The 251,738-nt window shown below is 49.7% G+C and overlaps 14 protein-coding genes and 2 long non-coding RNA genes across 37 annotated transcripts in view; 8 read left to right on the top strand and 8 right to left on the bottom strand.

The window, feature by feature from the left end:
* Positions 1-1,704, top strand: part of TMEM59L (transmembrane protein 59 like) — a 7,435-nt gene extending 5,731 nt beyond the window's left edge. The window contains exons 6-8 of the mRNA XM_061474743.1: positions 196-307; positions 430-547; positions 794-1,704. Of these exons, the coding sequence (XP_061330727.1) occupies positions 196-307; positions 430-547; positions 794-955 (392 nt within the window). The 3' untranslated portion in view covers positions 956-1,704. The remainder of the gene's footprint in view (positions 1-195; positions 308-429; positions 548-793) is intronic.
* An 8,474-nt stretch (positions 1,705-10,178) lies between these two features.
* KLHL26 (kelch like family member 26) lies at positions 10,179-29,531 on the top strand. Of its 6 annotated transcripts, XR_009747088.1 has the most exons (5): positions 10,179-10,292; positions 21,492-21,674; positions 24,764-26,120; positions 28,296-28,435; positions 29,512-29,531. XR_009747088.1 is itself a non-coding variant. In XM_061474699.1 (4 exons), exons 1-4 carry the CDS (start codon positions 10,246-10,248, stop codon positions 28,317-28,319), a joined length of 1,611 nt encoding a protein of 536 aa, XP_061330683.1. In that variant the 5' UTR covers positions 10,179-10,245; the 3' UTR covers positions 28,320-28,925. The 6 variants fall into 6 exon arrangements, 5 of the variants coding, with proteins under 5 accessions (XP_061330683.1, XP_061330681.1, XP_061330678.1 ...); XM_061474699.1 differs by lacking the exon at positions 29,512-29,531 and having other exon boundaries at positions 28,296-28,925; XM_061474697.1 differs by lacking the exon at positions 29,512-29,531 and having other exon boundaries at positions 26,787-28,925.
* Positions 29,532-36,081: 6,550 nt separating this feature from the next.
* Positions 36,082-80,416, top strand: CRTC1 (CREB regulated transcription coactivator 1). Of its 8 annotated transcripts, none has more exons than XM_061474681.1 (15): positions 36,083-36,278; positions 54,644-54,760; positions 56,014-56,061; positions 58,929-59,066; positions 59,749-59,810; positions 60,517-60,611; positions 61,917-62,002; positions 62,384-62,427; positions 62,753-62,973; positions 65,570-65,745; positions 66,328-66,579; positions 68,721-68,822; positions 73,773-73,859; positions 74,682-74,862; positions 75,589-80,416. In XM_061474681.1, exons 1-15 carry the CDS (start codon positions 36,093-36,095, stop codon positions 75,798-75,800), a joined length of 2,007 nt encoding a protein of 668 aa, XP_061330665.1. In that variant the 5' UTR covers positions 36,083-36,092; the 3' UTR covers positions 75,801-80,416. The 8 variants fall into 8 exon arrangements, with proteins under 8 accessions (XP_061330669.1, XP_061330673.1, XP_061330665.1 ...); XM_061474683.1 differs by having other exon boundaries at positions 36,085-36,278; positions 65,612-65,745; XM_061474685.1 differs by lacking the exon at positions 73,773-73,859 and having other exon boundaries at positions 36,082-36,278.
* DDX49 (DEAD-box helicase 49) lies at positions 36,153-175,917 on the top strand. Of its 3 annotated transcripts, XM_061474705.1 has the most exons (14): positions 36,153-36,160; positions 170,446-170,552; positions 170,639-170,762; positions 170,837-170,922; positions 171,667-171,788; positions 171,884-172,071; positions 172,190-172,330; positions 172,885-172,960; positions 173,034-173,110; positions 173,556-173,653; positions 174,003-174,077; positions 174,676-174,764; positions 175,123-175,194; positions 175,458-175,917. In XM_061474705.1, exons 1-14 carry the CDS (start codon positions 36,153-36,155, stop codon positions 175,644-175,646), a joined length of 1,452 nt encoding a protein of 483 aa, XP_061330689.1. In that variant the 3' UTR covers positions 175,647-175,917. The 3 variants fall into 3 exon arrangements, 2 of the variants coding, with proteins under 2 accessions (XP_061330689.1, XP_061330688.1); XR_009747089.1 differs by lacking the exon at positions 36,153-36,160 and having other exon boundaries at positions 170,429-170,552; positions 175,123-175,323; positions 175,458-175,582; XM_061474704.1 differs by lacking the exon at positions 36,153-36,160 and having other exon boundaries at positions 170,429-170,552.
* On the top strand, positions 36,382-38,447 carry LOC133280256 (uncharacterized). The gene is made up of 2 exons (XR_009747104.1): positions 36,382-36,451; positions 37,361-38,447. It is a non-coding gene; the product is annotated as an uncharacterized LOC133280256 (long non-coding RNA).
* Positions 85,648-103,888, bottom strand: COMP (cartilage oligomeric matrix protein). 2 transcript variants are annotated; one of them, XM_061474668.1, is made up of 21 exons: positions 103,766-103,888; positions 102,399-102,520; positions 100,432-100,679; positions 98,267-98,352; positions 96,156-96,207; positions 93,841-94,013; positions 92,493-92,630; positions 91,682-91,759; positions 91,384-91,542; positions 90,721-90,825; positions 90,474-90,581; positions 90,150-90,309; positions 88,850-88,968; positions 88,610-88,662; positions 88,053-88,246; positions 87,462-87,640; positions 87,200-87,248; positions 86,776-86,972; positions 86,471-86,643; positions 86,162-86,301; positions 85,648-85,985 (listed from the first exon to the last, which is right to left on the bottom strand). In XM_061474668.1, the coding sequence occupies exons 3-21, from the start codon at positions 100,505-100,507 to the stop codon at positions 85,939-85,941; spliced, it is 2,286 nt and encodes a 761-aa protein (XP_061330652.1). In that variant the 5' UTR covers positions 100,508-100,679; positions 102,399-102,520; positions 103,766-103,888; the 3' UTR covers positions 85,648-85,938. The 2 variants fall into 2 exon arrangements, with proteins under 2 accessions (XP_061330652.1, XP_061330653.1); XM_061474669.1 differs by having other exon boundaries at positions 100,432-100,675.
* Positions 114,132-120,764, bottom strand: LOC133280254 (uncharacterized). 2 transcript variants are annotated; one of them, XR_009747102.1, is made up of 5 exons: positions 120,680-120,764; positions 119,065-119,654; positions 118,329-118,407; positions 115,953-116,069; positions 114,132-114,523 (listed from the first exon to the last, which is right to left on the bottom strand). It is a non-coding gene; the product is annotated as an uncharacterized LOC133280254 (long non-coding RNA). The 2 variants fall into 2 exon arrangements; XR_009747101.1 differs by lacking the exon at positions 114,132-114,523 and having other exon boundaries at positions 114,543-116,069.
* UPF1 (UPF1 RNA helicase and ATPase) lies at positions 120,706-145,707 on the top strand. Of its 2 annotated transcripts, none has more exons than XM_061474657.1 (24): positions 120,706-121,316; positions 127,122-127,264; positions 127,700-127,789; positions 128,298-128,465; positions 129,358-129,538; positions 130,122-130,283; positions 130,947-131,031; positions 131,207-131,305; positions 131,501-131,618; positions 132,432-132,591; positions 132,689-132,807; positions 133,082-133,246; positions 133,462-133,576; positions 133,768-133,911; positions 135,437-135,650; positions 135,865-135,982; positions 138,197-138,353; positions 139,340-139,482; positions 140,176-140,350; positions 141,037-141,118; positions 141,677-141,838; positions 142,462-142,679; positions 143,092-143,214; positions 143,325-145,707. In XM_061474657.1, the coding sequence occupies exons 1-23, from the start codon at positions 121,092-121,094 to the stop codon at positions 143,209-143,211; spliced, it is 3,363 nt and encodes a 1,120-aa protein (XP_061330641.1). In that variant the 5' UTR covers positions 120,706-121,091; the 3' UTR covers positions 143,212-143,214; positions 143,325-145,707. The 2 variants fall into 2 exon arrangements, with proteins under 2 accessions (XP_061330641.1, XP_061330642.1); XM_061474658.1 differs by having other exon boundaries at positions 120,707-121,316; positions 131,510-131,618.
* On the bottom strand, positions 147,545-149,863 carry GDF1 (growth differentiation factor 1). Its single transcript, XM_061474738.1, has 2 exons — positions 149,308-149,863; positions 147,545-148,409 (listed from the first exon to the last, which is right to left on the bottom strand). The coding sequence occupies exons 1-2, from the start codon at positions 149,582-149,584 to the stop codon at positions 147,616-147,618; spliced, it is 1,071 nt and encodes a 356-aa protein (XP_061330722.1). The 5' UTR covers positions 149,585-149,863; the 3' UTR covers positions 147,545-147,615.
* On the bottom strand, positions 151,096-163,253 carry CERS1 (ceramide synthase 1). The gene is made up of 7 exons (XM_061474739.1): positions 162,971-163,253; positions 155,114-155,273; positions 154,332-154,512; positions 153,903-154,064; positions 152,925-153,072; positions 152,236-152,384; positions 151,096-151,382 (listed from the first exon to the last, which is right to left on the bottom strand). Exons 1-7 carry the CDS (start codon positions 163,190-163,192, stop codon positions 151,340-151,342), a joined length of 1,065 nt encoding a protein of 354 aa, XP_061330723.1. The 5' UTR covers positions 163,193-163,253; the 3' UTR covers positions 151,096-151,339.
* On the bottom strand, positions 165,276-170,245 carry COPE (COPI coat complex subunit epsilon). The gene is made up of 10 exons (XM_061474745.1): positions 170,103-170,245; positions 169,904-169,966; positions 169,459-169,559; positions 169,118-169,270; positions 168,680-168,733; positions 168,204-168,285; positions 167,006-167,161; positions 166,669-166,737; positions 166,113-166,187; positions 165,276-165,637 (listed from the first exon to the last, which is right to left on the bottom strand). Exons 1-10 carry the CDS (start codon positions 170,217-170,219, stop codon positions 165,590-165,592), a joined length of 918 nt encoding a protein of 305 aa, XP_061330729.1. The 5' UTR covers positions 170,220-170,245; the 3' UTR covers positions 165,276-165,589.
* Positions 175,918-183,076: 7,159 nt separating the features above from the next.
* On the bottom strand, positions 183,077-194,768 carry HOMER3 (homer scaffold protein 3). Its single transcript, XM_061474737.1, has 9 exons — positions 194,397-194,768; positions 192,234-192,390; positions 191,237-191,368; positions 190,701-190,808; positions 187,685-187,806; positions 186,630-186,786; positions 185,204-185,314; positions 184,944-185,024; positions 183,077-184,089 (listed from the first exon to the last, which is right to left on the bottom strand). Exons 1-9 carry the CDS (start codon positions 194,408-194,410, stop codon positions 183,901-183,903), a joined length of 1,071 nt encoding a protein of 356 aa, XP_061330721.1. The 5' UTR covers positions 194,411-194,768; the 3' UTR covers positions 183,077-183,900.
* Positions 194,769-206,060: 11,292 nt separating this feature from the next.
* LOC133280198 (semaphorin-4E-like) lies at positions 206,061-215,191 on the bottom strand. 2 transcript variants are annotated; one of them, XM_061474670.1, is made up of 15 exons: positions 215,086-215,191; positions 213,528-213,820; positions 213,005-213,150; positions 212,619-212,678; positions 212,343-212,441; positions 212,076-212,175; positions 211,790-211,900; positions 211,289-211,440; positions 210,793-210,968; positions 209,281-209,437; positions 208,780-209,002; positions 208,207-208,322; positions 207,624-207,790; positions 207,377-207,429; positions 206,061-206,970 (listed from the first exon to the last, which is right to left on the bottom strand). In XM_061474670.1, the coding sequence occupies exons 2-15, from the start codon at positions 213,628-213,630 to the stop codon at positions 206,351-206,353; spliced, it is 2,283 nt and encodes a 760-aa protein (XP_061330654.1). In that variant the 5' UTR covers positions 213,631-213,820; positions 215,086-215,191; the 3' UTR covers positions 206,061-206,350. The 2 variants fall into 2 exon arrangements, with proteins under 2 accessions (XP_061330654.1, XP_061330655.1); XM_061474671.1 differs by having other exon boundaries at positions 215,047-215,183.
* Positions 215,192-216,466: 1,275 nt separating this feature from the next.
* On the bottom strand, positions 216,467-232,899 carry SUGP2 (SURP and G-patch domain containing 2). Of its 4 annotated transcripts, none has more exons than XM_061474661.1 (10): positions 232,688-232,899; positions 229,916-231,571; positions 228,972-229,089; positions 227,790-228,298; positions 227,498-227,609; positions 226,201-226,721; positions 225,269-225,333; positions 224,446-224,582; positions 221,111-221,231; positions 216,467-220,919 (listed from the first exon to the last, which is right to left on the bottom strand). In XM_061474661.1, exons 1-9 carry the CDS (start codon positions 232,800-232,802, stop codon positions 221,111-221,113), a joined length of 3,354 nt encoding a protein of 1,117 aa, XP_061330645.1. In that variant the 5' UTR covers positions 232,803-232,899; the 3' UTR covers positions 216,467-220,919. The 4 variants fall into 4 exon arrangements, with proteins under 4 accessions (XP_061330645.1, XP_061330643.1, XP_061330646.1 ...); XM_061474659.1 differs by having other exon boundaries at positions 216,467-218,091; XM_061474662.1 differs by lacking the exon at positions 221,111-221,231 and having other exon boundaries at positions 216,467-218,091.
* Positions 232,900-233,289: 390 nt separating this feature from the next.
* Positions 233,290-238,870, top strand: ARMC6 (armadillo repeat containing 6). The gene is made up of 8 exons (XM_061474707.1): positions 233,290-233,387; positions 234,262-234,414; positions 234,864-234,946; positions 235,438-236,008; positions 236,481-236,626; positions 236,985-237,116; positions 237,616-237,753; positions 238,294-238,870. The coding sequence occupies exons 2-8, from the start codon at positions 234,294-234,296 to the stop codon at positions 238,504-238,506; spliced, it is 1,404 nt and encodes a 467-aa protein (XP_061330691.1). The 5' UTR covers positions 233,290-233,387; positions 234,262-234,293; the 3' UTR covers positions 238,507-238,870.
* Positions 238,871-248,873: 10,003 nt separating this feature from the next.
* SLC25A42 (solute carrier family 25 member 42) overlaps positions 248,874-251,738 on the top strand; it is an 8,311-nt gene continuing 5,446 nt past the window's right edge. The window contains exons 1-2 of the mRNA XM_061474781.1: positions 248,874-248,979; positions 250,079-250,190. Of these exons, the coding sequence (XP_061330765.1) occupies positions 248,902-248,979; positions 250,079-250,190 (190 nt within the window). The 5' untranslated portion in view covers positions 248,874-248,901. The remainder of the gene's footprint in view (positions 248,980-250,078; positions 250,191-251,738) is intronic.

Raw genomic sequence — 251,738 nt, 5'->3', positions numbered from 1 at the left:
CTGGTTACATTCCCATGCCCATGCAGGGGGGTGAGCCTGGACATGGGACCCTCTCCAAGAAGCTGCTGGGATCCTCCGTGGGCAGAGGGTTCCCGGGGGGAGAGGGGAGCACTGGCACCCCTGCATCACACCATGGGGAACAGGGCAGGGTGCCCACAGTGGGTGCCAAGCTCAGCATCACCTCTGCCCCTCCAGGCCCCCGGGTGAAGGGGGAGAAGCCCCCGGGGAAGGAGCCAAGGGGTAAAGCCAAGGGGCAGCACCCAGAGCCGCCGCCGCCGGAGCACGACTTCCTGGGCTGCATGTCCAAGTAAGTGCAGCGGGGCTGCGCGGGGCTGTGCTGCAACAGGGCCCCCCCCGCCCCAATTCCCACCCCGTGCCCTGCCATAAACCGGTCTCTTCTCTTTGGCGGGGGGTGGTGGGGTGCTACAGGCGCTCGGGCCTTCCTCGCTGGATCCTGGCCGCCTGCCTCTTCCTCTCCATCATGGTGATGCTGTGGCTGAGCTGTGCCAGTCTGGTGACTGCCCCCGAGCAGCACGTCAAGACACAGGTACATGGGGTGAGGGGTGCTCAGCGCAGCTGGGTGGGACCCTATGGGGATCCCCAACACCCCAGGTCTCCCCATCGTGGCTGGGTGAGCCTTTTGGGGCTGAGATGTGGCCATACAGAGTGTGTGGTCCCCAGCCATTGTGCTGAGCTCACTGGCACGTCCATGCCGTGTGGTACTTCTCCAACCAGCCCCATGGTGTCCCTGGGCTGCTCCAGGGCTGCACAATCCCCTCTTCCTCTCTTCCAGCCTCTGAGCATCAATGGGGACAAGGAGTACCTGGAGGACCTGGATGGCCCCAGCGCCTTCCCCCTGCCGCCCGTCATCGCTGTCACCCTCTGCCCCGAACACGGTGGCGAGGACGCGGGGCCGCTGCCCCTCAAAGTCGACCTGGACAAGACCATCCTGTAGCGCTCCCACCCCTTCCCGTCCCCTCTGTCACCATCCCCATGGCATCATCCCAGGTCCTGCTCCGCTGCCCCATGTCCCAGCTCCTGGAGGAGCATCTCTGGCTCTGGCACGGGGAGAGCCTGGCTCGGTCCCACTCTCATCCCCAGGGATGGCCACTGGGAGCCAGGCGGTGGCTTTGCCTGCTCCGGAGATGTGCTGCTTGCTGGGATCCTGGTTTCCAGCACTCGGGAGCCAAGAGCGGAGCTGCCAGAGCGGGGAGGCCGGGGGAGCCCGCTCTCGTGGTGGGGAGGTCCCACCCCTCCCGACCGGAGCCCCCCGGGCCCCGCAGCCCTCCGGGCACGGGTCCAGCGCTGGGCAGGAGGGAGCCGGCTGCGGTGGGGGATGGAGAGCGTCTGCAGCGCTCTGGGCCTTGGCTCCGCACATCCCCGGCCTCCCACCTTGGGCTGAGCCTCCAAGGCGCCGTCTCTGAGCCCTGGGAACTCCCTTCCGCCGGCCGGAGCCGATTGCCTCGGGGAGCCGAAACGTGGCGAATGGATTTGGCGTTGGCAGCCGGCGAGGGGAGCGGATCCCGCTGCACCCGTGCCCACGCGAGGACCCAGCCGGCCCCTTCCCGGCGCTGCGGAGGGGCCCTGCGATGGCTCCTTCCCCTCCCTGCCCCGTGATGTCTTTGGGGCGCCTGGTCCCAGGGCCCAAGGGTTGATGGTGGGACCAAGCAGGGGACCAGGCGGCGTTTCCCTGCCTCGTGCTGCTCGGGCAGGAGGTGGGAGCTGCTGGGATGCCTCTGCCTGGGCTCCCCATCCCTGCTTGGTGCGGAGCTGTAGCTGACGGCAGGACCTAGCAGCAGCCGGCCTCCAGGCTCACAGCCCTGGAAGCGAGGGCCCATCCCTAGGGTCTCCCAGCCAAGTGTGAGCCAGGGCATCTCCCCATCTCCCCACCATTCTCCATCACTTGACTTTGTGCATCATTTCATGGCTTGATCTGCGCCAGCATGTGGTTCACTGGCCCCTGGTGCTCTGTGCCCGGCGGTGGCAGTCCCTGACATCCCCGTATCACCTAACACATCTGTACAGATTAACTTATTGTGACCCCCTCCCTGAGTTTTTAGGCTCTTTCCATGTGCTGGCTGCTCCCTGCGGTCTCGGGGGGCTGTGGTGTAGTGGGGCAGGGGACTCTTGTCCCCATCCCACCACTGTTGTGCTGCTCCGTGTCACTTATACGCATGTGACATATCCGGCTTTGGGGAGTGGGGCTGGGGGGCGAAGGGGGTCTCGTGTCTGTTTTGGGGTACACTTCTCGTTGTCACTTGGCTCAGTGTAAAGCTCATGGAGTCTGTGGTGTTGTCCGGGCCACGGCGGCTCTCCCCATCCCTGGGGTGCAACCACATGGGGCCGTGGGCTTCCCAAGGGCAAACCCAGCCCCAGGCTGGGCAGCGTGGGCAGAGGTGGAATAAAAGGTTTGTACCAGACCTGGATGAGTTGTTGGCTTCACTGGTGCCCATCACCAGCAGGTTCGAGCCCTTGTGTGGGTCTGTTCCCAGCTCATGTCCCAAAGCTGAGCCAGGATGAAACCTCCAGCAAACTGGAGAGAAATCCCCTGCTTGGGCTGTTTTGCACTGACATGGAGTGAGGGACATGGAGTGATGGACATGGAACGATGGACATGGAGCAATGGACATGGAGCAACAGATGTGGAGCAATGGACATGGAGCGATGGACATGAAGCAATGGACATGGAGCAACGGATGTGGAGCAATGGACATGGAGCAATGGACATGGAAAGATGGACATGAAGCAATGGACATGGAGCCATGGACATGGAGCGATGGACATGGAGCAATGGACATGGAGCAATGGACATGGAACAATGGACATGGAGCAACAGATGTGGAGCAATGAACATGGAATGATGGACATGGAGCAATGGACATGGAATGATGGATGTGGAGTAGTGGACATCGAGCGATGGACATGGAGCGATGCTCCTCTGTGCTGCAGGGCTGTCAGGTCCCATGCATCAAGAGAGCCAGCATCGTGTACAAGGGGATGCTGTGCTCCGTGGGGAGCTGGTGTGGGGTGGGTGTGCTCGGTGGGTGCTGGGAAGGTGTGGGGTGAGCAGGGATCTCCGCTGCGAGGAGGAGGAGGAGGATGCTGACCACCGTGGGGATGATGCTCTCAGGCGCACACAGAGAGAAGGGCTGGGGGACGAGGGCTTTTCCCACTGACATCACCCACCGGAGACATCCCGGTGCCCGTTCCCAGGAGGAAAACCACAGCCGGGGCCATGCCCCCGTGAGCCTGGCGAGGGCCGGGACACGCTCCCCCACGCTCCCACCTTTCGCCCGCACGTGGAGCGGGTTTGTCCTGGCACTGCTCCCACGTCCACGCCGCAGTGGAGCTCTCCCCATGCCAAGCACGACACAAAAGCTCACGCAAGGGCCTCCAGGCTCGTTTTTAGCACTTCAGTAGCTCAGCAGGGTCCCGTGCTCGAGCCAGCAGCAGCACGGGGCCCCCGAGGAGCTGGGGCTGGGAGCTGGCCTCGGCTGCTTGTTTAAGCTGGGATGCGGAGCCGGGAATGAGGAGGTGCTGCCCGACCCCCGCGGGGCTGCGGATGGATGCTGGGGTGCTTGTTACGAGTCACAGCCAAAGAAAGAGCTCCAAAGAGCTGCCAGAGCACGGCCTCTGCTATCCCTGCATCGGGATTTAGGCAATGCCGGGGGGATGCCGAGCTCTGTGCCTGGGATCAGCTCCCTAAACAGAGGGCACAGGGATGGGGTTTGCAGCCCACTGCCTGCCCTGCCCATGTGGAGGATGCTCTGATGCAGCAGGCAGCGTGTGCCATGGCCATGTTGCAGGAATGCTGGGGTGTGGGGCTTGCACGGGGTCCCCAGCAGGCTGCAGGGTGCCTCCGGGTCCCAGGGGTGCCTCGGGGTGTCAGGGTGTGCAGAGGGGGGTCGGGGGCTGGCAGGACAAGAGGGAAGGGCTGAGAGATGGGAGCCTAGTGCTGAGCAGCCTTTGGGGCAGGGACAAACTGGTGATGCAGGGGCAAGAGTCCCCGGGCCACAACCAAGCCCGGCTGCCCCCAGATGGCGTGTCAGGAGGTGTCTTTCTCCAGCACCTTCCACACATAGCACAAGGTATTGGTGCTGAGCCCCATCGCGGGCTGCGTGAGGGTGCTGGCAGCCCCCAGACCCCCTGCAGTGATGGAGCAGCGGTTGGGTGCCAGAAGGAGCAGGCAGGAGTGAGACCCCCACACAGGGCTCGCTCTGCATCCCTGGCCAGGGACTGGTGGGAAGGTGCAGGATGGGTGCAGACAGCTGGAGACCCAGCTCAGAGCACGTCCCCTCCTGGGGTGGGATCCCTGGACAAGCTCCTTGCCTTTGAGCTGGAGTCAGATTCCTCGCTGCTGGCCCGGGGTGCAGGAACCATGCCCAGGAGCAGGTGAGGAGGAACCCCACTCTAACGAGAAGGAGACGCATGAAATCAGCTGGTTCCACTCCCCGCAGCAGGCAGCCGGGGCTTCCATCCGATGCTTTTTTCCTTCTCGCTCCCCCTTTTTCTCGCAGGAGAAGCAGGATTCATGGTGTGTGGCCCCGTCAGCCACGGGCCAGCCAGCCCACGGCGGAATTGCACCCTCCAGCCCGTGGCAACCGTGAGTCCATGGTGGGTCACATCCTTGCAGTGAGCATCCTTGTGCCCAGCCACAGGAACCGCAGCTGGTTGGGGTTGGCAGCCCCCCGGCTGCTCTCTCTGTGCTGCTTTGGGCTGTTCTCACCTCCAGAACAAGACCCTTCCTTTCTAACCCCCCCCAAGTCTCCGCTGTCAGGCTCTGTCCTGGCTCCACTGTCCAGAGGAGCCAGGCCATGCAGTGAATGCATTCCCACATGGATTTCCCTCCTCTCTTGCCATCTGCTCCCAGTGGTGTTGTTCAGCCTATTTCTCATCACCTCACCTGTGCTGAGGAGGACTTGAGGAGCACTCACAGCTCCTTGTCCCACTGCTGGGTGTCCAGAGCCCTGTGCTGTGTCCCAGTGGGATGTCTCTGCTTGGGAAAAGCATGGTCCATGGATGCTGCACAAGACAGAAAGCCCAGGACTGGGGCAGCAAGGTGGGGAAGGGCTCAGAGAAGCCCCTGCCTTGCACATACACATCTGCCAACCCCCATCTTCATGGTTTGCGACTGATTCTCCCAGTTCAGAGTGGACACGGTGTTGGTTCATTTGGGTCTGCACCCATTGCTCCCCTTCCCACTCACATCCCAGGGAGATGCTGCTGGACACAAAGCAGCCATTGGGAGGTTTCTTATTCTTGCTTCATGTTGGAGGAATGAGGGTCTTTCATGAGAAAGCCCAATCTGGGTAAAACAGCAGCTCTGGGCCCTGCCAGAGCAGAGCTTTTGAAGATGGAGAAAGAGCCAGGGCTCCTCTCTCAGCTGGGGAAGGATGTTTTCGAGCTGCTCCAGCTGCCTCTCGCTGCCCCTGGCCCAGCTCCTGCTTGCACATGGCTGCAATCCTGCGCTGTCCTGACCGACACAGAGCTGTAAACTCAGCTTTAACTCCAGTGCTCGTCAGTCTCCATGCAGGGATGGAGTGCGGGTGAGGATGCGGGTGAGGATGCAGGGGTTCAAAGTGAGCTCTGGCAGCACCGCTGCCTTGCAGCGTCTTCCTGACCCTGCGCATGGGAGCTGAGCCCTTGCCCTTATCCATGCTCCTTCAAACCTTCCCCGGCACCACCCCGGAGCTGGCAGCAAGGCTCTCGTGGCCTTCAGAGATGGAAACCTCGTGGTGCTGCCAAAACCAGGCATCCAGGCTGGCAGGGGAGCCCCGAGCCGTGGACAGCAGCCACCTGGGCGAAACACCACCCATGGGTGCCCTCTCCCCATCCTCCTGCCTCTGACCTACCCCAAAGACTCGGAGCCACGGGTGATTCAACAGCAACAAACCCAAACGAAAAACAATCTCCTCGTGCTAATGGGATTGGTTCTGTCCCTACCACGCACATTCCAGCCCGGCTCGAGGGACCGCTCGGGGGGAAGAGGGGGAATAATGAAGCCAAATTATTCTGCATCTCCAAATGTCAGAGTTCAGCACGGTGCCGCTGGCGGGGCCTGGCGCAGCTGCTGTGCCGTGGCCATGCCGTGTGGAAGCCAAGCACCCTCTCGGCAGCCGGCGCGGACGCCTGCGCGCATCCAGCCCGCCGCCAAGTGACATGCATTTTCCATTCCCTGGGCTTCATTACTTCTTGGAACGCAGACCTCGCTCGCCGGGCCATGAGGGGCTTCGCTTCCCTCCGTGTTTATTTTCGCTGCCGTGTGTTCTCCTGCCAGGTGAGGAGCGCAGCCAAGCTGGTCAGGGGAAGCAGGGATGTATGGTTGTGGTTTGGCCGGGTGGATGGGAACCAGGCTCTCTCAAGTGCTGCAGTGGCGACATGGCGAAGCCCCTGGTCACCTCTCCAGGCGCCGGAGCCGTGCCGTTGCCTTCTCGGGGCTGACACGTGTGGGTAATGCTGCAGCATGTGTGGAGGGGCTCCGCTGGACCTCGCCGTGGGGAGTGGACGGAGCGCAGGTCTCATGGAGGAAGGTGCTCAGCCGCTCCCGAGCAGCACCCACGTTGCTGCTCCTGCTCACCCTCAGTGCAGGGCGCAGCAATAGCCACGTTACCAGTGCAGGCATGTGCACACGTGTGTGTTGTCTGTCAGCATCACCGCTCCACGGGGTGGGAAACGCTGCCTGGCCAAAGAGCCAAGTTGTCTCCATCCCAGCAGGAAGGGGACGCTGCTCAGCTGGTATGTTGTGCCAGACCCTTGGCAGTGGCTCTGCAGCAGGAGACTGGGGACCTGCAGCGCTGCTCTGCACCCCAGGACGGGTGGGAGACCTCATCCTCCTTGGGTACCACCACAGGGCTGGGGTCCCACGTTCCCTGGGGCTGGTGGTGGTGTCTCATGGAGTTGCCTGTGATGGCGGCAAGTGGTAGAGATGGTGCTCGAGGGGAGAAGGAGAGGGTCCCACATTCACCAGCCTCCCAGAAGACACTAATGCCTCAGGGAGCTAAAACATCTCCAAAGCTGAACACAACCGTGGGCAGATGCAGGCAGGGGATCCTGATGGAGAAAAACAAAGGGGAGAAGGAGCAGCTCACGCGATGCCCCGGCTCCAGCAGCACACGCAGACGCACCCAGCTCGCATGCTCGACCCCTCCCCGGGCTCACACACTGGCCAGGATTACACAGGGATTAGCAGGGAGCAGCCCAGCAGAAATGAGAGGGGATAACACCAGCCAGAAGCAGGGCACCGAGCAAGCCCACAGCACCTCCAGAACGCGTGATGGGCGGGAGATGGGGCAGCGTTCCTCACTGATGCTGTGCAGGGAGCAAGAGGCAGGTCAACCCTCCATAACGACAGCAAATAATGAATGGAGAGGCTTTGTGCTGGGGGAAATCTAACAAGAACTGGGCAAAAATCCCCTCGTCGCCTGTCCACCTCCTCCTCACGCAAACCGCGTGAACCCACAGTGCTGTGAGGAATTCCTGCTCCTGAGGATGGATCATGAAGGTTGGAGGAAAAGGCAGCACTGCCAGCTCATGATTTTGTCATTAGTCTCACAGTGTTGGACGCAGATTTGAAAGCCCCAGCTGTGGGAGCTGTGGGATATGCGAGAGATTAGCTTGCAGTGAAAGGTACATTGCTAGTCCTCGTGGTTTTCTTTTGGGGGGGAGAAGGTGAAAATATGACTCAAATACATCCCGATGGCTTCAAATGAAGACCAGAAAGAATGCAAATAGTTTGTAGTTTACTATTATTTTGTTTTTTTAACCCAGTAAGTTAGATTGGGATTGTAGGGGCAGCCCATAGCTCTCCACAGTAGGAATACCAGGACTGCCTCGATATGCTGTGTGCGGGATGAATGTATTAAAGTTGTGTGAGTTGCTCAGATGCTGTGCTAACACTGGTCGTAAAAATCACCTTAGATATAAGGCAGGCTTCTTGGGGAAGGGGCTAAGAGCACTCAACAAATAATGAACAGAAATAAAACCAAATATCAAATGACTCATAAAATCAAATAATAATGGTAACTAAAAAGTTCCTGGATTTGCTGCCAGAGATAAAATCCCATCAGCGGTATGAAATAACAAGAAATACCCCCTTTTGGTTCCTTCCCCACATGACACAAGTCAGCACGCCTGGTCACCAGAGTAGTTACGGAATACATCTTCCTTCCAGCGTCTTATAAATGCATTTTTCATGCTTTGAGAGACCTTCTGGGGTTCAATTTAACTGGGATCTGGGGAACATGTGAAAGGCATTTACAGCATGCAGCACAGCCTGGCTTTTCCTGCAGGGGAAGCAGAGGTGTAACGTTCACAGCTCCCATCGCCGACCCACCTGGGACGGAGAGGTCGGCAGCGAGTGGGCAGCCGGGCCGGGGTAGCTGTCAGCAGGGCTGCTTTATGGCTGTGCACTTATTGAGCTGAAATGGATGCACTTAAAATATCTGTGTGGACCTAAAAATAATAAAGGGAAAGCATTTATTCTAAACCTTTCTAAGAGCGGGGCGTGCTGCGAGGCCAAAGCAGCCCCAGGAGGAAGCAGAAGGTATCAAATGAAGCAGAGCCGGTGTCTGAGGAAGCAGGATGAGCGCGAGGCAGTGGTAAGGAGGAGCAGGAGCCTCCGAACACCAGTAAAAGGCACGGTGCAACTGGTGAGGTGCTGGGAGGACTGGGGTGGGAGCCACGGCAACAGCAGGAAGGGCACGGTGCTGAAACGCCGATGACTTACGGCATCGGAGCTCATCCGCCACCTCTCCCGCGTGTCCTCGCGCTCTCCCCGCGCCTCGGCGTGCTGACATCTCCTCTTCTGTGTAGGTCAGGTCTAAAATAACAGGGCCCCGAGGTCCTGGCTGGGGTCTTCATGCACTGCAGCAATACAAATAGCAAATTAATAAGTCCTTGCTTCCCCTTCTCCCAAAGGTTTCATGAGGCTTAATTAATGAATGTCTGTGAAACGCATTTGGAGCTGGGAATGAAATGTGCTGTGGAAATGCCAAATATTTTTAATGCTCCAGCAGATTTAGAAGGTTTAAATAAGAAAAATACACAGCTTTGCCTCTGAAACAGATTGCTCTCCTTGAAGCAGAGGGCTCCAGAACATGAAGTTTTCATCAGGCTGACTTGAAAGAGTATTTTCACGGCTTTCCAAGCGCGTTTATTCTCATGTACGAACTCCCCCTTCCCCTCATACAGATGTGGACACGGAGGCATGGGAAATCAAAGACATTTAGCCCCGGTCATTGGCAGAGCGACGAACAATTTCCTGATTTCTGGATGCCCTCAGCTCCATCCGCTCCCCAGATGCGTGCCAGCTTTCGGAATTACACGGGTCCCGCGATGCTTGGCCTCGTCCGCGCCAGGCGCTTTGGGAGCGCCGCTGATGCCGACCATGTGTGGGGACGTGGGGTGGCGAAGGCAGCTTTGGCACCGAGGCGGCAGAGCCGGAGCGCGGGGCTCGCCGGTGACCGGACTGCACCCTCTGGAGGGTACTGCTGCTCCTGCACGGAGCACTCGCGGCAGTAAAACCCGGTCCAGAATGGGGCCGTTGGAGGCTTCGTCCCAGCAGCCCAGGGCTGGTTGCGCACACGATGGCTCCTGCGGGACACGACGAGTCCCACGGGAGATGCCGAGGGAACGGGTGGGGTACGGCCATCGCCCGTGTTGGGTAACGCCAGCTGGGAGGCTCTGCCATGGGGAGGCCCATGGGGGCCTGTGGAGCGGGTCACGCAGCAGTGACACCCCCACAGTTCCTCAGCCGTGGGGCGATGGCAGACACCCCCCAAGTCCCATCAGCCGTGGGGAGGGGACCCCCTCAGCGACCCCACGGCCATCGGGTGGTGACAGACCCCGGGACCCCGCAGTCGTGCGGGGGGTGACGGACCCCCAGGCCCCTTCAGCCATGGGGCGACGACAGAAACCCCCCGAGTCCCTTCAGCCGCGGGGAGGCCACAGCCACGGGAGCCCTCAGCTGAGGGATGGGGCCAGACCCCCAAGTCCTCCCAGCCATGGGGCAGCAAAGACCCCTCTGGGCCCCCCCAGGCATGAGGGGGGCGCCGGACCCGCAGCCCCCGTGGCCGTGGGGCAGCGGCAGCCGCGGGGCGGTGACAGGCCGCGGTGGCGGCGGGGCGGCGCCAGGCCCGGCGGGCGCGGAGCGGAGCCGCTCATCCCCGGTGCCGGTGCCGGGCCCCGCCGCGGGCCTCTCTCGCTCCTGCGCCTTTAACGCGGCGGCTCCCGCAGCCCGCAGCGAACATGGCGGAGTCCGGCGGGGCCGAGTTCGCCGCGGAGCCGCCGAGCAGGTGAGTGCGGCCCGGGCGCGGCCTGTATCGGGGGTCCGAGCGCCGGGCGGCGGCGGGGCGGGGCCGGGTGGGCCCGGGGCGGCCGCGGCGCTTCTCCGCCTTCCTCCGGCGCCCACAAGCGCCGCTGGGTTCAGTTGTGTGGCCTCTGTGGGAGCCGAGGCCGCTCGCCCGGGGTCGTGCGGGGCGGGGAGCCGGGGAGGGAGTTGTCCTGAGCGCGGCCCGGCGGCTGAGGGCCTCTGAGAGAGCCACGGAACAACGGCATGGGTTGTGTTGAGGGGACCGTAAAGCTCCTCCAGCTCCAACCCCTGCCACGGGGACCCCTTCCACTGAGCAGCTTGCTCCAAGCCCTGTGTCCAACCTGGCCTTGAACACTGCCAGGGATGGGGCAGGCACTGAACGGTGACAAAACCAGCTTCCCATGAGGGAATTCATGCAGAGGAAGGCTGAGGTTTGGGGGGGTTTACTGGGAGTTGCACAGACCCCAGCTGCGTTGGGTTTGTAGAGGCAGCGGGTTTGTAGATTCACAGAAACACGGCGGTTTTGGTGGTTTGGGCCCGTTCTGTTCCACCCCAGCCCCTCACCATCAACCCCCTCCCTGGGCTGGGTTTGGTTCCTGGAGGGCCGCTCGCCCCTTGGGTACCCGGGCGGGTGCTGTAGGTGGTACCTGTTGGCAGTGGAGGTTCTGCTCCAGGGCTGGCCTCATCCAGGAGTTCTGCGTTGGGCAGTGTTCAGCTGTGTTGTGTGCGCCGGGATGCTGTGCTGTCAGCCTGGCCCTGCTCTTTGGAGCATCATCTAGCCTCAGTTTAACTCTGTGTTTGCTCCTGGGTGTCACGCTGTGGAGAGGGAAGCTCTTACAGTCATTGTTGAGCACTGGGGAAGCCTGTCTGAGTTCTCACCTTCTCCATGTGTATATATATATTTATATATACGTTTTATTTCCTTTTTCCTAATGACCTCCTGTGTAAACTATGCTGTTGCCTGGGGCGTTTTAATTTTATCTCTCTGCAGCTCCTTTCCCTCCTGCTCAGCATAGGAGCAGCAGCACAGGAACAGCAGCACTCCCTTTACATGGGTGCAGGGCCACTCGCTCTGGAGCTCCTAGGTACTGGATATGTAGCACTGAGAAATAGAAGTAATTTGTTTGAGGGCTGTGATAAATCACTCGGCGTGGAGCTGCAGCAGCAATGCTCCCCGAGCTGCAGCTCCGTTGCCTTCCCTATCGCTGCGTGTTTGTTTTCTTTGTTAGTTTTAAAGTAAAGCTTGCTGCAGTTTGGATGCTGCTGCTTGCTGGTTGTTAGTCTGTTGTAAAGGATGGATGTCTTGGGGACAAACCTGATGGTGGATGTTGGAGACACTGCATCAGCTGTGTAGGGCAAGAGGGGAATTGCAAGGGTCAGCAGTGATTCCTTGTTAGGTGCTTCCACTTGTGGCCTTTTTGCACTTAATGAGTGTTTGCTCTCTATGGCAAAAGGACAAAGTCCTCTCCTGCTGTTACACACATGCCATTTTGGTGGTGCACTCAGCACGGGCAGAATTTCCATCTTTGGAATTGCTACTGCATAGCTGATGCTGGTTCCTGTGTGTGTGCTGCCTTCCAGAGCAGGGACAGCCGCGTGTCTGCCGGGCATCCCGCGCTCTCCTGCGATAAGGAGTGGACGAGGGTACGCTCAAAAGGCCCTTGACACACTGCTGGCATGAGATAAGGCCATTGCTGTGCGCTGGAAAGCAAGCGGCCTAAATCTTCTCATTTGGAATAAACTTGCCTTCCCTCCTGTCCCCCCTTTTTTCCTTTATGGGCAGAACTTCCTGAGTTGCAGATGGGTTTCATGTTTTACTCCCAGCTCTCCATATCATGGAGAGGGAGAGTTTCAGGCTGCAGAATGCACTGTGTAATACAGTGCTGCTCCTGGAGACAGGCTTTGAGATTGGTGAGTGAGTTACAGAGGAAACGGGCAGGTCCATGGGTGCCCCCAGTGAGGAAGGCCCTCAGTGCTTTAGGCAAGGTGTGCGAGCTCTGCTGCGATGCTGGGGAGGAGCGTTGTACAAAGCAGGGTAACAGAGATCTAGGAAAACCATCTCAGGTGCTGGAGAGGATGTTACCGTGCCAGCCTCTAAGCAGGAATTAATCAGGGTTGTCCAGACAAGCTGCTGAGGAGAGCTGCACGTCTCCACTAATCCCTTAAAGATGGGCAGGAAGGCAGCCAGGGTGTGTAAACGCATTTCGGAACCTCTCTAGTACTGTTACACGCTGGTGTGTTGGTTGAAAGCAGTTCCAACTGTCAAACCCAGGATGAATGGTCGAGGGAGACCTGCAGGTCTGCCTTATCTAGAAGTACATATGTCTGGGTTCGCAGCAAGGGAAAGTTGAGCTGAACTCCCTGACCTTATTCCTTCCAAAGCAAGCAGTGGGAGAGCAGCAATGTACAGGAGGATGGAGTAAAACCATTGGGGGAAGATAATGATAAGGGCTGTGAGTCTGCTTTGCTTTTGTGCTCCTGTGATCTTGCATAGCTTCACTCTTCAATTAGAGTTCTTTTCTTCCTTCTGAAACCGCTTGGAGTTCAGTGTTGTGCGGTTTCTACGTTCCACCCTCTGCCACATGGCAATTTAAAACCAGATTTAGTTGTTGGAGCTGGTAGACGTGGTGTAGATGTTTACGCTGTAAAAATAACTTCTGAGCTGGAGGTTTCATTTAGACCAGAAGTAAACGTTGGTGATTCTTTAAAGGCCTTACCTTCAAGTGTTGTGTAGCGTTCACTGCTTTGGAAGGAAGAGTCCTGCATCACGGGGTGATGGCTCAGGTGTCTTTTCCAGTTTCTCATTTATGTGGAAGAGAAGTGCTGAACTTGCACAGAAATTACTGCCCTTAACAAAAGCTTTTGCTGCACTTCTGGGGGTCTTGGTTAATTCTGTTCAGGTGAGGCGACATGGAGCTGCTGCAGAACTGAACTGCCCAAGGAGCTGGGAACCGTAGTGATGCTGCAAGCCTGTTGGAAGGGAAGTGCAGAGGATTTAGGTAAGGGCTAAAACCAGCTGTGGTGGTGAGAAGGTTTCATCCTGGAGCTGAATTAGAGCTGGTGTGCTGATGCCAAGTGCTGGGCAGCTGCTTGCATCTGCTAGAAAACACGATTCCTTTAGTCTGCAGTGATGGCAGAGTGGTGTTGTCTTGTTTCTGCTGTTTCATCACTTCATGTTGTTTGTGCTCGACATCCCTCGCTGCTCCGAGGCACCAATCTGGAGGGTGGAGGTGCAGGGAGAGGAGAGGCATGTGCGGTGCGCTGCACGCTGGAGTCCCTACTCTGCATGTAACTACTCCTGTCGTTTTTATTGCGACACTGCCCAGGCGATGCAGGCGGCTGCCACAGACCCAGGCTGGGACAAACGCTGCACCGAGCACCTCGTCCTCTGAGTGGGAAGTTGTTCCAAGGTGCAGAGCGAAGGGTATGGTGGTGTGGGACAAGGTCCCAGAGGGATTTGCTTGGTGGGGGGAACTCTGCCGTGCTAGAAGCTGCTGGCAGGGCTGGAATGGGCCATCCCAAGCGGGAACGTGTCACAGTGGCAAGACAGATCCTGGTGGATTTTGGGGTGAAAGCGGTGGTAGCTGTGCTGTGGATCAGCTTTGTTTCTGAAGGTGAAAACGTGATGGTGGAGGGAAGCGCAGGGTGGGACCTGGAAGGCTAGCAGCGCTTGGGGCTGGCCCCAGTGTCACTTGGGGTGGCCTTGGTGGCTCTGCTGTGCTTCCCGGCACCACTAGGTGCCTCTCGGCCTTTGCTCAGCGGCTCTGCCACGGGTGCTGCTGCGGGAGCACCCGCGAAGCCACTGCTCCGCCTGGAAAAGGCTGGTTCTGCTTTTTACACAGACGGCTTTGGGCCAGCGTCACCGTAACTGCCTGCTTCCCAGAGCCGGGGTTGGCGGGTGGCACTGTAAGGTGGGAGACACGTGAAGCTGCTGAAGGCAGCGCTGCCAGCAGGAGCATCCAGTGTGTAAAGAGCTTGTACTGTGGATACACAGGGAAATTTTACATGGTGTAAACCCCACCGGCCTTTCAGAGGTCCTCTGTGGCTGGGAGCAGCACCGAGCAGCTGAACTCCTCACTGCTGTGATGCTCCCTGTGGCTGCCACAGTCTTTTATATGGTCAGAGTGATCTTTCCATCTGCTCAGTTTGTTCCAGCCACAGCGGCTTTAGGTTTGGGGCTGACAAGAACATAACCACAGTAAGTTTGAGGGGTGGGTAGCATCTTCTCCTCCTCAGTCATTTTAAAGGCTGAGGCTGTGGCAGGGCAGGATGTTGTTAGTGATGGGTGATGTGTGTTGCCTGCTGCACTCTCTGCTGCTGGAGGAGGTTTGGGGCAGGACTGAGAGTGCACCAGGAAAACCCCTCTACAGGACAAGATCCTCCATGGTAGCTCTGGGTGTGAATAGAGAGAAATGGCAGTTCCTGGTAAAGGATGTGCTCAGCCTGACGCTTTGTGCCCCTCCAAAACCCTAATGCTGGTAGCAGTGTGCACATCGGGGCTCACAGAGCCCGTAATTCAGAGCTGCTGAATGAAAAGGACCAGACTGCTCTTGCCCTTGTCCTGGCACCAGCACCATGATGGCTCTGGCTCTGCAATAGGAACATTGTTAAGAATCCTAAAATCATAGAATAGTTAGGGTTGGAAAGGACCTTAAGATCCAAGTCCCCTGCCATGCTTTTTCCCTTTTCCCCCTAATTTGCCCCAGGTACAGCACGTACTGACCAGTCCCTCATGTGAAACTCCATGAAGTAGCACAGAGCTTAATGTGTGCAGATATTTCACCTTCCACGTTTTTGCTGCTCCAGTGCTCTGTTTGACAAGGCCAGCTTCTGACACACATCCAGCTTCATTAGTGCTTTTAGCAGAAACCAAATTCCTACCTCCTTTGGCTTGCAAACAACCTCCCATTGAAGCCTGGGAGCAGAATGTGTTTGTGTGTGTGTCTGCTGAGCCCTGTGTGAGTCCAGCTCAGAGAAAGGAAAACAGGGATTTGGAAACGTTTCGGGGACTTCTGTGGGGGCCAGGAAATAATATTTAAAGAAAAACTCAATTGAAGAGCCTCTTGCTTCACCTCACTCTCTTACCTTTGACTACAGGGTTGCCTTGGTGCCAGCCTGGGAGAAGTAGGAGGCAGATAAGCAAATAGCGGGATTAGTAGGACCTGATTCAGAAAGCACTTAAACCCAAAGCATTAAGGTACCTCCTGGCTTCTGTGAAACGTGGCTTTCATTGCTGGTTCACTAAGGCAAGGCTGAATCAGGCAGCGAGGGTGTGGGAGCCCTGTGGAGCCCAGTCCCATCCCAGTCCATCTTCTGAGACCTCAGTTCCTTCTTTGTGAGAGGAGCAGACCTGTAATAGAGATACAAAGGACTGGTTTGTTGGGCACGTAACTCTCCTGAAGTTCTGAGACTCAAAGTGTTAAAGACAAAAGCGGAGACTTTTCAAACCTCACTGTTCCGCTTCAGGCGTTTTATAGACCACTTTTTCCCCCACAAAGTGTTGCTCCTTCTAAAACTCAGGCCCATTTATAATCTCTTCATTTGAGCACTCCAAATTGCTTTAGTCACTTTTAGATAGAGATATTAGTCTCAGGCTTTTTACTTGTATTTATTGCCTTGGATGAAAGAGAGGGTGTCAAGAGAGGAAAATGAGAGGAGGCAGAGGAGAGAAAAAGGAGAAATTAAGGGAAGGAGGTGGAAGAGGGAACAAAGAACTCGATTACATGGTTTTGCTCACGTCTTCCCTCAGGATGATGATGTTTCTCTGGAAAACATCCCCTTCACTCCATGTGTTAATATTTAATTAGCTGCTCAGCATTAAGGGCTTATTGTTGGTGCTAATTTGGATGGGGAAGCGATGGTAAATGTTTCTGAGGGGGTGCTGGTGCCAGTCGTGCTGCTGGGCTGTAAGTAGGTTACGAGGGCAGGTATTTTAAGTCTCATTGCCTGGCAGCATCTGCTCTTCCTTGCACCCAGACTTCAGGGAAACGTCCTAAGGGGGTGCAAAGGCCACAGGACCATGTCTGGAGCTCCTGGGAAGAGGTTGTGAAGCAGCAGATCTGCAGCAAAGAGCTTGGCCTTTTCCAACTCCCGTAATGTTCGTTAGTGTGAGGTGCTGGGAACTCATTTTCATCATTTGGGCATGTGATATAAAGCCTCAGGATCTGAAATATTACAGTAACCATGGCTACCAGTGACTTATCTGAGGGAGTTTGACTTTTGTTTTGATTTTAAGTGTCTTGATTGTAGTTTAAAAATCAGAATCTGAATGTGTTTTTTACTTAGGCATGAAACTAAAGGCATTAAATGATTTGCATTATTAAAATATCTATAATGCTGCCTTTCAAGGTTCTTAAAGAAGGCCTTTAATATTCATACCCTATGTACTAAATAAAGTTACTCTTCAGCTTTACGTTAGTTCTGCAGCTCTCACCATAGGAAATCTCCTGCAGGCTCGAGCGCTCCAGAGGTGCCTTGCTGGCTGTTTTGCAATCCCAAATCCTTTGTTTCTCCCCAGAAAAGCTGTGGCAGTCCGTGCTCCGTGCATGTGAACACACACACGCTGCTGCTTTTCCTCCCTCCTCTTCTGCACCCCAGCCATGCCTCGTGGGGTCCTACCTTTAGAGCCTGTGTTTACTGCAGAGGCTGCTGCTGGAAGTTTGCCCTGTTGGAAACCCTGCTAGCCCCTGAGCCTCTCCTGTGTGAGAAATCACCGAGCACCACCTGTCTGGAGAGTGGGAACACGTGGCTGGATGCTGGCAGGGATGCTGAGCTGGGATGGAGAGCCAGCCCTGCTAGCACTGACCCATCCCTCCCTCCGAGGAGGACCATGTTATGCCAGGAGGAAGAGGACAGGCAGTTGTCTAGCAAAGGATTCAATCACTGAAAGGTTCTCGTCTGGCCTGGTGTAATTCTCTCCATTTGTGCTTGTGCAGTAGTTGCAAACATGCTGAAATATGAACTTATGCTTGGTAAGCCTTTAATTCCAGCTTTGATGTTTTTAATCATCGGGACAGATTTGGTAAAAATGATTCATTAGCTTGAAACACATCTGGGATGACACGTGATGCTGTGGGGGATCCAGGAGGCAGAGGCAGGGGATGGTTGTTCTTTGGGATGTTCTTTGTGCTTCATCTGGACTGACTCTTGTAGTGTGGCCCTTCAACACCTCTCAGCCCATCAGCTTTAGAGGCCTCTCGGGCATTCAGCCCTGCCTTCAGGTGCCTCCTCTCTGCATCTGTTTCTGGTCAGAGCTCAAGCAGCCCTGGCTCAGAACATGCCAGCTAAGGATGTGGTCAGCGTGCTCGGGGCAAGGATGAGCGGATGGCCAAGCTGCTGCAATAGGTGAGCAGCAGAAGGAGAATTTCTGGCCTTGTTTGCCTCCCCTGCCTGCTGTCTGCCACTCCTTTAACCCTTGCTTTAACATTTGCACAAGCCTGCAGTGTGTGTATGGATTTGGGTTGGTTTTCCTCAAGCTAAGGTCACATACACCACGCTGAATGAACTCTTACCCTGCAGCGACTGGAGAGGATTGAAAGCAATCTGGCTTCAGAGCAGCAGCTTGGAGACAAATCCCCAATCCCATTACTTGATTCCTGGTAGTCCCCTTTTGAAAATCAGGTAACAGTGATGCTACCGGTCTTTGAAGCTGCTGCCCAAAACGCATCACCCTTTGGAATCCTGTTGAATTCCAGCTGCCCTCGCCATTCATGTGATGGGTGCAGTGAATATAAAGACACCTTTCACTGCTACAGTGATTTCCATGTGGGAAGTGGGATTTCTGTTCCTGTAAAGTCACCTTTATACCAGTATGTTCATGTTAGAGGCCCTGATCATGTAAACATTTTCAGATCCCCTTCCCCTGTGAATCCTATGGGATGTGCAGTGGAAATGCAGCTTGATGTGAATGATTTTTATGCTTTACACTTTCCGAAGGGTAGATTTGCCTGGATGCAGGCAGACACACTGGACCCTGCTCCAAGCTGGCGTGCTCAGTCCCTGCCAAAGGATGCTCCAGCCACAGAAAACTCCACACAGCATCGCCGCCCGGGAGGGGCTCCTCTCAGTGCTGTCCTTCTGACGACAAAGACCAACTCCCAAGGAAAATTCCAGAAGCTCTCCATCAGAAAGGGAAGGAGCGGAATAAACACTTTGCCACTATTGTGCGATAGAAGGCTTTTATCTTGAACTGCTGAGGAGTCCATGCGACTCTTCCCAAAGTTTGTCGGCTGGAACAGATTGTTAAGCAGCGAGTACACGGCATATCCAGATCCCGAGTGAGATAGGGACAGCCACACAAAGGCGCTTTCACATGTTCAAGGCTTCCCTTTGTGCTTTATTTCTGTGAAGTCTCTGAATCCAACTGCTGCTGCTCTTCTTCCTCCCTTCCCAAAGGAGCGGGAAGCGAAGCCGTGCAGCAGAGCGCATGTACCCTGTGGCACAGAGCCCGGCCGGAGCCAAGCCTGCTTTTCTCACAAGCCCCTTTATACCAGCCACGCTCCACACAGCGCTTGCTGCTGGTTTCTCACCTCTCCTTCTCCCACATTGTTTCTTGCAAAGTTTCCTCTTTGGTTTCTAAGCTTTGTGTGGATTTTATTTGCCTTTTGTGTTTCTTCTAAAAATTCTTTTTGTTTTCCAGACTGAAGACTGGACATTATTAATGCTTTGCTTCTTGGGCTTTTTCCCCCCTGGAGGATTCTGTAATCCTTGGATCCTTTTATTTTATACCTGTAAACAGACAAAGGAACTAGTGCAGGGAGTTTTTCTGGGGTAGCTGTTCACAATTACCTATTGAAATGAATCACACATGCAAACATGTTTATTCCAGCACAGAAATATCCACCCGGCCACATTTAGCCCTCCATCTATTTTAAACTTACACTATGGTTCTTAACAATGCTTGTAAAACTTAATGGGAAAAAGCTCAACAGAGGACTACTTGTTCAGGTCAAGTTGTCTGAAGAGGAACCTGTGCTGGGAGGGTCTGGTGGAAGCAATCCTATACGGGTAAAGCCTTGCGTTGGGAACAGGAATATTTCAAATGGGTATGCGAAAAGTGCTGAAGAAAATTCCCATGAGAAGAATCCTGTGGGAGATGGAGTCTGATGCTGTTATGGTGAACTCAGGAGTCACCATCTCCCAGTGAGCTCCGGAGCTGCCTGTGTCCAGCCTGCAGCAGAATGGGTTTGCTCAGTGAATGATGCTGTGCTCAGAGGCAAGATCTTTTCCACACTCAGGCTCCGTGTTTCTTCCTCTCACTCCAGCGAATCAAAGCCATTGTTCCAGTGAGGAGAGTAAAATGAGTTTGACATGATGAATATTCATGCGCTCACTCCTTCCAATCCCTTTCCTCTTTCGCCATGGAAGATCAGGAGTGGATAGTCACTTCTTGGCTCGCGGAGTCATGGATAAAGGTCTTGTCAGCAACTGACTTTTTGCTAATCCTTTTCATTATAGGAAGGATGTTACAGCTGGGCTCCAATTTCTGAACTAAGACTTGTTAGTATGCTTTGACTTGAAGGCAGGAGTTTCAGATCTGTGCTACAAGAAGCACAGTGCCTGGTACCAGGCATCCCAGTATGAATTTTGAGGCACGTCCTCAAGCCTGAGTTTTGAAACAGGCTGCAGAGATTCACTATCTGCATCCTGCAGCATCCCAGAGAGCTCTGAAGCTGCTCACACAAAGCGCCTGCCCTCTGGGTGCTCTGATGAACATCACAGATTTCCCCTAACCCCCCTCTTCTTAAAGCTTGCAGGAAATGACAATCCGATAAGTTGGGCAAGCGGCAAGTCCTGTCCATTGTTCCTTATTGTTTGAGGATTGTTTACATCCCCTTTTTTTGTTATCCCATCTCCCTGACTCTTCTCTGACCTCGCCTACTTGTGTTGTCCATTGTGTGTAGCTTTTGTTGTTTAGGTGGTGAACTTTTAGGGACAGTTTGTAGCAGGTGATGGGATCATACAGCCCCGAGCACGTGGGGACTCAGGCTCTGTGCTATTTTATTTGGGTTTGTTGCTATAGTCTACCTATAATAATAATAATAATAGTAATAATAATAACACCCTTTAAGTGCAGCACTAAGCTCACTCTCTCACTGTGGACTTGGGATCAAGTAATGCAGCTTTCCAGACTTGGAATGATCTGTTTGGGATTATTTATGTCATGCTTCCATAACATATTTCCTAAAATGCAGCAAGCAAATAGCAGGATGCATCCAAAACCATCAACCCCATTCTGAATACTGGTGCTTGTGTGTGTTTTCTTCCTTGGATCTTTATCCTGAAAAGTAGTTCAGAGTTGGACCAAATTTGCCAGTGAATTTTGGATTTCATGCTTCTGTGGGTGTGAATGGGCCCTGCTTGGTGGGATGCCCGTTTTGGGCAGGGCAAGTTGAGCCATTATTCCCTTGCTTGGGAAATCTGCAGCATAACTGTTGTTATTTTCAGAGGAGCACAGAGCATCCACTTGTGCAGAGATGCTACTGACATTCACCTCCGAAGGCAGCCTTCTCACTGACAAGTGCATCTGAGGCCAAGTGGATCCAAGAATGATGCTCTGCCCTGGGGAACATGTGCAAGAGGCTTTGGGAAAACCAAGGAAATATTTACTCTGGGAGGGGACTGTTTACAGTGCAGTTCAAACAGCTGACGTTATTTAGAGCCGCCAGTGCTATGTAATACTTTGCTTTTGCTCTTCTCATGAGGGTCCAGCATAAGGCCAGAACCCAGTAGGGCCAACAGGGCTGTCCTTGGACAGCACAGAGTATCCAACAGCTGCAGGCAGGAGAGGTGCTGAGAAGAATAAGCAACTGTGACTCAGTCCGGTGGTTGAAGTCAGGGCCAGGGTGGGCTCTGGGGTAGTTGTAGAGTGGGGACACCGATGTCCGTTGGAGGTTTTGGCCTCGCTGGCTGGTGTCTGGATGGTCTCTGAAGGCCACGTGTGCTGCAAGTGTGATGGGTTGTCACTGATGGGAAAGGGTATTGTAAAAACTTGGAAGTCTCTTTTGTGCTGGGAGAAGGGAATACAACTGAGGTACTGATGTCATGATGTTCTGTGTGGCTGTTGAGCTGGGAATTTGTGTTCAAACTGCTTCACGTTACAGAGCTTCCCCAGCGTGCTTTGTAGGTATACCACATATTGTTTTAATTTAAAACCAGCCTGTCTCTCTTGTTCTGTTTTTAGCATGGCTGACAAGAACAGCACCCTGAAATGCACGTTCTCTGCTCCTGGCCACAGCACCACTCTACTGCAGGGACTGGCCTCGCTCCGAGCTCAGGCTCAGCTGCTTGATGTCATCCTCACTATAAATAATGAAGTGTTTCAGGTTCATAAAGTTGTCTTGGCTGCCTGCAGTGACTATTTCAGGTGAGAATCTGACAGGGAAGCAGGCATTTCTACCTTTCCCATTGGTTTTCTGTTTCCCCATCCTCCCCCACCCCAACCCTTCCCACCACACCCCAGAATCACCCCCATGCACAACCCTTTGGGGGTCTGCTTTGCCCCACGGAGGTCGGTGGGATTACCTGCAGGCATGTGGAGCCAGTTCCTCTGCATGCAGAGGAGGTGTGTTCTGCTGCAGCCGCTGGGCCAAGATGCAAGTTCAAGCCCGGGTCCTGAACCCTCCTGGTAGGTGCTGCTGAAGAAAGGAGCGTTTGCCTCGAAGCTACCTGAGGTGATTTCCAAGAGGCCTCTGAAATGACTCATCCCATTGAATGGTGGTGCCCGCTGTAAATACACTCCTGTTGTCTTTAAATACCACTGACCTGTCCACAGTGATTACTGTTTACAGGCTGAAGAGTGTGAAACGTTTTGGGTGTGCATTCTCCAGAGCCCCAGGAGATAGAGGAGAGTTGTCCTATCTTGTGTGGGTAGAAAACTGAAGCACAGAGATGAGTGTTCTCAGCAATTAATGCAGAGTGAGACAATGGCAGAGCAGGAACTTTGGTCTTAAGCAAAAAATACATATTCATCCATCTTGTCTCTGTCAAGCTCTTTGGCATTGAATGACTTCTCTGTTGAATTAGGGACCTTTCCTGGCAGCACCAGGAGCAGTGTCAAGTGAGGGGCATGCTGGAGGCAAAGGGTATTGGGAAGGTTCAGAACAGCAGAGCGCTCAACCTGAGGGTTGTTTGGGACTGCAGGTCATAGCAGGTACGGCTGGAGAAGGGCTGTTCAACAGGGTTTGCAGTCCCTCACCGTGTAGGTTCCTTCCTGACCTGAGCAGAAAGTGTGTGCTGAGCAGGTAACCACAAGCAAGGGACTCCAGTGTCCCTTGGTGTATCTCATGCATCCCTCGGTCCGCTTCTTCAGCTGCTCTGATGATGTCTGTCTCCTGTACACACATATTTTCTAGGCTGTTCCCTTCTCTCTTGCTTTGGTAACATAAACCCTCCAAGCTTATCACTCTCCCCACCAGGCATGCAATTAACCATGGAGCTGATCTCCCACCAAATGCTAATAGCACTATTTGTATTCATAAATGCTGTATGCAGTGCCACTGCTAGTGTGTTTTCCCTGTCAAAATGTAATTGCTGAGTAGGTTTCTTGTTATAACTTCTGTGGTGCTAAGGAAGGTTGTCCTGGGGAACAATGGGAGAATAATCTAGCTTTTGAAAATACTCTGGTTCTATGCAGAGAGGGAGGGGAGAAAAAGAGTGAAATTGAGGCCTTTATATAATAATCAGCATTTTAGAACCGTAACGCTTCTTAAAGGAATTGCATTCCACTTTGTCTTCATCGTGGCAACTATAATGCTTCTCTTTCTGCATGCTCAGCTCTGTGTAGCTAATGCACGAGCACACATGTGTCTGCACACCCTTTGGGGCAAGGGATCAGGGCAGCGTGCTGTTCTGGGACATGGGATACACAGAGGGATTTTAGCAGAACGCTCTCATCTGCTGTATGGACAAATAATTGTGAACAGGACTGCTGGTCACCCGGTTACGGGGAGCTTATTTCATATGCAGGTATTTCCTCATTTAGGTCATTTAGGATTTCTTGGGTTTATGCTGGATGGCGGCAGGTTTGGACAGGAAACTTGGAACTCCTATCTTGTGACAGTGTTCCCAAGATACTCCTTTATTCCTGTATCAATGCAGAAGGGAGGGTCCATTCAGCATTTTTTCTGCCTAACTTGCACCTTAGAGTCACTACAGCTTCCTAAAGCAGCAGTAACGACACTGCCCTCAGAATGGATTTACCTTTCTGATGTGAGAGAGTGGGCTATCAATGGAAAACCCAGTTCCAAATGTGCAGGCAGCTGCCAGCAATTCAGAAGGTCTTTGTGTGACAGCCTGCAGCCTTGCTGTGGTGTGTGTACGATGGCAGTGGCTGCTGCAGCTCCCTGGAGCCGGTCTTCCAGCAGCCTGCTTTAACTTCAGCTTCCCCCAGAACTGCTCTGCTACTGCTTGTCCAATGCTACCCAGAGCACAACCATTGCCCCTGAGCTACCCATCTGTAACAAAATCTGCTGAAATTGAATGTCACTGTATTAAATCTCGATGTGCAGTTGTGTCCCCGTCCCGCCCGCAGGCCCCGGTGCTGGGAAACGCAGCACTGCTCCAGCAGCATGGTTTATGAGATGTCTGCGTCAGGCCCTGGCGTGGTATGTGCTTCCTGTGGAATTTAGAAGCCTCCCAAGGAGGTGATCTCGGGCCTAATCTCTGCGTGGCCTGGTCAACTGATGTGCTTGCAGCTGTGCTCGAACAGAATCTTGTTTTTCTCCTTGTTTTCTAATTGCCTGCTAGCCCCCTGCCGTCGTGCTGCAACATGACAGAGGATTCTGAAGTGGCTGCGACTCCGATTTCCCTATTTACTTAAGGCGCTGGGGTTGAACCCTGGAGGGGAGGTTCTCTTGTGATTATCATTAGATTGTTGCATCTGCAGTGTTGCATCTGCAATAGCTGGATTTCATAGCCAGCCTAGGATAGAACAGGCTAAGTGATGGCAGTGCCGCAGGCAGGCTCAGAGTGTCGCGGACCTCCTAAACACAGGTTATTCCTTCTTTGTGCTCACACTTCCTGAACACTGGAACTCTTTAGGGTTTGGTTACCAACCTCTGCTGGTGCAGATCCCGTGGTCTCCTTTGGTTGTTGAGTATTATGGATCCCTTGGTGTCCAGTGTATTGCAGTCCCTGCTCTGGTAGCTCTACCCACTTCTTGAAGCTTTGTCCTGTGGTCCACTCTTAATTATGCTGCCACAGTATTGAAAACCGTAACTTTCTGATAGCTGAATATTACTTCTCAGTGCAGTGTTTATGCAAGCTTTATGTAAGAAACTGCATACTCTTAATTTCTCCTGCCTTTTAGAGATTTAGCCTTGATTTATTCCCCTCCCTCCCCATCCTCCCTGAGGGAATCAGTATGGTTTAAAAGAATAAAATACCATTCTGAAGTGATGCATCATTTTATCTGTATTTAAAAGGGGGTGAAATCTTTGTGTTCTTGACCCCCAGGGCAATGTTTGCAGGCGGGATGAGAGAAGCCAGCCAAGATGTGATTGAACTGAAAGGTCTATCTGCAAAAGGACTGAAGCACATTATAGACTTTGCATACAGTGCCGAAGTGACTCTTGATCTTGACTGCATTCAGGATGTGCTGGGAGCTGCTGTCTTCCTCCAGATGGTGCCTGTCGTGGAGCTCTGCGAAGAATTCCTGAAGTCTGCCATGAGCGTAGAAACGTGTCTCAATATCGGGCAGATGGCCACCACCTTCAGCCTCGCATCCTTGAAGGAATCAGTAGATGCATTCACTTTTAGGCATTTCCTCCAGATCTCTGAGGAAGAGGATTTCCTCCACCTGCCCCTGGAGCGCCTTGTTTTCTTCTTGCAGAGCAATAAGCTGAAAAGCTGCAGTGAAATAGATCTCTTCCGTGCCGCCGTCCGGTGGCTGCAGTATGACCCAACCCGCCGTGCCAACGCCAGCCAGGTCCTCTGCCATATCCGCTTCCCGCTGATGAAGTCCTCGGAGCTGGTGGACAGCGTCCAGACCTTGGACATCATGGTGGAAGATGTCTTGTGCCGGCAGTATCTGCTGGAGGCATTCAACTACCAGATCCTGCCCTTCCGGCAGCACGAGATGCAGTCCCCTCGCACCACCATCCGCTCGGATGTCCTGTCCCTCATCACCTTCGGTGGCACTCCCTACACTGATAACGACCGCACTGTGAGCTGCAAGGTCTACTACCTGCCGGATGCCAGCGTACGACAGTTCAAGGAGCTGACAGAGATGGAGGTGGGCAGCAGCCACTCCTGCGTGGCCGTGCTCGACAACTTCGTCTACATCGTTGGAGGGCAGCACCTGCAGTACCGGAGCGGGGAGGGAGCTGTGGACATCTGCTACCGCTACGATCCGCACCTGAACCAGTGGCTGCGCATCCAGGCCATGCAGGAGAGCAGGATCCAGTTCCAGCTCAACGTCCTGCACGGTATGGTGTATGCCACCGGTGGGAGGAACCGCTCGGGGAGCCTGGCCTCTGTGGAGAAGTATTGCCCCCAGAATAATGAGTGGACCTACGTGTGCTCCCTGAAACGCAGGACGTGGGGGCACGCGGGAGCCACGGTAGGAGGCAAGCTGTACATCTCAGGTGGGTACGGCATCTCGGTGGAAGACAAGAAAGCCCTGCACTGCTACGACCCCACCATGGATCAGTGGGAGTTTAAAACCCCGATGAATGAGCCCAGAGTTCTGCATGCCATGGTCAGTGCAAATAGCAGGATTTATGCTTTGGGAGGTCGCATGGACCATGTTGACCGTTGTTTTGATGTTTTGGCTGTGGAGTATTATGTGCCTGAAACAGACCAATGGACCACGGTGAGCCCAATGCGTGCAGGGCAGTCGGAAGCAGGCTGTTGTTTACTAGAAAAAAAGATTTATATTGTAGGAGGGTACAATTGGCATCTGAACAATGTCACCAGCATTGTGCAGGTGTATAACACTGAAACTGATGAATGGGAAAGGGACCTACATTTCCCAGAGTCTTTTGCTGGGATAGCATGTGCTCCCGTTATCCTGCCGCAGGGAATGACCCAGAGATAACTCCGTGCGACGGCATCAGCCCGTGAAATCGCCTCGTGTTGCATGTGATCAGATGCTGTGGTGTTCCTTTGTTGTTTGCAAATGGTATTGTGCATTTTGTGGGTGAGGGAAGGAGAAAAATAGCTTGTGTTCCCTCCTCCATAAAGTCCCTCCTCCTCTTCTGTAGTGTTCTGGCAAGCGTGTTCCATCAGAAGCACTTGTCAGCTAGTTAGACTTAACAGATGTTACAGCTGGAAAAAGCTTTTCTCTTCCTTTTTTTTTTTTTTTCTGGTTGGATGGGGGGTGCATTTTGCCAACATTTCATATTTGTAACAATATTCCACATAGCAAACCATGGCCAGCTCAGGGGGCACTGGGGACTGGGGGATGTTCAACAGAGTTCAGGTGTGATTTTTGTATTAATAGCTCCAAACATGGATGTCGCTTCTTTGTTTTTTTTAGCAAACAAACAAACCAAAAGCTGTAAAACACACTGACCTCCAGAAGCAATAACGGGACAGTGGGAGCTCCAGGAGCTCAGGTGCTTGGATCAGGAAAGCAGATTCTTGCTTTTCAAAGGTGACTTTTTGGGTTTCTTTCCCCTTTTCAAAGGGGAATACTTAGCCTTGCACACCTCTGGTCTCTGTTGGTTCTTCACTGCTTGGATCACACTGCGATTCCAGATCCCTTCCTCACCCCCTCCAGACAGCAGCATGATCCTCTAGTCCAGAAGTTCTCCCTTACCTGGGGCATTCAGCATTTGCCATACTAAAGCCATGTCAATAGCTGGATTATGTACAAATGAGCAGGATTCTTTTCCTTATAAGTGCCAAGAATTTGGCTGCCCTGGCAATAAGAGCTGTGGCTGCTCGGCTGGGCTGAGCCCCAGGGAGCACCCAGAGGCTCTGGTTTGGGTCCTGCTGCCTTTGCCTTGCCACCAATACGTGCTCATCCAAACTCCTTTTGTACAGGAAAAGGGGTGGGTGCTACTTCCTCAGAAGCTTGAAGGTTTTCTCCCTTGACCTGTCAATAAGCTACTCGGCATCATAACATGATGGAAGTCAAAGTGGAATGGGGTTTGTTGTTCTTGTTGCCAGTGGGTATTTTAACTGAAGAGATTAATTTGAAGATGACTCTGTCATTTTTGTGACATCTGTGTTTGCTGCACAGAGTTCGGTTCCTTCCTGAACTTCCTGTAAGCCATTTTTTCTAATTCATTTGACCAATTAATAAATAGAAGGTTTCTCCTTTTATGAGGTTTTCTGTTCCAAGGGCTGTGTTTGTACCCGAACAAGTTTGATTTCGATGTATGCAGCCTTCTTTTTAACAAACTTGCATTCTGCTGTTGAATAAATACTGTGCTGTAACCCTTTAGAGACAATTATGTAATGTCTGTTTTGCTTGAGCAGGCCTGTGTAAAGCATGAGCTCCATACCTCAGATTCACACAAAGACATTTAATAATGAAATCAAAGCACCTTTGGCTATGGTGCAGGGAGGAGACATCTCTCCATTTAGAGTCTAAATTTAGGATAAACCAGTGCATAGTTTCATCTGCTCCTATCTGTCTGCTGGTTTGCAATAATAAATCCATGGAAGGTGCTCGTGGTTGTATGCTGGAGGCTGTGCTCCAGCTCCCAGGCAGTTAATTCACTCCATTCTCTGTTCGGTCGGTCTGGCACAGAAGCGAGAAACGCTGCACAACAGCCTTGGCAGATGAAGCAAGTTTTGAAGGGATGAAATGTAACTCGATACAAGCCTCAAAGTTACAAAATAACGCATTTTCCTTTGTTTTAATGCTTCCATATGTTTATTAAAAGGGTATTTTCTTAAGGTAGTAACAAATGGGAGGTTACACGCTTTCCTGTTTGTCAAATATGATTAATCCTCTTCTGAGTGTGTCATTCCTTCATCATTGCCTTCCTGAAATCCTTGAGTATTCTTCTCTATTTCATTTAATTTTTCTTATCAGAAGGATTCCTGTGGCAGCAGTTGATTCTTTGGGGGTTCTCTCATAGAACGGACAGCCGTAGTGCTCATGAACCACATCAGAAATGGAGAACCCCGTGGTGACCGGAGGGGGCATCTCTTCACAAGGAAACTGCTTCTGAGGTACGTGTGTGTGTGTCGGGGGGTAAAGGGAGGAAAAGGAAAGGTCCTTGAGAACGACGAAGCAGCGTGTTTGGGCTCAATGTTAAGGTCAGCCTTGCAAAACAAAACCTAACCTCTGTATCATTCCTATCGGAATGGTGGCTCTGGAGATGGGAGGATTCCCAAAGCTGTTCTGGAACTGTACTGAATAAACAGACCAACTGTCACCTGCTGTGCAGCAAACCAGCCTGGAACGAGCATTCCCAGTCCCTGGCACTGCGGAGCAGGAGCTGGGAAAGGCTTCCAGATTCCTTCACCGTTGTGGCAGAGCACTGCTGCTCACCACCTCTCCCTGCTACTGGAATGTTCTTTTTATAGCAGTATAAATAATTATTTTTCATAATGTTAGCTGGAAATATTCTAGCTGTTCTAAATTTAGCAGAGACTGACTAAAATACTCGTGGCAGTGTGTATCATCCCCATTGATAATAAAGTTTGTTTTGCCCTCTGAGGTACGTGGCTCTGGGCTGGTCTGTGCAGAACCTCTCTGTTAGTTGGAGAGCAACTGGGTTTGATTCTTTAGCTCTGCGGCAAGAGGGGTTTCACATAAATACCTCCAGCTCCGTGGCTGGGTTGGAGAGAACCCTTCAGAGGATGCCCCACATGACAAGGGGACTGGGCTTCTCTCTTCAGAGTGAGCAAAGGCAGATAAATGTCTGATTGCAATCAGAGTCAGTCAGAAGTCTCAGGGCAGCAATAAATGTTATTGGGGTAAACCTGATTTGGTACATTTTAAAATACCCTTGAACAGATGGGGAGCAGGAAAAGCTCAGCATCACTAGTTCTAGGTATGTGCAGAGTATGCATGTCCCATTAGGGACTCCTGTCATGGCCAGGATAATAGCTTCTGTCTTCTCTGATGTTTTATGGACCTGAAATTGTACTTAAAACTATAAAGCAAGCAAGCACTGGAGCTTTTGGCAGGGCGCAGACTAGCCGGAGATTGGGAATGTCTGCATCCTATTAATGGTGTCATTGACCCTCTTCCAGAGGGTCTGTCGGCTCGGCAGTCCGACTGTCATTCCTCCCTATCCTAGAACCGTGCTAATTCCCGCAGACGTGTCCTTGCGCTCACACCGGGGTCTGGGAAGTTGAACAGCAGCGGAAAATCCCTTTGATTTACAGGGAACACAGGCGCTGCCTCCAGCTCCTTGTGCCCTGGTGCTGCTGGAAAGTGATGCTGTGCAGGAGAAGTGCTCGGGACCACTCGCAAGCCACATCAAACCTTGTCAGACATTTCCACTTCCATGGCTGTGATAAGGTCTTTAGTTGCCGAAACTCCGCAAACTTTTGGGCCATTTATCCTGCTGGGCTTATTGAAGCCAGACTGCTGTCAGAAGAAATAAAACATGTTCCCCAGTGCAACTCTAATTATGATTTTTAGCCAGTTGTGTAATGTGCAGAACTTTATTTACAATAAATCTTCCAGTTGCTTGCATAAATGAATGAGATTTCATCGCTTGTGACTCGAGCACCAGGAAAAGTGAATGTGGCTGAATAAATCCAGAGTCTGTCCTGGGTGTGTTGGCATGTCAGGTCAGCCTTGCCTTCCGCAGAGGGCTCAGCTATCTTGAGTTTCACCTGGGAGCATCTATATATCACACAGGCATCTCTCCCTTGGAGTTAGTTTTTTACAGAGACAGCCTAGATTCTCCTCTGCATTTTAATGGTGAGTAGGCACAGGAGCATCCCACAGACTCCTGAACTTTTGTTTCTCTTTCCAAACTGAGCTCCAGTAACACAACTTTGGCACTTTTCAGTTGAATATTTCAACTTTAGGTAGAGTTTCACAGAGGAGTTTTAGAATTCATTTGTGGGGCAGGTACAATTTCATCTGCTCCGGCACTGAACGTTCCATAAAGTGAACACAGAATGTGCTTTCTGCTTGGAAACAGCTGCTGGTTCAGCTGCACAACCTGAAATCAGCCTCTGATTGTGAGACAAAGGGTAAAGCTGGAGCAGGGAGCAAGGGGAGGGGGGGGGCTGCAGGAGGGCAGCACCAGAGCAGTGTCTGCAGTTTGCAATGGAAAACAGAAAATTTGCTCGAGGAAAAACTTTCCAGAGGTTTTATAAAGGAAATCAAAGGTTCTGGGCTGGGTCCCGAGGGCGCTGCCGTTGCTGTTTCACACCCAGGCCCCTGTCAAACAATTAGCCAGAAACTGGTTTATGGCTTCTGATAAAACGACCTCTTTCCTGGCTGTTTGTGCAGGCCCCCAGCCAGTCCGCGCCTGGCTCCACTGCTCGGGGGCTGCAGCCTTCCTCTGCAGCCACTGGAGCCGTGCTGCGTTAACACTGCAGGACCTCGAGCAGGATTTACCCTTTTAGCTGAGGTGGATAGTTTGGATGTGTATCTTCCATTCATAATGCTTTAAAAATGCACTACAAAGTGTGTTACATCTGCTTGCTGATGTTTGTAATCAGATGTGTCTCAAAGTTTGCTTTAACTACATCCTTCTCTCCCCCCCCCCCCCCCAATGTGGCCTGGGGTTATGCATAAACATGTGATACTCTTTCAGTTGCAGTTTTACTCTTTGGCAGTATCAATACTTGCATTCAGTATTAGTGCCTTAAGGACAGTGGTTTACAACTGGATTTAGAAGGAATGTATGAATTTCCCTGAGGTTTGGAAGAGGAAAGCTTGCCCTGCAGTGCAGTTAGTATGTCTGGACCTGAATTTTGCATGTTTTGGGGTTCTCAGATGGTGAAAGCTTATGCCAAAAGTGTCTACTTGCTATTTCTTAGGAAAATCAGGGCATATATCATGGAAGGGGTTCAGGTTTGGTCCTTGGATGTGCAGAGATTCTCTCCACATGCAAGCCCTTGGGTTGAGCAGGCTGGGGCAGCCATCCCATGCTGCTTGCAGCAGCCTTCCTCTGCTTTGTGTGGGGCTGCATAGAGGAGGAGGGATCCTCTCCTTCCCGCTTCTGTTGGTAGCATTAACCTAGAAACGTGCCCATGAACAGCCAGCACAGCACCGTCCATTCCAGGCCAGATGCTCAGCTGGTTTTCAGCTGGTTTGACTGTATGTTGGGTTTTTGTGCAACCACAACTGTACCTGCAACACACCCCCCCCCCCCCCCCCGAATTCTCCTTCACCCTTAGAGTTTTCTTATTATCTTTGGTATGAACATCGAGCCTTTAACTTGCAAGTAGACAACTGTCCTAAGGTGTGGAAATAGCAGAGGGTTGGTTTTGCACTGGGATGTGAAGAGGAGGAGTAGGCAGGTGGTTGACTCTGGGAAGCCTCCTAGGAAAACCATATGGAATTCTCCTTCACCCTTAGAGCCTTCTCTTCTTTTTAACTACTTTCAGCATGAAAATCTGCTGCTTTGTGTTTCTGCAGTAGGAGGAGAGAGCAGGACAAGGCCTGGGCGTCGTGCCATTTCACACCAGGTATTGTTGCCTTCCCTGTAGCTGTTTGTTATACATGAACGTTAAGGAAATGTCTACAAACCTGTTTGGATGGGGTTTGTGTGGATGTAAATCTGTTCCTTCTGACCCTTCCAGCACATCTCTGAAGCTGAACCACAAGATCTTGAAAGAAAACTTTTTCCTGCTACTTTATGTATAGAATGTCACTAAATTCTCTGCAGTTGGATTTGACAGGCGGCTGTGGAAGGAAACATCCTGCTCTCAGCCATGCTTCTCTCTCTGCTCTACAATTCGATTTGCAATGGTGTAATCTCTTAGTAGTAAAAACTCTTTTCCAGCTTCCTGCTTGTTTCACTGAAGCACACGATTCCTCCTGGTGCCTCCCTTTTAGTGCAGACTCTGAATGTACCCATGTAGAACACTTTGCCTGCCTTCCAAGTGCTATCTTTGGAAAGACATAAAGTGCCTACTGCCTCACCAGCTCACCACATCACCTCAGGATCATGGGAATACTTCTTGCATTAGTGTGGCGTGAAGCCGAGCTCAATTCTGGGAAAAAAAGATCAGTAACAGAATCCTCTGTGTGGCTGCCAAGTATTTCAGAGCACCGGGAGATGTGACTTGTAGAAATGAGAGTAGTACCTTTGAGTAGTCAATGTTGGTTTACTCGCTGTAAGTTTAGGTTTTACAGGGGATGGTAAAGAAACTAAACCGGAAGGATGACAAGGGAATGTTGGTAACAACAGAGCAGAACCAAGCCACATGTGTGACTGCCACTTGATTTGCTTGGACTGCTCATCAGATTCAATGAGTAGTGTAGAAAGTAATTCAGGTGCTTTTATCTGCCCTCCGGAAACAAGGACAGCTTAAAGTAAAGAAATGGTCACAAATCCCAAGTGAAACAAGAGCATTTTCTCCTACTGAAAGTACAATTCAGAGCTCAGTTCAGAAGTGTTGGAAGTAGGGATTCTGTGGTCTTCACACAGGATATTCTTCTCTGAGGATAATGGGAATGTCAACAGGAGCAACAGTTTGAAGTGGGAGATCAAAACCTTTGTAGGCAAAAAGAAGTCGTCTTCTTTGTGGATGAGGGCACAGCCTCCTGCTGTCTGCTGTTGTGTAAATTGTTCAACCTCACACCCTCCTCTGAAGCCTCCAAGGGAGAATACGGAAGTAGCTGGATCTCATCTGCCAGAGCAATTCCGAAGGACCTGGAGGATAACAAACAAGCACTGAGTAAACACCAGCTCCTCCCTGCAAGCCTCTTGCTCTGGGTGCAGGTTGCTCAGTAAGGAGTTGTTTGTAACAAAAGCAGATGTGAACACAACAGCCCGGTCCTCCAACGCCTCTTTGTTTGCTTCAGAGCAAAGCTCCGGTTCTCAGTTACAAGAAATTTCTTCATAACGTGTCTGGAAGGCTGGAGGAGACAGAACTGCTGTCTCAGGGGATCCCATCGCAGCTTTCTAGTGAGATCAAGTTGTTCTCACATGGCCCCATATGTGCTCAAGGTGAAGACGGCAGGAGACATAAATAATAGTTAAGGGTATGAGCTCATCATTCTGTTAGATGCATGGCATATCTCCTTCAGTGGAGGAAGGAGGAAACCTGGCACCCGCCTGAAACGTCTCCTTGCCAATGCCTTAATGCAGTCAAGATTTACATTGTCTGCTGGGTCATGCACTTAGCAGCCACTCAGATCCACCCACAGCCCAAAACGTGGAGCTGCGAGTGGGTGAGAAATTCCAGAGGCAACTCTGTGAACACAAATGTTGTATTGAAGAGAAGTTTGTTACGCAAACGGCTTTCAAACGGGAGAGTTTAAGAACAGGAGCGGGGCCAGGTTGCACACTGGAATTCCATCTGATAACGCTGCACAGGCGAAACAATAAGAAAAGGGAGTCTTCTTAAGGGAGGAAGTCGTCACCCCCCCCCCCCCCCCGCCCCCATGGCCATCTGCGTTCCTTCCCTGCAAACCAGGAGCCATCAGATGGGAGATTTCACCCTCTTCAATCTCCAGGAGATCCAAGAGGGGAAAGTTTATCAAGTTTCATCTTAGGCACTTCACCATTTGGTGCTAGACAAGAGGCAGAGTGCCAGCTGGGTCTCTAGATGTTTGCTATTACCACCTATGGTATTCAATCCAGGATAACTCAACAAATTATTTATAATCATCTCACTTCTCGAGCAAAACCAATGTGGATAATGGGTATCTTAGTGCTAAATCTTTGTGATTTATATGCTCTTAGCGTGACATGCCAACTCTGCAGGTCATACGCTGTTCATGTACACAGCTCGAGGGTATTTAACTGAATATGCATTCCAGTTGTTTATTCCCAGTGGAAAATGCAAGAAGTGGTTAGACTAACATCTGTCAGGAATGACAGAGGAAGGGTTGAGCCTGCCAGGGCCTGGATGAGCTTTCAGGCCCAGCTCTGCATTGTGCGATGGTATCTCATACCACATTATAAACTTGGAAGTGCAAGTTGGCAACGAGAATTTAGGGTAGGACGTGACTTTGTGGCTAATGCTAATCCTGGCTGTTGAAGCGAGTCTCACCCATCCATCTCCAACAGCCTTGCAGCACAAGATAATTATAATCTCTTATTTTATGGGGGCAGGAAATACTTCTAAATGCCTGGTAAACTGAGAGAACCAAGGCCCCGGAGTGATCAGCAATGGAAGTGAGCATGGAGCTTCATTTCTTTGCTCTCGCCATGACAGGGTTTGGTTACTGGAGTGAGCACTGCTCAGGGCCAGAGCGATGCACGAAAACCCAGAGCGTCCACTTGATTTAGTGGTGCTTTGTAAAAAGGAAAGTGTAAAGGGCACCATGTGGGTGTTGGGAAACAGGATTTATTACTGCCTAATGCGTGCGTCCTGCACATCACAGCGCTCTGCACCCACCTGATGTTAGCACAGCTGGAATCAATGGCTTAGCAGCCTAAGCCTGTGTTCCAACCCGGCGGTCCTCCCTGGAACTGCTGCTCCCCTAGCAGCAGGGTCGTGCCTGCACCGGAACGTGGCTCCAGTTTGTTCTGGTAGCTTAGAACACAGCCGCAGGCTCAGCTGCTGCTTCGCTGGACAACACACCTGAGCAGCAGGGAAACAGGAGGGTGCCGGGCTCCTGAACCTCTTCCAGGAATCAGGACTTGATTTGGGACCTTAGTACCAGATTCCTGCTGTGCGGGTATGGGCTCTGCTTATCTTGCAGGAGGAATGCCCCATCCCTGGCAGTGTTCAAGGCCAGGCTGGACACAGGCTTGGAGCAAGCTGCTCTAGTGGAAAGTGTCCCTGCCTGTGGCAGGGGTTGGAACTGGATGGTCCCTTCCAAGCCAAACCAGGCTGGATTCTATGATTCTAAGAGGCAGCATAGGAACTGCTGCTCGTTCTAAAAGCCTTGCTAATGAATGCATAGCTTGTTTTCTCCTCCCTTTCTTTCCCTGTTGCACACACTGCTCCATCCAGAGGGAAAACCCCCTCTAAGCCAAGGCAGCAAACCTGAGGGAGCTTAGACAGAAGACCAAGATGTAGAACTGAGAGTTTAGATGTGCTGGTTGAAGAATACCTGGCTTTTTAGAGATTTGGAACTTGCCTCATGCCTTGGGAGGAGTTTGGTGTCTGAGCACCCAGTGGGGACACACAAACACCCTTGTTTTGCCTTGGCAAAGAACGACAGACCGGTCTGTGTTGGAAGGGACCTTAAAGCTCCTCCAGCTCCAACCCCTGCCACGGGCAGGGACCCCTTCCCCTCGAGCAGCTTGCTCCAAGCCCCTGTGTCCAACCTGGCCTTGAGCACTGCCAGGGATGGGGCAGCCACAGCTTCTCTGGGCACCCTGTGCCAGCGCCTCAGCACCCTCCCAGGGAAGAGCTCCTGCCTAAGAGCTCATCTCAGACTCCCCTCGGGCAGGTTAAAGCCACTCCCCTTGGCCTGTCCCTACATCCCTTGTCCCAAGCCCTTCTCCAGGTTTCCTGCAGCCCCTTCAGGCACTGGAGCTGCCCTAAGGTCTCCCCTTAAGGAGCCTTCTCTTCTCCAGCCCATCTCTCTCAGCCTGTCCCCATGGCAGAGCGGCTCCAGCCCCGGCTCAGGGGGACACCAGGACCCAGTGGGGGCGGCGGCGACACACAGCCGCCGCCATCGCCTCAGCGCTCCCGCCCGGCGCCGCGCATGCGCCCGCGCGCCCCCTCACCGCCCCCTCCCTTCGCGCACGCGCGCTGCGGTCCCTCCCGGCGGGGCCGTGCGCGGCGCATGCGCGTCGCCCGCCTCCCCCCCCCTCCGGCGCGGGGAGGGGGATGCGGACGGGGGAAGATGGCGGCCTCGAACAACCCGCGGAAATTCAGCGAGAAGATCGCGCTGCACAACCAGAAGCAGGCGGAGGAGACGGCGGCCTTCGAGGAGGTCATGAAGGACCTCAGCCTGACCCGCGCGCACCGGGTGAGGACGGCGCCGCGCCCCGCCGCCCGCCCGCGCGCCCCCGCCGCGGCGGCTCCGGAGGGGTGGGGGGGGGGGGAGGGGCGGCGCCCCCCGCGGCTCCCCTCAGCCCGGGGGCAGCGGCGGCGGGCGGGGCGGCGGGCAGCGCCCCCTGCTGGGGGCGGGCGGTGCCCCCGGTGCTGGCCCCCCCCCGGTACCCCGTTAACACCCACCCCCCCCCCCCCCATCTGCCTCCCGGGTACCGGGCCCCGGCCCGGAGCATCCTCCGGAGAGCGGCACCTGCCGCCGGGCTGGCGCGGCCGGGCAGGGCCTGGCGCGCACTGGGAGGGGGAGTCCCCCGTTCTCGAGGCGGAGGGGGGGCTCTGCCCCGTGGCAGGGTCGGGACAGCTCCGTCATGGCTCCGCCGGAGCGGGCCCGGCTGCGCGGGGGTTCCTGTGGGGTGGGGGGGGAGACAGCTCTGCCCTGGGATGGGGCTGAGGACGGCTCCGGTTCCTTCACCGGGATCGAAGGGAGGTCCCGGTTCCTTCGTCAGGCTCTGAGCGGGGGTCCCCGGTTCCTCAAGACAGGCTCTGAGGGGGGGGGCTCGGTTCCTCACCCGTATCTCAGAGGGGGTCTCCCGGTTCTTCGGCCCAGATTGGGGCGGGGGGGGGGGTCCCAGCCTTGCTCCTGCCTACCTAAGGAGCGCTTGCTTCCCGCAGGGCCCTGCGGAGCATCCCTCCAGTGCGGGCAGGTAAAGCCCTGGTTCCCTTGCTGTGGAGCACCCATGGGTGTGCAGAGCCTGGGTGGGTGCTGCTGGGCTCGGTGTCGTTAATGTCGTTCCTGTTACACTCCAGTTGTCGTAGGTGCAAATTGCTGCACTTCCAAACCCTCCTTGGCTTGTGATGCCTCTGCAAAGCCCATCAGCAGAAATTACCTGCATAACAAATGTGCTTTCCAAACATCAGATGCCTCTTCTGGTTTAGACATAGGGATGTCAGAGCTTTTCTGCAGGGATTTTGCCTCACTTGCTTGTGTCAACGTTTTGGGTTTTCTTTTAACTGTTTAAAGGAAAATTTCTGAAGTTGTTTGTGCCTGAACCTTCACAGGAATGCGAGAACAGGAGAACATACCCTTGGATTTACAGGAACGTGTTTCCTCTTATTCCTTCGTGTCAGGATAGGGGGAATCCTTGTTTGGAATTGGTGCTGCTGCTGGTCAGATATCAAAGAAAGGCCACAGTGCTTCTGACAGCTCCTGCTTGGGAAGGCGCGAGGCCAAAGCTTTGTTGGTGATGCCTCTTAGAGGATGCTGGTGGAGTTCTTGATGGAGTTAGTTGAGAGAAGAGCCAGGATGCTTTAGGGATGTTTGCAGTCGATGGAGCCTTCTTGATTCTTGCATCTCTGCCTGAGTAGCTCAGTACCCAGGATTTTGCCTTTTGGTGGTTGGTCTTTGCAGCCACTCGAGAGCTGAGTGTTCTGGAGAGTCTGTAATTGCAGGTTAACTCTTAGGTTTAGCAGTCACCTTCCGCAAGATAAGTCCGAATCCTGATTCAGTTCTTCCTGAATCTGAGGGTTCCTGACCCTGGTTTTGCAGATGGAAGTCCATCTTATTTTCAAGAACCTGGTATTGAGGAAAGGACCCAAGATGAATAAGTTTTCTGAGGATTCTGGGTACTGAAGTGATGGAAACACTGACCAAATAGCTGAATAAAATGTCTTCTTTGTAGACTTTTTCTTCTAAATTCCATGATTTCATCTGTGTTTAAAATGCAGCATAAAAGCAAAAAGGGGTTAAGCACAAGTTTGCCGTTTGCTCTCATTTCATTTGGCAAAACACACTTTGCTGCTGTCACTGTGCAGATGCGTTACTCAGTTTGTGGAAGCAGCCCAGAATTTCGGTTGCCTTTTCATTATTAGTAATTGTCTTTTTGCAGTGTTTGCAGTGTTACCATCCTGGCTGCTTTCGTGTTTGGGGCTGGTCATAGCAGACCGGGGAACTGCTGTTCCACACGTGCTGTTTCTGAGGTTCCTTTCTGACCTGGTCGTCTTCTGCCTATTCCTGCTGGTTGCTCCAGCTGAGATTTTGAAGTTATGATGCCTCTTTCTTGCCCAGGACAAACTAGAACATGATGTCAACTCCTCCTTTCTCTGTTGCCCTCACCATTCACTTGAATAAGAGAATTCCTTTGAAAAATGAATCCCTTTGGTTTCAGGAGCATTCCCCCTGTTCTCGGGAGCAGCCAGGGCCTGGTTGGAGCTGACACATTGCAGAACGTGTATTGGGTTTGCTGGCAGACACAGACCTTGGGGAGAGTCGTGGTGGTGGGTGGGTGGCCGATAGAATCTCTGGAGCTGCTTAATTGTCTTGTGAGTGGGACCTTCGTGTTTATAATCCAGAGATTTCTGCGAGTCCCATAGTAACAAAGTGGGTGAGAAGAGGGGGAGGCTTTTTTTCCCTGTGTGACATTGACTCCTTTATTCTGCTGCTGTTTCTGCTGCTTTTTTTATGTGAGACATGGAATTTCAGAACTGCATTGGTTGCTCAAGGAGAGGCTGTTTACCAGGGCCTGCTCTCCATTTCTGCTGTAACACAGCCCAGTTGGATTCACTGTTCAAGGCTGTTGCTGCCCTTGCAAATTAGAATTAACCAGACATGAACATGCAGGATACCACAGGTAGTGCTGAGCTGTTCCATGTATGGCTCTTCAGATGATGGAGAATGTAAGATTATTAAAGAAAATTTGGGTGCAGCTATGACGTACATTTTAAAGGTGGTTCTCATTCAGCTGAAGATGCTCTCAGGATTCCACAATTGGTTTTTTTTTTTTGTAACCTACATTGTTAAAACCCCTTAGTTTTGAGGGCTTCCAGCCGGAGCTGTGTTTGAGCTCCCTCTTACGGACCTTGCAGTCTTACTTTGAGAGAAAGGCCCCCCCTGAAACCCCCTAACTCCCCAGAAGCCCCACGTGGGGAGCTTGTGCTGGTGTGGATGTTACTGGTGTGAAAACGGGGGAGAAAAACCAGGTTAATGGTGATGTTTGGAAACATTCAGCAAAATCCCAGTGCCTCCAGACAGGCTTTTCCTGCAGGCAGAGTGGGCTTTGCGTGCAGGCCACTTGCAGAAGGTGTCTTGGTGAGCTGCTGCTAACACATCTCAGCAGTCTCTAGTGATGACCTTAGTGACACAAACCTGATTCTCTGTGTCCCCAAGTATGCAGTTCAGTGCTTTATCAGCCTGTGTGCTAGTGCTGTGAAAGGGTTTGCTTGTGCATTTGTAGGTGTTACCAAAAGCTGCGTGTGCCTGTGCTGGTCAAAAGCACAGGGAGTAAAAAGTTGGTGGCTTTATTTTCAACCTGAATATTTTGAACCCAAAGCTCCTGGTTGAGTTTAATTTCTTCAAGCAGGATGTATTGTAATGGTGTAGCTATCCATAGGTGGCCATTTGACTGAAGGGGAATGAAATAAAAATCACGTAAAAACCCCATAGTTTGTGTATAAAACATGTCCACAGGCACACACATCCCTGTAGCTGGATTGTACTTTCACATGAGACAGTCACTCATGTACTTGCTCCTACTGGCTGTGGAGGAGATCAGAATGTCTTTGTACATGGTTTGCTGTAGACAGTATGCAAACCAGCATGTAAAAGCTTAGTTAAAGCAGGAATGCTAATCTGTGGGTTTAAAACTGAGAAGCACTAATGATGATGGCGCAGTGTCGCAATGTTTCCTAATGTCTTCAGCATGTTTTTATTAAATAATTTGATAGAAAAGAAATTCCTAACTACATAATAGTATTTGGAATGTCTGAAAGATATTAAAGAAATGCATCACAATCAGGACTGAGGCCTCCAAGCACGGAGATGAATGCCTTCAGCTGCAAGTAGTTTAGTTCAAGGTAATGGTATCATGAGGTTCCCTCAAAACAGCAATGTTGATTTTTCAAGCTCTAGATGGTGTTTTTCTTCTTTGTTACTCTCCTGGATCCAGGGTTTGGACCCTGAATTTGCACACTTACAAGAAAGAGGTGGCTTAGGCTTCCTCTGTGATCTCCCTCTCATTTCCCTGCTGGAGCAGGACACAGAGCCAAGTGTGTAGGGTTCTATGTGGCCAGATGTGCTCCCCACGTCGCAGCAGCTGTGCCACCAGCTGTGGACATCCTCAGACACAGGCTGAGCGACAGAATGCTGCAGTGTGGTGAGTTCTTTGAAAGAATCATTGTAAGTCGGGGGAGTGAGGTGCAGAGGTGAGGTCCCCGCAGGGGCACAAAGAATCTCTGTTCTTGTGCAACCCTGCGCTGCCCTGAGCTGCTCTGAGCTGTCCAAGGTAAACAGCGAGCGACTCCTGATGTGCCCTGCTGGGGAGCTCACGCTCCGGCCCCAGTGTGAGCTTTCTCCTGGTGACCCCAGGCAGGGTTTGTTGTGCTGTTTTAAAGGAGACCGTGACTTTTAAAATGATTATTCCATCATTACGCTGCGTTAAGCTGCTTGCTTCAGCTCCCAAAGTCTCTTTTTCTGTGCAGTGGCCAAGTCTGCCTGTGTTTATGCTGCAGCAAAGCTGGGGAGGATCTGTAGGCACGAGAAACTACGATTGTACAACCGCTGCGGGGTGAATGTATGGAACCAGTGTGCTGCATTTCGGTTTTCTTTGGCTTCAGTGGTGGAGAGCATTCGCAGTAATTTGCATTTATAGGAGCTACTCATTTAGTAAGAGAATAATAAGGTTATGTACAGTCAGCTCCTCCAACTCTTCGAGGGGGATGTGGGGGTTTCCCTGCAAAGCCATTCTTTGAATAGCTGAGCTTGGCCTGTAGTTAAGATCCTGGAAACTTGTATGTCTGGATAGTGATTTTCTTGGTCTTGTATTTACAAATGGAAGTGTGTAATTCTGATGATGACTTTGGGTTAGAGTTGCCGATACAGGAGCTGCAAACCTGCAGTGGAAGTTACAGACACGGCAAAAGCATCAGTGAGCAGGAGTTGATGCTGTGTTAATCTGAATTATGTGCTGGCAGCAGCAGCAGGGCAGAGGTGAGTGAGTGTTCTCTGCCTGAGTAAAGCATCAGGCCGCAGAGCGCTGCAACAGGAGTTGTTCCTTTAAGCAGTTTTCAAGAAGATGTTGTACTGAAAAATGATTTTAGTAGCAATGTGGCCAAGGCACAGACCTTCTTCAGCAACTGTTAAATGCAGCGGAAAAGAGCTGTTTGACACAGCGCAAAAAAAAGGAGGGGGGAAACCCCGAAGCCCTTAACGTGGTTGTGTAAGGGCTGGTGTTGAAAACCAGTTTTTAACTGTAGCTCTGTTTCTCAATCAGATGACTCCTTGAATTATTTTTTAGCATGTAAACTGCATTTCTGTTTTGTGTGTACATCTTGGATTACCTCTGCTGATGAGGAACCAGTGTGCATTTTAATCTGCTGTTCATCAGACCTCTCCTTCTGGCACTAACCATTTGGTTTGGATTTTATAATCAATTTATGGGTGCTGGTGATTTTAGTTACAAAGCATTTACTGAACCTTACCAGGATCAAGCTGAGGCAGCAGCATCGGGCCTGTTTAAGCTCGTGGAAGCTTTGACTCCTGTGGTTGCCCAGCACTGCGCTGGTGTGAGTTCCAGCACAGTGAGTTGCATCAGGAGTTGACCATGCAAAATCAAACTGGTGGGCTTGGGGTTTTTTGAGGTGAGCTTTAGCCAAGGCAGTTTCCTGCTCTGACTAGATGCATAAGTTGTTCTGTGAGAAATTATTGTTTCTAGACACTTCCACTGTAGTGGTAATAAAATCCTAATTTGGCAAAAAGTAGACATCATCTCAGAGATGATCAATAGGGATTTAAACAGAATGTCTTAAAGGCTGAATATCTGTCTCTGATTTCTATTACCTCTCTCTAATTGCAAAGGAGTGTTTTCTTGGGCTGTGTTACAGCAGCTTTGTCACTCTCCCTGACAACATCGATCCGTCTCTAATGGTATGTTCCATGCTGGCATCAATACTTTTGTACCTAATGCGGGATCTGAAGCTCAAGTAGACTTCAGGGCACCATTCAGCAAATGTCATACTGGATCTTAAAAAAACAAACAGAAAACAAGGCTTTTCTTTTTTAAAATACTAATTCTGGTTATGATGGCTGGAATTTTACCCCAGTGTTCTTGTAGATGTGTGCAGTAGCTATTGCTGTGGCATCGAGGGTATATGGTAGCTGACAGGATTGGAGTAAGTTGGTGAAAAGAAGGAAACTGTCAAAATGTGGTAGATTTTTTGTGACCATAAGCTTGCAGCAGTGTTCACATTGTGCCAGTGACCTCAGTGCTGCTTCCCTATCTCCTTGTGGTCTGAATTGCTGGCATTTTGGTAAAAAAGTGTGTTCCCAGAGGTCTGGGGGCTGGCCAGCCTTGGGGGTCTGTTAACTCATCGGCTATGGTTGGTGTATGTGATAGTGCATAGGAGTTAGTATTGAGCATGTGGCTTGGATTTGTTGTAGCTGTTTTGTGTGGCGTGTTCAGTGCTGTGCAAGTGATGTTCAGGAGGAAGATCCCTGTCAGCATCTCCAGTGGCGTTTTTGGAGCCAGCTGAGTGTTGCAAAGCGCGTGTTTGTCAACCAGGGATGTTTCGAATGAGCTCATTGGTACTTTATAAATTACAAAGTTGTAACAGAGTGTTGAGAAGAGTCTTGTTTTGCAGATTATTTCTTGGGAACTGGAAATGCTTCCCCTTGAAGCAGAACAAGCATTTGTAATAAACCAACAACAACAACACACACCCACAGAAAATGGGTCTTAAATAATGAAGTAGAGGAGAATGAACTGATGCATTCTGGCATTAGGCTTCAGTAATGATTCTACAGCACTTCATGATCCTTGTCTAAGAGTTTGTGTTTGTGTTTGTGTCTAAGAGTTTGTGTTTGTGTCTAAGAGTTTGTGTACAGGCGGGTTTGCTCAAGGTGGATTTTACTCCTCTGCCTGCTTGGTCTATCATTTTTCTTGACTACTGGGAAAAATATCCTCTATGATATCTCTGTTGGGCTGCTCACTTGTGGTTTTTAGCATGGTTACTGATCACTGCGTAGTAGTAAGATGTGTAAATGGCAGACTGCAGTTCTGTTAGATGAGTTTTCAATTAATTTTGATACCCAGCAATTACTGCACAACTGAGGTCTCAAAGAGAAGGGAATCTGAGCTGGTTTTCCAAAAGATAAGTATTTTCAGGCACATGCTGATAGTTCTGAAGTCAGAAAGCATATCAGTTGTTTTTTGACCTTTCTTTCTGTACACTGATGCCTCTTCAGACCTGTCGTAGAAGCAGCATCTGGTAGTGATGTGAAGTTGTGCAGCAGATTTCTGTAGCTCCAGAGTCCTTAGGTGGTGTTTTGACATCAAAAAACTGGATTAAGGGAAAAAACCCTCAGTTTTGGAAGGAAAAGACAGTGATTGTTTCATACAGTGATTGTTTCATGCGCTGGCTTCTCACCTTTCTTCTCCTTACAAAGTCTTGATGTAGATCCTATTCATGGCATCTGTTCAGCAGCCACTAATTAATTGTTGGAGTGGTGTAACTGGGTTTCTCCTTGATCCGTCTGTACATGCAATGGGTGAAGATTGTTCTTGTTGCAGTCTTTTAATTACAATTCCACAAGCCCCTGTTCATCTCTTCCTCCTCAGTGGCATTGCTCCACTAGTGAGGGAAGAGCAAAAGTTCTGTCTCCAATATTGCAGAGGTTTCCACCAGCCTGCTCAGATTCACGTCTTATTGACCTTCTCTTTGTAATTAGATTTGTCTCCTGTGCAGTAAAACGATCACCTTGTAGCAGCATTTTGCATTCGAAGAACTTGGACTCTAATGGCAGATATTTTTCATACCCAGAGAATTGTCTGATGCCTCATTTTAAGAGCTGCAAACAGTTTCTTGAGCTGTAACAGGAGGGTTTAAGGATGAGCTGCAGCGGGAGGAATGGTTGGAGGGAAGAACACGCTGTGGAGGCCACGGTGGTTCTGGGGACTGCTGAAGTGGTACCTCGGCATCAGAGACTGAAGGTCAGTGGAGTGGTTTTCTCTGGTGTGAACCAACGTGAGCTGCAGCAGCAGGTAATTCACCTTTTCTTCTGTAGCACCAGGCTTTGAAGTGATGCTGCTGTGCTGGTGGGTGCTGTCAGGGCAGAGCTGGGTGCTGCTGTACCCCAAAGGGTGCAGACGTGCCCCACTCGGCTCCTTATTTCCCAAACTTGTGGGGTTACATAACTGAATTTCCATTCTTTAGCTAAAAATACAAAAATGGAGCATAAAAGCTATTTTTATCGTACTTAATGAGGGCATCTCTGCTTTTATTTCATCTTTTCAGAGGCATTTCAATAGGAGGAATTGGGATGGTTGAACTTTTTTTTGTAGAGTGGACATAAAGATATGTTGGGCTGCTCAGAATGAGTATGTTCTTTAAAAGTATACTGTTAGCTAATAATGATCGTGACAATAAAGAGATTTTGAGAGTGTTGTGCTAGATTTAAACATAGCAAAAAGAATTTTTTGCCTTTCAGATAGCAAATAATCACTGAGCTTCAAGTGCTGAGTCCTCTCCGGTGTGTTATATTGAATTATCAGCCACATCCAGGCCTTTCTCTTTTTGGAAACCCTTCCAGGGAAGCAGGGTGGCATTTGCAGAGCTGACACGAGATCTGGTTTGTTTTTCAAAGCAGTGCAAATCAGGTTTGGTTCATATTGGAGCTTAGCTTGGCTCTCTGCCCGGTGATAGAGCACAACTCCGAAGAATAGTCACTATTTTAAGTCTGTAGTTGTGCTGTATCCTGTTTTTACTTGCTACTCAGTTGTGACTGTTAAGTTTTAAACACTAAACCTTTGTTCACCAGAAATAGCAAAGTGTTTTTAAGCACAAGTGGCAGCCTGGGTATTAAATGGTATTATTTATTGTTATGACTTTCTTTATTCAAGCTCTTCCACGTGTGTTCTTACCGATTCTTTGCCCGTAAGCCCCAAACCTGCAAATAGATAACTTTTTGAAGAAAGTTAAATGCACTTAATGCTTAAAGAAGTTCTGCTGGTGCAAACCAGAAATCAAGAGTTAACAAATAATACCAATTGCAGAGTTAAATGCTGCTGCTTGCTTCCCTCTCCCTCCCTCTTTCACACAAGTTAAACTTTCTGGTTTGTTCTTTGGGTTCACAAGAAAAGGGTTTGTGATTTGAGTGCAGTGTAGGGGGGGTTAGGAATAATAAGTGTACGTTGCGGTGTGAGAGTTCTTCACTTTCACATGAATTCTAGAGGACACCTGGGGGATTGGTCCGAGGCCGTGTGGAGTTTTTATAACCCCGTTTCCTCACGGTTTTATAGCTGAGGCAATCTGGGGAGTTGGTTGCAGCTCCTGAAGGAGAATCTAATGGTGCCTTGGAATTTGTAGATGACTCATAACAGGACAAAACAATCCAGTTAAGTGATTTGAGGTCTTAAATAATCTCTTCAATAGGAAGGTGAAGAAAACATGAACTCATGAGTAATAATTGGCTCTCTTGGAGTGCTAAAAGTGCAGTGATCGCTAGTGGGCAGGGATTCAGATGATTCCCCTTGAAGCTTTGCTGATCAATATATAATATCTCAGCTCGTGTGAATGAAATGTGTTTGCCTGGACTATAAGGGTTTTAGCAAAGCTCTATTACAGGTTGGGAGTTTATTTGAAGTTGGTTTCTAGTAGTGACACTTCATACCTCAGCTCCATGGGCTAGGGCTGCCTCTCAGCTTTTTGGCTTTGCTTTTTCTCCTGTTCTCTGCCCTGGTCACCAGGGTGGGTTTCTGATGAGGAAGAACCCATCATAATGGCTGCACCTTGAAACAGAGGCAGTTCTTTGCTTTGTGAATAAGCTAGCTGCAAAAATATGGTGGTTTTAGATAGTCCGCAACTGAACTGCTAGGAATACCTTCCTCAGGTGCTAGCATTGGCATAGAACTGCAGATCCTTGTCTCCTTTTTCCTTTTCAAAGCACAGAATCATTCAGGACTGCCTTAAGTTTGAAGAGGCTTCTACGCAGCTTCAAGGGACCTGCGCTGGCGTTCGGTAGTGCTCACCCTTTGAGACCTCGTGGTTGTACTGGTAAGCAACTGGGACTGCAGCACGTGTGTGACACTATCAGATAACCTTTAAGCTTAATGAGGTTTGTAAAACCTCAAGTTAGCTATTGTGTTGTCGCCTTTCCTCTGACGAGCAGTTTTCATTACTCTGATGATGAAAACCCCTTCTTCTGATTCCCAGTTTGTTTCTTCATGGCGTCTGGAGAGAGCTCCTGTTTCATTTCAAGCTCTGGCTCCGTGAGATGGAGGGGGAGGATTCTGCTTCTCTTTCCCTCCCTGCAGATCCTGGTACTCAGTTCCTGTGAGCAGGGACAGGCTGGTTCTGGTCCTTGAATGTCTCACCTCCTGATTTATTAGTCATTTCTGAAGTCTTTGAGAAAATTTGGGTATTTTAGTGCATGGGGAAACCCCTCAGACCTTGAGCTGTATATTGAGTAGGGTACTATAGCTATCCACTGGTTAAAGTGAAGTGCAGTGCTGACCTTGTGTGTGCAGCTCTGCTTTGAGTCAAGACGTGGTTGTGAAGTGCTTCAGTGTGGCAGAGACAAAGCTGTTGCTCTTCTGTGGCTGCTAAATTCCGACAGATTCCAACAGATTCCTTCCCTAAGAGAAAAAAAACAACAAAAATGCATTTTTTTTCCTTCTCTTTCCTGAAATCTCTGTTTTTAATGGCTATGTTTGGCCGCGCTGCAGAGTCTGTGTCCTGACACGTCCATGTGATAATGGAACAAATACTTGAAAGTGACTTAAATGACAGTTATGGTGATGGAAGAGTAAACAATGATGTAGCAGTTCTAAGAGCAGGGGTTCAAATCCAGTTCATACCATATGGCTGGAGTTTCTCGTGGTAATTCTCACTTAGTTTGTAGTAGACACTTGGCTTCCTGTCCTGGCCTGGGAGGATGCTCCCTGCAGTACCTATTGCGCGAGGGTGCTGATAGCATGAGAAGGCCAAATGTGATTGGCAGAGGCAACAAGGGAAACTTCTGCTCTGCTTGTCCACACTTCTCTGTTTCCAGCCAGTGCTAAAAACTTCACTTTTATGAAAATAAAAACATCCTAAAGTTAAAAAAAAAACCCAACAACCCATTGCAAAACATTTTGTTACAGAGCTGCTGATGGAATGCTTGCAGTCCCAAGTGACCCAGACGGAGCAGCTGCTATCACTGCGGATTATACCTTTCCTCTAAACTTCAGACTTCATTTCCTTTAGCAGTCTTCCTGGAGGAACAGCTGTGCATTTGGATCCACTGCTGCTGTTGGATCAGTATTTGAAACTGCAGGAAATAAGTTACTTGAGAAATCTGGCTTGATGGCGTTTCTTCCTGATTGTGACAGCCCGAATGAGAGAAATGCAAGGGATTCTCTTCTCTTTTCCTTTGATAAATGAGTCTGTGCAGTCTGTCTCCATTAGGCAGGAAGAGTTGTGAAGCACCTAACTAAGCTCCTTCTACTCCAGCATTACTCCCTGTGCTGCGTTTGCGTCGTTGCCATGAGGGGTTGATCACACAGAAATAAAAGCACAGTGTTGCTTGCTTTGCAGAAGGCACGTTTGCATGTGTTCTGATTTGGAGAGGAGCACACGTTTGGAAAACAGGTTTGGGAGTTCCCTTTTCATATCTGCAGTGTGGATTAACTCTGAGGGGCTATAGACTGCATCCCTCTGTGTAATTCCAGCTAGTTTTCAGCTCTGTGGTCAAGCCTTTTCCTAGAGAATCAGTGTCTTCTATCAAAGGAGCTACACCTTTTCCTTTATACTAGGCAGAGTAGCTTTAGTGCTCTGAAAGACATGGGTTGACATTGTCAAGTTTATGTCCCTGTCTTACCAGGACATTCTTTGGGTTGAAGAGGAATGTCTGCCACAAACCCACTGCAGGTGCTCAGATGAGAGGGCAAGTGTTGATGTCATTGCAATTCCTTGGAAAGTGAAAGATAAAGGCTACAATTGCAAATAGACACCCATCTCTTCTTCAGGCACCTATTCAGAGAGTGGTGGCTGGTGGGAGGCTGTGGAATGTCTGGATTTAACCACGTTGTGTGTTGCTCTGGGCTTTGGGGTGCACCAGTCAAACTCTGCTTTGCTGGTAGGATAATGAAACCCCTGGGGAAGCACTCCACACCTCACTCTGTGAGGGATCTGAGGCCTTCAAAACCACCGGAATCTTTACAATGTTGTGATGAAGCCTCACTTTATAGAAGGATCACTAAGATGCAAGCAGGAAAATAGAAGTGGATGCTTTGCATGTCCAGTTTGTGGTTGTGGGGTGAGCAAGTTAAGAGAAACCAAGCTAACCTCCAGATATGTTTTTCTGCAAGCTCAGCTGCTTCAACCAGAGTTCTTTCAGGTCATAAGAGCCCTGGTTCAAGGAGAGGGGCAAGGCTGTAGCTTGTCCCTGGGGAAGAGGAGGCAGGCAGAGCCCTGGGACCATTCTGCGCGGTGCGATCTGCTCGGTTGTGTTACAAAACTGCATCCTCCATTGCTCATGGAACTCTTCTCTGCTAATAATTTTCTGTGTCTTCTCATTATTGATATTAATTTTAGGATCTTGGCTTTAATGAGTTTGTTTCTGGGTCTGGTGATGGAGAGAGGGACTGGCACCTGAATACCTGCTATCATTAACCAAATGGTGGCTCACATTTAGGTTTTCTTTTCCTTGGCTTACCAGGATTCTCCTCTTATTGATCTGTGAGTCCTTTCTCATTTAGTGAGATAAATCTAGACAGCTTTCATGGAGTGTGGGTTTAGTAAATGAGCAGTTATTTTGATATAGATGATGTTAGGAAGTGGCTGGGTAGCAAGCTCAGAGTTTTCAAATTCAAACTCTAATCCAGTGTTGGGTATTAACAGAAGAGGGTTCGTGTGAGGGGAAGGGAGGAGCCAAGCTCTTTGGTGGTCAAAGCAGTTATTTAATGGATGGATAGTTTTTGGCAACTTGGACACAAATGTAAAGAGCTCTTTACATGTAATAGTTGATGGGTAATAAGGCGAGTTTTAGCTGGCAGCTCTGTTGCCGCTAAATCTAAATGCAATAGCTGTGAATCATTAAACTGATGTTAACTTATCTTTCTTTTTAAGTCTCTATTTGCTTTACTTATCAACATGAGGATTGTGAATGGGAAGAAATCTCCCTTTGAAGAAACCACTTCCACAGGGATTCCGCTGAGTAACTGACTTGTCTCAGGGTTTGTTTGACGTGGTGTTTAACATCACACTGGAGAAACAAGCCAGATGAGTGGTTTGGGATGAGTGGTTGGGAGCCTCCCAGCCTCCTGCTTGCTCAGGGAGGCAGCAGAGTGGATGCTTGACCTGGAAAGTTTCTCTCTCGCTGCCCTACCTGCGTAACTTAGGAAGTCCAGTTCTGAGGATAAAAGGGCACTTGGTCCCTACTGTCTGTCGTTGGCTTTACTGTAGAGGCCAAAAATAGTGATATCAGTGCCTTTTCAGAGACCTTGCTACCAGGAGCTGGGTGGTGAGTTCATTCCTAGGGGGAGATCACAAAATAGCAGCGACGTGTTCCTGAGGATGCCGGATGAATCCCACTCAGTTTAAGACCTCTGGACAACTGTCTGTCCTTTCCTGTGGTGGGTCCTGCCTCTGGGTGCTTCAGGAGAAAGGCTTCCTGAGAAACTTCAGACGTGACCAACGGGAGGCTTTGAACTGATTTGAACCAACAGGATTTAACTAATGCAGCCTCTAAAACTTCCAGTTAATCCTTTAAACAGAATTTAATTTGCAATTAAGCTTTAATACTGCATTTTTCATTTTAATCTACACTTGTTTTTGTGCTGATCGGCCTGAGCATGCAGGAGAGAGCTTTCTGAAGTGCAAAGCTGCAATTCATAAGAAGGCTTGAGATGAAAACTGCAAGCGGCAGCAGAGCACTTATCGTGAAATCTTACTTCCTGTATTCATCAGATCTCTCGGGGGTTTTATCAAACGGACACTCCACCCTTTTATTAGTTATGGGAATCAGATTCTTCTGTATTAAAAAAGGGCATTTTGACAGGAAGGATTCTGGGGGATTGGGGCTGAATTCCGGTGTCGGGTTTGCCGCTCGGTTGCAGTGAAGCGCTGTCCAGAAGTTTGTAATTGCCCCGGATTTTTGGGGGGAAGAATTTAGAGAAGTTGAAATGTTGGATTTTAATAAATGCTTCCTTTGATTCCCATCTGCATGCTCTGGACACTTGGGATGTCTGTAGGAAAGCTGGATGTCCTTTTAGGGCTATGTTTCTCTCCTTTAATATTACCATTTTTAATTGTATAACTTGACTCTCTCCTTACAAACACAACTTTATCCAGCAAACTTTAACCCTAATCTAAATAGAATGGTTCAGGTCGTTCATATAAATGCTTGTGGTAGATCTGATAGTGTTGATTCTCAACCAGCTGTGTGCCCAGTTCCGTTCACCCCAGTAAGGTGCTGTCGTGTCACTCCGCTGTGAGCTGAGGTTAGGATGTAATTGCTTGCAAAATTCCTGATTGCTACATGGGAAGGTGATGAGTCCCTTCCTGCTGCTGTGAAGATGCTGCTGCTGTTTGCATATTGTTGCTCCTGCACCTTTGCAGAGATCTCTTGGTTTTATTGTGACGCCAAATCTGGTGAGCCGACAGTGTGTCAGCCTTTCAATAGGAGAACATTTCCAGCTATTCCAGACAACTGCTTGTGCAGAACGATGTGCCTTTTAATGCTTACATTGGACTTCAGCTTAAGATATCTTGTTTAAGTAGCAGAAGAGACGTGCTGGTGGAGGGGAAATTACCGATTCAGTTAGGATCTGTCATTTGGGAAACACATCTGAACAAGAATGCCAAGCAGGAACTAAATGGTTTAAGAAGCAAAAGCTTTTCCTTTATCAAAAGCTTTCTCAGGAAAGACCTGGGATATTTACCAGTATTTTCAGCTGTCAAGGAGCTGTTATCTTGGCCACATAATACATAAGTGGAGAAGCTGTAATGTGGAGTCACTAAGTTCTCGTGGTTCAAGAAATTAATGTATCTGATGAGCACTAAGTAATTCATTATCATACTTCACTCTCTGAATTCATATAGAAAGCAAGTTGCCACTAATTGAGTGTAAGCCCAGGAGATGAAGCTGGAGTTGTCATGAGACTTGTTAACATTTGAAGAGTAATCTGAATTTTTTCTATTAAGAAAAGGCTTCTTCCTTTTTATTTCTTCTAAAATAAAACCCCACAATCCCCCTCTTCAAACCCAACCCCAAGCCCCAGATTGTGCAGTGTACTTCATGCACCTCACAAGGTACAGGAAGAAGCAGAAGTGTTCATTTTAGTCACAACTAATGTCTCATTTTCAGTGCTGCCTTTCTTTGTGCATAGGTCTCCTTAGTAAGACTCGAGACTCCTGAGTTACCTCAAAGCATGACAGTGGAATTTGCAGGTTGTTTTTGCTGATCCTCCGCATTGAAAAACATGAGCTGATTTTCCTTGGAAGGACAGTAGTATCTTAACATCACAGTATTTCCAAATGCTTTCTTGCTGGCTGCAGAGGTGGAGATGTGAGGTCCTCCCAAGCTGGGCTGCTCTGCTTGCACTTGATCTTCACAGATTGCAAGTGGCAGTTGCTGATGGTCTCCAATAAACTGTGTAGTCTGGGGGCCACTCACTGTTCAAAGGCTGAAGAGAGGAGCAAATACAGATCTACATGCTGGTGTCATGATACATGAGAGCAGTAACAAGCAATCAGTTTTGTTCTTTTTGGCGCGGGTCTCCAGAAGTGTTTATCGAAGGTAATGTTCCTAAAATTGATGATGGAGCGAAGGCGCTCAGTGAGCCCGGTTCTGAGAAGTGCTGTAGTTCTCAATCTCATGCGTTTCCTCATTCCCATGGTTTAACTGCAGTGGAAAGACAAATGGTCGTGACCTCCCTTGTTACTTTATGCTTTGAGGTAGGTATAGGCTGGGGAAGGCCAAAGCATTAAAAAACCATAAAGCAACACCCCCTCCCGGGTGCCTTATAGTAGGTTCTTTAAAAGAACCCAACACCTGTTGAAATAGTTACTTCAAGGTTTGGCACAAATCCCAAGCAAGCCTTTTTTTAACAACAAAACCATATGTAGGGGCCAGGCGAAAAGCACAGCTAGTTCTGATGTTGTGCTTTTGAGGATCTGCAGCTCAGAGTTCGAGGGGCTGTGACTCACGCAGTGACACCAGCACGGAGCCTTTCCCTCGTCCCATCTATTGCTGGGTTGTGATTGCGTGTCAAAAGATGGCACAAGCAAAGCAGGGGGAGTTCCTGCTTTCCAGGTGGAGTCTCTGAAGCGTTTTGTACAGCACACTGTGAATGGTTTCTGTCTTTGGGCCCTTTTGTTAAGACAAAACCCCATGAGCCACTTTGTGAGTGGGATCTTGCCTGAATAGCTGAGGCTCCTGAGCGCGCCCCTTCCCCTGAGAGGTGTCATCTCCAAGAGTTGTGTTGTGAGTTTTGGCTTCATTCGGTCCCTCAGCTGTGTGTATGTTTGGAAATTGGTGGCTTCCAGGGGAGGTTCTGTGAATGAAAGGTATTTGAGTTGCTTTCCTAGGGATAGCTTTTAAAGAATATTCAGGGTGATCTTGTTTTCTCCTCCTCTCTTCAAGGACTGTCTTAATCCTAAGTGTTGGCATGATCTAGGCAAACCAGTCCCTTTTCTCCGTGCTGTCTCGGTGCTATCAGTGTGCAGTGTGGTATCTTCACTGTCAGCACTGCTCAGCATCTCTGCGTGGCTTATCAGAGGACTCATTGTCAACACGGAAAGCACCAGCTCTTCCTTCCCTTCGCTACAAACATCCTCACTCAACCTCAGGGCCTTTGTGGTAAAGCTGTAGAGGCAGGGCCACTCCTTTCCATCCTGCCATTTCCTTTGCTTGAAGAAAGTGTGAAGAAAAGAAACCCCAGCTATGTAAATAGACACCCATTTGGGGGGATCCTGCTTTTTCTAGTGCTTTTCCCAACTTTGCTCTTCAAAATCCTGGCATTGCGAGGGAAAGGCTTCGCGTCGACTTGAATGAAACTAAAGCAGATTTGTTGATGTACACACAACAGTACCTTAGCAACCAACCTGCAGCTAGTCCAAGATCTGAACATTTAGTCTTTAAACAATTCTTTGCTACCAATCTAGGAATGTTCTTGTATTTCAGAGTGCAAAAACAGCCAGTTGACATCTAGTGAGGAACAACATACATTATAAAATACGTACTCCTCCACAGTGGGAGGAGAGGGCCTTATGTAAGCTTGTTTCTTTGCTACTTTAAGTGTAGTCTCCTGAGTCCTTGAAAATGCATCCTTGGGAGCAGGGCTCTTGGGTTCAGATGGTTGCAAGTTCTGCTTTATCAGTAGGGCTTTGGTGCCAACATGGTGTTAAATCTAGATGTGATGAGTGAGAACAACAGACCTGAATGAGAAATGGTTTTAAATATTGGTGCTACTAAACTAAAAACCAGAGAGAGGCCACTGACAAGAGATGAATCAAAACCTGCAGCTCACTAAAGAGCTGTTGAGCTCTGCAGCCTTCCGAAAGAAGTGACAAGGAAAATGAGTTGACATTGGAGTAGAAACAGCAGCTCTCTCTTGCATACCTTGGACACCAGCAACGTGTACAACTATGGGATCGCTTACTGGAATATTCTAGTGGCGAGGTTCATTCAGCACTGAAGAGTGATCCCTGGCACTAACAGAACCTTTGCAGTGTCACTTTTAGTTTCCTGTACACCTGGTCAGTAAGGAATTCTTTGCTGATTTTCTTTGGTTGGTTGGGTTGTCTTTGAAATCCTGTGTCTCTGCCCTTCCTCCAGGGCTTTTCCTGGTGCAAGAAGCCAGAACTCTTACCTAATGGTGGAAAGCTGCAACTTGCTGTAACATCTCCATCACCTGGATTGCTAGAAGGTTGAGTGTTTCATTGAACAGTATCCTCAATACCCTAAATGAAGATGACTTTGATTTGTGTCTCACACACATCAGCAGCTGGTTCCCTTTGATGTTAGAGCCATGATCAGACTGAGACGGTTTCTTACACCCTGGCTTTCAGGAGGGCAGGTGACACACAACCATGTGGTTTCCCGTGGTGGTTATTTGTTGGAAATGAAATATGATTGCTGACTATGAAGTTGCTTTATCACCCATCTCTTCACACTATCACACAAGACCTGAGGTGGCAGTTTGCCAGCTGGGCTTTGCAGAGGAGGTTGACATTCACTCGCTGAAGCTGAGTTCATGCTGTTTATAGATGGTGTCCGCTCTCGGTGGTAACGGACATGCTGTCGAGTTGAGTCACTTAAACCAGCTGAAAAATAAATTGAGTTCCCCTTACACTTTCCTTCTCTTCTTTTAGTTACAGCTGCAGAAAACCCAGTATTTGCAACTGGGACAGAGTCGTGGCCAGTACTATGGTGGGTCACTGCCAAATGTGAATCAGATTGGGAACAGTGCCATGGATCTCCCCTTCCAGGTGAGTTGCTTTCTTTGCATAGGGTGTTTCTTTCTTTGTGTTGGTTAGTGCTGTGTCTGGATCTATTTTTGCCTCACCTAGGAGACGGAAGCAAATAATGCCAGGTGATGTGGAAAGCACAGTAGGGGCGTGGAAGAAGGTGCCCCCCAGGTGGGGTGCATGTTCCATGGAAGCAATGCATGGATTTTGGGAGAGGAGAATGGGAATGGGACACTGGCAGGTATCAGAATAGTCCGTTTTCTTTGGGCTGGCTGAAAAGTAGATGCAGGGAAGTACTGGCTTTACTTTCCCCTGCTGTTGTGACTCCAGAGGTAATGCACCACAGAGAGAACGTCAGTGTTTCCTGTGAATGCTTTGCTGTTAGTAAGCATGTTTGGACAGAAGATGATGTAGAGGGGTTAGGATTAGGTGATGGATGCTTTTGGGACTCCTGATTTCTATAGTCATTTGATTTCGAGTACTCATAATAATTAAAGTTTCTGCATTAGTTCTCTTTTTTTGAGTAGTAACATTTACATTTCCCCTGATAAGGATGTGGCAGGAATAAAGCGTTGCAGTTTGTGGGTTTCTGCTGAAGACTGTATTAATAAATACAGAGAAATAGATGACGTCCTCTAACTGCCTTTTGAAATCCATGTAGGCAGCTGAATTGGTGGAGGTTAAAAGCTGGAGTCTTGTGCAGGAGGAGAACCAAATGGCTATTTTAATCTGGTTGCCTTCAGGGAGCACAGTGCAGGGTTTGTAATGTCACAGAGTCCTGGGTCTGACTCCACAAGGGGCTGAGCTCTTCAAGGTTTTGTCTTTAGTTTCTTGGGAAGGAGGTTCATGGTTCCTGTTCTTTTCAAGCAACAGCATTTCAGTATTCCTGTGCCTGATGGGTGTTAATGACAGTTGTTCTATAGATTCCTTTAGCCCTGGAACTAACAGGGGGCTTGGGAGTGAATATTTAAACACTTACGAAGTGACTGAAGGACGAGACGGAAGCAGCTTGTCCTTAAACTCCAGGGTTTGCACAGTTTTCATGCACATCCCCCAGAGAATACCCAGAGGTGATCCTGTTACAGGTAACAGTGGTGACAAGTGAAAACATGAACCCATGTCGCTGAATGAGGGCCGAATCTGGCCAGGTTTTTCAGTTTCAAGCTGAAATAGGATGAAATTGCCAGCAGATACTTGTTGGAGCAGGGGAAGCCTGTCTGGTTGCCTCTGGTGGAGTGTTAGTGTCTGAGAATGTTGGTTCTTTGCATTTACAGCACAACGGAGCTGTGGCAGAAGCCTTTGGAGCAGTTCCTGTCTCTTTGGTAAACAAGCACTTAGGTTTGTGCAGATACGTATCTGGGACTGGAGTGCTTTTGCCCAGGCAGATACGTATTGGAGCACCCGTTACACTTTGCTATGCACAGTATTTATTTGATTCACCCTCCCAGCTCCAAAGGAGGCCTGGTCTGTCACATAAATACAGGTTTTGCCATGCATCCCAGTTTGGAACATGCATAAGAAGCTCTGTACAGATTCCCTGGACTTGCTGTGGTCTGTCATGTGGTTACTTCTGGTGTATGGGGGATTCATTTGATGCAGACGGTGGTTTATTTGCACTGTCTTGGCCTGTGGTTTAAGCAATCTCCAAGCATGTGCTCTTAGCCTGCATGCTGAGCTCCATTGGGAAAGGCAGAATGATGACCCAATGCTGCTTGTCACCAGGAGGCACTGAGATGTGAACTGGCAGCAGGTACCACTCCCCTCCTTCCCCCTCAGCCACCTCACTCGTTTTTACTTCAGAAGTAAATGTCTTGATAAATCTTAAAGGGACACTGTTGCTTCAGAGCTTTTTCCTTCCTGTCTCTCTTTTTCTCTTTATTTTTCAGTGTTTTGTGGAGTTTTAGTTGTGATCTCAAATCCTTGAATGTCTCTCAGGGATGTGACACAGTTCAAATTCTTAATTTTCCAAATGAAGACTCTGAGCATCCAAATCCATGCTCAGATCTGCTCTGCTTTCAAAATCACAGCTTTTTACTCTAATGAAGTACCAGGTGCCCTGTGGGGATGGGGATTGCAGTGAAGGTGCCTTGCCTGGTCTCTGCTCCAGAGGAGGTTTCCGGGGATGGTTGCTGGAGGTGATTGCCGTTGTCTCAAGTGTTTGTTCTTTTCTGATTTCCATAAGCAAGTCAGGGATTCACTTGGGATCTTTGTTCCTGGGAAGCCAGAGAACAGCATTACCCCCAGATTCCTTGCTCTGGAAGTTGTTGCCCTGTGATGGGGCTTGGTCCCTGTTTACTTGTGCCCCTGTTGCACTCACATTGGATTTTTGTTGTGGCTTTAATACAGAAATTGTACCAAAAAGGTGAAAACTTAAGAAATAACTGTTTGCGTTCAGCTCTTTGTCTGTACACTCACATGCATTGCCTTCCTTTGAAATTCCAGGTGAGCTCTGCATTCTCTATGCTCCAGACTGGCTTCTCCCTTTTTAGCAGCGCTGTGGTTGAGACCACTGGCAGAGGAAATTGCTTTTCCTGTTGACCTTCCAAGCACGCATGTGTTTGCAGATTTTGCTGCCTTTTGGGGTAGAATTGATGCAACAGCAGGACAAGGAAGAGTTTGAGACCTTTTGTTGTTGCTTTGGAGCTACGAATATGCCCAGTTCTGTGTGGTGCCAGTTAGGTAAAACCAGATTGTTGTTCAGTGTTTGCAGCAGAGATTAAACCAAGATGTTCTAATTTAAATGACTTAAAATTGAGATGCTGCGACTTGAGGTTTCTAAGTCAGCAGACAAGGAAGTCAGACTTGCTAAGGAACTGGAGCAAAACACCGTGATCTTAATGGCTGAGAGAACAGTAAAAAGTCACTGCGCTCCCTTCCTAGCCCCATGTTGACTTAAGCAGTATTCTGCTGCATATAAAGTTTTGGCCCTGAAACGAGCAAATAAACACCGCAGCCTCTTTGCATCCGTTGGTATTAACCCAGGCTGTGTGTGCCTAGAGGGAGAGGAGACTAATATTTGCTGACTAGAGAAGAGTTTTAAATAGTAGAAGGACTTTAGAAAGTTCTTACAAACCAAACATTGAAAAAGAACTGTGAAACTTGTTAGAAATCCTCAGTGAAACAGCCCAAACCGGACACTTGGGAGAGAAGAAAAGCAGCAGAGACAAAAGCTTGACATGGGAGCCAGATGGTTCTGTGGCTTGGCAGACAGGACAGTGCATTTGCCACGTGCAGCACCTGAATGGAGGAGGAAAATTTGGATTTCCAAACAGATGGTGTTGAGGGACTCAGCAAAGCTGTTCACATTGGCAAGCACTGGAAGGCTGTGGAGCCTTTTTTCCCCCGGAGACCCATATATTGCTGTTGGAGTGGGACCATTTGGTACTTCCTTTCCTGCCCCACAGGTATTCACTGGGAAGGGCTTTTGAAAACACAGGAGTTTTCCAGTTTTGTCTGGGAATTCATCTTCCCTGTCCCTCCTCTGCTGTCCTCATGCTCTGCATTCACTTACTGACAAGTGAGTGCTCTCCAGATAATGGCAGTGACAGGGCTCAAAGTGGAATCAACCCACCCAGGTGCAGCCTGAGCAAGATGAAAATCACTTACTGGATGCTCTAAGTTTTTCTAGACAGAGGAGGAAGGAAACTGCTTTTCTTTTAATTCTATCAGTGTCCCCTTAAAATAATCACACTGAGAGGAGGGGTGAAAGGAGGCTCTGAGAGAACGTGGCGTGTTCTGGTGAACGTTAGGCTCACTGTGCATCTCCTTCCTGCATCTCCTGCCCTTGTAGTTGAAGCTCTGGTTGTCAGCATGTTCCTTCTGGATGCATGCTGCATGCTGCACCAAGGGAATGGACCCAGCAGTTGTCAGGAGGCTCCTGCCACGCTCACGGTGGTATTGCAGAGCTACAAAGGCTGGAGAGCAGCGCTGATGTATGCCAGGGCAGGTCTAGCATGGTCTGCCTCCACTTGTCTCTGATCTCTGTCTGGAAGAGAGAGCCTTAGTAATTGCTTTCCATGGCTATTATGAAAGTGATAGTGAAGGAAACATGTACATGGTTACACTTGCCCATATCCTTTTTGAGTTTCATTCCTTAGAATAACACAGCCTTGCATACAAATGGCTGGGGGCTGGGGCAGACTGCTCCTGCCTGTGGTTTTCTGCTTCTAATTTCATTTGTGTCTCTCAGACTCCTTTTCAGTCCTCGGGGCTGGACACAAGCAGAACAACTCGGCACCACGGGCTGGTGGACAGAGTGTATCGTGACAGAAACCGCCTCGGCTCCCCGCATCGCCGCCCGCTCTCCGTGGATAAACATGGAAGACAAATATCCTTTGGCTCAGGAGCTGGCGGGGACGCCCGCCCTTTCCACAGCATCACTTCCCAGTTCTTACAGTTCCCTTCTTCCTCCCTCCTCACCTGTCAGCAGAGTTGCTTCCCATCTCAGTTAATGTCACCTGCTTTTGCTGAGCTGTGATCTAGCCTATAAATACATGCTGCTCTGTGAAGTAAGCATTTACCTGTCTCAGTTTCCTCAGCTCTGAGTGGGGATACACACAAAGCTGAGGGGGACTGAGATCCTTGGGGTGATTGGTGACAGCCAACATGGCTTCACTAAGGGCAAATTGTGCCTGACAAATTTAGTGGCTTTCTACAGCAGGGTTAGAAGGTTTTGCCAAGGGCCTGTAGGGACAGGACAAGGGGGAATGGCTTTAATCTGCCAGAAGAGAGGCTGAGATGAGATCTTAGGCAGAAGTTCTTTCCTGTGAGGGTGCTGAGGTGCTGGCACAGGTTGACCTGTGGCTCAGGCATTACGGCAATCCAGATAATGCTTTGTTTTGAGTGTCCTTTTAAAGTCAGGTTGCTCCCCATAAGGAGGCTGCTTGCCTTTCCCATGGGAGCGCAGTGGTTCTGACAGGGTCATTTGAATTATTCCTTAGGGAAAGATCTCAAATAGGCTTCCTTCTTGAGTGAGCAAGTGCTGTTCTTCCCTTAACTGCTGGAGTCACGTGGACAGCTGTCCGTATGGCACTGTGTATCTGTCACCTCCCTCAGACACAAGCTGGAGAAGGTTGGTAGCACAATTGTCTGTGTTCTCTGATCCCACAACACTACCACGTCCAACAGAAGCCTTGGTTGCTCCCCACAGCATTTTGCCATCTGAATTTGCCTTCCTGAATTTAGAATTTGTTTTTTTCTTCTATTATGCTTAATGTTTTAGATGCCCTGCCTTTCAAATGAAGGTGTTTCAGCTAATGGCATCTTTGCAAAGGCAAATCTTGCTGGGTGTTCCAGGGCATACCCCAAAACTGAGCTGTCAAAGACCTGGGTGTTTCTCCCTGCGCAGAAGCTGGGTTAGTCTGCCCTTGCAAGCCTTTGAGTTTGAGTCATTTCCCCTCCCTGTGAAACAGGGATGTTTTCAAAGACTGGCATAACCAAAGTATTTCTAAGCAGTTTTCAGCTTCAAAATTGCATTATTTGATCGTGCATTATCCTAACAAAGGTTATCAAATAATTCTGTAGTGACTGCCACCACTTTATCCTATGGTGGATAATCTCCATCCCATTGTTGAAGCAATTGCTCTTCAAACCTGAATGAATTTGTTCTGTGAATTGATGGTTTCATGGGGAGATTGTGCTTGGTGTGTGCCATGTATAGAGTAGGGTTTTTTTAATGCAGAGTGTTCAGGTTTTCCTGAGTTGGTTACATTTATCTGAATTGAAGCCTCCTTTTCTCTAGAGACAATAAAAATTCATTTTTGTGGCCTTCTTTCCAGGACAAATTCCGATTCTGCCTTGCACCAGAGCACGATGACTCCAGCTCAGCAAGAGTCCTTCACAGGAGGGTCCCAGGACATACAGCAGAAAAGAGGTAAAGAGAGGAAATAGCTGTAGCTTGCACAGTGTTGTACTTCAGATTTTATGCGCATGTGTTGCTGTTCACCTGTTTCTGTCAAGACACGTATGTGTAACGCCTGCTGGATTCAGATACACAAGAACTGGAGCAAAGAGCCACATTTACTTTTCTGGGTACTGAGATCCAGAAAAGATCATGCAAAGCTAAGGCAGAACATTTTCCTGAACCCTGTATTCTGTGATTCCAAGACCTTGCCCTGTGGGGATAAGTAATGTGAGCTGTGGGACCCTGGAGGTGAGGCTGCTGTCAGCAGTACTAGAGGTTTGCAGTTTGGAGTCACTTCTTGACAAAGTGTAGAGGTCACAGGCGTTTCGTGGTCAGGGGTAAATATCATGAAGTAGCAAGACTTCATCTAGTTGTTATTCTGGGATTGTGATCAGTGAATACACCCTCAGAGGCAATGCTTGCAGCCAGTCCTCTGACTCCCTTTGGAGTTAGGAGCTGGAGCAGCGTAACCCTCCAGCACTAACAATTCGGGTGCCCTCTGCTGGCCCTTGTTCCTGCTGTCAGCGCAAGAAAAACATGCAAAGCTCTTAAATCTGCCCAGAGAAATTTAATCCTTAAACAATCACCCAGAGCTGGGTGAACACCCAACACTCAGGTGTGTATGAGCTGTACTGCAGCTCTTCCTTGTGCTTCCAGAGCTGTAAAACATTAAATAGTGATCACCTTAAGCAGTCTTGTGTAAATATGGATTTAGAATCATCACTCTTAAAGGCTTCTGGTGATGCATCTCTCTGACTGGGCTTGCTTTTGCTGTTTCTGTGTCACCTTGCTATTAGCATGATGAAACAGTTGCTTGCTCTGAACAAACCCATGTTCTGTCAATATGGAGAAGGAACAGCCTTATAGCATTTCTCTATCCTAGGGAAGATGGTCCAGATTTTTCCCCATTGGAATTTGTCCTGTTGGCCACCCATTAAACATCAGGTGTACATCACTTGGCAAAATGCAAAAGACAGGAAAAACTAGGTCCCGAGACGCACTCTTCCATTTAGAGACTAAATTGGAGGCCAACATTTTTGAAGTGTGATTTGCTTTGTTGTATTTTGAAGCCTGTGATGTCTCCTTGCTGGTTAAATACAACTTTAGTCTCTTCTGGTGTTCATATTTTCAGTTCTGGTCTCCCAGCAGTGCCACTCTTTCACATTCAGTGCTAATAACTTACTTCAGAGTTCTCAAATGGTTAAAACTTCCAACCTGAACATTTCCTACTGAGAAGCTTAATATGATAGAATCCCTGTTGGTCTTATTTTTTAGTTTTATTACTGACTGTCCCTGGAATGGAGGAGACCCCCTCTGAGGCAGACAAAACCCTCTCTAAGCAAGGATGGGACACTAAAAAGGTAGGAATCTCCCACACCAAAGTGTACCCATTTTGTTTTCTGACTGTATTAATTCAATGAATGCTCTAAATATTGTCAACTGAAATGAAGTACTTACAGAGATTAGAGATTAAATGCTGTATTTAGAAATAAATCACTAAACATTAGCTCAGAAAGGCACTTCATATGTATGTGTGTGTGCACATGTTTGATGATACCAGGAGAAACTCTACATTTGAGCCTTGTTGGGCCAGTAAAGCAGAAAAGGTGACAAGGCTCCTCCAAGAGTTTCACAGAGCTCGTGTAGAAATGTATTAAATAAAACTTCCTAATTGGAGTATATCCTAAGCAGTGATTTCCAGCAGGATCTTTGCCTTTAAACATGTCTTCCTTCTGTTTTAGACTGGGTCATCGAGACCTAAATCATGTGAAGTTCCAGGAATCAAGTAAGTTTTGAGCAATTATTTTTTTTCTAAAGAGCATTGAAATCTCTAAGGAAGGATGTTGCGTATGGAATGTCCTCCTGCTTCTGAGCTTTCTGAAAAGCCCTTGGATGGTGCAAACGCAATAGATGCGAGACAAGCCAGAACCTCTATGAGTGACCCCTTGGATCCTAAATCTCTGGCTATGCACTACAATAGATAATACAACAGATAGTGCAATATACAGTTTGTGTGTGCCACCTTCCTTTTTCAAAACAGACTGTACAAGATTTGTCCAGGCTGACTTGTAATCAGAGACCTGTTTTCTTTTTCTCTCTCCCTTATTTAGCATCTTTCCATCAGCTGACCAGGAAAACACTACAACACTGATTCCTGCTACGCATAACACAGGTGGCTCCCTGCCAGACCTGACAAACATCCATTTCCCTTCCCCTCTCCCAACACCGTTAGATCCTGAGGAATCCACATTCCCAGCCCTGAGTAGCTCCAATAGCACCGGAAATCTTGCTGCCAATCTGACTCACTTGGGCATCAGCACGGCCAGTCAGGGTAAGAGCGGAACTCTGGGGCACTTCTGCACATTGTCCGTAATCATAGAATCGTGGATTGCTTTGGGCTGGAGAGGACCTTAAAGCTCCTCCAGCTCCAACCCCTGCCACAGGCAGGGACCCCTTCCACTGGAGCAGCTTGCTCCAAGCCCCTGTGTCCAACCTGGCCTTGAGCACTGCCAGGGATGGGGCAGCCACAGCTTCTCTGGGCACCCTGTGCCAGCGCCTCAGCACCCTCGCAGGGAAGAGCTTCTGCCTAAGAGCTCATCTCAGTCTCCCCTCGGGCAGGTTAAAGCCATTCCCCTTATCTTGTCCCTACATCCATTGTCCAAAGCCCCTCTCCAGGTTTCTTGTGGCCCCTTCAGGCACTGGGAGCTGCTCTAAGGTTAGTGCAAAAGCTGCGTTTTGATTATGTGACTTAAAAGTTGTCTTTGATTTTTCTCATGTTCTTGGTGCCCAAGTCTGCTTTTTTGTTTGGGTTTTGTCTATTTTATGTATAAGACTTAGAGGAGAGACTAGAACCCAAAGCAGCCTCTCTTGTAATTCACTGCCCTTAACCCCAGCAGCCTTCATCTTTTGGCAGTATCTTGAGTAGACCTTTTGTTTTCATCCCTGTGTGAGGATGCTTTTAGAGAGAGAGCGTTGCTGGCTTCAGTTGACTCCAGTTTCCTCTTCTGAGCAATCAGGAGTACCGTGGAGCCTTCACAAGGTGTGCTAGTTTTTATAAGCTTGACTGCTTAAGTTTGGAAAAGACCCTGAATATTCAGGCTGCATAATACAGGGGGGCTTTGGGAAGTAATGCCAAGTGCACCCCTTGACCTCTCACAGCTCTCAGTGAGGAGCCTCTGTGTTAGAACTGAAATCTATCAAGTTCAGCCTGATCTCCTGATCGTTTCAGGACTTTACATGCAAATACCCTCCGCTGGGGATTGTGATTTCTTAAAGGATTGCACTGGATCTTGAGGGCTGTGGATTGTTATTGTCAGTGGCAGTTGCATCATTCCTAGATTAGAAATGAGGCGTTGTATCCAAAAATACAAGTGGATTTCCTGTGTTAGGCAGGATTCCCTTACCCACTTATAAACCCTCTCATATGTTGGGAAGAGGAAATAATTCTCATTAGGTTCTGACTGAGCAGTTGCACTTGAGCACGAAGCAAGAGGATGGTTTAACCATTTGAGTACGGAGCCAGACAGCAGCTCTAAGCATCCCTTACCAAGTGTTCTGGGCTCAAAAGAGACGCTCGGGCAGAGCTATAGTGTGTGTAAAAAGAAACAAGCTACTTGCATGGAGTCAGGCCAGGGTGGGTTGCTGAATGTTTTGCCATGCCCATAATTAGCAGAGTAAATGGTTCAAACCCGACCTGGGAAGTGTATAATTGCCTTGAAAACATTGCCACATCTATCAAAGACATCACAAATGAAAAAGCTCCACTCATTGATGATTTTCCTGTGCCTCTTTGGAGACCATCCCATAGTTTAATCATTGGCATAGTCAGTGTTGGGGGCTTTTCAAACTGATTTTTTCAAACCTTCCTCACCTCTCTTATTTCTAGCTCTTGAGCAGAGAACACAAAGGCTTTGGGACCTTCAGCAGCTAGGTGCATTGCCCAGACCTGCCCCAGGAGGAGTTGGGGAACCAAACTCCTGTGAGGTTACCAAGACCTTTGGGAGCACATTTGTGCCTTTGAGCTTGTGAGTTCACTGCCATGTTCCGTGGGGCCAGGTTGGGTTTGGAAACATGGCAGGGAGGCAGCCTGCCGGATCCGCGCCGCTCGAGCCAGTTTGCCTGCTGGCTCCTTGGCAGCCCGGGCTTCCTGGCTCCCTGGCAGCCTGCCTGGAAGCCCAGAACGTTTGCCAAGTGCCTGGGAGCTCACAGGCTCCTGTGAATTGCTGCTTCCTGGCAGCTCCAGAGGAGCAGCTCGCTCACTAGATTGGCCTGAAATCCCTTTGCAGGTGTCTCAGTTCCTTCAGGGTGAGGCAGAAAAGAGGGGAGGTTTCAAAACTTGCACGTTTTGGTCTGGAATTTAAACGTTACACCACTTGAGTTGATCCCTACCTCCTGCCAGGTCGTGGCTCTTTGGGGTGTGAAGGATATTTCCTGCCTTCCTGTGTGCTGAGGATGGAGTACTTCCTGTGTAACCAGTTTTTCTGCTGCTTTTTCCATTAAATAGGTGTTTGCTTTTAGAATCTCTCAAGTGCCCTCTGATTAGTCTTGTTATGCGATCTGTTACCTTCTTCCTGAAGTTGGAGCCCTTACAAATAGAGCAGAGGGTGCTTTTCCTGGGATCAGTGCCTGCAGCCCGGGAGGCGTGGGAGAGCAATCCCGATGGATTCTGTAAACCACTGAAGCTGCTTTGTCTGTTGCCATTTCAAGCCTGTGTCTGTGCATGAACCTGAAGAACAGTGACTGGTTTGGGTCCAGGGTAAACCACAGGGATCTTCCTCTCATCCTGATGCTCTTCACCCTGACAGAATCAATTGCAATGAGCTAATGTGTTCCAGCCCCATTGGCTGAGGTGCATCCAGTGCTTTGCGTTAAGCTGGTGTCTGCTCAGGCCGTTCACTTCTGGTCACTTTGGGATTACCTCCACGCAGGTGTCAATAAACCCTTGCTCTGTTCCTGTCCCTTCCTGGCAGGAATGTCACCGCCGGCTCCGGCCCCGCAGCACCGCCCGGCCGCTGTCAGCCCCCTCTCCCTGAGCGCCGACTCCCGGCGGCCGCAGTCGCAGCAGATGTCTCCTACACTGTCCCCTCTGTCACCCATCACTCAGGTAGGAACTTACTTGGAGAATTCCATGTTTCCAAGCACAGGTTGATTGTGTTTCTGTACCCAGGGGGAAGCTGGCTCTGAGGCTGGAACTTCCTCCCTCTTCTGTTGTTTTCTTCTGTGTTCATAAATTCAGAGCCTTATAAAGGGGGAGGTTTGGAGAGGGGACAGATTTTACTTCTGCTTTCGAGAACTGTGGCAGAAACCATCTCTGGGGACACTTTAATGCGACTGTCCCAAAGTTAGTGGTGAGATTTTGATAGACATTTCTCTTAATTCATGAGTGAAGCTCAAATGGCTTTTGAAACTGATTTCCTGAGTGTGACTCTGTGACTGATGGGATTATCAGATTCTGACCTGGACGTTCAGCTGGGCTTTAAGCCTAGTTGAATTTGTTTATTGTACACTGGAGGTGATCTGAAGTCTTTTGAAACATGTTCTGGACTGTTTCTGAACCTTTAGGTAACATTTTTTAAATGCAAGGTGAGATTGATTTAGTGCATTTCTCTTAGAGTGAAAGTTGATGTGCGGGAAAGTGAAGGGGAATCATGTGTCAGCGTGAATTACTTTGGTTCTTCTTTTCAAGGCCGTGGCTATGGATGCATTGTCTCTGGAGCAGCAGCTTCCCCCATATCCATTTTTTACCCAGACAACTTCCCAGCAACAGCAGCAGACGCAGGTGGCAAGTACCCTGCCTCAGAACACTCCTTTAATGCAGACCTCTGGCTTACAGCGAGGAGCACAGCTCCCCCCGCTCTCTGTCACGGTACCTTCTACCATCCCACAGTCACCTCCGGGTAGCCAGACCCAGCCATCCATGGGAATAGACATCAACTCGGTAAGCTTGGCTGCATCCCAGAACGCTTCATCCAGCACAGCTTTCTTGTGGAAAACCCAACAGTGTACAGCCTAAAGCCAGAGATCTGGCTGGGCAGACCCTTCTGTAACTGTCCTTTGAGGCAGAGAATGAAGTAGACTTAAAATGGGTTTGGTGGAATCCACATTTTAATGTTTTACAGAGAAAAACTCGGGTTTAATGTGTGCTTAAGGTGGCCAGGTGTTCATAAAATGGTGTCCGTGTTTGATTAGAGCAGATTAAATAGATCAGGATTGGTTTCATACCTTCCTGCTGCTGCTGCCTTGATACGTTCCAGGGTGTTAAACGTAATGTGCGCCCAGCATCTTGTAGGCTCCACAGTGTGCAGTAGGCTGAAGGAGTTAGAGCTAAGAGTAAAGAAAGCAAAGTGCTAACAAGCATTTTTCCAGAGTTGGAGAGAACCAGATATTTTCTCTATTTTCTACGTTTAGAACTCTATTTTTAAGGAATTTTAGAGCATACATTATTATCCAAAACCTGAGTATGTGCCTGCCTTCAGATGCGCAGGAGAACTGGAGTGTGTGTATACACCCCCTGGGGATTTATGGGCACATTTCTTGCTTGTTTTAACATGGTCTATTATGGAATGTTCTGTTTCAGCATCTGCAGATCCAAACTGCAGAGACCTGGGGAGCAAGGGAAGGGTTTCACAGCTTGTTCTCTGCTCATTCCACCCCACTAGGTAGGATCTCAGTGGTCTGACCTGTTGTGTCCTCCTGCCAGTGTCATAGTGACAGTAACTGGCTTGAGGATGGGAAGAAATCATTGTCTATTGATATTGATAGCACTTGATCGGGGATTTCATTTGTGGCTGAGTGCTGATAAGTGGTTCTTGAATGAAGCTGCTTCCCTTTCAGGACTGAAAGGGGAAGAGGGAAGGACGAATCCAGCACTGGAAAGGATACCAGCCTGCTCAGAATGTGCCCCAGTGCTTTGATTCTAATACTCACGTAGCTAGAGATGATTCTGATTTTCATTCTTTGCTTTCTGTGTTGCTTTCCTCATCCTAAACTTCTTTATGGCCTTAACTTTTAGGGTGCTGTGCTTATCTTTCCAAGCAACTGAAATCATTTGTAAATAAGCTGAATTTTGAAGCTAGTTTATCCAGAAAGCTGTTGGAGCTGTGCTATGGTCTCGCTGACAACTTCAGTGCAGTTTTTGTGGAGTGGTATTGAAGTTCCTTTTGCTGTAGTTTGGTTACTCACTGTTTAAAGAGTGTGAGTAGCAACACGTAACAGAAAGGGTCAGATGTATTTTCATGAGCTTCACAGAATTCGGTGTCAGGAAGCATCAGTAGTACAGTGTTCTCGTGGTTAAAGTACTTTGCTTACAGCTACTGGGTTGCAGGTTCTCCTCAATCATCTGTTAATTTCTGAAGGAGGTATGATGAGAAGAGCTGCACTTACTCTTTAATTACTGCGACTTCCTATTTAAATGCCATGAAGATGATTAATTTGTTCAAACCTGGGTTCTTTATGACCCCAAAAAAGGTAAATCCTTGCAGATGTCTTCTCAGAATGACAGGGAACAATGTAAATGTCACTAATACAAAGCTGCAGAATGGAGTGGAGATTCTCAGACAGTGTCTGCTCTGTGTCCTGGGGTAAAAGGCAGCTTTGAGGATTCCAGTCTGCATGGATGTAACTTTCATTTTGATGAGGCTCTTTGAGAGCAGGCAGAGGAATAGCAGAAGGGCTTCCCGAGATCTAAGCACAGGTCAGGGACGTGTGGTTATGGCAGATTGAATTGGAGAATAAATGATGGGATTTTTGAGTTATTCCCAGCTTTCAGGGCTTCTTTTCCCTGAATTTCCTTAAATTGGCTGCCCAGATTGGGATTTTTTAAAAATTAAGGATGACTGAGGCCAGGGAGGAAATACTCCATCAGTTCTGCTCATGCAGCAGCACTCCCTGCTCCAGCCAGGCCCTGCCACGCTGATCCCCTGCCTCTGCATCGCTCACAGTAATCCTGTCTTCACACATAGCCAAGAACTCCTCCAGAGGATGGTTTCTCCCGGCTTCCTCGGGCTCTCTACGCCAAAAGTTGTTAATTTTCCCAGCTTCCATCAATCCCATGGTCTTTAATTCTGTGTTGTTCTGTAGGCTTCACTCCAGCAGTACCGCAGTAATGCTGGATCCCCAGCCAACCAGTCTCCCACCTCTCCTGTCTCCAATCAAGGCTTCTCTCCTGGCAGCTCCCCTCAAGTAAGGGACTCTGTGCTTCCACAGGCCTTGCTTCTTGTGTTTGTTTGAGTTGAGTCTCTCCATTACTGACCCATAGTTGTCTCACTGTACCTGTGTGTGCCTCATGCATTACCAATGTCTCATCTTGTTTGCAGTTTCATTCAGTTCAGAGTTTTTCAATAGCTGGTGAATTGCCTTTTGACTGATCAAAGCTGCGATTTGAACACTCTTTAACTCGGTTCTTTCTCTGGGGTGTACCATAGACAGAGCCTCCAGGTAGAGCCCTTCAGTCAGCAGTACCAGGTAGAGCTGGGGGACAAGGCAAGGGGGGAGAGAGGGAAATACAAGTGCTTCCTGCAGCAGGGAAACTCCTGTGGCTGAGTATCCCCTGTGTGGCCACACGTGTTTCCATCAGGACCTTTTTTTTTTACATGGGAACATACACTCGGAAAGAAACCACTGGAGAAAATGCTTTTAAGATTAGCAGCTGTGTTGTGGCTTGTAAGGAATGGGTTCTGAACACGCTCTTTTGCATGCTGGCTGGTTTTTCCCCCTCTGAATGTATATATTCTTCTACATCCATGTGTCCTATATGCAAGTCACAGCTTGGGGCGTGTGGAAGGGGAATTTTTACCTGCCAGCAGCAAGGCAGTTGAGCAAGTCTTCGGGGGTGCCCCAGTGTGAGGAAGTGAGGGTATTTCAGCATAGAAATAAGCTGGTGCTGCTCCAGTAGCTCCATAGGGGTGCCTTCTCCCTAGATCCCTCCTGTAGAAAGAAGATGGAGGAAGTTCTTTCAGAGCATCACAGCAGAGTCTGAAAATGCGTTTTCTGTTTCATTATTTAACATTTAAGGCTGCAAGGAGGATCCTGTCTAAATAAGTGCTGCCCCTTCATGGTTCCAAAGCAGAAGCTTTGTCTCTCCTTGCCATTAGCCAGAGGCAGGTCACTGGTAAGCTCAGCAACAGAGCCGAGTGCCAGGACAGTCTGGATTTTCTTAATCCCTGCTGAATTGCTTCTTAACTTCTCTCTCTTCTGCTGCTTCTCTGAGTTCTGCTGTTCTGGCTGTGCCCCAGAGGAAACAAGCAAACTCGCTCCTCGAGGCTGTCCCATAGAGCAGAGCTGTTGCCACTCCTGCTGCAGGTTCTCAGGCAGTGCCCCCGCTGTTGATTTTTGTGTTGATTTTCTTCCCCCCCTTGGCTTCTCAATAAAATGCTCTTGGTTTTGTCCACAGACTTGTTGCCGCTGGCCAGGCCAAAGTGCAGCCAGCACTCCCCAGTGGAGCACACAGTGACTCTAGTTCATCCTGTCAGCTCCTGCTTAGGAGGTGTTTCCAGCAGGGCATGGTAGCTCTTAGTGAAAGGAAGAGGGTTTATCAATACCACTTACTTTAGTATTGGCCTTTTCAAAACAACCACACAATCCTTCATGTTTGCTGAATTAAAAGCGATGCCTCCATCAGTGACCCAAGAGCTGCCTCTGGTGGTTGTTGCAAAAATGAAGCTTGGAGAGAAGCAATGGGGGAACTGAAAAACCAGTTCTGGAGAACAGTTTGGGTTGGTTGAGGTGGTGGGGGCAGCTCCCAGACAGCAGCATCCCTCAGCTGTAGGGTGATCTGTAGAGGAAAGGGAGAGTGGTTCCGACCACAGAATGTTCCCACTGTGGAACAGCGTGGTCCTGGCTGATGAGAGTGGGTTGAAGGAGGTGTGACCAGGTGGGCATCCCCACTCGCTTCTCTGCCTGGATTAACTCTAGGTGAAACCATTCTGAGCCTGTCAGTGACATGAGTGACACGCTCTGAAAACAGCAACCTGTGGTTTGGTTTTCTTCTCGCCTCTGGTTCATTCACCACAAGTGAATTTCCCGTTTTTCCACATCTCCAGATGGATTGGCTTGTGTCCCCCATGTGTGTGTATTCTCCAGGGGCTCCCTGTTCAAACATGGATTGAAAAGCTCTGCTTGTAGCTCCCAGCTCTGTGTTTGCATGGCTTTCCATTGACAATGCCTCGTTTCTTGCTACGTTGTTCCTCTCTAACACCTAGCAGACTGTTCCAATTAGCTGGAATCTGCTTTGTTTAGTAGGATGGCTGCATACTGGATATTATGGTATGTATTTTTAGATTAATAGGGGGTTTGCGATTTGGGGTTTGTTTCTTTCCCTTGCAGTCACCACATCATTAACCCAAGAAGATGTACTGTTGACAAAACAGACCTCACCCAGCGTGTCTGGAGGAGCTGGTGGTAGCAAGATGTTTTTCACAGGGTTGTCGATAAATTATTCCGGGACTCCGAAGTGTTGAAGTAATGACATTTCCAGTTGATTTCCTCTGGGAGGTTTAGTGCTTGCAGATGTAATACCCGGTGTACTTCAGAGCTGGGGAGTGAACCAGAGCTTGAGTGTTTTGGTAGGAGTTGCTAACGTGGACTTGCACAAAGAGATTTTGGTCTCCTGTTTATTATTTTTTGGACTTTCTGGTTTGGAAATGGTGCTCAGTGGGGTGCAGGGAGAAATAAAACCCCTTGATGCTCTTTGTTGCTCTTGACCAGAATTGTGTTTCTAGTGCTGGTCCAAACTGGCTTTGGTTCACGTTGAGTACGTGACATCCCAAAGTACACATTGACTAGGAATTCGTTATAAAGCAAGACACAGCTCTGGAGCCACATCTGCCACATGAGACAGGGGTGGTTTTCCCATGATAGAGTTCAGCTTGGTTCATCCTCATCTTGAGGTTGCCCCAGGCTCTGACTCCATTTTCCTTGGAAGGCAGGAGCGCTTGTAGCAGATGTCAAATTTGAACAGCGAGGAAGCTGTGGCTGCCCCATCCCTGGCAGTGCTCAAGGCCAGCTTGGACACAGGGGCTTGGAGCAAGCTGCTCCAGTGGAAGGGGTCCCTGCCCATGCCAGGGGCTTGGAGCTGGAGGAGCTTTAAGGTTCTTTCCAACACAAAGCACTCTGTGGCTCAGTGTGGTTCTTTGTTTTGTTAATGTAAGTAGTGCTTTGCATTTTCTCTCATGAGGTCCAATGTGGCTCTTGCTTGTGATGTTTGTAGCTTCCTGGTAGCCTTGTCTCACACAAGGGATAGAGCAGCTACCACAGCTTTGAGGCCCAGGTGCTAAAAGGGAAGACTGGCCCCAGTTAGAACCATTTTTACCTGCTTCTAAGGAGGGCATGGGGTGGGGTGTAAAGCTGCAAAGACACTGTAGTCGTTCTGTGCTCACAGCTGTGACAGATCACAAATGCACAGGAAAGGCAATCAAAAGCTTATTTTTGTCCATAAAACCCTATTCTTGGCTTTAACCAGTCTTAAGGATGAGCTGGCTTCATGTAGTTAAACCATTTCTTACTGAGAAGCTGCCAATGAGCTCTGATGGAGACTTGGAGGCAGTTGTCTGCTGCTGTTGCTGGCTTTGCCAATGGCTAACCAGGAATCGCAGCACCATGGATGTCTGTGAGGCTCCTGTTTCTCCTCTTCTGGTGGGTTGGTTTGCTTTGAAAGAAGGTATTGTTGCTCCTTTCCTGAGAGTCACAACAAGGTTGTGAACGACTCGGGGGGTTTATTCCATCTTTTTCCTTGCATGCAACCTGCAAATCTGCTGCACTGAGACACGTTGCTGATGGAGGAGGGAGGAGGTTTCAGGTGGGATGTTGGCTCAGATTTACATGTCCACTGTTGTGGGCATTGTCCAGTGGGGTTTTGGGTAGCTTTGGCTGCGTTCAGCTTTAACTGTGGTGGCTGGTCTGGTTGTTCTTATATTTCCTAGGCTTTTGCTTAATTTCCTAGGCTGCTTAGGTTTTTAAGGAGAAAGTTTGGAGCCTTTCTCTTCCCATGTAGATAAAGCAGCTGGAAGATGCTGTGCAAGGGGTTGATTTTATTTTTTCAAGATAGATACAAGCTCTCCATGAAAATGGTCTTTCAGACACCACCTGATACAGGTGCTCTTTGTCAGTAAGTTCTAAGTAAGAAGGGCTCTCTTTGTGATTGGGGCCTACAAGGATGCTGGAGAGGGACCTTCATCAGGGACTGTAGTGATAGGACAAGGGTGATGGGTTTAAACTGAAACAGGGGAAGTCCAGGATAGATCTAAGGCAGAAGCTCTTCCCTGTGAGGGTGCTGAGGTGCTGGCACAGGGTGCCCAGAGAAGCTGTGGCTGCCCCATCCCTGGCAGTGTTCAAGGCCAGGTTGGACACAGGGGCTTGGAGCAAGCTGCTCAGTGGAAGGGGTCCCTGCCCGTGGCAGGGATTGGGATTGGATGAGCTTTAAAGTCCCTTCCAGCCCAAACCAGGCTGGGATTCTGTGGTGGAGAATAACTGATAGATGGAATAGCTGATAGATGCTCATAGTGCTAGAGGGGACAGTCAAATTAGCAATGCTGAGGAATTCCTCCCAAGATCCCTGCCTTCCCTCTGCTGACAACATCCTTCACTGGGCTTTCTCCTTCGCTCCTCTGACTGCAGCTGGGGTGCAGAGACTTTAAAGTGACTGGTCAGGTTTGGTGCATTGTCTCCTTGGTGAAGCTGTGAGCATGAGGCTGCTGAAGAGGCAGCGAGTTGGGGAGCAGCTTGGCTTCACACTGTGTTCCAACATGCACTTGAATTCTGTGTGGGGGTTTGTCTTGCACCCAGAAAGCCAGGGATTCCCACAAAAGCTGATGTTGGAGTGATGTTTTTAATTCCTCGTGTTGGCGCACTCGTCTGTTTCCATAAACCCGAAGTTCTCTGTGTTCTGTGTCCTCCGTGAGGAAGTTTGTTTGGTTTCCTTGACTGTATCTTTGTGCTTTACCAAGTGTGACACGGAAGGGTTTGCCTGTCAGAGGGCACCTCTGACTGTTGCAGGGCTGCTGGGCAGTGGTGGTTACACCAACACAGGGTGCTGCTGACTGACTTGGAGCAGAACCGGTCGGACGGCTCGAGCCACTCCATGGGGACGCCTGTTTGTGAGAGTTTTGCACCATAAAGACTCTGTTTTGTTTTCAGCATTCTTCCATTCTGGGGAGTGTATTTGGTGACTCCTATTATGATCAGCAGATGACAGCTAGGCAGGCTAATGCCCTATCCCACCAGGTGAGCAAATTCATCTCGGCTTTTCAGCTATATTTCGGCCACTTTCAGCTTAAAATAAATATAGATCAACTTCTTTTCTGTGAGATCCCATTTTGGCCATAGAGTTTTACTTCCCTTCCTTTTAGTTTGCAATACTCAGGGATTTCTTTCCTTCTATTGCGTTCTTTTCCTCCCCACACTCTTTCCTCCCCCTTGTCCCTCTTCACCATCATAGCAGGTGTTTTTTAAGGGTGTTCTGCCGGGTTTACTGGATTAAACATAATGAAAATAAACCTGAAAAAAAAGCCACGTTTTTGGCCATGGTTGCATTTGGGAAGGATGCACTTGTAGGCAGTAACAATATTTACTCCTGAATTTGGCAAACAGCTCGTGCCTGGTGCCAAAACCGGGCACACAGCCTGATGCCTCCAGTCATTTGGTTGACCAGTGCCTTGATTCATTCAACTCTGAAATCTATTAGCAGGAAGAAACAAGTTGGCCTCTGAGAGGCAGCACTTGATGGGCAGATACCTGAGTTAGGAGCATGAATTCTGGGTTTTTTCCTTTATTTTCAAGCTACCTTTTCTTTTGTTCTTCTGATATCAAAAGCAACAGTTTTGGTTTTGCATCCACCCTCTCCTCATTCCCCTGCACTCTGAATTTGGCAGTAAACTACTCTGGAAAGTTCAGTGACAATAGACCATATTTTGATGAAGGAAACCTAAAGATGAATTTGTTTGCCTGCCTCTTTCAATGTTACTTCCCTTTCTTGAGCTTTGTATGTAGTTTTGTTGTATTTCTTGCTGGTTACAAGTAATAATTCCATTGTGCCTTGGTCTTCAGCTTGAACAGTTTAATATGATCGAAAACGCCATTAGTTCCAACAGCCTGTACAGCCCCTGCTCCACCCTCAACTACTCCCAAGCAGCTATGATGGGGCTCACCGGCAGCCACGGCAGCCTGCAGGACTCGCAGCAGCTCAATTACTCCAGCCATGGAAACATCCCCAACATCATTCTTACAGGCAAGGAAATCACAGCCTTACTGACATCTAAACCACCCAGTGCTGGTGCTTCTCTTCTTGCTTCAAGCCAAGAAAGCAAAAGGGCGTTGGTGCCTTCGAAGGTTGTTTCACCTTGTGTTACCAGTCTGGCTATCCCCCGAGTGCCAGGTGGCTCATGTTTGATCCCTGCAATCAGGGCTTGTTGTCCTGCAGACATTCCCTGCCTCTGAATTTACTGGCTCCTCCACCACAGTGAGGGAGAAGCTGGGAAAGCCAAACTTCTCCCTGTGCTGCTCCGGCCGCGCGCCAGCAGAGGCTTTGTCAGTGGCACATATGGGAGCGGATCTGGTCACCGTTGGACGTTTGGAAACAGTTTCTGCACAGCCCACTGAGAAAACGGCACTGCAGCCCAGATTGCAGCCTCTTGCTGATTAGAATCATGTCAGTTAAGGTTATTCCTCTTAAAACCTCAGGGGGAGGAAAGAGACTCAAGTGACACCGTGTTGTGGCCCCCAGATATATGTACAGGGATTTGGCTTTGTGTTAAGTAGTTACAGGGGTTCTGAGCTGCTCTGACCAATCTGTGCTTCATCTGGCTGGCAGTGAGGAGAGCCGTTTCTGGTCTTAAACACAGCCTTAAGTTTGATAAATTGCTCCAGAATCACTGCAAGCTGCTTTATGACTCCTGCCTGGCCAGTGTGTGTTTGCTGAGTCCTCCTAACACCTTTCTCTTCCTCTTCCCTGCAGTGACAGGAGAATCCCCTCCCAGCTTATCAAAAGAACTGACCAGCTCGTTGGCAGGAGTGGGAGACGTCAGCTTTGACACGGATTCCCAGTTCCCTCTGGATGAACTCAAAATTGACCCTTTAACCTTGGATGGACTGCACATGCTGAACGACCCAGACATGGTCCTCACCGACCCCGCCACAGAGGACACGTTCAGGATGGACCGGCTGTGAAGCGCGGACACCAGGAGCGTGGGAATGACGCTTGTTCCTGGAGCCCAGCCGAACTGGAGAGGCCAGCGGGTCAGTCGTGTGGGAACAGGAGCTGCTGAGAGCAGCAGCTCTGTCCTGTGCACCATGTACAATGAGTAAAGCTTGTCGTTCTAAGCTTGCAGCGCTGCAGACCCCTACTCCCTGTCGCGCCGTATTTCACCCCTTACCCGCTCATTGCTGTGAATGAGTAAGGAGTTTCCATCAGCAGTTTCCTCTCCAGAGCCCCCCCTCCTTTTCCCCCACCGGAGCTCCAGCGTTATGTTGTCCATTTATCCTTTGCACTAGAAAAGGGGCGGTTGGGGGCAGGCGAGGAAGGCTCAGAGCCAGGGGTAAAGCGATTCCTCCTAACGTACCAAGCTGTTGGGAGGGGGAGAAGCGCCGCTGTGTGCCCCCTCCCTCTCCCCACACTGATCCCGTGCTGCCACCCTCTGCGAGGGGCCGGGGGAGCTGCGGGAGGGGGGGATTTGGCTCTGCTTTGTGCCACCCGCTTGGTTGAGTGGAACGCTTCTCCCCTCGTGGCCAGGGTGCCCGCGGGTGCAGGTTGGTCCCTGGCTGTCACCCTCCTCCTCTCCTCATGCCCCGAGCAGGACCGAGCCCGGCAGCCCCACGGCCATTTGCCACTCAGCAGGCAACTGTCAACACTATTTTCAAAGCTTTCTTTGATTTTAATATATATGTAATATATATATTTATATATATGTATGCATATATAAGGAGCATTTCTGAGCACACACAAAAGTACTATAATTCGTTACTTGATTAGCATGAAGGAAGGATCAGAACATTTTAAAGCAGCTAAAAGAATCTAGGAGACTAACTTGCAGAGCATGTTCCTAACATTACTTTGTGAGAGATTCCTGGGCAACAGGAAGGGCATTTCTGTAGCGATGCCTGGCTCAAATCACGACTATTTCTTACGGTTTATTTTTTATTCTCATTCATTACTTATTCTGTTACCATTATTTATGATCTTTTTGTTTTGTTTTGTTTTATTTAAGTATTTGGATATTAGGAAAGTAGCTAAACTACATACAGCCAACTGAAGCACTCTACAGCATCCTTGTACAGTCCATCTTTTTGTGTTTTTATTCCAGAAATATATTATATATATTATATATATAGGTATTTTTAACTAACTGGAATTTTAAACAGATGTTGAGCAGAAGTAAGGGAGCCTACGGCGAGTCTGGATGTTTTCCTGTTGTATAGTCAAAACAGGGTGGCAGGAACCTGGCTATTCCTTCTCTCACCCTGGAGAAGAACTGGCTTGCTCCGCAGCGCTGTGTCCTCGAGCAGGTGGAGAGTCTGTTGGGCTCATAACAGATTATTTCTGTTAGTCCTTGTTCATCCTCTGGGCTGCAGTGTCATGACAGAGTAAAAACCCCACCCCCAACCCACCCCTGGGCGCTGCAGCAGGGGTGTCACCTTGGTGGGGGGCGTGAATTGATGGCGAGTCCCAGGTGTGGTTCCCAATTGGAAAAACGCCTTTAAAGACTCATGAGGGTTCCAATGGGCTCAACGCTGATTGCCAGGGGCCTGTGCAAGCATTGGCTTGGTTACACTGTGACCTGTGCAGGGCCAGAATCTGTAGGCACAGGGCCCTCCTCTTGACAGAAGTGAGGGATTAGTGTTGCTTTGAGTCTAACTAACAAATTGAAGCTCACGTGGCATCTCACACCCTGCCCTTGAGGTGAGGGGATACCTGCTAGAGCACGGCACTCCTGCACGGGAGGGGGCCAACCCTCTCAGCAGTCTGGGTTACATACACCCCAAAGAGAAGGGCCCGAGGAGTTTCCCTCTCCAGACGAGCTGGGGGTTTAGTTCCCCCCTGGCGCTGGAGTTCCGCACCCGCTCGGGGTCTGGATTTGCTGTTTGGCCCAAAGCCGTGTCCGTTCTTTCTTGTAAGCAGGACCCATCCCCTCATTGCAGCAATCCCACCCGTCCCCTTCCCCGCGAGCAGGGGTCTCCTCGCTGTAGGCACTGAGCAGTGGTGAAGGTCTGCGGAGGGGCTGGGCTGCTCCTAATGAGTTGTATTGGGTTTCTGTGTGCTTCCAGAAAGGGTGGGACACTGTCCTGAGCGCCAGGCAAAGGCTCTGAGCAGCGGCGCTGCCGGGGTCTAACCTGGGTGCGGGTTTGCTCATGTCCGTGCCATCAGTTGACCATTTGCACTAAAAAAAGATGGGTTTATTTCCCCTCAAGCTCTTTCCTTACGTGTGTCTCTTCTGTTCCCTCCCACCCGACTGGAAGGTTTTCCTGCATCCCTGTTGGAAACGTTTGGGGTTGCTATGTCAGGATTTAAGCCCGGTAGTACATGTTAACTCCTGGTGTCTGCTTATTTCAGATTGCTCATGCTTTCTTAATTTAAGGAGGAGAAAGAAAAAGGTAGCTTTGAACAGGAGGATCCCCTAAAAGACCGGGAGAACTGGGGCACGGGTGACTCGGAGTCCTCGGCTGTGGAGCAGCCGAAAGCGCAGCGCGAGTTGGATCCGCTTCCCGCAGTCCCCGTCGCTCCTCGGCGGCGTTCCCGCGTCGCGCTCGCGTTCCAATGGCTCTCCTGCATGGAAATTCTCGTTCGTGATCTGTTTGTGTTTTTATTTTGAAACCCAGAGGCACTTCAGAGTGAAGCAGCCGAGTAGGAGGCGAGATTCCTCACTGGAGACTTTGACAGGGAGCTGTTGCTAAACGCTACCTTCCCATTGGTTTGTAAACTACGCGTGTACATAAGAGATCTTGTTTATTAGACTTGTAAGTAGACATTTAAAATGGCCTTAATTTAAAAACTAACACGTCTGGATGCAACTGTCGAAATTAGGGACCATCGGGTTGAGAGGAATCCAGGTTTTGTTCCTGCCGCGCGGGGCGGAGGGCGCTGGGAGCGGGACGGGCTGAGCCCTGGGAAGTGTGCTCCATCCACCTCGGAGCAGGCACAGGCTGCTCCTAGGAGCAACCCTTTGAGAACCGGCGCAGTTACTTCAACACCTCTTGGGTTTTGCCTCCCCGAAAGCCGGGTTCCAGACGGCGTCGGGGAGGAGCTGCACTTGGAGAGGAGGTTTTCTCTCCCTCTCCCATTAAAATGTGGCTTTTTCAATGTGTGTACACACAAGGCTGGTTTGGAAGCAAACCTGAGCTGTGAGGCTGTGGCACCTCGTGGCTGCGGAAGCGTGGAGCGGATCCAAGTGCTTTTGGAACAAGTAATCTGATTTGGACAACTCAGTAGCTCTGGTTCCATTTTCATCGTGCAGGTGGAGCCGTGTGGAGCGGCTGCCCCTTCCCGTCCCGGGACAGAGGAGAGCAGAAACAGAAAGATCACTTAGCAAAAAAGAAATAGATATATATATATAAAAAGGAGTAGTATTTATAACTTTTTGAGTTAAGTGATGTTGAAGCTGTCTGGTGTCTCAAAGGGTTACTGCCCAAACGTACCTGCTGAGTGAACCCTGCCCCCTCCCAACACGTGTTTTTATAGCTATAGATAGAAATATATATTACAAAGCTCCCAAGCTAGACTGTTGCATTTGCCAATACAATGGGGAAATAACAGGAATAAACCTTCAGTGCATCAAATACTGTGATTCCCAAGTGGAAAGCCAAGCTTGTGCTGCTTGCAGGGGGCTCTGCCCTTGTACATACGGTTGTGCCGCGCTTGGCGCCGGCTCGCTATGGCTCCTGCATGGCAGCGAGCGCCGGCCCTGCAGCCCCTGCACACAGAGGTGGGGGTTTCCTTTTCAAGAGGGGAAAAGCTTTCCAGAAAGAAGGAATTGTTCATTCTTTGTACATTTTATGACCTGATTTTGAACTGAATTGGTTTTTGTTTCTTTAAATAAAAAGAAGTGTGCCTGAGGCCCGGGGGTGAAGCCAGAACAGTGCTCGTGGGTGAACCTGCAGCTAGAGAAGGAGCTGCCCTCCGAGTTTGCCTAAAATCAGCATCCCAAAACTTAGAGAATCCTTGAAACTTCCCTCAAACCCAAGCTCTGGACTGCGCTTGTTTGTTATAAGCTTGGATTTCTGTGGAAACACCTCTTGAGGCTGGAGGTCCATCCCGGTCTGAGCCCGACGCTGCCCCTGGGAACCCCCTCTGTGCATGAAGGAAGCGGGAAGCTCCCGTCCCGTCGGGATTTCGGGATTCCAACAGCGTTTATTCCTCTGCCAAGCGGCCCCCCCGTCACTGTGATGGCAATGTGAAAGCGCAGGTAGCGTTCGTTCTGTGTCCTTTGTAAAAAACAAAACCCACAAAAGCCCTTGAAAAAAAAAAGACAGAATCGATTTGTAGTTGTTCCTGTTCTTTGTATTTTTAGTTGCATCTTCTTTCTACGGCGCAGTGTAGGCATGGATTGCATGTCGGTTTTCTATGCGGGCACCATGACATTCTAACTGTGTATTATAAATCATTTTTACCTTTTTAAACGGAATCATTGTGTGGAATTTCTATACTGCAAACCAAAACACTACATTACGTACTCATTTGTGTTATTTATTTTGCTAGGGGGGGGCGGGGGGTGGTTTTGACTGTGGTGTTATCTCGCCTTCTGTGGGCTTGACCAATTTTATCAAAATAAAGGCCTAAAGGGGTAAAATAACGTTGGCTGTTTTCTTCAGTGGCTTGCCTGCGTTGTAGGAAGCATCAAGGGAAGCAGCTCCGTAGCGTAGAGAATGCGTGCAGCGAGGAAAGGCAGCTCTGTGGTGGAGCAGCTCCGCGTAGCAAGGGCTGAGGAGTGATCTGAGGCTCAGGTGTCGAGGCGATGCTGGTAACCGCATAGCGAGGCTGGAGACCTGCGTCCGAGCCTCCCCGCCCGTCCCTCCGTGCCCTGAGTTCTTCTGGAGACCCTGGAGGGGGTCGTCCCTTGGCCCAGCCCCACGGGGCTCCTCTCACAGGATCCAAACCCAAGCTCGTTCGTGGTTCTGTGGGTCTGACGTGTTCTGTAGATGCCGCTGCTCCGGAGCTGCGCCGGGCCTTCCGCTGTGTCTGAGCACAGGTAACGAGAGCAAAGAGAGCAGAGCAAGAGCAGGGGCCTGCCCCCCTTCTCTCTGCAGGTGCCAGCGAGGCTGGGACGTGGCCCCAGCCTGGCGCTCCCGCTTGTCCCCAGTGGGTTGCATCCCTGGGGCAGCCGCAGCTCCGTCACTGCTCCGTTTTGAAGGTGGTTTTGGGAGCTGGGAGGGGGTGAGGCGCTTTGCACATCAACGTGGTCTGAGGGTCCGCGTGGCAGGGGGAGGCTGGAGGTGGTGGTGCCGTTGTGGTGGCAGCTTTTCCCTGCTCATCCCGACCCTGGCTGTCTCCTCCAAACCAGCTTGACCTCTTGCTTCAAGGTTCTCTCACCTTGTCACTGAATGGGAGGCAGGGAAATGCCTGGACAGCGTTTGGTTTGCTTTATCTTGGTTCTTTCCACTTTACCTATTGCCCTTCAGTAGTGACAGGGCCATGGAGCACCCGCGGCGCGTTGGGTACCTGCTGTACATCGCCTGCCCGCTGGAGGCTCGTGGTGCTCGGTGTTGGTGTTTGCTGGGCACGAGGGTCTTGTTCTGCTGATTGTGCTTCAGTTCACTCCTAGGTCCAGCTTTAGGGTGGTGCAGTTTGGGACAGAACCCACATGCAAGAGACACGTCCTTTGTTTCTTCTGCCTTTGCAGTGTGTCCCTGTGGTGGCTGCTGGTGTGCACAGGCAGGAGCGATGATCTAATGACAGTAGTTGTGGGAGCCCTGGGGGTCACGTTTTCCTGCTGTCTTCCTCTCTCCGGGTTTTAGGAAGCTGGGATCTGCAGGCACACGTTAACGTGGCCGTCTTGGTGTTCAAGTTGTTGCTGGTTCCAGTCTCGTTTGCTTGGGCTCCGAGGTACAGATAGGAAGTTGAGCCATTGCTGTGCTCGATGGGAGCAGGAGGCAGCCCTTTCCCATCATCCTGACAGCTCTGTGTGCAGAAGGGATGGCGTTTTGACCGGGTGTAAGGGTTCCTCCTCCTCATTTGATAACAGTGGCAGCTTTGGGGTTAGGCTGGAGCTGAGCTTGAGCTTTGCTTCACCTGTGCCTGAAACCCTGGGCTGCCTTTGGAGGCAGAAACCTCCCAGGAGGGACTTGGTCCAGGTTAACGTGGGGAACGTGCACGGACGCGCCCTGGCTCTGATTGAAGCGGCGCTTCCATGAGCACGCGGCTCTTGTGGGTCTGCAAGCTGCTGGGGTTTGGTGTGTGTTGGCTCGGGTCTTCGTTGCGGTGCGTGCCGGATGGGTCAGGCGAGGCCGTGCTGGGACCAGCGGGTGTTGCACAGGTTCTGTCTCAGTGTTCGATCCTGCTTCTGCTTGATGTTGTCTGAACCCCGGGAGCTTGGGGGGGCTCCGATCTCACCCTGATCTCGCCTCCCACCTTCTGTAGGCTTTGGGGAATCCTTCAGTGAATCCATTGGGATAACCAGAGCTGAGGATGCAGCAGCTGCCCTCAGCCCCCCCCACCCCTTGTCTTGGAATTCAGGTTCCTCCAGTGGAAGCTGGATTTGAGCCTCGTAGGAACACTGCATGAAGGGAGGAGGAGGCAGAGCCACAGGAGTTGGTGCCTGTGCTGGAGAAGTCTTGGGAGTGGGAGGCCATGGAGGCTCCCGTGGCTCCGGTCCTGAATGGAGCCCGCTGGGACCCCGCTTTTTCCCACTGTGGAGCTGGGAGCCCTCCCAGCCCAGCCGGGCTTCCCCAGAGCAGAGCCCTCGCTGGCTGGGGGGGCTCGGAGCCGGGTTTGCCGCTCCCCTGGGGACGGGGAGATGAATCCAAGGCCTGCGTGGGTTCACCCCCGGCGGCTCCTCCCTGCCGTGTGCAGCGGGAGCTTCCCCCTCTCACCGCGCTTCAGCTGTGAGCGAGTCACGGGAAGGGGAGCGCTGGGAGAGGTTTGTGCTTGTGAGGGCTGGGGGAGCCCCGCGTGTGCAGGGCAGGTCCTGGGCACGGCGATGGTCGGAGCCTCGTCCCTTCAGAGCGAGCTCCAAAGGGGTATCCGTGGAGGCAGCTCCGCGCCGGGGCTCTGCTCCGGGGTGGCTCAGTCCGGCCGTTTGCTGCCGTGGGTCAGAAGAGAAGGGGTGGAAGGTCCCTGTTTGTGCACCCCCCCCCCCCCCAGGGCTGTGTTTTTGCACTGGGAGCAGCGGCGTTTTCTGTGCTCCCGGCTGGAGTTTTACAGGCTTAAACTTGCAGCAGCGGAGTTGAACCCTGGTGTGCGAAGGGCGATGTGAGTGCCCCAGAGTCTGTGCTGGGTGTTGGGAAGAGGGAGCAGCGCCCGAATGGCCCCGCTTTGGCACAAGCCCCCGTTTGACAGGGAAGGATTAAGCTTGGCTCGGTTTGGGGTTTCTAAGACGTTAAATGTAGGGAGGACAAACGGGGGGTTGGGGGGGGCTTCTGGCCTCGCACAGCAGGTGAATATGAAAGTTAGATGATAACATTTATGGGGTGAGACGTCACGGGGGCGCCGGGCTCGCTTGAACCAACCCCCTGCATCCCGAGCATCCCTGAATATCCCTGGCATGAGCATCAGCACAGGCGGAAGAGAACTGAGTGAACAGAGATAGCGACGGGTGTTGGGTCCGCAGCACCCAGCGCAGGGATGCGAACGTGGTGCTTCAGTGAGCTCTTAACTGGGAGAGGAGAGGAGATCCTGAGGTTTTGGTCTGGGGGTGGGGATGAGACCCTGTAGATGTTCCTGACGGTGCCGGAGCCCCGGTGTGAAGGATTCCCTGGCGCAGTGGGGATTAAACGTGTCCGTGCTCACAGAGGGTGAGTTTGATGTTACTGAACCCCCACGGCGCTGCTCCGGCCGCTCCTCTCCCAGCCTGGCAGCTAAAACCCAGCCTTGTGCAGTGCGTGGAGCTCGGTTGATGCGTTTCCGAGGCAGGACAAATGCTGTGCGGTTCCCTCACTGATGCAATCCTCAGCTGCAGCCGTAGTCCCCGCGGCAGGGAAGTTCTGTTTGTTGTGTTTTTCTCTGGGTGAAGTGGAAACTGGAGTTGGCTTTAAGTGTTTGCGACCCGAGACCTGATGTGAAAAAGCGGCTCGACTCAATGTACATTCTTTTCAATCCTTTTTTTTTTTTTTTTTGTGTGAAGGCTTTCGTCTTTGTATCTTTGCATTATTTGTAAATGAAATGTAATAAAAGTTCAACTGGTTTTGTCTCTGGCTGCTCAGCTTTTTCTTAGCTTCCTTTGTGGGCTGCTCTGTGGTGGTTCTCAGGGTGGAAATGGTGGCGTTGCAGTGCTCGTGTTTGTAAGGGAAGGGTGGAATTGAGTGCTGGGGGTCCCCTGGCTTCTGGCAGTGCTGAAACCCAGCTCTGTGTGAGGAAACTGCAGCTGCTTGGAGGGATGCAGGGGCTGTGACGAGTCTCGAGCGTGGAGCTGTCACCAGGAGCATCCCGAGTGGGGCCGGTGTGGTGACGGTCTCAGCTTCACTGAGGTCTCGGCTCTGGGCTGCTGCGTAGCGTTAGGGCTGTGTGGGGTGAGGAGAGCCTGAGGAGCAGGAGGTTTGAGTGTGTAAGCGCTCAGCCTGGCCCGGTTCGCTTGTCCCAGGAGTGGCCTTTACCTGGGCGTAGCGTTCACCACAGCAGCGCCTGCCATGGGTGGCTCATGGGGCTGAGCAGAGGTGCCAGGACCAGGGCAGGACGTCACGAAGGCCGCTGGGTCAGAAGGACCCAGTCCCTCCACTTGGGCAGCGGCGGCGTCGCTCTCGAGTGGAATGAATGTGCTTTGGAACCTTGTTTTGTGCTTGTCTTTGGGAAGGTTCCTCTGTGCTGGGGAACCTGCTCTGTGTGTGAAGCGTAACCGGAGCGAGTGCGCGGGATGCTGCTGGGACCAGTGTCAGTGAGGGGTTGTTCATTCCTGCGCCTGGCTCGGAGCCGTCTCTGGCCAGATCCAATTGGGAATGGGTTTCTTCGAAGCTCCTACAATGTCCCTTCCGAGCTGAGAGCCCTTTCGAGGAGATGGAAGGTGTGTTCACACCCTGCTTCTTCGGGAACGTGTTAACGGGAGCAGTATGGTCACTGCCCAGGATGGATACCTCAGCCTTGCTCTGGAGTGGAACTTGTATGGAGCTTGCAGAGCTGCACTGCTGAGTGTTCCACAGGCGCTAGGAGCAAGTTTCAGTGTAACTGACGTGAACCCCTTACCTGATGTGCTTTAGTGGGCTCTTGAGGCAGCCTGGAATGCTGCTGCTGCTTACCCAGGAGATACTGGGGATCACCCTGGTGCGGGGCTGAAGCCTTCCCCGGTTGGCAGCTCGGGAAACCCTGGGACTGCTCTTCCCAGCTCAGACAAGCACCCATGGCACCAATGGCTGCAGCACTCCCTGGTCCTTGGCTGTCCAGCTGTGGGAGTCCCAGCCTGGTGCCCAGATCCCACCTGAAGCTTTCATTTAAAGCTAACCCCCACCCACAAGGCCCAGGCAGGGCAGTCCGAGCAGAGGGAGGTGCTCACAGGAGAACATGGCCCCGTGCATGTACTAACAACTGATAACCCAGCTGCTGAGGGGCTCTCTTCCACATCTGGATTAGAATAGTTTCAGAGGAAAAAGCAACATGCACATGACAAAGAAGTCTAGTATTTATGATGCAACATTCCAAGTATTTATGATCCAACATTCCAAGTATTTATTATCCAACATTCCAAGTATTTATTATCCAACATTCCAGAACAAAGACACTCTCCTTAAAGTGCTTTTTTTTAATGTTTTGTGAGCAACTTGTACATGAGCTGCTCCCTGTGTCCTTTTCAGACTGGCGCTGGGTTTGCTTGACAAGGAAAACAAACATTCACACTTGAGAGCCTTTGAGGAGGGAAAATAACCCTTGGGAATCATCCACGCGAGACTTGACTCAATTCCAGCTACAGCAAGCAGCTTCTCAGCGCATCCACGGTGTGTAGAGAGCTCGTGTTTACAGCAGCTCGGGCTCTGTCCACACTCGCTGGCTACACCACGGCCGTGCCAGCAGGGTTTGGAGCGTGTAAGCCAGCTGCTGCGGTAGGGGAGATGCTGGGTGATGCCGCAGTGGTAACGTTACTTACAGTTCCTCATAGGGGCTACGGGAGCGATAGTGGGGCAGCTGAGCAGGGGCTGAAAGCGAGGCTGGCTGGACACATCTTGACATCAGGCCTTAGTCTTGCTGAACTCGGAATGTTTCATAGTCTTCTGGGATGGTGTCTGAGGAGGAGGAGATTGAAGCAAATACGGATTAGAAGTAGAACCAGGAGTGAAAAATAGACTCGGGTGCTGTGTGAGCCCTCCTGCTGCAGGCTTAGGGACAGGTTATACCAGAGCAAAGGGGTGTCCTGAAAGTGAAATGGCAGCAGTCCCTGTGTTTGCTCTTTGAAACTCACCGTTGCAGCGGTAACGCAGGTTGGACCAAATGATGTTCTCCTGGGAGAAGCAGAAGACTCCCAGGCGGCCTCCTCGCATGGTGGTGTCAAGGACAACTCCAGTGTCTGCTACTACTTCAGGTCCTTCATAGAAACGAGCTCTAGGAGAGAACAAGCACGGGTAGGACACGAACGTGGGACTGAGGCACCCCCATAAAGACCGTTCCTCAAGCGCACGCTCCCTGTCTTTCCCTCCGCACTGCACTGGAGGTGCTGCTGCTGTGTGCTCAAGTGCTCGTCAGGCGTGCCGAGGCAGCTGTAGACCCCCACCTGATGTACCCGACCTGGGGCCGGTGCTGCAGGAACCAGCGGTACGAGGTCTTGTCCTTCCAGCCGGAGTTGCGAGGGTCCTTCCAGAGCAGCTTGACCTGGTCCGTGGTGTCCCCCGTGTGCCACAGGGAGTTCCGGAGGTACTCCCCTGGGCCTGTTTTAGACTTCACTGCCTGGGACCGAGAGGAGACCGGTAAGAGGTGGGGATGAAGGACTGACTGACTGGAGCTGCGCGTGCCCAAGCGGCACGGCTAAGAGAAAGGCCACACATCCACTAGGGAATTCTTTATCAATGGCTGCTTTACCTTCAGTTGAATACCAGGTTCTGCTACTGCTCGGAAGGGGTTTGCCTGCCAGTATGTCTGTTCCATCTGCTTCCACATGACCACGTAAAAGCTGGAACTGTCCTGGTAGCCAAATATGAAACCAGCATAATCGTCATCTGTGGCAGTGTTGACGTGGAATGTGCCCTCAAAGTCCACTCCATTGAATGCAGTGTAACCTGGAATGGGTGAGGAAACAAAGATTCTGTGTTCTAAGACTAAATGGAGATCCATTTGATTCCAGATCCGGATGGGAGAGGTGGATGTTGCTAAGCTGAAGCTTCTGCTACTGCAGGAAGTATTTCCCCCGGAGGTGCATGGAGCGTTAGGTACTTGTAAAGCTGCACTAGGAGCAGGCAGTTGCTGAGCAGTAACCTTCCCAATAGGACAAAAGGAAGAGCCTCACCTACGGCCAGGCCGGGGTCACTGTTCATGGTCTGGACAATTTCCATGCCCTGAAAAAGAGGAATGTTGACTCATGAGAACAGTTTCAAATGTACCAACCTGACCCTGGTTCAGTGCTCAGAGGAAAGATAGCCCTGGGGCGAGGCTCCAGGATTAGGATGTGAAGCCTGCACAGTTTTATGAGGAAAACTGCACCCACTTTGGTACAGGCCTGTCCATGTCCCCCCCCACCCTGACCCAGCCTGTTCTGGAGCAGTGCCCACCTGGTTGAGGACAATCCAGTTGGGGTCAATCTGTGCATCACCCTCAGGGTCCAATACAACCGTCTGGAAAGCCCTGAAGTCCGTTAGGGTCACCTCTGCGTTCTCTGGGCACACGTCAATCCTGTCAATCACCATGTCTCTGTCAAAGTCATCTTCACAGAGGTTTCCCACACCATCACCTGAGAGGAGAAAAGGAGTAACAAGGGTTCATTAATCTCTCCCACCCCTTACACCTGAGTTTTACTCCAATAGCTGTTGGACAGTGCAGTTTAAGGTAGCCATGTGCAAGGTTAAGAGGTGTTCAGAGACACTTTAAGTCAGTTGCAAAGAAACCCCGAGGCTTCTCTTGCTGGCAGAGATGCTGTGAGCAGAAGAGACACCTCAAATTGTTGTCACTGCTGGAAGAGAACTTGTGCCAGATATGATCCCGATGTCAGGGGTTTGGGAGATCTGAAAATGACATAGGACTGTCCCAGGTCAGTACTGAGAAGATCTTAATTCCTGGCTATCTCTAGAGACCAAACTGGTAGGCATTAGCCACCAGGAACAGGAGGGCCCAAGCAGAGTTTAGGTGCATCCATTTCCCCTTACCATCCGAGTCTTCTTGGCCAGGGTTAGGGACAAGCCGACAGTTGTCAGGGCCTGGAGGTTTCTCATCTGGAATCCCGTCATCATCATCATCATCATCACATTCATCTCCCAGCCCATCATTATCTGTGTCCACCTGGGAGCTGTTGGGCACTGATGGGCAGTTATCCCGTGAGTCTTGGTGGCCATCCCCATCGCTGGTGGAGGAAATCACAGGTAAAGCTCATCCATTTTGAAAGAAGCAGGTAACACCTTTCTAGGGGCTGGGGTCCTCAACAAGAACAGCACAAGGTGGTGAGTTTTGCCCCTTAGCTACACCAACAAGAGAGCAGAAACATCCCTGCTGCAGTGTCCAAACAGGTCTGGGGCTGGTAGGTAATGATGAGCAGGCCAGCATGGGCTGTGCTTCCACTGACTTTTGAGGTGTGAAGAGAACTCCACCTCCCTTAACCTCTTTTTCTCAGGTAAGGCCAAGCCAGGCTGACAGGGAATTGCCTTCTTCTCCCCCCATCCCCAAGGTTTCATGCAACCCCAGTGTAATCTTTGAAGCAAGCTCTCACCTGTCCTGGTTGGTGTCACAGACGTCTCCCACCAGATCATGGTCAGTATCTTTCTAGTAAAATAAAGCAATAATAAGTGACACTTTCCATAGATCAAGAGGTAATCTTGTGACTTCGAGGGGTTGCACTTATGTACTGTGGGATTTGCAGGTGGTGCTCGGTGAGTTCCCAGGTTTGAGCACCTCAGGCAGGTGACGCCAGCACCGTCCCAGGACTGCAGAATGGGGAGTACCGCCTTACCTGGTCTGGGTTACTGACTGTGGGGCAGCTGTCACACATGTCTCCTACTCCATCACCATCGGCATCTTTCTGATCAGGGTTAGGAACTCTTTTACAGTTGTCCACGGGGTTTTTGATCCCTGTAAAACAAGCAAAGTGGACCCATCAAGGCAAGAGGCCTGTCAGGCTCTATGCAGCGAGATCTCTTTTGGATGTAAGAGATGGCAAAAACTGAGGACAGCTGAAGTCATGTAATAAAGCAACTGTTTTACACAATTTCAGTTACATCCTGGCAGCTCTGGAGGATGAAGATCAGCAGCAGCTGATCTGAGAACACTCCAGGCTGCATCATGCTGGATGTCTGAGCATGCTGCTGCACATGGACCTGAAAGGAAATGTCCCAAACTGTGCTCCTCAGAGGAAGCTAAAGAACTGAAGAATGTGGCTCCAAACCAGCATCACATCTGTACAGGAGTGAGGGGCCAAGAGCATGAAGTTGAAGCTGTCTGTGGTCCCCTAAACCATGACAGAGGCTTTCCCTCTAAAGCACATATCTGTGTAACTGGAAAATAAGTCAAGGTTAATCTTGGCCATTTGACCTGGAAGGTTTAAGACGAGGCCTTTTCAAGGGCAGGAACAATCTAATTGCAACCTGAATGACTTCACTTCCTGCTTCTCTGCATCTACCTACTACAGCAGTGCATCATGCCAGCAGGATGCAGCCAGACCCAAACAGTGCTAGGTGCAGAAATACTCTGTAAATAAGAACGTGTGCCTCAGGCCAGGGCAGTTGTGATTTCTGGCTTTTGAAAGCAGGCTTTGTGCAAATACAGTAGCATCAGTGCACACACTGCTTCTAAAGTCTTTTAATGTTTTTTCACCCCAGAAGACAGCCCTGATACAAACTGCCTTGAGCTGGTAGCTGCCAACAACCTGGCTATTCCCACACTTCTTCCTCCATTTAAATTACATCACCAAGTAGTGTCCTTGTCTGGCCCGAGATCTTCTTCTTGCCTAAGTCTTGCCTAAGTTTGATGTGATTGTGCATGATAAGAGTGCTAATAAAAAGCTGTTAGCACCATCCTGATGAGAAATAGTTAAACCCTGCGAGAGCTGAACTGTGAAGGATGTTGGCTTGACTTGGCAGCTAAAAAACTGAGCTGTGCTTCATCCTACCAGAAGTTAGTTCTGCTCCTGTAGATCTCAAGCCTCTGAAGGCTGGCACTTGCCCTGAGGCTCTCTAGCTGTGTGCTGCACAGCTTTCTGGGCCTTAGATCAGGATATATGCACCTCTCTGAGGGTGCTCTCCTGCTGTTCTTACCATCTCCATCCATGTCGTCGTCACACTCATCTCCCTTCCCATCACCATCAATGTCCTTCTGATCGTTGTTCTTCACTTGGCGGCAGTTGTCACAGGCGTCACCGAAGTTGTCCTTGTCCGCGTTGCGCTGGTCCGTGTTGCGCGTGTACACGCAGTTGTCCTGTGGGGACAGGGGTGGGCTGAAGGGGGACGTGTGGCTCTGAGCATGCTACTGAGGAGTCACACAGACACTTGGCCAAGTGAGAGAGAGAAGCGAAGGCAATTGCTGTGCAAGACCTTTGGGTCTATTTAGGTATGGCAGAGCTTAAGCATTAGAATTCAAACCTCAGCATTTAATATCCCATCTCCATCGGCATCATCATCACAAGCATCTCCAATTCCATCCCTGTCAGCATCCTCTTGGCCGGAGTTGGGGACAGTCATGCAGTTATCCTGCAGGGAAAGCAACAAAGGGCTTGTTAGGAATCTGATTTCTGAAGGATGAGCAGGGTCTCACATCAGAAGGGCCCAGTTCTGCTCAGGCATTCCTCTGGTGTCCTGTTATCAGCTACACGAGACAACTGCATCGTACCTTGCGGCACTTTTTGTCTGAGCAGCGTTGCTTCTCGTCAGGGACTCCATCAATGTCCGTGTCCTTCCCGCACACGTAGCCGTTCCCTGCCCACCCCACGAGGCACTGGAAGACAGCACATGAACGAAATGAGGCTGGCAGCGAGTGCCCTGATGGCCATGTGCCTCTGAAATGGAAGGCTTCACGTGAGAACCTGCTGGAAACATTGCAAATCCAGGTACACAGTGCTCTATGGGAAAAATATTGCCTGCAATAAGCATTTATGCTGTAAACAGCATTTTACATAGCTCAGATACAAGCTCTCAGCTTGTTCTTGAGATCACAAAGACAGATGCAGCAGCATCTTGGCTCCTGAAGGTTGCTGCAGGGCGCTTCTCCCTGCTCAGCTGTGTGTAATGCTCCATGACTGACAAACTTGTAGCACTTCAGGCAAAGGCAAAAACCAAAGCCCAAACACACAGGAGTGGACCTGAGGTGCCAGGAGCAGTCCACGTCTCCAGGGAGCACTGGAAGCGACACTGCAGCAGCTCAGGTGTTAAAGGAGAGCAGGTCGGTGCGGGGCAGGCTCTCCAGGAGAGGGCAGTGGCAGACCCAGCAGAGCAAGCCCAGTGCAAGGGAAGGCGGAATGAGCAGGCGCTGCTCGCAGGGAGGTTTGAATCTCACCGCGCAGGAGAGGGACCCGTCGCGCTCCACGATGCATTCTGCTTTCTCGTGGCACGGGCTGATCTCTCCATTAGGGCAGCGTCTCACTGACTGGCTCCTGCAGCCACTCACTTGGTCCCCAACAAAGCCAGGTTTACAAGCCCCGCACTTGTAGGATCCCTGCAAGGACGAGCGATAGGGAGTTAACAACCACAGGAGTCCTGGCAAGCCTTTGCTTCCTCAGCAGCTGATTTCCACAGCTAACAGAGGCCCCAGAGCCTGGGGAAGAGACCCACATGAGGCTTTCGGTAGTACTGACCCGTGTGTTGATGCAGATGGAGTTGGGGACACAGTTTCTGGCAGCGCCTGTCTCGCATTCATTGATGTCAGTACAAACCTGCCCAGGAAGAACAAAATAGACATTCACTTCACTCCTGAGCAGAGCCCCCATCAGATTACAGAATTAGTGCATCACTAGATGCAGAAGCAAAGCCTCTGACACACCTTACTCAAAGCTTTCCTCAAACCTGAGGCAGATCCCAGCAATATTCCTGACCCCCAGGTGAGCTGCTCACCCTCTACAGTCACCAGAGATTTTAGCCTGGCAAAATAGCTTAGCTCTGAGCTGAGCTGGCAGAGTATCTCCTTACTGTAAAAGGATAGAAGCGGGTCAATGGAACAAGAAGGTCAAAGGCTGCATCCTGTGACCAGCTAGCAGCTCTCTAAATAACACGAGCCACATGCTGTTCCTGCTTATAAACCATAAGGTTTTGTTGTTGTTTTTACTTTAGCCTGTCTACAGCTGTTGGGGAAGCAGAGGGGGAGTAGCTGCATGAGTTCTTTGTGTCCCTGCATGAAGGATTACCTGGGCTGGCTTCACAGCCCCAGAGGTGTCACAGACATAACATTATGTCCAGGATAGATTGAGCAGAAGTCAGGTCTTAGAGTGGAGGTTGCTTCACTGCTGATGTGCCAGGACATCCTTGGCTAGTCTCTCCTCTCACTGCATCAGTCTTTCCACCAACACAATGCAGCCACCTTGCATGTCCCTCCAAGACTTTTGAATGACAGTTACAGAGGGGAAAGAGTTAATGGCTTCTGAGGGAGACAGAAACGTTTCCGGACCTTACCTGTTTGTTGGCTCTCGCATAGGCCAGTCCAACCCCTTCGACCATCTGGCCGGTGAAGCCAGGAGGGCAGGGATCACAGCGGAAGCCAGGGCTGGTGTTAATGCACTGGACCTTCGGGAAGCAGGGGTTTGCATTGCACTGCAAACAAGAGAGGTGGTGCAGAGCTGTGAGGCAGGCCCACAGCTCTCCCTCAGAGCCAGCTGTGAAGCCAGCTCTCAAAACAGGCCTTGCTGGCTGAGAGCCACCTATTGTACTTTTCTTTTTAAAGAATAAACCAAAAACGCATAGAAGTTCCTGGCTTTCCTTGCAAGTGGAAAATGCAGCTTCCCCAGCTCCGTTGTTCCCCCAAGTTCCAGTAATGTGCAGACAAGTAAAACAAACCAACTTTCAGGACTAATTCTTCTTTGGTGACATCAATTGCCCAGGCAAAGGGCTGGCTTCACTTCACACTTTCCTTCCTGGCAGTCTCTGAATCCAGAGAACTGGATCATTTCTTACACTGGTTTTGACAGACAAGAACAGTTGTTTGTTTACTACCCTGGGAAGCAATTGTCTTCCAAAATTGCTATTAATGCTTCATTTCACATTATTTCATATTCACATTAGCAGAGTGGTTCCCATGGTTTTGTGACCGACAGATTATCATCACTCTCATTGACCCTTTTCAGCAGGTTTTAAACTGAAACAGTATAAAGGTGATACAGTTTTGCAAGACACTTGCAGTTGCTTGGTGGTCTAATCGGAGAGCGTAGGACTGGGATTTGGGAACCACACAACTAAGGAGTCTTATGTACACACAAAATTAACGGTTGAGTGAAGCTCTGCACAGACAGGGAAAGAAAACTTGATGGAATGCCACACTTCCTAAAAAAAACAAACAGTATCTGCCCAGCAAGGTTTGATTTAAAGGCAGAAGTACAGCATTAAGAGTAGTGTGGTAAGATTTATTGTAGAAGGAGCTATCTGGGAAGTGTTTGATTCTATTCCACGCGTAATAAATCTTATCTCTAACAACTCATCAGCCATTAGCTCAAAGATCGTAAGGCCAAAAGGGACTGTTCAGGGCTTCCAAACTCACCCTCCTGTGTGGTACAAACCAAAAGATTTATTTTGTTGGAGCCTATGTATCTTTTAGAAAGAAATCCCTAGCTGGATATAAACCCACATGGAACAGAGCTCAAGGGAGGCTGAGACAGACTTCCTTCCCACGAACTGATGTTTCTGTTGAACTGGAGCTCCGAGGGGATTTGCAAGACTTTTCTTTATAAACCACAAACCAAACCTGCAACACTCCAAGCCAAGTGAGTCAGGTTTATACCCTCCAGCCTGTCCCACTTGGGGTTTTTACCTCATTGATGTCTGTGCAGTGGGTGCCATTGCCTGAATAACCCGGGGGACAGGGTCCGCAGCGGAAGCCGGTGCCGGTCTCAGTGCAGGCCACGCCAGGGAAGCAGGAGTTTGGGAGGCATCTGTTAAACTGTGTCACGGTGATGACAGGGCCTGTGGCCTCGGTGTGCATGCCTGGAGGACAAGAGGAATGTTAGAACATAGCTGTCACCGCCAGGGACTAGCATCAGGTGGTCCCACTGTCTCAAAAGGGATCAGTGTGCTTCACACACAGGACATTTCCTCACATCCTTTCTGAGGTCGAGCAGTTGTAGCTGTTTTGTAAATGGAAACAAATGAAGCCAGAAGCAGCAGTTTGACAAATTCCTGAGTCAGAGCAGACAAAAAATAAATAAGAAACCCCAGAAACCTTAGCTCCAGTCCAAATCTCTTGTTGTTGGTGCAATGCCCTTGCTTTGGAGTTCCACAGAGACCAGTTTTCTCCTTGGTTCCTTCACAACTACTCCTCACTGGTGCTATGGACTCAGGCACCTGCCTAAAGCAGAGCCCAAACAGGCTTAATTCTGGGAAGCACTGTGGAGGGCTGTCAGCCAAAGTCTCTGCTGTAGAAGCAGGCATGTTAAACAGGTCAGCTTGGTCTGTAGCAGGAAAATACTCACATCAGGCTCAATAAGGCTTTGTGCCATAATGTTATGCATAACACGCTACCTGTTGTCTTCACAAGGCAAGAAACCTCCCTTAATCCTGGCAGATGGGAAATCAATCTGTTACTCAGCCATTCATCACTTCTGGGCTGGAATACAGCAATATGGTCCATCTAAGCATGGCGTACTGTGCTTGATGGGTAGGAAATTCTAACCCGTATAAATGCTCCTGCAGTCCTATTCCAAAGCACTGTGAACAAATCCAGCCTGTGCCACACTGCTCACACCAGCTTCCCTTAAAGGTTGAGGCCAAACGCCAGGTTTTTGTCTCTATCCTCATGACCTGCCCCAGCACTAGGGAAGTTGCAGAATCAGTCTGTACAGGACACAGAACTTCACTGAAGGCCAGTTCAGGACAGTGAAGAGAATTGTCACAAGTCTCCCACAGCCACTACTCCAAGTGGTAGCAGGACACTTTTTGCTCCCACTTTCTCCAGCTTAAAAGCCTAACATGAAAAACCTGAAACAAAACAGAACAAAAGCCGACACTCTACCACTGCTAGCAGCAAAATCTTCACTAAACCCAAGGCTTCCTCTCTTCATGTTTCTCTTTCTGAGCAATAATGAGAAGCACACGACTGCTGGGAGTCACGTTGTTCACTGCATGACTAAAAGAGGCTCAAATTTTACAGTAAGGAGTACAGGAGAAGAACACATAAAACAGACTAGCAAGTGGGGAAGGCAGAAATCAAGTAACAGAGAAAGTTCAGGACAGTTTTATGAGCAAATTATTAAAACAATTGCTGTGGATGAATGCAGTTCTGTACTGCAGGCCCCAGGAGCTTTGGCTAATCTCTATTCCAGCAGAAGAACAATCTCTCCAAATGCAGACATGGTTATTGCTGCACCCTTTGAGTCTATTGGCAGGTAACAGCACCTCCAAGAACCATGCTTTCTGCAAGCTAGTTATACTGGAAGTAAGTTCCAGTTTAGAAATAAAACCCTACAACATTTACTGGGGAGCAGAGGACAAGATTTATATGGGCAAAAATATGACCCTGTTTCCTGAACTCTGCGTAAACAACCTCTTTGCTTGGATGGTGGCAGCACTAGGATGGAAGGAATAGCAAAGCAGTACCTCTTGGGGCTGATCTCTTCCACCTGTGGCTCAGGAGTAGCCAGCTGTATCCCACAGGATACCCAGTGTGCATTCCCAGGCAATTCGAACATGGGCCATAGGTTGGGTTATGAGGAGATGTGCTTGGGCACCTTTCTGCACCAGCATGTAGCTACCCTGAGAAGTCCAGCATGGTGTGTCACAGAGCCACCAATAAAGCTGATTTCAGAAACAGTGCAAGTAAGCAAATGCTGGGGGGTTGCTGGAAGGAAAGATTCAGCTTTTTAAGGCTACTTCTGCTCAGGAAAGGGGTAATAGCTTCAGCTGCCATGGAACATGAGAGCAGCATGGAACACTGGTCCATGTGTGCAGAATGCTGTAGGGGGAAAAAAGCATCACTAATATTGAGTATTACCCTGTGACACTCAGGTAATTGTGAAACAAGCCACTTCCTTTGGGGACACAGTCACAGGTAGCTTTTTAGTACTTGTTTGCACACAAAGGTATGAAGGACTGAGGAGATAGTTGAACATAGGACTCAGCTCACTAACTCACCACAGGCATCACACTCCATGACTGTATTCTTCAGGAATGTTATCTCCTTAATCTAGAAGAAAACAAGAACCATCACTTAGCCAAAGGGTGAGTTTTGCTCCCCCACAAACTTGTAAGCCCCATTGCCAAATCCAGGGTGTCTCTGAGACTGCACAGCTACTGACAAAGTAACTCTGGGTACCCAAAGTCTACGTTGCAGACTTTCTGGAACCTGAGGTGCCTTGTGCTCCCTGCTGCAAGTCACTCCCTGCTGTAGTATTTCTCCAGGCTAACTCAGTAATACTATTCTATCACAGATGCAGGAGACACTTGAATACACACAAACAAGTGTCAGAGAGAAAGAGAAATCTACTTTATTTGGGTCTTCTACTGTAAAAGATGCTGAACTAGAGTCCAAGAGAGGTCTGCTTGACCTGCAGCCCAGACTGTGTAAGGAAAGCTCAGAGGGAGGCTCCCATGAGCCATCTTTGCAGATATCTGAATAATCTCTGACATTGCTTTTGCCATTCTTTGTCCCTAATGCCCTTGCCTTGAGGATGTTTATAATCTGTTCATAAAAGCTCCTCCCTTCAGTCTTCCTCACCTGGGTTATGGAGAGACAGAAGTAAGCATGTCAGTCCCAAGCTCATGTTTATAGATTCTCCAGTATCTCAGAGACCAATCCCAGCAGACTTCTCTCCTGCAAAGCCTCACTGTCTGCAACTGATGCTCAGGACCAGCCTTTCATACCTGGTGGACATCATTTCACTCTGACAAAAGCCCATGTCTCTGCCAGCTCCCAGGTGTAAGAGCAAGTTTCATCCTACGCTAGATGCTCTCTTCTTTCCAACATGGCCTGGGATCCTGTATTTTGAATAGTTAATGCAGAGAGAGATCTAACCCAAATCCCCAGAACATCTCCCATTAGAAGAGGGTGACAGAGCAGAGTGGAGGATTTGGAGCACTACTAATGAGTATCAGTGGCTCCTTTGTGCCAATAATACTTCAGCCTTTGGCTCAGGAGAGTAGATCTGACCTTTCGTTGTCAGGCCTGTTGCCATCCTTATTGCCAACACCCCAAAATGCTGAATCAAGGAAAAGTAAGCTATAGAAAATCCTTGCACAGATTAAGCAGTGATGAACTGCCCCCTTGGCTCTCCAGTTGTATTTGCAAGTTTTGCCTATGAAGTTTTCATGAAAGCACTGTTGAGAAAAGCCATGGATGAAAAAAAAACCCCAAGTAGTGGCAGGGTGAGAGAAAGAACAAACAGAAAACCTGTATGGTGAGGCAGGGCTGAGCTGGAAGGGAACACTGGAAATCGTTGCTCGAGGCTGCCAGGAACCATGTCTGACCTGGTTCCTAGTAAACACTGGCTATTTATGCGGCAGCCTGAGATGTGAGGGGAGCTCGACGCAACAGATGGTTTTGCAGATCAGAGGCCGCCCAGTTTGCACTGGCACAGGGACCTGTCTGCCATTCCAGTCCTCTGGCAGGCAGAGGCTGCTGCCCTCAGCTCCCACAGTGGGGAAAGGGAGAATGGAACCTTTTTCTATGCTTAAAAGGGAGTTGACCAGGCAAACCACCATCTCCTCGCTAAAATGGGAAAAGATCTAAGCACCCAAGAAGTTCCAAATTCCCTAAGAAACTACCAGAGCCAGAAAAGCTTAGGATTAAAACAACAAGAGGAAAGAGTGAATACAGCGCTTGTTTAGACTCCATATGACTTCCCTTTCCAGGACCCTAATAGATGGCTGAAAGGTCTCTTCCATCTTCCAAGTTTGGACTCTAACTGATTTCATGAGCCCACAAAACCAAGGAAAAAGTGACTTGTTTTTCCAGTTAAATACATACCCACTGTGTGTGAGTGGCTTTGGGGTTTTTTTTGAGTTCTTTCTGTTCTCAGCAGACAGGGTTCTAAGCAGCAGAATTTGGAATTCACATGAATCCACTTTATCTCAGTTACTGATCTGATTGTGAGACCACCTCTTGATTCCGGTTTGCAGTGCAATGATTCTATTGCTCATTTCACTTCAGACAAGAAGCAGCCCCCCCAGCTGCAGAAGTCAGCACATAAGGCAGAGGATTCAGAGATCTCTCTGAACATGAGGGATCAGGTCCCTTTCTCACCTACCTGCTGTTTCAGCAAGTCTCGCACTTCCATTAGCACACGGTTAGTTTCTCTCATCTCTTCCAGCATTTCTGGCCCAACTTCACCTCCTAAAAATACCAAAGTGGTTGGGAAAAACACAGAAGAGCCATTAGCAGTCCAAATCAATGGTATTATTAACTTCAGCTTAAGATACAAGATATTATTAAGATATGAGGAGATACAGACTCCTCCATACCAGTCTCTGGCCGTTCCTAACTAGAAGCTTGTTGGAATTAACAGAGACCTGCACACAGGGTAGAGTTTACTCTGGATGGGGCAGACAGTGATAATCAGCCATTCCTGGCAGGTAGGAAACAGCTACCCCTCAGCAAACAGCTTGGCCTGGCAGCCTGGCAGTTGTGGTAGCTGCTTATCTGGCACGGGTTCTGCAGTTCACACATAGAAAGGCTTTGCTGCCAAAAGCAGCAGATTAATAATTCAGTGCTGTGGAAGCTGCTATGAAGGGCACCACTGAAGTAAGGCTCTTTGCTGAGTCTATCCCAAACGTGCTGCCAAGCACTGAACGTGGAAAACCAGCACGTCAGCCCTTGCCTCTCTTGTTCTCAAGGGACAGACTTTTCCTTGCTGGAGACAGGCTCTTTTTGGGTAGCGGCGGTTTCAAATTGGTCAGCAGTGGGTTTGGGACATGGAGGATCCATCTGCTCATCCAACACTGCAAAATCCTGTTTAAGCTATGCTGAACAGGATAGAAATCATTTTACAAGGTCATTTAGTGCAGATTAACATGACTTTATTCTCCCATCTGCTAGATTCTACACTTGCCCAGGCCTCTGGGACATGCTCAGTATCTAGTCCATACTCTTTGCTCAAGAGGAATGAATGGAAGCAGCTCATTGCTTCTAAAACTATGTCAGTTTTAAGAAAACTTGAACCATTTGAAACCAAGTGGACACAAAGCTCGACTCTGCTATTCCCTGTCTCTCACGAGAAAGCACAACCTCATTTTGGCTTTTCTAGATGAACCAATCCTTTAACAGAAGTCACACCCTGCCTACAGCATAAGCAAACCGTTAAGAAGAGACACAAAGCAACATCTCCCACTGCATGTTCAGGGGAAAATCAGCTGGATTTGGGGGCTGCCTCCTTCAGCATGAGGAGTTTGCCGGTGCCACAGGCAGGGTGTGAGCCTGTGCTTAGCACAACTCTGGCATTCTCTGTGACAAGCAAGCCTGGAAGCCTCACAGGTCTACCCCACAAAGAACCAAGAGGATTCTGTTAGTATTCGCAACCTCTCCAATACATTTTGGTTTGGGAACTAAATTGAAAGTACCACAAATGTGATGTTCTAAGACAGAAGGACTGAATTCAAGTCATGTTTTCTTATTTTATTGAAAACAAGGAGCTTGCACATGATTTCTAACTCCAGAGGTTTTGAATAAGCTCTGCAGGAAGCCTGCAGGCAGCTGCCGTTATTCCTGGGCAGAATTTTCCATCCCTTGTAGCAAGATGTCATTTAAAAGAAAAGTCTGGTGTTTTTTAATGTCCAAATTCACAATAATGATTCAACTGCCCAGGAGCAAATCCCAAAGGAAATCTAGGCACTTGCAGACATTCCCATTGCTATGCATCCTTCTGCATGGACTCATTCTGTCTCCACAAGCACACATCTGAATCTCTGGTACACAGCCTGAGGCTGCCAGATCTCCCATATCCTCTTTGAGCTGAGCATCCCCCTATTGTAATGAACTACATTCCTGGAAGTCAGGGCTTCCCTGAGCTCTGCGTGCACAAGCAGAGAGGATATCTAAGGATCCTGCTATAGGACATTCTGTATGACCTGATTTTTAACTCAAATCACATGTAAAATGCAGATTTATAGAAAGTGCCTTTTTTAGGTCATTACAAAACACACCAAAATTTCCAGCTGCCCTTGAATAAATGTTTTTCTTAAAAAACAACTTCCCTGCTCTGGAAGGGAACGGGGGAAAGATCGGAGACTGAACATTTACACAGTTCAGCTTCAAGTTTCATACGAAACTACAAAATCCCTAAACATCGTTTTCAGGCTTCAGTGGATGCAGTTGAATGTTACCTTCTCCCTCATTCCCTTCTGCAAAACATACTTTTCATGGGAGTCTAGAAAACATACGAGTCCAGCAAATACAGAAATCATGAAAATGACTTACCAGCCCTTCGCTGCTGACATGATGAAAAAGGGCAAGAGATGCAGAGGAGGAAAACGAAGGCTAGAGCTGAAATCATCTCTGAATCTCCAGGCAGTGTGGATCTATGGGCTTCTTTTGCAAAGAATCTTAACCTGCAGGTTTGCCTCTGCTCCCCATTAGTGTCTGTGGTCTGCTATTTATGAAGTTGCATTCCTTCCTCTGAAGTTCTTATTCTCTGATGCTGGACGAGGGGTGGACGTCATTCCTGGCTGGCAGTGCACAGGGAATGTTACAGGAGTAAACAATATGAGAAACTCATCAGCACAGGAGCTTGAGGGTTTTTTTTTTTAGCCCAGCTTGCACCAAAATAGGTCAGAAAATTCCAGAATTAAATGGATTCTTTTTGGATTGGGGTTTTTATTTCTTCTTCATGGACACAGGATAGACAGATGATTCATAGCTGTATCCCTCACAGACTTTCCTCCTAAAACTGCTCACAAGATCACAACAGCTATGAGACATCTGGACTTCACTATAGCTTCAGAAAAGACTCTTTTAACTCCCAAAAGACGGTTTCACCACTCACTTGGGATAGGACTATTGAGTCATCTTCCAACTCCAAAGAGGAGCTATAACATCCTATTTTGGAGAGGGACTGGGCAAATGTACTAGCCCTGGAAGGCTGATGTTCTTATTGCCTCCACCTAAGGGAAGGATGCAATGCAGAAGTGATGGTATGGAAGGAAGGTAGACTTCGCTGTTTCATGTCAGTAAAGCAAGGAGCCTCGATCCATTATTTTCCATCAGAGGACACAGAGCAGATTGAGAAATCCATCTACAGCAGCCAAAGAAAATCAGCCCCCCAAAAACCTTAAAGCTACTACCTCAAGGAAATCACACGTTAAAACTGTGACCTGTAGAAAAGGTTGGTCTGAAAAGCAGTGAAATTCCTGATCACACATTCCCGCTGCTTGACTGGGAGATCTGTCAGTACGTTGATCACACAACACCCTTGGGGACACAGTCAGGAAAGCCCCAGAAAACAGTAGCTCAGTCTCTCAAGTGCTACAGCAGCAGGATCGTGGCTATTTACACACAGATTTGTTTTCTCGGTTTGACCTCAGACCTCCCATGTTCAGGAAAACCTTCCCATCCCTGCGGCTGGGCACAGTTGATGAAGGTAACTGGGAGCAGCCCTGCAGGCACTGGGGGTGTGGATGGTCACTAAAGTAAGCAAGTAAATGTTATTAGGTTTGTATCACAGGAATGCTGCAGCTGACAGATTTTACATTTCTTGCACCGAGCCAATTTATACTGAAAATAAAGTTGATTTGCATGTGTTGCCTTGGTGGCACTGGTATGATTCTGCTTGTCTGGCACATGTGCCATCTCATGTCACACACAGCAAGTGACTTTCTGCTGTCAACCCACAGGTAAATCGGCTTTGAGGGTTTGATAGTTGTGGTGAGCTGAAGTGGCTCGGAGGGAACTCCGACCTATGGAATTTTCCAGGTTTTAGCATTTCTGGGTGCTTCTAGACAAATTCAAACCATGGCAATTGATTATTAGAGATAAAATCTACTCATTTTCCCAGCAATGTTCTGGGAATTATTTACAGTTTTATTTTATAGCAACAAATGGGGAGTGAATGAAAATGCCCCATCACACATCCTACAGAGACAGTCTCTCCCCTGTAACACTGTTAGCTGCTGTCTGTCCAGCTCATGTCTGAGGATGCTGCTGTCCAGAGGGGAGAGGCATCAGTCTCTGCAGGCTGCTCACTCCAGGACCCTGCTAGATGCCAAGCAGGGAAGCCTGTTAGGACCTGTTATGGCAGTGGAGAGTTTTAAGGGAAAAACACATTATTTCAACGGAAGCCTGATGGGTCATTAATAGAGGCAGGTTCTAGCCAACTATTCAGAAAAAAATCTGTTTTTTTCAACTGGGGAGAAGTCATAAAACTCCAGAAAGAAAGCGATGTAACTCACATGGAATGAAGAGTGGACAAGGGTCACTTGTGAGATCACCTTGGAACCAGCTGACGTCAGATTTGCTTTGTATGGAGAAATAAATGTGTATGTAGAACGATGAGACAATCAACGTCCTGGTACTACAAAGAGAAATGGAAAAGGAACTATTCAGTACAAGGCAAATAAAATAGGTATGAGCAGTAATGACATTTTCTGCTATCTATGCAAAATATTACCCAGTGATAGCAGGACATAAAACCAAACAAAGCCGCATGAAAAAACCCTTTGAAATAATTTCTGAGAGTGTGTGACATTGGCTTGTAAAGCAGTGTGACCCCAGCCAGCAAGGGATCCAGGAAGTCTTGAAGACTATTAGGAAAAGTCCTGCTTCCTCTGTACACAGCTTCACGTTCTTCTGAACACTTTCAGCTGCCCACAACATGCCCTTTTATAATATTAAACATGGTGATCATGTTATATGTAAAATTCACTGTATTTTCTAATATGTCTATCATTTGACATCCAGATTAACTCATCAAAACCATGTTATAGAGATGTTAGGTAATTTTCTTTCATAGTTTTACTATGGACTGAAGAAACTCAAATAATTGACATTATAAAGAAGAAATCTTCCAAGCTCCTGGAGTCACTGCAAAGGACAAAAGAAAGAGTGACCCCCTCTCTTGTGAAGAACACCTTGCGTGGACAAGCTGCAAGTCACCAAAGTATTTGGAATATTCAGGGCTACCAGCAGTGAACCTGGATCTCTTCACAGGGAAGAGAAAAAGAGAACTTGGACAATGTGGACATCTTGCAGGGACATTCCTACCTCTGTTATCCTCTGCAAGAGAGTCACTAATAATGAAGTTATTGGCAGACTGGAGACTATACTGACCTGGCTCACAAGGAGCACGTGTTATGTGTAAGTAACTCTGCAGCTAGCTGGGGTGTTCCAGCCCAAATGGAAAACTGTGAGTATGTACTTAGAAGATGCACTTAGTGAGTATGTACTTAGAAGAGTAAAGTCAGGCTGAGAAATGACCTTCATTGCCCTCAGCAACAATTAGTGTAGAACAGCACAGTGACACAACAGTGCTTGTTGCTCACTTATTCTAAATGAAATGAAGCACAGCATATTAAACCTGCATTACGCTAACTTTAAATATTTGAACAAGTAAGTTTTCTGCATACTAAGGCAGTGATCAATACGTCTTGGCATTCTTCTAGAAACCCAAAGCCATTTCTCTTCAGTCTGCAACAGCTTCTGGGATCTTTTCTATTCATTGACAGTAGCAAAATAACTACAAATAAATGTATCTTGTTTCTCCAGAGCTTCCTTGAGCTAAGCAAGACATGGTGTCTCCACAGACTGAGGTCATTCCTACCTTTATTTTCCTTGGACTCATTTTATACCTTTCTGTATTCAGATCTGAGGGCTAGAAATGCTTGTAAATCACCACTTTGACACAGCTTAAACACGTAGTAGCAGATCAGAAAGTGTTTGCTAGTGGGTTGGCTATTTCTGGGTGCCTGTTTCTGTTTAAAAAAAGACAAATTCAAAAGGAGCTGATATATTTGAATTTCTTATTATCTGATGGGGAAACGGCTTTCAGGTTTGTCTATAACTTCTTAAGCATTACTGATTAAAAAAGAAGTGACTAGCAGATAGTGTTTGTTTGGGCATCAGTGTGGAAGCGCTTTAGAACCGCGGTGCCAAGGTTAGTTACACCTTTTTTTCCTGACTGGAGTTGACATCACAAATGAAGCAGCACACAAACAAACAACAAAAAGAAAAGCTCATCCTAGTTTAAAGTTTAAATATTTTCCATCTCTGTGTTTTTAACTAATCTTTGCCAAGCAGAGGACAAAAGTCAGAAGGAAAAAGTTATTTTTCAGTCTTGTAAGGTCAAGTGCTAAAAATAAGTGAAAAACATCTACACCCTCCTCAATGGTATGCCGAGTAGTTTACAGTGTTTCTTATATATTTATGGTCATAATAAACCAAATTATACAAAAGATGGTTTCAAGAAGCATCTCCTCCTTTTGCCCCCAATACAGGATCAATAGTACCGATGCACTCCTCACAAAGATATCTCTACCCTCCTCTAAAACTCTTCCAGTGACAGAGACTCCACAGTCACCCCAGGCAGCCTTCCAATGCTCTATATCCCCACTGTGAAAATGTTTCCAAGGGATGTTATTTAAGCCCGTTTCTTCTTCTCTTATTCCCCATGGACTCAAAGAGCAGATTAGTCCCTTCTTTGAACGAGCACTAGATACTTGAAAACTTGCATTTCAATTCCATACTTGTGCAAAAGAGCCTGGTGATGTCTGCAGCAATACAGAAAGGTGGAGATGAAAAATGATCATAGTCATTGCACACTTGAAGTCTCAACTGAATCTTCATCAGTCAGTATTTTTGTTAACTGTCACCATGCATAAACTACCCATGACTCAGAAGATGCATTGCCTGTTGTGTGAACTGCTGGATTACAACTGGAGTTGGACCAACCCGACACATTTCACCCCGAGTGAATCAGTGAGAAGCCCAAATACATCAGCAGCATTATTTTGAATGCTACTGTCTAACATTTACAAACTCCAAAGGTACACAGTAAGAAGGAGAGGCACTGAAGTGTGAGGCCCAGCTTCAGCATCCTCCTACCTTTCTATTAGATGCTTCCAAATGAAACAAAAACCTATTTTCAAAAGTTTGCAAAACACGATTTTATGGCCTGATTATGTACAAATACTTATTCATCCGTTGCTAAAACACAACCTCAACAAACAGGATTCCTAAAGGATCTGCTTAGAGCTATTTGCAGTCCTGAAGTAACAAAGTTTAGATACTAACTAAATAACATAAAGAACAGCACCAGTTTTATGGAAGCAGGTTCATTATTTGGCATGGACACCAAGAGCAATGAAGATGTTACACACATAACCCAGCAGCTCAAAACAGGTAAGAACACCCCTGTTCACTTCAGCCATTGCAAGATGGAATAATCCATTCCAGGTTGTGGTTTCTTACATGTTTGAAGAGTTACGGCTTGCTGCAGTCTGGTTTATGTCTCTAACTTTGAATTCCTCATGAAAGCAAGAACTGGAGGGCATGGGAGACCTTTTATCAGTGCTTCAAATGGGGTTTTCATTCAGTCAATGGCAAACTGCAGTGACAGAGAATGGAGCTGGCAAAACAAATGGAATGGCTCCATTGTGCATTATGCTAACTTCATTCTTGGTGTTCCCTGTCCTGCTGATGGCATTTAACTCATGTCAGCAAAGCCATTTATATGAGCTAAAAAAACGTCACACAACTCACTGTGGCAATAGGCAGAGTGACAACACTGGGCCATGGCCATCCTGTCACAGCAAGAGGCATGCTGTAACAAGGACATCTCCTGGGAGGAAGCTGCTGTCTTCCACCACAGCAAGTGGGGCCTTCCTGGAAGGAAGATGAGAGTCTCAGAAGGGTGAACTTTCCTGCTCACTCCTCCACCACTATTAGGAATGTGATGACTTTCATATTTACCACATGTGAGAAGCTGGCTTTTGAGGGAACATCAGTTTTCACCCTGAACATTTTCTTAGAGCTTTGAACAGAGCAGAACACAAACACCATCACGTTAATATACAAAAATAGCTGCAAAATGGTTTCTCAAACAAGGCATGGAGCTGCCTTCCAGATTCTGGGGGAGGAATCCTACAGAAAGACAGAGGAGCCCAGAACACATTCAAACTCTTTGTTTCATTCTGAGCTCCTAACCCTCAACCAAAAAGTAATGAGAACCAGTGCAAGCTGAGTAGGGTTTTTCCAACATTTTTGCTGTTGAACAGCCAACACAAGTAGGAGACACTTGTAACAGACACATCACAAGGAACTGACACCTAATGCCTTTACTACCTCCTTTGGCTTTCTTCTTTCTTCCATGTAATTTAGTGACTACTGGGGCAGGGGAAAAGAAAGGTGCTAGTCTGAAAATGTCTGTGTATCACCAGGACAGATTCTCTGCGCCTCTGGACCTGTCCTAGGGAGCTCTCAATAAGAACCAGAAGCAGGTCCTCGCCCACAAGGTTTTTGTTTCTTGGTCTTTCTGTTGAGACTCCCAACAAGATAAACCACTTGGAGAAGCCATGAGAGAGCTGAATGGCCTGACTTGTCATTGCCACACTACTCCTGAGGAAGAAAAAATCCTCTCCACAGACATGGAACTGAGTCATTCACAAGCTCAGCAGCTTCTGCTTGGTCACACCATGCAAGCAAATTGAACCTGGAAGCCCAAAAATCCTGCCAGCACTGTAATAACTAAACCATCTTGCTTCTCTGAAGAAGGGGAGCCTTCCCTGACAGACACTGGCAGGGAAAAGCACATCCATATTCATCTAAACTAAGTGATACTACATATTGTCTGGGCAGCCTTACCACCACTGCAAGGATCTTCCTGGAAGTGCCATATCCTGCCCACGCTGGCTGAGAGAACAGCACACAATGTTGTAAGAACTCTTGAGGAGCATCAGCAAGAAAAGCTGGACTTTTACAAGAGAAGAAATTATCCAACAACTATAGTCCTGCAACAAAGACAAAGTAAGTGCACAGTAAGAACATCACAGTTCAGTTTCACTACAGATGTGAAAGGAACAGCAAGAGATGAGGCCAGTTAACAGGCTGGTGGCAAAGCCACAATATAGCTCCACGGTCTCTCCAGAGACAGGGCTACAAGAACACCCTGAACTGTCCTTCATTTCAAATACAGTCCAGAACTTCCCAGTGGCTTCCTGAGTTTTGACAAGCTGATTTGTATCGCTAGAAAGGTCGCAGCACTGTCAAATGTTCCACGCTCCCAGGCCCCACATGGGTAATCCCACCCCTTCCAAGATGCCTGAGACCTTGTGTCAGCATGATCCTGTCTGAGGAGAACTAAGACACCTGGAACTAAAATGCTTTTTACATGAGGGCAGGAGGCCAAGCAAAGGGTCTACAATTGTATCAGCCCTCAGTCCGTTTTGCTTTACCTCTCACTTAAGCCTGCAAAGACAAACTGTGACAGATTGGAAGGCCAAGGGGCTGGAAAACAGTGGCATGTTGGGATGAAGAAGAGCTCTCCCATTCTCCCCTTCCTCCCCAGCAGCTCGCTGTAACGAGCCTTACAGATGGGGTGGTCAATGCTGCCAGAGCCTCTTCTCCCCACCACCACCCTGCTCAGCACTGTTCCCCAGCATATGTTGTAATCACACCCCCAGAGGGTTTTTAAAACCCTACAGGAAACAGCTCACATTTTTTCCTTAACTATTCATGCCATTTTCTGTTCTGGACAATAAAGAGTTCTAACACTGGATTAAGCAAATTTGCAACAATAGGCTCCTATTGCTCCAGCAGCCAGCAGGAGCTCAGACTTGTCGGGAGACCTGGGAATAATTAACTGAATTGTACTGGAAAAAAGGAGAAGACTGGAGGCTGTTTTGACCAACAGAGCTGCAAGCTGGTGTGATGGTTAAGCCATCATGTCTTGCTGGGAATTATTGTTGGGAGTATCATTAATGCTCAGAGTATGCAGGTTTTGTCAGTACAACTGCTTTGGCCGTGGTCTCCCTTTTTGGTTTTTGCTACTAAAAGACGCCTCCCAACGCCATAATGACAATAACACAGTTTTCTGATTGCTCAGGATGCACTAAGTCACTTCCCAAAACTCTTCAGGACTGCAAACCTTACAAACTAACGTTTTTCTAAGCAAACTGATTTTTCTTTTCCCCTAAATGATGTATATAATTCATCTCTGTGGTCAAACCTTCTTATTGAGTAAGCCAGGGGTCTTCAGCAAGAGTGTAAACAGGAATTGTGTCATTGCAGAAGGGACTGGAAGTGCTCAGTACTCTGAGATCACACATGTAGGTGGGCAGACAGTACTTTTTAATAGCCTAGGGACTCTCTTAGGGAGCATTGACTGGGTTTTGAGCATGTACCAAGAGTATTTAATTCAAAGGAAACATTTGGCATTGACCCCTTCAGAGGCAGAACACTGAACCCAGGGGAGCCTGGAGATGTGCTCGGATCCTGCTGGAGCTGTCTGCACCCGATTAGTTCAGTAGCTACACACAAATGCACACACTGTATATGAATAATACTATTTCTGTATCATACATACAAGCATTACATAGATGAGTATTTGCTGGCCTCAAATTACTGCCTTCTAGCCACAAGCTGGCACATGGCATCAGTCTTCTGACAGACAGCTTCAGAGAAAAAAAGATCATTTCCATCGTTCCTTTCAGCAAGGAAGATCCCAGGGAACCTGACAATCTCTTCATACCTAATACCACCAGAACATAGACACCTCTGGGACAGAGAGCACAGCCAAATACATAACAGAGTGCAGAACAGCAGGAAAAAAGGGAAACATTTGGCTTGGGACTCCAGAGAAAACCTTGCTTTGTGTAGAGCAAGCCAAGGAATGGTTAGCAGCCATTCTTGCTATGGTCACAGCCCAAAGACCCACAGAGAAAACCTGAACCTCACAGTTTACTCTGCTCAGAAGTATGAAGTGGTAAGCTACCTTTCCCAACAAGCTGGATCAGTAGTTTTAATAACCATGTCCTGACAGACCACAAAGCTGCCCTTTCTGTGGCCATCTCAAGGGAACATGAAGCAATTTTCCATGCCAGATGTTATATTAAGCAAACCTGTTCAGGTCTCCTGGATACATGCAGCAAAAAGCTGTAGCTTTTTAATAAGTGTTGATTCAAGATTAATGATAGTTCTCCTGACACTTCCTCTCTCACCGACTGCAACAGGGGCTGGTTCTTTTCTTCCCATTTGCTCTTTTTCACACAACTGCTCCATAGCAATTACCTCTCCTGCTTACATTTAAAAAAGAAAACACACCAGAAACCAGAAGGAAGATCTCTGGTGTGATTTAACAGCTGGAAAGAAGCAAAACCAGCATCAAGCAATCAGGTCTTCTCAGGACACCAGTGATAAAAAGACCATAGTTGAGGTACTCTGTAGAAATGTACTTTGCAGTCAGCTGCTTGCAGGAGCCATAAAGCTTTTCAGTGGTAAAAATTAGAGTTAACTTGTATGAAGAGGAAGAGAGGATAGATCACTCTGTATTAATTCCCCCCTCATGTCTTCCCCAGCTATGGGGATGCTGAAAGCATTAGGTCAGAAGTCCGGCCATTGCTTTCTCCAAACTAAACTCTTCAAAATACCCAGTGAGAAACAGAAATGTGGAAAAGAAGTAAGTCACTATATGCAACACTTCTATGCCTCACACATTTTAGTTTTGGTTATGAGTAGTTTAACACTTGCATACAAGGGAAATGGGGGGGGAAGCCTTTAGGAATTACAGTGAAAATTCTTCAAGTGTAGGTGCTTTCTTCAACTGCTGTGGAATCAGGATGACTGGGAGACTCACCGAGGGTGCAAAGAATAGAGGGATATAGGAAGGATCAGCAGCCTGTCAAAGCTGCTCTCTAAAGTGGTCTTATTATCCACTTGTAAAAACAGAATCTTGAATATGAAAAAAAAAGTGGTTATTATTACAGCAGAGCCTTAGCATGCCACAGAAATCCTTCTTCCTCTTGTGATGGTGGCAGAGCAGAACATTGTCTTGATCTTTATTGCTTATACCCCATTTCAACTGATGAAGAACTTTGGGTAGATTTTAAGCAAACAAGAACGAATCCTCTTCTTGGAAACTGTTCTTTAAGCCTTCATTAATTGTTCTCAAAACCTTGACCACAAGAGGATGCCAGATCCTCAGGCCTGAGCAGAGAATGGTAAACTCAGTACCCTGTAGACAGAGCCCATTGTAGCACAAGGCAGTGTATCCTCCACAGTGCTGTCCCCCTTCAGTACCTGCCTGAGGCGCTGCACAGGCTTTTCTGTCAGACAATTATGGCTGTCACAGGAATGAAGAGATGAAGATGTTTGCAGGGCCCACGCTCCGGGGGTGGGAAGGACAGGTATCGTCCTCAGAAGCAGCAGCACTTTGTGTCTCTGAAAAAAAGAGATCTCATCCAATATGAAGATGACTTGTCAAACAGAAATAACAGCACAGAGCCAGGCAGCTGAGCCCTCACTCACATCTGGTTAAGTAACAAGTGAAATACTCAGCTATTCTCCTGCAGAAGGATCTCCCCACTTGGGTGCAAAGCACACAGCTATGACTCAAAAATGTCACCTGAGTAGCAGCTTCCACAATGCTAAAGAGAACTATGCTGCCTCATCCTGACTACCAGGAAGTTACTAACCAGTGCAAGTCAAAAGAACCAATTCAAGAGGCCCATGAGCCTTTAAGGTAAACAGCTGCATTTGTGAAACTGCTTGTTTCACCAGCCTCAAGGATTATGGAAGCAAAGGAGCCATGTGCTTTCCCTGCTGCCCACGCTGCCAGCCCGTCTCACCATATATCTCTTTTCACAGAACATTTTCTTTTCCTAAACCTCAAGACGTTCTGGAGTATTGGCTTCATCCAAAAATTGGGCTTCTTTGTACAGCATTTAGAAGCTCAGAGGAAAATTCGACATCATGCAGACTCTGACCTGTTGGGTTTTTCACCCCTAGAGATGGAAACATGGCACGTACAGGCTGAGGAGCCAGGGGAAACTCTCCAGCAAGATCCAGTCTGGAGACCGGTCCAAACCTCTGGAGTTTTCAAGAAAATATCAGACCAGAAATCTCACAGGAATGAGCTGGCTCTGGAGAATTCTGGCAATTCCTTCTCCTGACCCCACCCAAAGCTGAAAAACAGCCACAAAAGCAAATCTTTTCCACACAATTTTTCAGTATCACGATGTAAAGACTCAGAGTCAGTCCCTGCTTCATCTAAACAGCTCTTCCCATCCGAAGCTTGCAAGGACACGTTATCAGCTGAACTGTGACAATCACAGCATTGCTCTGATTTTAAATCCACATGGAAACTCGAAGTTTGATCCTCTATGTTTCTGCAATGCTTCCTTCACTAAAGGCCAATTGCTCTTGGCTAGCACAGAGGCAATTTCTTCCATTAACCTTTCCTCAAGCCAAAGCACTCTGGGTGTAAGCAACACTGAGCTCCTGAGACAATGACTGCCAGAGAAATACCTATCATGAGAGTGGAATCCAAGAGCTCTCCCTGAGCAGCTGCCTTGTCTCTCCTTGACATCTTTGCAGTCTTTGAATGCTTCCTGCACAAGCCATTCCACCCTTCAACACTTCTTCCAGGAAAGCACACACAATTCCAGGAACCCCACGCCTCAGGTGAATAAATAGCAATGACAAAAGCAACTTTCTACTGGCAAGGCAGGAGCCAATGTTGAAACTTTGAGTCTCTATACACAGATGCAGTAAAGGCTTTTATGAAGGCAAATATTTCCCAAGGAAATCAAATATCGATGCATGGTTTGGACAGGAGATCTTCTGGAAAGAGTAATGAATGTGTCTAACCCTGTACACTCAGCAAAATCTGATCTCACAGCCTGAGATCATTTGCTGGCTTCAAGTCACATCTGGGAGTTACTCCTACCACAGTGGGAAGAGAAGTTGTTTCTAGGGATATCCAAGTTCCACTTCTAAACCTCCCTATAAACCAGGAGCTTTTGCCATTTAGCACTGCAGGTGCCCCCTCCCTTCCTTTCTGCTGTTTTTGGGTTTTTTTGCCAGATGAGGTTTGTGGTGGCCTCTAGTGGGATATGGAACAAATAGTATAAGAGAGGAAAAAGGAGCATGGCATGTGCAGCATCCCACCAAGCTGACCAGGCCTTTGGCTGTTCATCGCTGAATTCAGTGGGAGTTTGTTTCAAACTACCCACACCTGCCAGGAAAGGGTTGATCTCCATACCCTAAGCCACCAATCCAGACCACTTGCAGCACCAGCATGGGCCATCCTCTAAAGAAAAAACCTCCAACAATACAGCTTTTAAATGCCATTTTTGATGTTTCCCGATGTTGATCAAGCCCACAAGAATCCCTTGTGGGATCCCTACAAGATCCCTTGTCTTGTTTCAGCCCTTCTGCTTCCTCAGTCAAGGAGGTGGATGCAGGTTGTAACTGGATTTTTTTTGAGCCCCAAGAGAAGAGCTCAGGATCAGGCTGGGATCATAGCAACCATTCCAAGATGTTCCAGTGCTCCAGTTAGTGCAAGATCTTCTGACTTCAAGACACATGGACTGATTGTGAGTGAATATACTACTTACTACAGTTCTAATACCTTCCTCCCCTCCATTTCCTAGTAAGCCCTCATGCTCACAAAAAACATTGGGTTATTTATCCTGCCACTCCTCAGGATTATTCTGATATAGCTTTTCCATCATGACCTTGCATGCTTTGGGCTTTTCACAAGCTCTTTATTGCACTGTGCAATTCCTCCTGCTGTAGAAGTTCTTCTGCACCTTGGCCAGTGGCCCTGCGTTGCTCTTGATCCAAAGGAGTTAATTGCCCAATGTTTAATGTTGCTTTTTTGTTTAAATGACATCATTACTAAAGTGCTATTTCGAATTATTGCTCTCCAGACCTTCTTCATATCCTTTCGCAATCACCTCTTCCAGCAAAGTCACATACTAACCTGCTGCCAGGGTGGTGGTCTCATCTGTTAGTATCTTGTCTGAGACTGGAATGCCACTTACTTGCTTCTCATTACACCTTTGCTCTGTCTTCACATTCTAGCTGAAAAAAAAGGCCATAGGATCCAGTTTAACGTTTCATTTTCTTAATAACATTGGCTAACAGCTACATAAAAAAATGTCTGTGTTCTGAGTTTCCTCCACATGACATAAGCCTCATGGATTTCTGGGCCAGAACTGAAAAGCTGTTTGAAAACTTCTGTTTGATCATAAATCAAGCCCAATAATTTCCTTTTTAGTAAAACCACCCCCAGTTCAGAGTTTCCAGCCTCCACGATGGGTCCATAGTGTTGCCATGAGTCTTGCTCAGGGGCCAGGAATTCGCAGAGACTCCACTTTCATCACAGCACCTGTAGCAGCTTCTGCAACGTGACTCTCCAATGGCACCACTTGATAACTGCTGGTCTGCATGACTCCAGAGGGAACAGCCTGGAAGGACTCCTTATCCCTCCATCTCTCCATAGCTGTTCCAGCACCCTTCCATTTATTTACTGGCTGTCACACTGGCTGCCTTCCCCAGTGGGAACTCTGCCTCCTCACACAGCGCACGGAAAGCCAAAAGCAAAGGCTCGCTGGGCAGTTATTTTGGAAGTGCTGCTGAAAGCGTGGTAGATCGGACCCAGAGAAGGTCCTGAGGCTTTACCATGTAACTTTGGTACCTGTTGCTACTAAAGGAGGTCAGCGGGTTCTAAATAATCCAGTCTGAGGAAGTCTCAGTAACCAGCACTACCAGGCTGGGGTGGGAGAATCACCCCACCTCTGCCCTGGCTTAGCAGCTGAGGAGCAGGCAATGAAACCATACAGTGACAGGGAAATCAGTAACCCTTAGCAAAGGAACTCCATGAAACACTCCTTAACAACTCAATAGTGGGAAACTCCATTTTATGCAAGTAGGGGCAAATCCACTGTATTTTAAGCCCACAGTGTTTAGGAAGTAGGTATAATTAACAGAAACCTCCACTCTCAGGAGTACACTGTCCAGATCTTTTCATATGCCATTTGATGAAACTCCACCAGTGGCCTGGGTACATTTCCAAGGAACTCCTGACTTCTGGGAAGGCATTACAAAGCTGCTCTGTAACCATTGATGACCTGCACTCAGTACTGGCTTGGTTCCTCTTCAAATCCACAACATTCTGCAAAGAAAACATTCCTTCCACTTCAAGCAAGCTTCTCCATCCTGAAACCAGTCTGGTTCAGGCACCCAAGCTCTTCCTGCCCTGCACTCACCCTAGACATCAGAAATAGAGACTTTCTAATGGAAGGGCTTCCATGACAGCAAAACAACTGCAACACCTCATACATCTGGTCTCCTCAATTCTAGATCTGGTTTTTCTTCAGTCAAGAAATAAAGGAGAAGCAACTGTTAATATTACTAACCTTACCTATAGCTGCCACTATGAATGTGCTTACACTTACTGTTTTCTGAACCTTTGATATCTGCAATGAAAGAAGGCCTCGCTGGCAAATGCTGTATTTCACATCAAAAGGACCTGAGATATCCATGGAAAAGCCAGAGGGAATAATTCTTGAGAGCTGGAGACCTGAAAATCAAATGGTTCATGTTCCAGGACAAGGACCTTCATGGATGCAGGTGTTTAGCCCAGCAGGAGTCTGAACCACTCCTGCAAGTCATGTAGCCACCTTATATGGCTGAACATACATTCTTACCTGTGTGTTTAGATACCCCCCAGCAAAACCCAAAGGGCAATACACCTCATTATGGGATGGCTTGCATTATTCCTTTTTTTAACAAGTGCCAAACAAACAGACCTCTCCCACAGCAGGAACAAGGAATTACTTGGAAGGATTCACTTTCTATGTAGAGAATGCAAGTATGTTATTCACTTAAAGAAAAAGCAAAGAAAAAGGCAGGGTGGGACTCCAAAAATACTGGTTTTCAAGTGATTTGTTCTCTTAAGATACTCTTTAGAAAAACAACTGCCTATTTAACCCTGTGCATGCCACCTTCCCCCAAGGTTAAAAACATGTCTGTAAAGCAGGAATGCTTTGAGAAGAAAGCAAGCTTCTACCACATCAGAAGTTGTGTTGCTAAAACTTAGAAGTATTTCTAAATTTAAATGAGCCTCCAGGGACAACCTGAAAGCTCACCACTCTCCCATTTTCCCCACTAAACCAGAGGGAGGAACACCACTCATGAGATCCAAACACACATCAAACCCTTTGTGAAGCACTGGATTTTACATTACACTGAAATAACCTCAGTGCTTCTCCATCTGCCCAGGAGAACTGCCAGAAATTAAAACAAAGGAACATGTACACTCTCTGTAGTCAATCAAGGGCTTCAATTGCTGGTTTTACGCTCAGATACAATGACATCTGTTTTGAAGAAGCCCAGTTTAAAGAAACTTTGATACCCCTTTAGAAACTGAGGATTTTTAACAAGTCTGCTCCTTACAGAACTCCTACCCAAGACAGATTTAATAGGTAACAGATACTCATAAATATGTTCTTGAATGTATCCATCAATTCCAGCAATTTTATTTCTTGGAGTTTAGAAACCATGCCTTTTTGCTAGCACGGTTTGCTTTCAACTTCTGTGGCCAGTTAAAGAGATCACTTCACATAGCACTTTTGCAACCAGAAACCTTCAGAAAGCCAGAAGCTTTGTTCATAAAAAGACTTTTCCCCTACATGAGTTCCTTGAATTGAGTCTGTGCTAACGTGGCATTGTTTAGGATGAACACACACTTCAGCTATTTTCAAGGAGTGGGTGTTAGAAAGGATTTTAATACATTTTGGAAGGAAGGGTTTCAAATTTAATACTGAAATAAAGTAGTTTTAATTAGTATTTTAATATTAAATTACCTTTTCACAGTTCATTAGCCTTTCAGTATCCACTTAACTTAGTGAATGAAAACTGGTTTATAGCATAGAGTTTATAGGTAGTTTCATTTACTGGCTTTCATCTCTTACCAGTTTATGTCACTCATCACAATAATATCTAAGTACCTTCTTCATTCAGGATCACTGAAGAAATGTCAAGATCTTTTCCTCCTTTTCCTTCACTGTTTTAAGTTCCCAATCCATGACTTGTTCCAGTAATACTTTTTACAGCCACAACTGAACCTGCAGGGAAGGCAGTTGAAACAGAAATATTACACAATTTGAAGGATAAAAGCATTGAGATCCCCCTGATAACGAGCAATAGCCCTTTGCTAGGAATTTTGTATACTACATTACACTCTTGAAGTTAAAGCTGGGCTGCATTCACTGCTGCACACACACTTCTGCACCTTGGAGAAATCCTTACTTTTTTTCTGATATGCTTTTTTTTTTTTTGTGAAAACATTCTGTGCATTAAACTGGGCTTTCAAAAATGACCATTCGATCTAATAGCATATGCCAAGAGCTTCAAATGCAGTTCAAATACCCAGCACAGAAATGTGGTAAGACTGAAGTCCATAGTTATTTCAAAAGAAGGCATTTGTCACATCTTACTCACAACAGCCCTTCTCCCAGTATTATTGTTTGGATCCCAAACAGCAGCATGCCCAAGTAGCAATGCCTCCTGTTCCACCAGGGCTGGAAACAAAGCTTTACTGACATTGGGGATTAATCAACTGCATATCCTTAAACACATGCTGCATTACTTCCAATCTAGTGCATATTGAGACCATGCTTTTTAATTCCACAAGAGCCCAATAAACCCTTCAATGTTTACTTAAGGGGATTTCATGGTGCTTTTGTTTCATGGAGGCATTTAGATGAGCTCTGATCCTACAACATCTGCATCATCAGCCATTCATTTGTGAAAACTAAACCCACAAAACTAGCTCCATACCCCTCTCCTGCACATGCCTGCTGAATGCTGCAAGGTTTGTTGGTCCAGTCTTAGAGATGGAACCAAAATACAGCCAGCCCAACCTCTCTCTGTCCCAGCACTACTACACACATTAAAATAGGAAAACGCTGAGGGAAGATACAAAGTTCTGGGAAAAGCGCCATTACAGCTATTAATGCTTATTATCACATTCTATAATGTCTATAAAGCTTTTTAAGGATTCTATGGGATGAAGGAAGTTATAGAAACGTTATGATCCCAGAGGATCTTCCTAAACAAAAGGAAAACGCACGTTGCTGGGAACCTGCCTCAAGCTGCTCTGCTGGCATCCTTTCCCAGCGCTGCATTAGCTTTCCCTCTATGTCCCTCTTGTGGTAACGGGGAAGAACTGTACCAGCTGCAGCGGAATAATTCACAGTCTGCAACGGTTTCTGCTTTGTTGCTGTGGTTTTGGTGCATTAGCTTTTATTACAAAAAAAAAAAAAAGTTGTGTTTTTTTTTTTAGATATTGTCAGTGTAGAGGGGGAGAGTTTTCCTTTAAAGCAAAACCAAGCAACAACAGGTGTTTTCTGATCTTCCATTGGCTAGTCCTCAGGTGAGGTCAATTGTATGGAATTTTCACAATTGTATGGAATTTTCAGATTTGTTTCAGGGAAGAGGGAAAAGGAAAACCAGAGAGAGACAGGAAATGAAGAATTTAAAAACACCATGAACTAAGCTGACCCTCCAACAAAAGAAGAAATAGAGATGTGAAGTGACAGAGCAGATAAGAAAGTGACCTGCAGGGTAACTGCATTGTTTTGCGCTATATTAACACACTGCTAATCACAGTGCTCCTAGACAAACACATCACCATGGAATGTGCAAGGAGTGGGTATTCCTTAAGCATTCTTGTCAAGAACATTTCATCTCTGTTTCATTCTCATTTTCTCCTAACCTGAATTCTTTTATCCCAGGATAAAAAAATACTTTTTTTTTTTTTCCTTACCCAACATTGTCATTTGAAGTAGCAGCTTTGCAAAGACTCCTCACACTGGGTGTGATTGGCTCGGAACCCCCCACGTCATGATGACACTTCCCAGCACTATCTCCATGGCTTGGAGTTTTCACAGACCAATCAGTTCATTCCCTTTGGTAAGAGCCTGTTTTCAGCCCTCTCCTGTGCAGTCCTGAGTGGAGGATGCTATCGAATCCCAGTGCAGTATGCCTTGGAATTGAAATGAGTTTCAAGGATAGTTCTCTGGCAAAAGCAAATTATTTTGAGTCAGGACTGTGTTATTTCTATCAACACCTAAACTGCTGTATGCACCAGTTTTACACTGACAACCCTCAAGAACCTTTATCATCACCTCTTCAAGATAATCACCTGAAACTTCTTAGCTCTCAAGCAAGCAGAAATCATCCTTTTTTAAAATGAAATTCACCCACATTTGCTCTCTTGGATAGCTTCTTACAGCTAAGCCTGTCCTGCAAATCTAGCATCTAATTATGCATAAAAATGGTAAAGCAGCAACAGAATGTGTTCCAGTTTCCTGAAGTGTTACCTTTTTAAATTTCATATTGGCTGCACAGCAGTAGAGCCCAATGAGTCAGAGCAGAGTGCCATCTCTGCAGCAGCCCAGCCTGAAGAGAGAAAACCTTCACGAAAACCTTACACAAAAAATACTGTCATGGGGCTTTCTAATGTAGCCTGCATATGTGCCTCCATGTTCAGCTTTAAAAGCCCCAAGTGGTCCACAGAGCTTCCAGCCTGCAGTGAACTACAATTAAGCAATATCATGAAATTCAAATGTACCCTCCTTTTGTACTGATATAAAGACTATTTGCAGTCTCCAGTTAAAACACAATGGCCACAACTAATCGCTGTTTCTATCCCTCATTAAAACAGATCAAAACCAACTGCAGGATTCCCACATGGACCCCCTGCTCCTGCTTTTGCCCACCCCATGTGGGGGGATCCCTCGCAGCCCTCCAGCTTCAGCACCTCAGACAGCAGCAGCACCACCATGTCCCCAGCGCAGCCACTGGGCCTCAGGACCTCAAATTCCCCTCCTGACAGCAGAGTGAAGTACAGACCTGCAGTTCTCGGCAAATTTTCCAAGCAGCCTCTCTTTAAAAGCATTGGTATTTTCTGGATTATGCAGGGGACAGGGAAAGAAACCCAGCAGCACATCAAACCCTTGATCGGTTTCCAGGGCTTTTGAGGATTCTGTAGACCAGCCAAATGCTGCAAGCACGTTGTGTTTATTAATAAATAAGTGCTCATACCAAGCAGCCTACCTGGCTTTAGAACTGTCTTCTTCAATTCCGCTTTCATCCTCAAGTAGGATTTCATATTTTCTCAGTTATGCTCTTCTCTGAACTACAAACCACTTAATTTCCAGTTTGCTTAAAACAACCAGTTTAGTTCATCCATGGATGCTTTCCAGCCGAACTTTCGGAGGGTTTTAGTTCAGTTGCTTTAGGAATCAAACTGCCTTGTAACACTGATGAACTTATGCACTGGTATACACTGAGTTGTCTTGATGTCACCATGTTACACTGGAGCTGATGTGACAGTCCTAACTCATCAAATTTCCATCGTGCTTTTGATTTTAGCAGCTTGTTGGATTAACCTACTTTAATCTGAAGCCTGTATTAGGATACATTTATGATAAACTACTGATACAGCCTATTCTTCCTTGAGGCTTAAAGCTAAAGATTAATTCAGACAGTCTGTGTGCAGAAGTGATGATTCCTGTGTTCTCCTTCCTCTCCTGTGTTTGGTGCACAGAATTCCTAAAACAAGGATGCTTTTCAATCTTCATCTAGATCTTTTCAGCCTAACAGCTGCAAATCTGGTACATGCTGTTTCAGATCCAGGCTTTATCCTACACCAAAGGCAAGAATAAAATTAACGTTACTTATAAAAGAAGACACATATTTGCATCTTATAGTTGAAGGCTTTAGTAGGGAAGAGGGACTGAATATTGAGCCTTTCCTATCAGTGTTTTTTTACAACACACACAAGTTTTCTTTAAAGACGTTTGCTTCGTGCTAATAAAAGGATGTTGAACCGAGGGCATCCAAACCCAACACTCTGTATATCTGGGCAGGGACATGTGCTGCTCACACTCTGCCCTGACCTCAGAGGATTCCCGTGGCCAACTCCACTGCCCTCACCTCACAGCAACTCAGCTTTCTGGCTACCACACTGTTATACCAGGTATCGCAGATATAATAGGTATTACAGCTAGAGCAGGTATAACACCAGATCCTCCTTAATCACCGCGTCTGCCTCAAAACACTTCCAGCCCGTGCACAGCTGCCTTACCCAGACTATGTCACTGTTAGCCCAGACACTAAACACTCATTTCAAACAGGAACAGGCGGCAGGCAGGCCACAAAACCCGCGGACACGGGGGGATAAAGAGCCCCATGCTGTCTCCACCACCATGCCTCCCCTCACACGGACCTGGTACCACCACAGGGCTCCCACCGGTACCACAGCAGCCGCAGGCCCATGCCCATCAACCTCCACCTCCACCTCCACCACCACCACAGCCCCACAGCCCCACAGCCCTCCATGGCCCCACTCCGGGCGCCCACCGCCCCAGCCCCCGCCCTCGCCCACCGCTACCACACGGGGCTGCTCCCGCAGCCACCCCCTCGGGGCCGAGCCGCCTGCTGAGCGCCCACCCTCCCTCCCCTCCTCGAGCACCCATTGGCTGCCAGAGCCGTCAATCAGAGCCAGGCCCCGCCCCCTGCCCGCGGTGGGGGGGCTCTGTGGGGTTGGGGGGGGGGGGGGGACACAGGACCTCCCCCTCCCGCCCGCGGCGCGAGCCCCTTCGCGCCTTTTCCGCCGGAGCTCCGCCCCTTTCGCCTGCCCTCCCCAGGTGTGTGCGTGTTACGTCACCCCTCCCACGCGCACGGGGCGTGCTGGCGTCGCCGCCGCCGTCGTCCTCCGTGCGCTCCGCGTCACCGCTCCTGGCCTGGCGCGCGGCGGCAGCGGCCGGACCGGACCGTCCCGCTCGCAGCGCCTCGGGACTCGCTCCTCCCCCGGCGCCCGCCCGCCGCTTCGGCCGCTTCTCTCCGCCGTTGGCTCCGGTCGCGAGGGACCGCCCGAGCCGGGGCGAGGGGGGTGGTGTGCGGCGGCGGGCTCGTTGTTGGCCGGCTCTCGCGCGCGCGCGGCCTGGTGCGCGCAGCGGATCCTGCCGCTCGCGTAGCGCGGCGCCCGGGCTCCCTGCGGTGAAGCTCGGGCGAAGAGAGGGGGGGGGCGGGCGGGTGGGGAAGAGTCGCTTCTCCTCACCACCACCGCCGCCGCCGCCATGAGCGTGGAGGCGTATGGCCCCAGCTCGCAGACCCTCACCTTCCTGGACACCGAGGAGGCCGAGCTGCTCGGCGCCGACACGCAGGGATCCGAGTTCGAGTTCACCGACTTCACTCTCCCCAGCCAGACCCAAACCCCGCCCGGGCCCGGGCAGGCGGGGCCGGGACAGGGCCAAGGGCCCCCCGGAGTGGGGCAGGGACCGCCAGTTCCGATCGAAGCGCAGGTGAGCCCGGGGCCGGGGGTGTGTCGGGGGGGGGGGGGAGGTCAGGGCGGCTCCGCCACCGGGCGTTGTGGGGGGGAGTCCGGAAGGGGCGGGCGGGCCTGGCCCTGGGGCCGGCGAGGGGAAGCCCTGGGCGGGTTGCGGGGTTGGGCGCTCTGCCCCCGGCAGCGCCGGACGGGGAAGTGGAAGCCGCGTGTGGCTGCGAGCTTGCCCCGCCGGAGGCTGGCGGCCCGCTGCCGGCACAGCGCGGCGGGGAACGGGCCTGGCCCCGGGAGTGCGGGGACAGCGCCCTGAGGCAACCGGTTGTACGCTGGTAAAGCCGGCGGACTCCGTGGCTGTGTCGTGACAGTTGTGTTGCTCTTCGATGTGATGTTGGAGTTAGAAACGCTTCGGAATGTTGCTTCCGACTCTTTTCCTCTGTAAAACAAGCGCAGCGTTAGGTAGCATTTGGTTACCGAAAGTTGGGTGCTGAGGAAATTCAGCATTACTTCTTTTAATTTCTTTATTTCTGTGACTAAAAGCAAAAGTTTTTAGTGTTACTGTTATTTTTATCGTGCTTTGCCACCTTTGCTGCTGCATGGTTGCTGGTCTGGTCTGTTTGGGTTTGCATGGGAGTGACAGTCGCTACTGTCTGAGGTTTAAGTTCAGAGGTCTGGCTCCTCATAGCTTAAAAAGAGGTGATTTTGTTGTTTTTTTTTAATATACCCTGTTATTTGCAAATACAAGTATTTATTTAACAATTCGCAAAAGTGAAAGTAGTATATGCTACACATGAAGACGATGCCTGTCACAGCTGTATCGTGACTTTAGTGAAAACCAAAACTCTGAAGAATTCCTTCATGTTTTTTAAAAAGTCGAACTGTTTTCCATTTAAAGACCATAGACTATTCTAAGTTTCGTTGCATCGTCGTGTGGTCCTGTTATTAACAACTAAATGCATTTTATCCATGTTTTAAAGTTGAAGTGCTTTAGGTAAGTTTTGAATCCTGAACCGAACACAGTTTGAGCAGGCTTGATTTTCCTTTTCCTTGCACAAGCTGATGTATCAGGGTCTGAAAAATCCAGTTGTGGGTAGAGAAATGAGCAAATGGCAGAGGCCAGTGTGTGCAGGTGCTGAGAGCCTGCAGGTGGTATTATCCCATCCTGGCTGTATTGGATTTATCCCAGGCTGAATTGAAGGACTTTCTTGTACTTAGCGCACAGCCTGGGTGTAGCTGCTGTGCCGTGACTTGCTCTGGGTTACTGTGTGCATAAGACAGACTCAGTGACGGGATCCCATGGACTGTTTAATTTCTGTTTACTTACAGCTTTTTGCATGTGGCTTTGGTAGACTTCATCCAGTTTGAGCATTGGGATATCAGGATTACTTAATAGTAGTAGTAAAACCTTGCCTGTGTACAGTTAGACTACACATCAATTGATTAAAAAGACAGTTTTAATTTAAATCTTTTTTTTTTTAAGCTTTAATGGGTTGTGATCATTCCAGATCTCACAATAGACAACATGTGGCCAGAAGAAGAAGAAAAACCACCCTAAAATAAGCCTCATAAGCTAGAAGACCAGACAAGAGGATTAATTTGTCCTTTTGTCTAAACATGTTTGAAAAAGCTTTGAAGTAAAAAGGGAGAAAAAAAATAGCTGGAGAGTACATTCAGGTACTGGTGTGTTTGTACCCATCCAGCCTGGCAAGAAGGGGCTTATTTATTACATTTTTAAAGCTGAGTGTGTTTATGATATTTCCACAGACTTGTGGTCAGCCTGATCCCCATTTTGACTAGAAATGTAAGTTTTGGGGAGGGTTGGGAGAGAACTGTTGCAAGCAGATATCTGAAGTGCAAGAAGTGTAATACCCTCCTGAGCTGAAGCACAGCAAACCCCAGCTCCCTGGAGCTGTTCAGACTTGTACCTTGCAACGGTCTCAGGAGTGATAAAATCAGAAATTAAGGTTTTTTTTAAAGATTCTGGGGGAAATTTTGCTGCCTTCAACAAATAATTTAAACTTGTTACGACTTTTGGCAGGGGATGTGCTAAATAATAAGTTCTAAGGCCCTAAAATTGATCACATTCATGTGTTGTCACTGTGATTATAAGTAAAGCTGCTTGAGTAAATAATGTGTGCTTGAAACTGGTAAACATTGGAGGGATGTACTTTTACTCTGCTGTTTCTTACTCTGGTATCATTTTAGTGTCCTAGAGTTTAAAAAGATGAGCAATTCAGAGCACCCGATTTCTTGAATAAAGTGATTAATTCAGACAGTCTATAAGAGCTCCCATTCCCAATGTACGTTTAACTAATAGTTTAAGAGGATGTTGTTACAATTGATTAGTGTCTGACTGACAAGAGCGAGCAGTCGGGAGCACAGAACCATGTCCACTGTGTTCTCTTCAGGAAACTCAATCTCCATTGTTTACATATGATTAAAAGCAAACCTGAGAATTGATTTTTCTGAATATTTTAAGATCAGTTCTGATTTCTGCCTAATTTTTTTTCACTCTTCCAGGCAAGCACTTAGGGATGATGCTCAGAAGCAGTCATACTCAGTGGGTCAGTGCTGAACAAGACACATGGTGTTGATGTGTTAGTTAAGCTGTTGCAGCAGTGGTTGAAGGAGGCTGGGGCAGCTATTAAGAGTTATGGTCTAGACTATGGGGGCTGGATTTAACTTCCAGTTCTAACAAAGACTTTTTGTCTTGGCAAAATAACCTTCTCCCTGTCGCTCAGGTCCCATCTGGAAATACAGTTTACTACTCACTGTTTTGGAGGTGCTGTGGGAGTGACTGTTCTACACAGTAGCCACTTCCTTATTTTGAAAGGGAAAGCAAACAGTATAGGAGATTATAATAAGGTATAGTAAATAGTCCCTAGCTTTAATATAAAGAATCTACAAGTAACAAATAGTTGGGTTATTTGTACAAGTCCAGAAGTGTGTATTTTTCTTTCCTCAAGCATGAGAAGGAAATGACCTGAATTGGGACAGTGTGCCAGGGTGTCCTGCAGTGACTGTGCCATGTCAAAGGGCTTTGCAGTCCTGGAGCAAGAGTATTCTTCTAGCAAAATACCTACTTAACGGCAGTTAGTTTTCTTGTTCCAGCTTGAATGCACTACTTCAGAGCAGAACTATATCAAGTGGATGTAGCTGTGTTCACCTGGGGATAAGCTCCTGATGCAGATGGGCTGTGTTAGTCAGAAGCACCAGGAGAAACTGAGAGGGTTGTATTCTGTTACTACTGATTTGGGGCCTTGCTTACACACGGTTGGAGGAAGCCACTATATAGTCTGGCTTACTATTCCGTTACTCAGTTCTCTGGACCTTTACTGTTGTCCCTTGACCAGTATTTTAGAGGCCAAAAAGGGAGCAATGGAGGGAGCAGTACCTTGGTGATAGTTTCAGAGCACCTCGGTGTTCCTCACATTGCTGTAGCTGTTGAACTTGCTGTGCTGGAAGTTTCAGTCAACACTTTTAAAATAAATAAGACACCCCCCCAGCTTGTACAACAGCTGATGGTGCCAGATTGTTAATGACATGCATATAGGCTAACATCACAGTAGGTTCAGAACAATAGTTACTCACTTCCTCATTGTCTGCCTGCCAAGGCTGAGTATTTCCACAGTTACAGGTGACATCATTCTGTCTAACTGGGGAAGGGTTGGAGCTCCCTGAGGTGTAACTAACACAGTCACCTGGTGCAGGAGTACAGATAACTTGTGGTTTTTTGAGTCTTTTGCCTAAAAGACTTTGCAAGTTTATTACTGCTCAGCAATCCATTTTTTTATGAGCACCCCAAAAAAATCTATTAAAGCTATCAGCTGCTGTGTATAATAATTATATATATATAATGTGTGTTATGGCTCTTTGGAACAGCATGATAGAGGTGCACCTGTGAATGCTTGGTGTTTGTGCCTCTAAGATGTTCATATTAACTTAAGACTTTGGAATTCCACCTATTCCATGTTCAGTTAGTAAGTTATCTTCATACTTTGTAAAATGGTGCTATCTGTTTAAAATGGATTTGTATCTTCAAACATCTGTGGAGGTGCTATTACACAGTGAACTGGTTGGGTTTGGGGTCATCATACTCATGGGTTGTTACATGCTGCTGCAGTTCCTTTTTCCCTCTGCTGCTTTTGCACACTCTGAGCCCACTCTATGCTGATGGTTCCTCTTAGCTGATTCTTTCTATTAAAAGCCAGTACTTGGAGGTAACATCCACAGAAAGTCAACCCATTTAGATTGTGTTTTGCAAATGCACCTCATTTCATTTGGAGATAATGAAACAAAGCTGCTGTCATTGAGTCCAGCTCTTACTGCTGAGGGCAAATGTGAAGTGGCTTCCACTTATTTTAATTTTAACTCTTGCAAGTGGCTGTTAAATTTTAATGTGCAGTACTGACACTGGCACGGAACCTGAATGAGGCTCTCAGAGAAGTAGGCTTGTTTGGATTTGCTGCTGAGTTCTGGCTTTAAAATGCTACAGCAACTATTTTTATCAAATTCCTTTTAATAAAGATTTAGCATTCTCCTCACTGGGGGCAGCTTTCTCATCTCCTGCAGAGAATTAACTTACAGATACCAGGTAAATTGCATTAGATGTCTAAGTGCAAGAGAGTTATTAAATACTGTATCAGTAGACAAAGGCCTTGAGTGATTCTTATGCTCCCGTTTATTAGATAAACTTTCAGAAATAAATCTCATCCTAACTGAATACCTCTAAAAACATTGAGGGGGTTTAATACATATGGTGGGGAAATACCTCAGAGCACTCCTCTTGAATGCTTTGTCAGCATTATGTTAACCACTTCTGGTGGTCCCTTTCCCACCTTTTTCCACTCAAAGTTAACATGGACTGTGGGACACTTCTCTCTTCTCAGGTTTTAGTGAGACTCAAAGGATCAAGTGACTCAATGAACACAGGTTTTTTGGGAGGGAGGCCCAGGGGGCAATGCTATGCCCAGATCTACTCTGACATTCCCACTTCTTGATGCTCCTTCCTGGTGGTGAGCACTCTGTGTTCAGAACTGCCAAAATGCAGTTATTTTTAACAGGAGAGGTGCTTGGTGTGTAAAAGCTGCTGACACAGCACCAAATGGTGCAGAACTTCATGGTTCTGGCAGTGTATCCTCAGTGGAAAGAGCACCTGGTTTGTATGTGCTGCATTAGCACCTTGATCTCTGAGGCATGGTGCTCTGAAACTGGAGCTGCATTACAGGGTTTGCACTTCTGCAGTTCAGGAAATTGTGTCATACCTAAACCAAACTGATAGTCATGCAATTTTGTGAAATTAGGTGTATATGAGAGCAAGCTTCTTGATTTCTTGCTCTCTGTTGTCCAAGTGTCATGAAGTTGTACTTCTGGTATCTTGGAGGTGGGAAGAAAATTGATTTAGTGGATAGACAACAGCAGAAATGGGTGAGGAATGTCCTATACAATAAAGATCCTGGTTTCAGATGGACTTCTGGAATAAAATCAAGGATGAAGAAATCCCAACTTTTGATACTGCTGGAATTGTTTAAATGGAATTTGGTGTGTTGTGTAAGATGCAAAAATGTCAGTGCAGAAGAGCAATATCCTTTGTTAACTTTTTTCTACTTACCAGTTGGAGTTTAAATAGTCCTGTAAAATAGGAGCTAGTGAAGCAGATACTGATGCTATAACTGGGATGTGTTTCAGCCCCTTTCAGCACTTTCCTTTTGAGATTTGCCAAATGAAACCCAAATTTTTGCTGTGAGGAGTGGGGATTATTGTCCTTGCCTTCGTGTTGCAGACCGTGTTTTGATTGTATAACTTAAGCACTGACCTTGTATTTCAGGTGAATGGACCTGATGGCATTCTCCAGAATGGAGCTGTGGATGATAATGTGGCTAAAACCAGCCAGCTTCTGGCAGAGTTGAATTTTGAAGAAGATGAAGAAGATACTTATTACACAAAGGACCTTCCTGTGCATGCTTGCAGGTAAGACCTAAGCTTTGCCCCAGGCTTGTTACTTCCAGAAGGCAGCAGCACTTTGTGGCAGTGAAAGGTGTATGCTTAGAGGATTTTGGGTTTTGAGAGCAGCTTTGGAGACGGCCATGTAGTGGTAGGAGAATGGTGCCCTCTGGTGAGCTCTTTTGGATACTTAGGGCTGTCTTGTCCAGCAGGTTTTGGACTTCCCTTGAGGAGTAAGTAGAAAGTTAAGCCAACCTAAGGGTGGCAATGATGGGAAGTGTTGAAATACCTGTGACTCAGAACAGAAGTTTAGCTTGTGTCTGATGCTTTTAGCAACACTCATGTTCCCTAATTTTCACTTCCCTGTGATTTTCAACAATGCCACACAGTTTAAGTGTTGTATTTGAGCTTTTCCATAAGCAAGTACCCAATCACTCCCTGTTTTTTCACTTGTAATTCCAGTTACTGTGGCATCCATGACCCCGCTTGTGTGGTTTACTGCAACACCAGCAAAAAGTGGTTCTGTAACGGGCGTGGAAATACATCTGGCAGGTAAATAACAATGACAGTCTTGCTTCCCGAGTGGGTTTGTTCTGAAGTGATGTGGTGGCTGTGACTTAGGTTTTGGTGTTAATCAAAGTCTGGTGACTTCAGTTTGAACCTCCAGTTGCCTCTGTAGCTTGCTGCTATTACCAGCTTAGACCTCAATCTCACTTGAATCACTTTTGTGAAGTGAGCTTGCTGCTGCTTCCCCCATCGTGTCTTCCTGTGAAGCACCTCTTGATCTGCGGAGCTTTGGGAGCCTTCTTTCAATTACCAGGAACATGAAAGAAAGTTTTATGCATTTCCTATTCTTTCATACTCATGTACCTTAAAGCATTCATGCACTGAGAAACCACTGAAACTGTGTTAGTATCTGTGCTTGTATCTTACAAATGTCTGCCACAGCATAAATTGATTTTTGTTTGTGTCTTTTAATAATTGAGCTGATGTATTAAGTTAGGAGTAAATATGATTTTCCTATTGAATGAGTACAGATGTATGTCCTCTTTGATTTCAGCCACATTGTTAATCATCTTGTGAGAGCGAAGTGCAAGGAGGTGACTCTCCATAAGGATGGGCCTCTAGGAGAGACCGTCTTGGAATGTTACAACTGTGGATGTCGTAATGTGTTTCTCCTGGGCTTTATTCCAGCTAAGGCAGACTCCGTGGTGGTTTTGCTGTGCAGGTGAGAGAATGCCTTTGTTAGCATGTTTGTGTCAAGTTTGTTCCATAAACTGTTTTCTAAATGGTGATGCTTGGTTTTATTTTGTACCAGAATATATTTTATGCTCTAATTTGACACCATTTTTTCCTTCAGATGGATTGTATGCAAGTAGATAATCACTAAAGGAGCATTCTGTTATGCTGGGCAATTGTCTTGGTTCCAGAAAAAAGTATTTACCTGAAGTGAAGCAGTCCTTAATGGAAGAAAGGTGGTTTTCCCCTTTTCTAAAACTGATTTTTCAGACTTGGAAGAGTAACGGATCAGTTCAGGAAAAGACTCTGGAGCCCTACTGGAGCAGTGACTCTATTACACAATATGTTTTTTCTGTCAGCTCATAGAATCATTTGAGGACAGCAGTAAATTGGAAATTGTTCTCTGATAGGTTCTATCAAAAATCATTATTTTAATTTTATATATTTTAATTAAATACTGTCACCATGTATTTGACAATGGCAGGTGTGTTTCTATGGAATGAGTTCTTCTATTTGTCTAAACAACAAATGGGAAGTAATCCCAAGTGTTTTCTGATATATTCTGTATGTGCATGATATTAATGGACTGTAACACTTTCAAAGGTGAGTGTCTCCTTTAATACTTTAGATGTTACAGTTTTCAGTTCTAGAAACACACAACACTGTTTAAAATCCTGAGCCTTCCCAGTGTTGAAATAGCAGAAAAAGGAACCAAAAGGTGAATTGGCCCAGCAGGTGATAGGGTGGGATTGTTTTCTCCTTTTGACTGAGATATTTGAGTTGTTTCAGGAGCATGATAAACCTAGTTTTACACTTCACGTGACAGACTTTTTCTTACACTTGTCTAATTTAACAATTTTTCCAATGTTTTGGTTGTGCAGGCAGCCATGTGCCAGCCAGAGCAGTTTAAAGGATATTAACTGGGACAGTTCACAGTGGCAGCCTCTTATCCAAGATCGTTGTTTCCTTTCATGGCTGGTGAAGATTCCATCTGAACAGGAGCAGTTGAGAGCCCGTCAGATTACAGCTCAGCAGATTAACAAACTGGAAGAACTTTGGAAGGTATGTGCTGCTTTTCAAACACTCGTTATATTTTACCAAGTGCTAACTTTCTGGTTTTATGAAGGAAGGACAAGATTGTTTTAGCAACTGTATAAGGCAGGGAACATGCTTAAATCACATGAGGTTTAAATGCTGCAGGTTTGACAAACAGTGCAACTGGGAATTGATGAAAGTATTCAGGAAATCGTTCATCGAAGTAGGAGAGTCTCTTCTTTGGGCTCTTTAGCTCTGTTCAAGTTGCACTGTCAGGCAGTCTGGAAAAACAGCTTTCCCATATCAAGTCTTTCACTTGCTTCTGCTTTATGTGGTGACTAGCTGAGTAGGGAGCTCTTCATTCATGCTTAGTATTCAGCTGTTGTTTTCCGAGATGTTTTTCTGTATGTTCTTTAAAGCATAACAAAACTGACTGGATGTGAGTATAACATACAATGTCTGGGTGTCACGTTAACACCATGACATGCTTATACCTTGATATAACTTGTAGTAGTAGAACACAGTGTTATCAGTCATGTTGCACAGTGAATACTTGTCACTTTTTTATATTTAAAACTTCGAAAGAAACCACTTGTGCTTCAAATTCTAGGAAAATCCATCTGCAACCCTTGAGGACTTGGAAAAGCCTGGTGTTGATGAAGAACCACAGCATGTTCTGCTTAGATACGAAGATGCTTATCAATACCAAAATATCTTTGGTCCTCTGGTCAAGCTTGAGGCAGACTATGACAAGAAACTCAAGGAGTCTCAGGTAATAAACTTGAAATATGTCTGTTTTAGGGGGCTTCTGACCAATTCTCTGGTGTCAAATGTGTAGTTATTGTTAACAACATAGAAATAGATTTGAAATTCAAGTGAAATAGATGTCTTTATTACAATACTATTATATCACAGTAACTATAGTAGTAATAGTGATGTCTGATAGCAGGGAGAGGAAAGGAGAAAATTCTCAAACTGAGGCTTTAAAAACCAGCTTGAAACACTTGGAAACTTCTGTATTTTCTGTGTTGAAAATTTCATCTTTCCAAGAGCCATATTTTACTGTAAAACTACAACTTGGCCACCTTATGTTATTGTGCTTATAACCTGCTGTTACCTTCGTCAGAGCTTCCAGTCACACCTGAACTGTGTGCAAGCACTCATGAACGTTTTAAAAGTTGGGGGAGAGAGAATAATGCAGGTGCTGAGTAGGACTTTGTTCTCATTAACTAAGTAGCTCCTGTAGAGCAGAGTTGTCTTCTGCAGATGGTGTGATCTCAGGCCATAGGAATAAATACCAATATTTGTCTCTGCTGTGACACTGGAACAGCAAGTTTTCATTTCTCCACTGTTTTGAAGTAGAGGACAGTGAGGATTGTTTGAGTTAGCAGACAGCTTTCTAAAAACCTAATGAATGTCTTTTCTTTACTATTAGACCCAAGATAACATCACAGTCAGATGGGACCTGGGCTTGAACAAGAAAAGAATTGCCTATTTCACTTTGCCAAAGACTGACTCGGGTAATGACACTTTGATTGTATGTTTTGTTTGGGTTGTTTTATGCCTGGTGAATAATACCAGTGTTGAGAGAACTCCTGTGGTCTGGCCTGGGATATAAGATAGTATTGTGTTGGTTTTGATCTGGGAGGTGGTTGGTTGGTGAATATTCTGAAAACATTTTTCCTTCCTTTGTAGATATGCGTCTTATGCAAGGAGATGAGATCTGTCTGAGGTATAAAGGAGACCTGGCCCCTTTATGGAAAGGGATTGGTCATGTTATCAAAGTTCCTGATAGTATCCTTTACTTAGTGAGCCTTCAGAAAGGCTTAGTGGAAGGTTGAATCCATTCTCTGAGAAACCAGTAAACATGTCCAAAAGTAATTTTGAGCTAATTTTTAATTTGTCACGGGGGTGGGGGTGTTGCTAAAATAATACCAAAATTGGGAAAAATACAATGGAGAAGTTTGCTGCAGATTACTACTTAACGAGGTTCTACAGATTATGGTGATGAGATAGCCATCGAGCTGAGGAGCAGCGTGGGAGCGCCTGTGGAAGTCACTCATAACTTCCAAGTGGATTTTGTATGGAAGTCAACTTCATTTGACAGGTATTGAGAAAGCACTTCAGAATTGAGCACATAATGGGTGCAGTTGGTGTGTATTTTCCTTTACCTTCAGAGGGGATCCTTGAACAGGAAAAGTTGTATTGTTTGGTGAGGCTAGGAGTCAGGAGTCTGAGTGTGCCCAGTATATCGAGTCTGTACACGTGGTATCTAGCTTATAGAGCAACAGGTCTGACTCTCACTAGAAACTGTGTTAACCTGAATGCCATCAAACTATCAGTTTTTCTCATTTTTGAAGGCATGCTTAAGGTATGTTGCAAATACATTGGGGGGGTGGGAATTTACCTTATGTTCAGTAATACTTGGGATGTAAAAAGAACTGTCTTCAGCACCCTGAACCCTGCTCCATCATGAAATGCTCTCTGAGTTTAATTGGCATTCCTAGACTTTGAATTGCTTTAACTAGCTGAAATTTCAAGGCATTTGAGTTGGCTGTTGGGTCAGGAGACTTCAGAGATGTCTGTGCTGCATTTTGTAAGACAGGAGGCGGTTTGTAACCCTGAGATACACCAAATACAATTTTTCATCAAATCTTAGACCTAAAATTACTGTTACAGATTCTGTCTGATGTTACGCTACAGATTTTTCTGGTTATAATAATTTGTAGTATGAGGAGAAAATTTGTGTTCTCACAAGTCTGATTTCTGTCTCTAAATTCTGTTAGTAAGTCTTCTACATTGCTTTTTTCCCGAGGTATATTTTGCATCTGATGTCTGATTAACCTTTGTGTAGGACATTTGCGGATAGTTGTAATTGAGGTCATACTGATTCTGGGGGGTTTTCTGTCCTTCATTTCAGAATGCAGAGTGCTTTAAAAACATTTGCTGTGGATGAGACCTCAGTGTCTGGGTACATCTATCACAAGCTATTAGGTCATGAGGTGGAAGATGTAATTATTAAATGCCAGTTGCCAAAGCGCTTTACCGCACAAGGACTTCCTGATCTCAACCATTCTCAGGTAACCTCATCTCCTTTTTACTATACACAAAAGAGAAAGGATTTATGAATAGAGCTTGAACAACTTTGTAACTTCCTGTGCATTGAATACTGAATAGGTTTATGCTGTGAAGACTGTCCTGCAGCGTCCTCTGAGCCTCATTCAGGGTCCTCCTGGTACCGGAAAGACAGTGACATCAGCCACAATTGTCTATCATCTGGCTAGACAGGGCAACGGGTAAGAACTGTTCTCACTGAATCCTGTATGTGTGAGGTTATTTTATTAATGGTCAAAGAAATAGCTTCATTTTAAAATCAAAATAATTTGTATCACTGAACTAGAAGGGCTTTTTACAAGTGTATTTTTTCTGGGAAGACTTGTGCTTATTTCAGAAAATATTCTTCCCCAGCATATTTTTTGGAGACCTGTGTTGGAGCACAGGATTTTATTGCAAGTCTAATAGAAACAAATTTACAGCTCATTGAGTCTTTTTGCTTCATGTTTTCCCAAGGCCTGTGTTAGTCTGTGCTCCGAGTAACATTGCTGTGGATCAGTTGACTGAGAAGATCCATCAAACTGGACTGAAAGTGGTTCGTCTGTGTGCTAAAAGTCGTGAGGCAATTGACTCTCCTGTCTCCTTCTTGGCATTGCATAACCAGATCAGGAACATGGATAGGTAAGAAATGGTTGAAAGGAGCAGGGGAACAAAAAAACCCCCACTGAAGTGTTGTGATGGACACCACTGATGAACTGTGTCATGGTGACAACGTGTATTTACTTGGTGATAACTTCTTTCTCTATACTTGTGTCCTGTTTAGTTTTATGAATGAGTTCCACTGGAATCCTATGAAGTTGTTTATTAGGCCATAAAGCAAAATTCCTTTTTTGCAGCATGCCAGAACTTCAGAAACTGCAACAGCTTAAAGATGAAACTGGAGAGCTGTCATCTGCTGATGAGAAACGTTACCGGGCACTGAAACGAACAGCAGAGCGGGAGTTACTTATGGTAAAGTCATTGGTTCTAGTAGCTTAAATAATTGCCTTCCTCCACTGGAGGCTTGGCTGCAATTTGGTGGTGGAGATGAGAGTACAATTTAACTTTGGGAGATTGTTGTAACGGTGTTGGATACTCCTCCATGTAGAAATACTGGCTGCTGATGCCCTACTTGATTAATCTTGGTTGTATTTCTGTCTCAGAACGCAGATGTGATCTGTTGCACCTGTGTGGGAGCTGGTGACCCAAGGCTTGCAAAGATGCAGTTCCGCTCCATTCTGATCGATGAAAGCACACAGGCCACTGAGCCAGAGTGCATGGTGCCAGTGGTGCTGGGAGCAAAGCAGGTAGGAGCTGTTGGACTTGATTAAAGAAAATCTCATTAAAGTTTATGAGTAGAGGAAGTAGCAGCAAGCAGCAACGTTCACAGTGTGGGCATACAAAAAAATAAAATCCTTTTGTGGAAGATGCTTCCATACTACAGATAGAAGCATCTTTGTCTTAGTCCTGTTAGTTTTCTCTTTCCGTGCATAATCTTTGCCTAGAACATGTCAGTATTGTTGGAACAAACATAGAATCATAGAACAGTTAGGGTTGGAAAGGACTTTAAGATCATCAAGTTCCAACTCTGCTGCCATGGGCAGGGACGCCTCACACTAAACCATGGCGCCTGAGGCTCTGTCCATCCTGGCCTTGAGCACCACCAGGGATGGAGCATTCACAGCTTCCTTGGGCAACCCATTCCAGTGCCTCACCATCCTCACAGTAAAGAACTTCTTCCTTATATCCAATTTAAACTTCCCCTGTTCAAGTTTGAACCCATTACCCCTTGTCCTATCACTGCAGTCCCTAATGAAGAGTCCCTCCCCAGCATCCTTATAGGCCCCCTTCAGGTACTGGAGGGCTACTATGAGGTCTCCGCGCAGCCTTCTCCAGGCTGAACAGCCCCAACTTTTTCAGACCGTCTTCATACGGGAGGTGCTGCAGCCCCTGATCATCCTTGTGGTGCTTCTCTGGAGTTGTTCCAACAGTTCCATGTCCTTTTATGTTGAGGACACCAGAACTGTACACAGTGCTGCAAGTGAGGTCTCACAAGAGCAGAGGGGCAGGATCACCTCCTTCGACCTGCTGGTCATGCTCCTTTTGATGCAGCCCAGGATACGGTTGGTTTCTGGGCTGTGAGTGCACACTGAAGCTGGCTCATGTTCAGTTTCTCATCAGCCAGCACCCCCAAGTCCTTCTCTGCCGGGCTGCTCTGAATCTCTTCTCTGCCCAACCTGTAGCTGTGCCTGGGATTGCTCCAACCAGGTTGGCATCAGCCCACCTTACAAGTGTGTCAGGGTCCTTCTGGTTAGCATCCCTTCCCTCCAGCATATCAACCAAACCACACAGCTTGGTGTCATCAGCAAACTTGCTGAGGGCGCGCTCAATCCCACTGTCCATGTCACCAACAAAGGTGTTGAACAAGACCGGTCCCAACACCGATCCCTGAGAGACACCACACTCATTACTGGTCTACAGCCAGACACTGAGCTGTTGACAACTCTTTGCTTGTGGCCATCCAGCCAGTTTTTTATCCACCCGCTGAGTGGTCCATCTGTCAAATTGATGTCTCTCCAATTTAGAGACAAGGACATGTCATGTGGGACAATGTCAAATGCTAGAGATTGAATAAGATTTTACTTGAAAATGATGAGCCGAAAAGCTAGTTGACACTAAAGATTTATAAACCTGAGATTAGATCTGAAGTTTATTACCAGTCAGACTAGTTAGTTCCTAATATTTTATAGCAGGATATTGCTGTTGTTTGTAGCTACTGGGCAAGTTTCAGAAAATAGAAACTTAGAGATCTTCCAACTTCCTTTTCCACAGCTTATTCTTGTAGGTGACCACTGCCAGCTTGGTCCTGTTGTGATGTGTAAGAAAGCTGCTAAGGCTGGGCTGTCTCAGAGCCTCTTCGAGAGGCTGGTGGTGCTGGGGATCCGGCCGATCCGCCTGCAGGTGCAGTACCGCATGCATCCTGCACTTAGCGCTTTCCCATCCAACATCTTCTATGAGGGTTCACTCCAGAATGGTGTCACTGCAGGTAAGCAAGAACAGTAGTCCTGCAAATTCCTTTCCATTCCTTAAAGAACCCTTCCTTTCATCCTTTATCTGGATGAGTGTGTTAATACATTCATTTAACGAGACTTGCCACTGGACTTATTTTGAGTCTTTAAGGTGCTTTGATATGAAAGTAATGTATGTTCTTGCTAGTAAAACAGTGCTAAAAATTATTTTACTTTCTTTGTGCTCTTCAGCGGACCGTGTGAAGAAAGGGTTTGATTTCCAGTGGCCACAGCCAGATAAACCAATGTTTTTCTACGTTACACAAGGACAGGAAGAAATTGCCAGCTCGGGCACCTCTTACTTAAACAGGTAAAGAAAATTCAGCACTGAGATATAAGATTACTTAAAGATACATCATCCCAGTGTATCTCATACTGTAAGGGAGATTGTTAAATGAATCTGTTACTAATCTTATCGCATCCCTTGGAGACGGTCACAGGTACTGAAGTCAAGAGAAAGAGCAGTGTGTGGTTCCCACTGCAGACCAAATATCTAAGAATTTATCTAGAATTTCTGCAACAAAATTCATAGTATTCTTTATTTTCCATGACTTGTGGTGGCCTTGTCCTGAATAAAGGCATTAACAGCTAACTAAAGGCTTGTGATTTCCAAGAAGAGTTACTTTCTGTTTCTGTGAAGATGGTATTCAAATGAGCCAGCCCACAGCCGTCAGATGTATCCTGTGTTGGGTGCAGTGTTCAGTGCTGTTGATCCTTATGCTCTGCAGTAATTCTTCTAAATGAATGAAATGTTGTTATTAGCTATTAACAGCTGTTGATGAAGTTGTTGATGTGCTTTGTATAATCAAAGCTGCTAGCAAGGATGGTGCAGGCTGAGCTGCATCCTGGAACTGGTTTCCCCTAAGCTCTCTTCCCAGTAAATGAAGAGAAAAAGGCATTTCCAGTGGGAGCAGTTCAGATATTAAGTGGGTTGGAATTGTTCTGTGGAGGTGTGTTTTCTTTCACTGGTAGCATAAGGAGCATGAGACAATTAAATGCATAATGTGGGGAATGAATTTGGGCCAGCAAGTAAACTGTCTGCAGTTGCAGCAGGAAATACTGATCAGGTTGCATTTTGAGGCCAGAATTCCAGTAGCTCCTGAAGCAGAGTCTTTAATTTTGGCAGGGGTGTGTAAGGGATGAGAATTTAATTTTGTCTATTCTGTTTTGTGTTTTTTTTTTGTGGGGTGTCCTGGGTTCAGCAGTAGCAGTCATTTTTCTCCTTCTTAGTGGCTGGTGCAGTGCTGTGGTTTCGACTTTCAGCCTGGGAACAGGGCTGATAACACCGATGTTTTTAGCTACTGCTCAAATGTTTTAGTCTGACCAAGGACTTTCTGAGCCTCATGCTCTGCCAGGGAGGAGGGGAAGCTGGGAGGAAGCAGAGACAGGACACCTGACCCAAACTGACCAACGGGGTATTCCATACCACAGCACGTCATGCCCAGGATGTAACTGGGAGTCACCCGGAAGGGCTGGGGCACTGCAGGGTTGGACTAGGTGTCGGGGGGGGGCACAAGTTATCAGTCAGCTGGTGGTGAGGTGTTGTGTTCCCTTCCCTTGTTATTTCCTTTCTCATTATTATTATTGGCGGCAGCAGTAGTGATTTGTGTTATACCTTAGTTACTAAACTGCTCTTATCTCAACCTGTGGGAGTTGTATTCTTTTGATTCTCCTCCCCATCCCTCTGGGAGCAGGGGGAGGGCAAAAAGGGGGGGAGTGAGAGAGCGACTGCGTGATTTATGGCTGACTTTATTTAAACCACAACATGGGGTTTTTTGGTTGGTTTTTTTTCTGTACATCCCAACTCTTTTTTTTGTTTTTTTAAAGAGTGAGCTTAAAACACTTTGCTCCTTTTGGTCAGATGCACTTGCTCATGTGCCTGGAAGGAAAACCAGACCAAATCATGAAATATCTGCTGGGTTATTTTTAATCTGTGTTTGATGAGCAGCATGTGCAAGACTGAATGCAGCCACCCAGATTGTGCACAAACACACACCACAGCAGTTGGCTGACATGGGGATTGGCATTAAAAGCATTATATATATAAAACGTCGAAGATAAAGCAACTGAAGTATCTGTTTGCACTGCGGACAGGGAACGTTTTTAATGATCTCACTCATGAAAGTACATGTGTACATTGAACTCTACTAAGAAGTTCCATTTTGGAATGGTGGCCAGGAAGTCTGGTTGTGTTGGTGAGAAGGTGGATTTATATGTTAAGGAGAAATTTGTGTCATTCTGAGGCTTTTTTTTTTTGAGATGGTCCTTTTGCCCGTATTCCTCTGGCTGAGAATATCTGTGCATGGCCTAAGTCAAGAGTTGATAGTGGTTAATGTTCCTGCAGAGATGAAGCTGGATTAATCAGGGTGCTCAAGCAGCACAGAGTGGTCTTTTTCTTGAAGCAGCCTTGCTGGCAAAGGTCAGCTCAGCATTTGTGTTCCAAGTTTTTCAGACCCATTAGCTTGCAAGAAGTTCAACCTAACGCCTTGATTCTCCTCAGATAAACAAATCTCTTTTTTTCCAGGACGGAAGCTGCCAATGTGGAGAAGATAACTACAAAGCTATTGAAAGCTGGTGCCAAACCAGATCAGATTGGCATTATAACTCCTTACGAAGGGCAGCGATCCTATCTGGTGCAGTACATGCAGTTCAGTGGCTCCTTGCATACAAAGCTCTACCAGGTACAGTGCTTGTGCACATGGGAACACTTGGATGCAGAGAAGCTAGAAAAGTCAGATATTGTGAAACTTCACAATATTTTTACTTGCAGTCTGGCTTCTTAGGCATCAGTCTGTTTATTCTTTAGCAATTTGGGGGGGTTTAGAGATTGTGGTTAAAATAGGCTGGGGGAAAAGTTTAGGAGGTATCAAATGCCAATAAATGTCAGGGGAGCAGTTGGCCACATAAAGGAGAGTGCCTTGTTATGGACTCTGAGCTCAGTGAGTCCATCCTCTGAGGACTCCTTGAGGCACAGAAAGGAGAGGTCATTAGTGCTTCAGCTGTGGAAAAGCTTCAGTCAGCTTGTGCCTTAAATAAAAGCATCATGCCAGGAGACATGAAGGAAACCAAGCACCATAAATTCTGATGGATGTACTATTTATTTGCTTGGGAACACATCCTCCCATCAGTGGAACTCCTCTACCAAACATTCAAATTTGTTGCTACAAACAAGGCTGTTTTATGTTTAATATAGTCTGTTTTGCAATAGTGAGGACTTGGTCAGTGTTTTCATTGAAGGAAAATTTGGTGGAAATACTTTTACTTCTGCCAGGAATGATCTGTCCCTCTGCTTCAGGATTCTCGGAGGCTGAGAGCAGCAGTGGTAGTTTAGACCTGTTCTACTACGAGGTTTTGGAATAGTCAGAAGTCTTTTTGGCAAAATAGCTAGGAAAGGGATGCTTTCCATAGTGCAAATGCCAGGTTTGGGGAAATGTGAGAACCATAAAGCAGTGAACATAAAAGTAATTTGTCCTGAACTGAGACTGTCTGTTCTCCTTTAGGGAAACTATTTAGTGACCAGTGGAATTACTAAATCGTTTGTCATTACAAAAATAACATTTTCAGCAACTGATGGGAACTGCATGGCCAAGGCAGGTTGTAATGCCTGTTGGTAGCAGAGCTGTTTTGCACTGTGCTTCTGTGATTTACATGTTTTCTTCTGTTTCAGGAAGTGGAAATTGCAAGTGTGGATGCCTTCCAGGGACGAGAAAAGGACTTTATTATCCTTTCTTGTGTGAGGGCCAATGAGCACCAAGGGATAGGGTTTCTGAATGACCCCCGGCGGCTTAATGTAGCTCTTACAAGAGCAAGGTAAATCAAAATTGGGCAAACTCTAATCTATTCTAGAGACCTACTTCAGTCTGCTGAAGCACTGGTACAGACCCATGAACAGAAGGTCTGTGTTTTGTGGGTTGTGGGCCCTTTCCCCACCTGGTTTAAGGGAGCCTTGAGCGATTTCCACATTCCCTACAACTTCCAAAAGCAATTTCAACCTAATGAACCTTTCCACTTGGCATCAGTAGTTTGTAGAAGCTGCCATGTTGCTCCCCTTTGTACCCTTCATCTGCTGCTTTACCCTTTCCAGCAACCATTTATCATTTTGCTTCTCTCAGTGGGTTTGATTACTGAGAAGGGTAATTTGGAATCAGCACTGTTGCTTGGCTTCCTTGGGTTCTGCAGGCTTTCCAGCCAATGCGGGGTGATGGTTGATTGAGCACACTGGTGTGTTTGGCAAACCTGCATAAGGAAGCTTGTGATACTGAGCAGCTGGCTGCTGCAGTCTCCTTTCAGGTGTTTTGTCACAGTACAGAAATCATCTGCGTTAAACAAAGCAACTATATCAGGGTTTGTTACACCTACCACGGGCTCCTGTTGGGTGCCCGATGTGCTGTGGAAGAGGTGGACTTTGAGGCTCTTCTGACATTTAGTCATTGCTTTAGTTTTAAAGATGGATTTAGTTTTAGTCAAAGTTAATTTTACCTTCTCTGTCTGCTGTTGCTGCAGGTATGGAGTAATTATTGTTGGGAACCCAAAAGCTCTGTCTAAACAACCACTCTGGAATCACCTGCTGAATTACTACAAGGAGCAGAAGGTGCTGGTGGAGGGACCACTGAACAACCTCCGGGAAAGCCTTATGCAGTTCAGCAAGCCCCGGAAGCTCGTCAACACCATCAACCCAGTAAGTCTCACATGGTTGTGGCATGAAATAATTGGGATTTGATTAATTATAAATGAATGGAATAAACAGTTATCCCCATAGCCTCACACCCCTGTAACTTCCCATTTTTGTTGCTGGTTAATGCAGTGTGACCCAAGTAAGTTGCTGCTTCAGCTGTTTGTAAGTTAAGTAGAAAACCCTTTTTGGTGCTTTTTTATAGCTGTTTACTGCAAAATTTTATGAGGGGGTAAATTCTGAGGTGAATGAAGCATAAAAGAACTGGTTTGTGTAGAAATGGCAAGCTCAGGAGGCACATTTACTTACACCGTTGTACTTTAATCCTCAACCTACAAGTTTTATACTTGGTCCTGTAGCATTTGGGGGAGGGGGCAGCTCAGCAGCCATCACAGGGTGGTGGCAGGAATAGAGCAAGGGAAGAACTATCATCAGAACCTGAAAATAGCCTGAAAATTCATCAAATGTTTCACAGTGTGAGATGGGCTGTAGAATCTTTTCTTCTTTTCATGATGTAGTTGAAAGGATAGTTGGATGCTTTCCTTTTAGAACAATCACTTTACTCAGCACTTGTAAAGTATGTGTGATCCATGGTGTTTTACTGGATTTTTTTACCCAAAATAGCTTATGCTGAAGTTGCAGTGCAAAGGTTTCTGTGCAAAGGCTTTGTCTAACCCCTCTAATGCTTCCAGGGTGCCCGTTTCATGACTACTGCCATGTATGATGCACGGGAGGCTATTATTCCAGGATCTGTCTATGACCGGAGCAGTCAAGGTAAAGGAAACTATCAAAATTAGTATCTCCATAGGTTTTAATTTTTCCTCCCAACAAGCCCATAGGGGCTGGTATTTGACAAACTTCAAACTTCTAAATGGTTGAAGAGCCACTATGGAAAAATGAAGAATTTAAGAACTGAAAATGTTTATGATATGGCTGGATTTTGCTGTCTGTTTGTAGGAGCTCTGGTGTCTGCAGAGCAAGTGAAAAATGAGGGGAAAGGGAGTGTGTGTATTTTGGGAGTCATAGAATCATAGAATAGTTAGGGTTGGAAAAGACCTTAAGATCATCTAGTTCCAACCCCCCTGCCGTGGGCAGGGACACAGCCTTAGCTGGTGCTGTAAAAGAGTAACTGTGCAGGAATGAGCATGTTAGATGAGTATCTGAAATCAAAGGTGGAGTAAATGATGAACGGGGGGAGCAGTGGTGGTTCCTGGCAGGGGTAGGTTTGTCCTTTCAAATTCTGCTCCCAAGTTCTCGATTCCTGTCAAAAGCAGGAATATGAATTGCTTTTGAAATGCTTGCAGTCACTGTGGCTTTTCCTCCCCTCCCCAGGCCGCCCATCCAACATGTACTTCCAGACCCACGACCAGATCGGGATGATCAGTGCCGGCCCCAGCCACGTCACTGCCATGAACATTCCCATCCCCTTCAACCTGGTGATGCCACCGATGCCACCGCCGGGGTACTTCGGCCAAGCAAACGGACCAGCCGCAGGTATGGGCTGAGGGGGGCTGGGACAGACCCCACGGGGTAGCTCTGAAGTCAGAGAACGCTTTTTGCTCCTCCTATGAGAGGAGATGATGCACTTCTGTTAGCTGTATGGAGTACAAACACAGCAGCACTGCAGCCTCGGTGAGTGTCCCTTTGCTGTGTCTATGCTGGTGGTTCCAGTACCTGAAGGGGCCTACAGGAAATCTGGAGAGAGACTTCTGACAATGGCAGAAGTCAGGGGGAAATGGCTTTAACCTGCCAGAAGGGAGACTGAGATGAGCTCTTAGGCAGAAGCTCTTCCCTGGGAGGGTGCTGAGGCGCTGGCACAGGGTGCCCAGAGAAGCTGTGGCTGCCCCATCCCTGGCAGTGTTCAAGGCCAGGTTGACACAGGGGCTTGGAGCAAGCTGCTCCAGTGGAAGGTGTCCCTGCCCATGGCAGCGGTTGGAACTGGAGGAGCTTTAAGGTCCTTCCCAACCTGAACCATTCCATTACTTTTCTGCAGCGCTACGTCGAGTACATACAAAATGTTGCCTCTTGTGAGTGATCAAGTCTTCAGAGAAACAGTTAATTCTCATGTTTGCATGTCTAAGGCTTCTCACTGCTGCTTGGGATTAACGCTTTTCCAGGACGTGGGGCACCAAAAGGGAAGACTGGTCGTGGTGGGCGCCAGAAAAATCGTTTTGGGATTCCTGGAACCAGTCAGTCAAACCTTCCAAATAGTCAAGCGAGCCAAGATGTGGTTTCCCAGCCCTTCTCCCAGGGTCCACTGACTCAGGGGTATATCTCCATGAGTCAGCCATCACAGATGAGTCAGCCTGGGCTCTCCCAACCCGAATTATCACAGGTAAGCAGGATTTGATGGACAGTGGGGTTTCTGTTGATGATTCCTGTGCATGCACATCCTTGTTTCCTAGCACTGAGGAAAATGGAAATTGAAACTATTTTCAACGACTCGTGCTCCTCCCCCTGGTGAACTTTACATACACTCAGGCATAAAGTGCAGTGCTGCCTGTCTAGACTTCAGCTCAAGCCTTAACTTTGCCCCACTTGCCTGTTCAGCCTCTGGCTATTGCAAACCCCTTTGTATTTATGGGAATTCTGCAGCAGAAAAGAGTAGATTTAAAAAAATCCCAATGCAGCCAAACAAAAATCCCTGCCCCAACCCCAAACCTCTGGGCTGCTGGGTCCTCTGCTTGCTGAGGGAGCACTTGGGCTGGGTGAGGAGGTAGAGGTTTAACGCTTGCTTTCGTTTTCAGGACAGTTACCTTGGTGATGAGTTTAAATCTCAGATTGACGTGGCGCTGTCACAGGACTCTACTTACCAGGGTGAACGTGCATATCAACATGGTGGAGTGACGGGACTGTCACAGTATTAGAGTGTAAGGCACCCGAGGATCATTCCTCTGCTTCTTCCTCCCTCTTAAAGTTCACGAACGCAGTGTTTGTCTTAGTGATGTCCCTAATGCAGCTTTTGCTCTCTTGCTTTCAGGTTGAGGAAGAAGAGCTAAGCTTGTGTGGAGCTTAGTTCATCAGCATTTTATTCTGGGTAATAAAAAAAATAAAATAAAATGGATACCTGTTTTCCACTGCTAAAACTGAAGCACCACTGTGTGAGAGCAACAGGAGAAAGAAACCAACCAACGGAGAGGAGAGAGAGAGAAAGGAGCGCGCGAGAGAGCCCACTGCTAAGCTCACTGAGACCAGGAGCCTGACCGGAGAGGAGAGAGCGCACTGAAGGACTGGCTGGCGCCTCACTGGGAAGCAACTCCCCTGAAATGAGTGGTCAGCCGAGTCCCTGCTCCCCCAGTCAACAAGCTCAAGAGAAGGGCCTTAAGCAGGTTTCACTTCATTCCATACTTCTCTTTGCGAGCAGGGCATTACTTTTCAGAGCAGATGGGGAGAGGAAAACCCTCATCTCAGAGTTGTTCTCGTTTTAAAGGGGTACTATTTTAGCAGTAACTGTTTACATTGTAGAAGCAGAGTATCTGAGAGAGAAAGAGAGAGAGTTCCTGACTCAGTGACAGCAAGCCGAGCAGAATCCAGCGGAACATGGCTGGTGCTCAACTCTGAGATGCAGGTTTTGTTGTCCAACACTGGCTCTGAAATCCTTAGTGTCATCGTGTCGCCCACATTCTGAACGGGTCTTTCGTGACAAGGTGGTTTTAAAGAGATCCTGTCAAAGGAGCACTGAATTTCTAGAAGTTTGTCTCTGAATCCTTAGTGGTGGACCTGGGGAGATGCTTGTTCTGAGAAGCTTACAAAAAGTTTAAACCAAAACTAAATTAGAGCACCAACCTTGAGAACTTTTCAGTGTGATTTAAAGTTGCAGCAATCAGCCTCTTCTTCCTACATTGGATAGCAGTTAGAGTGACAGGAGCCTGCGCGCTCAAGCGGGAGGAGGGTTTCAAAGTTTTCTGTATGCTTCAATTGGCAACTGTCTGGACTCTACTCTGTGAAAAACAGCCTTTCTGTAAGATGAATTTTGCGCTTGAAAGGGGATGGGTTCCTGTGCCCTTCGGCCTGGAGGAAAAGATGCTAACGGGCCTGCTTGACTCGCTCCCTCAGACCTGGGGAAGAGGTAGTGGAACCTGGGGATTATATTGGTTTTGAAGTAAAGACTCTACAATGTTAATGAAGCAGGTTGGGAAAATGGACAAAGCGGGCGGCTGTTGGAAGGTGGCCTCTGAGAGCTGGGTGGCATTAGAGATACTGGGTCAGGCTTTTTGTGGGGCTTCTTTGGTGCGGAACGCAGGTCGCTGACAGGTTCAGGTGTGAGAACCAAACCCGGAGCCATGGCCATGGCTGAGCCATCGACGCTGGCTTGAGGAGTAGCTGGAAGTCAGAACTGAAAACAGCACTTAAGAGAAGCCATCCAATTTCAGAGTTGTACCCATGTCTTAAACAAGTCCTATGGGAACACTGGGAGCATTTTAGTTCTGTCTAAACCTTTTTAAAAACAGGGCAGAGAATTGACAATAACCCCCAGCCCCATTTTTATCCAGTCCCCAAATGAGCCGAGCCTCTACCTCCCAATTGGCAACCAACAGTAGTGTGGGATTCACTAACCTGGGTGTTTTTAAAGTCTAAGTTAGCTTTATACTCAAAGGGCTCCGAGTGTTTCTAATCTCTTTTTTGGGGGGGGGGGGGGGGGGGAGGGCGGGGAGGGGGAACTCAAAATACCTCTCATCTGAATGTACTTAAATGACGTAAAAACCCACTTTTTGTAGCTGGGGGGAAGCCCTTTCATCACTGTCCTTTCTGTAGATCGTTGACCTGCTTTCATAACCTGTATTTGCTGTAGTTTTTCAGGAGTGTCTCTCCCCAGTGCAGACCTGGTGTAGCATCCCCACAACCCGTGAGTAGCGAGCACATAACCATGGAGCAGGTGTTCAGGGGGGGTTTTGTTCAGTCCTGCAGCGAGAACTGCAAAAGAAACTTTTCAGAAGTGAAACCCATTCTTTTCTCATCAAAAGCCTCCAGAGTTTAGACTCAACGTGAGCCCGGAGCCAGAGGCCACCTTCCTCCTGTGAGATGGACTCTTTTATTTATTAACATTGCCGAAGGGCTTTTTAATTTTCTTCCTCTGTAGGCTGCGTAGCTGCGTAGACGTTTCCGATAGGTTGAAGCTGTACCCTCTGTGCAATGCAATCCATTGACTACCGTCCCCCTTCCTCTCCCCTCACCCCCTTTATTTCACTGACGGGAATGCTTGCCTCTGCTTTGTGCTGGTTTTTCCTTTGTAGCAGTTACTCTGAGTTTTATAAATCCAGACATCAGTGCTAGCACGGTGTTAACTCTTTTGATTTTGTCTCAGTTTGTTTTAAACCTGTTTGTCATCAATAAAAATATTAATAAACAGCTCTTGCATTCGAGGTGGCCCCTAACTCTCAATGATGAAATCATGCAACGTTCATTAAAACTTAGTCTGATTGTATAAACCTCAAGTTTATTACTCGTTTTTAACACAGACTAGTACAAAAGTGGGGATGTGCAGAGCAAACACGGGTAAGCGATGAACTGTGACCACTCCTGTTAAATGCCCTCTCCCCTCCCCTCCTCTGGCTCAAGGGGGGCTGCTGTGAGCCCTGGGGTGGTCCAGGACTGTGTGTGAGGCGCAGGGGAGCCGCAGGTGTTACCAAAGGCTGAGGCTGGTTCCAGAGGTGAGCAGTCCCACCTGGAACGTCTCCCTCCTCCAGTGCATGTGGGAATGGTCTGGGAGCAGCTTCAGTGTTTGGGCTTCACCTTGTGTGTGAGCTCAGTGCAGCTACTCCAGGCCATCTCCATGTGTGGTTACTGTAACCCACCTCCTTATGGCTCTGATGGAGATGGACAGTTGCCATCCGTCAGGTTGTAGAACCAGGTAAGGAGCTGGCATTATTATGTTAAGTAAGCTGAGTCCTTCAGGCTGAGCCTGCCCCAGCACAGGTACAATACTTACTAAATGTGAAAGAAAGGGCTCCTGCTTGCCTTTGCCTTGGTCAAGTCCTACTCTTAAGCCCTTAAACCATTTGAGTGCTTGGAATGGGCTTCAGCATAGCTCTTGTTCAGCCACTGGGGTAAAGCAGAGTGGAGCTCTGGTCCTTTCTGCTACTCCAGAAAGAGTAGGGCATGAAAACATGGGCAAGCTACACAACTACAGTCCTGGAGCTACTCCTGGTTTGGGTTTCTGCTCCTCATGCCAGGGTGGTGACAGAAACCCCCTTGCAGGGGACAGCACCCCTCTTCCTCAGCAGCCCTAACAGTGGTTAAACCTGTAGTGCCTCCCTGCAGGGAAGGGAATACTGCAGCAGAGCAGGGAGGCAACACACGAACAAACCAAGCAGGAGCTGGGCTCTGGGCTCAGGTCCACATCTAAAGACAACGAATTCAAGTCTAACGTGGGTTCTGCTTCTCTTCCCCCCAGGCACCAAAGGAAAACTGAACCACAAATAACCTACAGTGGGGCATGACAGAGCGGGGCTGCCCTGGGCTGATGCTCGGCTGCTCTCGGGCTCCAGGCAAGGTTCAGGCAGGTCCCAGCACCCCGGTCTCATCACTTCACACAACGTGAGTTAAACCCGGATTCCCAGCAGGCTGGGAGGGAGCAACTCCCCCCCACACCTCAGCTCTGCCCCAGAGCATCACCTCCCACTGCTTCAACCCCATCCTCAGCCATGGGCTCCCGTGGCCACCCCAGTTCCCCCGGCAAGAGAACCCGGCGCTCCCCACTCCAGGCTCTGCCCTGCAGGAAGGGATTCAGTCACCTGGAGCCGCAGCTCCTGCAGCGACAACATTCCCTCTTCCTGCAGCAGGGCTGGAGCTGCTGCATCCCGTCCCCGGGGGCAGCACCAGCAGCAGTTCACTAAAACCACTCATTTCTGTTTGCACACATCTACAGCATTCAGCCAAAAAGCCGGAAAGCAGCAGCCCTGCGGCTGCGCGCTCCTCACCGGCACCAGCGGCAGCTCGGCCCAAGCACCAGGGGTCCGGGATTCCCAGCCTGATGCTGCCATCACCCGTGGAGAAGAGGGCATGGAACCAGCACCAGAGCCGATCATAACCCCGCAGGAGGTGCGGTGGAGCTGCACCAGCTCCTACTAAATCACCTCTAGCACCTACCCCTTAGTGCCCCCCCCCAAACTGCATATGGAGAAGGGTACCTCCAGTGGGAGGCTGCATCAACAGAAGGGCTGCACCAATGGGAAACTCCCTCAATACCAGCACAGGGGGGGGATTTAACACACTTGGATTTATTCCAGCACCCATCCACAGCTCCAGCTGGGCCTGCAGCACACACGCCGCTATCTGCAGCCGCACTCATCCACCACCATGTCCTCATAGTGCCTCAGCACCACGTTGTCGCTGTTATCGTAGTAGAGGATGGAGATGGGGGAGAGCCTGACGGGGACACAGCAGGGCTGGGGGGTCCCCTCGGGGTCCAGCGAGTGCACCATGGTCTGCAGGATGGCGTGGTTGGTGCTGTTGAGCTCGGCGGTCAGCGGGAAGGGGCACTCGCCCAGGCAGTAGTTGGCCAGGTAGCCCTGGGGGGCGATGATCCAGTTCTCCCAGCCGACGTCGCTGAAGCTGATGTAGAGCCGCCGGGGCTTGCAGAGGCTGCTGGGGGTGATGGGAGGGTGCTGAGCGCTCCTCCTCCTCCTGGAACCTCTGCACTGCTGCTGGCTGAGGGTCACCACCAGCAGGGATGTGTCCAGGAAGGAGTTGATGCTGGCGCAGCCGCCGCTCCCCGCGATCTCCAGGATCAAGCCCAGGTTCCTGCTGTGCGTTCTCCAGTCCCTCGCCACCCCGCTCAGGTCAAACACAAGGGACTTGTGGAGCTGCTCAAAGGAACGCTCCACCAGCAGCTTCTGGTCCTGTTCGGGGGCCGGCGTCCCCCGCAGAGGCAGCCGGGAGCTGCGGTAGAGCCTCAGGTCCAAGCCCTGCCCCTGGCTGGGGCTGGGGTAGGAGTTGTGGCTGAATTTGATCTCCAGCTGAGCCATGGTCAAGCGCTCGCCCTCCTCCAGCACGGAGAGGTTAAAGTACAGGCGCTTCTGCAGGCACAGCAGCCCCGGGGGCTGCCCGTGGTGAATGAAGTGGCCTGACAAAGGAGAAAGAGATGGGGAGGGGGGTTCAATCCTGCTCCTCTGAGCAGGAGCAGCTCCAGTTCGAGCTCTTGGCTGCACAGCGAGAGGAAGATGGGGCTGACAGGAGTGGGCAGCCAAACGTATTGGCTGGAGGTGATGAAGGTGCAGGAAGGGTTGGCAGCCCCATGGCACGGCCCTCAGAAAGGCCTGCAGGCACCAACGCTGGCCTGGGCTGCAGCACCAGGATGCTACAGAGCCATTCCGGCACCTCCTCTGGATGCTTCTTAACATCTTGGTGCGTGTTTTTCCCCAGCTCTAACATCTTCCCCAGGCTAGGGGGGGTGTTTGGGATGGAGGGGACAGGACAGCAAACAGCAGCAAACTTTAGGAGCTGGGAACCTGCCTGGTTCAGCCAGCCCAAGCTCTTCACTGGAAACCTGGAAGCACAAGAGGAGAGACCCAGAGGACAACTGGGTAAGGAGGAAGAGCTGAGGGGCCTCAGGAGGACAAACAGGAGGAGGGACTGAGCCAAATGGCCATAACCTGTCCCTGCCCCATGCTGGGTGCTGCTTGCACCCACATCGCAGTGCATGGAGGAGCCACGTCACCACCATGAGCCCCATGGGCCAGGTCAGCTGGGATGAAACCAGCACCACTGGGCTGCTGGAGGTGGCTCCAGGACAGAGCCTCGCACAGCTCCGCACCCTCATCCGTGGACCATTTCCAGCTGTAAATCATCACCCGCAGCATCCAGAGGGCCCAGAGCTGACACCGCAGTGCCTGGGCACTGCCCTCTCCTCCCCCAGCCTCTCCTACGTGCGCCCAAGAGACAGCCAAGGAAGGACGGACCCAAGACCTGAGCCCGGAGAAGAGCTTCCAAAAGACAGGACCCGAACCAGGGCGTTTCTGTACCTTGGTCAGCGAAGACGCGGATGATGTTGCCGGGGACGTTAAACTCCTCCACCCTACAGGCAGCTCCCAGGTCGTTGCTGGTGGAAGGCAGCGTTTTCCTGCTCTGGAAGATGCGCCACAGCACCGGGGGCACAGGAGCGTGGGTTTTGGGGCTGGGTTTGGCGCTCAAACCCAGGGATTTTAACAGCAAACGTTCCTGCAACCTCAGCTGGGAGCCCAGCGCCGCGCCGAGGAGAGCCCAGGCCAGGCCGGCCCCAAAGCTGGGGAGCAGCCACATTGCTGCGCTCCTGCCTGCAGACAAAGAGCAGCTGGGGCTGCGGACCCGGAGGCAGGGGGTGTCGATGGCCCGATTGAAGCCTTTGATGTGGTGAGTGCTCCATTAGCACGAGGGATTCCCGGGATTGGCAGAGGGTGGGAGCATCCCTCCAGGCTCCCGCGGGTCCCTTAACCCTTTGAGGCTGCTGCTCCTCCCGCAGAGCTCCTGCAATCTCCTTTATCTCCACACCAGCCGGGTCCAACAAAAGTCCTTGATGGCGGGGAAGGGGCTGCTCTTCCCCACACACCCCACCCGGTCTCCTCCTGCGCCCGCATTGTCTTCTCAATCACAGCATCCAACTCTTCTCTTAAGGCCATCGACTTCCAGCACCTTTCAACTCTTCCTTCAGCTCCCTGCCCACAAGCACAGCCCCAGGGCGGCACAAGAAGCCATCAGCACCCATCCCCAGGCGGGTCCCTGCCCCCGTCTCTCGGTGCCAGGAGGGCTGCAGGCAGCAAGCCTGCTGTCACACACACACAGATGGAGATACCAGCTGAATGCCGAAGCCGGTGCTATGAAGTCCCGTTTCTCCACACAGGAGACAAGGCATCACCTGGGACCTCAGTTCCCTTCGTTTCCTCCTTCCTGCAAATCCCACTTGAAAGCCAAGGAACTAAAGCAGAGACGGAGGCGGGTGAGGAGGGGCCGGATCCCAGAGCCTGGGCCAGGCTCCATCAGCCCAAGTCACTTTTTGCTCTCTGTTTCCCAAGGAGCTCTCTGCAGGGCTCACACGAGCCGGGAGCTGACTCAGTGCAGAGCCCAAACACGGAACAAAACCACAAGGAACTGGGATTAACGCCCTGAATCCCCCCCTCATGCTGGGAGGGAGCTGCACGTCCCAGCACAGACACAGGAGCAGCCCTGGCCCTGCAAGGGGAGAGCCATGGTGCTGCCCAGCACAGACACAGCCTCGGGCAAGGCTCAGGCCAGCCCGGCCTGGAAAACCAACAGGAGGAGCAGGAACTGTTTGTTCTTTACTTGAGCAAGCAGATGGTGCTGGGTGAGGGCCTGGACACCCCTCAGCAGGGGACCCTGCAGGACCGGGGCTGGCTTTTCGGGCAACTCTAAGACCTACATTGGCTTCTTAAGCAAACCCAAGCTCCTGACCCTCATCTGCCAGGCCGGGAGGCTGCAGTAACGCTCCAGGGCTGGGTTTCCAGGCAGACTGGCTCATGGAAGCTCTGCATTAGTGACCCCTCCTGAGGAGGAAGGCTCGGAGGTGCCCCACATCACCTCTAGTCCCTGCCCAGCAGCTAGAGAAGAGCTGGCTCCAGGCTCCCCCGGCCTGGGACGGTGCTGCCCATGCAGGAGAGGACGTTTCCCTCCCCAGCTCGATGCTGGGGCAGAGGAGCCTTCAGGGGCTGCTGAGGAAGGGCTGGTGGGAGGGTCCAACGGTAAAGACAGGGAAGATCACAAAGGGGCTGAGGACAGCCAAGGGATGGAGCGACAGAAGAAACACCAGGGGACCTAAAGCCAGCTCCAAATCCTACCTGGACCAGCAAAGCCGCAGCCTGGGCTGAACCAGCACGGGCTGGCTACAGAAAGCACACGAGCAGCAGGTGAAGCCTGGTCACAGCCAAGCCCCAGGAGGGGCCTGATCCTGTCAGTGGCGCCTCTTCCCCGGCTCCGGGCAGGGGGTGAAGGGGTGGCAGGGGTGAAGCTCTCCTCGTGCTGGGATCGAGTCCTGGGGGAGCCCCAGCTGCGGCCGCGGGTCCCTCACAACCGCTTGTCCTTCACCAGTCCATTCTTGAGGTGCAGCCTGCGGGAGAGCAGAGGGGCCGTGAGCACCAACCTGCCCCCCCCGCCTGCCCCACATCACTGCTGAGACCAGACCTGCCCCCCTGCCTGCCCCACATCACTGCTGAGACCAGACCTGCCCCCCCCGCCTGCCCCACATCACTGCTGAGACCAGACCTGCCCCCCTGCCTGCCCCACATCACTGCTGAGACCAGACCTGCCCCCCCGCCTGCCCCACATCACTGCTGAGACCAGACCTGCTCCCCCCCGCCTGCCCCACATCACTGCTGAGGCCAGACCTGCCCCCCTGCCTGCCCCACATCACTGCTGAGGCCGGACCTGCTCCCCCTGCCTGCCCCACATCACCGCTGAGGCCGGACCTGCCCCCCTGCCTGCCCCACATCACTGCTGAGACCAGATCTGCCCCCCCCCTCCTGCCCCACATCACTGCTGAGACCAGACCTGCCCCCCTGCCTGCCCCACATCACCGCTGAGGCCGGACCTGCCCCCCTGCCTGCCCCACATCACTGCTGAGACCGGCCCTGCCCTGCCAGGCTCTGCCCACCACATGAAGCAGAGATGCTGCTCAAAGACGGCAGCCTCAAGCACAGAGCCAGCCTTACACAGCGAGCAGCGGAAGGGCTGGGTGAGCACCCCCGGCACAGAAAGGAGGACAGACACCCCGCAGTGCCTGGCATGGAGATACAGAGCCCTTCCTGACACCTGCAGCAATGTTCTGTACTCTGTGTCAAGAGATCTTCTATCTTCATGCTCAGCAATGATCCCCCTGACAGCGGCTCCAGGGTCCTGGGTCTCTGCCCCCATCCCGTCCCCAGCCCACAGATGCTGTCCACGTGTCACCCCCTGCCACATACCCTTCTTTCAGAGCATTGGGCACTTGGAGTCCGGCCTCCCTCTTCTTGGCCGCCGCGGGTTTCTTGCTGTCCTCCACGTCGTACTCCCGCACATCGTTCACCTCTTGCATCTGCCCCATCAGCACCTTGGCCACAAACAGGACGATGTACTGCGGGGGAGAGACGCCGTCAGCCACAGACACCAAGGCTTAGAGCTCTTCCTCCCAACCTGCTCACTCCCATTTGCTAAGTGGGACCTTGCTCTGCTCTCCTCAAGCCCAAGAAGGGCCAGGCAGATCCCTCTGGGACGGCCAAAGCCCTGGGATGCAGCGGGAAGCAGCGCTCCTGCAGCTGCCCTTAACCTGTTCCATCCCCGCAGGACGATGGACTCGGATGTGCCCTGCTGTGCCCAGGGTTGTGCTGGGTAACAGGAGACCTCCAAGTCCACCCTTTCTGCACCCCCCCCCCAGGCTTCAGGGGACACCAGAGCATTTACACCCACATCAAGCCCCAGCCCCGCAGTGATAACTGCCCTTATCCCCCCCACACTCGGAATTCCAGCTCGGAGAAGCCCCCCAGGCACTGACCTGAGTTTCCCTCCTCCCCCCTGCAGTCCCCTGAGCTGCTCCCAAGACAGGCAGCGGGCGCCATGCAGGAGCAGCAGAGGAGGGAGAAGCCAGTGCAGGGGCTGCTGAGCTCCCCCCACTCACCAGAAACCAGTAGATGTTCATCAGAGTGAGGACAAGGAGCAGAGCATTGAAGAAGAAGTAGAAGGGGATATTAGGGACCAACTGGAGGCTGGAGTAGCAAGTGGCGTAGAGCACCTTGAGGGGGAACCAGTAGAGACGGAACCAGAACCTGCCGGGGCAGAGGGAGCAGGGTGGGTTCAACATCCCACAGGGATCCCAAGAGAGGGGAGAGACCCAGCACGGCGTCCCCAGCGCAGCCTCCTGCCTGCAGGCAGCCCTCACCCACTCCCCTTGCACCCGCAGTCCCCGCTCGTGGCCTCTGCCTTGGGTTTCCAGGTCTGGCTCCAGACAGGGCTTCACGGAGCCCCTGGGGAAGGGAGAATACAACTTCTGTGGGCACAAAAGGTCTGGCAGCAGAGGCTGGCTGGAGGCAGAGCTTTCTCAGCGCAGAGGCAGGTCCACGCCACAAATCTCCACTGGACCAGGAAGGTTTTCTTAGCCCCGTGCATCCCTAGTGAATCACTGCACACCTCTGCTGCTCTCCTTGCCTCAAACCGAGGGCTCTTCCTGCCACCCCTCAAAGAGGGAGGAAGGACACAAAGGAGGAGACAACCTGCACGTTACCCCTCTCTGTTCCTTTCTTCCCTCCTGCCTTGCCCCAGGAACAGCAAGGCTGGAACCTGGGACAGCCCCAAGTCCTGTTTCCTTCTTGAAGAAGTGTTTCTCACTGCTCACACCAAGCGAGTGGGAAAACGGCAACAGCTCCTGCTCCCCTGGGGTCATTTGTCACGCTGCAAGCCACATTTCACAGGCACTTGTGTGGTGACAGACGGCAAAGTGACTACAGAAGGATTCCAAGCCCAGCATGGGGGCAGGCTCTGCGGGAACCTCTTCCCAAGCGGTTCTCGGAAGGGCTGGTTCCCATGCATGTACCCCGAGGCACCGGGGGCACTGCAAAAGCTGGTGAGGAGGGTGGGGAGTGGGATGAGCCAGACTCACCAGCTGATGGTGAAGGTGAGGCAGCCGATGTTGGAGAGGACATCATTGAGGCGATGGTAGACACCCCCCCGGTGCTTGAAGTAGACATTGAGCTTGGTGAACTCCAGCTGGATATCGTTGACGTCGTGCAGGAAGAGCACGAGGATGCCCACGTTGTGGTACCTGCAGGAAAAAAAGAGGAGCAGGGAGATGCATGGGGCAATGGGTTCCTGTTAGCACCCAGCACCCACAGGCCAGTACACCGGGGGAAGATGGAGTCCCCAAAGGATCTGGACACCCGGCCCTGGCAGGGCGCGCGCTGCATCATGCAAGGGCTCCCAAGCGCTGCGGTACGTGCAGGCAGCGGAAGGAGGGAGGGAACCGGAGCCCATGGGAGGCAGGCGAGCACCGGCAGGCACAGCTCCTGCTGGCCGTGGGGCAGGACCTCACCTGAAGGCGTAGGAGCAGGCGATGAGGGTCAGTGCGACCACGTGGTGGAGAAGCATCACCACCGAGTCCTTGCGCCACGTGTCCATGTAGGCCGTGGCGTAGATGGAGTGCCCGTAGAAGCTGCACTGCATCAGGTAGGCGATGGCGATGTCCGTGGGCACGTCCATGCCCTTCTGCCAGCCTAGGGTGGGACAGAGGCACCCCAGTGAGCACAGAGCCTCTGCCCGCAGCAGAGACGGGCCCCAGGCAGCCCCAGCGCCTCGCTGTGCTCAGGGCCCCTCTCAGCTCATCCCAGACACAAAGGAGGCGAAGGCTGTAAAGGAACCCAGGTTATCCTGGCTCCCAAACGCTGCTTTGGCATTAGACCCGCTCTCAATCCTAGATCTAAGAGAGAAGCCCTGGAATTGCTCAAGGCCAGGTTGAAGGAGGCTTGTGGAAGGTGTCCCTGCCCGTGGCAGGGGGGTGGAATTGGATGAGCTTTGAGGTCCCTTCCCACCCAAATCAGTCTGGGATTCAATGATTTACTTTTCTCCTGCTTTATCTACTCGATCCCCTTCCCCTGACACATCCCAGCCCCTGCCGTAACCACTAGGTGACTCCCTAACGAAATGAACCGAGCGAGCCTGCTGTGCCCTGTCTATGATACCCACATCATCATAAGAAAGGCAATTTAGGGGTTTGGTCTTTTGCTCACCCCAACTCCCACTCCCTCGGTCAACCCAGACATCCTATGAACCTGGACATCTTAATCCATCCCCACTTCTCCCAGGCTCTTGCTGTACCATAAAAGACAGACGGTGGGTCGTAGAAGAAGGGGTACTCGGTGAAGAAGAGCAGGTAGATGCCATACGACCAGGATATCGTGTAGAAAAGCAGCTTCCAGGCACTCTCTGGCATCTTGGCAGCATCTTTCGGCCGCAAGTTGCACCACTCCCCAAAGGGCTGCAAGGAGAGGAGAGAAGCATCCTCACACAGGGCAAGGAGACAGGAACAAGGAGGTCAAAGAGGCTCGGACAGAGGCTGAAGATGCTTCCACTCAGCCTCACCGATAGCTGTGAAAGCAAAGCCTTGCAGGGAAGGCAGGGGCCTGTGTCCCACGGCCCGGGCTCAGCTCCATGCCCTCGCTCCAGCAGCTGGGCTGGCCCTGGCTGGCTCTGCAGAACACAGGAACTCCGAACATCAGATTCCAGCCCAAGCAGACCCAGAGGAGGAACCCATCACTGCCCTGTGCGTCCGGACCCCGCAGCGCTGCCAGCCCAGAGCACAGCCTTCCAGCCGGGGAAGCAAAGGCTTTCAGAGCCCTCACACACCACACGCTGCTCCCCAGCACGGGCAGGCAGCGGTGGAGGGGGCAGCCTCGCAGGTGATGGGTCAGACCAGGCTGGGGCACCAGGACCTGCTGTGGTACTCATGTTCCCAAGCAGCTTTTTGTGCTGGCCAGCACTGACACAAGGGATGCGGGGACAGGACGAGGGGAATGGCTTGAACCTGCCAGAGGGGAGACTGAGATGAGCTCTTAGGCAGAAGCTCTTCCCTGTGAGGGTGCTGAGGCGCTGGCACAGGGTGCCCAGAGAAGCTGTGGCTGCCCCATCCCTGGCAGTGCTCAAGGCCAGGTTGGACACAGGGGCTTGGAGCAAGCTGCTCCAGTGGAAGGGGTCCCTGCCCGTGGCAGGGGTTGGGGCTGGAGGAGCTTTAAGGTCCCTTCAACCCAACCCCCTCTGGGACTCCATGGTTCCCCCCCCGTGCTTGGCAGCTCCGCTCCCCCCCATCAGGGCTGGGCAACAGGAGGAAACCTTCCCAAAGACGGGCACAGGGCGGGCAGGGAGGACGCGCAGCGCCCGCGTGCTCTGCTCATAGGAGCAAGAGCTCCTCGCCCCACGCTCCAGGGGTAAGAAGCACCACGGGGCCACCGGGCCAGGGACAGCTTGGAAATGAGAGCAAAAGCATTGAGGAGCCTCGGCTCCATAGGGGTGACCTGGAGCAGCTCCATGCTCCACCTCGGCCCGTGTGCCGGCAGCGAGCGATGCTGGAGCCTGCCCTCGGCTCCGGGCCCCCCGTGGCAGCTGAGCAACACCAGGCACCGCTCCTGCTTCTCATCACACGAGCGACAGAGCCGCGGCCGCAGCCAGCTCGGGGTCCAGAGGGACCCAGCGCTGCCCGAAGTGCAGATAACGTCCAAGAGAGAGACCAGATCCGCTCCAGATGACAACGGCATGCCTGCAAACCCTCTGTGCCCTGCCCCGGCTCAGCACTTCCCGGCTCCTGGATGCTCAAAGACTATATTAAGGCTCCAGCTGTCCCCAGGCAGCGGCTGCTCTGGCTTTTAGCCCCTCTCCGCATCGGGGTTTCAAAGGACTCCACTCCAAGCATTATCCCAGCCTCAAAGTGCTTTGTTCCAAGCTCTGAATTTCCCAGCACTGGTCAGCCCTGGAAGCACCAGCCCCACAGAGCCCTGCCAAGTCGTCCCCTCCAGCCCTGGCCTCCCACTTGCATCTTGCATTCACAGCGTGGCCATCCTCCCTGAGACCAGGAGCACGCTGCTGCCAAGGCTTCTTCCAACAGGAGCCACAGGAGGAAAAAGAGGAGGAAGCTTGAAGGGGGAATGAATAATGCAGAGCCAGAAAGCATGAATTATTTGTGTCTCCATACAGCGGGGCACAGGAGCGGCTCACGTATGGGGACAGCTCACCGTGCTACACAGCAAGCTGCAGAGCCCCTGCCCACCTCAGCTGGGCTCAATTCAGGATGCTGAGCTCAGCCTCAAATCCCTGTTGCAGCTTTGCTGCCCATCACCAGCCAAGTCATGTCCCTGCTTCCCTGCACCTCATCTCCTTACCTGCAAAGGCGGAAGAACACCACTTGTTCCCACCCTGGGTGGGCAGAGACAAGGATCATCACCCATGGGGCAGGCACGCACCACCCGCATGAACAGCCCCACTGCAGGCATGGCAGCAGCTCCCAGGCTGGAGCAAAAGCAAAGCCTAGGGAAGGGTGATCCTGCTCCAGCTTGGGATGGCTGATGCTCAAGAGAGGCTTTAACCCTGATGGTTAATGACAAGCCCTGGAGAGACCCTCCTCTTCCTCCCTTCAACAGCCACCGAGCATCTGAGGCTGTGCCCTGAGCACTATGGAAATGGGACTTAGCTCTGGAGCAGACACAGAGAAGGAACTGAAGAGAACCAGCATCACCCAGGGGTTGGGGGCACAAAGTAATGTCCCTGGTGAGCCCCCCCCAAGACCTGGGCCACTTGCACGGGGAAGCACAAGCCAAGGAGAGGCCCAGACCAGCCCACGCCGTGCAGGAGGTGGGAGATGTGCAAGGTGGGAGATGTCCTCCCATCACCCTGCTGCTGTTCCCACGGCAACGGAGCAGCGATGCCTGTTGCTAGGGGTGACGGGCGCTGCGGCGGGAGCAGCGGATCTGGCTCCGGCTGAAAGAGCCCAAGGCTCTTGGCAAGCGATGTGCAGGGCTGTGCTTGAAGGGCAGCCCGCTCTTCCTCCCTCCTCCTCCTCCTCCTCCCCATCACCCCCACGCAAACCTTCACAGACAGCTTCTGATTCACCTGCACAACTGCCAACGCTGGGGGACGTGCCTGCTCCCCCACAGCATCACCATGCAGGGGGAGGAAGGGAGCGAAGCAGTGGGTGAGAGCGCACCGGGAGCCGTTCGGAGCTGCAAAGAGAAACCGAATGGAAGCTGTGGCTGCCCACAGCTCTGCTGAGTGTCAGAAAAAGAACAGCTCCTCGCAGCAAAAAGCAAACTCCTTTCCTCTCCCTTTTCACAGCCTGCAGCACGAGAGGGAAGCAGCCGGTCCCCTCACACCGACACCCAGCCACAGCAGCAGGAGGACACGAGCCCCTGCAGCAGCCGGGCAGGGATGGGTTATGAATTGAGGCACCTTCCCCCCCAGCCTGCCCCCATCGCCGCTGCCACCCCCCGGCCCAGGGACCAGCGCCCGGCCAAGTCCCAGCCGAGCTGCGTCTGGCTCCTGGGCACAACGCGTTCCCCAGAGGAACACAAAGGAACGGCTGGCACGGAGCACCCGCAGCCGGGAACTGGCAGCTTGACATCAGCTTTTACTCGATGCAGATGATAATGATGAGCAAGCAGGGCTCCAATTCAAACCCTGGCCGCAGCCAACAGCTCCTGCCCCTTCCAGGGCAGCGGCTCAGCTCCCCGCAGCACAGCCTGGGGCTGCTCCAAGCTGCAATGGTGCTTTTGCACCCCAGCGGGCTCTGTCCCCTCCATACCCAGCCCGGACTGGCTGCCACCCCCTGCCACAGCAGGGATGGGGCACAGGGCCTATGGAAGGGAAGAGGCAGGAAGACATCACTGCTCTGTAAAGCAAGAAAATCCTATAATGCCTATAGGAAGGGGGAAGGAAGAAGCCCCCCCTGGAGAGGGGCTTGGGACAAGGGCCTGTAGGTGCCGGCCAAGGGGAATGGCTTGAACCTGCCAGAGGGGAGGCTGAGATGAGCTCTTAGGCACAAGCTCTTCCCTGGGAGGGTGCTGAGGCGCTGGCACAGGGTGCCCAGAGAAGCTGTGGCTGCCCCATCCCTGGCAGTGTTCAAGGCCAGGTTGGACACAGGGGCTTGGAGCAAGCTGCTCCAGTGGAAGGTGTCCCTGCCCGTGGCAGGGGTTGGAGCTGGATGGGCTTTAAGGTCCCTTCAACCCAAACCAGGCTGGGGTTCTGTGATAAATGAGTCTCCTGGAGCCTGCAGACCCAAGCCCGATGTGAAAAGGGAATTCACTGAGCACAGCAGGAATTGCTCCAGCACCTTGCAGGGAGGCACTCAGTGCCTCAACTTCCCTGCCCGCAGTGGTGAAGGCACCAGGAAGCTGTGTTAGACAGACATGAAGCAGGGGGTGCTGTGGCAGTAGCAGCAAGGCAGCAGATGTCATTCCTTGCTCAGCCCCTCTGCAAGCAGTGTGATTTGCCCCCGAGAGGGAAAAGCCCCAGCAGACACGCTCTGAAGACAAGACGGCACCCATGGGGTGCTGCGGGGCTGATGAACCTCCTCATGCCCCACTGCAGACACAGGGAGAGCAGCCCCTGCTCCCAGCAGCTTCACCCCACGGGGTGAAGAAAGGACCCATTGTTGTGGCTTCCCCCCCTCGGCGTCGGGGTTGTGCTTCCAACAGGCAGAGCACAGCGGGATGAGCCATGGCAGCAGCACCCGGGCTCTGTCAGGTCCTTTGCTCGGAGCAGAGCAGCGCTGTGGGGCTGGTGTGGGGGCCACACATCCAGTGCAGGGGCTCGGAGGAACCAGCCTGGACAATCCCGTGGGGTGGAGGAAAGTTGCATAAAGCTCTGACAGGGATAATGGGGACCGTGGCTTTCCAGCTTCCTCGTCCTTCCCGGGGCAGCACGGTACCGGTCGCATGGAAACCCTGCTTTCCAGAGCATAGTTTTTCATTTACACAACACTTTTCCTTGCAGAGGACACTGCAATGTCCTACAGATCTTGACCCCACTAAAAGAGCAAGCTCGCTGGTGTGGGTCCGAAAATGGGGAACATTTACCCACTGCAGAGCAAAGACAGAGGGCCAGTAAGGATGGAGGCGATGCCTGACCAACACCACCAGGTTCAGAGGTTGCTGTTTATGGAATCCCAGCCTGGTTTGTGTTGAAGGGACCTTAAAGCCCATCCAGCTCCAACCCCTGCCACGGGCAGGGACCCCTTCCCCTAGAGCAGCTTGCTCCAAGCCCCTGTGTCCAACCTGCCCTTGAACACTGCCAGGGATGGGGCAGCCACAGCTTCTCTGGGCACCCTGTGCCAGCGCCTCAGCACCCTCACAGGGAAGAGCTTCTGCCTAAGAGCTCATCTCAGTCTCCCCTCTGGCAGGTTCAAGCCATTCCCCTTGCCCAAAGCCCCCAGATAACATTTTATAGAGTGGATTTTTCTCACTGATGGTTTCTGGGGACTTCAGCTTCGAGCAACAAAGATAACTCAGGGGAGTTTAGGGCTAAAAGCCTGCCCAGCCTTGCACAGCTATTCCGGGTCGCCTTTGTGCATGAAAACTAAGAGCAGACCTGGGTTCAAGTCCACTGCACCCCTCAGGACCTGCCCGGAGGGCCGGCTGCCGGCACAGCAAGCTGAGCTCCAGGTGCTTCACCAAGCCTTTCCCAAGCGGAGCTGCCTGGTCCCATTCCAGCGGCGCTCGGCTTCGGCACTGCCAGGCTCAGCTGTCTCCAGGGGGTTTCATTAACAGAGATGCTCAGGTTGCTGCTTTCTAATCAGGCTCCCCAGAGCCTGCAGCAGCTCCTTGCACACAGGGTCACGCCAAGGACAGCGGTGCTCAGAGACAGCAGGCCAAAATCCATCTTTGCTCTGAGGATGGTGGGAAAACCACCTCTACCACGGGCCGCAGCTGCTGCAACCAGCCCACGCTTCCAAATCCGAACCAAACCCTGCGTCAGGCACAACCTCTGCCACTCCAACCCAAGTGGGAGACCTCCTGTGACAAAGATGGTGCATGTTCAATGCTGCTATGGTGCTAGAAGAGAGCAAGGAGCCTCCCTCCCCTTCTCTCGATCCCACTGATCAGAATGGGGCCACGCAGACAGCACAGGAAGAGGAACGTGGCTTTAACGCACTCGTTTCTCAGCAGAGCGGTCATGGCCAAAGCTAAGTAAGGTGCAATTTAAGTGCAGAGCATCAAGGGCTTGTGGTGAGAGTCGCTTCCTCCTCGGATGCAGGGAACGAGAGTCCCCACGGTGAGGTTCATTATTTATAGCTGACGTGCAGGAAGGCAGCTCCACGCTCTGAGGGCACTTTGGTAACCGGGAGGGTTTCAGTTCTTGCAGGGAACATGAAGAGGTTCAAGGTGAGGACAGATGCTCCCCGAGCCTGCACTGGGAAGTGATGCCTGTGCAGGGGAGAGGTCTCCTCCTGGGGTTAAACTGATCTTTCTTCCCCCTGAATTTCATCCGGAATGACCCCATTCTACTGCTGCCATACAGGGACCACAGCTGGGGCCCCCAAAACAAGAGGGTTGTGGACCTGCTCGAGTGAGTTCAAGGGTTGGAGCAGCTCTGCTCTGGAGCCAGGCTGAGAGAGCTGGGCTGGGGCAGCCTGGACAAGAGAAGGCTCCTGAAGGGGAGACCTGAGAGCAGCTCCAGTGCCTGAAGGGGCTGCAGGAAACCTGGAGAGGGGCTTGGGACAAGGGCCTGTAGGGACAGGCCAGGGGGAATGGCTTTAACCTGCCTGAGGGGAAACTGAGATGAGCTCTTAGGCAGAAGCTCTTCCCTGTGAGGGTGCTGAGGCGCTGGCACAGGGTGCCCAGAGAAGCTGTGGCTGCCCCATCCCTGGCAGTGTTCAAGGCCAGGTTGGAGCCTTGGGCAAGATGGTTTAGTGTGAGGTGTCCCTGCCCATGGCAGGAGGTTGGAACTGGATGATCTTAAGGTCCTTTCCAACCCTAACTATTCTATGACTCTATACACATATATATATGGAGAGCCTCGTCCCTCCCTGCTGCTCCCCTGCCACCTACCTGCTGGGAGAAAACTCCTGCTGTGGCAGTTCCCTCTGCAGCACAGCCCTGTGACACATGCAGATGCTGATGAAGCCACAAGAAACCAGCTCAAATCCCCCCCCCTTCTGCAGTTACAAGTGACCCATTTCTCCGCTCAGCACTGGGACAAGCTGCCAAGCGTCCTCGGGGAGCACTGAGCAGGCTCCACACCACCAAGAGCTTCTCTTTCCCTTCTCTGATCACCACTCACTGTAAAGGTGAGCCCGGCACAAGGAGGAACCGGAGCACACAGGAAATTACCTCCAGGGAAGCAGTTCACCCAGGGGACAGGGCCTGTCCCATGGAGCCGCAGGGAATCATGTTGGATGCATGCAGATGAGGCCCTCGGAGCCACGGTTTAGTGGTGGCCTTTGCAGTCCTGGGGTAATGGTTGGACCTGATGATCTTAAAGGTCTTTTCCAACCTGGCTGATTCTGTGATTCCATGCTCAAGGCCTCGGGCCACCATAGTCATGGATGGGTGAGAGACGGGTTGTCCCTGCGTCCCCAACAGCAATCCCCTGACCCAAAACACTGCATCTCCCCTGCTTCTGCCCCTCGAGTCCTACCAAGGCCAGGATAATCGGTGGAGCAAAGTAGCCAGCATCTCTCCAGGGAAGCAGCGTAGAGGAGATCGGCTCAGCTGGGGCTGAGCCATCAGAGAGGGGAGGTCTCTGCTCATGACACACGCTTTTCACGGTGCGAAATTAAACAGAGCCGTTCCCCGCTCGGGGGCACATCCTGCTCCCCCTGCCCCTCACACGGCCCCGCGGCAGCACGGAGGGGACCCCGGCCAGCAGAGCCGCGCGGGGGCTCCCATCGCGGGGGCTCCCATCGCGGCTCCCCCACGCTCGCAGGAAGGTCAGCCCGGCGCTGCAGCGCATCCCTCCAGCCCCTCGCCGCGCTCGTCACCGCCGCACCGGGGACGGACATGTTCCCTGCAGCCCACGGACGAGAGACGCAGGAACGCGAGGGGGAAGCAGCGGCAGCCCCGGAGCCCGGCACTACGGGCGCACAGCGCGGGTGGGGTTGGGGAGGGCTCCGCAGCGGGATGCGGCCGCGGAGGAAGGGGGAGCATCACTCACACACACACACGCACCCCATCCCGCACCCCCGGGACTGACCCGAAAGAGGCTCCGTGCGGCGGCGCGGCGCAGCGCGGTCCAGCCCAGCGCTCCGAGCGCGCACAGGAGCACCTCGCCCCAGCCCAGCTGCGCGCTCTCGGCCCAGGTCCGGAGCGACAGCTCCCAGCCGCAGTCGGTGCAGCCCCGCGCGGCCGCCGCCAGGCTGCGGTAGCCCCGGCGCAGGAGCAGCCCGTACCCGGGCATGGGCTCGGGGGCCCGCATGGCGCTCCCGCCGCCGCGCTGCCCGCCGGCTCCGCGCACGCTCCGCGGGGCGGGCCGGGGCCGGGGCTCCCCCCGCCCCGCGCCGTTACCGGGCGCTAAGAGCCGCCCCTTCGGGCTGCGCTCCCCGCAGCTCATCAGCGGCCCGTTAATGAGCGCGGGGCGGGGCAGGGCTCATTAGAGCCCGTTAATGAGCGCGGCCCCTCCGGAATGCTCCCCTCCTCCCGGCACCGCCGCTCTGCCGCAGGACGGGGCCGTGACGCGAGGCTGGAGCGGCTCCAGCAGCAAGAACCCGAGACAAACACTAATAGTTCAGTGCGGAGAGATGAGAGCTGGTGACAGACCAGGGGAAGCAGCGCTGCTGCCAAGGGGCACCCTTCGGGCAGCCACAGGGGCTGGAAGTTCCCCGCAGTGCACAACACGTTGCTCCTGCAGTCCCCAGTAACCGAACCCCGGACTAAATCTTCGCCCTTAAACGAGATGCAAAGAGAAACGTTCCTGCAGCTCTTTTTTCCCTACCTCTCTGCAAAAGCCTGCAACCAGCAACAGATTCGTCCCTTCCTCACACAGCAACTGGGAGTTCCCACCCCTACAACAGCTCCACTCGGGCACCTGCTGCAGCCGCAGAGGCTCTGGAATCATGAGATGCACCTGAAAGCTGCAACCACCCCCTCCCAAGAGGTCCCCTGCTGGAAGACTTCCTCCAGTGCCTCCTGCAGCAGGCAGGCAGCTTCCACCCCAGCCCGCTGCTGCTTCAGAGAAGGGGAATCTTACTGTGGATGTGTCCAAAGTGATCCATCCAGCCACACAGACAGCCCGACACTGGGCTCACTGGAAGAAACCCGAGTTTAAGATGAAGAGTCTCCTGAAATACCAACACTTGAATTGGCTCCTGGCAAGGCACAACAGGACCTGGAGCAGCTCAGCAGTGCTTGGTTTCAGCTGTGGAGGACTGAATGGAGTTCAGCTGTGTCCACCTGCCCCAGGACCATCAGCTAAATTGCAGCACTAAATTGTACTACAAGAGATGGAGAATAACCAGCAGCAGCACAGGCCCCCATGAACTGCGACATGAACCAGCTTGACAGGGAGAGAAAAAGACAAAACAGAAATGAGCTTCATCTCACTGAAAGCCATTCCTCTGACCACAGCCATTGTGCCCTCGAGTTCCCTGGAACCTCTCGAATTGGGCAGCAGTGAGAAAACACCAACTCCTTCCTCTGAGGGGCCCGAACACCATGTTCCCCTCCTGCCAGGGACAGCGCTGGCTCCTGCTGCCCCTTGCTTTTATTGTTTATGTTTTTAAGTCGATTTATCATGGCCCATCAAGTGGATAATGGCTGCCCCGGACACAGAAGCCCCTTTCACACAGCTCCCTCACACAGCTCCACAAAGGAAACATTCATCCAGGCCCAGAGCAGGAATAACCCCTCACTGAAAATAGCTGCTGGCTAAACCCGCCGAGGACAGACAATGAGCCCTTTCAGAGCAAGCAGGCGAGGTGGGCACAAAGGAAACGTCGTCAGCCACACTCAAGAGTGCAGCACGAACCCCTCTTCTACCCCTCTGCAAAGGCAACCCAAATGGTAATTCAGAAGATAATTCAAACATCAGAGGTCAGGAGGTCCCAGCCGAGGGTTCTGCTCAGACTGTGCTCTGCATCGTGGCTACAGCAGCACTGTCCTGTGAACAGCAGGCAGGAGCCACAGCACCCACACGGTCACGTTATGTTCCACAAGCACCATACCTGCAAAAGTGAGCAGTGACCTCCGTGTGTACCACACGAGGTACTTCCCTGGCTGCACATAGGAGCTGCTGTATTTTACCAATGTAAGATTAAGGTTGAGCCTATTACAATGGGATTAGCTTTATTCTGGGGAAGGTTTCTGTCTCACCAGCAGTAACCCCAGCAGCAGAGCATGCTTCTTCCAGTGGAAAAGTTAAAGAAGTCATCAGTCAGCCTGGAAGATCCATAATTCAGGATTCATCCATGTACTGAATGCAGGTGTTTAACTTTCATACTCTTCCCACATCAGTCCAGATGACAGGGCTCGGTCCTGGGGTGGAATTACTTGAATTCCAGAAATTAAGGACCCAGAAAAGGCTTTATTAGGAATGTTTAAGGTACAGTGTGGCACACTCTTGATTCGCACTGTAGTTTAAACAGAGTTCAGGACTCAGGTAAACCAGAGCACAGGCTTTGCAGCTACCAAATTCAAGCAGCTACATGTTATATACAGGTTTAACAGCATCTCACTGGACTGCGAGACCCTCCCCATGGGGAGAGAAGCCAGACAACTTGCAGAGAGCATTTTTCTGTGTTACCAGGGAGGTTTTCTGCACACCAACCCCAGTTCCCAAGGTACCAGAGAGCAGGTCTGCAGCCTCCTTTCCCTCTCCTCAGGCACTGGGGGCGTACTGCACAGCCAGCCGGTCAAAGTCGTTCTCCTTCAAACCAGAAATAGGAACAGAATGAATAAACCTTGAACTTTACTGGAGGAGCTGAAGAAAACATCACTAGCACAGCTCACTAAGGCAACAGGAATTCTAAGCAGCAAGATCACCTGTTTCAGTTCTCAACTGTTTTCAGTTTGTTCCATTTTCCCTGTGCCATCACCTTAATCCCTCTTTCTCCCTCCCCAGGATGTTTCCTCTATTTAAGCACAAAAATCTCATGTAACAAGATTAAGAACCCATAGGTCAGAGATTCTTTCAAGATTTGGCTCCTTTGTTTAACATCTGGCTCGTGGCTCCCAACATCTCCCACAAGGGATAGGAAATTCACTGTGATAAGTGATGTGCCAGGGAAAGAGCAGTTACCCTCCCCCTGCAGTCGGGTTTGCTGGTAAAGAATCTGCTCACCCCATCAGAGACTGGTATGAGGCATGATAAATTCCTTTTTATATTAGAGAGGAACTTGTACCTTGGCCTGATACTCCTTTATGAATGGATGATTCTTATGTGCATCTTTCAGCTGTGACAAATAGCGATTTGTAACCTGATGGGATGAGAGAAGTTTCAGTATTAACAGGAGGAGAAGCCAAGAGTTTCAAACATCACATTTCAATGTGGTTATTTACAGTGAGTCCAGACCCGATTTTCTCAGTGCCCCAAACATTAGCAGCCCCAGTTAAAACCAGTAAGAACTGGGCATACCCTGTGCTTAAAAATTAGACCTTAAATAGTGGGTTCAAGAGAATAGTCAGTGAGGACTGAACTCGGAATTCAAGCCATTCCTTTTCCACCCAGGTCTTCGTCTCAAGTCCACCCCTCTGTCTGCAGCATCTGTATTTCCACAAACACTTTATGGAAGATGGGAACTCCCCACACCCCAGAACTGTTCTGCTTTGTTAATGCTGATCCTGATGAGAACTGCAAGCCCAAGCAAAGTTACAGGCCCTCAGAGCACAGACCCTGCCCGCAGCAGCACCAGCAGGTCGATTGTATCTGCTTGGTGAGTACAGTAAAACAGGCCTCACCTCTGGGGGTTTGCCCAAGTGCTGCGACAGGACCACGAAGTTGATCAGGGTCTCAGGATGGCCACTGTCCTGCAAACAAGAGCAACCATCTGATCTGATTTACCTCCACAGCAACAAATGGTACCAACCAGCAGAGCTCTGCAAGAACCAGTTGTGCCCAACCTACAGCTCACTTCACTGGAAAAGGCAGAGTAGAAGCAAAGGTTGGTATCGAGAGCAACCACCATAGCCATATCTATCAATGGGTTGCAATGCTCCTGAAGTTTAACAGTGAAGGTCATGCTGCTTTACTCTGTGTCTCCCAGAGAGCAAATGTGCCTGGCAAAACCTGAAGTACCTTGTCCAGTGCCTCCTGAAGCACTCCTTCTGCATCGTCCCACTTGCCCTGGGCCATGTAGCAGGCTGCTTGCCCGTTAAGCAGCAGGAGGGTGGAGGAGCATTTGTCTGCCATCTCTTGGAAGATGTAATAAGCATCTTGTAACTTCTCACCACCCTGTGAAGGGAGGAAACAAACACCCCCAGTTTCATTCCATGTTGCTAAGAAGCCTGCACGCTCTAGCCATGGTTGAAGGACCAGGCACAAAGTTCATCCCTAGGGTTATAAAGCACAGGCATGGAACGTGTCAGAACCAATGCTGGCAGCAGCTGGCATTCAGGTGGTACCACAACACATCACTGCAGAACACAGATGAAAGAAATGCAAAAATATGGAATATTAAGAACTATTTAAAGGATCAAAAGAGCCAAGCCTCCCTTCAAACAGAAAAAGCCAACCACTTCAGAAGAACCACTTCAGGTGTTGGATAGATTCATGGGATTAGATTATGAATGAGATTTTTATAATTAAATGCAGGTGTGGATACCTGGCTTTCCAAAAAAGCTTTAGACAGGTCCTACAGGCAGAGGTGTCCACCAGTCACAGGTGGGAGCACTTGAGGAAACTAAGACCTTAAGGAAAATCAGCTGTGCATTATGGCAAGGCAGGGGTTCAGCATAACAGATTTCCTAACAAAGCCAAGTGAACACTAGAAAGAAATCTGAACAGTACAGCAGGTTGTGTCCTGCTTAACCTTGGACTTCACTGAACTTGAGGAGACTACTTTCCAATCACCCCAGGATCTGGGCTGTGTTTGGCTTTGCCTGATTCACAAACACCCTTAAAGACAGTCTGCTCTAAGCAAAGAATAACACTTATTTCTTGGAATTTAACTGCAAGATCTGGATGCTGGTACCGCTGCACTTGCCATTTTATATTATAATGCTTTGTGAATTATTTAAGTGTGGTTTAGCCCTTCCCTGTGTGAGCTGAAGGCCAAGGAGTGCAGCTGAAAGACTGGCAATCAACCCAGGCACTTTGTGAAGCCAGCTGCCAGTATTTTCTGTGTACTTGAAGGAAGGGGAGAAACAGCCAACCAGCCCAGCAACCCCCCTGCACGCTCTTCTGAAAGTATGATGTGCAAAGAGCAAGCAGGAGCAAGCTGTGGAGTGATGTTTCTCCGTGTTGAAGGCCAAGGATCCCCATTTCAGACACTCACGATGGCCAGGTTCACCCAGGCAGTTGCCAGCTGAGTCAGAGTTGCATCCTCATCTTGCTCCTGCATCTTTTTAAGTTCCTTGCTGCAGAAGGAAAAGTGGGAGTCACGCAAGGCAAAAAAAGGCTGTGCTTTCTTCTCTCAGCTCTTCCATATAATGCCACAAACACCTCTTAATATTTCACTGAAGCAATCCATGAAAGACTTCCCTGTTTTACTTCCTTATGGGAAGCCAGAAACCCAGGACTTGAGATTCAAACTACATTCTGCTGAAGGGAGGATTAAACCTGGGGGTTCATCTCTTCCTTCAGCAGTATCCAGCTCTATTACCTCTTTTGCAGCACATCCACATCTACACACGAGTTGTTCTCGCAATGGCAGGGGTTAAAATGCTGCACCCTGGGGGAGGCTGGGTGCTGAAAATTCTCTTATCACCGCCCACCCCAGCACCATTAAGAAGCAACCAGACACAAACTTACCGAGCCAGATCAAGCCTGTCAAGCTTCAGCAGAATCTGTATCATCATGGCCATGCTGCAAGGAATAAGAGCAAAGTGATTTTCACAACTGCAGGCTTTACCTCTCCCAGTGCCCTGGGACAAACCTCCCTGCTGTAGGGCACCAGCTCTGGGAGCAGGGCAGCTGGCTCCATGCTCCTTCACTGCACTGACACAATGCTCAGCTCAGCAATTCTGAACACCCTTAAATCAATAAAGCAGGTTCTTAAGTTTCACAAGGGAGCAATAGACTTGATATGGGAGGACAAGCACCAAAGCACTTCCTACTCCAAAAGGCAAACCTCAAAGGAGCTTCTCAATGGTTTCAAGGCTTTTTAGAGAAACCAGACCTCAGCCATTCATGGGGCACCTCTCCCAAGCCACGAGAGAGGCTCCGGGATGCTGGCTGAGTTCCACCTACCACTCCAGGCTCTCCCCTTGGTGCAGAGTGCGCAGAGCTGCGTCCGGGTTCTTGTCGTGAAAATAGATGGAAGCAGCCATCAGCAAGAAGGTGGTATTGGCCACATCAACGCTTTTGGCCATTTTCTTGTCCAAATCAGCAACAATTGCATCCCTGTGAAGAGCAAGGGTGAGAATTTGTGCGTATCTCATCACTAAGCACCCTGACAACTCTGAGGTTGAGACTGACTGGAAAACCCCCTAAAAACCCCAATAAAGACCACACTCCTACAAGAAACTTTCCACATGGAAGCAGATTCCTCGTAGGACAGCGCTCAAGGTCCAACTTCTTATCAGTCTTACCTTTGGCTCTCATTTGAAAGATATTCTGCAAACATTCTCACTGCCTGGAGCTCAGGGCTAGCGTTGGCTTTAATTTCATCCAGGACGACACCGTATTTCCTCTGTGAAAGGCAACAAAGGCAAAGCTGTGACTCTGAGAGCACAGGGCAGACGCGTTAACCTTAAACCCCAGTGAGAACAACCAGGAACAGCCGGTTTCTGCTTTACAGCTCACATCAGGCTCTACAAACGCAGCCAAACCCAATAGCCCTGACCACCCAAAGAGGCCCCACGGGGTCACGCTGCGCCTGCACGCATCGCGCTGCAGTCACGGCTGTACCGGTGTCAGGGAACGCGTTATTCCCAGTGCTAAAGGAAGAGCTGCTCCCAGAGTGGCCAAGCCTGAGCTCGGGTTCACAGCTCCAGGCAGGTTACCCCGAGGGAAACGCCGCATTCCCAGCCTCACCTGCGCGATGTAGGCTCGGAACAAGAACACATCCCTCTCCACTTCCTTCTCCGCGCTGGACGGCTGAAGGGGCGACAGCAAACAAGAAACGCTCTCAGGGGGCTGCACAGCCATAACCCGACCCCACGGGAGACACCCCCAGGCACGCACACCCGACCGGGGCCCTCGAGGAGCCTCAGGTCGGCGCCTTCAGCCGCACCTTGACGCGCTGCGCCTCGTTGATGGCGGCCTGGTAGGCCCCGATGTAGAAGCTGTTCTTCACGTCGAAGAGCTCGTCCCCATCCCCGCCCGGCCCGGCGGAGCCCGCGGCCGCCATTGCCCCCCCTCAGACACGTCTCCGGAAGCAGCTGCGCCGCGGAGGCTGCCGGGAGCCGCGGTCTCCATGGCAATCCCCGTGCCAGCCAATAGACACGCCAAGAGGTGGCAACGTCACCAGAGCGCCGGAGGTGGCTCCCGAGGCAGATGGGATGAGCAGCCAATGAGCGGCGGGCGTGCGCGCTGACGTAGTGTCGGAGCGCCGGTGGCGGCGCTGTCATGGCGGAGTTCCGTGCGCTGGGGCTGGCGCCGTGGCTGGCGGAGCAGGCCCGGCAGGTGGGGCTGGCGCGGCCCACGCCCGTGCAGGCCGCCTGCATCCCGCCCGCGCTGCAGGGTGAGCCCGGACCCCCCCCTGCTCCGCGCCCCCCGCCGCCAGCGCCGCCCCCTCACCGCCTCCTCCCTTCCCTTCCCTCCCCGCAGGCCGCGACTGCCTGGGCTGCGCCAAGACCGGCAGCGGGAAGACGGCGGCTTTCGTGCTGCCCGTGCTGCAGGCGCTCTCCGAGGACCCCTACGGCATCTTCTGCCTGGTGCTGACCCCCACCAGGTACGTGCTCCAGGGACCGGGACTCGGGACCCGGCCCCGGCCAGGCCCCTCCTCACCGCACTCCCCCCCGGCAGGGAGCTGGCGTACCAGATAGCCGAGCAGTTCCGCGTCCTGGGGAAGCCCCTCGGCCTGAAGGACTGCGTCGTGGTGGGCGGCCTGGGTGAGTGAGTGCTGCTGCGGGGGGTGGAGCCGCTGCCCTGCCCCTCTGGCCCCGGCGTGGGCCGGTCGTTAACGAGCAGAGTCCTCTGGAGCTTCTCCTTCCACGTGTGCTGAGAAGCCGTGATCCAGCACCAGGGCAGCGGAGGCTGGGGGGGGATGAGGAGAGTGAAGTTTTCCAGCTTTACAGAGGGAATCACAGAATGGTTTGGGTTGGGAAGGACCTGAAGATCATCCGGTTCCAACCCCCCTGCTGCGGGTAGGGACGCCTCACACTAAACCATGGCACCCGAGGCTCTGTCCAATCTGGCCTTGAACACTGCCAGGGATGGAGCATTCACAACTTCCCTGGGCAACCCATTCCAGTGCCTCACCACCCTTACAGTAAAGAACTTCTTCCTTAGATCCAATCTAAACTTCCCCTGTTTCAGTTTGAACCCATCACCCCTTGTCCTGTCACTACAGTCCCTATTGATGAGTCCTTCCCCAGCATCCCTATAGGCCCCCTTCAGACACTGGAAGCTGCTCTGAGGTCTCCACTCAGCTTCTCTTCTCCAGGCTGAACAGCCCCAACTTTCTCAGCCTGTCTCCATACAGGAGGTGCTCCAGCCCCTGCTCATCCTCATGGCCTCCTCTGGACTTGTTCCAACAGTTCCATGTCCTTTTTATGTTGAGGACACCAGAACTGCACACAATACTCCAAGTAGGAGCGCGTGTTCCATGGTCCCCTCTGTGGGTCTCCTTGCAGACATGGTGGCACAAGCACTGGAGCTCTCCCGCAAGCCCCACGTTGTCATCGCGACGCCTGGCAGGCTGGCAGATCACCTCCGCAGCTCCAACACCTTCAGCCTTAAAAAGCTCAAGTTCTTGGTAAGGTTCTTTTGCAGCTGGGTTTTTGTGCTTTTCAGCCTCTTCCCTTCTCAGCTGTACGTGTGCATGAGCTCAGGGGGTTTGGCTCTGCCTAGATTATGGATGAAGCTGACCGGCTGCTGGAGCAGGGCTGTGCCGACTTCACTGCAGACCTGGAGGTGATTCTGGAGGCTGTTCCAGCACGCAGACAGACCTTGCTGTTCAGTGCCACGCTGACCGACACACTGAAGGAGCTGAAGAGCCTGGCTGCCAACAGACCCTTCTTCTGGGAGGCCGTGTCCGAGTCAGTGCTCACCCTCGCTACACAGAGCCCTGTTTCCTCTCTGGTTTTGTGTCTCCTCACTGTCCCTCATGGTCTGTCTTCACTTGCCCAACTGTTGCTGCTGGTGCTTGCCCTCCAGGGTGCGGACAGTGGAGGAGCTGGACCAGCGGTACTTGCTGGTACCCGAGGCGGTGAAGGATGCGTATCTTGTCCACTTAGTCCAGACCTTCCAGGACGAGCACGAGGACTGGTCCATCATTATCTTTACTAAAACCTGCAAGTGAGTGGCCTTGTTCTTTGTGAGCACTCATAACGCAGACACTTCTACTTGAGATTCCAAGCCTGTGCTGTGTCGGGTGTTAGGCTGGGGTGGTGTTTGCTTCCACAGTCTGCTTGGTAAGAGAAACACCTTTTCCTTTGAGCAGTTTGGGGCTGAAGGGCCACCCAAAACAAGTAGCACGCCAGGAGGTCAAGCTGCTTTACCTCTCTGCATCTTCTTTTCCTCCTGCTGGTGGATACTGGGAAAGGGATGGGGCAAATAGCCCTGTCTGCATCCCAGTGCTGCTGCTCCCTTCCTTCGGGTGGTTCAGGTGACTGGGATGGAGCCCTGGAGCTGGTGACATTCCCCTGAGTGCAAGGGGAAACCAGTCCCACTGCCTGGGGTGAGCGGGTGTGGAGTGGGGATCCTGTGCCCTGCCTCTGTCGTAGCGCTGCAGCATCGAATTGTGGTGGTTACTTGTGTGAGGGCTTCTGAAGGAGCCCAGCTCTGTCCTGCTCCAGCAGCTCCACGTTTCCCTGCGGCATTCTGATTCGTTTATTGGGTTTTCCTTCAAGGGACTGCCAGGTCCTGAACATGATGCTCAGGAAATACAGCTTCCCTTCTGTAGCTCTGCATTCCATGATGAAACAGGTGGGTGATGGACAGACCTGGGAGAGGGATGTTCAAGTCACAGTGTCCCCCATACAGGCTTTTCTCTTGACAGCGGCAGCGATTTGCAGCTTTAGCAAAGTTCAAGTCCAGCATCTTCAAGATTCTCATTGCCACTGATGTTGCTGCCAGGTAAGGGAAAACTACAGTCTCTCTTGCCAGAGATCTTAAACCTGCTTTTGAAGTGCCAGAACTGCTGTGGAGATTTGGCTGGGGTTAGCAAGTGGATAGCTTTATAATCCCCCACTTGGGTAGGACGGGGTTGTAGAACATCTCTGAGCTGTGTTTTGGTGCAGTGTAGCTCTGATCCTGGCTTGTTTTGCTGCAGTGGGGGGTTGTGTTCTAGCAGGAGGATGATTTCTGTGATCTCTGGGTCAAGGAGGGAACGGTGGGCTAGGAGGTGATGCTGTGTTTTGTGATTGTTGGAGAGCTGCAGGAGGCGTTTGTCCTAGAACTAGCCAGTGAAGATGACATCCATGAGATTATGGGGCTTGGGGAGAAAGCAGAGGACAGGGATTCAAACTGCTTGTATTAAATCAGCGTCTCCCCACTTCTGTTCTCCTCCCCTGTGCTGCAGAGGTTTGGACATTCCTGCAGTCCAGGTTGTCATCAACCACAACACTCCCGGTCTGCCCAAGATCTACATTCACCGTGTTGGCCGGACAGCGCGTGCGGGTGAGCAGGGAAAGCTGAGTGCCCTTTGCTGCCTGAAAGTGGGATCCCAGTGCTGGGCTGAGCCTGGAGCAGGGACAAGGAGACAGCAGTGCAGTAGCAGTGCAGTCCGGTTGGGCAGTGCCAGAGCTGCTGAGCCCTGGCTCAGCATCCTGCCTTAAGGCTGCAGTGCTGCCTGGTGGCTGCTCTGCACTGGTAGTGAGCTGAATTTGCAGAGCAAGCAGAGACCCTTTGAGTGCCCCATGAGCAGACTGCAGCAGGGCAGACTCATGGGGGTGATGGAATTTGGCATGGGTTAGGCTTCACCTCCCTCTGCTCAGCAGCACTCACATCTCATGTTTTCACCATGCAGGCCGGAAAGGCATGGCCATCACACTGGTGACGCAGTACGACATCCATCTCGTGCATGCTATTGAGGAGGAAATCAGTAAGTAGAGCACCATTAACGCTGCTAAACTGTGGGATCCTGTGTGTTCCTTTGTGCTCGTGGTGCTTGCAGTGCTGATTTCATCTGTGAAGAACGATCCAGAGCATCAGTGTGAAAATGGTTTCTCTTCCCTGTGTGGCTGAGGCTTGGAAAAGAGCAGGATCATCAGCAAAGCATCAGCTTTGATTCTGCTTGAGTGCATCAGGCATGAATGGGTTTGTCTTCCTGCTATTCCTAGTGGAGGAAAGCCAGTGGTTGGGCTGTGTGTAACCTTGTTATTAAAGCAGCCAGCTTCTTCCTTACTCCCTTGCTACTGCGAGTGCTGATGTGGACAAAAAGGACCCATGCTTTGCATGGCTTCAGGATACACAGTTTTTGAGGAAGGAGACCTAATAAATGCAGCACTTCGTGCTGTGGGGAATTGTAGACAGAGGGGAGGATTTCATCTTTGTTGTAAGGCTGAAGAAGTCAGTGGTCACAGTGTGTGTCAACAGTCCCACCTCTAATCAGTGCAACTGAGTGAGGTTTTGACCAGTTGAGAATCTCCTCCTGGATTTTGTACCCAACCCTGGTCTGTGAATGTCCCACCCCGATTCAGAGCTGAAGCTGCAGGAGTTCTCTGTGGAGGAGAAGTTCGTGCTCGACATCCTCACCCAAGTGAACGTCACCAGGAGGGAATGTGAAATAGTAAGTGTGTAAATGTGAGGCCCCTGTGTTCAGGGGACTGGAGAGCTTGGGCAACCGGGAGGTTCATCACAGTCTAACGGGTGGCTCTGGCTGTGCAGCTTTGCTCTTGAGCACATACCTAAGAGTTGCTGGTCCTTTTTCTAGTGGAAGCACCTGGGGGGTTGTTTTAGTGATTTTCCCTAAGTTTGGTCTGTTATTGCACATTCTTGTAGCATTTTTGTGCTGCTGAGTGTTGAGGCTGGTGCTCCAGGGGCTGCCAGATGTGTGCACCCCAGCAAGGTGCTGCTCACCCTGTACAGCTCCATGGCAGGTTTGGTGCTTGGTTGCTGATTGCCCTCTTGTATTTGTGCTTTGACAGGAACTGGAGGGAATGGATTTTGACGAGAAGAAAGAGATAAATAAGCGGAAACAAATGATCCTTGAGGGGAAGGTGAGAGTTGCTGCTGTATAAACTGCTGTGATCAGTAGCTGGGATGCTGCCATCGATGGCAGTTCCTCCCTCACTGCCGTGCTTTCTCTGCCTCACTCCCTTCAGGGTGGTGAAGCTTTATCTTAAAAGGTGACTGATACTAAGAAGTGCAGTGGGGTCGTGTCTGACTTGTGCAGCCTGCTTGGTCATGGGCTTCTAGGAGAGGCAAAGGGGCCGCCACTGACGCTGGGCATGTCACTGTGTCCTGGCATTTGCCATTGCAGGATCCAGATCTGGAGGCCAAAAGGAAGGCAGAGCTAGCCAAGATCAAGAAGAAGAACAAGCAGTGCCGTGAGAAGGTGCAGCAGGTCCTGCAGAAGAGGAAGCAGCTGCAGCTGAAGAGGAAACTGCAGAAGAAGATGGAGCGGCGGAACAGGCGCGTGAAGGAAGAGGAAGAACAGCCCTCGGCCTGACTTGCTTGGCTCGGACTGCCCTGATGTTGCTGCTGCTTTGGGAATGCTGGGACCTAATGTGGACACTTCTGACCTGACGCTGTTGGGAAGGTGGGAGAGGGGAGAAGAGAAGCTTCCATAAACCAGCTTGTTGGCACAAGGCCTCCCTGGCAGGCTGGCTCTGTCTCCTACAGGAGTGTCTGTCAAGAGCACGTTTCCTTCCTCCAGCAGAGGTGAGGCCAGACCTGAGCTCTTGGTGACACAAAGGGAAATAAAGCTCCTCTGTCTCTTCCCCCTCCATCCAGTCCCTGCTCTTTCCCTTCCCAGGGCTGGTGCTTGCCGCTCTCAGGGTTTGTATCAACACATTCTGTCCTGAGCCAGTATCTAAAAATACTGCAACAAAATGAGCTCAGCCCCGCCTGTGCCACAGCCCGGAGTTTTCCAAGAGGGAAATTCCTGGAACCCAGGGAGAGGTTGGACTGTGGGGCTGGGCCTGGGGTCTTCTTGAGCTAATTCTGCTTTATACATCGCAGTGACCAGGTTGCTTCAAGCCCCTGTGTCCAACCTGGCCTTGAACACTGCCAGGGATGGGGCAGCCACAGCTTCTCTGGGCACCCTGTGCCAGCGCCTCAGCACCCTCCCAGGGAAGAGCTTCTGCCTAAGAGCTCATCTCAGTCTCCCCTCTGGCAGGTTCAAGCCATTCCCCTTGGCCTGTCCCTACATCCCTTGTCCCAAGCCCCTCTCCAGGTTTCCTGCAGCCCCTTCAGGCACTGGAGCTGCTCTCAGGTCTCCCCTTCAGGAGCCTTCTCTTGTCCAGGCTGCCCCAGCCCAGCTCTCTCAGCCTGGCTCCCTCCCACAGAGCATCTTTGAGGCCCTTTTTCTGCTCTGCTCTGTAGGTTTCCCTGTGTCATTTGCCTCGTGTTTGGAACAGGAGCTTGGTTGGGCTGGAGGGGGCAGAGCTCTCCTAAGAAACGGTTGTGACTCCCTAAGGAGACAGAACTTGCAATCTCCGAGCAGCTCAGACCAACCCTGTTCTGATGTCACGTTTGATCCTTGGTGCCTTCTTTAACATTTAAGAGCTTCCTCTGACTTGAGGCTGAGGATCTGCTATTTCTGGCTCTGGCTTACAGAAATAGTTCCTATGCTCAGTGCCTAAATAAATACAAGTGAGCGGCTGGGTGACTTTCCCGAACACAGAGGGGAGCTGTGGGACCTCAGGGGAGGGCAGCAGCCCTGGTGTGGGCAGACAGCGTGGAGATAACGTGGGGTTTATGCCAAGAGATGAGCTGGGCAAGGGTTGAGCTTCCTGAGGCTGTTGCATCCTTCAGTCCCTTCCTGGAGCGTGCAGTCCCTCTGCCTGCCTGCAGCGTGAGCACAGTGAGGCCTTGCAGAGGAAAGCTGGTGCTTCCCTGGGAAGCTCCTGCAGCCAGGCACCGCGGGGTCTCCTGGTGCCTTCAGGCCATGCACGGAGTGGTGCTGGGGCCCATCTACGTGACGGGCAGCAGGCAGGATGGAGGTGCTGCTGCCCGGGTTCCTTTGTCCTGCTGGGTGCCCTCCGGGAAGGAGAAGCTCTCGCTTGGAGCACTGCTCCCCTGCTGCAGCAGCAAACAGGTTTGTGACGCTCTGTGAATGCTAAAGGCTGCCACAGCCCCGTGCACGCTGAAGTGAGGGGCGAGCCTGGAGCTGCAGGTTAACGAGGACCCTCCCTGGGCCAGGCTGCTCCTGCCTTCCTGCACAGGGCATCCGCTGGTGCCCTCCCTCTTGCAGACAGCCCTGAACCCGCTGGCTGGAGCCTTGGCTTCATCCTGTGGGGGTTTCTCTGTCTCCTTCCACGTGTGACACAGGGGCTTTGATCAGGTCTTGAAGCTTTTAACACCTCCTATCTGGGAGCAGCCTTCCCTGGGAGGGAGGGACGGGTGCTGGAACGAGCTTTGTGTAGTGCTGATGAGACAATTCTGCCTTCAGAGAAGCAGTTCTGGGAGTGGCTGAGTGGGAAAAGCGGCTGCTGCAGGAGCTGGGATGTGGCAAAATGCCTCAAATTCCCAGATTAGGAATTTCCATCTTTCCCAGGGGGAAAGGCCACTGGGGACGTTTCTGTAGGTGCCGTCAGCACTGCCCCCAGGGAGGATATTGCGTTGTGGGGTCTCCAGGCCCTGTCACAACCCTGTGGGATGTGGGGATGGAAGGATTCCCTTCCCGTCACAGCCGGGCTTGTCCCCCTCTCGCCTGCGGCTCTGCCGGTGCCCGGAGCAGGCAGCGGATCCCGGGCTCTCCTGGCAGCTGCTTTGCTGCACCTTCACCTTCCCAAGGCTCTTCCCTGCCGGTGGAACTCCTTGGCTGTGCTCACCCTCACGCAGGGCTTGGCTGCAGCTGCCCGGACTTGTGTCTTCACTCCGGGAATGACTTCCCTGACACTTAACTCCTGGATCCTCCCTGCCAGCAACAGGAGCCCGGGAGCGGGACAGAGGGGAGGAATACCTGGATTCCTTCTGTGTGCTACGGACACCTCCCTGCAGCAGCTCTGCCTCCTGGGAACCCCTCCTGCTTTGGGTTCCTGTCACCCCTGGGAGGGGGAGCAGTTGTGGAGGAGCAGCAGCCTCTGCTCTGCCCCGGCAAAGGGAAGCTGTGAGCGCAGCACCAGCCCCTTGCAGTGGCTCATCCCCATCCCTTCGTCCCTGCGCAGCCCTTCCCGTTATCATCCTTGTGTTCCCAAGGCCAAACATCCAGGCTGTGCTGCTCCCACACTGAGACCACTGGGGAGGTGGCACTCGTGCTGCAAATCTCTAGGCTCAGGCACTGTTTTCATCTACTCTAACAAGGTCTGGACATCAATATCCCTGTATGCCTGGAAGGCTGCAGTGAAATGTGAGCTGTGAGCTGCCTGCTGGGATCTGAAACCCTGTTAGCCCAGCACCAGCTGGAACAGAAGGCAGAGACTACGCACAGCATCCTGCCTTGTTGTGCTAGCAGGTCCCGGGGAAAACAAGCCAGCAGCAGGGCGAGGAGCTGCCCCGCTCTCTCTGGAGCACAGGCTGCGGGACGGGCTACATGGGAAACGGGTCACAATTCACCTCTGGGGCAGCCTACACAAGCCCCAGTGAACCACAAAGGTGCTGCGTGCTCTGGAGTAGCTGCTGGGGCAGACCACGGACCCCCAACCTGCACAGCATGGGGATGGAGGTGATGCCATGGGGACAGAGGTGGTGGCAGCCTCCGGCCCTTTCCACCTGGCAACTTCCCACCACTGCAGCTGACAGCAGCACCCGAGGAAACGGAGTTTGGTGCCTTGGATTCTCCCTTCCCAGGCTGATGCTCAACAGAGCCCAGGGAGCCGGGGGAAGCAAATGGTGTGAGCTGATGGGTGTGCAAGGGTTGCCCCTGTGGATCACCCACTGTGGGAGCTGCCTCATCCCTTGTACCTGCACCGTCGCTTCCCCTCGACACAGGGGTCTCATTCCCAGGATTAGTCCTGCTGCTGCTTGCTTGGCAGGGCCGAGGGAGCTGCCGGGGGAGGCAGGACCCGGTGCAGAGGTGATGAGGGCCGGAGCTCGTGTTCTTCTCCCCCGGAGCAGGAGCTGCCTTCACAAACCACGCTGCTAACGATGATCCTCCGGGACAGGGAGCTGTGAACCTCGCTGCGAGGGGGCATTCCCCAAAGCACAGGGCTGATGCCTTCGGTGGTGCTCAGTGCACACATGGCCGTGTCCCGCTCCCATTCCTGCACCAAAAGCAACCCCTGCCCTGCCAGCGGACGCTGCAGCCGGGCGCGGTGGCTCACAAGGGGTTTAGCTCCCCTCCTTCTCACTGATGGTGCTGTTTAATTACTAATCCCCCCACGCTCCATCCTTGGGAGGCTGAAAACCAAGTGCTCGGCTGCTTTCCCTCTTGGCAAGAGGGTGCCCTCACAAAGGCACAGAGCAGAGGCATTCTGTTAAGTAAGTGATGTGAAGCGCCCAGCACACGTTACCAGGGGCTCTGCAGTGGCTGAAACCACTCAGCACTTAGGGCATTAACCAGCCTGGCCTGTGCTAACCTCTTCCTGGCTCTCGTAGATGGGAGTAATTGGAGTGTAAGAGTCCTCCGGGGAGGGTAATTATGGGCTTTATGGAGGAGGAGGAGGAAGCAGAGCGTGGCGGGGTGAGGAGGCTGCAGTGAGCTGTGGCAGAGGCGGTGGTGGGGGTCTGCACCCCCATCCGGGCTCTATTGGCATCTGTCAGATGGGGTTCGCATCGGACACATCCCTTTTCTGAGGCTCTGTTATGGGCACGTCCTGCAATGGCAGAGCTTCGTTTCCTCTTGCTGAGCTGGTCAGAAGGACCTTGTCTTGGGTCTGGGGCCGGAGCAGAGCATCTCACCGTGCTGCTGGTCCTTGGAACGTGGCACAAAGAGGGGAAGGTGGAAGGATTTCTTGCTTTGTTCACCCTGCTCTCACATGTGAGCCGTTTCCCCATGTTCTCTTTATTAATGTTCTGTCTGGGCTTCTATGAATAATTAAGATCTTAATTTGCCACAAGAATTAGGTCTCTCAAGGCACCTGCAATCAGTGTTTCTCCTCCAGCAGGGAAGCTGCTGTTTGGTTGCTGACAATCACTGTTACTGTGAGACTGAAGCAAACTGCAGCCTTGCCACTCAGTGCTGGCTTCTGCGACACAGGATTTTCTCCTTTTGAAGCAAGAGAAGCACAAACAGGGAAGGAGGGGGGCTGGAAAGCTCACGGTGGGGATGAGTTGAGTGCTGTGTGCTAGAACACAACTGAAACCCGTTTGAAAGGCTCACTGGAGTGGGGCAGATGGAATTAGTGCTTTGCTGCTGCATGGTCTCATCACTAACTGCAGGCTTAGGGCAGTTGTGGAAACGGCTGGTGATGAATTGGTTTTCATTAGTTCAGATGAGGGGAAGGCTGCAATGGGAAGTGCCTCCCAGAGCCATCCATCACCCTGCCCGGCCATGCCTCGGGAAGAGACTTTGCACAAATGCTCAGCACAGGACAGATCTCATCAAAAAGCCGTTTTCCAGCTTATTCTGGCAAGGGAAAGAATTGCACCAAGGCCCTGTGGGGAAGAGAGTGAAGGAGAATTGCCTCTGTTCCTGGCTCCTGACAATGGAAGAGCAAAGGAGCACAGCCAGGACCATGAGGAGCTGATGCCAATGCAGGCGAAGCACCACTGGCCTCAGGGTACAGAGAGCGCAGGGAACAGCCCTGAGCACCCAGGCAGGGCCAGGCCAGCTCCAGTGGCAAAGTCCCCTGGGCTGGCAGCACCTCGGTGTGCACTGAATGGGCAGCTCAGCACCGTCAAAGCATGGGCTTTGTGTCTGCAGTGCTGCAACCTGCACTTCAGGTGCCTGGCTGTAACACTTCCCCCCGCAGACAGAACCAGGGGGTTACCCCTTGGGATAGCAAGAGGAGGCTCTAGAGCAGGATCCTGCCCACCCCCCGTCTCAGCACTCAGACACCCTCCCCCTGGCCTGAGCTCAGCACCACTCTCAATGCTGGTTTCACCATCATGAGACAGACCTGGGGATGGGGGGGGTAGGACCGCAGGACCGGTCCCACAGGCCCCCTGCGCACACACCCCCCTGGGTTTCTTGTGCTTTCCCGTGGCCTCCTTGGCTGGTCTGGTTTTCCATGGCATCTGTTAAACGGAGTCTGACACGAGCAGGTTCAACACTGCGAGCCCCGGAGCGCTTCCCGCAGGACGGCGGTGGGAGATGAGCTCCTGCTTCCTGCCCTGCGGGCCTCGTTGCGTGCCCTGCAGACCTCCCTGCGCTGCCTTCGCTGGAGGTGGAGCTCTCCGGCGATGCTCGGAGGACAAGAAGGGGTGTAAATGGCGTAAGAGCAGCTTGCGCCTGCTTCTCCCCCCCTCCCCGGGAGTCCTGCTGGGATGTGCAGCGGCTTGACTCGGGTTCTGCCTCCCACTGCTCGGGAATGGTCTGCGATGGCCTCGGGAGAGCTGACTCAGCCAGGCGTGGTGAGCCCCGGCGCTGAGCCAGGCTGCTATGGAATGGTCACTGCCAGCACTGGGATCCATACCCAGCGCCAGCCTGGGGGGCACAGCCACGGGAGAGGAGCGTGAGAGGGCAGGAAGCAGAGAACAAGGAATTTCGGCTCAGCTCCCTTTCTCCCACGCTCCCAAATCCCACCCTCTCCTCCTTCCATAGCCCAGGGACCAAGGAAACCAAACACACCTTTCTTGGAGCTGATCTCTATTTCAAAAGAGGGCTGCTCCTGTAGGAACAGAATAGGAACACTGGCATGGGGAGGTAAACAAGTCCCTGGAGTCTTTTGCCACCCAGTTACTTCCTTCCCTTCCTTCTTAAATACCCTGAAACAAGCATCCCTACTGCAGCTCCGGCCCGTACCGTTGCGAACGCTTCATGCAAACAAAAATCATTCCAATTAAGGGGAAACCACCAAAGAAAGCCCAATCCCAGACCAGAAAAGCCTTTCCCTGGCAGCGCAGGCCTGGAAACCTCGCTGTTTCCTCATCAGCCTGGGAGAGGGAAGGGAATCCAACGCACCACGGCCGCGGATTGCCAAGGCGCCAGACCCAGACCCTGCCCTGACTTGCTGTCAGTGCGGGGAGCTCTGGGTTCCTCTCCTGGTCACCAGGTGAGGGCAGGGAGCGGCAGGGCCTGAGCAGTGCTGAGGTTCAGGGGGGTGCTGGGGAGAGGCAGCACTGCCGGCCCATCCCGGAGCTCCTGCAGGCATCCCCAGGATTCCTCTGCCTCTGCCTGACTTACAGCAACAAAGAGGGCAAAAACCCCAGCACCAGGACCCAAACCCACGGGCGCTCCTGGCAGGTTACTGCCTGCTTCGACACGGACACTGCTCCATCATTCAGCACGGGGCTAACATGCTCCTGGGGAGCTGGGGGGGGGGGGGGGACAGCAGGTGCCATGGGGGACACAACTCTTTCTTGCTCAATTCCTATGACCAGACAACATCTGTGGTAACCCAAACACTTCCCACGGGCCCCTCAGGGCACTGCTCCCAGCACGCTCCAAACACCTCCTGCTCTCCTTCCATGTGGCCAAGTGTGGCAAGCTGGCACCCGGGCCCGTCACAGGGAGCACTGGGGCTGACACGGGGCAGGGACCCAGGCCCGTTACAGGGAGCACTGGGGCTGACACGGGGCAGGGACCCGGACCCTTCACAGGGAGCACTGGGGCTGACACGGGGCAGGGACCCGGACCCTTCACAGGGAGCACTGGGGCTGACATGGGGCAGGGACCCGGACCCTTCACCAGGAGCACTGGGGCTGACATGGGGCAGGGACCTGGACCCTTCACAGGGAGCACTGGGGCTGACATGGGGCAGGGACCCGGACCCTTCACCAGGAGCACTGGGGCTGACACGGGGCAGGGACCCAGACCCATCACAGGGAGCACTGGGGCTGACCCTGGGGACTGTTCCCCAATGAAAAACAAGGAAAAGAAAAGCAGCCCAGAGCAACTGTGACTTGCTCCATTTAATTTCAATTGAGTGCAGCCCTCAGAGGCCGGGATCGCTGCCAACGGGGCAGTCTGTTGGCCATCCCCTCAGGCATGTCCCATTTCTCAGATGCCCCTTTCCCAACCAAGCCTCTGCTCTTCTCAGCTGAAAGTTTTATCAAGTCGTTACATCCCACTGTGGTGAACTAATAAGAGCTTTAAACCCTGCAGTTCTTTCTCCTCTGGAGGATGTGACTGAACAGTGGAAAAGGACACATGGTCCGGCAAGGACCCTTCTCTGCAGTGGGGCCACTGCTGCCTCTGGAAGCGTTACTGGATCCTGTTGAAGAGACATGATGCAGTTAGGGCTGGCAAGAGGAAAAGGAGCAGCTCTTGCTCTTGGTGTGCTGGCAGCGCTGCTCCCTGCCCGGGGTGGGGGGGAACAGGCAGCTTGTCTGCAAAAGGCAAGTGGTTTCCTAAAAACCAAACTACTGAAAACCTGCCCCGGCTGCTCAGCCCCTTCCCCCAGGACCCTCCCAACAGGGACACAGTGTGGCAGCAGGGGCTGGGAGGGCAGCTCGGGGACAGCCGCTCCCTCTGGACCGTGCCACGGCCATGGCAGGGTCCAGAGAGGTCCGGCTGTGACTTGTGGATGCTCCCTGAGGAGGATGCAGGAGCTCAGCTGCTCTCTGCCCTCTGCCTGGGGGTTCCGTGGGCAGTCAGTGCCTGGGGCTGGTGTCCACAGTGCCCGGGCAGCTGCTGGTGCGTTGGCTTGTCCTGCCCCAAGAGACCTCGATGTTCTGTGACTGTCCCAGCTCAGGCTCCCCTCCGAGGGAGCTGCTGCTCAATTGCTCTCTACCAGCTTGGCCAGTCCCTGCCGGATCTCACTGAGCTCAAATATCTTCACATCCATGATCTCTGCCACCTTGGTGACCTCGGTCTGGATCTTCTCCCTCTCGGCCAGGGTCTCGGCCAGGGTCTGCTCAGCCAGGTGAAGGCGCTGCTCCAGCTCTGCGTTGCGGCTCTCCAGCTCCTGCCCGGGGACACGAGTGCAGTGAGGGGGCTGCCCTGGTGCTGATACACGCTGCTCACACCCCCCTCCCCTTATCTGCACCAAACAGCTGTGCTGCCACCCCAGCACCAAGCTTCCCACACCCAGAAGCTTGGGGTCCCCCCAGTTCCTCACCAAGGGATCTCCTGTCCTGGGCCACAGCGCTTGGCAGGCACATGCATGCAAGCACGTGTTCCCCAAACCAGGCACGTGCCCGCAGCTGGCAAAGCAGATCTCACATGCCTGTCACCTCCAGGGCTGAGGGCACTTGATGTCTGGAGACACTCTTCTGCCATGAAAACCAGTGCCTGTGTAAGGGGCTGGGCCCTGCAGCTCATCCCCTCGGTCAGCAGCTCAGAGGTGAACACAGCCAGGCAGTGTCCCCAGAGACCACACAACAGATTGGGCTTCCATCTGTGTCCTTGCCCTGAGGTGCAGAGCAGCTTGCATCCCTCCTGCCAGCCAGACTGAGCCAGAGCTCTGCTCCCCAGCCATCCCTGGCCATCCAGCAAGCTAAGCAGGACTTCAGAGAGATGGAGGGCCACAGGACATCACAGATTCTGCTCCAGTCCCATGCCAGGGACTGCTGCAAGAGCTAAAAGGAGAGTAGGTGAAGGCTGGGTTTGCTATTGCCTGCTCATTGTGCCCCATGTCATACCTCTGAGGGACAGAGAGCGTGGAAGAAGGCAGAGACACTGGCAAGGACCCAGTGCCAGCATCCAGAGGCAGACCATAGGCACAGCAGCTCTACAGCATTCACACTTTGGCTCAGCAGAGAAATGGGGACAGATCACTCTGCCACGCGTGCAGAGGTGTCCCAGATCTGCCATCCCTACCTGCAGCTTCTGCAGTGTCTCCTCACGCTCGCCCTCTGTTTCCCATCGGCCACACTTCTGGCTCTTTAGCATCTGGATCTCCTAAAACACAAGGAAGAGATGTCAGATCCCTCCCAATCCCAGTGGTGCCACCTCCAAGCACTACCCCAGCCAGGTCCCTTCCCTCCCTCCCCTCTCATTCAAGCTGTAATGACAAACAGGGTGCTGGTGACTGATGGGCCTCCCAGCTTCAGGCTTTGCTCTGCTTGGTGGGGCATTACCTCATCTTTCGCCTTGATCAGTAGTTCCAGCTCCTCCAGGGTTTGGCTCAGCTCTTCCTTGTTGTTCTCACTGGAGGAATCCTGAGTGCCCTGTGACTCCAGTTCTGCTACCTACACAGAAGCAGGCACAGGGGAAGCATCTCAGAGATACAGGAATGTCCTGACACCTCCTCACCCTCAGTCACCCTCTGTCATGGTCTGGCTTCCTTGCAGACCCAACCAGGTTACAACAGGGCAGCAGCTCCCACCCTGGGGAGGAAAAACCTCTCTTCCTCTGCTCTGCCCAGATCACACAGAGAAAACCTCTGTGGCAAAGCCCAGTGCAGAGACCCTGCTTTCCCCTGCAGCTCTGCACTTCCAGCAACGTTGAGCTGGCTGACATCAAGCACAGGAGCCTCCAGTCCAAAGTGACGGCTACACCATTTACATCCCTGGGCAGAGCTTGCCAAGGCAAGGGAGCTGCTGCAGCTCAACCCCAGCAGAGCTGGGAGGAAGGATTTGCCCCATTCCTGAAAAGTTCAGCCCAGCAGCTGGGATGATTCGGGAAGAGGATTCATGTTTAAAACGCACACACACACACACACACACACACACAACCAAGGGCTCTGCTGCACCTCAGGCAGGGCCCTGCTGCAGAGCAGAACGTTTGCTGTGTGCAGCTCTTCCACTGTGTGACTCCAGCACTGAGACCCACCGGTGGGCACAGTGAATCCCCACAGTGGGGGACGCTGTTTCCTGGGGACTGGTCACACTACAGCCATCGAGTGGAAACAGCTCCCAAAACCCCAACTGCTCTAAAACCCTTTCCCAAGTTCTCCATGGTTTTTCCCAACAAACCCAGCCGTGTGACTGTCACTGCTCTGCCCAGATGCACACAGGCCTCCTCAGTTGATCTGGGACCTCTCTGACATTATGTAGGTCAAAAGATCCTATTATTCCAACCCAACAAGGGCTTGTTTGTACTGCACCACCCGAGTTTCATGATGTTGCAGCTTGGATGTAAGCTAATTATAGCAGACTGAGGAACCTTCATCCTTCCTGTCAAAAACCAGAAGATTGTGCTGATGCCCAGCTAAGGGGGGCATGGGCCTCCCTCAGCATTGCTGGCAGCTGGGAACCACCCCCTGGAAACGGGAAGGAAAACTGGTCTGCTTTGACTTTGTGCCCCGGTTTCCTCCTCCTAATCATGGGGACACAGCACAATCCCAACTTGCTCTGCAGAAAACAGCTCTTGTGAGAGCTCCCTAGTTACGTGGCCTTATTCCTTGACATGTTTTCCCTGCCAGGCTCATGCAGCATCCTGGATTTCCATCCCATCTCCTGCTGACACCCGTGGAAACTGAAGAGAGAATGGGGTCAAGGGCACCATCTGGCTCTGGGAAGGGGCTTCCTCTGACCTGCTCTGCGAAGCCCCTCCGGTGCTCACCCGCTGCCGCAGCGTTTCCGTCTCCTCCTGGTAAGCGGCCAACTGCTTCTTCCACTGGTCCACGTTGGCGTTGGCTTCGTGGAGAGCAGCCACGAGCTTGTTGTTGTTGTCCTGGAGGCTGAAGAACTCGGCCTCCCACTGGACCTCACTCACAGAACTGTGTGAGAGAACAGGACAAGTGTTCAGGAGAGCACAGGAGAGTCTCAGCATGAAGGGTTCTTCCCCCTGTGCTCACGTGCACCGAAACAAAGCTCCTGGAAGTGCAGGGCAGCTCCTGGCTCCTCCAGAGTTTTCTATTCAGTTTTCGTGTCACTTCCCAAATGTAAATGCTTCTTCCAGCCCTGAATGTGCATCTCTTTACCCCTGGATAATATTTGTATTTGAGGCCCTGTGTGCTGGCTGCAAACTGCCGAATCCACACTGTGAGACTGACGGGAAGGGGGGTACAGCTACTATAAAGGAGCTTCATAACGTGGGACTGTCAATCTGGGATTTAAATCCTTGTCACATCTGAGTTGGCTCTGACCAAAGCCCTCCCAGCCCAGGCTCAGGAGAAGGTAGCAAAGAACTTGCTTTTGATTTAAAAATACTCTGAGTGTTCAGCTGGGAGCTAAAGGGGAGCCACAGAGCAGAATCCAGCCAGAGTCTTTGAAGAGACAAAGCGCGGAAGCAGCGGAGACTTTGCTGGTATCATCAGGGGAATTAACACAACTGCAGCCCCGGGCCAGCTGGAAAAGCGTGAGCATCTTCTGGTTATCACAAACTACTGATCTGAACTAACTGGCACCAACTCAGCCCTGCTGCGGGCACAAAGCATTCTTCCCACGCTGCCTGAACAGCGGATTTCACCTCCACCTGGAGTAACTTCCTACTGGAGAAGAGGGGAAATTGGTATAGCGGAGGGTTAGAGCAGCAGCGGACACAGGGCATTATCCAGCTACCTGAAGCAGCAGCATTGGTTCAAAAAGCATTTGGGATGCCAGGGACATGCACCAAATCCTGCCAGAGCAGACAGTTCAGGAGTGAGGAGCAGAGAGCACGTGCAGCAGCCTCACCCTTCGGAGAGCATCTTCTTCAGCCGCTCCTTCTCCGTTGTTACCTCCACATCGGCACTTTGGCTTCGGAATAGTTTATCTTCTCCTGGCCCATTGGAGCTGATGATAGGGCTGGGAAGTACCTGGGGATGAAGACGAGTGGTGACCACACAGCAGTGAGAGCCACAAGGTCTCTGCAAACTCACTCCCAGCCCAGGTTCACAGGGCTGGCTCTGAGCCCCTGCACTCCTGTGAGGAGCACTGGCTTTCAGTCCTAACTCTCAGGTAGTGCTGTGCTTGTCTGCACAACAAGGGGTGGCAAAGATCCTCAGGTATGGCCCAGCGGGCGCAGCAATGGCACAGCAACGTGGGCACTCTCTTGGATAGGGAGGTCAGTGCTCTGCTCCTCCCGCACTGCCAGGGCAGTGACCCCAGTGCACAGACACGCTGAGCAGGAGGGCTCACAGCCTGCAGGCACCAGCTCTTCCTCCTCCCAACCGGAGCGACTGAACTCCCTGGCCCCCAGCTTCCCCTTGGCAATGCCAGGGTGTCACCGGCTGGAACCCAGCCCCGTGGCCCTGCTCCCTGTCCCCGGGCTTGGCTGAATTCTTAAGAGGATTTCTTTGCTGGTGCTCAGAGCAGTGGAAAGACTGAAACTAAACACAGAGCTGCCAGACCCGGGTTCAGTCGAGCCCAGCTTCTGGACCTTGAGTTAAGACCCCAGGTGCCATTGGGAATGTGTGTTCCAGGCTCAAGGGAAGGAAACTCTGCTATTGCTCAGGTGACTGTGGCACCCGTTTTCCAAAGGTGTGGGAGAAGAAACTCACAGCCTCTGCACCAAAGTATCTCCTTGTCTACGGCTCCAGATTCCTGCATACATCAGAGCCAGCAGAGACAACCAACCGACAGCAGAGCAGAGATGAACATGCAGAAGCCAAAGCAGACTTCATAGCCTCCAGCCCCTCCAGAAGACCTTTCCTACATGATCTCCTCTCGCAGCAGGGAAGCAGCTTGGCACTGACAGGGCAAACTGAGCTATAAAAAGACTCTGAGCAACGAGTCTCTGGGCTCCTAAGCAGGGAGCTGAGAGCCCAGGCTACTGCTGGAGTTCATAGGTAGCCCCCAAATGCCTGCAGGAGGGACAGGCACCTGCTTTGGAGTCGGCTGACACCTATAAATAGAGCCAGGCATGGCCATGATGTATTAAACACCAGCTTCATGAAGCCTTCCAGAGAGTGACCGAGATGTGAGACCTGCAAAACACAGCCCTGCCACACCTTTACACAAGGTGGGGAAACTGAGGCAGGGAAGGGGCAGAAGTTTCTTTTTCTTGTGTGTTGAACCCCTGTGAGTCCAGCTGAAGATGCTGCACACTGTTTTGTTGCTTACATTACCCACAGTGACATACTCTGCGCTGCGGATGCTAAATGGGATGGGGATTGGCCTAGAAGCTACGAGAGGACAGAAGAGAGCTTCTATCCTGGGATTTGCCCAGCGCTGAAAATCTAAAGCCTGAGTAAACTAGTGCAGATGCAGAAAAGCAGGAAGCCCTGATTTAATTTCAGGAGACAGAGCTGCTCCCTGCTCGCTTGCAAACAGAAACACAATCAATTATTCAAGGATGAAACTCAGATTTGAAGCTCTACTAATGCACAGACTGGAAATCAGCGAGACAGCTGGAGAAGGGGTGAGGGGCCGATTTACATACAGGCTGGAGAAAGCAGGAACTGCAGGACAAGACCTGCCTGCTCCCATGGCAGGGGACACTGCATGTGCCACTGAGACACGAGACGGGCTGAACGGGAAGAGTGAGGTGAAGGTCACCTTCACCCTCTGACCTCCTCATCCCTTCTGCTGCTCTACTCTACTCCCTTTGCCATTTGCCACCCATTAGGATGGGGCTTTGAGTTACAGGAGCCAAACACTGGGAATACTTTCCCCATTTTTGCCCCCCACATGACATTTCCAGTCTCTGCAGAGCCACCACCTCCACTTCCCCCTCCCTTCCCTGCAGGCCAAGGTACTGTTCACACTCCCTCCTCCTCCTCTGCTGCTGCTCCATCTGTATTCAACCCAGAGAACACAATGTCCTCCAACCTACAGCTCCTCTCCTACTGCCAGGAGTGCTGGGAAATGCAGAATCACCTCTGGAGGGAACTATTTGGGAGTTGCTTTAACACGGGAAAAGGCAGTACAGAGCTCCCCACAGCCTATCCTCTCACTCCATCCCACTGCTGCTGCTGGTTTAGCTACACAGGCAGAAAGGTAACAAGTGCAAGAGCAACGCATGTGAAAACCATCTGTGATGGGCTTGAGCTTTCTGGCTTGGTCTCCTGGGGAAAAGAACCTGGAATGAGTGGCTGTCAGACAGCAGTGCTACCTCAGGGGAGAGCTCCCAAGAGGAGCGTGACTCCTGCTCTCACAGCACAGCTTCTCCACAGTGGAAACAGACAGAGAAGCCTGGCCAGCATCCCTCAGTCACCCGCAATAAGAAATCACTTTGTCTTTCATGGACCCCCACGGGCAGCCCCATCTCCTGTCAGAGACACTCGGAGGAGAACCCCCTGCAGCCCCAGAAGAATGGATGGAAGTGGCACGTGTCTTCCTTGCTGTGATCTTCAAGCAGGCAACGGGCACTCCTGCATGCCGCTTGCCTGTTGCTGTCACCCTGAGGCCCGGGAGAGCCAGCAGCTCCAAATTAAAGAATAAAAGAGAAAGAACCACACCAAGACCCACCGAAGAAAAACTCCCAGCAGCACAGCAGGAACCCCCCCACCCCAGCATGGCCTCAGTAGACATCAAATGGTTTCCACAGTTGAACTACCAAAGAGGGAGGGGGGTGAACCTTCCCAGGAGCTCCGTTTAAGCACTCATTTGTTAATGTGCTTCCTGAGCTCCAGCAGTGACCTCAGGGCCACAGGAGCCATCACAGTGTGAAGCTCCACCCTCAGTGTATGGCAAGGAAGCTCTCAGAAAGGGGTGGAAGGCAGAAGGAGCACAGTGGCCGTTTCCCCTGGCTGCCACCACTCAGCATTACCTGGTGAGATGTGATGTTCAGGGCAGGGTTGGTCAGCTCTGTTTTATCCTGGGATTTCTCCCTCGCCAAACGAGCTGCTTCCTTCACTTCCTGGAACTTCTCTGCAAACTAGAGGGGAGCAGAAGAGTCACTCCAGTGCTCCACCAACATGTGGAACTCAGCAGAACTGAGGCCTGGGTCCTCCTCCCTTTGCAGCTCCATCCAACATGCTTTTACACCTCTTTTCAACTAACAGTACAACTCAGTGAATAGCCCCTTCCTGGCCACGGTTCTGGCACTCAGTGGGCTTAGCTAAACAGCAGTGACAGAAATTGAGCCTCAAATCCTAATTTGATTTTGTGATGTTTAAAAGCACTCTGCAAATTTTACTTTAAAGCTCTTCCCACTGTGCTAAAAGCTGATGGGAGGCGCAAAGATGCTAGGAACAGCATTACATCAGGTTCCTAAAGCCTGCTCTCCAGAGGCTTATCTCCCCTTCAGGGTTTCAGGGACATTCCCCTGGTGGCATCAGCTTCCTGCAGCACCTGCAGCATTACCTGGGAGAGATGCTGCTCGGAAGCAAAGCCCAACCCGTACACGGTGTTGGCTCTGCTGTCTGCCCACTGCCCAAACTTCTGGGATGTCTTCGTGAAGGTCATGTTGGGGGTGATGGTGCTGTTGATGATTGCCTGGAGAGAGAAGCAACAATGGGAGTCAGAGAAAACTCCAGCCTGCTGGGCTGAGGTGGTGGGGTGGGACTCATCACTGTCGTCCCTGTGTGCTCTAGGAACTACAGGGAGAAAGCTCTGGTTTTTAATCTATAAAACAACAGTTCGGGCTTTTGGTGACCAAAAGTCTTTCTAGTCTGGCTACGTGACACGGACAAACCTCAGCCATCTCATCTAGAGGAAGGAAAAACAAGTCTCAGTGGCATCACCTTCCTCCATTGCTGGAAAAGAAGACGAGAGACAGGGTGTCCCTGGGGACTCAACAACTCGCTGCTGTTCTCCATTTGCACGGCAAGTACAACAAAAGGCTTCCACAGCAGTCAGGCCTGGCTGTTAGGGAACACTGCTGCTTAGGGCAGCACCAAAGTAATTGTCTGGGCAGATTGCTGAGACTCTGCCATTGCAGGTCTGCAGGAGGAAGTCAGGAGAATGCCTGTCAAGACCAGTTTATGGAGAGTCACTCGTGTTCTGTGGAAGCGACTGCACAGACGCCTCCTGGGGTGCCCTCAACCTCAGTCTGCCACTTCATTGTTTTTAAAGGGGTTGGCTTTAGCACATGATAAAGGGTCTCACAAAAAGCTTGTGCTTTGCACGTGCCAGGGGTGAGAAGAGACTGGAACGGGGAGAGGCAACACCAGACCCATCAGCAGAGATTCCAGTGTCTAACACTAAATACACTTGAGCATGGCAGCAGTGTTTCACCTTCCATTCCCTGCAACGGAGATCCTCAAGGGCCTACGCTGAGAACTGACCAACGTGACAGCACACCACCACCAGACCAGGCTGGAGAAGAGCCTGCTGTGCTGCTGCGTGGTGCTGCCCCCACCTTGGTGCCCCCCACGCTGATGATCCGGTACACGTTGCGGGTGGCATCGTAGAAGTAGGAGACAGTGAGAGCGTGTTTGCTGGCGGGGATCCAGTTCCGTTTGGTAGCAGGATCAATCTGGAAGACGTGGGCCCTGGTGCTGAAGATTGGCTGCTCCCTGCAAGAGAAACGAACAGGGCTGTTAGGGCACAGGGAGCTGAGCAACAGGGAAAGAGCATCCACTTCCTGGCACTGGAGCTGAATGAGGCACCACCAGCAGCACTTCTGCTCCCCACCTTCTCTGAGGCGGTGGGTGCCAGGCAGGGCAGCCCCCAAGGATACAGCATCTCTCCCCCAGCAGCCCTTCACTGAGCCTCTGCGCAGGTAGCAGCAGCTCCCCCCAGTCTGGGCTGGTACCACCTGGTGCCTCTCCCTGCCAGGGGAGTCATGCCCCAAGTCCTCCAGCACTCCTGTGAGTTGCTTTTCCAAGATCTCTGGGCTTCTCTGTGCCCTGCCCAGGAGCTCTCCACATCCTGGGCACCCTTCCAAAGCCCAGTTTAGAAGCTGGGGGACTGCTGGATGATGCCCCTGCAAAGTAAAAGCCAATGGCTGTTTATGCCCCCATTTGACCACCACTCAGACAGCACAATGACAGCAGCTTTCGCTGCACACAACTGACCTTGGGCTATGAAGATACCCTTGGCACAATAACAAAGCTACCAAGGGTGTTTAACTATAGGTACAGGTTTTTACGTTCCTCTACAGATTCTCTGTCCTCCTCTGCAGTCTTCAGCCATTTCCAAAGGCCAAAAGGCTGGTTATTTCAGCGATAACAGGTTATGCCCTCAGGTTAGATCATATATGCATGTTCACCCAAGGACAGGCAAGAAACTTGGCAGCAGAAGCACAACTAGGACATCACAACCTCATGTTTGCAGTATACCTGACAGCCCTTCACAACACAGCCAGTGTGGCAGAGTCAGGCTTAGAGGTTACAGTCTTTTTAGCCCACCCTGAAGCTTTCTTGCACCATCCCTCAGCACCTTAGCAGGCAGTTCATGGCAACTGCACCAGGTACAGGATTCTCTGGCTGCTGTAGTATTTGTACTTTGTATATCCAAGCTGGCGCTCGAGGGAAATGGGATGGAGGGATGGAGGGATGGAGGGATGGAGGGATGGAGGGATGGAGGGATGGAGGGATGGAGGGATGGAGGGATGGAGGGATGGAGGGATGGAGGGATGGAGGGATGGAGGGATGGAGGGATGGAGGGATGGAGGGATGGAGGGATGGGTCTAGGATGTGAGCACAAGCAGTGTTTCCCCTCAGCGCAGCTCTTCCTCCCTTGACTCATGCTTGGGAAGCGCATCCTGCAGCGAGAGGTCACACTGCAGGGCTCAAAGCAAGTCACTTCACAATGAATGAAAGGAAACTCTTCACCACACGATGTGCAGCTGCTGCAGGAAAGCTCTGAACCAAGCACTGCCTGGGCTCCGTAAGCAGTAAGATCCGAGCTGAACTACGGAGTTGAACCTGAGGCATCAGGATGTAACTCGAGCGTTTCAGGAGCAGGCAGGAATGTCCCCATGACACCATCAGGTGCACTGGGGTCTGTGCTTGGCTTTGGTTAAAGCCAAGGCACTGGCCACTTCCCAAACCCAGTGAAATGTGATGTGACTGGGAACACCCCCCCATGGCAGCTGCACACAGGGCACAGGCACAACCCTGCTCTGTGCAAGCTCCCCACATCCACACACTTGTGTTTCCTGCCCGTTCCACGTCCTCACAGCTGCCACGAGCAGCCTTTCCTGTCAATCCACAGACAAATGTACCTGGTGCTCTCTGCACACATCCCAAAGCTGAGGAAGGAAATCAAATCCTCCCTGCTAGCTCCCAGTTTCACGCCTTGGTTCCCAGGTTACAGCCCTGACTCAGATCTCCTGTGACTGCAGGAGGGTCTAAACCAGCCTCTCTTCGCACCTTCCCTGCTTGGTTTTACTCAGCCCCTGTCTGGTTTTGGAATGAGATTCCTGTTTTCCAGGCTCCAGTGACAGACACGACATTTCACATGGATCACAACTTACCCTTTGAGACACAGCAGCTACAGAGCAGGGAAAAACTAATGCTTCTGCACCGTAACCCCCAAATCCCAGCTAGTGTTGGAGAGAACAGAGGAAGGACATTACCTAGTTGGTGACATTTGTTAGGAAGGGTAAGACTAGAGGCCAATGGAGTCAGGATGTGTCTCCTCCGGCAGCTCCCTCCTCAGGTCTCCTAGCTGGAGTGAGGCTCCCTCCTGGTTTTGCCTGCCCAGGGATTCCTTTCAGCTGTTGTTCGCCACACAGAGCACAGGGCGTTCAAGCAGGCACCGTTCAGGGGCTCCCTTTGGCCCAAGCTTGTACTTTGCACTGATTTCTCACCGCTGAACAAGTTTTCTTCCCTGTCCTGGGGGATCAGCGGCTGAGCCGTGCAACCGGAGTAAATCCCCTTGGCAGCAGGCGCTGGCTGTTGGGAGAGGGCCACAGAGGAGCCTGGAAGGCTCTCGTGTTTCCAGTCATGCGCACGTGATGCGGCTGCATGATGGAAACCGCTCCTCAGAGATCAGCCCTCGCCCGCACGGAGCTATTCCTGTGCTCAGCCTGCACCCAGCACCAGTGGAAACCCTCCTGTTGACTGCAGCTCTCTGCAGCCCAAGTGATGCCCCCGCCATGCACCCCGAGCGCTGACACTCCCGGCATCAGCCTCCTCTGCCCGCAGGGATGGGGTCTGCAGCCACACGGGGGATCCCCACCAGCTCTGCTCCCTGCCCTGTGCTCCACAGAGCCGGGCATGGTCCCAGCCCGCAGCACGGGTGAGCCCCTGTGGCTGCCCTGTGCTGTCTGCCCATGACACGCGAGGGCTGTGCCACCATTTGCTTTGTAAATGAGGCTCTGCCTCATGGTCCCCACCCTGCTCTCTCCCAAGTCAGCTGAGACCGGGAGTCTCAAACGGGGTAAGAAAGTGAATGTGCACGATGAAAGGTGCCTGTCGAAGGGATAGAGCCCAGATGTCCAGCCTCTTCGGCAGGTCTGCCTCCAAGCAGGTCAGCTGAGAGTACCTCAATACATGGAAACCCCACTGATGACCCCAAGCCAGGAGAGGCTCAGGAGGTCACCCCCCACAAAAGCCAGCGTTACTTTCCTTCTGAGCACCAGGAGTGGAAAGCAAACTGCCACTGGAAGCCCTGTCAGAGAGGAGAAAAGCCTTCACAGGGTTAGCTTATGCTGCTTCTACTCCCATGAAGCCGACTTGGCTGCTCTCCTGCAGCCCCTGGGCATGCACATTCTTTTCCTGGTCTCAGGAACACCGCGGGATGCCCCTCTGATGGCGCTGATGGGAAGGGTGCTCTGCTTCTCCTGCCTTCACATCACCACTGCGCCTCGACACTCCTCACACCTCTGTTTGTCCCTTATGGTGCTCCCAGGAGCAGAACCACTTCCCGCTGGCTCTGCCAGGTCCATCCCTTCCCGTTACAAGCACCCAAGCCTCGCAGGCTCTCCCACGGGCCTGCTGCCAGCTGCACCAGATGTGCTGTGCTCCAACAGAGAGCAACCCGGCGCTCCCAGAGCCAGGGCTTAGCAGCAGCTTCACCTGCCTGTGCCAGGGAGGGAATCCCGCAGCTGCCTCCCTCCGAGGGAAGCGGAACACGTGGAACCTCCTGCAACGATTGCTCCCGTTTCCCTTCTCCTCACTGCAGCTGGAATTGCTGCTGCCAGCCTGCCTGTCCCTCCTAATGGTGACTGCTTTACGTAGCCTCCTCACAGCTACCGGAGCTCCGCGCCAGCCTTCCCTTCAAGGAAGCAGTGGCTGAAGCTCTGCAGGTAATGCCCAGGAGAGCTTTGTGCTGTGCTTGGGAACACCACAGAGGTGTTGATGTTCCTTTTGCAGTGCTTGTGCAGGGGGGGGAAGTCTTTCTTTGTTTTAAATCCATCAAATGGTACAAACTGTATCCGGCAAGCACAAGAATGCCATTGTGGAGGACACTGGCCAGCCTGGAAACCTGCCTTTCAGTGCCCACTGGTCTGACAAGGTTAAAGCAAAGCTGTAAGACAAAAGCTCTCCTGTGTTGTGTTGGAGCGCAACAAAAACCAGAGAGAAAGAGCAGGCAGCAATGCAAGGTGTGCAGATCCAGAGGCCCATCTCCGAGAAGTCACTCATGGTCATTAAATGGAAAACGCCTCCTCCAGCAGCAGGGGCTGACACAGCCCAGGAGCCGCTCAGCAAGGGGGAATGCAGGCAGGACCGCAGGGCACTGCTGGACATGCAGGGAAAGCTCAGGTACTGCCAGCCAGGGCGAAGATGCATGGGCAGAGCCACGGCTGAGCTTGTTTCAGGCCAAGCTGCTGACCTCTTGTTCCCACAACCACTACAAAGCATATAAAAATAGCCCTGAAAGGGCCCAGGGCTCAGACTGTTGTGCTCCCTTTCCCCCTGTGTTGTGAGTGTATACGCTGGATACACCACACATCCCTAAATGCCACCACTTCATGCCCTGCTCCCAGCCGGGAGTCCCCATGACCATACCGACATCGTAGTGAAAAGGGCACGTGTAAATGAAGCCACTCACATCCCCCAGGGCTGCCCTTGGCAGAGAACTGAGAAAAACCAAAGCAAATAACTGAAAGGACAAAGATCTGGCTGAGAGACAGACGTGTTCAGCAAGTGCCTGCTGGCAACTGGAAAGGATCCAGGTCCCATCGCTGCCAGCATCTGCTCCAGCCCAAGAGGGAAAGGCAACGTTCAATATCCCATGGCTCACTGATGGGTTAAAAATGACCTGTCCCCAGTGAATGTCCCTATGCCAGCTACCAGCAGAACCAAGCAGCTAAAACTGAAAAGCAGAGATGATCTAACCAGTCTGATGTGTTCTTCAAGGCAGCAAGGCACCTGGCTGCAGGATGCTGCCTCAGTAAAGGCCCACATGTCTCCTCTTGTGGCTTTTCCTGACAGAGAAGCTGGGAGAAGGTCACAGTGTGCTTGGGGAGGACACATGAACACAGGGTATGGATCAGACATTTCCCATTTGCTCTCTCTGAAGTCTCTGCTCAGTGGTCATTAAGACAGCGTGTAAAACTGCATGCTGGTCTCAGTCCCATCTTGGTTCTTGTATTATTTCCCTCTCTACAGCATCCAAATGGATTTCTTAATAAATAGCTGCTTATTTCCCCCTTGCCAGGAAAGCAAATCATTGCTTGTCCTCTTAATGGATGGTCTCAGCAGAGTAGCAAGGAACTGAGCAGTCCAAAGGGACTGAGTTCACCAAGGCTGGAGGAGGAACCCCGTCAGGTTAGGACACACAGAGACCCTGCCAAGACCCTGGAGGAGAAGCACACCCTGCAAGCACTGCCCCGTGCCAAGGAGCTACAGATGGCATCAATTCAGCCCTGCACCAGCACCACATTTTACCTGGCAGGGGAACAGCAGGCATAAAAGTGCCAAGGTCTGGAGAAGACCAAATCCAGCACTGCCCCCTCTGTGCTGTGTAATCTGAACACATATGTCGCTGGAGGCATGGACTGTCCTTGAGTGCCCTGTTGGAATGTGCGCTCTGCCCTCCTCTTTACAGGCCATGGGCCTCTTCCTAAGTGGGATCTTCCAAATGAACCCCTTGCTGCTCATGCAACGGGGAGAATGCAGCAGGAAGGGAGAGGAGCCACCACCCAGAGAGGCTCTGCACATCTGCAGTTTAGGAGACAGCACCAGCATCGTCCCATGACACACCTGGATTGTCTGGATCAGTACATACACAGGTACATGCACAGGTACATGCACAGGTACATGCACAGGTACATGCACAGCCCAGCTCACCTGCGGTGCTGCAGAGCCCGTCCTGCACACACATACATCAACACACTGAGCAAACCCCCTTCAGTCCCTCTGCTGGGGATGTCTTTAACAGGAGGATTTCAGAGAGTCCCCCTCTAATCCTCACCAGAAACATACTCTCAAGCCTGCAAAACAGGTCTAACAGCAGGACAGGGTAAAGGGGTTTTCGGCTGAAGCAAAGGCAGAGCCGGGAATGGTGTTCCCACTGCACGCTCCAGCCTCCTGCCACCGTCCTCCAGAGAAATGCATCCTGCTGTAAGGAATAGCACAGGATAGAGGAAGGGACAGAGAGTCTTTGAAAGAGCTGTCAGCAAAGCATTTCTCTCTCTGTCTAAACTAGCACCATGGCAGCTCCAGTCTGTTTCACTGCAGGATCCCTCCTTGACCCACCCCAAGGCAGCTGCCCGTTGGGGTCTTTACACCCCAGAGAAACTGTTCTACTGCTCTTCCTTTCCCAGGGTATCTCCAATGCAAATAGCATCTCTTGGGGAAAACCCTGTTTGACAGTTCCAGGTTCACTCTCTCTCCAGCAGGCTCCTAAACCTAAGGGCAACTGCTAAAGCCCAGCCCTGCTGCCAGAGCTCCGCAACAGCGAGAGGAAGAAACCAGGGGTTTAGTGTTTGCCCCCAGTGATGGCTTCTACACCAGGTGTGGGGAGGGGGCTCTTTCTGGCTGCACACTTGCTTTGTCCTTGTTCTCAGGTCTTCTGTGAAATGCAGATTTTTCCCACTGATATCCCCCTATTTCTTTTGTTCTCACGATCCTGCCTGCGAGGTGCCCCTTTCGTTACCCAAATTCCTTACCACATCCTGCTCTCTTGCCCCCACCCTTTGCTGCAGGACCAGGGAGAGGAAACCCATTTGCTGTGGAGAGGGAAGCTTTTAGAGTGACCATTCCCCGAACTGGTATTAATGTTGCTGTCCTGTTTTAAGTTCCTAAGCACAGTGTGTGACAAAAGAGCAGGATTCAAGCCTAGACACAAGTGTAAGAGAGAGATTTGGTGGCTGAGTTCAAGGCACCCCAGGAACACAAAGAGTGAATAGGTCTGAGGTTTAGAATAAAGTCTTTGAGTCACTGCAGGCAGCAGCTGGAATGTGCTGGGGAGGCTGAGCTCGGTCTGCATGTGCCTCTGTGCTCCTGAATGGGGTTCAGGCAATGGCATCCCTGGGAAGTCCATGTGCTGCTCCCCAGCCTACACCTCCTCACTCACTGCAGCTTCTCATTGCAGAGATATTCATTTACTTGTCAGAGCAAGGAGCCTCTGTGCACTTGGATGCAGAGAGGACAATCACTCCAAACACTGTGCTCTGCACACAGGCAGTGTGTGCTCCCCCTTCATCTACAAACCAAGCCCACAAGGTCCTGCAAGAAATCAGACCAGAATCAAAGCACAGGAATCATTTGGTTCTGTGGCTCACGGGCAGAACAGTTCTGAGCCCCCCGGGCAGGGAAGGGTTTGGGATGCGATGCTCCCGCTGACAGCAGGACCTGCACACACCTAGGAATGTATTTTTGCACTGTGGCTGGGCTCAATGTGCAGCCACAATGAGCGAGCCCCCCAAAGAGTGTCTGCTGCTAAAGGCCATTGCCAGCCCCAGCAGGAGGTCAGGATCTCCCAGCTGCTGTGCTGGGAACTTCTCAATTCTCCCTGCAATCTGCCCCAAAGTGCTTTCCCTGGGCAAGGGCTGGTTCCCAGGGTGGGTGCTCACAGAGCATGTGAGCACAGGAGCTGTGCTGGGCCCTGGCAGGCGGCCCGTGGCCATGCTGAGTCAGCAGGGAGGCTCTGCTGGTGTGTCACGGTGCTCCTCTGCCCCAGCAGCAGGCAGAGCACTGTGAGCCCCACAGAGCCAGGGCTGTGACAGAAGGGGGGGCCAGAAATGGGGTGTGTGTGTGTGTATGTGTGTCTGTGTCGGTGTGTATGGGGGGGTGTCTGTATGTGTGTGTATGTGTGCGTATGTGTGTGTGTTGCAGACAGACAGAGCCCCGAATTGCGAAAGGCAGAAGTGGAGCACGGAGGGGGTCTAAGAACCGAGCTCTCCTCCTCCACTGCTGGCTGTCTTTGTTTCCTTTTATCTTCCCTCAGCAGCTTGAATAGCTGCTGACTGTATGTCACAGCATCACGGAATCAAGACCCTGAAGATAAATCCAGCTACAAACCTAACGCTCCCAAGCCCACCACTAAGCCATGGCCCTAAGCACCACATCTACAGAGTAGGCATGTTCCAGAGCATTTCGTACTGTGCCTTGATGCTTGGGGAAGAAGCGTGGGTTAATGAGAGTCAAGCCTCATCTCTTCCCCTTTGCATTTCTCCCCAAAGTCTCACCCTTCCTGTGAGCCAGGGACTGGGTGTAGCTCCCTCCACAGCCAATGCACTCTACTACTTGACTGTCAGCGGGTGCAGGCAGTGTGCTTTGATACTGCTTACCCAGGATTTGGGCACTAGCCTCAGGACACTGAACTGCAAAACTGCTTTGGGAACCAAGGTTGGGAGGAGTGATTCCCAGCCCTTTGTTCTAACCACCAGGCAGGTTTTCAAACCCTCTTAGCTGCAGCTTCGCTTTCATTATGTGCTGCATAATGCGACCTTGGGGAAAATGCATAGTTGGTGCTAGTGTCCAGATGGGATTGAAGGAGGCCAGACCAACCCCCAGCCACAAAGGGAAGGTGCAGCACTGGGGGCTGGCACGGGGCTGCTTTCCCTTCTGCCACCCCCAGCTCCCAGCAGGGCTTAGCACAGGAATGAAAAGCAGCTGCCTCACACACAGCCTGCCTGCAGATAAAGGGCAGCAGGGGAACCCTGGCTGAACATGCTCCTGTGGGAGCAGCGTGGGGAACAGCCACAAGCATGCAAGGTCAGGCACAGAGACAGGGGATGGAGGGTGTTTAAAGACACAACACAGCCGAGAGAGATGTTTTGCTTCTGGAAACCAGTCTCCATGTAGAGAGCATCTGAACGCTGCGCTGCTGGGTGGCTACAGCACAACCTGGGCACTCACTTCTCTGGGACAACCGTTACTCCTGCCACTAAGCTCCAGCAGCCCGCTCCTTTGAGACACAGCCCCTTGCTGGAAGCCTGCACAGCAGTTCAGCACCAGCAGAGCCTGCCTGGGGCTAAGTCATTCTTTACACACTCCAGAAAATATGTCCAGTGATAATTAGAAGCAGAGGAGTGGAGAGAGAAGCACGTTTCAAAATGCTCCATGCCTCCAACACATGCTGCCTCTTCAACCGAGGCTGCAGCACTCGTAGTACTTCCAGGCACAGCCGCCTGCTCTGATTCACTAGAAAGGCCCCAAGATCTGCTGCTATTTCCAGCCTGCCCTTGCCAGAGCTCCAGAAGCAGCAGCAGCAGCCTCTTTGACAAGGCCAGTTCAAATTGCCTGCTCAGCAGGGGTCAGAGTGTGTGCCTGCATCTGCCTGCTGTATGTGACAGGCGGGCAAACTGCGCTGCCCAAATCAGAAGGCATTAAGTTGCCTCCGCCTGTATTCCTATTTGACATCAGCAGTCAGGGATATGGAAGCGGCAGCTGAAGCCTCAGCTAGGAGTTAAATTCACCTCCCTCAGGATCGCACGTTATTTACAACTGAGAGGAAGAGCTAATCCCACGGTAGTACAGCAGATACACAGGAGTCCACAGAGAATTTATCCAAGAGAACTAGAACATGATGTTACAAAGAAATCTAACAGAGGAATGAAACCAGAATCTCCGCTTTAAAACCAAGTTAACTAAAATCAACTGCCAGGATGTGCTGTAAGAGGTGATGTGCTTTTAATCTCTTTTGTACCCAGAGTAACCTAAATGCTGCTGAAAGCTACTCAATATCCCCATGTGAGCAATGGGCAAGCAAAAAGACACTTTCATCTCAGGAGTTAAGTGGAAATAAGGAATTTTGGGTGAAAACGTCATCTCTGGCTTAACACCAGTTTTGCTATTACACCACTACAATTACCCAGTGAAGTGGAAGCGGGCTGAGAGGGTGGCACCATCCCAGCACTTCCATGGGAGCTGTTGGTGTCCCTGCAGTAGGTCCAGAAAGTATTCACCCACTGCCTCTGATAAGAGCTGGTCCAAGGAATGTGCTTGTTAAACCCTTCCAAGTTTTACAGTAACTTCATGGATCAGAGGAAAAGTTACAGGGAATAGGGGCACTTTCTGATATAACCTGGCTCAGCACAGACTCTGCCAGCTTCAAAGGACCTCTGCCAGCATTACAGTTCTGTCACTTTTGATTCTTCACCTCTCCTGCCTCTTGAATCTGTGTGTGACTGTGCCATCATTTCATGTAGGCAGTTCAGGAGGAAAATTAGCAGAAGGCAAAGAAGCCCCTAAGAACGTTCTTTATTTCTCTTGCATTGTCAAACCCACACGCTCAGAGGGAGTCAGACAGGCTTCCTCCAGCTCCACTGTGCCTTCAAACAGCCACCACGACTTGACTGCTGGAGAAACTCACAACACGTCAATTCCTTAAAGTTACACGGCTGAGACTCACAACTAGGACATAAATTAAATGCCAGGCTAAGCTGCTGTTGCCATGCCAAAATCCACAGCACAGCCACGCAGCATTACTGCACCCCTGGAAAATCTGAGAGGGCTCATGAACTACATCATCAGGGATTTTCAAGAGCTATTTATCCATTTAGAAATGCAAACAGGATCCATTTTACTGACTGCCAAAGTCACAACAGCCAAACTAAATCCCCGATTTCTAACTTCTGGAAAAGTTTGGGAACACAACCCGACTGCAGCCTCTCACTCTGGATTTCGTACAACATACAGATCACCAGGGAACTCCCTTACGTGCGAGTTTACTTAAAGAGCTTGCAGAGATTTGCAATTACCTTCTTTCTAACCCATAAAACAAAAGGCAAGTCTAAACTTTAAAGCCTGCAAGTGGTGTGTGTGTGTGTGTGTGTGTGTGTGCAATTTAAACCTTTCAGTTCTTTTCGCCATTACCTTAAAAACAGCACAGCAGCAATGAGTAATAAAAGCGATGAAAGAACAAGAAAGTGCCGGTCTCACCCCATCTCTGCCGGGTGTCAGCTTCTTCCTCTCCCGTCCTTTCTCCAGCCGCCGGGGCTCCTCTCCACGTTCTGATTTATTTCTCCCTTCCTCCTTCTCTCTTTCTCCGGATCCGGATGCTCTTTAAATTTCCTCCGGAATTTCACTTGGAAATCTTCAGAGTTTTGCTCCCGGCTCCAACCCGCGGCGATCCCGGAGCGTGCGGGGCAGCGAGGGCCGGAGCCGCGCGGATCCCCCCGGCCGCGCCCCCAGCTCCGGGCAGAGCCGGGCGGTGCCGGGCGGTACCGGCCGCTGCAGCAGCCCCGGCCTCCCGGGACCCTCCTACCCCCGGCACGGGGCTGGGGGGGGGCACCGGGGGTAAGCGGCGGTTTCGGCAGCCCCTGCAGACAAAGCGGCGGCCCCCGGGGGCCTCCCGAGCGGCGCGGCCGCCTCCTGGACGGCGCTGGCTTTGTTCCTTTATCCCCCTCTCCTCTCCTCTCTTTCCTCTCTTCCCTATCCGCTTCCTCCCGCCGCCAGCTGCCCCGGCTCGGTCACATTTCTCCGCTCTTTCTCCCGACTTTATTCCCGGGGCCGGGGCCGGCTCGGCGGCACCACCTGCCGGGCACAACCGGGGAGAGTCGGCCCCGGAGCCCCGAGCCTCGGGGCCACAGGTCCTCCGGGCCGCGGACCCCTGGATCCTCGAGCGCCTGCACCCCCCAGGCCTCCAGATCCTCAAGCCCCTCAGACCCCTTACCCCCTGGACCCCCAGATCCCCAAGCCCCCGGATTCCCAGATCCCTGAATCCTTGAGCCCCAGACCCCCAACCCCCTGGATCCCCAGGTTCCCAACCCCGCGGGCTGGATCCCAGCACTGCACTGGGCACTGGCTGGTCATGGAAACACAAATGCTGTTCTCTCTTCTGAGTCTAGACATCTGCTATCAGCAATAGGATGCTCACTGTGGTTCAGGCTCTTACAAAGTCATTTAAACAAGTGGAAAATTAACATAAACCATGAATAAATTTTATGAAATGGGATAATACCCTGGGAATAAGGAAGCTGAACAGGCGATGGGAAGCAGGGTGGGTAATGGGCAATCAGCCCCTCCCAGTGTGCTGCTGCTGCGGCCAGAGCAGCTCCCGCAGCCCTCATCTGTGATAGCCGGCACGGAGCTGGCAAGGAGCCTCTGCCCCCCAGGAGCCCCTGCAGCTCAAAGGCCACCCCAGCTCTGCCACACCAGGCTTCTTGCCCCACATCCACTCTCTCTCCCCATGCCATGCTGCAAACAAGGACAAAAGGACTAAAATTGCACCAAAACTAACTCCTGAAAGTAGTGCACAGTGTCTTTTGTATCGACCTGTTAACTGGAACTTACCTGCAAACTTCTCTTGGAAGCTAATTATTTTACACATCTAAATTAGGGTAATTAGATCAGCAGGAATTGAGCTAAACCCAAATGCTGGTCGCCTTGTGAGGATTTTCTGAAATGGGGTTTTATATTTCATCTGCACTTTCTTCCTCTCTGGGAAGAGAGGAAGTGTCCCCAAAGATGAGAATGGCAATTTTGATTTCCTACGTTATTAGTTCCATAGCACTACCCACTCTGCATCCTTAATTTCCACATAGCCCTTTGCATGTAGGGAGTTGGAATATAGGTAAAGGAACCCTGCAAGGAAGTATACTCCCTTTCAAGCTGTGAGACAAGATATGCACCTCAGATCTGGTTTCTGCGTCGCTGTGGTACAATCACCTCCAGGCAGGTCTTGGCATGGCAGGATGCCAGCAACTCTCCAGTCTTCTGATTTTCAGCTGTCCACTGTAGATAGTTCTCTTGTCCATACATCGTGCCCATGGCTTCACCTTGCTAGAAAGGCTGGTGGTGTTCCCATTACATCCTCCCATGGGAAGCACAAGCACTGCTGTAAGTAGCGGTGTCAACAGCCACAATGATCCAGGAATTTGCTTCCTGCAAATTCAACAACTGGCCTCACCTTCCTTCTGTGGTATTGCCAGATAATACACAAGATAATACAACAAGAACCTGTTGTTATGAAGTGTAACAGAAGAATAATTTGATCCTGGGAGAAAGAAGGCAGCCTAAAAGAAGAGACTGGGGCTTTGCTCCAATGGAGAGAAGCTTGAACTATTTACGTTTTAAGGGAGAAAGAACACTACACAGCGCTTGTCTGGTCTCTCTCCCTAAACAGGTATCCATACACATCGTCCTCATTTCCAAGCATTCCTGTTTAACTTGACAGTAGGTGTCTTTCTGCACCTGGTACAAACTTCCACACAGGAGAATCATTTCCAGGGAGGTTTCTCCTCTCATAGCTACATGAAAACTGGACAGAAATGAGTTGTCTGTGTCTAGAGGAGCATCCACCTCACACTTGATTCACATCTGACAGTGAGAGGCAGCGCTGCCTTTTGTCCAGAACCCATGTTATTTGCCAAATATAAGAGACCATTTATTAGAGCATGAATAAAAAAGGGTCTCAGGGGCTTGGCTTTCAGTAGGCTCGTACAAAAGGAGCTACAATCCACACACCTCAGAACTCAGTTCTGAACAAGGATGCTGTATGCAAGTTGATTCATGACATTTTGGGACAGAGGAAGATGTATCATAAAGGTCACTAAAAACACAGAAAAAGGAAGTGTGGAATGTGTTTTGAAAGCCTAAATAAAGGGAAAGCAGAGGAAAATAGAGAAAGAAAATATACATGAAGATGACTCGGGAAGTTCTAACAAAGCACCAGATCTGACACCAATACTCACTGTGGTCAGTGACAAGTAATTTAACCTCACATGTGAAATGAGGAGAGTAGCAACCTCTTGGGGCACTGGGAAACTTAATTAGTTGCTATTTGTAGATTAAACAGAAAGTCTGAAGGTGAAACATTAAATGCCAACTATGAATAGCTCCTGAAGCATCAGCCTCTGGAACTGGGCAACCCTGCCCCCCCGTTACAGAAAAGTGGATCAGGATCAGGTTTTGAAAGAAATTTATTCTTATGGTTCTATCATGTAAAAAAGGCACCCAAACAAGGAAACTTGCTTTTAAAAGCAGTAACTGGTAACACATCTGTGTAATACACAACACAGCTTGTCTTCAACTCAGAGTTTCTGCCTCCTACCTAAATTGATATTCCACATTCCTTAACAGGACACATCGCGTCCCCTTCACCAAAGAGCTCTGTGGGCCACAAGCTCCCAGAGCTCTGGGTGAAGCTGTGTGCTGGTGCTGTGCTCCTCACAGCAAGCTCCTGAGCAGGGCTTCATGACCTGTCCGTTTGTGTGGCTGAACATTTCCTTTCACAGCCCAGCCCCTCTGCAGCCAGTGCTGGGCTTCCTGAGCCAGCTCTACCAGTGCGGTTTGGGCTGGTTTCCCTGCTCTTCCAAGGCAGAGATAAATGACTCTTGTGGAAGCTCAAAACCAACAAGATACAGCCAAGAAGAGCAGACCCAGCCCCCAGGAGTTTTAAAATGAGCTTCTCTCTCTGGCTCTCTGCAGACTCCTGCTTTGCTGCCTCCTTCAGTGAAGGAGCTGGTACTGAAGACTGAAACCCTACAGCTTCTGTTTCCTTATGCTTATTAGCTGTGGCAATAATATTTGCTTCCTCTGGCTTTTCTTGGGCATAAAGGGCATAGCGGGCCACCGTGACAAGGAACTCTTTCCCTTTGGATTTCTCTACCGAGAGGCAATCATAGAACCCGGCCATGTCTGCTGTCACGTTAAGTATTGCCATTCCTCCATCATAGAGGAGATATCTTGAGGCCTCGGCCTGAATCCTGCTCCCGTTAAACTTCCACACTATGCTTGCCAGATTGGACAGGGGAGCACACTGAAGATGAACGTTGTTTCCAAGAGTAACGGGAATTTTCCTCACACTGTTTTCTGAAATGATGAAGACATTTTTTTAAGTCAGAACACTGGGGTTTCATTTCATTTACATAACCAAATATTTCAATAAAGGTAAAATCTAATTCACCGGTCTTGCCAATGGGCAACGAACAGCTAAGGGGTAAAGACAAAGAGCTCCCATCGCTCACAGGTCTGACAGTGACATCTTTCTGGCCTTATTATTAGAGGGGAGATTGAGATGAGCTTTTTGGTGGTTTTTCCCTGTGAGGGTGCCCAGGGAAGCTGTGGCTGCCCCATCCCTGGCAGTGTTCAAGGCCAGGTCGGACACAGGGGCTTGGAGCAAGCTGCTCTAGTGAGGAATTCTAGAAAGCATAAACTGAATAAGCATTTTGATCACATCAAGGTCAACTGTTGTTTCTTAACCCAGACATTCACATACCTCCACTAAGGCAGCTGGAGGCATCCCCGGCTTTCACACTTTGAATTAAATGCCTGGAAAAAAAAACGAAAGAAGGAAACAACAAAACCCACCAAAACCCAAAGAGATGCAAGCACAGCCCAGAAGTGTTTCAGATGTACCACTCCAGTTCTAGGAAACACCTGAGTCTTGTGCTATAGATGTTAAGAGTGCACCGATAAAGCAATCTCCCATCAGGTGCGCAGCTGGAAACCAGCTCTTTACTTACATTGAACGAGCAGTGTGTTCTGCCACTGAGACACATCCGTGAGCAGCTGGAGCCCAGGCGCAGTAGGGATCCCTTGCCAGGATGCAATCCATGCAGTACCTGTAGCGGTGGCACTGGCACACTGGAAGCTGCACCACTTGAGACTGGGACCCTCCGTAGAGCATTCCCTGGAAACGGGGAGGGAGTTGTTTTGCAATAGGGAGATTTCAAGCTCTTATTTCCTAATTGTGCTTATTAAAAGTATCAGTAAACTAAAGATCTTGTCAGAAGTGATGGGGATATGAGAAACCCCCTCAGCTTTCCACAGCATGGAAACCAGTCCCTGTTTCCACAGTAAAATGACAAGAGTTCCTTCCCTAACTTCTTCAAGAACAGAAAGGCTTGTTTCAGTTATACTCTGACACCCACACATTCTTCTCCAGAAAAATGTTTCCTGCTTCTGTTATTGACAAATACATAATAGAAGCAGAATTATCTATCTAGACAGACAGAGACATTTACAGGTTATTTAAAAGCCAGGAGAACACCACAGAAGACAAGGCACTACAGCAGCCCCTTCCACATGCAGGGATGGAAGCTCTACCTTTTCAGAAGACAACTGGAGAGATTGTACAGGCTCCGGAGCCAGGAACAGCTGCAGCTCTTCCACAATGAGCATTTCCCCATCACAATTGAGAGCCTTATGCAAATATCCATCATCTACAGCAAATGAAATGTATTTCTAAAGAGAAGCTTGTTTAAACATAGCATAACGTTTTAGCCTGGTCGTTCAGGTTGAAATGGGAGGATTAGCAGCCATTCCTGGGCACAGGGAATTTCTGAAAGTCTTCAAAGCAATTCTCATTTTTGCTTTCAATGAGAGGAGCAATGATTTATTTTTTTTTTTCCAGACCTCAAACAATCCCTGAATTTGCAAATATGATGTGAAGCCTCCTTTGATATGGAAAGTTTCTAAAGAAAACCTTTTAATGTCCAACAAGAAAAACACAGTTAATCTAAGTGGGATGAAAATATTAAACTAGCAAGACAGCTTCTGAATGCAAAACTTCAAACAGAGCTGATGAGGAATTGCCCTTTTTTGAAGTCTCAAAAATAAAAATCTGGCACAAAATACAGAACAATGGGGAGTCTCTTTTCCTGCAATAGCAGCTCTTACCTGTTCCCAGAAACATAACATCGTACGTTTGTTGATCGAGGCCAGTGACTCTGTCCACCACGATCCTGGTGTAGTTTGAGCCTCTCCTCAGCAGCACGGGGCTGTCACCAATTGGATTTACAGAATCATCCATTAGAGGGTGATCTCTAACAAACTGCAGGACTTTGTCAGGCAAGTCAGTAGAAGTGTTATACCCCATCCTCCGGGCAGAGTTATCTATGCACTAGGAACAAAACACAACACGCATGGGGATGCTTGGGTTTTCATTTCATTGAGGTATAGAGAAAAGGTGCATTTCCCTCTAAACATTCAGTTATTTCTACTTATCATCAAAAGGTAAACCACATTCTTTTGCTGTATGAACTAGCCAATAACCCCGCAGCTTGTGGCAAGGAGGCTTTTCTAGGAGCTTTGGTGTGATTGCACACACTGCATTTTTAGTGGTAAAAAAAGACATTCCAGAGGCTGGTTTTTAATTAGAACAGGTAAATTCATATTTACAGCACCAGGACGTGGAACTGGCACTTCTCCCCTGTAAACCATCCACTTAACAGGGGAATGTTCCACAGTTACTGGTCCCTTGTAGCTTCCTTTGGAGAAGACTTCCTGAATAGTTTTCATACTGTAGGCACAAACAGCTGATATGTCTAATCTTCCCCTTGGTAGAAAACAGAACAACACACAAAAGAAAAGCAGGTTTTATTTTTGTTATAAAGAAAGAAATAGTGTACCCCCCCCCCCCCCGCAGTGCACACTGATCTTTCTCAGGATTAGTCAAAAGACACCTAACAGTAAAAATCCTTCTCTGTTGCAGTTTTCATGATTCACTGAGAATAAACCAAAACCACCAGTAAAGATGGTATTAAATATTTGTTAAATATCAAGTAACCACCCTCAAATAAACTGGAACACAGAGAATGAGAACCTCTGACAACCTCTCTTGTGGACAGGCCCATGAGCCCAAGTATATGGTAATCAATGTTCTGAAAGGATTCTCCTCCCTTTGGCTCCTCACTTCTGGCACAAACCATTAATTCTTCTTCTAATCCCTTTAACTCATCTTCCTGAAAACCACAATTCCCTCTTTGCCTCCAATTACAACGTGTCTCAAGATAATGCCTGAAAATGGAGGGAGCCTTTTAGGAGCGTCTGGATCAGACACTGACATGATTTCAGGTCTCCCAGGGTATGATACAGCCAAAGGAATAAATGTTCTACAAATTCCTCTCTTAGGCCACACGGAACCCAACCTGCCAGAAGCAGGAATAAAACCTGCTGTCATGGACACCCACCAAAGCTCTAGTGGGGATAAAGTGATGAGTAAATAGGTGGCAGCAGGTTAAGCTGCACGGTGGTGACTCTGCTGCATTCTTCTAAATCTGATGCTTTTACAAAACATGGCTCCTTTGGTACTTTTGGATATTCAGAGTTTTGATTCACTTTGTCTTGTTTTTCTTCATGAGTCAGAGCATTAAGAAAAACCCACTGAACCCTAAAACTTGGATGGTTTTTTGTTTGGAGTTCTGTTTTCATTTCCACAGAACATGACATTGGACAAGCAGACCATGACACATACTACTTTTGGAGCAGGAGAATAATTCTGCACCTTGAAATGTCAGCTATTTCCTTTAGTGCCATAAGGACCAGAAGAATGCAAGGCTTTGTGCATGTCATTATGTAATTTTCTATGTAATGAGTTTTAATTGCCCCACCATCCAACTAGAGAAAACATAACTCTCAAAACTTGGCTTAGGAGAAGTTTTTGGTTAGTCTCTAACTGAAGGCTTTGGCCCAGGAATCAAACCTGTTTTGTTTCAGGTGATAATGTTTGCTCACTTGGATCAAGCTGTAAGAAAACCAAATGTAGTCCATTAAAACATGCAATGCAAGTAGCTGGTAGCTTCTGGCTCTGAGTTAAAGCCAAATGGCTGTACCCAGGCTAGTCCCACTGCAGTGAGAACCCTTCCCTCCATTCATTCCAAACTCCAGCATGAACACAGCCCTCTATCTCACCATTGCTGGGAAAAAATGCCATAAAATATGCTGTCCTGCCACCTCCTTCTCCTAAGTAAAAAGATGTCCTGGACAATATTGAAATGGAAGTTCAATTCTGGAATGGAACAGGCAAGGCGGGACTTTAGAAACGATGTCCATCTTCTCTGCAAGACACGTTTTCCACCGAGATCCCCCTAAATGAAGGAATAACATAAGCACTGTAGGATGCATCAGGAAAAAGGTGTCATATTCATAACAGCGTTGATGTGTCGAAAAATATAGTTGGCCTTTCAATAGAAGTCTCAGTTCAAAGGCAAAGGCAAAAAGGTTGAAATGTGAAATGCAACCTGAATAGCTGGTTGTGTTCTAACAAGAAAGTGGAAGCTAGTTGAGAAATAACTGCACACAAGAGAGTTCTCTTTGGTCAGGCAGTGTGGATGCCAGTGTCAATCACTCGAGTACGAAACTTCATCTGCAATACACTAATCAAAACCTTTATACTTCAGACACTAACTCTGCAGACACGGGCAATTCTGGACACCAGCAGCTTGTCATAGAATTCAAATTCAACAGCTGTTTCGGTGAAGAAGACATAAATTTTATCATCATCTCCATTTGGATTAGATTCACTTTCCTCTACTATTTCCATGCTGACAAAGCTTGGTTCTGAAACACAAACACACAAAACACTGAAGTTTATTCCAAGAAAAACACAAATTCCAAATATTCTTTTAAAATTTATCCAAATTGAACTATTTTTGTGGACTAGTGAAAAGGCTGAAAAGTATTTATGACTCTATCCAATGTTATGAGAAGGAACTATGCGTTCATAAATGGCAAGGGCTGTGGCTCATTTCATCCGTGCAGTCCATGCTCACAAACGTCTTTTACATTCTGTCCTTAATTCAAAAGCTCACATTACAAAACCAACCCATCACATCCTGCTGCACTCCAGAGAGAATTCATACACCAAACTGAAGTTCAAGAGACTGAAAGATATAAAAAAACCTCTTACCATTTAGCCATGACGTTTTAAACTCTGTCCTTACACGATTTCTCATGCTGCGAAGTATTATAGGTTCTGTGCCCAAAAAGTTATTTGAAGTAGCTGAGTAAAATTCCCCATCTGGAAAGATTTGGAAGAAACAAACAAGTATAAAGTACTTCTTTCTCAAATGCAAAGCCATCCGGTAAGGAACAAATTAGATTTGGGAAGCAAAACTAGAATTAGGGTAATGGTATCCAATAGCTTAGTTTAGAGGAGGAAACTCATTTCAGGTTTCCTGTCAGTCCAAACACACCTACAAAAACAGATGCATACTTCTGAGTTGGTTCAAAGGGACACTTTCCTCTGCTCTCCTCAGCTCTTCCTTGCAAGCTGATGTTTGTCCCATGGATAACCTATGTCAAAGGATCATTTAAACAGGATGAGAAGTCACCTTCTGGTCTTTCGTACTGCTATAAAAGAATTAGGAAAGTTTTCAACAGGAATATTTTGAGCAAAGGGTTTAAAGATCTGCCACACTGCTCAAATATCTGCAGGAAACCCTTTATTCAAACCTAATTACCATGTAATCACAAGCTGGGTGATAGGCGTTGGTTCCACAGACATACAAGTAAGAGGCATTTATCTTATGGAGGAAGAGGATGTAGTTCTGGCATCTTACCTAAAACAGAAAATCAACAGAAAAGCTGTACAGTGGAGTGGATTGCACCTGACAATCTCCCCGTGTCTTAGCAGCAAGCAAAATAACCCAACACGCTGACAGGACTCTGAATTTGGTACAAAGAGGCTTGATCCTGTCACCATTTTTATTTCAGTTACTAACAACAGAAGTTCCTACCTTGTCCTTTCCTCTATGAATACATTCCAGCTGCCTTTCCTGTGTAGCAAACCAGTATTCCTAAAAGCCAGAAACACTTGTGAGGTGCTATGTTGCAATTACCTATTTTTTTCCCCCACAACATTATGTGTCAAATATCCCTAAATAATCCTACCTTTGACCTTGTGGGGTAAAGAAGCATTTTTCTACACCTCTTCAAAAGCATAATAAAAACCTGATGATAACAGATACCTGATTATAATGAAGATCCTGTGATAAAGTATCAAGCCTTGAAATAGTAATACTTGTAGTCACTTAAACTCAGAGCATGATGTTCACCTGAAGAAATCCACAAGCAAAGTATTTCTTTTCAATGAAGGTATGGAAAAAAAAGATCTTTCATTTACCCTTGCTATTTCTCTAGAAATATTATTCAAGTCCAGAGCGAACACTGCATCTCTGCCTCCCACGAACAGGGAATTGGTTTCTTTGTCCACAAGCAGAGTGGAGACATTGGCTAAGCCTTCTTCCCTAAAGGTGGTGGGATTTCCTGCTGCAAAACACAGAAGAGAAGTTATTTTATTTAGCACTAGAATGACAACGTAATAAAAAATCCAGATTGAAAGCAAATTGTAACAGAACAAAGGGAAAAGCTTGTCCGCGTTTCCAGGACATTTCCTGAATGCTAGGAAAGTGTTTGAATAAATGCAGAAATATTCTCTTCCTAATTTCTTACAGGCACATAAACAACACTGTTACAATTACCTGTAAGCCAGACCTCCAGCTACAACTACTGTTCAGGCATCCCTGTCATTCGGATGAGTGCATCTGCAACAGCCCATAGCATTCCTTTTTATGCCTAACAAATAATGAACTCCCAACATTGTGCTATGTTTCTTTCTGCTTGTGAAATGTCTGCGTTTCACTTACTTTGGTATTTTACTGTTTTTCTGGGAATGCAATTCCCAACAGAAGCTTTTGTCTCTTGAATTAATTGCAAAACAAGACAAAGGACAAGAGCAGTGCCACCCATTTTCAGAGATTCAGCTAGAAGGAAGCTCTTCCCCGTTGTTATTCCTTGTCATTAAATAACTGCAGGCAGCAATGCCTTCATGCTTCTCGGAAACGGCCTGTGGAGGCGCTCCGAAGTGGCTGCAGTCTTCAAATCCTTCCTGAAACTTGTCAAAACCTATTACGTTTGCTGGTAACGCCTTCCAGACGTCCTAAAATGAAAAGCAGCGGAAGGTCACTGTGATACGTGGTGAATTCCTTTTCGTTGGAGCCCTTTTACAGGATTTAGTAGCTATTACAAAGCTGTGTATATGGGTTCAAACTGAAACAGGGGAGGTTAGGTTGGATATAAGGAGGAAGTTCTTTACTGTGAGGGTGGTGAGGCACTGGAATGGGTTGCCCAGGGAGGTTGTGAATGCTCCATCCCTGGTGGTGTTCAAGGCCAGGTTGGACAGAGCCTTGGGTGCCATGGTTTAGTGTGAGGTGTCCCTGCCCATGGCAGGGGGGTTGGAACTGGATGATCTTAAGGTTCTTTCCAACCCAGACCATTCTGATTCTGTGACCTGTAGTTACACTAACCAGAAGCAGGCACCGCTCTGATGGCAATCCCAAGCTATTCCCAGCAAACGCAGCTTTGTGCCAAGTCTGTCACTCTCATTTACAAGCTCAATGGCTCCGATTTCCGGTGGGGTAACTCCGTGTTGTTTCACAAACAGCAGGAACAAGTGGGATTGTTTTGCAGCAATCGGCTATTTGAAATACGGAAGAAAAACCATCGCTAAAACGGCTTTATTTCCAGTAATCCAGGAGGGTTTATAGGTACGTTAGATGAAAATCACATCTCTATGTAGCAAATGAACCTTGTGTTATTAAGACAGAATTCCTCTATTATTCATTAGAACCTGGGACGCCTGATGCCTGGGATTTGGGCAACCCAGTCAAATGCACACACCCACCAGCAGCACTGGTGCATCTGCAACTACAGAACGCACAAACCCACGTCCCACATCTGCTTCCGTAAGGAAGGGGAACGCTGCTCTTCCTGCACTTCCACCTGGAGGGCAGAACCCGCCGCTGAGGAAGGGGTTTGCCTCAGAAGCCAAGTTTGGGTTAGAACAGTGGCGAATGAGGCGAACAGGCTGGAGACCGCAGGGCGCTCATGAGGCCCTGGTGTGAGCCTGCTCAGCCACGGCCCGCGGGCCAGCAGCACCCATCTCCTCCATGACTGGTGCCTGCCACCCTCCTTTTACACCTCCCTGCTCCTGGCAGTGAGAACAGCCGCGCTGTCCCCTCGCATCTGTTCCAATCCTAACTCCGACCCCCCCCCACCCCAAGGGCCGTTTCTGGACTGCACCATGGGCAGAGCTGACACAGACCTGAAGGACAAGAGGTACAGAGCACCCATGGCACCCCCCACAACAGCCCAACCCCGCACCACCCCATGGAGCCTCCTTGGTACTCAGGGAACCCCACACACCCTGCAGCCAGCGCCGCAGCCGGGCACGAGCCCCGCTCCCCTCAGCACACACAGCCCCAAGATGGCGGCGCCTCCCTCAGCTCCTGCCGCCTCAGGAGTGACCCTTGGTCACGTGACCCAGCCCTGCCCCATGGACAGGGCTGGGGATGGAGCAGTGGATGTGGGATGTGGGATGTGGGATGTGGGACCGGCCTCCATGGGCAGCGCTGGATGTGGGATGTGGGATGTGGGATGTGGGACCGGCCTCCATGGGCAGTGCTGGATGTGGGACCGGCCTCCATGGGCAGAGCTGGATGTGGGATGTGGGACCGGCCTCCATGGGCAGAGCTGGATGTGGGATGTGGGACCGGCCTCCATGGGCAGAGCTGGATGTGGGATGTGGGACCGGCCTCCATGGGCAGAGCTGGATGTGGGATGTGGGACCGGCCTCCATGGGCAGCGCTGGATGTGGGATGTGGGATGTGGCACCGGCCTCCATGGGCAGAGCTGTGCCGGGATCCGCAGGGAAGCCGTGGATGTGGGATGTGGCACCGGCCTCCATGGGCAGAGCTGTGCCGGGATCCGCAAGGAAGCCGTGGATGAGGGATGTGGCACCGGCCTCCATGGGCAGAGCTGTGCCGGGATCTGCAGGGAAGCGGAGCGGGAACACTGTCCTCGCCACATGGCAAAGCCCGTCTCACCTGTTGGCTGCCTGCACACTGGACCCCTCCAGCAGGCAGAGCCTGTGGAAGCTGCTGCTTCCAGAAACACTGGATTTCTCCATGTCCAATCACCCCTCCAGAACCCGGTATCTCAAGGAGTTATGTTCATGAATGACAGAAGTCTATGGATGGGAACTGATCTACAGCCTATTAAAGACTGGTGTTTAATGACCAGGATGACACAGTAGAACAGTGTGGGTGGTCCTGTGCTCAGCATGTGCAACCACAACTCCCTCTGGCCCCGGTAAATGACCCGCAGGAACGGCTACGGCATCAAATAAAGCCAGAACTTAGAGATTCTCTCTTCATTTTTGTGTGGTGACCTCCTCATGAGCTCTCCTTTTAGACGGTTTCTCTAAATTGCCATTTCCCATCCAACAGTAGTTCCGGTTTCTGAAAATAGGGCTTGTCAACTGTTCCAAGATAAAGCTTTTGTTATCCGTGTTATCCGTAAACCAAGGAGTCCCTAATGAACCTCTGCCAAAGAGGCAGCTGTTTTAGAACTCACATCTGGGTTTATTGCTTTCTGTTGCTTTATTACCTCGTGGTGGGATAACAAAACACAACCTCCCCCTTCAAAGTCTTGGCTAGGAAAGAATTGTCATGGAAATGAGCACAACCTTCGACCACCGGCAATCCGGCACAGAAGAGCTGAAGAGAACACACGGCATGCCAGCACGTTCTTAAACAGCAGTAACTTTATTGCCCACAGATAATGCAAACAGATTCCAGCCTTGCTGCAATTCAGCAAGTTTCCTACTTGACAAGGTTCACAGAAAACTGTTTCTTTTTAGAAGTACCCTCTTGTTCTTTGAGCATATTCTCATTTAAGGTATTTATTATTGCTCAAATCTACAGTCTGGTTGTGATTGGCCACTCAGTCATGAGATATGCAGGATTAAAGATGATACAGGACTTTCAGGGCTTCCCTTTTGATTAGAAAATATACCTGCTTGTAGGATAGAAACCATCTCAAATAACATTTGAATTTTTAAGTCCAGACTTGCTTTGGGCACGATACATCAGGATTAACTTTAAAGCAGAATGGGATATCAATAGAAAATATACTGTACATTGATTAGAGAACAGTCATCTCAGCACAGATTAAGTGTTCACACTAAGGATGCTGGAGTTGTCTTCTTCAAAATAATCCCCAAAATAAATAGGAAAATGTCCCTGGTATTACAGCAAAAAAAAAAAAAAAAAAAAGCTTAGAAGGCAAAAAAAAAAAAAAAAGAGAAAACATCTCAATTAATCCAACACAATTACTCCAAACAGCATATTACTGACTGTAGTTCTACTGTTAGGGCACCTCCCAAGAATGGGAATCTCATTTCTCTCCAGCGAGAGCAAACGTCCTTTCCTCTAGAACCAGGTCCTCACGTATAACCACTTTTTGAAGGAAAAAGAGGGAAAAGGAGTAGCCAGGGGTGGAACTTGTCTCTGTAAAGCCATTCCTAGCTGTCAGTATAAAAGCAAGGGACGGGAGACCTGGCTGGTGTCTTTCCCAAGCGCCCACTCTCGCTTTACCTCTGGACAGAAGGCAGCTGGCTGCACAAGTGTTACATTTCAGCTCGGTGCAATTTTCCCCCTCATATCCTGTCTAAAAAAGGAATTTGAATTTAAAGGCAACAGTAAACCACACATATGTAAAGAGAAAGCTCTGCTCTTTGAAAGTCAGTCCACCAAGAAAATCAGAGACAACTGCTTCCTGGGACATGGGAATAAAGGGTAAAACTCTCACATTCTGACTGGGGCATGACCATTTGGGTGCTCATGTGGGGAGTAACACTGTCGAGGATAGATTTAATGCCCTAGAAGCCACATGAAAAACCAACTGAGAAATGATTTAGTAGGTATTCTCCACAGAGACATTTAGCAGCACAGAAACAGAGGGACTTTCCTTCCCTCATGCACTATAAAATCCTGCTTTACACTAACATAACACTGCATAATCTCATTCCACTTGTTAGTGCCAAAGTGATGCATATCTCTTACAAATGGCCAAATTCACAAGCAAAACATTTAAACCAGAAATCGTTTAGTTCTACATTTATTGCAGATATTAAAAGATTAACAATGCTAACATGTTTACTTACACTAGGAAGAAATGTCAGTTATCCAGTAACATAAATATCTCATTGCTACTAGCTTAGCACTACTGCCAACTTGCACGGAACAGAAACTAGCAAATTGCTCTACAAGATTAATGGCAAAAAAAACAACCAAAAGACAGTAGACACACCACTGAAGTTAGTTAAAATGTTCACTGAAGCTTGCAGTCTTCATGGAAGAGAGCCTGGAACTAAAATAACAGAAAAGAAGCTAGTAAACTTGAAACAAGGCAACGCATCTGCATAACAAATGTTTCACATGTACAAGTATTTCAAATTTGCTAATCAGCCTGCAAAAGCAGGTCAAAATAAAAGGGAATTCCTTTGGCAAAAGGAGCGTAAGGTCTTGGGAAAACAAGATAAAAGTGGCAAAGGGTAACCCACTTGAGAGCAACACTGGAATCTCAGCACCAGTACTCTCTGCTGGTATCTTGTCCAAAATTCAAGTTTGGCACAAGAAAGACAGCCCATACAACAGTCATCCAGGGCAGCAGATTCAGATTTTCCCAGTGTTCACGTTCATTTTCAAGACAGCATTATAGTAAACTGAACTGCCCTCAGAAAGGACAGTACCATTTCCCAGCTTGGGTGAGGTGTTTCACAAACGCACCCCAACCTCTGCCCACCAAACGTGGGTTAACACCAGAGCAGTGCAGAATGCTGACCTGGCCCCGAGAGGTTGAAACCTGCTGCGAACCTCCACCTCGTGCCTTGCTGCAAACAGCAGAACGAGCACCAAGAATCCTTCCAAAATGGAAATGCGAGAGAAGAGCTGAACTGGAAGTTGGCAGGGAAATAAAATTGGGAATGGCAACACTGGCAGCCTCATCACTGGCACAGAAAGAAAAGCTGAAGCCTTTTGAGTGGGTCTGAGAAATAAATCACAGGCCAACGCCACTGGTTCAAGTGCCATTCTAAACCAGACTGCGACTGACAGATCTCCCTTTTTGAAAGGCTCAAGTTTTACCATGTATTAGGCACAGGAAAGAAAGAGGGGCAGCAAAGAACACCCAAATAGGAACTCAACAGGTAAGCATACACTGCCAAGGACTGTAACTGAGACCTTTTAGTAGCCTGTGCTCCAAAATGATTGAGGATTTTAAACATCTCCAAGTAAAGCCTATGAGAAATGGGTGGGCTATCAAAAGTCCTTAACCAAATCTGACAATTAGATAAACTCATTTCTTATGTCCTTCATGCTTCAACTTCTTGTAATATAAAGGGTGAAGACACGTGTGATATTCGTGGAAAAACAGAACCACCAATGTATTGTTCTGTATCAGCCAGTGTGGTTTTATTCAGTGATGATGTGCTTCAAGGCAACAAAACCAGAGCGATCAGAAAATTACACTGCAACACAATTGTTTCTTATGGTTTCAAAGACCCACAAAGAAAAAAAAAACCCAAACTTGCATTCATAAACTAAAACTGGTTGTTATAAGGAAAAGCTTGTTGCTATTGAATGAAAATGAAGACATTCCCTTTCAACCAACAGGGGTTTTAATGGGGAAAGAGTATGATTTTGTTCCTTAAACAGCAGGCACAGGCAAGCTGGTAACTGAAGAACACAGTTTCTTGCATATATGTCAGTGAGGAATGCGAGGTGCTGCCACGGGACCAGGGGGTGCTATTAGTGGTGGACCACAAGCTCTGTGCTCTGCAAGAAGCATGGTGTGGGATGGGAACATCAGCAAGACAAACACCCACTGCTAGTAAGCAAGACATGCATCAGCTCAAGATCAACTCTCTTCAAGAAAACTTCAGCAAAGTAGGTTTTGGTACTATAACATTCAAGTGAAGAGTTTTGCCTAATGATGGGGAATGAATACACTACAAGTGCACCATTAAATTCTCTCAGTAGTCCAGTCACAGATCCCTTATTGATGTGCAAGTCAGATAAAGATGAATGATCAGACCTCGAATCTTTTTTTGTGGTAACACTGAAATCTTTCTCATCTTCAGAGCTGCTTCACCAAGCAGTCAGGTAATGTTTTCTGCTGAAGCACAGTAGGTTAATCCAGTCTTCACTTTCAGGAAGTTGTGGAATAGTCCCTTAAAAGTACAAGCTTTTTTTGGCTTATGTCATGGGATTTTTCAATAACAGAACTTCTGCAGAACAAATGTTTAAAAGAAAAAAATGGCTCTCTAAATTGATGGTCTTATAAAACTGATCATCCACTTCCAGATGACTTCTGAATAGCTGACTTCCAAGTGTTTTCTTCAGGACCTTCTGCAGCCACATGACCTTCTGCAGCCACATGAACTGCACCTGCTCATGGCTTAAAATGCTCTGAGAAGGAAAGAATTTAGTCAAGAATTTGCTAGAGAAGAGCTGCAAATTCGTGTAAACCCAAAAAATACACTTCAAATATATATTACTTGTTGCTTACAGTGAGAGACCTCAGCAGCAGAGGCTTTCAAGGAACAGTTTAGTGTTCTCAGACTCAGATGAACTCTGTTATTCATCCTACTTTTAAAGTCTAGATTCCTATGTGAAATAAGCACACAGTTAGAGACTCTTCTTAAAAATGGCATGTGGAGGAAAGGGAACTGCCTTATACAGACTCCAGAAGTAGAAGAGAAGATCAGAGCATCAACAAAATGTAGTGTAATAAAATCTGACCTGCCTTGAAAGATTTGAACTTGAGAAGACTCTTGGTTTCAGAAAGGATCAGAGCCAAAGCAGGCTAAGTCATATTTTTCATGCTGCTTATTCTGGGTTTTTTTGGTAAGCCATCTCATCACAAAACAGGAATACTTGGCCAAAGAAAGAGGTGAGCAGGCACTTCCGAGAACAAAATCAGTTGTTTCTTCCTCAGAAGATGACATCCAAGTTGTTAGCTTGCACAGTTAAACACAAGACTAACTTGAATCTTGGAAAATGTTTTAATACATTAGTATTCAAGTCCACTACTATAGAACAAAGTGTTCTTCATACTGGCATGCTCTGCCGAGGAGCTTTCACAAGCAGCCTTTGCATATCCGTGCACTTTCTAGCGAGCGAGTCTTTATGTCAAACCTAGAAAGTAAGATTGGGGGTAATTCAGCAGTTCAAAGCAGTTCAACGTGGCTCTGGATTCTCATGAAATGGTAAGAAGCCAGATATACTCATGGAAATAGTAATATTTTCTTGGTAAAAGAAGACTTAAAAAGCCCTGGTACGTTAATGTTTGCAGGAATTCAGAAAGCAGACGTGTCCATTGCACATACCTATTTACTGGCTCTTTTCTGCCTGTACATTTGTATCATTCTTTGACGGAAAACATCAAATGCATCTTCTTTATTTTCTTCCCCTGCAACACCCAAGCCCTCCCCTGCAGAGGTAGCACCCCTAGGGAGTAAAATGAATAGTTAGAACACTCTGTTTCTGTTACATTTGACAATGTGCAGAAGAGATCTAAACAACAGCTTCCAACACAGACACAATTCAAGTGGAAAGCAATTCTGCTTCACTGGGGGGAGAGGGGGAGTGGAGGCTTCGTACCTGGCACATGAGATCAACCATGAAACAATCCCACCTCCCACTGCACATGCAAATACCCACCAGAAGAAAATGCTCCTAGGCTATTAAGGGAGCAGTGAAGATATAGTCATCCAACAGATCAAATTCTTGCATGAACTTTAACCACTTTATTCATGGTATACAAGATCCTCTGTTGAGATGTCAAAAACGGCCTTGTTTCTTACATTTCAAAAATGACAGAAGTCAGAGACTTGGAGGAAACACCACGTAACTGCATAAAAGATGACAATTTTACCAAAGGATCATAATGCTGCTTAAAATGTGTAGCCCCCAAAGCAAGACACGCACCACAGACAAGCCCTGCCCTTCCACAAAGGAAATGAGTCATTAACTCCTCTCTTCACCCAAACATGCCAACAGGAGCAGACAGGCCTCAGCAGCATCAAACCTACTTTCTACCCTGGAAGTAGGCGACCCACAAGAATACAGAGGTACAAATAATGAAACCCCATCTCTTTCTCCAGGCTGTGTGCATAGAACAGAGTCATTACAAAGCCAAGACGAATGAAACCTCTGCCACAGGAATGATCCTCTGTGCTAGTGTAGCAAAATCTTTAGATAATATTAAAGTACGAAAACCTTTTTAGATTGCCCCATGTGCTCAAATCAGGTCTGCTGTGCTCTCAGGGTAAAATTTGAGGACTAGAAGTAAAGAAAACTTATTCTTATCCAATTTCTGTCATAATGGATCCATGTCAGCCAAGTAGGTTGTGCAATTCTGAGAGAATATTTGGATTCTAAAAAGCAAATTCAACTTTACAGCCCACAGCAGAAAGCTGGGTGCTGTTTTTCTTGTCCCAAATGGGACAGTGTGACTTGGCAGCTATATCAAGTTCAGTTATGTTTTCTATTGTGGTTAAAAGTGAAATCACCTAAAAGACCTCCCAAAACATGGCTATTTTTGCTCTTTTGCACTACAACCTGTTTGAAGCAGACTCTCCTATTACACAATGGCTGCTTCATGCTTCTAACCAGAAAGAACAGACAATTTTGGTTGGCTTGGTTTCTATTTACACCACAGCTCCCTTTTAGATTACTTCCGGAATAAAAAGACCTCATTAAAGACATGAGATAATCACTCAGAGCAGGATCTGTCCCATAGCAATGCTCTCCCTTTGAGTGGGGGCTGGTTGTTTGGGGTTTTTTAAACTTCTCTTAAACCTGGTCAGACCCACAGCTCAAGACAGGGAAGAGCTCTCAAGACTAACCTGAAATTCCATTTTAAATCTCTAGAGGTATCATTTCCATGAGGAGTCACCATACATTTCATGGATCTCCTACAGTAACATACACCAAAATCTTCTCAAACCTGCAAATACAACTTGCTGCCACAGCCAAAGACAAGCTTTAAGCTTTCCTAACAAAACAGGGCCTCAAGTTTCTTTGTGTAACAAATAATGTGCCTGAATACATTGGGTTTAGATACCAGTGTTATACAGTGATCAGGGCATGATCTATACTGCAACTGGAGTCTCTCCAATTATTAATCCATCCCCTCCTGCTTAGAGGATGAGATCAGGCAGCATGTGCCGTTTCAAGCAATTCATCAGTAGAAGAGCTGGTGATTTTCAAAAAGGAGGAGAGAGGCTGCAGGTTAACTAAATGAAAGACAAACTAACCAACTGCACTGTATCAAAGCAACTAACAGGAGAAAGCAAAGATTTAAACTGCACTGGTCTCATCCTCACCGAGATCGTCTCAGTGTATTGTCCAAAGACAAACTGGATGGGACAGTAGAAAGAGGTGCACACCAGGGAGATAATCAAAACCATGGAGTTCTCGCTATGTTACAGAAAAAGTCAACATAGAGGTACAGGAAGCAGTTCTGCACTGCTCTTTGCAGGTGGCTTTACAAGAGTGACACAGCCATGGACTCAAGCTGGAAAAACAGTATTTTCATGTATTAAAACTGCAGTTAAAGATGGGTAGAAACATTGAGAATGTGGGGAGCTGGGAGACCAGACACATCTGAATCACTCATGACTAACTGTGCAGCCAAACTTGTGCGGGAGCTACAGAAACAAAAGTTACTCAGATTTGGTCCCAAGGAGTTTTGAGGTTAAGAGCCAAAGTGGTGACCGTGAGAGCTGCAGGGGAAGTCAAGTACTGTCACATTGTCCATCTGCTGCTGGAAAAGGAAATACAGCAAATCTAGTGATGGCCACTGGACCACAGGGAGCTCTAAGGAAAAAAGAAAGAAACCACCAGAAGTATCCCACCAGCTAAAATGACCAGGAGGGTCCAAGGCACAAAGAGAACACAGAAACCCCTGGAGAAGGAAAACTGTTAAACCACAGACTGCATGTGTGGATAAGAAAGCTTGTTGTATGGGTTCAGAGAGAAACAAATAGTTTCCATCTCCTTATTCAGTCAGGGAGCTGAAGAAGGTATTACTCGTTCCCCATGCTGGCAGCAGTGGACACTGGATACAGCAACTTTAAAAGACAAAATGAAGATTCAAAACCAAAAGAATGTTTTAAAGGAAAAAGCACACTTACCTTCTGGCAGATGCACTTACCTCTCTCAGTGTGCACTGGAATGAATCACGTAATTAGAGTGAAAATAAATGTGTTGCCTACACCTAGGAGTACAGTGTATGACATTCCTAAAGCCTATTTATATGTTTCGTAGCTGGTGTGGCAGCAAGGAGATCCCTAGGATAATACTATGTATAAAAAACCCCAACCCTAAATCCAGCAAACAACAAAACCCACCTCCTGAAGAACAGGGCACCTCTGTATCTTTAGGGAGTGTCCACACACTGCAGCATTCATGCTGCAGCCTTCAGGGATGTCAAATCGGATGGCATGAAACAGCCACCCTCCATTCAGACCAGGCTTTGCCTCCCTGGCCAGAGACACGTGAAGTCTCCACGTTCAGCTCTGCTGAGGCCAGAGGCCAACATGAGGAAGGAAACACACCACAACTGGCCCACCTAGGTGCTTAGAGAGACCTGGTAACCAGGAGAATCCCAGCCTTTTCCAGAGGTGGCAGATCTCTGCACTGTGTCCCCATTACATACACTTTTACAGGCTCTCTGATTCCTTTTCCTCGTGAACCAAGGCCATGTCCTTCCTGCCAGCCCATCTTCTGAAGCATCTGGAAACCCACATTCCTGTTTGTTAGCTTCTTGTGTGAAAATTCCAAATCTTTTGGTTTCTGTGGAGAGAAGAATAACCCCAGAAAAAACAAAGGGTAGGTTCTTTTTGTTATACAGGGAGACCATGGATTAAAAATCCCTCAAATCCCCACCTGCTCCCCAAACTAAGTATGTCCGAATTTCTGGATATACAGGAATATCTTCTAAGCAGCATTTCACTGGCCACACTGAGGAAGTCTACCAAAGAGAAGACACCTGACTTGCCAGTTAAATATATATATATATGTATTTTTCAGGTTCTCAAACTGTTTAATTACATTATTAAAATAGCAAAGAATCGTGTTTTGAAAGGTAGTTCTGTTATTTAATATCAACTATTGAATGATCTAATGATTGAACCTCCATTACAAATACAGAACATCTCCCCAGCTGTGGGAAGTTACAGCCTGTTTTCCAGACAGCAATGCACTGATTCCTTTCTTCCTTTTCAGCTTTTGTATTTTAATAGAAGACAAGGATAATACACATCTTTTCAACAGTGCTGTAATCATTAAATGTTGCCTTTTGACACAGGTAGTTACAAGACAACAGGAGCCATGGCTGCCCTGAGGTTTAGTCCTGGCTTCCAGGGTCAGGCTCTTCAAGTTTTAAGTTGATTTTATGGCAATGACACATTTTCATAGGGGGTCTCTTGTAAAGCCAGTGGGCTCTCAGAGTGCAATAACAAATGAGAAGAGTTCTTTACCTTCTTCTTCTTTGTAACTGGGCAACCACGGGGCCTATCATAAGCAATTCTGACAGGTTCGTGCACTGCAAGTCAAATCAAAGACAAAATTCAGCTGTAAAGAAAAACTACTTTCATGCAGAACTCTCCAAGTACATCTCAAGCAGGACTCAACTCAGTGCCTTGGCCTAAAATTAGAACCAACAAGAAAGGCCAGAAATAAAACTGAGACAAAGAGAAATGGTAAGAACTTTTTCCGCCACCTCCACCGCAAATAAAGTAATTAGTACACGCATGTATTTAGTTTTGGACATATTCTGCCAGCAATACACTGATGGATGATACACTGTAAAGGACTTCAGATCTTTCATTTCCCTCAGCTTCTGTAATACTCATAGAAAATTCAGCCTGGACTTAAATGAGGTCATTGTATACAATTTTCATCTCGCAAATGATAACCTTCACCAATAAAAACCATTATGCAAAGAAAAGCCATTTGTTAAAGCAGCTGCAGAGCACACAGAATCAGTTTTAAGCTACTTATCTTTCAAGTCTTGGACTATCATGACCCACCCTTGCTGTGGCCATATGGACATCATTTGACAGGCCAATCCACAGTTGGAACACGTTTAGTCAAACACTCAAAGTCTGTTCAGTACTCTCCTTAAGTCTGTTAAAGCTTATGTACACTGACCAAACAAACCCCATAAAACTACTACTGGGAGGTTTTTAAGCAGCAGAGTGGATAACATTCACATCTACTTAGGGAATATTTGAGGAATGATGATGTGAACTTCGCTATTGCACTACAATACAAAAACTTACACAGTTTATTTACATTCTCCTTTGTCAGCTGCATTAATTCTTTTAGCCAGCAGCAGCCAGCAACAAAGTACATAAAAACTAGGAATTCTTTACTGATACCTACAAGATATCCTTTAAGTAACACCCACCTTTTGGTTCTTCTATGAGGCAAATCCTTTTGGATGCCGGAATCATACCCACTTTCAGAGACTTGCTGCTGATTCGTTTGCGAGGAAATGGGGTTCCAGGAGCAGGAGTGGACGCCTGTGTCGACAGATTGGGTACAGCACCATCAGATGATGTGGCTAGCTGCACTTCACCTGTGGACATTTCCTCTCCTGGTTTGGAAATCATCTCTTCAGCTAGGTTTTCCACACTTCTACCTGCTGACACGTCATCCTCTTCTCCCTCCTCTGCTTGCTCCATATCCATTCCTTCCAAAGACTGGGAGATATCATCCTCAAACTCAGCTTCCTCCTCATTATCTTCTTCCTCCTCTTCTTCTTCATCCTCTTCCTCTTCCAAAATATCCAGATTTGTCTCTTCAGGTTTAGCACTCTCCCCACCATCAGCTGCTTCTGACACAGCACTGAAGTTAATGGATGGGCACAACTCATAGACTTTCATTCGGTAAAATTTGAAGGCAGAACTGTTTCGATCCTGTAGAAACCTGAGCAAAAATTAAAGTGAAATAATATCAGAAAGCAATTGTCTTTACCTACCATGAAGTGAGACAACAGAAATAAAGCTCCTAGTCATATTTTGTAGAACTGTACGATTCCCCAACAACAGCAATGGTTCTCCTCAGTTCTCACAGACTGAGTTTGCAGCAGCAGATCTCAACCTGTGCTGTAAAGAATTCAGTACAATTAGCTGCATTATATAGTTGGAGACACTATGACAAGATGCCAGCTTGGGATGACCGAGAAGGCGAACAGCAGACCCCACAAGAGAATTTGGGTCTTCTGAATGTCAGTCATGGGGCCTATGTGGCAATAGGGGTACTGATTCTGAGAGACAGAAGAGACAACAGGGCTTCCTTTTTACTAGTACAGTATGACTACAAGAGAAAACCTATGCTGATTTACAGCAGAGCACTTGGGCTACTGTCATCAGAGCCTTGCTTCAGAAATGAACAAGACTGAAACTACTTTGGCAGAAACTGTTTCAAGATGCAAGCTGATTACTTAGGATATCAAAAATAAAATACATCTATCAGTGCATGTACATATTTGGGAGGAGCAAGGTTTCAGGTATTTACCATTACTGGAGGTGCTGAGTAGAACAACAGGGAGTACTGCTCAGAATTCCCCTGTTCCCAAACATATTGAATAAAAGCATACATTCAGCACACCAGAAAAGGAAATATCTCCTTAGTAACTGCCTCAATGCATTCTGATTTTCCTTAGGAGTCCATTCCTACAGCTGAACGTGTGCCTCACTCACCAAAGGTCTGGGTTGTCCGTGCTGTTGTCGATGCTGAACTGCTCAATCTCTGGTCCTACCTGAGCAACAAACTTGGCAAGTTTCTCAGCAGTTTCCATTGTTTTAGCATCCACTGCAAGAAACAGAAAGCTGATTATGTACAGTTTCATCCAAAACCTGCACTACTGGAAGCTCAGTACAGTTGAGAACTACTTTAGCAAAATAAGTGATTTTGGTATTTCTGTGACATTCAATGCAAATTTTTTTCTCATATAACTTACAGTTGAAAATCTAATCTTGCAGCTTCACATACCATCAGGAAACTGAGAGGGCAATGGTGGGAGGAGGTCAGGTGGTGCTGAGAAACCCTCAGAATCTGCCCTTTCTTCTTCTGGCAGAGACACCTCCGAACCAGCGGCACACTGTGAGGGTGAGGTGGCATCCAGGGAAGAGCTCTTCTCACCCAGGCTGGGCTCTGAGGCAGAAGGCTTTGTCTGGACTGAACCTTGAAGATGCTTGTCCTGGTGCTTCAGCACCGTCCCAGCTGAAAGCACAGTCTGCGTCCCTGTGGATGCTCTCTTCCCCCTCCTTCCTCGAGCCACACGCTGTGTGCTGATCCCAAGCCTTTTCCTTTTAAACAGCCTTCTCTTAATACTGGCCACCTTCCTGGCATAGAGCATGGCCCGCACGGCTTCTGCTGGAGAGCCTTCCAGTGTTCTGCCCTCCACACCCACTTCCATGCCAGGTGACATCCGCCTTTGCATCTCTGCTAACTTGAGTCTGTAATACTTGTATTCCAGACTATCTTCATCAGACAAGAACCTAAATAACATCACATCAACAAAATGAAAGCCTGAGCTGAAAGCACAACTGAGCTCAGATTCTCAGAGCAAAACGTCTGCAGCAACTGACCCTTTTTTCCAGGGGTGTACGCAAGCTGCTAGACTAACATTAGCCTCAGAATAACACCCAACTCCACTTGTATAGCAGTGAGTAAAGCATGCCAAGGAAGTAAATGATGGAGGGGTTTGACATAAATCATTTGGCTAGTAATTAAGCAGCTATGCTGTAATTCACACATTAAGAGATACTGTCAGATTAAAAGATCATCACACTTGGAAGTGTCTCAGCTTTCCTTTTCCAGTATTATTTAGAACATAAGATCAGTAAGTCTGTCACCTCACTGTGTGTTTATACCAGCTACATTTGCTTCCTATTCTCATTTTGTGCATGCAAATTGCTTCTAACGCCCTGCATTTGGATTGAGGTGCAGCCATTACTGACAGATCAAAAGCGTCATGAGCTACAAGACAAAACAGAAGCAACAGGACATTTTCCAGGGGTATCAGGAGATGCAATGGGCTCAGAGAGTCTGATTAAATATACAATAGGCTTTGATCTTACACCCATCCAATGAATATTAGATTTAATTAAATCTATTCCATAGATCTTTGCCAGCAAGCAGCATTACAACACACTGTTCAAACACACCTACCAATACTCAGGGCAGCTCTTCTGAGCAGTCCTCTCTTTGGCAGACAAGGTTCCTGACACGATGCTGGTCACCAGCTCTTCAATTGTCTGTACAACCTTCCGATCGGCTCGCTGTGGGACTGTGGGGAAAGGGAAAAGTAGTCACTTTATTCTGCTCATCCACAGAGCATCAATGTGGCATCTTTTTTATTCTTTGATACACGGACATTTGCAATTTTTCAACATTAATAAATAGAAAGGCTGCACTTAATATAAGTGAAGGAAACCTCAAACTTTCTCTTTTCTCAACTCAGACTCTAGAACAGTTTATTCTGAGCAGTGGCTGTGGTTTAAGAAACTCACCCCTTGGCCATCCTGGGCAAGTGAAGCCATCTTTTGAAAGGCAATTACCGATTGTACCAAAGGGAATTTGTGCAAAATAAGTATATGTGAACACAATTGGGAAGGGAGGAGCTCCAAATCATTCACTGTCAGTGCTGCAAGATCTCCCTGAGAAAGCAGATGACGTTCAATTAGGAAAAAACAGATGAGTGTAGTAGTGAGTAAGAATGCTTTAGAAGATGAACTAGTTGGTCTAATAGAGTAGAGGAGATCTATTCCTATAGATGGTAGTATAAAAACAACTTCCAAGACATCTGCATCTGCCAAAAGCACTGATGGTAACACCTGCAGCTTTGCTTAGGTGCAAATACTCCCTCTAATGCAGGCAGTTGCAGCTGCAGGCATGGCCTCCCTCCAGGGCTGGCACTGGGGGGCAGTGGAAGAGGTCCAGGGCACGAGGTGGAAATCCTACATTTCAATATAAGCACGTGCCAAAGACTCACATGGAATTCCCAGAACTGGGAAATCCTGACCTAATGAAATCATTAAAATGACAATAAAATGCTAGTGACAAATAAAGACATTATATCCTTCCAAGTATCTTACAACAGTTTACCGCATTACCTTTTGGATCAGGAGAGGGGTTTATAAGCGGTTCTGTGGACTCCTGCTCAGTTTTTTTCATCTGAATGGGATATCCACTCTTTTCCAACCAAGCCTTCAAGTTTTCAATGTACTCCCTTCCAAACAATGTTGAATCATCAAAGTTTGGGAACAAAGTTGGTGCTGGAGCCATTTCCTGGAGCCCTACAGCCTCAAGTATTTTCTCTTGCCTGAAAACAGATGCTAAGGCGAAGGTCTGCCCCAGAAGTGCTAAAGACTTACGACAGAGAGAAACAGTGGTCTCAAAAGCACTTGCCATTTCTCTGGGATTCCCAAACCCACTCGTCTTGATGCTCAGCTCATAGGCATTACAGGCCATCAGCAGCGGAGTGACACCTTTCAGGAGGCGGTCCTGGAGCCTCATTATGTATTTATCAAAAGGCTTGATTATCTCAAAGAAGCAATTCTTTGTTTTCACAGCACCTTTGTCCAACAGCATGTTTAAAAACTCATTGTCCACTTTGGGAGTTTTGAGAGCAGCATGTTGTAAACTCTTGATAGTAAAGAAACAATAATCTCTGTGTTCTGGCTTCAAGGAGCACTTAAAGGAGGCAAGCATTTTTGCACAGGTTTCTGTCTCCAGCTCAAAGAGAGCTCCGAAGAGCCGGGAAAACTCTGCATCAGTTTTTATCGCATGAAACCCAGCCCACTTGATAATTTCTATTCCAAATGTTGAAAAAATGTCTGATTTGTCCACAAGGTCAAAATTGAGATTTCTGAAAACGTGTGCAGGCTTTGGGAGCCTGAGAATAGGTCTCTGGGTTGTTATAGGTTGTGGAAGCAACTTTTGACTGGGATGCTGGATGGGCACTAGCCTCTGGCTGGGTTGCTCAGCATCTTCTGGCTCAGGCTGCTCAGCTAGTGTCTGGTCGAGGCCTGGCTGCAGCTTTTTAGTGTTCCACTTCTTGTGGGGAGCTTTGATCTCTCCTTTGAATACTTTAGTTTTAACGCCACCCCTTGCAATACGCTTTCCTCGCAGACCTCTTCCCCTGCCACTGTTGCCCCTGCGAATCGGGGGTCGGAACTCGCCATCAGATTGAATTCCAAAGTCTACATCATAGTCCTGATTTTCCATACTGCCATATTCATCTTCCATGAGTCCTGGTGATCTAAAATCACCTAAAATATCCGAAGAACTAAAATCAGTTTCATGTGGTCCAGTGGATTCCCAAGAGTCAGGAGGGCAGTAGTCCTGGTCATGAGAAGCCAGGCCCACATACTCCCGGTCATGGGAAGCTGGGTGCCCATATTCCTGGTCATGGGAAGCCGGGCGCCTGTACTCCTGGTCACGAGATGCTTGGTGCCCAAACTCCCGTTTGCGTGCAGCTGGACGCCGGTATTCCCGACTGTGTGAAGCTGGGTGGCCAAATTCCCGGTCACGGGATACCGGGTGGCCAAATTCCCGGTCACGGCATGCTGGGCGGCCAAACTGTTCATGGTAGTAGTTGTCTTTCCTTACAAGAGGATTGGCAGTCCTATAGGAAGGTCCTGGGTAGTCATCCCTGGGGTCTTCACTCCAATCATCGTGTGGATGGTGCTGAGCATTATCATGAGCATATCTTCCATCATCATGAAAGCTGTTGTCATACCTTGGTCTTGGGACTGGCCTTGAACGAGCTGTAACAACAAAAGCACAGAGACACCAATGCCTTGCAGGTAGTGCCAGAAAAACCCTGATAAACACATTTAGACACTTAGAAGAGTCAACGGATCAAAGCTCCTGAAGAACAGTAATATATCTAACACCAGGATATTACCATTTGCTTCTTTATGTACATGGAATAACTGAAATAAGCAAAAAGCCACAAATTAAACAAAACCTAAACACACAGTCAAAACAGTTATTAAAACTTCTATGTCCACTCAAACACCAGCTCTGTGTTACAGTTTGGTTATGTAGTTTAGTTACATGGTTTATACCCCATTTTCCACTTATAACTTCCTCAGCCTTGGAAGATGCTCATGTTGTGCTCAAAAGGCTTCCACTCTGATTTTACAGATGTAAGACGATCAAAGCTTGTACTTTCTGTTTCCACACTCGATTCTGGACCTTCACCAGATCAGATCTACTACAGATCCATAGACATTTATCCAACACACCATTAAAGTCAGATACACCAGGATTTCCTGTAAAGTATCCAAGCTTCCCTATTCCCAGAAGTTAAATTCAGAAATCATACCTGGACAAAATATTTAAAATAAATTATTGCTTTGGAGCTTATACAACTTTAAGAGATCAAAACTCTTAATTTCCTATAATTGTAAAAGGTTAATTTTTTTTAGACATTTTAGGTTTCGAGTTTAGAAAATGAAAGAATCTGCAGATGATGTTTTGTGTGTGTTCAGGAGATTAATGTCCTGCTTTTAGCTTCTGCTCCAAAACTAACATTAAATAAATGATCCAAAGGCTTCCAATAAACTCCTACATTTATTTAACTTGTCAGACATCAACAGAATTCCACCCTGCAGATGTCTCTGGAGACCTCCTGAAATTGGACCGACTCTCTGACAGAGCCTGAACAGAATTCCTTTGTTTGAAATTCGGTTTTACTGCCTGGAATTTGCATTCCACATCGAAATAGTGTCAGTCATAGCAAGCTATTAGCCTCTTAAATGAAAATGGATGTGGAAAACCACCAGCACAAGTCCACATTTTAGGCAAATACACATAAATGGAAGGCAAGAAATGTAACCCAGTGTGATCCAGGGCCCGTCACGCCCGCATTTCATTACCTTTAAAACGATGGATTGTATCTTCTATGGCATCACCCCGGTCCATGCGATACCTTTTAACTTTGTCCTGCACTACAGCATCAAACGTCTCCCGTGTGATCCGTCGAGAGGCCATTTTTATCCTGTAGCAAAACAGCACAATGCCGCCCCTGGCCGGGGCACGGCCGATGGGGAAGGTCCTGCCTCTGCCTCCCCGTTACCCCGGAACACCACCCCCCCCCCCCCCTCACTGGGCTCAACCCTGGTGGATTCCCGTCAGCGCTGCGGAGGGGGCAGGCACCTCCCGGTCCCCGGTCGGGGCAGTGCAGCCTGAGGTAAACCGCAGCGTGAGGAGGAGCCGCTGTGTTTGGCGCCTTCCCGCCCCTCACAGGGCGACCCTAGCAGCCTCCTGCACACCCACCCCACGCTGCCACAGGCGGGGACACGGGCAGGAGAAGGGGCACCGGCAGGACCAGGGGCGCCGTCCCGCCCCGCCCCGTCCTGCCCCGCCCCGCGTCCCGCCCCTCCGGGAGCCGGCCCTGCCCTCACCGAGGCGGCCGGGCCCGCCGCCGCCTCACGGGAATCTCCCAGCAGCCCCCGCGGGACACCCCCCCCAGCCCGCCCCTTCCCTCCGCCGCGCCTGCGCTGTTGGCGGCCGCCTCATCCCGTCAAGGCGGGCGGTTCCGCGGCAGCGCTGCTTCAGGGCGGCTCGGTACTAACGGTGAGGGCGCGGCGCGGGCCGGGCTCCGCGGGGAGGAGCGGGCAGAGAGAGCCCGCAGCCTCCCGCTGCTCTGGCAGGGCCGCGCTGCCCAGCCGCCTCAGTGGGCTCCCGCATACTGCGCATGCGTAATGGTGCCCGCTTATGTGTGCGGCGAGATGCAGAGGGCGCATGCGCAGTGGCGCAGCGCGGGATCTTTTTCGCGCGGCGGTTTTGTCCCGGGGTGGGAGGTTTTGCATTGGCGCATGCGTGTTGGGCTCGGCTGCCGCCTGCCTACGGTGGCCGGGTGGGGCTGGTCCTGTCAGCGCGGCGGGAGGAGCCCGTGAGGGAGCGGCGGCTGCGGGCGGCGGGGAACCGAGGTGGGTCGTGAGGAGAACCGAGGCCTCTGGCGGTTCTCCGGTACCTGCGCCCTCTTCTTGTGCCTGCTCCAGGGCAGGCCTCGCTGAAACACAGGGACGGGATCCACCCGGCCAGGCCGGGCCTTCGGAGGGGATGGGGATGAACCGGGCCCTGCTGTGGGAGCGGGGAGAGAAGGCCCGAGAGGCTCCGGGCTGTGGGAGCCCTAGAGGGTGAAGTGTCTCGGGGCAGTGCGTGCCTTGCAGCAGGAGGGGTGCAGGGAGCCGTGTCACGGTAACTCCCACCCGCAGTAGGGCAGCGGCAGCTTCCCCATCCAAATCCAGGGCCTCTGAAATTCCTCCTTGTCTCTTTGCTGTATGTTTCTGCCCATTAAAAAGAAAAACAGCTATCCCTTTGCCCTTAGATTTTTGGATTTGAGTTCTGTGCTTTTGTCTTGAAAAAGAGCAAGTCACTTCTTTTGTTTCTGATTAACATTAGAAGGTTTTGTACCAAAACTAGTTGTGGGCTATCTCACTGACAGGACAAGGAGGTGGTTCATCCTGTTCGAGTAAAATGGGGTCAAAACAGATCACACAGGAAACGTTTGATGATGCAGTGCAAGAAAACATCGCAGAGTTTGAGATGGACCCAGAAGAGGCTGTGAGAGAAGCTGTGCAGCAGTTTGAGTCCCAAGGTATTGTAAATTCATCTGCTTTTGCAGTTTGGATTATTACAGACTGAGGTTTTCCATATCTTAAACTTTAAGAACCTGCATGCAAAGATCCATTGATCTGTCCTCCGGGATTGAAAAGAGCCTTTGTGAAGTGGAACACTGGTACAGTTAATACTAACCTAGTTTCATGGAGTCAGCTATGACTGAAAAACTGCTCTGAGTGAAACTGTGGTTTGGTCGATGGTTGGTTTTTTTCTTTCCCAGTTAACATTTAGCCATTAGAGTTGATGCTTTGTGCCAGGATGTTATTTGACCATTATAGTTAGACAGAACTTTGGCATCATTGCAGCATCTCCATACATTGATCCACACTTTACAATCAGTTCATCCATGTTCACTGTGGCTGCCTTGACAAATTTTACCCAAGCTGCTGTCACTAAGATGAATCTGGGTGTTGTTTTTCCTTTCAGGTGTTGACCTAAGCAATATTGTGAAAGCTGTGCGGCTGCCAGCCTCTGAAAATGGGCAGAAACAAAAGCATGAGATTTTGCTGGTAAGAACCCATATTCATGTTGGTTCTAAGGATCAGGGTTACATGAGTTTAAGTAATAGATTAAGAATAATGAGACTTACCTTGTGCTTCTGCCTCTGCCTTACTTCTCTGTGAGCTCTTCAATAAGCAGTTCATCCCATCTGTTGTGCAGGCTACAATTAATACAAAAGTTCATAGAATCATGGAATGGTTTGGGTTGGAAGGGACCCTTACCAGCAAGAATATAAAAACAGTGGTGCACCATTGGTAGTTCACTGGTCAGACTGTCCACTGTGATGGCAGAAGTACAGAGATGCTGCTCTTCCTCCAAGGGCTCTCTGCGTGAGGACAACATGCTGCTCTTTCAGACAGCCATTTCTTAAACACGTCAAAGTAATTTTAAGTCTAAAGGTAGACAATGATTATAAATGAACCAGTGTGACTGACTCTAAAGAACTGCTCTCATTCCTTCCCATTCCAGGTCCAAAATTAACTCCTGTTCTCTTCTTTAGACTTTAGATGCCCTCGGGAAGGCTGTTGCTGACTCTGACCTTGCTGAGGTGGCCGAGCAGCTCGTGGTCTTCACTGCTCAGTGCAAAGAGCAGCTGGCATTCCGCTGCCTGGCTGGGCAGAATGGTGCCTATCCTGTGGTGTTCTCTGCCTGCCAGGTGGCTTCGGGAGACAGAAATCTAATGCTGAAAGCCTTTTATACTTTGTCTGCCCTCTTGGATGGGCAGCCAGACCTGCTTGACACTGCTGGCCAGGATCTGCTGCTCCAGACTCTGCAGGAATACAGGGAGGATGCGGACGTGGCGCTGGCTGGGATCCGATGCGTTCGCCACGCCTGTCTGAAGCACGAGCAGAACCGACAGGACTTTGTGAAAGGTGGGATTCTGCCTCTCCTGACCGGAGCCATAGTCCAGCACAGACACAGCGCTGATGTTGTCCGCACGGCTGCCTCGGCCCTCAGGATCATGACGTTTGATGATGACATCCGTGTGCCCTTTGGCCATGCTCATGATCATGCTAAAATGATAGTGTTGGAAAACGATGGGTTAAGAGTCCTCATTGAAGCTGCAAAAGGTAAAATTCACTCCATGTTGATCCTCATTTTGAATCATCTGGATTTTCTTCTCTCAGAGCAGTGCTTTGGCATAACTTGGAGCTCCCAAGAGATGATTCAGATATTTGCCACTTGAATGACATTTCATTCTTTTGATGAAATGTGCCCTGAGAGAGAAAAATGAGTGTTCCAGAGGCACTAAGGTGGCAGTTAATGGTGCTATTTGTCAGTCTATCTACGAGGTTTTTTACAGCCCAGTGTGGGTTTACAGGTACATTATCCCTGCTAAGGTGCTGCATTCTGGCCAAGGAAAGACACTCTCATAGTCTAGATGCAGAGTGATCAGGATGTCATCTGTGCTGGTTCAATATAGAAGGTGAAATACACTTTTTCGTGCTTCTTTTTTAACTGTAATAAGCAAAGTGAAACACCTTGATCCTGCAGCACCCCTTCTCACTCACAGTTCCTCCGTTCATGGTGTCTTCCCTACAGCCTTCACAGATAACTCCAGTGTTCTCAGTGAGCTGTGTGCCACCCTCTCTCGCCTCTCTGTCAGGAATGAATTCTGTCAAGAAATTGTAGATCTTGGAGGCTTAAATTTTATGGTGTCCCTCCTGGCTGACTGCATCGACCATCCAGTGAGTGATACAAAGTGTACTTGGGAGTGGAGGTAATGCAGCAGGGCATGCTTTTCAGTTTAGAGTCCTGGCTAGACTATGCATTATTTAGGTGTGGTTAGGGTTGAAACCCAGCCATTGATCCCAGTCTACAGCCTTACAGGATCGTGGAATGGTTTGGGTTGGAAGGGACTTTAAAGATCATCCAGTTCTATTATTACTCTGACTAGCAAGAAAGTGTGACTGAGAGTAGTGTTGCTCTTTGTAGCTGAGAATTATAACTCTGTGAATCCAGTTGCTGGGGATGCTCTGGTTGGCTGTCAGAAGGCTCCAGAACTCTCTCTGCAGCTTTCTAACCCGTTTGTGTGGCTGGAAACAGGACGTGGTGAAGCAGGTGCTCAGCGCCATCCGAGCGGTTGCAGGGAACGACGATGTGAAAGATGCCATCGTGAGCGCTGGGGCGACAGACCTCATTGTCCTCGCCATAAGCCATCACCTCACCAACCCTCAGGTACACAGGGATGTGGTTGATGAAGTCCCACCAGGGTTGGGAATGGAGGTGGAGTTTGGGCTGTGTAATGGAAGAGGGTAACTTGTCCTGTGGAAGGGAGCAAGCCACAGCGTTGCTCTGACTTGTGAGAAACAGCTTGTACTGAGGGCACCCACTTTCTATGTGCAGTTGTTAAATGACTGTAACTAAGCAATGTGTGAAAACTTTAACATCCAGTTGTTGTTGAGTGGGTAAGGGCATGCTTTGGCAGGTATTTGGGTAAATGACAAGGTATGTCCACTTCACTACATGAGGGTTTTTTCCTTGCTCTTGAATCAGATGGGTACTGGATACAGTGTTTTATACCAAATGTCAAACTTGGTTTATGTGCCAGAGGAGCAGCATGTTTCAGTGGAAAAATACATTTTAAAAGAATTGCCAGACAAGGAAACAAGCTCCAAACGCTTTCTTTTCCTTAAAGCACCATTTCCAGGCAGTGTCTCTTCCCTCTGTGTTGCAGATCTGTGAGCAGGGTTGTGCAGCTTTGTGCATGTTGGCTCTGCGCAAGCCTGAGAACTGTTCCATCATCATGGAAGGTGGTGGGGCGCTGGCGGCCCTTCAGGCCATGAAAGCACATCCCCGGGAGGTGGCTGTACAGGTATGTGCCTCAGAGCACTTGGGTATTGGTTCAGGACTGGTGTTGGCTCTGTTCACAGCTTCCTTGGGGTTTTGTGCTTTACTCAACAAATACCAAAAGATTCTGAGTGTGACGAGAAGCAGCATCTAAATGTTGGGCTCCCCACATTTACTCTGATGTAATCAGGGCAAAATAGAGTTTGGGTTTCAAATCCACCTGAATTCAGGTTCAAGCAACTGTGGAATGCCACCCTTCTCTTGCAAGCATCACTCTTCTTCCTGAAAGGAGGAGGATGAGGATAGGTTCTTTAAAGGCCAGTTTGGACAGCGCTTTGAGCAACCTGGCCTAATGGAAGGTGTCCCTGCCTGTGGCAGGGGGTTGGAACTGCATGAGTTTTAAGGTCTTTTCCAACTCAAAGCATTCCATGATTCTATTCTATGAAGTTAGACTCTGTCTTTACGTGTGCCTACACCCAGGTATATATATATTTCCTTACAAAAGGGAAGGATGGTATTTCCTTACAAAAACTGTTGCTGATATCAGTGTTCTTCCTCTCCTCAGAAACAGGCTTGCATGCTGATCCGCAACCTGGTCTCCCGGAGCCGGGACTTTTCTCAGCCCATCTTAGAGATGGGAGCTGAGAACCTCATAACAGAAGCTCGTGCAACACACAGGGACTGCGATGATGTGGCCAAAGCAGCACTAAGGGATCTGGGCTGCAAAGTGGAGCTCCGTGAGTTGTGGACCGGTCAGAAGGGAGGCCTGGCTCAGTGAATCCTTGCTCCGCTGAGGAGAGATGCTTCAAGACATCTACGTACATGAAGCCTATGGGGGGGGAACAAAATGGCATGGATTAATTTGCAGTTACACAACTGGAATATCTGAAGCAAATGCCTGGCTTGTGAGGCTGCAGTGATCTTTTTATTGGGAGCTACAGCTGAAATGGCTTCATGCATTCACAGGCTGCAAAGCAACTGTGTGGTAACCATTCCCTGAATCACCTCATGCCTGAAGATGACCTGCTTCCCCTTATCTGTGTTCTTTGTGGCCAGAACAGGGCCATTCCCACATGCTCTGATCTGTACAGAGAGAGCAAAAACAGCTCTTGACCAATAGGAGTTTGGTGTGTACTGTGGTAGCCGGTGCTGGTTTTTCCTCTGCTCTCTGCCGGTTGAGGCTGGCAGCTTGATCTGGGATAACGACATGAGTGAGGAGGACTGCCATCATTTGTGAATGTGTTCTGTACTGTTACTGTTGTACTATTATTTTATTGTTGACCATATTGCATTGCTGCTTTGGTTTGGGTTTTTCAGCCAACATAACATTTCAAATGAAAGCAAAGGATTTTGGATAGTGTGGCCCAAAGCAACCTACTTTGTGAAGGTACTATTGGCAACCAGAAGGAAAGTTTGTGGTTTCTGTCAGTGAGATGAGCACATTGGGGGGTGCACTGGTTTCAAAACAGTGCTGGGGAACCTGGGCTTTGGCTCCCTCTTAGCGGGGCAGCACTTCCCTGAATCCAGGAGTGTTGAAACAGTAGTGAAGAGCCTACTTCTGCTGCAGGCTTGGGGGCAGAAAAGGGGCTGAAACATCCAGAGAGGCTCTGAAAGCTCAGCTAAAGGCATGTATGCCCCTATTTCTGGCTGTGGTGTTACCAGTCCTGCTTTGGCGCTGAACCTTCCTCCTGCACTGCTCCTGCTGTACCTGAGCAGATGTTTTCTAATGTGAGATTCTCTGTAGAAATGTTGACCATATAAAATACAAAACCATACAAGGGTGATTGGTTCTTCGTTGGAGGTTTCTTGAGGTGGGAAAAGAAAGGTGCTGAGGTTGGAAGTCAAGCCTCCTGGAGCCCTACCAGCCAGCAGATTGCAAAGGTCGTGGTGGGTCTTCAAAGGCTTCGAGCTCCGCCCGTGTTTGGGGGGGGGAGGCTGCCTGGGGCTCCTCGATCCAGCTACATGAGAGCCTCGCGGGGGGTCTGTGCCCTGTCCTCACCTCCCGGCCGAGGCCCTCCAGTGAAGGGGCCCCGCTCCTCCGGGGCAGAGCACACAGGAAGAACTGATGAAGAGACCCGGAGGTGCCCGGGGGGGGGCTGGGGAGTGAAGTGGAGAAGAGCGCTCGCTCGGTCTCACCGGTGCAGTTGAGCTCTCGGGCTTTGCCCTCGGGTGTGTGGCTGCACCACGGCTTCACGCAGAGAACCGAACGCGACGTTCCCCACGGCGGCAGGAACACTTGGACTCTCCCTCACCGTGAACACGCGTTGGTGCTACTCCCCCTGCACCTGCTGGGTCTCAACCCCTGCCGGAGCAGCGGAAAGGAGGCTGCGGGCCCGGCACCGGGAGGGCTCCTCCGCGCCCCGCCGCTGGGCTCGCCCTAGCCTCCCGCCACGCCCCGCCCCTGCGGTGCGGCCCGCCCTTCCCCGGCTCCGGTTGGCTGCCGCCACTGCCTGTCTGCGGCTGCGCAGCCACTCCCCGCGCACGGTGCTGCCCCTGCCGCGGCGATTGGCTGCTCCGCAGGGCGGGCCCCGCCTCCCGCGGGCGCTGCGGAGGAGGGGGCGGCCTGGCGGCGGCGGGCAGACGGTGGCTGAGGCGGCGCGGCGCCGATCCGGTGAGTGCGGCCCCGGGCCCCGCCGCTCCTGGCGCTGACACGGCCCTGGGCGACCATCGCTGGGCCCTGGCGCCTGCGGGCCGGGCAGCCCCGGGCCGTGTCGCGGTGTACGGGGCCGGGTGACATTGCCGCGGCCTCCCGCGGGGTCATCGCGCCTTCGCCCCCCTTCTCCTTCCGCGCTGCCCCAGCGCTCCGGGCAGGGCCGGCGGGGCTCGGGTTGCTCCGGGCGGGCTTCGCCGCCTGCCCCGTCCGCCCGGGTGTTGGGGGGAGCCGCGCCGGGAGCCGGCCCGCGTTGTGGGATAGCGGCGCCGGCCTTGGCCGCGCTCCGCGCCCCGCTGTGGCACCGCTCCGGCGGCCCGGGTCGCGCTGCCCGGCTGCCTGCAGCCTCCCGCCCCATTGCCTGCCGTCGGGGCCGGCCCCCCCGCCGACCACCCTGCCTGCGCCATTGGCCACCGCGCCAGCCCGGCCGGCGGCTCCTCTTGCCTGCTCTTGGCCTCCTCCCTGCTGCCAGCCCCGCTTCTCAGGTGCGGCGCCGGTGCTTGTCGGGCGCATCAAGCTCCTCTTCCCTTCCGAGTGTTTCGATGAGAGCTGGTCTCAGAAGCGCTCTTAGTTGCGGGGTTTGGAGGGGTTTGGAAGCTGATGTGGACCCGAGAGGCGGCAGGGTTGTGTTTCTCTGCCGAGCGGTTGATAGTAGAGGGTGTGGGAGCCATGAAATGCAGATCCCTGGGTGTCGTCTGCCTCTATCCGACTTCAGCGTAAGCACAAAGTTGTAGAGCGGCCGTGACTTTCCTGCTCTGCCTCCCGGCGTGGGAGTGCAAGAGATGGCCAGGACTGGGCTTAGATTGCAGCGTGAAAAGGCACGTGGAAAACGCTGGAAGGGAATGTGCAGGGTTAATAAATTCTGTTCCACCTTCTCTGCTGCATGCTGAGGGTGTAACTCGCTGTACCGCAGGTGTAGCGCTCGCTGCAGTTGCTTTGTTGACCTTAAACCTCCGCTCCCGTTTGAAGGAGTTGAAGTTGTGTGTGAGCTCCTTGACGCTGCTTTCCTGTTGGCTGTTAACTCAGCAGACTGCGTGGAGAGGGTTTGGAGCCTGCTGTCTCCCGGCTGTTTTTGTGGTGGGTTCTTAATGCTTCACGGTCTCATGAACTGCAAAGCTTTTCCTGGGGTTTGGGTGCTCCTCCGGTGGTGTTCTGTGGTTTGATGAATTTAGAGTGTTTGGAAAACATTCTGGGTTTAAAATGACTGGTTTGGGAGAAGGGTGTGTGTGTTTAGGAACAGCAGAGATGTCTGTGGGTGTTGGGAAAGCGCTGACTGAAGTGAGGCTGTGTAATAAGGCTACCAGAGGGTTGGTATAATCACATCAACCACCTGTGGGTGAATGTGTTTAAAAATAATCCTGTGATTGGGAGTCTGAAACACCAGGGCTGGATTCCAGGTAACCCTGAGCAGCCTTCTAGAGCTGTGGAGACTCAACACGTCGTATCCTTTCCCCCAGCAAGCCAGAAGTCATTGTTTAGCACCACTGCACGTTGGTCTGGAGGAGAGCTGCTGGGACAGGGGTGATTGGGGCTGTCCTTGGTGTTGGATTTCAGCAGGAACTCTCTGGCCCCGGTGATTGCTTCAGGCAGAGGAATTGTAGCTCTTGATAGCAGGGCAGTATGAGTCAGAAGCTGCAATAATCTCTTTTTGCTTGTCCTGCAGCTGTAGCTAATGCAGCGATTTGGGCAGTCCCTGCTGTGAGTGCATGTTTCCGGCATATCTGGCGTGTTCAGCTTGGCTTCAGGAGGTTACATAAAACATAAGGTGAGCACCAGCAGAGCCTCGAGTCTGTGGTTACCTGCTGAAGCAGATGGGCTGGGGACGGGTGAGATGGGTTTGCTGTTAGAAAAGAAGCTCAGGAACCAGGAATAGTTTTCTTCTACTTAGGTTGCTGCTAATTGTAGGAAAAGAGATATTCGGGTTCGTACCTTCTAATGCTAAGTGGTACTAATCCATCACGCTGTAGTGCTGCTCTGTCTTCCAGGTGGTATGTGAGTATTCCTGGTAGCTGGCATACAAAGGGACCTCACATTTTGTGTGGTATGGAAAGGTGAACCAAAACACAAACAGCTTACTCTAGGCCACAAAATAAATGAGTGTTTGAGGAGCTCTTTCCTCTCTAGTTGTGCTTTAAATCTGCTACTCTTTGCCATGGTGCAGTGAATGATAGTGTGACTGTCTTGTGCTGCCAGGCCCAAGTTACCATAAAGTAACCAAGTTAATTAAAATCTGCAATGGTTTGGCTAAGCAGAGTTCCTGCTTAACTTGGCTTCAAGTTTTGTACAACTTAGAGTGGGTACAACAGGCAGAGGGGTGTGTAACGCATGGTCTAGTGAGAGTAGTATAGTCAATGAGGAAAGCATTGTCCATAGGAAATGACACCCTCCTGGCACACTGGTGGGTTGTTCTGCTTAATGATGGAAGATTTGAGTTCTTTATTTTCCTCTTTATAGGCAGTTTAAACGGCTGAGGTTTTAGCACAGAGATTGTTATTGTGTTGAAATAGTTCCTGGCAAGGATTGCTCCTGTGTTGACTGGGGCTTGCCTGTATTCCAGAGCATCTCAGTTTGACTTCCGAAGCTTCAGCAGTGCTGGGACCTGTCACTCTGGGACCTCATGTGTGCCTGTGGTGACACTCAGGTGACTGCCTCTGGGCTCCATTGATGGCAGCTCAGGTCTGCATGTGCCTGCAGGAGGCCTGCTGACCGAGAGGTCCTAGCTAGCGTTCTGCTGCTGTTTCTTTATGACATTACCACTGAAAAGTAATTGTTGAGAGGAGAATCCAGGCTGGGAGGATGCTGGGGGTTCTGTGGGTGCCGTAGCTTATTTGGGTCTGTTCCTAAAGGAAGGTGATTGCTGTCTGACAAGTGGGGTGGGTTCAGCAGAGAGCCCCTGTGATCCGGCCCCCTCTTTAAGCACTCCCTTCTCCCTCAGATAAAGCTGTTAGCTGGCTCGCAGATAAGAACCGGTCTTTGGGTTTTGGCTGTGGAAAACACAGCTGAGGTGTTCCCAGCAACAGGCTGCTTTCAGCAACTGAAGAATGAAGCTCTGTTTTTGCGTGCCAAGACTTTCTCTGTTGCGTGGCTCTCGCCTTCCTTCCAGGCTTAGTGCAAAACTCCCCTGGACTCCTGAATAATGCAGCTGGCTTTGCTTGCAGAGCTCGAGATTTAACCATTTCTCAGTGCTCAGGAGTGGCCTCCAGTCAGATAATCTAAATCCAAGCAAAGAATTTGTGTCTTTATCCTCGGTTTTATTGGCAGACTTGAGTTACATCTGGCAGAGAGAGGCAGGAGGAGCATTTATCTTGTACTTTGGAGCTAAGAAAGCATGTAAAAAAGTTAAACTCTTCCAGATATTGTCGTATAGTGAGTCTTTCTGTCAATGATTCTTTAAAGACCTTTAAAGTAAGAATTGCATTGGGCTATTCACAGCTAATGATTTGGGATCAGATTTGTATGCAATTGGAAGATGAATGCGATTGAAGAGAGTAGAGTCTGCAGAGCATATCTGGTTTTGATTTTGAATGGTTTAATCAAACCATCATGCAAAGATGGACCTCAAGAAGCCATCTAGTTACAGTTCAAGGCACTGTTATAAGTGTTTCAGCCCTTTTTCCTGTGATTTTTCTGTGATGCTTTTGCTCCAAGGGTGAATTTAAGGCTGCAGTAATCCCAGCTTTTACCACATCTCTTTCTCTGTCAGGCTCAATTGCTCAGTTTAACAATAACAATTGAAGGAAACTTACTGGAGCAACTTCCCTGGGTACTGTTTCACCTCAGCCTGCCTGGGAAAATGGGTGAAAACTGCTGCAGGAACTCTCTGGGTTTTCTCTTTTCCTAATTGAATGATACGCTTTCATTAGTGATGTTAGCAACATCAGAGAAAGGCAAGAATTCGGGCCTGGGTAGCTGTAATGAGGGGAGCTGGCGGAGCTGAATGGAGTGAAACAAGCGGCTTGACCGGAATGAAGTTGAAATTGTGCCCCAGAGAACCGTGACTTCCCCCAAACCCCTGTGAAAGGAAGGCCTGTGGGCCTGTGTTAGAAAATACACTTGAGCTCATCGAGTCCGACTGTTAACCCGGCGCTGCCAAGTCCATCACTAAACCATGGCCCCGAGTGCCCCATCCACATGTGGTTTAAATCCCTCCAGGGATGGGGACTCCGCCACTTCCCTGGGCAGCCTGTTCCAGTGCTGGACAACCCTTTTGGTGGAGACATTTGTTTTCTTACTGTGTAGGAACATGAAAACTCTAATGACTGGGCCTGCTTTTGTAGTAAAGGTATTTTTCTACTCCTGGGTAGTTTGGGGTCTGGCCAGGCTCTAGTAGAATGGGAGTGGTTAGGGTGTTGGTGAAGCCTGGAGAGATGGGCAGTGTGATTTCTGCTTCCATCAGCTGTGAGTGTTGAGCAAACCCCACATCTTCCTGCTGCTCTTGGAAGTCAGTGGTGTTCATCTGCCATGGGGGAGCATGTGCATAGCTGGTAGAACACAAAGGAGGCTTTCAGGCAGGCTGTGCCCCAGTGATGCAAAGTCCAACTTTTAAATACTGTTTAATTTTGAAAGCTGGAGATGAGTAATAATCCTCAAGCCTTTCCTTCAGCAGTGTGCTTCTAACTGTACGCAGCCTGGCTGCAGAACTTGTGCTTCTCTCTTAGTCATGGTGCCGGGCTCTGAAACTCCTCACCTCTTCTGTGAAGCAACTGATTCTCTTAAGACTTTGCCATTTACAGTACATTCAGATGAGATAGCTGAAATAACAGCACCATGATTGGATTCACGAGTGGCTTGGACAGCTAGAGCTGGTTTTGCTCCAAACCCCCACCTTGCTTTGGGCAATGAAGTGGCACCTGCCTGTGAGACTTTCTTCCTAGTAGGTTGCTTTTATCATCTGAATAACGTGATTCTGTCTCGCCTGTCCTTTTAATCAAAATCCCCACCAAGAAAAGCAGAATGTCTGACTTGTCAGAGAGGCAATTTGACAGCTTGATTGAACTTGCTCAGGTATTCATTAAGTGCTGCTCGAGATAGCTGGGAGAATGGAAGGGAGAGACTAACAAGGCTCTAGTTTTTAATGTGCAGAGCGTATTCTGTGCATCTCCTGGCATGAGAGGAATGCAGCTTGTTTTGGTGCACAGATGTTTCTGCAATTGCTAGAACCCAGGCAGGATACCTAGAAAGAGTCCCAGGGCTCAAAGGGCCATCACAAAACAGACCATTGCAGCTACAGTCATCAGTTTGTCTAAGATAAAACTGCCAGAAACAAAGGGCCTGAGCTTCCCTGGTTCACAGCTTGGTAAATAGTCTTTAATCCATGACTGAATTGGCGTGGCTGCATTAAAGGCAGTGTTTTCTGATGGGCTTGGAAACTGGATGCTGGAGTGAGTGCTTTGTATTTTCAATAAGCTCTGAGGATTTTTCTGTTGTAAAAGCACAGCGTATGTTACTCATTAAACCTCTTTAACTCTTGAACTCGCCTTTGCCAGCAGTTGTGCTTTCTGATTATATATTCTCTTAGGGGAATGCTTTGCTCTCCAGCACGTGGTGCTGAGGAGCCTGGATCCAGATGTGTGACAAGGACTCACGTTAACTACAATATGAATAACACAGAAGTGTGTTACAAAGAAATCAGTCTAATCCACAGCTATTTTTGTTCTTGCTGCCTGTGGCTTTGTCAACATCAGTAATGACTGTGTACAGAGCTCCACAAAACACAGGGATTTAAAGGCTGTCCCGCTGTGTCGCGTTGGGTTTCAGTGGATTCCTTAATGAACGAGTCAGGTTCTATATATGCAAAATAATGTTTGGCTTCTAATGGCCAAATTGACATTGGAACTTCAGAGCTAAGCTTTCTTTGTGCTTCCAAAGGGCAGGTTTGGTCCCAGCAGCCAGAATTCAGTTCGTAACTCCCTGACATCAGAGTCCAGCCGCATTGCTTTGCAGGGAGCAAATGTGAATGGAAATAAGAACCGCTGGTTTTCCATGTCAGCCTCAGCAAGTGTGGAGCCTGTATTTATGTAGAGCATGTGGGCAGTTTGGACGTGTAAAACTGAGCATATAGACAGGTGGTTGTAAGACCAGGGCCCTGAGCACTAAAAATAAAGAGCATGTCTGCAGAGTATCAAAGGGGATATTGTGGAGTGAGTGGACATCATCATTATGCATGTGCATGCTCTAAAATAAGCCCAGGCTTAAGAACTTGACTTCAGGTTAAAAAATGTCCTTTTAGTCATCTCTTTCTCAATCATCTTTCCAAATCGGGATTCGAACCAAAGTTACATATGGCATTCCTGAGCTCTTCAGCGTGACTTCTATTTCTGTGGGTTTATTTTTGGTCGAGAGAAATCTGATATTGTGACCTACATTTCCTGATTGGAGACAGCGAGGAATAATAACTCTACCTGTGATTTCTTTCATGCTTTTGCTGAAAGGCTTTGTTTTACAATACATTTTCCAGATACATGAGATAACAAGGTAAGGAAGTAAATGCAGATAGTAATTAGAAATACTCTCGTGTTCTTCAGGATCATTTAATGAAGTGCTCTGCTCCTGGTGCTATGAATCATCTTTGCTCTTGATCCGTATGGGATTTGTTGTACACGTGGTCTGATGTGACCAAGCTGCCAGACTTTTCAAATGCAAACATTGATGCTGTTTAGGTCATGCTTTGGTCTATCAGATGTTGCCCATCATTAGTTCTGGGTTTCATTTCATTAGCCCTACATGTCATGTAGGGACAGGACAAAGGGGAAATGGCTTTAACCTGCCAGAGGGGAGACTGAGATGAGCTCTTAGGCAGAAGCTCTTCTCTGTGAGGGTGCTGAGGCGCTGGCACAGGGTGCCCAGAGAAGCTGTGGCTGCCCCATCCCTGGCAGTGTTCAGGGGCAGGTTGGACACAGGGGCTTGGAGCAAGCTGCTCTAGGGGAAGTGGTCTCCATGGCAGGGGTTGGGACTGGAGGAGCTTTAAGGTCCCTTCAGCCTGATCCATTCCATGATTAAAACCTTGAGTTATTACTGTCTGAGCAACATCTTGCTATCTCCTCTATTCAAAACCACCCTCAGGAGTTGTAAACACATTGACATGAGTCTTCCCAGAGCTCCAGCCAGTGAGGTCTGGCATTACAGATGCCCAGGTGTGTTTGTCCTGCTTTGGATTGAGCGTGCATGGGTCACGCATAGCTTCCCCATCACAAACTGGTCATGCACGAATACAGACACGGCTGCTCCGGCTCTGCCTCAGTATCTGTGCTGCAGCCACAGGGGTTTGGGAGTGAAGTCTGGCACTGATTTCTGACAGTGATGTCCGGGGGGGGGGGGAAATAGGTCAGCAAGAATGAAAGGTGCTGACAAGCATATAATAGCTAGAGATTGTTAAAGGGGAAAAACCAGTCTGAAGACAGCTTCCCAGGTAAGCAAGCCGTGGTGCCTGTGGTTTCCCAGGCAGCCGAGGAGGGCGAAATAACAGGAAGACACGAGCAGGCTGTGGCAGAACTGGGGACCAGTTTGGGAATTTAGATTTCCTAACACTGCCTTCCTTGAAGGGACACTGGGCAAAGGGAAACGCGGCTGTGTGAGCAGGCTTGTTGCTTGGAAAACTGCTCTTTGGAGTTACACACCCCAGTTGTGAGTAGGTTGAGGATGCGGAGAGGGCACCTTTATGTGCCAGCTCCAGTTAGTTGGACTTCAGCTCTTCATTTCTGTGATTTAAGGATGAAAAGTTGCACCATAGAAAGCAGGGCTACTGGGGAGTCAGACACTGAAGTGGCAGCTTGTCTCTGAAGCATTATCTCTGCATGTATCCTCTGCAGCCGAGGTTAGGCTGGCATTGCCTTTCACGAGGCAAGTGGGAACAGGTATCACAGCAAGAAACATCTGTGCAAAGTGCCCCGATTCACCAGCTGCGAGCACGTGTGCAGTGCAGCTGTGAGGAAGAGGACTTCTGAACCACTGATGTGCTGCGCTCAGGCAAATCACTGGCGTCATCAAAACAGCCTTTATGGCACGTGTGAGGCATTGGATTGACCTCTTCCCTAGAATAAGCTCCAATTGCTCCTGGCAGGCTCTCAAGACCTGCTGCTCTCACTGTTCTTTCCATTTTCCAAGGCTGGGTTTTAAGTTTCTGCCTGACTTCTCCAGTATCTGGATGCTCAGCAGTGAGCCTGAGCAGCAGCCAAAAGCCTCACTGTAAGCAGTGGAGAAGGGCAGAGCAGGATCTGAGTCTTCTCTCCAGAAATGACGGAGATCTTGATGTAACTTGCACCCGAGTTCCTTGTGGCTGAAAAGAGTTCTTACGTAGCATCAAAGTACCCACACACACATAAACTGGCACCTTAAAGGAAGGAGATGGCACTAGAATCCTGAAAATGCTCTTCATCTGGGAGCTTTTCCTACTGAAAATGGCTCTGGAAGTAGGTGGCTCCTCCTTCCTGTACAAGCATTTTATTTCCTATTTTGACACTGACTCTGTTCTTGTTTTCAGTGTAGGAGCTGTAGCTCTTCTGCCCACTTGTAAGTGCAACTGGTATGGGTAATGGTGTGAGAGAAGGTCGAGTGGATTTCCAGCGGCAGGATGTGGAGCCGGTTCCATCAACCTTACCAGAGGTAAGGGCAGGAGGTGGTTGGGTGTGAGAGAAGAGCTGCGGGGCTGTGGTCTGAAGGGAGGACCTCAATGGGATTTGAGTCCTGAAGGAGCTGCAGTGTATGTGCAAGCCACCAAAAGTATGACTTTTGCTCTCTCTGAGCATAGCCAAGCAATTCCAGCCCTCTGGGAAGAGCTGGCAGGCAGGCAGGGCTGTGTTCATGGGTCAAGGTTATGTCTTGTTATGTCTTCAGTGGCAGAGCTGGGAAGGGAGGCATAAGCTTGGCTTTCCCTGCTCTTGGTAGACTCTAGCTAGCAACACTGGGAGAGAAGGTGACACTGAACCTTGATCTGATTTAGACTAAAACTCAGGCTGAAGTTCACACGTGCCTTTGCATAGCTGCCCTTGTGTTTAGCACCAGACAGGCAGGGATTGGAAGGGAAAATTGAACTGAACCACGTCTTTTGGTAATAAACATTAACTTTCTAGTTGTGAAGCATTCTGAAGAAAGAAAAATGTGGACTCCTCCACCCAAATACACGACCTATCACAAGTTTACATTCTTAAGTCTTGTCTCAACTTGTCTTACAGTCTCTAACCTTCATGGTGTTACATTTCAAGTGATTTACTTGCTTTCTGCCCATGTGTTAGGAGAAGAAAGCAGCTTTATCAGTATGAGCTGTGGCATGAATGTCAATAACAAACCACTGCCGTTCCATTTATCATGGTAGGAAACCTGTCTTGGTTTATTCTGAGGATCTTGAGAACAGTGTGGAAATAGGGCTTGTGTGTTAGTGGAAGGGTTGGAAAGGCGCTTTCCTTCTTTCCATGCCTAAATCATGAGGAGGTAGCAGCTTAGCTTTTGGAGACGTCAACAGGGATGTCCTGGCTTCAGCTGTACGACAATAGTACAAGAGATGACAGCCCTTGGAACGTTCCATCTCAGCAGACAGGTCCAACCTTTGTGCTTCGTGAGCTGACCAGGACTTTACTGTGCTTGAAATTTTGAAGAGACTTTGGACCCAAGCTTTTGAGAGGGGGGTAAATGCTGCAGCAGAAGTAAAATCTCACAGCTTTTGCTTAGGCTTGACTGTGTCCCACTGAACAATGCCTTGTTCCAGGAAACCCGGGAGAAAAAGAAAGTGCTCAACTCCCTGATGTCTGGTGCATTGGCTGGTGCTGTTGCTAAAACTGCAGTAGCTCCACTGGACAGGACAAAAATCATGTTTCAAGGTGAGTCCTGATGGCTTTTGCAGAATGCTCTTCCTTTATTGTTGGCAGAATCCAAAAGAGCTCCTCTGACCTGCTCAGCCTATTCCCTGGTGCTTCGCCCTCCTTCAGGCTGCAGAGACCTGGCAGGATGCAGACAGAATAGTGACATTGCCACAGTAAATTGAGTCTCAAAAGTTACTGCTTGGTTCTTGCTAGGATTATTGCAGGTGTCAGTCAGCTCTGTGTCTGGCCCATCCTACTGGATCCAAGTCTCATGGTACTCAGCAGGAGTTTTGATTTTTCAGTGTAACACAGATGCACGCGCTGCTGCTTAGTGATGGTGCCAGTGGATGTTGGCTGGTTTTGTGTTCTTCTACATCAGGGAGACTTTTGGAGCACAGAGTTTATAGACAGTGTAAAGTCAGTGCTTGAGGGGTGATTGGTAATGCTCTGGGTGTGTGTGTCTATTCAGCTTGGAGAAATAAGGTGTGGAGGGGCCAGGAGTGGTAGAAGGAGATGGGGTGACACTGGAGGGAGGTAATTGAGCTGTTTGAGTTTCTTGCTGAAGGCTGAATGCCAGGCTCTGCCTGCTCAAATGTATGCAGGATTTTCTACTAAGAGGTGCATTGGATTGCAGCTGAGTTGTTTTTGGTTAGAGGTGAACTTAATGAGGAGAAGCACTGCACAGGCATTCAGGCTGCCATACCTGGCTTTGTGTTACAAAGCCCTTTCTGGAACCTGCAAAGTGTGTCACTGCAAATGAAATGCATCTAATTGGAATAGAAAATTCTCACATGTTTCTTGGGATTTGGGATTCAGCCCCGTCATGGGCTCTGCTCAGTTCCCTGTTGCAGTGCAGGATCTGTCAGCCACACTAATTGTCCCAAAGGGAAGAGTGCAGACTGTTAATACAGTAGACACTTGGTGAAGCCAAGAATTTTAAATCTGGTTGACATCCCAGATTAAATGAATTGGGTAGGTTTTAATCTAATCCCTGGATGACATTTAATTTTGAATTGACTTTCATTTGACATGGTTTTCATCCTCCACGTAGCAGGGGCTGAGGTTTGGAATAGCAGGGATAGAGATCAGGGAGTTGAAGCTGTAGAGAGCTAAAGCCTGGGCTGGCTGCAGGCTGGGATTGCATCTGTGACCAGATGCTTGGGCAGCAGTGAGTACGTGCTGTGCTTCCTCATCAGAACAAACACTGTAGGTCATCTGAGGTTGGAAATGGATCAGAGGTGAGATGGAAGCTGCAGAACTGGGGTGAGTCAACAGCTGTCCATATAAATCACCTTTAATTTGCACAGGGCCTGCATTTATAGAAAGACCTGTTTGGTTTGGCCTGTTAACCTCGCTGCAAAGGAGAAGATTAAAATGTGCCCTGTCTGACCAATTCCTTAGCATCTAATGGGTTTCTTAGTTTCTTGCTGTCCTAAAGGATTTTATTCTGGGGCCTCTTCCCTGCCTGTGAAGTGGGAAAGCATCTTGGGCCATGTGAGTGTAGGAAGGTTGTCCCTTGAACTAGAGACTGAAGAATTCCCCTGTGGGAGAGGGAAGACAGCTCTC

Source organism: Pezoporus flaviventris, unplaced genomic scaffold, assembly GCF_033815535.1.
Source record: "Pezoporus flaviventris isolate CSIRO_AGI_PZ_B2104156 unplaced genomic scaffold, CSIRO_AGI_Pfla_v1 ptg000080l, whole genome shotgun sequence".
Taxonomy (NCBI): domain Eukaryota; kingdom Metazoa; phylum Chordata; class Aves; order Psittaciformes; family Psittacidae; genus Pezoporus; species Pezoporus flaviventris.
The sequence above is the reverse complement of the archived record's forward strand: the minus strand, read 5'-3'. Positions and strand labels throughout refer to the sequence as shown.

Coding starts and splice junctions, on each gene's coding strand:
- LOC133280198 (XM_061474670.1), bottom strand. CDS start 213,630: ATGGGTGGCACTGCTCTTGTCCTTTGTCTTGTTTTGCAATTAATTCAA. Junction 213,151..213,527: donor AAAAACAGTAAAATACCAAA/GTAAGTGAAACG, acceptor TGTGTTTTGCAG/CAGGAAATCCCACCACCTTT. Junction 212,176..212,342: donor ACCCAGCTTGTGATTACATG/GTAATTAGGTTT, acceptor CCTTTGACATAG/GTTATCCATGGGACAAACAT.
- COMP (XM_061474668.1), bottom strand. CDS start 100,507: ATGATTTCAGCTCTAGCCTTCGTTTTCCTCCTCTGCATCTCTTGCCCT. Junction 91,543..91,681: donor CCATCTGCATCAACACACGG/GTCAGTACTACC, acceptor TCGTCCTTGCAG/GGATCCTACAAGTGCGGGGC. Junction 88,663..88,849: donor CAGTCAGTAACCCAGACCAG/GTAAGGCGGTAC, acceptor TTATTTTACTAG/AAAGATACTGACCATGATCT.
- COPE (XM_061474745.1), bottom strand. CDS start 170,219: ATGGCGGCCGCGGGCTCCGCCGGGCCGGGCGGGGATGGGGACGAGCTC. Junction 168,286..168,679: donor GACAGGCTTGATCTGGCTCG/GTAAGTTTGTGT, acceptor TTCCTTCTGCAG/CAAGGAACTTAAAAAGATGC. Junction 167,162..168,203: donor CCTGGGTGAACCTGGCCATC/GTGAGTGTCTGA, acceptor CTCCCTTCACAG/GGTGGTGAGAAGTTACAAGA.
- CERS1 (XM_061474739.1), bottom strand. CDS start 163,192: ATGCGGGCCCCCGAGCCCATGCCCGGGTACGGGCTGCTCCTGCGCCGG. Junction 153,073..153,902: donor CTCACCTTCACCATCAGCTG/GTGAGTCTGGCT, acceptor CTGCCCCGGCAG/GTTCTGGTTCCGTCTCTACT. Junction 151,383..152,235: donor CCCAATGCTCTGAAAGAAGG/GTATGTGGCAGG, acceptor GCTCTCCCGCAG/GCTGCACCTCAAGAATGGAC.
- HOMER3 (XM_061474737.1), bottom strand. Junction 191,369..192,233: donor TCAGCGTGGGGGGCACCAAG/GTGGGGGCAGCA, acceptor TTCTCTCTCCAG/GCAATCATCAACAGCACCAT. Junction 187,807..190,700: donor TGAACATCACATCTCACCAG/GTAATGCTGAGT, acceptor CTTCATCCCCAG/GTACTTCCCAGCCCTATCAT.
- GDF1 (XM_061474738.1), bottom strand. CDS start 149,584: ATGTGGCTGCTCCCCAGCTTTGGGGCCGGCCTGGCCTGGGCTCTCCTC. Junction 148,410..149,307: donor CCGCGTCTTCGCTGACCAAG/GTACAGAAACGC, acceptor CTCCTTTGTCAG/GCCACTTCATTCACCACGGG.
- UPF1 (XM_061474657.1), top strand. CDS start 121,092: ATGAGCGTGGAGGCGTATGGCCCCAGCTCGCAGACCCTCACCTTCCTG. Junction 133,912..135,436: donor TGGTGCTGGGAGCAAAGCAG/GTAGGAGCTGTT, acceptor CCTTTTCCACAG/CTTATTCTTGTAGGTGACCA. Junction 142,680..143,091: donor CCCAACCCGAATTATCACAG/GTAAGCAGGATT, acceptor TTTCGTTTTCAG/GACAGTTACCTTGGTGATGA.
- SUGP2 (XM_061474661.1), bottom strand. CDS start 232,802: ATGGCCTCTCGACGGATCACACGGGAGACGTTTGATGCTGTAGTGCAG. Junction 231,572..232,687: donor TACAATCCATCGTTTTAAAG/GTAATGAAATGC, acceptor TTGTTGTTACAG/CTCGTTCAAGGCCAGTCCCA. Junction 225,334..226,200: donor CCTCATAGAAGAACCAAAAG/GTGGGTGTTACT, acceptor TTTGACTTGCAG/TGCACGAACCTGTCAGAATT.
- KLHL26 (XM_061474694.1), top strand. CDS start 10,246: ATGGCGGAGTCCGGCGGGGCCGAGTTCGCCGCGGAGCCGCCGAGCAG. Junction 10,293..21,491: donor GCCGCGGAGCCGCCGAGCAG/GTGAGTGCGGCC, acceptor TTCTGTTTTTAG/CATGGCTGACAAGAACAGCA. Junction 21,675..24,763: donor GCCTGCAGTGACTATTTCAG/GTGAGAATCTGA, acceptor CTTGACCCCCAG/GGCAATGTTTGCAGGCGGGA.
- DDX49 (XM_061474705.1), top strand. Junction 170,553..170,638: donor CATCCCGCCCGCGCTGCAGG/GTGAGCCCGGAC, acceptor CCCTCCCCGCAG/GCCGCGACTGCCTGGGCTGC. Junction 173,654..174,002: donor TGGCCGGACAGCGCGTGCGG/GTGAGCAGGGAA, acceptor TTCACCATGCAG/GCCGGAAAGGCATGGCCATC.
- ARMC6 (XM_061474707.1), top strand. CDS start 234,294: ATGGGGTCAAAACAGATCACACAGGAAACGTTTGATGATGCAGTGCAA. Junction 234,415..234,863: donor GCAGCAGTTTGAGTCCCAAG/GTATTGTAAATT, acceptor TTTTCCTTTCAG/GTGTTGACCTAAGCAATATT. Junction 236,009..236,480: donor CCTCATTGAAGCTGCAAAAG/GTAAAATTCACT, acceptor TCTTCCCTACAG/CCTTCACAGATAACTCCAGT.
- CRTC1 (XM_061474681.1), top strand. CDS start 36,093: ATGCGCGTCGCCCGCCTCCCCCCCCCTCCGGCGCGGGGAGGGGGATGC. Junction 59,067..59,748: donor TGGATAAACATGGAAGACAA/ATATCCTTTGGC, acceptor TGCTGGAGTCAC/GTGGACAGCTGTCCGTATGG. Junction 65,746..66,327: donor CTCTGTCACCCATCACTCAG/GTAGGAACTTAC, acceptor CTTCTTTTCAAG/GCCGTGGCTATGGATGCATT.